The following is a 277,885-nucleotide window of genomic DNA, read 5'->3' as shown; positions in this document are numbered from 1 at the left end:
ATGTCACCTTATGGGAAAACAAAGAATTATTTCGCAGATGGAAGATTGGTATTTGGATATCAATCTACCGTGAATTTGTGGTTATTCCAAGTAATTATAAGGAATCGAATCGAATGGAGATACCTGAGATATGATTCCGAGAAGACCTAGGGAAACGCTTGCCGCATTGAACAGAGGATCCCCTCGCCGGAGTGTGACGACCTTGGCGTGCCCTTCTTCTGCCGGCGCCGGCACCACCAGAGTTAGGCTCTCGACGTGATCGTGCACGGCGCCTCCCCTGCCCCACCACGAGCTGCCGTGCGATCCCGTGCTGATGAGCCCGCCGATGCTGACCCCCTCCCAGTACGGCGCAGCCAACAGGCTCAGCCCCGCGGCTTCCACTTTGTCAATGAGATCCCGCAGCCCCACGCCGGCGTCCGCCGTCACCCTCCTGTTCGCCACGTCCACCTGATTCGAAACCAATCAAACTCGTGTCGCGGAAATATATATATATAAATCTCGCAACGAACCTACCTCGATCCTCGAGTTGTACTTGGCTGTGCTGATGACGACGGAGTTCTCCGGCGGCGGGCACGCGAGCTTGGGAATGGTGTGGGAGAAGCCGCTCACCGCCTTGGCCTTAAACCGCTTCCGATGGGCCTCAGCCACGGCGGCGCGCAGCTCTTCCTCCGTCGTAGGGAAGACTGCTAAGCCCGTGCGGCACTGCTGCCGGTCGGCCCAAACGCCGTAGGCGTTGGAGACAACGCAACCACTATCGTCGCAGAAAACGGGCGGCGCCGGCGGCTTTGCGGAGGTGAAGGAAGGACACGATCCGCTGATGATGGCGACAAGCAACAAGGAAACCGATATTGCGGCAGCCATGGTTCGATTCCTCCCCAATTGCTTGGATATCTGATAATGGAACAGTTTGCTTTAAAGGCAGGAATTTTCTTCGTACTTTCCTTTACAGTGGCTTACTCGTTTAGGCAAAAATCAAAATGGCGCCATTAATTATCATTTTTATTAAAAAAATTATTTTAAAATATTAAAATAACACTCTGATATATTTATTATCTTAAAAATATCTTTATTTTAATATTATTAAATGATAAAAAGAACAAATGAATATTTTAGTGACATCATTTATCTTCATAATTAATTAGACACTTATTTTATTTTATTTTTTAAAAAACAGATACTATTTTGACAAAATAATAAAAGTATCCTTTTAATTTTTATCCTCCATAAGCAGAAGGTGAGGGCCCATTTTCCTTTTTTTTTTATCTTGACTAAATTTCTTTCTTATTTATCCTTTTCAAATATGGAAGTTAAAGTTGGATTTGTCCAAATAAAAAATAGTGAATTGGCAGGTATCGATTTGGAGAATAATGGCATCAATAAGAGTAAATATTTCCTTTCTAAGGAAAACAAAAAAGAAACAGAAAATGAGTTGCAGATGGAAGAACACTTGCGTGCTAAATATTTATTGTGATTGTTCTCAGTTTGGAATAAATCCATAGGTTTATGATTGATTCCTTATTGTTCTTCAGTTTGCAATGAGACACCAGAAATTAAACTTCACCTATTAACTTATCCAAAACACCTGAGCACGAATTGAATTTTTAAAACTCCTTTATTATTCTATGCCTCATTACTCTGAATGATAGGGAAAGAAGAGGAGAAAATTTCATTAGGAAAACAAATCCCTAAGGAAAGAGAAAGAGAAAGATTTACTCCAAATGATGAAAAAGATAAGGGGGGGAAAATTCATAAGGGAAAAAATCCCTAAAGATAAGGAAAGAAGGAAGAAGAGAAGAAAAAAATATCTATAGGCAAGATAAGGGGAAGAAAAAGAAAAATAAAATAAAAGAGAATTGTGGCTGCACGAGCGACCTCGCACGGTTGCCTCAAGGTCGCGGCCACACGAATGACCTCGCAAGGTGGCCTCAAGGTCACAGTTGCGCCAACGACCTCGCGGGGCTATATCGGGTCATGGCCGCGTGAGCAACCTCGAGCTAATAAGTAGTGAGCAGAAAATTCATGTATATGATTATTGAATACCAAAAATATATGAGATTGATTCAACCTAATCTAGTAAATTAAGAGAGGTAATCCTTGTCACAACAGATTCCCGTCACAAATTTCCCGTCACAAATTTGTGACGGAAATCTGGACCGTTCAATTTTAAAATAGAAGATTAAATCCAGGTTATCGCAATCATCCATTCAATCTACGACCTGGATTTAATCTTAACTTTAAAATCGAACGGTCCAGATTCCTGTCACAAAATTTGTGACGGAAATCTATTGTGACAAGTAGCTTTATTTGTAAATTAAATATATAACCAATCATACAAATTGAATAGGAAATTCTTTCTACACATCAGCATGTCCTTTTCCTTATGTATGAGATCTTTCAACTCTTTCCTATAATATGATATCAATCAACATATTCATTTTCTTAATTATGAGATCTTTCAATTCTTTATTATAATACTCTCTCAAGTTAGAGTCTGTATATCAAGAACGCCAAACTTGCCAAGGAATGAAAATTTGACAAACTTAATGGTTTAGTGAACAAGTCTACAAGTTGGGAAGTCGATGACACATGACACTACAAAAAATACAGAGAATAGCGACGGAAATAAATTTCCGTCGCTAGAGTAGCGACGGAATTATATTTCCGTCTCTAAATTAGCGACGGACATTTATTCCGTCGCTAAATAAGTAGATTAACGACGGAAATTTATATTCCGTCGCTAATGTAGCGACGGAAATTTATTTCCGTTGCTAAATTAGCGACGGAAATAAATTTCCGTCGCTACATTAGCGACGGAATATAAATTTCCGTCGCTAATTTAGCGACGGAAATAAATTTCTGTCGTTAAAAATCGCGATTTAGCCCTTTCCCCCGACTTTTTTTTTCCTTCCCCGCGCGTCGTTCTCGCGAACTAGGGTTTTCTCCGCTCCCTCTCTGTCCGGCTGCTCCCTCTCTGCTCCGGCTGCTTCCTCTCTACTCCGCCTGGTCCCTCTCTTCTCCGGCAGGTATTCCTCTCTGCTCCGGCTTAATTTCCGATTGCTCCCTCTCTACTGCTTCATCTCGTCCGACTGCTCCCTCTCCTCCGACGACCTCCTCACTCAACCTTCTCCTCCGGCGTACTGCTTAATCTCCTGCGGCTGGTCCCTCTCTTCCGGCGAGCTGCTGAAGCTTCTCCTCCGGCTGCTCCCTCCTCCAGCAAACTGCTGAAATTTCTCCTCCGGCGAACTCCTCAAACTTCTCCTCCGGCTGCTCCCTATTCTCCTCCGGCTTCTCCTCTTTGCATTTGTCAAGGTAAAATTTTCAGCTTTGTTAATTTAGTTAGGGTTTTTCAGTTATGTAGGGTTAATTCAGCTTTATTTTGTTTTATAGGTTATTTCAGTTAGAGTTTTTCAGTTAGGGTTAATTCAGTTGTATTTTTTTTAAGGTTTTTGATCTAGGGTTAATTTTAGTTAGGGTTTTTGACCTAGGCTAATAACTTGTACTTCCTGTGAATTATGTTCCTTTCATATCTCAATGCATGCATTTCACATATCTATTATGAATTTAGATATCCTTTCATAATTTGTACTTCCTGTGAAAAATATGAAAGGTTTGGTTATGTTTGGAATGGGGGCAAAAACATGGGAACCTTTCCTTCTTAGTTACTTTAGGGAAAGAATTTATGTTCTTATGGAAAATCATGTGAGGCGTAGCTGGATGTGTTCTTTATTGTGAATTACTTCATCAGTTTAAATTTCTCTTAAAATTTTGGTTAAAACATAATCACTGATGAAGGTCATGATGATGTGCAAGAATTACTGTTATAGGTAAACATCGCTTTGACTTGCCAATTTCTATCTATGAATTTGTATTTCATTTGCAGCATAGTTATTATGTGGAGCATAATCTTATTGTAGTATTCTCTTATGAACAAAGCATGTGACCTAATTGCAGCTTATTGTTTTTGCGATTTAATCCTTAGTTTCAGTAGTCCGATTCCCTTGGTCATGTAGTACCAGAATATTCTTCTGCGAACAGTTGACCAAAAATGGGTCGTTATTATTGGGAAGATACAAATAATGCTTCGTTAGGAGATAAATTCATCATTTCTCTATTGAAGTAAACTAGAGAGATTGCATAAGATTTGGTCTGAACTTGATATATCTCTACAGAAGAAGATAGTCTTGGAAGAAATGATATACTGTATTACTTACCTTTATAGGTGTATGCATTTTAGCCTTCCTTTGCTATTTGTAATCTATGAGTTTATAATCCATTCAACTATGGCATTATACCTCTGCTTTTGAAGCGATTAATACACCACCTAAAAAACGAAAAGCAAAGCCTGAGCAAACATGGTGATCAGCATCATTATGCTATCTTCTAACTGGCTACCTGTTCTAAGCCTGAAAAGATTTTCTGTGATTAGGAAGTTTGCTTCGTGAGATTACTTAAGCAGTAGGTTACTTAATATGTCTATGTCCTATATCGTCAACTTCATTCTCATTTCAAAAATCTTTGTTTCATATATATCTAAGGTCATCTATACAATAATGTTTTTGCAGATATATCGTCAACTTCATTCCTCTTCTTCATTTATATGTTTAATCTTATACACTCATTTGCATCTGATTGGGCGATGACCAAAGGGAAGTGGCATGAGTGCCCAAGTATTATTTGTTCATGGGCAGTTAATTCTTCATGCATAACTTCTTGCCATTTCGGATCTAACATTGTCTTCTTATAAATCTCGAGTTCCATATGCTTACTAATGGTATAAGCAAAATTTTGATATTTATGTGTAAGTTGTGCATAAGAAATATACAGACAAGGGGTGATGTGTGCCAGTGGAGAAAGAAGATTGACTTGGTTTAAATGTGGTGGTGTACGTGGTAGAGATGACATGTTGGAGTTTGACACTTGGTTGCCTTATGCTATCAGAAAGGCATATGCTAGGGGGTGTTTGTGTTGTGGAAGTGTCTGAGTCAAGGATAGTTTCATGGATGGAATGTACGGGTGATTTAGAGAAGGATCAGTAGTTTGTGTGGTGTTTGTTTCTGTGAGGATTGGTTCGTCTAAGGTGTAAGGCAAGGGAAGAACTGCCTCATCATGCTATTCTTTTGGTGGGTTACTGTGGAATGGGAAAACATGTTCATGGAAAACAACATCTCGAGGAGAAAAGAATTTGTTTGTTTCTAGATTATAAACTTAATAATCCTTTTTGCCCAATGGTCAATGGATAATCAACAAATATGCACCGATGCACTCTTTGGTCAAATTTATGTGTGTTGAAGATTAGTGGCATAACAAAGGCATCCAAAAGTCTAGAGATGTGTATATGAGTGATTTGCTATAAAGTAGCTGATATGGAAATTTATGAGAAATGAGACCTGCGAGGAAACAATTTATCAAATAGCAAGCTGTTTAAATGCTTTTGCCCCAAAACTTTAATGGTAGACTTGCTTAAAATCGGAGAGCCCTTCTTACGTTTAAAAAGATGGCGATGTTTTCGATCAACAACTTCATTTTGTTGTGGGGTTGAGGTGTGATAATTGATGCATTTACTGTGGAAATAATCTCTCAGGGAAAGCATTTTGATGCTATTGTCAATTTGAAAATTTTTAATTCTAGAACGGAATTGTATTTCCACCCAGAAATAAAGGATCTAAAGGATTCCTTGAGTTTCAAATTCAAAATTCATGAGGTGTATCCAAATATATCGAGTATAATCATCAACAATTGTTTAATAGAAACGAGTCCCATAATGAGATTTTATTCGATGTGGTCGCCAAACGCCACAATGAATTAATTCAAAAGGTGATTGAGAACAAATTGAACAAGATGGAAAACTTAAACGTTTTTATTTGGCAATAGAACAAATTTTACAAGCATACTTAGAATCAAAATAAATTGCAAGGTTGGTGTCGGTGAGTGCTTGGAGTGGACGAGACGATGAGTGCCCAAGACATTGGTGCCAAAGATTGGAATGCTAGTAGTCTAGTAGATAACATCAGCAAAGACTAGATTATGATCTTACAAACACTCGCAGCGGGTCCCTTTGTTGCCTCTTACAACTGCTATAATTAATTACACAGGGAACAAATTAAGCAAAGGAACATTGAGTGTAAGCGAACACATGCATTCAAGAGTCAGCCAAAGTTTAAAGCAATCGACTTGCTTTGCTTCGCACCTTTTCCTGCCCTTCTCCTGGAAGACCGGCCGCCCTCTAAATTTCCTAGCTCGATCAATAACACAATCAAGCGTTCGATATATAGTGCAGAAGCACAAAACTTTAACGTGAAAAACAAAGAGATGCTGATGGATAGAGGTTCCATCGATCTGGTGCTTGTACCGGCGGCCTTGGCCATTCTGTTCGGCTATCACCTCTTCCTTCTCTATCGTATCATCAGATTTCCCCATTCCACCGTCATTGGCTTTGAGAACCATAACAAGCGAGCTTGGGTCCAGAGGATGTTGCAGGTCAGTGCATGGCTTCCTCGATCGTTTTAGACCAATCTAAAAACTAATATTTGATCAGGATTCGTCGGGTTCGTCTTTAGCAGGCAACTCCAGAGGAAGCCAGCATAGCACTCCAGGTGATATCGAGCAACATATCGGCATCCAGCAACCTCGCCTCCCTCTCCATCGCACTCAGCTCCCTCATCGGCACCTGGATAGGGAGCACCTCCAAAGTGATGATGACCGAAGTGATCTTCGGCGACACCAGCCAAACCACCTCCTCCGTCAAGTATGTCGCCCTCCTCACCTGCTTCCTCGCCGCCTTCACTTGCTTCATCCAGTCCGCACGCTACTTCGTGCACGCCAGCTTCATGATGAGCACTCTGGACTCCGATGTCCCGGTCAGCTACGTCCAGACCGCGGTCATCAGGGGCAGCGACTTCTGGTCCATGGGCCTCCGGGCGATGTACTTCGCCACCACGCTGCTACTCTGGATCTTCGGACCGATTCCCATGTTTGCCGGCGCCGTCTTAATGGTGACGATACTGCATTTTCTTGACAAGAGCTCTACGCCCCTGCACCAGTTCAGGTTCTTTCATATTGGCTCGGATAAGAGAACGATGAGGAACAATTCGAGACCTGCAAGTAACATTCATGGCGATCCTGTCTGCAATCCAGTTTGTTCATAAATTACATTCGATCGGTTACAATTGCATGATTGTATAAGCAAGCATTAATTATGAAGCATCCAAAACAGAGGATAAGCAAACTTTTGCATCCAAAAAACAGAGGATAAGCAAACATTTGCATCCAAAAAAGACTAGTAAGTGCTGGAAACCCCAAATCATATATTCCTTTGAAGCATCATTTATGCCGACCCTATTTCCATAATTATTAAAAATGCTCCCCTTTAATTTACCGTAAAAGGGTACCTAAAGACATGACTCTGGGAGTTGGGTAGTCAATGACTCGACTGATCGAAACGGTTTGATAGTTAACATGCTACGTGGAGTCTATATTAACTAAATCCTAAATAGTGCCATATGACTCTTATGTTGATCGAGTTAAAAATCCACTACGGAAACTCTTACTTACCTCCGCATCTAGATGCGTTCTAAAAAGGCCATTGTAATTCATTTATACTTTCAAAATGACTAAAAAACTTTAAAATGTGTACTATTTTTATTTAAAATTGTATATATAAATATACTCTAAGATGTCATTTGAGTCCAATTATACTTTGAAGATAATTAAATGACTAAAAAAAATCATGGAGCATAACCAAAATTATTGCTACCTAACCAAAATTACTACATAAATCTATTTCTGTAATTTTAATCATAAATCTAGCAATTTTGATCACATGTCATAAGTAAAAAATTTATAGGATTTTTTTAAAAATCAATTAATCACTTTAATTATTATGTTGTTTTGAAAGCATGATTGAACTCTAATATTTTACTAAAATGCATGTATACATTTAGATGTAAATTTTTAATAGAAAATGATCATATAATAATTTTGACCTAAATTATTATATGATCATTTTTAAATCATTTAATAACTTTGGAAGTATATATGAATTTCAATAACTTTTAAACTCTATCTAGCTATATATTCAGATATAAATTTTGAGTAAGAAAAATGATCATGTATTAGTTTAATTGATCGAGATTATTATATGACTAGCTATTAAATATTTTTTATTTATAACTTTTTAAAAACTATATACTTTTCTTTACTCAGTGGATAAAAATTTAGATGATAACTTCAAAAGTCAACAAGTGTCCACCTTTTCATTTTCCTCCTTAATTCCTTTAACACATCTTTATTTTTAAAAATATTTTTTATTTTTCTCTCATGTTAACACATCTTTAAAAATTATGGACTTTTTTCCAGGACATAAAAATATTTTAATATTTAATCAATATTAATAACACTTTATTATAACAATTGTAATTCATAACTATTGTGATATAAATATTTCATTTTTAATTAATATTATATTATAGTTGTTACGATTTAACATAAATAATTTATTTTTTTATCAATACTAATCAATATTATATTATAATAGTTAAGATATTATAGTTGTTACATATTTATAGTAGTCATCTATAGTTAACACTAATTAATATCATATTTGTAACGACTATAAATCATAACCGTTGCAATATAGATTTTTTTATCAACCCTGATTAATATTATGTTGTATCAACTACATGACGGTATTTGTTGTAATTGTATAGTTATAACAACTATAGAATTATAGCTACTATAATTATATAATAATTATAAAATCATAATTGAAACAATTATGTAATAGCTATAAGATATAACATTATCGAAAATAAGAGTATTTTCAAAACTAAAAATAAGTTAAGTTGGAATGAGGTATTGTTTTGAGAATAAACAAAAGAAGATGTCTTTTGACTATTTTAATAAAAAAATGCTTTTTTAATTTGATTTTTTTTCTTAATAACATAAGTGTGGCATTCCTCTAATTAATTTCACTACCCTTGCATATGCACTCAAGTCTTCTTTTTAGGTTCTAATTAGCTAGACTAAGTGAAAGCTAAAGTAGATTAAATCTAATTACAATAATTGAAACACTACGAGCATCATAATCTCAAGCTTATCCCAAGCAATCCAACTTCAAAGATAGCACCGCACTAGGAACGGCTAGAAACTATGAGAGAAATGATGAGCTAGGAAGAACCCTATCAATCCCTGACTTTCTCACACTTGAGACAACCAATGGATTTGGAAATGGTGGAGGAGCTCTATAAATCTCATAGTTTGCTCTACCCACAGCCCTACTTTGACAAGAATCCTAGTTCCCACTTCAGTCCAATCCAATAGCATCTCTATCTCTATGGGTTTCAGAATGTCTGTCTGTTGCAGGATATCATTCATGTTTATCAACTGATCAGAAAGCCGGCAGACAAAGAGCAATAAAGTAAAATGACCTGAGTGGATCCAATATTGGAGGAATAAGAGTGTATATTAGGATTCAAATTCCATAAAGAATGAATATACAAGTTTATCCTATAGAGAGCGGTGGTCCTATCACCACCCGCCGAGCAAGGAGAGGGGACACAAAGCACAAATCCAAGAAAGCAGACAAGCGAAAAAGGCTCATGCTTGGTGCAGGGCGAGGGGTCCCAACACAACCCTACATGGGCAGGCCTGCGCTGTGATGATCACGTTTTGATTCCTGCAAAACACCACCATGGCCATATGTCGCTGGCCACCGCTAGCTAGCTGCTACTCACCCCAGTGATCATTTCACCCATCGAATTCCCCCACACGCAACTAGATCATGTTCTTGATTTGCTCTAGGCGACAGCCATTAGGGATGCAGTGGGTAGGTGGCCACTTCTAAAGCGGTGATGAGGTCGGCATTTCTGCAAACACCCCAAGGGTAGAGCTAGCTAGTGGGCCTGGAGAGAGAGGGAGATGCTAGGTTTAACCAGAGATGTCTCTCGCTGCTACCGTCGGGGGCAAGGGCTCCGGCTTATCCGGGGGGCTCTTGGCCAGAGCCAAGGATGGCCTACAATCATAGAGGGTGCGACAGGGCGCGGGACTCTTGCCTGCTCACTGCTCCATGTCGCGCAGAGTTGAGCTGTAGGGCATTCATGGAGAGGAGAGAGACGAACGCAGCTGGATTTGGGATGGCGGCGGAATCAAACCTGATCAGGCCGCCATTACCGCATGATATTATTGTTTAATCAAAATTGAATTCGAAAGAATGTCCTTGGATCACCAACAAATCTATGACAGAACTCGTTCTTATAATTATGCATCACTGTTCCAACTTAACTAAAAGCTCCAATCGTACCAGATGAGCACCAGCAAACCATGTGAATTTTGTTTTCTCTCTGTCCTTTGGACTCTGTAGTAGCGATTTATTTCCGACCTACTACTACTGCCTAAACCTTATTGCTTATTTTCGAATGCTTCTTTTGTTACTTTACCCGAGCGTGTTGGAACTTGGCCATTGATAATATCGGGGGTCATTTCTGGGCGGATCCGTCTCGCTTCTTTATCGGTTGATGCGGCTGTTATAGCTGTCGTGATTTGCTCTGAAATAAAGTCAAAAATCAAACGAAGATAAGATCCTAACTGATCTGGCGAAATGAATCAACACGAATCTAAGAGAAATGATTCCACTAATGTGATCGTGAGATAGTTGTCATCTTTTGACTCAGACCGTACTTCGAATTCAGCATAGGCTTAGTGTTGGATTCCACTTGGACTCCCAAAGTCATCTCGTCTCGACCATTTCGGTCCCGCATTTCGATCTTGAGTCTCGTCTTGGCCATTTCGGTCTCAAGTCTTATTTTAGTCGCGCATCTCAGCTTCAAGTCTCGTCTCGACCATCACAACCTTGAATCTCAACCATCCTAGCTTCAAAGTCTCGTTCCGGTCATTTGGGCCTCAAGTCTTGTCTCGGCCCCTTTACCTCTGTTGGCTCCATCCTGGGCTCCACCTTTACGTCTTCTGTGAATCGTTATTTTACGTGACCTACTAAAGGAGAACGCAAATATTCTCACAAACACGCAGCAATCCAAGAATGAACATGTGGTTACGAGATTGTCAAACCTAATCCCCTCGGATGTGTCTTTTTCTGCACATAAGACCAAAAAGAAATGATTGTCAGATCTGATGCCCTTGCAGGTTACTATAAGGCGTTATCCCATCTGACGTGGAGTATGTTATAAAAAGTCCAATACGCAGCCTTATTCAAGGTTCGATTCTGAAAACTCTGCTAGTATTATCTTCTTTATTGTCCATATTTCATCATTTTTCCGTAGAACCCTAACTTGAGCATTCAAGTGGCATGCCGGGACATCCCGTCACTAATCTAACATCTCTTTGAAGTGTGTTTCAGGTCTTCATCATCTCTCATGTCCTAGCTCATCCAGGAGGTAGCACACGTCGGACTATTCGCTGACTGATAATTTGACCATCCACGGTATTTAATCAGAACACCGATCAAATTTAATTCCCAAACATCTTATATCTTGAACATCTCATTCGTTAGATTTGATTCCTGAACATCTTACATCTCTCAAGCACCCCATTGGTCAAATTTATTCTCAACAATCTCATATCCTGAGCACCTCACTGGTTAGATTTGATTCTTGGCACCAACTGGGGTTATCAAAGGGATAGCTCCGAGTATCAGAGTTGGATAATCTTGAGAACGATCGAGCGTCTTCAAAAAGGACATCCCCAAATATCAACATCCTCGGGTATCGAATAGGGGAGTTCTCGAACACCGATGGACATTTCTAGATTTACATGTTCGAGTAATAAAGTAGATCGGTATGCCTTAGTACTAATGCTCACTTGGGGAGACACTAATCGTGGTTGGATTTGGTCGTCTGATTGTACAACAAGCAAATGGTTGATGGACACGTGGCCATATTACAAGGAAATTCTTGTAACCACGATCGGATCAAGTCCACTAATCGTGCAGCAGACGAATGGTTGATAGGCATGTAGCATATTACAATGAAATATCTGTAATGTAGTAAGATCTAGTCCCCTAACTAATCTTCGTCATGATAACAACGGAATCCATGGCATCATATGTGGCGATTCAGTTTCCGCCAACTATATAGGTACCGAAAAAAAAGAGAGGTATGATTTTATTTTCGCACGTAGAGACAACTCTTTTCCACTAACCTCTTTTTCAATTTCTTTTTCCTAGTCTTCTTCATTCTTCTTATGAGGGTCTTGCATCTCTATGAGATCTTTGTTTTCTTAGACACGATATTGATTTTAATGTCGGAGTGACTGTACTGGTAGAGCCGACCAATCTTAACATTCTTTACCTCCTCAAACTACTGGATCTTGTGATTTACCGGAGGCAGATATAGCTTTTGGAAAGGAAAAAAACCCGAGTGAGCAAAGAGGACAGTCATGATCTGCGATCTAATCAAAACAAGTTGAATCGTTGGGGACGCGATGAACAGTGAGAGATTCGCCGACAACGATTTCGACAAGGCCCTAGTGATCATTCACGATATGATCGAAATGCTTCATATCACATATCAAAATTTTAAATCATTGAATTTGAAAATAAATGATAAATGGCTCTAATAGAAAGATAAAATAATTTGGTGTAAGTATTATTGAATGAGATTCTCTCTATAGCCTATAGAGTACAAATCCAAAAAGTCCAATCATTAATTGGATTATTTAATGTAATTAATGTAAGGCAATGCAAGCATTAATCAGGTTAAGTCATTAAATGAGTTAATGCGAGCCTATAAATCCATAAATTCACTTACTTTCTCAACCAACGAGCCAAATTAATGTGTTCAAATTTATTTTTTAAAATTATTACGATCTGATTTTTTTATTTAGCTCAATTAATAATAACACCACTGTCCGGTTAAATATTTACATTATTTCTTTCTTTAACATTATAAATAATTTAAGATTATAAAAAATTATAAATTACTTTAAGAAATAAATCTGTAATTAAGTTTTATAACACAATTACTCTCGTTGAGGTGATTTGTACGTAGGCCTTTTGAATCTGTCTTTGATTCATTTGGCATGCTCCATGCACGTGAAACTGAAAGCTGAAAAGCCCCACGTCACAAGGCCACCACCGTGCACGTCCAAAGCAGCTGGTCCCCTGCTGCAGCCTGCCGCAGCGGCAGCAAATAGAACAGTGAGTGCGTGATGCATAGTTTCACGTCCAAATTCACCATTATTGTATTTGTTGTTCTTACATGCAACTACGCATGGAGTAGGGCCGCTGTGTCCTACAAAAGAGGGGGTGACAGGAGAACAGAGCAAGCATGGAGGAGCAATAATGGACACATTGCCCGTGGAGGAAAGAACCTACGCGCTCCCACGTCTTGTCATCTCATCATCAGCCATATTGATCGTCTCCCTCCCGAAAGCAGAGATAAAACAGCGCATAAATTGCATTTGTGCTTTGTCAACAGAGGTCACTCATTCGCTCAGGCGTTCTCGGCCCGAAGAAATTAAGCGCCCCCCGGCAGGTCTGCTGCATCTCACCCTCTCTCCTGCGCCCGTTGCAGGCGTTGCAGCAGCGACGCAGTTCCACCGATAAAAGCGAGGAGAAAGTGAGGAAGGTGATGAACTGAGACACTGCCCCCTCTTTCTTTCTCTCTCTCCTTTTCATTTCCCCTCACAAATATTGACACGATGCCTGTGCTCTGCAGCGGCAGCAGTAGCAGTAGCAGTAGCAGTAGCAGTAGCAGTAGCAGAGCAGATGACGACTTCATCGCTGCAACAGCAAGCCAATGTAGGAAGAGAGAGACAAGAGTTATGAAGGTCGGAGCTGCAGGGGGTACGGTTGAGGCATGGCTCGCTTTTGACTCGTTTTCTTTTGGCAAGGCTCATGAATGGCCGGAGAATAACCTCAGAGAAGAAGAGTGGAAAAGCGCGAAAAAAGTCTAGTTTTTCTCCGTATTTTTCGTGTCTGTCTCAGTTGCTTTCTTCTCATCTCGGTCTCCTGCGCTGGTTTTCTTGTGGCCTTTATGCGTAGCTTGCCAGCTCCTGTAATCTCATTTCCTCCTTGCTTAATTTGTGTCTCGCAACTTTGAATAGCCATCTCTGGGTTTTGAGAGAATGGGGATCGATTTGAACACGATCGAAGGGGAGGAGGAAGAGGAGCCGGAGCAAACGGCCCACTGCACTCCTCCGCAGCTCCCGGCGCCAGTGGCGGAAGAGACGCCAATGTGCCTGGAGTTGTGGCACGCGTGCGCCGGGCCACGGATATGGCTGCCAAAGAAGGGGAGCCTGGTCGTGTACTTGCCGCAGGGCCACATCGAGCAGCTGGAGGACCTAGATGGCGGGGACGACGGAGGCAGAGGTGGAATCTGCCGAGGGGACTTGCCGCCTCATGTCTTTTGCCGCGTGGTCGACCTCAAGCTCCATGTCCGTTTTTCTTATCTCTTCTCACTTCCATGTCATTAGGATCGCAAACAATGATTTCTTCCCGTTTGTCGTGGGTTTCACTTCATTTGGGGGGCTTCCATGGACGCAGGCCGATACCGTTACGGATGAGGTGTACGCCGAGCTACGTCTCTTTGCGGAAAGTGAGGTAGGAATTTATGGCCCGGCGTTTAAAGTTCTAGAGTTGTATTCTATCTGAATTTTTTGGAGCAGGATTTCGAACAAAGATTGAAGAAGGGTGAGGTTGACGACGATGAGGCAGAAGAGAGTGTGGAACTTGCGAGCAGACCCTCTATTCCCCACATGTTTTGCAAGACGCTCACTGCCTCTGACACTAGCACTCATGGAGGGTTCTCTGTACCACGGCGAGCTGCTGAAGACTGTTTCCCTCCCTTGGTAACAATTATAGCCTTCAACATCTCTGATACCGAGCGTTTGATCACATTTATTTAGAGCGTCTACTTTCCAGTAGTTACTTCAGTCTATCAGATTTAGCGTCCTTGTTTTGTTTTCCTTCTCCTCTCTTTGACAAGGCAAACGTTGTGTTGAACTAGTGTATATTTGCTTCTTCCTTATTTCGGATTAGGATTATAAGTTGCAGAGGCCTTCCCAAGAACTTGTTGCCAAAGATTTGCATGGTACAGAGTGGAGGTTCCGGCATATCTACAGAGGTATGCTAACTTTGGGCCAAGACTGTCATTTATTTTCTAGTACATGAACTCAGAAGACTTGCACATAAGCCTTTCGGGCATTGTTTAAATATCTGGCTAATTTTGATGAACCTTTTTGTGCTTGTAGTCTTTGAACTCACTGTGCTTAATTCTTTTAAGGATTCGTATTGCCTGTTAGTTTTAGCTGGGGCAGGTGATGTTATTTAAGAACCACGATATTCATTTAGGAGAAAAAAGAACCTTTTCCCATTTCTTTTAATTAATAAAATGGTTTAACAGAAAAAATAAGTTTTTTTTTCAAAAAAAAAGGATGAGTGGATATTTGTTAACTCAAACTTCTATTCAGAGATTGTGTGTCGGATGCTTCAACATACAAAAACATACTCCAGAGTGACACATTCCTAGAGACAATGAACATCTAGAAGAGCAGCTATCATGTTACTGCATTTTGAGTGGTTTCAGAAAACTCCAACGCTGTGCCAGAACATCTAACTATGCTGCATCTGCCAACTCTGTTGAGATATCATAAATAAAACTTCCCTAACTTCTGACACAAAAGAACTTGCTAGCCAAGGAGAGAGATTTACTATGAAAAATGATAAACCAGAAAAAATCCAGTTAAATTGATTCCTATGACAAATAAAGACATTTAGTTATCTATTCCATTAGCTCACCGGGACACTTTACTAGGTAATTGTGATATCACTCCAGTCATCTATATGATTTATGATCTTTTAGAAGTCAGTTCTATTGATTGTACACAAACAGAATTGCAGTTTGTAAAAGATTAAACTTGATGTTAAAGGAAATTCAACTATGTACCTTGTAGGTCAACCACGTAGGCATCTTCTTACAACTGGATGGAGTGCCTTTGTGAATAGGAAAAAGCTCATTTTAGGGGATGCAGTGTTGTTTCTTCGGTATGCACTGTCAAACTTCTGCTATGTATCTCTCTTTGTTTTTATGATGAAGATCCGTTATGAAAATGAGTTTGCTCTTTGTGTGAAGTGGTAATGATGGAGAGCTGAGATTGGGCATCAGAAGAGCAACCCAATTCAAAAGCAACACTGATGCTTCAACACATACCAGTAGGAACTTGAATCCAACAACCCTTCCTGTCATTGCTAATGCTGTGTCCGCAAGAAAAGTCTTCCACGTCTACTATGATCCAAGGTATGCTTGGTTGTGTATGTAAATTCTACCTTATGTTTATGTAAAAGCTGCTAGCTATAATGAGAGTATTAGTTCTGTTCATTCTAGTTACGTTTATGTTTAACTCCCGATTGTTTCACCGTCAGTTTTATGACAAAGTCTTGTGTCCACATCTAATGCAGTTTCCAGTTATTTTTTAAAATAATATTTGATAATGATTTGAACTCGTGTACTCTTTTCGGTATATCATGTCTTAGTTTGTTTTCCATGAATGAGAGCTTGTTAGATCGTGAATCGAAAATGATAGTAGAGTTCCATGGTTTGTCATGATTCTTCCTAAGACATTTCATGTCCTGCAGAGGAAGTTCATCAGATTTCATAGTTCCATACTGGAAATTTGTGAAAAGCTTAAAAAATCCTGTTTCAGTCGGGGCGAGATTCAGAATGATCTGTGAAAGTGAAGACGCCAGAGACAGAAGGTTAGAAAAATAACCTCAAACAACATTCATAACTGGAATCTAAGTTGAAATGCATCGAATCATTCAATTACTTTCTTAAAGGTCTACGGGACTGATAACTGGGATCAATGAAGTTGACCCTGTAAGATGGCCTGGTTCCAAGTGGAGGTGTTTGTCGGTATGTTTATACACCCTTCTTTGTCCATCTTCAAACAATTCACTCCCTTTTGAGAAATAGTAGTGCAATGTTTGATCTAACAAATTCGGAAAATTTGTATCCAATACAGTTAGCACTATTAATTCTTTCCTATTCTCTTGTATACGTTACTCATGAAATTGTTAACAGTATGTGCAAACAAGTGTAGCTTGTCCTTTGTACCTGTTGCCATGTAATGGATAAAAGTTTATAGGATTTTTTCCCTTGGAACTTCCCTTTACCTTCATATATAAATTACTCTTATCCGTTCTTTTGAGAATTACCCCCCCTCAGGTTGATATATTGACAATTAATTCCTAATGTATTTGCAATTTAGTTTTTCATACTTCCTCAAACGCCGTTTAATTCTAAGTCCTTAACCCAAAAATATTGTTAAGTACCAACTTGTTACTAGTGTACTTAATTCGAAGTCCTCCCGAAGACTTAATGAGGAAATCTATTAGCTGATCATTGGAATTAACAAAAGAGATAAAGATCTCCTTAGACCTTCAGTTATACAAGGTGCACCCATTTAATTATTATAGGCGCTACCCTTTGGTTATGTTAGGCGCTCTATTATGTTCTTAGCGAGCAGGAGTTACCCTTTGGATATAATAGGTGGGCTGTTATGCCGATACGGCAACTGCTATTAATTTTTGTTCCCACCGAGTAGATGCTACCCTTTAGTTTTACCATGTGTTATCCTTTAGTTATCTTAGGTGCTACCCTTGAATTATGATAAGTCAACATCAACAATCATGCCTTATCTCACTAAATGGGGGTTGGCTATATAGATCCTTCTACGTCGTTGGGTTTTATCTCCTACTATATCATTATCTATATTTAAATAAGTTTTACTCTATTTTATCGTTGCTAACCAATCAGGGATGGAGCCAAGGTGGGGGCATGGCGGCGGCCGCCCCCTCAATTTTATAGGGTAAGAAAGGTAGGACTATAGAAATGGGGAGGGCAACGACACGACCGCCCCTCCTTAACGTAAACACACATCTTTCACTCTCCTAATATTAAATTCCTAGCTCCGTCCCTTTACCAACTCATCTTTGATCTTTCTCTTCCTTATTTAATGTTTGTATTTGTATAGTTTCACATCGCCTAACTGAAGTACTTATAGGTCTTCTAAGTACATATTCGTACCATCTTAAACGTTTATCTTAGAATTTTCCGTTAATAAGCTGATTTTTTTTAATATTGTCATTTCTTATTTGTTTATCCTCGTAGGTCCGCACATCCACTTTAACATCTTCAACTCTGCGTCTCTCATTTTTTGCTAGTGTGCTCATCTAAATATTACTATTTCATTTTATTATGATAGGTGCTACAATTTTATTTGTGTTGTAAGAACTACCCATTTTTTTCAAGTAGTTGAGAACACATGTCAAGGGAAGAAAACTTCCTTCATCTAGATCTTGTGTGAAAGAGATCTTCTAACGTTTTCATTTCTTATTTATTTATCCTCACACGTCTGCACATCATTTTAAAATCCTCATTTCTGCAACTTTGATCTTCTATTCGTGTGCTCGTCTAAATATTACTATTTCATTTTCTTACGGTAGGTGCTACAATTTTATTTGTCTCGTAAGAACTACCTCTTTTTTTCAAGTAGTTGAGAGCACATGTCAAGGGAAGAAAACTCCCTTCATCTAGATCTTGTGTGAAAGATATCTTCACACAAGTTTTATCTGCTTGTAATTGCACTTTAGACATTTTGGAACGTCGAACTCTTTCTCCTTAATAGTTTCTACTGCATTGCTAGTTGACTATGTACTTGATAAATGTATAGGTAAGTTGGGATGACGATCGTGAAGTTGGCCAGCACGGTAGACTATCTCCATGGGAAATTGAACGAACTGGTTCAGTTCTAGGCTCTGTCAGCCTGTCAACAGCAGGTTCCAAAAGGGCCAAAATCAGCCTTCCCCTTCACAGTATGGATTACTGGGTTCCAAGTAGGTCTTTGATGTTTTATCAAAACCTGGTCACTTAAGGCAAATATGTGTCTTAGTTGTTTCTAATCTGTGTCGAATTGTCTACAGATGGAAATGGGTGTCCGGACTCCAGAAAAACTGCAAGTTTCTGCAAGGTCTTGCAAGGTCAAGAATATACAAGAATCGGAGCTTTCGACAATGCCAGTGCAGCAGCTCCTCCTATTTCGGAGGTCCAAATCAGTCAATACTCAGAGAATGATGCATGTTCAGCTGCTGCAAACAGCTCTAAGATAAGTGCATCTGTTTCAGGAGGAATGTTCAGAGTGCCACTTGTGAATTCTGAGCTTCCTTCTGATTGCACAGGCTTTAACGAATCTACCCGATTCCAAAAGGTCTTGCAAGGTCAAGAAATTTTCTCGAAAGTTCCTCTCCTAGGAGTTCCATCTGATTCTCATCTGAGGGACAGAGCCTACTGCATGTTTGATTGTTCTCCTACATATCATGGTCTGAGCAAATTATCCAATGCATCTTGCCGAGCCGTTAGTCCTGCTCAACAGTCTGTATCACCAGTTCCAGTATCTTCCCCATCATCCGTACTCATGTTTCAAGAAACAAAGTCCAAGAATTCATCGACAAATTCGATATCTAGCCTGAGAAGTCACGACAACGGCGGTCATGGCTTCTACTTTGCTAAGCCAAATTGCCCAGAAACCTTCCAGAGAGATTCAAACTTTATCTTTTGGCCTCAAAGCATGAGTTTTCCTTCTTCCAACCAACAACATCAGGTGGTAAAAGCTGATGCTCCTCTACCACATTGCAAGTTGGGTTTGGAAAACAAGCAGAATGGTTGCAAGCTATTCGGTTTTCCTTTGACTGACACGGCTCCTCTAGCTAATCTAGTTGATAAAGCTCGACCAGCCGCCTCACCGTTTTCGACTCACAAGAAGGTTGACGCTGTAGTTTCAAGTTCAATGCCTCGAATTCCTGTGAAACCTCTAGCCTGCAATTGCATAAGCGCCCGGCCGCTATGCTGAGTGTGTTGCTCCGTTTTAGGCCTTTGGTTTCATGAGACAATCTCTAATCAGTGGTGCTAGAAGCTGTCTGGTGGTTGTGTTTTATGAACTAGTATCTGACTTACTTTGACAAAAATTGTTTGATATCCAGTTGCAGTCTGCAAAAGAACAACATTTTGCCAGGGTTGATCCGTAGGACTTTAGAAAAGCTGAATACTAGCTAGAAGACAGTTGGTTTCAAACGTTTCTCTGAACTTGTATCTCACTTTAATATTAGATTTGGAGTAGCTGATCTTCTTCGTAGCTAATTATTTACTAAACTGTTGGAATCTGAATCATGCTAGACTTTGATCTGCTCAGTAATTGATATCTTTGTTTTAACTTAATCATGGACCATGCTAAAGCTGTTCGTGTCGAGTTTTGTATTTGGTCAATTGTAATTTTTCGATTTATCTCTTCGCAAATGATCGTGGCTATTGGGAGATTTTATTTTATTGAAGTGTTGAGTTTTGTACAGTGTTAGTAACTTGAGTTATAAAAAAAAATAATTACTTGAATGATTATTTTAATAATTTAATTTAATTATTTTATTAAATAAATTTAAATATTATAAAATTTAATTCGACTCAATTTATTTACCATCTTATATAATTCTGTGTCCACTTTTTTTTTTTTTTTTGTGCAGAAAAAGTGGATATCAAACCGCCGGTTCAATTTCTGGTCCAGCATTGAAACATTACGGTCTAGCTATCGCTTTCAGAAGGGCCCCACCGCCTTGCAACTGATGGGTCGACCGAGACGGAGGAGAGGACTTGCGAGTCTGAAGTCCGGAAGTCGTGCTTCCCTTCGATGCGCCCATGCTTTCCCTCTCCTCCTAATGCCGATCTCTCCCAGAGGGTTTGCGTCGACGAGCGCCGACTACGGAGGCGTCCTCTGCTTCCTCGCCCTCGCCCTCGCGTCGCCTCTCTCTGCTTCTCCCCTTCGTGGCGTCTCTCCTCGAGGTCATCGATTCTGCCCCTGCATCGCCACTGTTTCGTTATACTCTTATCCTTCAGCTAATCGTTCTTGCAGATGAGAAGTACTTCATGGGGCCGGTGATAGCTTGCAGAGACGGCTCCGCAACTTTCGCTAAAGATCGGCTAAACGATGGCTTCTGTGATTGCCCTGATGGAACTGATGAACCCGGTTCGCTTCTTCCTCCCTCCTTTTTTCTTTGGCTTTTGCTTCACTCATGCCCCTTTTCCCCCTTGCCTAAACAACTACGCGACTATATTACTGACGTTTTTGATGATTATTCTCGCTATTTACTTGGAATGGTAGAGAGTAAGATGGATAAAAGATACAAGGAAGAATGAAAGATATTAAGAATGTATGAGGCACAGTATTGCCAAAGATACTGAGAATTGGATGTCAAGGAAGAAGAATGGTTTGCCATTTGTTTGCATGGGCAAGAAGGTTTATAAGGAGTTAAGCATACAATATAACCTTTTAGGAAAAGAGGAAAATCTAGTTTTCTATAGCTTGAGTTTTTCCCCCATTTCTAACCTTATTTGGGCGGTTTCCAATCTAAGAAAATAGTTGGTTGTTTTCAATTCATTGCTTTTCTTCCTTAATGTTGTGTTTGCTTGAATGGAAGTAGTAGGGAATATAAAGGAAAAGAAATAAAATTATTAATTTCTCTTGTTTACTTGGAAGTAGAGAAGAGGAAAAAATTAATGTCATTCAATTGCTCTATTTGTAAGTAGAGAAGATGAAAATTTTTAATTCCATCCAAGTATTTCTGCTAAAAAATCTAGTGGAAATGAAGGAATATGAACTTTAAGCATTTAATGTGTTCAAATAAGTAACTAATATTGTTTTGTGCTTTTAACTCCATCCGAGTAAATTAGAAAAACAGAATAAAGTGGAAATAAGATAATGCACTTCATTTCTTTTCCTTTCTCTTTACTTAAGGAAAATTTCATCAGCTATTTCTTCTTGTGCTTTTTTAACTCCATCCCCATCTTTTTCCACCAAAGTGAATTCTGCTTAAAGCTTTGAGAGAAGCTCAGTAAATTCTGTTTTATGTATATCTGAGTTGTTGAACCCTGTCTTGTTTATTTGCCTTTGGTTGAACTAAGTCTTGTTTTATGTAAATCTAGTGTTGTATGAAATTCTTCTTATGATAATTATGTCTTCTGCAAGATGCTAACTAATATTGAAGTTCTATAATTGGTAGATCTTAGATTTTTTGGGACTGGTAATTGAACTTCACTGCTGGTTAGCACTTTGAACTTGGATCTTTATGCTTTGATATGTAACTTTTGCATAGCTTAATATAGCTTGGTTTTTCAAAGATGGATCACTGTCCTGCTTTAATGGGCATTCACTATCATCATTTGAGTGGTTTGTGATAATTTGAATTAAACAATTTACATCAAATAGCAATTTACATCTAATAGCATCAATCATGATGTTTCATTCTTTTTGCTTGTGAATTTCTGGTTAAGTTGAAGTTGCTTGGTGTCGAACCTCATCATTGCTTTATAAAGTGTGTCCAGAAATAAACATGTTTGATTTTCATATCTAGTACTTCATCAATTAATTTGATTAATATTAGAAAAAAGAAACTATATTATTGAACTAATCAGTTATCCACAGATATAGATGCATATTCATTTAAAAGCTTAGGCAGGATGGTCATGCGTGAACAGGTGGAATTTGAACTGGACCAGGATGGGAGGGTCATGCTGAACATAACAACTACAGATGATTCAAACCTAGAGTTCTGCATGCAAAGTTCATCATTCTTGTCATTTGATCTAAAACCTAAGTGTGTTATGTGGATTAGATGGCAGTATCTTATTTACTAGTCCAGATTCCTGCTATTCATTGTTCTCATAATATTTTTTCCTGAGCCACTTATTTCTACTTGTTTGCGTGCTACAGGGACTTCTGCTTGCCCAGAAAGTAAATTTTACTGCAGAAACATGGGAGACACAGCTCGGTTCTTGTTCTCTTCTCGAGTGAATGATCATATCTGCGGTACGCATGCTTAAGATATGCATCCTCCTGTGTTCTTTTCGCTGAAGACTCCAATGCACTCCTGATTAGATGATAATTTAAACTACTATAACTGTTTCTTCATCATTCATATTTGTAGATTGTTGTGATGGTAGTGATGAATACGAGAGTGGAGCCGAATGCCCAAACACATGTCACAAAGATCAGAATGCTTCTGAAAATAATACTGTCACTGTCAATACAGAGTCCGACAGTTTCGACGATCTTAATACACAAAGTAGGAATACTAAGATTGATCTCGAGAATCTCATTAAGAACATACGAGGTGCAAATACATAGTTCATGTAGCATTGTAGGTGGTGCTGAGATGAGCTTCTAATGTCTACTATTCATGCAGGATTGAGGGTCGTCATTGCCATGCAGATGATCGTCTGTGCAATCGTTATGGTTGCTTTTTGCTGCCACCACTATCGACACAATCGGATTCGAAGAAGAAGATATTTCTTGAGCAGGTAGATATTAGATACTGCTCTCTAAATTTCACTGGCGATCAAGCTTTTTTACAACGCTTGTACGACACCCACATGATAATTGCAACTTTCTCGTGGATAAGAATATAATGTAAATTAATTTATTTTTTGATCTATTGTGAGAATTTGGTTTGATAAGATGTACGTAAACGAAGCTCGGACCGTTGGACGGTTCAGCTGCATGGCATTTCGACCGTGCAGCATAAATCTGGAGGATGGATGAACTAAAAAAAATTGATAATCCTAGTTAGTCGTATTGACTCAATCTTTAAAGGTGATCGGTCCGGTCTCATGGAAAATTTTCACTTACTATCAGGGTAAATTGGGAAGCGCGCACGCAGCGATTAATCTAGATGTTTAGTATCCTTTGATTGCGATCTCCATTTGAAGAAAAATTTTTATAAATATGTCGTAGTTGAGGATTGAACTGTGAATGTTTGGGTGACAACTTAAATGTTCTACCGTCGCACCATGGTCTCAGGGACTAGAGGATGGATGAACTAGAACATGTTGGAGGTAGATCTAATATGAATTAGAAATGAATGGGTGTATATTAATAGAAGATTATTAAATGATTCCGTCCTCTGTAACAGTTGGTTCAAGAAATAAAATTGATTAAGGAATAAAATATGAATAATATTACATAGCTAACAGATATAAAATAACATTTATAATAATAAAATATTTTTAGTAACCTACAACTAACAGATATAAAATTACGCGATCCGATCAATAGGCAATTCAATACACCGTGTCCAGTAAATAAAACAGTATACAAGTGAAATGAGGTAAAAGGTCTCGAAATGAGTTAAAAGAGATATTAATTACTGATGCATGAATTCCATGTTGTAATTAATGTTCATGTAATTAACTAACAGTTGGGATTTTTGTCACAACAAATTCTTGTCACAAATTTGTCACAATAAATCTAGACCGTTAGATTTTAAAATAAAAGATTAAATTCAAGTCATCACAATCACTCATTCAATCTACGATCTGGATTTAATCTTAATTTTAAAATCGAACGATCCAGATTTATTATGATAAATTTATGATAAAAAGAATTTATTGTGACAAGAAACTTTATTTATTAACTAACGGAATCGCTACTATTATCTATCCTATGAAATGACTAAATCAAAGATGAACTCATCATCCCTCGTGGTGGCCTCCTCAATGCCTTTGGTGCAACAACAAGTTGTCTCATTAGCTGTCAGAAGAAAGAATCCTAGCTTTGTTTTATCATTTTTTGTACAGCAGCAGGTAAGCCTTCCGCGACTCAACACTCCACTGCACATGCCTTACCTACCATGCAAAAGTAACTCCTCACACAGTAGATGATTTGATCAGTTAACAATAAAGAAAAAGAAACGGCTGCCATTTTGCTCAGGTCTCCTGCAAAGCATCAATCCAACTTTTTGTGAGGTTGAAGAGACGAACAGGGAGAGAGCATCTAAACACAAGCCTTTAATATACATTTGAAGGACAGAGTAATAGTTTATCTGGATGCCTTAGAACATGTGGAGAACAGATTCTGATTTGAGCTAGCTGCTTATTTAGCCACAGAGATTGCAGGCACTCAGACTAAAGAACCCTCTGTCGGACGCTTACTGATCGTATAGTTTAACTGAAATCCTTGCTCTTGGAGCAGATTCGGGAGCAACTCTTCATTGATATAAATCTATAATCATCACTGTTTGTGATTAATGAACTTCTTCCTTCTGTAAAGTTCTTTCCAGTTTTCAGATGCTGAATTAATCCGTGGAAGTTGTATAAACTTTTCTTAGTCAATCACTTTGTTGAAAAACAATTAATTTAGAAAATAAATCCATTCTGCTTGATACTAAAACCTACTAAGAAAAATTGAAGGGAAGGTTGTAGCAGAGCTTAGACAATTCCAAAATTTGTTAGTCTTTTTGGTACCACAAACAAGATAAGAGAACAAAATGTTAAGTTGGCAATTAAATTGGCAAGCCAGCAAACTGGATTTGGAGTTTTGGCAAACTTTGAAGTTGACCTGATCAATCATTCCATTTTATCTAGCTCATCAGTTTTCTATCTACCAATCTATATCTCTTAATTTATTTGTTTTTCTGCTCACATGCGAACTTTTTTTTAATGCTTCCGTTTCCTAGTCCTTCCTAGTCCTGCTTTAAATGCCAAACTGTACCTTAAACTCTTTCTTGCTTGATCTTTCTCCTGATCTCTCCTCCCTCTTCCCCTCCCCTCCCCTCCCCTCCGGCCTCCACCACCTTTGGCTCTCAAATCCAGGCTTTGCTTAGCCCAAGACATCGAATGTTGTGTTATTCTCTGCCACCTCCTTTACAGGGAAGGATTATTATTTCCAAGGTTACTTCATAAAACTATCCTTCCTCCTCTGCCCAATCTATCAAACAGTGAAAGGAGCTATTTTTGTCCTTCTGCTTCTTTAACTTCCTTTGGCTTGTCTTAGGCGATGGCCACATTTGATTTCGAAGCCACATGTATCAAATCTCTGTGACTTGAAGAAGCCTTTTGCCACTTGGTTGGAAGACCGAAAGATCAAGCCACGAAAAGTGGTAATTTTTCGTTTTATGTTTTATTACCTTCTTCGCGAGATTGCTTGTTTGAATCTTCAGTGAGTTGACGTTACTTTGTATTGCAAAAGTCCTCTCTTCTCAGTTTCGATGCAGAAAAGCTTACCCATTTCCTTCATTTTTGATCTGTCCGATCAGAAGTATGACTAGTGTTCTAGCTAAAACTAATTCTTCGCTAGTTGAATTGCAGAAAAAAAAGATGTCATCTGATAGTTCGTTAAATGCTGACTTATCAGAAAAGACGGCCATTCTTGGTCTGAGACTTTGGGTTGTGATTGGCATCTGCATGGGTGTTCTAATTGTGTTTATTCTGGCCATTTTATCCATATGGATCACATCCAAGAGGAAGACGAGGAAGACTTTTGAGAGCATGCCAGTATCGCAAATTCCAACCGTGTCGAAGGAAATCCCTGTGGACATAGTCGGCGATCAATGCTCGGATCAACCTCTTCAGGAAAATGAAGGACCTCTCGTCCCCAGCCATGACAAACTCAGTGACAGGGATCCAGTGAAGACAGTTGCAGCACAACTGACCATTGGCAAGTCATGTGATGCTGAAAACGTTGGCCCGTGCAGCTCAGCTCGCCACAATGATAGAGCTGGGAGTTCTTGTTCTGGTGATGAAGGTAGCTCTGGATCTACTAGGAAAGCATATGCAGCAGCATTTCCACTTGTGTCTCCTTTAGTTGGACTGCCAGAATCCTCGCATCTCGGTTGGGGCCATTGGTTTACCTTGAGGGATCTTGAGCTCGCAACAAGTCGTTTCTCCAATGACAATGTCCTCGGGGAGGGTGGATATGGAGTTGTCTATCGCGGGCGTTTGATAAATGGTACTGAGGTTGCAGTAAAGAAGCTTCTGAACAATCTGTAAGTTCTCGATCAACCTTTCATTCAGGTTCTTGTTACTCAACTCATTGAGTTATGCAGAGGACAGGCAGAGAAGGAATTCAGAGTAGAGGTGGAAGCCATTGGTCATGTGCGGCATAAGAATCTAGTTAGGCTTTTGGGGTATTGCATTGAAGGAATTCACAGGTGAAAACTTTGAGCTGTTCATTTAATTACTTCCATTGAGATGATTACGTAGATCGATCGATCGATCGATGTAACAGGATGCTCGTGTACGAGTACGTCAACAATGGAAACTTGGAGCAGTGGCTACATGGAGCTATGCATCAAAGAGACATCCTTAGTTGGGAGAAGCGCATGAAGGTCATCCTTGGCACAGCAAAGGCGTAAGCTCAATCCTCCTAAACATGTCTCCTCTTCAGTCTTCTATACAATTCAGTTTGAGTTGCCTAGCTGAACTGCTTTCAGGCTTGCTTACTTGCATGAAGCAATTGAACCAAAAGTAGTGCACCGAGATATCAAATCGAGTAACATCTTGATCGATGAAGATTACAACGGAAAGATATCTGATTTTGGATTGGCCAAGCTGTTGGGCTCGGACAAAAGCTTCGTTGCAACAAGAGTAATGGGAACATTTGGGTGTGTACTATACTATCCAGTTTATGCTTTTCTGAATACTTCCATCCATCTGTTAATATCAATGTTTTCATTAATGGCATTGATGAACATGTTTGTTCACATGTGAATTCCAGATATGTGGCTCCTGAATATGCCAACACTGGTCTTCTAAATGAGAGAAGTGATGTGTATAGCTTTGGAGTTCTATTGCTGGAGACTGTTACTGGCAGGGATCCTGTGGATTATGGAAGGCCCTCCAATGAGGTTTGCCTGTCTGATTTAAACATTCAATTGCTGCCATTGTAGTAATGAGCTCGAACTAATGTTTGCTTACTTCCTCATGTTGCCAGGTGAACTTGGTGGAGTGGCTTAAGATGATGGTTGGGAGCCGAAGGGCAGATGAGGTAGTGGATCAAAAGCTTGAGATGAAACCATCCGTTCGGGCCCTCAAACGCACACTCTTAGTCGCACTGAAATGCATCGATTCTGATTCTGTCAAAAGACCCAAGATGGGGCAAGTTGTTCGAATGCTCGAAGCAGATGAATTCGCTCAACATGAGGTTGTCCTCTTCATCCTTATTTTCATACAATTCAAGTGCTTGATGATATTCTAGCTTCAATTGGCTAAGAATGGCAAACTCTTATTGCTTGTAAAGGATCGTAGAAGCCGAAGGTCAAGGTCAGGGAGTACAGATATGGAAGTAATGAAAGAAAGCAATAGCTCTAGTGATGTCGAAAGTCGAATGGGATTGCAAGAATACCAAACATCCAAAAGATTTCAAGTGTAAGGATGATCGACATATGCATATCAAAAAACAGTTATCTGCATTTTCTTCCAACACTTCATCGGCTAGCTAGCCACCTTAAATTTCTTGTACAGTTATCTACTACAATTTGGAAATTTTGTCGGACCGTATATTTGTCTTCGCGATTTGTTCGAGTATGTCATGTTCCAAGTCTTAAACTTTCCTAGAAGGCTTGTTTCAAACGGTCTGATGAGGTTAAATTATGGGCAAGACTTAAAGTGAGATTATCTATGGTTCACTGATGCAAGTTTCCTTGGGTGTTCTCTCTCTCTTTCATATGTTGTGTTCAACATAATCGAGTTGGTACTCGGATGATAGATTTATAATAATAAATTCTCATTTGATCTTTATAGATTTCATTGAATAGATCAATATATAATAGTAAAAATGGAAGTTTTGCTATTTTTCCCTTCAAAGGGAGGTGTCCATTTAATCGTGTATTATTGCACTTGTAGATTGTGTGAAACTTGAACTGTAAATCTGACAGCCATTAGTTGGATTTTTTTCTAGAATAAAAATCAACTTCTAATTCGAATTCAAATAAAGACAAATATTTTAGAGGTCAACTTCTAAACGTGTAAAAATTATATTCTAGATTTATTCAGCCGTCTATCTAATACTAAAACTATAGGGAAAATTACTCTCGTGTACTCGTACTCATCAAATGGTTTGATAACTAAGAACAATAGCAAGGCTATTATTGTTTTTAAAAAAAAACAATGTGATTATGATACAAACATTTTAACAGAATGTTTCAAAAGATACAGACATTTTAACAGAATAACTCATCTTATATTTGAGTTTCCGAAAGAATAACTTGAATCTTTAGCGGAATTAACTTACAAAATAACTGAACAAATACTCGATCTCTGCGAGAAATTAACTTCAGCTGACGAAAATTTGCTGTTCCGCAATCCATGACTGCTCAGGCTCCAGTTGGACTTTCCCAATCTGAGATAGTGAGAAACATCAGTTTGCTTGAAATTTTCATTGCCAGATCACAACCATGTTGTAATTACCTTGGCATTTTCGACACAAACAAAATCTTTGTAGCAGGATTCCATCTGCAAGTGCGGATTCCATAGAACGGCATCCGTCCAACTGCATGGGCAACAATAATCACCAACAACAATGAGCACATTTGCCAAAAGATATCTGTAGGTGAAATAAGTTTACAATTGGATTACATACTTTCTGTTTTGTATAGTTATTATATCACCCAATCCATTGTCAAGTTGTATCTGTTCAGGTGCGTCGAGGTAAACGCAATCAACAAATCCAGGAAAAGTTACTGCTTCCCTGGAATTAAATAAACCTGATCAGAGTTGAAACAATCGACTAGAGTATTGCTTCCATAATTACAACTCTTACATGCATACCTCTCCTCTTTACCCTCCAAAGGATTTGCAGGGTCGGGGTCCTTGTTAAGAGTCTTACAACCTTTTAAACCTTTAACTGATACGCCTGATATAGAAGCCTGTAAGATGACTAATTGTCAGGCATACAACAATTCCAAATGTCAAACGAGTGCCTTTTATTTTCAAAATCATCATCGGGCGCTCCTGACATAGCAGTCTCATCACCTTCGATATATCCAACAACTCTTCTTTGCCCTGATCTATTAAAAATTAAACAATTTCAATGAAATTATTCTTTCACTAATCTGAAGTAAAACCATTCTAATCTCTCTTATAACTCTAGGTCTGCTACAAGAGAATATTAATTGAGCAAAGATATCTAACAATTTACATCTAAAATTCTCAGCTGACAAAAATGAACAGTTTCATTGAAACAGTGAATCGTCAACAATAAAATCAACAATCACAAATAATTTTATTGGAATTAGGATTATTTTTTGCCTCAAACTGGTAAAATGATTAAATGGCATGGATATATTATTGGTGATGATGTATAAAAGTAGGAGCGACCTTTTGATGATTTTTAAAATAAAGTGCACCATTTTGATTTATGCCTAAAATACGAGCCTCAAAGATACCATCAGAGTTATTGAGATAAAAAAAAAGGCATGGAGTTTCATTCATGAAGGATACATTTCATCTTACTTTGAAATAAGTGTGCAATGCAGTGGTAAATGCAAAAGGCTTCGTGTCCATGTTGGTAATAGTTAACGCTGTAGAGAGACCTTTGGAGTTCAACCTGACCTGTATTGCATTTACATTAACCAATAACAAATAGGAGATCCAATGTAGTACCATCGAACAAAACTATAGTATATCACTTTTGTGTCAATTGAACTAAAATCACAAATCACCAACTGAGAAGGATGATGGCATCTTTGATTATTGATTAGGATGATAATAGTTAACCCAGATGATATAGTACGGTGGACCTATTTAACAATTTCTAAGAGTTATTCTAGTTCCAATAAATGAAACACTGAGGTGGCTTCAATACAGAACCTTACTGGAAATTTGGCTAGCACCCATGCTCACTGATAGGATAATAGATTTTTCTCCATCTAAACATCTAACATCTACATGAACTTTCAAGTGCTCCATGTTAATCAATTTGCTAGATTATTTCTTATGCATTGACATAATTGAAGTAGCACATGGTTAGCACATGAAATTATTTTCAAAGACAATTAATCTAACCTTATACAAAGCTTGAAAGCTGAAATCCCACATTGAACGACTGTAAGGATCATCCTTCAGTTCCAATGTTATAACAGGATCTCCTTCAATGTCATCAGAGTCGGTGATTGACCAAGTCATGTTTCTTGCAAAACCGTGCTGTTAAATAAAAAGACAAGATTCAATAACATAATGTTTTAAGCTGTAAGTTGACTAATCATATTGATTAAAGTAACCCACACATGTATAAATGACATTTTCCATGTTGATACGGCTGATAACATAACTCACAAAAACGTTTCTCTTGTCACAAGAATAACATTGTCAAACCGCATAGTGATGCCACTATATGGATTTGGGCTAAATCATCTAAGAACATGCTTGTTAGGTTTAGTTATCAGTTTTAGTTAACTAGATCTCCTACTAACATAGATGGTTTCTTCTACAAGTTAAAAAATATTTCATATTTCACATTGTAATAAAAAAAACACAACAAAATACAAAAAAAAAATCAATATTTCATAGTCATAGGTCCAAATTGTAATTGAATGAATAGAGCATCTTAATACATTGTGGCAAACTCTATTTATATTTGATGTAGAATTTCTCATATTATACTAAATGAGAACTAAATACTATCATTGAAAAACCAAGAGAAGATGCAAAAAATTGTCATTATTAAGCGACGTGGAATAAAGGAAAATGCAACCAGAAAGAGGGAACATATACCTGTTGTATAGGGCCAGGTCCAAATTGAGGGAAACAGTGTGGGATTCCTCCACTGTTCAAAGTAGAGACATGATTAAAAACAAGCTAGCAGATCTACAATTGTGCAAGCTTATGGAGTTGAATACTCATTTAATCCAGTTTAATGCAAAAATCAATTCCACTGATCAAGATTTTGCTTAATCCAGAATTTACCAAGAGAAAAGTACCATAATTAATAAAGAGGCTAATATCTGAACGTTTGATCCTCAGCTTCCTCAGGAGGAAAAGTAAAAAAATGCGAAGAGATGAAACAAAACAATATGAAAGAACAAGAACTATTAGTACCTGATAGGTTTCTGCCCGTTAAAAACAGCATCAGGTCGAACAAAGAGCAGGTCCTTACCACTTGGAACCTTCCAAGATGTAACACAGGCTCCAAATAGATAAATCTCAGCCTCACTGCACGCTAACAATGCAATATAAGCAAACACTACGGAAAAAATTGCAGAGGAAAGAGGTAGATTAAGGAAAGAGGTAGATTAATTGACCTGCCATGAGGAGAAACCAAAGAAACTTTGGGGAGCCCTCCGTTCCCTTCCGCCATCTTGATCCCCTGCGCAGAAGCAGTTTGATCTACACTAGCATGCACAATTCTGATCGATCTGTCCCAAAAGAATCAAAAAGAGAGAAGTCAAAAACACGAAAGGGGCAGCTAGAAGTTCGATCTGCGCTCTCAGACCTGCAAGGGAGGCGGCGATTGTTGCGGGCAGGCGAGGGTAGGGTTCTGCGCAGGGGAAAGGAGGCCGTGGCCACGCTCATCGTCGTCGCCATTGCTCGAAGGTTCGCTTGCCGATTCGTAGACTTTATCGCGGCCGGGCGCCTCAAAGTTTACGCCATGCCCCCAGGTCGTCATACCAAAACGACGCCTTTCCTTGCCCATTGCGTTGGATGGATCAGATATGTCAAGGGATTTGGTCAACTAAATCTAGTTGAATCAATTGGATGAGAATCGAAATGAATGAGCCAATTGAATGGTTAAATGGGACAATCACAGAGGAGTAGATTGTCCTGTTCTGGAAAGACCCAGACCTGCTTTTTCCGACATTCAACATTGCAACGTTGCTTGTCTCGTAGGTTGTACTTTGATTTTGTTCCTTTCTTCCTCCTTTAATCTACCCTAGCCATTGCACCAATTTAAATGCATCGCTTGCAGTGCTCTGAAGTCTCCAACGTCGCCTGATGATACTTCAGCTTCTAATTCACTTCACGATCCAATCTTTTCTCTCCGAAGTTGTCTAAATTTGAAGACTTTTTACACGCAAATCTTTCTCCGGCGTTAGTTAATTTCGAGGAGAATGAAAACGCACGCAAGGAAAAGCCTAAGACAAACAAAATAATCGAGTCGGAGCGATGAGTTCGCAGGTGCCTGACCCAGAGCACCCCTCCTGTCCGCCGCACTCTCCGAGGAAGAAGAGTACTTCTCCGGCGGATGGCCGACCTGCCGGCTCCCTTACCATGTCTCCGATCCCACCGCCACAGCCTCCGCCCGCTGCGGCATACAGGGTGGCGCCAGTGCTGCCGCCGGCCCCTGCTGTGTCGAAGTCGGTGGCAGGGGCCGGCCGGAGGACCGCGGAGAGGAGATCAAATTCATAACCTCGTAATCGTCTTTTAATGCGGCAGTATGATTATTCTTACCTTTTTGGCGTCATACATGTATACAAGAATATTGAGAAAATCAGATCTGATAATTTTGTAACGGCACTAACCTCTTTGTAGGCGCCGCCACACGCTTGGAGAACTTTGGTACTCTCTACATAAGATGAAAGGTGGCAACTGAGATATAATGGTCAAGAGACTTGGGATCGAGACGAAACTTGGGACAGAGACGGTTGAGATTAAGACGATCGAAATGAGGCTTTGGAGCCGGATGAGATTGTTTTGGAGGCCCAAGTGAAGTTTAGGACTGAGCCTATGCTGAGCTTGAGTCGAAGGCGACAACTTATCTCACATTGATGGGATAATTTTCTCCGAGTTCATATTGACTGGTCTTATCAAGTCAGTCTAAAATTTGATATTCGCTTGGCTCTTCACATTTACTTTAAAAAATTTATGTACAAATGAACTAATGGTAATTTACATGCATGCAAATGCTGGCTTACATTGGTGTAGCAAGTGGTGGACTGCACTGGGCTTCAGTCCAGGGCAGTCCAATAATTTTTAATTTAATATATTAAATTAAAATTTAAAAAATTAAAATAATCTAATCTGTTCCGGTTGAGAAGTGCGTCGAGACACGTCATCGGACCTAGCTCACCGTGAGGTAGAACCAATGGGGAAGAAGAGCAGGAGAAGAAGAAGCTCGAGGGCCACAGGACCTGCAGGCACAGCAAATGTCAGTAGGACGGCCAGGGGGTGCCCCGGCGCGACCACTCCGACGCTCAAGTTAGCAATGGCGAGAGGAAGAAGAAGATGAACAGTAAAGGCTTGAGCGTGTAAAAGTTGAGAGAGTTCGGCCCCCCCTACCTGTCCGACGGAGTGGTCTTTTAAAGGAAGGGATGAGCGTGCGCACGTGTCACGTCATCATTCAGGAGTGTCTCATCGTGGTTAATGAGATGTCAGGAATCATCGAGTTCTCTGTCCCATCGCCGTAAACGTATCACCTTGTTAATCGTCTGCGTACAGGCATCAGAGAGATAGCATTAATTAAATGGGGCGTGGGCTTGTCAGAGGTCATGATGAGGTGGGCCAGAGTGTTGCGGAGTGATCTGGCAAGGCTAGGGCCGAATGAGGATTCGGCTGAGGCTAGGGCCGAATGAACTGCTCCTGGACACGTCACCGAACCTTAGCTCGCCGTGGGCTGAAACAACAGAAAAAGAGGAGGAGAGCGGTGCGAGCTTCAGGGGCTTCAGGACCTCCGCTGGAGCTGTGTCGAAGCAGGAAGGAGGGTCCAGTGCGCCGCTGGCTCTTCGACACCTGAAAACACAGGGAACGTCAGTAGGATGGCCAGGGGTGCCCCGGCGCGACCACTCCGACGCTCAAGTTAGCAATGGCGAGAGGAAGAAGAAGATGAACAATGAAATAAGGCCTTGAACGTGTAAAAGTTGAGAGAGTTCGGCCCCCCCTACCTGTCCGACGGAGTGGTCTTTTAAAGGAAGGGATGAGCGTGCGCACGTGTCACGTCATCATTTAGGAGTGTCTCATCGTGGTTAATGAGATGTCAGGAATCATCGAGTTCCCTGTCCCATCGCCGTAAACGTATCACCTTGTTAATCGTCTGCGTACAGGCATCAGAGAGATAGCATTAATTAAATGGGGCGTGGGCTTGTCAGAGGTCATGATGAGGTGGGCCAGAGTGTTGCGGAGTGATCTGGCAAGGCTAGGGCCGAATGAGGATTCGGCTGAGGCTAGGGCCGAATGAAGATTCGGCGGAGGCTGTGGCCGAATGAAGATTCGGCTGAGGCTATGGCCGAATGAGGATTCAGCGGGGGCTAGGGCCGAATGAGGATTCGGCGGAGGCCTATGGCCGAATGAGGATTCGATGGAGGCTGCGGCCGAATGAGGATTCGGCGGAGGCTGTGGCCGAATGAGGGACTCGGCTTAGGGATAGAGCCGAATGGGTATTTGGCTAATGCTACGGCCGAATGACAGTTCGGCAAAGGGTTAGGGCCGAATGAGGGTTCGGCAAACGGTTAGGGCCGAATGAGGATTCGGCAAAGGGTTAGGGTCGAATGAGGATTCGGCTTCTGCTACAGCCGAATGGGGATTCGGCGATGGGTGTGGCCGAGTGGGGATTCGGCTTATGAACATGGCCGACTGGGTATCCGGCTGTGATACGGCCGAATGAGGAATTCGGCTTAGGAGCATGGCCGAATGGGTATTCGGCTATGATACGGCCGAAAGAGAATTCGGCGAAGGCTACGGCCGAATGAGGATTCGGCGAGGCCCGTGGCCGAAGGAGGATTCGGCAAGGGATGTGGTCGAATGGGGATTCGGCAAGGGCTTACCAGACCCATGAAGACCTGTACAGGGCTTATCGGGTCTATGGGCGAGGTTCAGGTCAGACCTGGATCAGACTCGAGCCCCTGCTGACGTCATCGTGGTTATCTGCCATAACATAATCAATCTTACTAATTAATCTAGGGTAGTTTAGGGTTTTGATTATGCCATTACTGACTTACCTCCTGATGTCATCGTCGTCGGCGGCAGCCGCTCGGAATGCCGCATGGGTTTCGACGTTCGAAAGCGACGCCTTCACGCGCAAAGCCAAGAGATCGATCGTCTTTTCATTCTTGGCCTTCTTCATCTTCGCGCTCAGCGCCCTGATCTCTGCATACAATCTCCTCTTCGGATAGCTGCTTGATTCAGGGTGGTAACAAAAATAAATGTCTTATTCCAGATTTTTTTTAATGATTTCGTAAAATACAAAAAAAAACTCAGCAAAAAAATTCTATATTCTTTCCCTCGAGAATCTTTTCACTAATTGGGCCACAATCGGGCTTTAAATGGGCTCGTCAGATGATGATCAAAAGGCTCTCTTGAGCCATAGCATTTAGATTAGATCTCCACAAGCTCAAGCTGCAAGTCTACTTCTACAATTAGGTGACCTACGAACAGGACAACAGAAATGGTTCAAACATATTTAATGCAAGAATATTATTGGGTCTACTTTATATATTTGACCTCCATGATGATGCGTGGGCTAAACCACCCCGGTCAATTTTCATTAATGAATATTGCTGCATTTATTTGCAGCAGAAGGCAATTATGAGTTATTTCCCACCAACCCCCAACTTCTCTCTGCATCCCTTGCACCTAGAAAGATAGCGCGTGTATTATTATCATTGTTATTGCACTTCATACCATTTCATTTGGGTCAAACCTATCAAAATTAGGTTAGCCATTTACCCAAATTCATCACTTATCTATCGTTGACTTTGGCTGTTTACATTAAGCCTCTCGCCGTTATTTTTTTGAATTATTCTTCAAATTACAATAAAAATGAAGGTGTCATCTTCTATTTACATAGAATTGAAATATCTCTCGCCACCCGAGGCATATCTGAGTTGGTTATGACACATTAGAGTTGTAGAAGAGGACAAATAAAGGTTCAAATTCTGGTGAAGCCAAGCAACATCCTCCTGCGTCGTGACCAACTGCAGTTTCTCGATTTACCTCCTTACAGATGGTCGTGAGGTCGACCGTGTGGGACTGCTAAAGTGGCAGATTCTATTTTTTTTTTTTTGCAGAAGAAGAAATATCTCTCAATCGATCCTATAACCATTTGGAAAGTGATCAATTATAATGCTTTAGTGAACTTTTCATTCAAGAGCTTATTTGCAACTGGCTTATGAATCTATCAATACTAAATTACATTTACGGGGGCGAATCGAAACTCTCTTTTTCTTTAGTAAATGGTGAAATTCGTCATCCCAGCAATTCTACACGGTCGGTCTCACGATTATCTGTAAAAGGTAAATCAAAAAGTTGTAATTGGTCAGGATGGAGGAAGGTGAATCAGAACTCTCTTCTGCAAAAAAGGTTGATCCGCCACCTTAGCGGCCCTACACGGTTGGTCCCACGATCATCTGTGAGGAGGTAAATCGAGAAAGATAATCAGAACTCTCAACTCTATATATCTGTGTATTTATAATGCTTAATCGCTCAATAGAATTTCAATTATTTGGACAATCCGAGGCTGTGGTCGTCGCAAACAATATACAGGATGACAACAGAGAGCATCAATATCCGAATGCTATTCATATTTATAGCGAATTAATGCACTTAAATCCGTGACATACACCTAAAATACAGAATAATTGAAAATTTAATGATTGATTTAATTCTAATTTATTTATATTCGTTCACTCCATTCAAAAACAAAGTAAGCTTGCATATATTTTTATATTCAATTCGTTAATATTTATAAATATAATTATAAATTATTTATAAATTAAATTTTTTATTAACATAATAAATAAATAAATAGCTTCTAAAATAAATGAACAAGTCAAATAAGTTTAAAAATATAAAATCAAATAACTTTGGAATAAAAATTAAATAACTAATATATAATAGAATCTCAAATCAAACTTAATTAAACTCAAGTTTATAAAAGAAAAAAGAAAAAGTCAAATTTAAATAACTATTTCAACCGTTTAATTTATTGTAAATTCCATTCAATTTGATTAAGTATTTTATTAAATAAGTTTAAATATCATAAAGTTTGATTCGATTCTCCTATCGGTTCAACTGTGCCTTCGTTATTTACATGAACTGGTTTGGCTAGAGCCGAGAAGCCAACAGCCAAAAGTTGAATTAAATATATCAATTTGGCTGGCTGTCTTATTTGACCAAATAAATGCATGACCCTGATATAATTAATTGGCAACTAATTGGCTATTGGGTTGTCCAGACTGATAAATCTCAGTCAGTCTCATAGACTCAATTTTTGGGATAATGGAAGTTTTCTACTAACCACCAGGATAAATCGGGAAGTGGATATGACGGCCAATCCAAATGTCCAGCATCCTTTGATTATGTTCCCCGTTTGGAAGAAAATTATTGCAAATACGCCGTAGCTGGGGATCGAACCGCGGGTCCCTGGATCACAATCCAGATGTCCTACCGTTGCACTATTACCCCGGGGACTCGCAATTAATCTTGACTAGTGTGAGTAATCCATTAAAATCAAATTAAATTTAATTGAATTAATCAAAATTAAATTAAATTTTGTTAACTAATTGAACCGATTAAATTTGTAAATAAAAATTAAAAAACTAAATTAATAAAATATTAGTTAATTTGATTTTCTATCAAATTAATTAAAATAATCAATTAATTAAAATTTTATAAATTTAAGTAAAAATTTATAAATTAGTTTTTTTATTTTAATTAATTCAGTCTGATCGAATAAAAAATTTAAAAATTGAATCGAATTAACTGAATTAATCAATTTCTTTTAAAAAAAATTTAAAATAATCGAATCAAAATTTTAAATTCCATTGATTTGTTCAATTTAACTAAATTTTTACTCACTCCTAATCTTAATTATATTAGTTTATATGTTCTAAAATACCCTTTAAAATAATAATAAGTATAACATAAGCTTCATATTATTCAAGTATTTATTGTTCAAATTTAATCACGCACAATAATATTTTTCAGATATGTTAATGACAAATACTTTTGGAGTATATTTGATTTGTGATTATTATTGATAAATTTAATTATCTGTTCAAGATTATCAATGATTCCCAAGTAATATAGTATCATCACTTCATCAGCATATCAGTAATGGATTATAAATCTGTAATGTAATTATCTTGGCCGCTTAAATTTTTTATAATTTTAAAAATAAAAAAAATCATGATTATTCTCTGATTTTAAAATTGAATTAATTAAAATATACAGTAAAATATAATTGAATTAAATTGAGTTAACTACTCTAATAATTTTTAATTCAAATAATTATAAATTTAACAAATTATATTTATTAATTCATTAATAAATTAATGAATTATATTTATTAATTTAATAAATTATTTTATTAAAATAATTATTCTAATGATTTATTTTATTAATATATATATATATATTTTTTTTAAAATTTTAAAAATTATAAATAAACTATATTTATTTATTTTATACATTATTAATTATATTTTTTTAATTTAACCATAAATTAACAAATTATATTTATTAATTTAATAAATTTTTTATTAAAATAATTATTTTATTAATATATATTTATTTTAAATTATAAAAATTATATTTGTTTATTTTATATATTATTAATTTATTATCATCATTAATATTATTAATTTATTTTAAAAATAAATTAAATTAAGGTAATATAATAAAAATTAAATTGATTATATTAATTTTATGTCCTTCAAATAAATAAGTTGAATTAAATAATATTTTATATTTTATAAACTTAATTATATTATCTGATAATCTAATCATATAATTAAAACTATACAAATAACTCGGTGGGGAACACCTTCTCTGCAGCATCGTGAAGGAATTATATTGCTGCATTGATTCTCATGTCATCTGCATAGTTGGATCAGAACTGCACGTCGACTTAATTAATTGATGCAGATTTTTAATTTGCAAATACGAAGAGAAGTGCGATAAGCGACGACGTCTGCTTTCCCCAGTTAGCTAGCAACCTTAATTGCCTTCCAAGTACTTCCATCTCAATAAAAAGTTGGCTGGGGTGGTTGCATCTCCTCAACCCACTCTTCCTCTTAAATTCCTCCATTCCTAGCTCCCTCGTCTCTCCCAATTCTCACTCGATCGCATCCTTCAATTCCTCTGTTATTTGATTTCTTCATCTCCCACACCAGTTCCCCACCGAGATTTAATTTGATCGATCGATCGCAGCCACCGCAGAAGACAGTGCGAAGATGAAGCATCTCAAGCTGAAGCTGGGCTTTCACTACTTGGTCATTAACTTCCACTATCTCATCCTCCTCTCCCTCCTCCCTGCTGTCTCCTCGCGCCTCTCCACCTCCAATTTGCGGTTGATGCGGGACGCCATTCTCCGACTCAATCCGCAGCTGCTTGTGCTCTGCTCCACCCTGCTCGCGCTCTCGACGGCGCTCTACTTCATGAAGCGGCCGCGGCCGGTGTACCTCCTCGACTTCGCCTGCGTGAAGCCCGACGTCGCGTGCCAGTGCCCGCGCGAGCGGTTCATGAAGCAGTCGGTGGGCGCGGGAGTCTTCACGGAGGAGAACCTCGCGTTCCAGAAGAAGATCCTTGAGCGGTCGGGGCTGGGCCAGGACACCTACTTCCCGGAGGCGCTGTTGACGTCGCCGCCGAGGCCGTGCATGGCGGAGGCGAGGAAGGAGGCCGAGACGGTCATGTTCGGGGCCATCGACGATCTCCTGGCGAAGACGGGGGTGAGGTCGAGGGAGATTGGGATCCTGGTGGTCAACTGCAGCCTGTTCAATCCGACGCCGTCGCTCTCGGCCATGGTTGTTAATCGGTACAAGCTCAGAGGCAACGTCGTCAGCTACAACCTCGGCGGAATGGGCTGTAGCGCCGGACTCATCTCCATAGATCTCGCCAAGCAATTGCTCCAAGTTTGTAACTATCTATAGTGATTTCGTTGCAATTCGATCAAATTCATTAGTGATGACGTGCGTGGGCGCGCAGGTGCACCGGAATAGCTACGCGTTGGTGGTAAGCATGGAGAACATCACCCTGAACTGGTACATGGGCAACAACCGCTCGATGCTGGTGTCCAACTGCATCTTCCGAGCGGGCGGCGCCGCCATCCTGCTCACCAACCGCCGTTCCGACAGCCGCCGCGCCAAGTACCAGCTCATCCACACCGTGCGCACCAACAAGGCCTCCGAATCGCGCTCCTACGGATGCGTCTTCCAGGAGGAGGACGGATGCGGTAAGGTCGGCGTGGCGCTATCGAAGGACCTCATGGTGCTGGCGGGGGAGGCGCTGCGGACCAACATCACCACGCTCGGCCCGCTGGTGCTCCCCATGTCGGAGCAGCTCATCTTCTTTGCCTCGCTGGTGCTGCGCAAGGTGTTCAAGATGAGGCGGATGCGCCCGTACTTGCCGGACTTCAAGATGGCCTTCGAGCACTTCTGCATCCACGCCGGGGGCCGGGCGGTGCTGGACACGCTGGAGAGCAACCTGGAGCTGAGCCGGTGGCACATGGAGCCGTCGCGGATGACGCTGTACCGGTTCGGCAACACGTCGAGCAGCTCGCTGTGGTACGAGCTGGCGTACGCGGAGACGAAGGGGAGGATGAGGAAGGGCGACCGGACATGGCAGATCGCGTTCGGGTCCGGGTTCAAGTGCAACAGCGCGGTGTGGCGGGCGCTGAGGACCATCGACCCGGCCCAGGAGAGCAGCCCGTGGACGGACGAGATCCATCGGTTCCCCGTCGATGTGCCCGCGGTGGAAGTGGTCAAGGATTGAACACTCCATCTTCATCAGTTCATATATATATATATATATATATACTGGTCAGATTCATTGATTTAAGAGAGAGAAAAAAAAAGAAAGTAAATTAAATGACAAGATGTATGGATAATTTCAGTGAATGCTTTTATATAAGGCTTTCACTTCAACGCAGACTGAAAGCTTTCCCGGCCAAATTGTCATTTGGTTGATGTTTACAGTTCTGCCCATTATTTACAATAGCATCCCAATTTCCACTGCAATGTCATCTCTTCCTTCAGCTTCCAGGGCTGTTCCTACGGGTATAGTTGCCTTGGTATTCGAATTCTTGAAAAAATATAAAATTCTTCTTATTTAAAGAGATCGCTCGATCATTATTATTTACCTCCTTTTAAATTGCAGTGTGATTGACATTGAAAAACGCCTAAGATGAACTTTATGAATTCTTTTACCACATGCCACATTCTAGAGCCTAGAGGGGCAGAATCCTGTTCTTCTAGTTATTTGTATTTGTCGTCTACCAGTGAATCTCGATGATGGAACACCAACAACCAATAATTTAATTTATTCAAAATTATCCTAATTAATATGCTTAAAATTATTAAATAATTATACCTCGAACTATATATATTCAGATTAGTCAAAATTAATTAAATATTAATTACAATTACTAGTGTTTGATAAAAAATGATTTAATTTAATCAAAAATAATTTAATACTATTTGAATAATTTTGATTAAAAAATATTGTAATATATAATAATTAACTAAAATTACTTAGATCATGTATGAGGGAGTAATTTTAGCTAATTAATTTGCTTCATATTTAAATAATTTTAACCAAAACTAAAATGGTCGCTACGATTGGGTGGTCAATTAATTAGGCAATCGTGTTGCCTACCCACAATTTCATAGCCTCCTATTCGAGCGATACTCACCGCTACGAGCTGTCTCTATTGTTTTTTACTGTATGTTTTTTTATTTAATTCAATTCAATTTGATTTGATTCGGAGAGGTAGATCATGCTATCCAAAGTTACTTCTGAACACTTGACTTTACTTTTCAATAGGTTAGTCTCCTTTTCCGAACATTCTTGACTCGTCAATTTGCTCCTTTGTTCTATGACTTTCCACTTGGACTCAAAATGCTACAGTCAAGAAGTTATAGTACCAACAAAATTACATTTCTCAGAATGCTAAAGTACACCATGATGCACAATTTGATGAAGTTGTAATTTTTGAAATGCTACAATACTCAAAATACTATATTATCCAGAAGGTTATAGTAATCGAGCTAATGTAGTAGTACGTAGTACCAATGGAACTACAGTATTCGGATGCTATATATATACTATCCCTCTTGGTTGCAGTATAGTGTTTGGGAAAGTCATTCGGAGTTTATTATCCCGAGCATTTTGCATTGATCCATCGATTTCCCATGTCAACTTGGGAAATCCCAGAAACTCAGTTTTAATCTCTGACAACCTCTAACAACATATCTCCTAATGGCCCATCAATATCAGTATACGTTCTCAGCTATCACCCTTAGCCCCCAAACAATCTGACAATATCAGATACTGCATGAAATTTTCTTCTGACAGTCATATATGTTGGATATTGAGCCTTAACAAATTAATACAGTTTTGTAAAAAAATCGCAGTGCTATCAATCGATGGAAGTCGAAATTGACTTCAAAATCGAAATCTATGTTTCGCGTAAATAGATCTAGATAATTAATTTGCTCAAAATCGATTAACGATGAATGAAAAATTAATTATTCAAAGTCGATCTAGAATAACATTAATTGTTAATTAATGTTATATAAGTAAGTATATGGAGAATAGTCTCATATTGAAAATTTTTAATGGATTTCCTTTCCTTATTAATGTTGTTGTGTTAATAAAGTTAATACAAAAGTTTATGTGCTCTCTGCCTCTCTTCTTATGGATGAATAGGTGCTTAGGTGCTTGCACCTGTGGCCTTTCCGATAGCCACTGAAAATTTTCTTCTATCAGTCATATAAGGATCGATGAAATCTTCTGCACATCTACAATTTTTGCTCTCAATTCTGTGTCTAATTAATGGACAAATACACCTCCAATCTAAAGAATTCGGAACCCTGCGATCAATGGGAAGAAGTCAACTTCAGTAATTTGAGGGTGATACAACTGTGAGTTTCCCTTGCCACCTGATGAATTGTTCACTGTATCTTCCTTTTGATCAATATTAATCTGAAAGACTACTACAGAAACTATTTAACACGTACGGATTTTAATGGTAGTTAGCAGTGACATAAGAAACCTTAATGAATTGGAAGAATTGCAAGTGCCTTATAATTTAGTCTACAACGAGATTTAATACATGAATGTTTGGATGCCTATAAATGTAAGATCCATATTTGGATGCCTATAAATGTAAGATCCACTTCCAACAATAGCTTCCTGTTATTTTCTTCATATCTATGGTGATATTTATCATGGAATGGACATGACTTTAATGTTGACTTCGTTATTTCTTAGGAGAGAGATTGATTGACTGCAAATTTAGTGGTCTTATTCCTGATGAAGCTTCAGGACTAGACTAACTTGTCAAAACTACTTGTTTGTAAGTCACTTTCCTTCAAGCTAATTCATTGGTTTAGTGGTACCCCTTAATAAAAAAAACCTTCGATTTCATCGTGTAAATGTTTTTGCTCTACTTGTTTATATCCCCATGTGATCAAATGGTGAAGAAGATGGAGATCCACCACAAATAAAACTAGCAAGATACTTGTTCTCTCTTTGTTTAGGATATATGTGATGGTCGAAGATGGTTCATAATAAATTTATTAATTTTTTATTTTATGAGACTTTGTTGTTAGTTCTAAAATTAAATATTTTAGATGTATTTTATTAATGTATAGTTAATTTTGGATGTAAAAAATTTAACATCGGTCTTACATTTGTAAAATTGACTCAAATGATTAGATGAATAAAAAAATTATAGATGTATCAGCACCTTGATTTATATCTTGAAATTTTTTTTTTATTTTAAGTGAACTTGTGTTATGTTGATGAATTGTGATGATGTATGAATGTTGTATGAATTTTAAATTTGAATCATACATTTTAAATAAATATTAGCAATAATTTTTAATATCTTTATAAATTAGTATAAATGATATTTATTAGTGTCATTATATATAGATTAATTAAAGAGTTTTTAAAATAATCTTATAAATTATCATTATTGACACTTTTTATTATTGTCCTTATAAAAAAAATATAATGCACTTATAATTAATTATCACTATAAATGATTTTTTTTATGATATTTAAATTTATTTTTATTACCATAATAATAAATCATACATAAAATATGATTTTTTTTGACATTTTAGACTTTCATTATATCCTTAAATTGAGACACCTCTTGATATTTTATAATCTATTAATTATTTCAGAGAAATTCTCAAGTGACAAAATGCAAAAGGACCAAAGCTAACCATTTATTGCATTATCTTCTCTCTAAAAAAAAGTACTTAGATGCATCTTTTATACACTACGTAGATTGTATGTACTTCAAGACGTCGATCATCTCGCTTATTATTACTGTTTAAGATTTTAACGAGCTCGTGGAAAACCTTAAATAGATTATACACTTTTTCCACTAATAAATAAATAAACATAATCGAAAAAGAATTCCTTCAATTCGGCTCGAAAACACACACGGAGATTTATTTTCCCTCTCAAATTTACTCTCTTTTTCCCCGAATTGGAAGTAAGGCCTTAGATCTCATAGGCTTAGGCCCTATACAATTGGAAATTTGGATGGATAGGGCTCACAGCCTTAGGCCCCATAAGCCCAGGATTGGAAATTTGTATGTACGAAGTAGATCTCATAGGCTTTTAGATTGGATTTGGATTTAAGTAGATCTCATAGGCTTTTAGATTTGATTTGGATCTATAGGCCTCAGAACTGAAATTTGAGCCTTAGGCGCCGACCACTCGCCGAGTCAGTTACACCGTACGCCCGTGTCAGTTGCACCGTCCATCTCACAAACGTCTCCCTCTCTCTCTCTCTCTCTCTCCCCCTCCAAAATGTGTTTCACGCCGCCGCCGCCGCCGCCGCAAGTGTCGATTGCCCGCACAATTCCCGCCATCAATTTAAAAAGAAAATCTCGTGCGCGTGCGTTCAGATTATTCCAGTAACAGTCAGATCGTCAAAATCTGAGGAACAAAGGTAGTCTCATGTGTATTATTGATCGTTCCAACGCCGACGACCACTTGACAAGTAGCCGAAGACCATTAAATCAATTAACACTCATTAAATGTTCAAATTAAAGCTAACAGCCGCCTAACAGACATATATAGCGCCATATATATATGTTTTATTTACAAACTACGTGAATTATATATGGTGTGTGATTCTCAGTGCAATAAATCGTCGCATGCATGCTTCACAGGAACTGGCTGAGAGCTGAATCTAAATCCTTCACCAGATCCTTAATCGCCATGGAGAATCCTTCTTCGATCTGGATGGATAATATATATACAAAAAATTAATTAATTATATATATGCTCTTCTAGCTAGAGTTTTATTTAGTATATTAATTAATTAGGGCTTGCCTGTGCAGTGACGGTGATGTTGACGGAGGAGGAAGCGAAGGGCATGACGCTGGTGTTGACGACGGAGAGGCGGTGCTTCTCGATCTCCGACAGCACCTTCACGAACAAGCCTTTCCTCTTCTCGCATTGGATCCTCACCAGGATAGAGTTGCCGTTGAGGGAGGCCGTGATCTTGGGGAATATTAAGGCAGCCTCCTCCTCCTCCTCCTCGTCGAAGTTGTTGTGCGGAGGAGGAGGAGGAGGAGGAGGAGGGTGCTGGTTGACGGAGGAGGTGGCGTCGCCGGCGGTGGGTAGCTTATTGAGGAGGATGGTAGACTCCACGGTCTTCTCGGAAGCTTTCTCTTCGAGGGTCTTCACTTTGTCCTCGAGCTGCTTGATGTAGTTGATGGCGTCCCCAAGCAGCGAAGCCTTGTCCGTCTTCATCAACGAGATTTACCATTATCAAACATAATTAAACCTCAAAAGTAATTAAATTGTTATTATCCTTGCATCAGTGTATAAACCTTTTGTTTGAGTCCTTAATATGTTACTATATATATATGTATAGATCTCCTAGCTAATTAAACATTATGTAACTCATTCACTTTCTAAATAAAATAAATTATGAATCATAATTTAAATTTTTTTTCTTCACTAATATAAATTATAAGGAAAAGAATAAAATATTTGTAAAACTTAGAAGTTGTGAACTCTCTTTCTTTTTCTCTCATTTGTATGAAGAAAGAAGTATTTGTTCTTTTTCTTCTGTGCTATATATTTCAAAATGTATATGAAATAAAGCTTCACATAAAACTAATTAAAGTAATTTTTCTACCAAATGACAAGTAACTTATGGGGTTGTATATATCCAAATTATTGGTGAAAATATGATAAAATTTTATCCCTTAATCTCACATACATATCCAAATGAATTATTTCTAAACATCAACCATTGTTTCTTCAGATATTTGCATATGCTCATAAATATAGGCATAGAACTAATTAAATTATGCCCTAACGTTTCTTTTAGAGTTATATCATAGGGAAAAAACCAGTAATTAAAATATAATAATTACTTATTCCTCTTCTCTCATAATGAAATATCTGTACCAAATCTTAATTAAATGCATTTAGGATACAATTAAAGTTTTTCTTTTTTCTTTTGATATTCATTCAATCTTAATTATAGTAGAATCCTAAAAATTCGTTTTTAGAAAAAAAACATTTGAAAAAAAATATAATTCTGATATATTCAGAAAAAATTAAAGGAAGAAGAAGAAGAAGACGACATGAACGCACCTTCTTCAATCCGGGGATAATGGTGGAGAGAGCAATAAACTGCTGATTGAGCCGCTCCCGCCGCTTCCTCTCCGCGATGACGTGGTCCTGCGCGCTGGCCGACGCCGGCCGACTGGCCGAGGCCCTCTTCTCCGGCAACTGGAAGCTCAACGTCCTCATCCCCTCGCCACTGCTACTACTACTTCTCCACGTCGAGAACAAACTCATCGGCGGCTCGACGTCCTGGTGGTGGTTCCCGAACGAGAGCACGCCGGAGGAAGCTTGTGGGTTACTCTCCATCGCCTCCTGTTGGACTCTCGTACTCCCGGCGGCCGGCGTTGTCCCGGCGAAGGATATGTTCAAGGTGTTGCCGGCGTGGAAGCAATTGGCGGCGGCGGTATTGTAACTGTGATTCGCGGGGATCGAGGGCAGAAGAGGGTCGTGTTGCAGCTCCTCGACGAGCGATTCCATGATTTGGTTGACGGTGAAGTAATGTTCCAGAGAATTTAGTTCGGCGGCGGCCGCTTCGTGGTACATGAAGGAAAGATCGCCGGCGCCGCCACTTTCCTGTTTTTTAATTAATTAAATCTCTCTGCAACACATAAATAAACTAGGAACAACTGCTCGATCATTATTACTTCGTGTGTTAATGGCCATTGAGCGCCTGATGTGTGATCCATCGATCCTTTTTACGACTTACAAGTATTCACTCTGGTACAACTGCACTAGAGAAAAAACAGTTATTAATTACAGATCATATTTTTGAGAGATTATTACTTGATTTATTTTTCCGGTGAAGAAGTTCATCTTAATTATCTCTTGTTGCAGATATAATTAAATCAATACATATCAAAGAGGAAAAACTTTCCAGTGAAGTATAATTAAACAAACAATATGAAGGTGCTCTTGTAGATTTGAGGATCAAGATAGATAGTGTTCAAGCGAATTAAAACATAATTAACTAAATCTTTAATTCTCAGCACTGAAAGAAATTGCAGAATATCGCGGATTTAGATCATGAATAAATCAAGATAGTTTATGGAATTAAATTAAACAAACTTAACCGATCGAGAGGATCGGATATATACAAGCGAAGAGCAAATAGTAGTAAATAAAAATAATGTATCTTCGATGGAATTTAAGCATCAAATAACAATAGGGATGAAGAAAACATATTCCAAATCTTCGCACAAACTAAAAATTAAACATGATCCAAGCAAAAGAAGAAGATGAAGAAACTCAATACGCAGTCAATTTCAAGCTTGACTCTTTCTCTTGTTAATTATCAGAATACATCAAAACCTAGAAGCGTTACGCAAATCTACTCGACCTACAAATTGCATCTTCTTCGATCTTCTTCTTCTCGATCACAAGGAAATTAAAGGCTTTGCAGTTAATAATCTGGCACGATCGATCTCGTAATTAAAAAAGAAAAGAAAAGAAAAGAAAAGCAATCGCTCGATATCACCATCATCATCATCTCCCAAGGAATTGCCGGGAGAGATCAAAAGAGCAGAAAGCTATTGGTTACCTCAACGATCGAGAAGAAGCCCTGGTGGTCGTCGTTGTGTGAGTTGAAATGGAGACGGAGGAGATTGTGGACGATATATAAGGAGGGGGGCTTGCTTTGATTAATTGATGCGAATAGGACTTTAATTCGTGGTTGGTGCTGTGGGACGAAGGCTGGTCTTCGCTCTGTCTCTCTCTCATTCTCTCGCTTACTTGCCTGCCGTCTCCTTCCACTCCACAATCCACATCGTTGGGTTTCCTTGAGATTTAATGTCGATTAAATTAAATTAAATTAATGTTGTGTATAGTTTTCTCCTCTCGTCGCACGCCACTTCACCGTCGTCTAAAATATTATCACTGTTACTGCAGCATTATTAAATCGGCGCATGACGTGCGCGTGGATTCACCAGCGGGATGCGGCTGTTGGATCCCCGCGCGCGCCATTGGGAGGAGATGACGCCATGGATTTACTTGAAGCTCTCCTAACCCAAAACCCTCCTCCAACCAAATCCATTTTTACTTTTTTTTATTATAACTATATATAATTTAATGAACCTTAATTTTTCACACTCTTGTATGGTCCCCTACAAGTTCTTGTATGATCACACTTACTCGAGAGAAATCAAAATAGAATAGACTTCTCTTCCATTTTGAAGAGAGATTTTAGATGCCAAATTTTCTCATCATCAGTCTGAAACTCTGTGTAACAATGACCTAGAGACTTATACTTATAGAATGAACACCTAATCATGCCGTATTAGTGATTTTGTTGTCTGAAAGGTAGAATAATAATGTGTTTGATTGGTCTTTTGATTCAAAGTCGGTATCTTAAGGTGATCATTATTATGATGAGAATGATATTTCGGCCTTTGTTCCTATGTATAATTTTCATATCTTATTGAAAGCCCTTTTATTCAAAGAAAAGAATAAGTATGTGACCCTATTTTTGGTTTTGCTCTTGGTTTCACAGTTCAAGCCTTGACCTAACTTGATAGAGATGGAAGTGGATGTAAACCCAACCGATATGAGGATTATACATATCCATATATATATGGATTCTTTCCTATCCGTGCTAAAGCTAATTTTCTAGGTATGGGTTGATCCTTTACAAATCTATGTACCATGATAGTCAACCAAACTAGTATTAATTAGCTAGCTCAAATAATTATATATATATTCCAAAAAGACCAATAAAATCTAGTACAGATTTTGAGATGGTTCACTATGCAATCTAGAGATTCATGCTTTCTTTGTCCTTTTTAGGTATAAGTGATTGGAATGGTATTTAGTTGTATCTTTTTTGTTTGTCCTTTTCTCTTCTTAGCCCATTAGGGTTACGGTGGATATACATAGGATCTTGGTGGTTAGCTTGTTGGATATAGTGGTTCTTGATCGGTTTGCAAGTGCTTTGTATAATAATTATTATTTCATGGTTATATATATCCTTGATCATCACTTTGTTTCCAGAAACAGCAGACTTTAATTTATTTGGTTTAATTAGATTTAAATTTAAAACTTATTTGTCACAATTAAGATATACTAAAAATGAGACTTTTCTTCTTCTTCTTCTTGTTTCTTTTCTTTTATATGTCTGAACAAGAAGATTCATAGAAGGCTGCAAATGACTTCCTAACCTTCTTAATTTGCAACTTTGAATTATTTCTTCATCTTTCCTCCATGGCTACTGATAATATTCTTGTCATACTATTCATAGACGTGATATATAATTTTGCTTAAGGATGATTTAGGTTAAATAAACTTGAAATACAATATTTACTATGCTTGAAATTTATAAATCAAGTTACAAATCAGCTGTAAGAAAAATTACAAAGTTAACAAAAAAAGTGTACATCGATCGTCCTTATTTCAACTACTTTAATTTCCACCCAACTACTCGTCTTCGTCTTCCAGCTTCAAAGTTACAAATCAGTATACAATTGGCAACCCTACTTGCTACCAGTCATTGTTAATTAAGTAGGAAAGATCTACCAAATTACTTAACACTACTTGCCACCGTCATTTCCACAAGAAACCTCCATTAATTGCACAGACTTATATTCGCATGCGATATATTCAGCAGCAGAAATTCTCCAAATTCAAAGATTTAATTTGCAGGCTCTCTCCAAGTGTCAACCTTTCGCTTTCGCGTAAGATTTGGAGCCTGATTTCTCGCGCAGCGCACGTGAGAAATGCGCACGTGGAACGATCGATGACCCGGTGGCAACAAGATCTGATCGAGCATTCGCATGCATGCGCCAATCGATGCACTCGCGACACGTACGTATATGCATGGCTCCTCAGCTGCACGCACACGTGCCGCCAAATGGTTGCATTAATTAAGAATTAATTGGAGCATTGAATTCCGTTGACTTTTCTGTATGTTCTAGTAGGCTGCATGGTCTTTGCGTGCATGGAATTCTCCTCGAAGAATAAATATATATTGAACTACAAGAAAGAAAAAAAGAAAGAAAGAAAAAAAGAGGAAAAATCCACAGCTGGTTATTAATACAGATTTATAATAAACGTACTGTAATTTCTGAGTCATATTATGTATATAGTATGCTATTTGTTCCCTAATCTTTAACAAGAAAAGCTTTAGGTGCAACCACCTTTTCAAGTGTGTTTAGGTATACAAATCTTGTAGGTCACCCATTTTGTTATAACAAGTCATGGATATCGATCTTTTTGGAATTGAATTGAATCGAGATGGAGATTACAGAACTCCTTTTTGCTGAAGTTTGTCCAATCACGATCTTCATTTAAAGCTGAGGATGACAATCTAACTAATGGAGTGAGGCCCACGTACCAATGGTAGAGTACTGGATCCAACGGAGTGAGGACCACGTACCCATTGTTCATTTGTGTTTTCGAATAGAAATTATGGTTTAATTTGAACTTGTTACTCTTCGGATATGGTGTAGCGGTAAGACGCTCATTAGATTAAATAAGTCCTTATTATTTAAATCTCATGAGCTATGATATAGTGTGAGATATTTTCCTCTAATAGGATGAAAAATTTGAGACATTGATTGTTGGATAAGGAGCGTTTGCACTTTTAAATTTACTTAGTGGTCGAACTAGAGGGAGAGCCGCCCACCTCTTAGATTAGTTGGATCGGTAAGGATCTAAACACCTATATTATAAATAAATAAATGCTACATGATCTCGTTGAATTTTTTTTAGAAAACAGTTGATGACTGCAGAAGGTTTTTTTTTTCATACAATACATAAAATAAGCAGGAACACCCTAAAAACTATAATATAATATAATATAATATAATATAATATAAGCAGGAATTTTAATCCCTCAATTTCATGCTCAAGTAATTTAATCATGGTTTAGCTTCATCGTCATGAGGAGCCACAATCACGTCTCATAATTAATGATATAAGGAAACTAGTTGATTAATGACAATTACAGAACCTTTGTACTTACATTAATGACATTTCGTCATCCAAAGTTAATTAGGTAAACACGCTTCCTTAAATCACAATTAATGATATCGATCGAATGTAAAATTAAACTTGATATTTTATAAAATTAAGGTGCATCCGAAGTTGTGAAATATTTAAAGGTTGCACCACAAAATGTATATATATATTAACATGCTTGGGAACCCTAAAAATAAATAATATTAAATTAATATGAATCTAAGATTTTTATGATTCTCAAACACTTTTGAAAGAAAGAATTTGACAAGCTAAGTCAAAAGATTGCATATATATGATGATGCATATTTGTTAAGATTCAAGGCTTCTAGGGCCATAAAACAATTTTGCCATAATAATTTAAGGATGATCAAGTACTTTGGTGGGTCATCAACCAGTTCTCGTAAAACTAGATTTAAAATTTAGAATAAGTAAATAAATACGAGTAAACTTTGAAAAATCCTATGGATGCAACACTACTATTTGGCACAAATTCGAGGTTTCTCTGAGTCAAAACATGCATCTAGTTATTAACTATAGTCGATCAACATATATCACTTATGGTTGACTAACCAATCTGCAAGTAACTTTATTTTTAATGAATTGTTTAGTCAATTGTGTTGGTGCAATCGATCTCGAGTCAAAATTGATCAGGTTGATTAAGTTTGAGTTAGTCATGAGTTGGGTTTCGATGTTTGAGCAATATGTAGATGGTAAAGTGAAAAGTCAAGTAGATCAAAATTGACTGGATACTTGACAATGTTGGAAGTCCAAAGTGGTGTTGGCACGAGGTAAGAAAAGTCAAGATGAATCACGGTTGATCATGTTGGGATATAATCAAAGTTCTACATTGAAAATACTAGAAAAGATCATGAATTTATGAGATGGAAGATATTTCCATTGGTATGAGTTATTTTGGATTGAACCCAAAAATAAAACCATGAGGACTTAGGTACAATATCATACCATTGTGGAGATATTTTGATTCTATCGGTACTAATAAGTAGTATCAGAGCCATAGTCTATATAGAGACATATTGTGGGGACCCTCAAGAAAAATGAAGGAGGTAGGAGAGGCTCGGACCATGAGGATAATGATAGGGGAGCCCTCAGTAGTGGAGAACCTAAGTATATAGTCAAGTGGGGTAAGAAGTACCTTACTTGGTCTGTTTAGCTAGGTCAAACTAGCCGAAGCTACCTCACCACATCCTAGACTAATTAGATCAAAGTTTTTCTCTAGACTAGCTAAGCATATAATTTTTTGAATCAACTTTATCTTAGAAAATGATCGTTGTTCCAATACCCAAGAAGGTCTCTGTGCCTCGTCACTACTGAGGAGAGGGAGCAGAATGAGCAGAGAGGGAGCAATACGCTGGAGGAGCTCTGGGATGAAAAACCCTAATTGCACGGGGGTACGACGCGCGAGGGGGAAAAAAAAGATCGGGGAAGGGGCTAAATCACGATTTTAGCGACGGAAATAAATCCCGTCGTTATATTAGGGGTTTCTGTGACGATTTTCCGTCGCTAATATTAGCCTATAGCGACGGAAATATATTTCCATCGCTAATTCTGTCGTCGCTAAACCCTGTTTTTTTTTAGTGTATACTTGATGTCTCAACCAATTAATATATTAATCAAATATTGATGAGAGGCCGATTGCACTACACCAACAAACTAACTGAACAAACTGATGATTTACGTTGTAAGAAATCAAAGAAGGCATGTTTTTAATAAATTCAAAAATAAAATTAATATACGTCTTTTAAAAAATTCTGAAAAACCCTTGCTAAAACGTCAAATTAAACTCGGATAAAATCACTGCAAGCTGGAGTAGGTGAACTACCGCTATTAAATAAGAACACGCTTAATGATATATATATATATATGCAAGGGGGAACAAAATTAAGAGCTAAAAAAATTGAAACTCGATCGATCGGTTAATTAGATAGCGGTAGTTAGAAGCTTGCTAGCGAGTGCATGTGATGGTTTTAAGATCGTTAGGTTAACGAGGTTGTTAACTATTTCACATGCCATGCATCATTCATATATTCTTTTCTCTCTCCCTTTTTTTTCATGAATAAGTTAGAAACTTGCATTTTTCTTAATTAATTTGATGAATAAGATAGAAATATTTGTAGTTTGCTAATGCAATTGCAAGTTTCTTTTATTTTTCAGGAAACTATTAATTAAAAGAAGTTTGAAATAATCTTTTCAAGACACCAGAAAAAATTATAAATAATAGTAGCAATGGAATATGAAATGAATAATATCTTTTAAGTTTAGATGTGATAATTGAGCTACAACAAGCTATAATATATATGTACTTCAGAAAACTAGTGGGGGATGAATATTAGCTCTGATCGCTTCGGTGATATTACGCAGCAGCGGAAAACTTAAAGCAAGACCAACAAAACACTAATACATTAATATATGTTTGATTTTATTTGGTTCTTTGTCTCCTAAGACGCACTACGTCCAAAATTTAATTCTAACGACTATCAATATTAGTTGTTTTTCTGTTTGAATTAAATTCAGAAGCGGATAAATCTCTTACAATAATATTACAATTTTCAACACAAGAAACAATAAGAGAGAAGAGACAATATATATGAGTTACACTATTCACACTAGAGCTCTTTATTTTTTCAGTTGAAGATCGTTGATAATAAAAGCCTTTGAACTTAAGTTGAACAGGAGAATCACAACTTAGATGATCATGTAAAAAGATGACTGAAGACTTTTAAACATTTCTCAATCGCGAGTTGCTTTCCACATTTTTTTATCACTTCCAGTCGATTGTTATCATCATCAATTGGCTACTTTGGAGGCTTGACTACTGACACGACTGTCGAACAATCATAGACTCAGATCAATAGCTGATATCATCTTATTTTTTGAATAATAGTCGATTGTATAACTCTCCTAACAATCGAGTGCTAACTATTGATAGAATTGACTGATTTGAGTTTGGAAATATTCTATTACAGGAAATGATTATCTCAGTCGATTGCCACAACATGACAATCGATCGGTAGGATTTACTGTGCACACTCCAAATTCAAATTTACTGTGAAAAATCATATAGTAGTAGAGGCATGAATAAGTTTTAAATTTAGATGTGATAATTGAGCTATACACTAAACAAGCTAAAACATTTATGCACATAAATCATAGAACAGTTAAGTAGTTAATTTAAGCATATTTCCATAAAGCAAATTTATTTCTTCTCTTACATAAATTATAACTACCCATATATAATTACTTTTAAATAGTAATTATTTACTATTTTAATTTTATATCTTCTATAAAGTCCATATTTATAGTTATTCTAATATTGATATTGCATCAATTAGTATTAGAGTGTAAGGTCAGTAATTATAAGAAAAATAATAATTAACTTGAAAGCTTATCTAATTATCTTAATTATAATGTTTCTTTTCATATATAGTTACTTATAACTTGAAAGCTCATCTAATTAAGAAATTAATTTTCTTATTTATTGGATCGTTAAACTCTAATTATTTCATAAAGATTTAGTAATTTTTAATTAGTAAAAAATTCATTTTCTCCGATTCATGGTCGGTCCAAATCTGGACATTCGGAGTCGGATTCGGGTTCGGTTAGTTTCAACGCCCGAAAAGCGCGGGTCTCCAGGAAAGCCGCGCGAACGGAACTCGCGGATCGAGCTCAAACAAACCATTCCCCTTGCCAAACGCGAGCAGACCATCGCGCTTCACTCGCATCGATCGCGTCGAGGAGAGGTTCCCGCCTTGGTGGAAGACGCAAGGAGAAAGGTCGATCCTCGGCTCCGACCCTAGGAAAGGAAGGATGGAGAAAGAGCTGTTGACGAGGCTGGAGTCCGCCGTGGCGCGGCTGGAGGTGCTCTCCGTCGCGCCACCCGCCCCCAAGGCGTCGTCCAGAGGCATTTCCCACGACGCGGCGCTGGATCCGTCCATCGCCGCGCTCGACGACCTCGTTTCGGGTTTCTTGGGACGGGTCTTGGAAGCCGCGGGTAAGATCGGTGGGGAGGTTCTCTACGCGACGAAGGTGGTGGAGGAGGCGTTCTCGGTGCTTAAGCTGCTTATCATCGATTCCCAGAACTGCCAGGTCGGTCTGCATCCAACACAGTTTCTATTTACTGTTTCCTGATCGCTCTCCATTGCATTCCATTTTTCTTCAAGTGTGTATAAGTTATGTATCTGTTCACTTTTCTTCATTTGTTTTTTTGGAATTCATATAATTTTATGTTCTTTTTGTTTGTGTTGAGTGATTACTCTTGTGCCATCAGGAACACTGGCAAGGTGAGATTTTTTTTTTCAATAATGTATGCAATGATAAATTGTGAACACCTTTCCTGAATATTAAAAAAAATATATTTTTTTATTATATTGAAATCGAAATTTTTTAAGGTCAATCGATCCCCACGTTCTTCCATATGACTTCACCTCTGATAGTGAAACCTGAGGGAAGATTCTTGCTGTCTTTGCAGAATGGAACACAAATTAGTCTATTTATTTTGTTTCTTCTGAATTGTTGAAGACAGTCTAAGAAACATTATTTGCAATGTATATTTGCATCGATGACCTACAACAAATTAACTAGATCCAATTTTGACAATATAAGTTATTGACTGGTGCTTGCCTGAGTCTGCTATGTTTTTCTGGTGTAAAAGGTTCTTAGTTGCTCAGTTTTACAGCTTCAAATGACTGAGAATGTAAATTATAGTGTTATACATTTGAAAATATTTCTATATGGGAATCAAAGTGATATTGTACCAATAGTTTTTGTCCCTTCTGTATACACTATATACTATTTCTACTACCTCAATACAACATTTTGCCCTGTAACTTGGCATTTAGCTTCAATTTTCAGATTCATTTCTTACTAACTTCTTCCATGCATTTTACATTCCTTATTTTCTATTAGTTTAGTCAAATATTTTTTCCTTGTGAGTGTGGGCTTTCTCTATAATCTATCTAGTTGCTAGATTTCCATGGAGCTTAGAAATTTCAGTCAATGCCTGTAGAATCCAGGTGTTGCTGGTATGGCAAATTTTTTGAAGCCGCTTAATAATGTGATTGCCAAAGCCAATCACCTGACAGAAGGAAAACGATCTGAATATTTCAACCATTTGAAGGCAGTTGCTGATGGTTTAACAGCTCTGGCTTGGATAGGTTACACAGGAAAAGATTGTGGTTAGTGTACTAGTATTCCTTGTTCTTGTGGCGTATATACTAATTTCTCAACAAATGATTCTTGACTCAATCCTTAAATATGCAAACATCCAGGCATGAGAATGCCAATTGCACACGTGGAAGAAAGCTGGCAGATGGCAGAATTCTACAGTAATAAGGTAAGAATAGAGCTGAAAACTTGGTGTATATAGCAATCACTGACAAAGACTTTTTAGATTAAGAATCAAGATTCATTTATTTCATCATTCTCTATTTCCTTTTATGGTTAACATGGATAGTTGAAGTTTGTTTGGGGATGGAAAATTTCTTTGGATAAGCCATAAGCTAAAGCAGTCAGATTTGCACATAAAGTTTTTTTATGAATAAAAAGGGATTTGAACTATAGAAAGTATACATTCATTTTGTGTTCCCTATCTCTCATATTTTCAAGAATCCTACTACTACGATGGGGAAGCATATCAATGTGCTTTGTGATATATATATTGCTTCCTATTCTTATGGAATTAGTATCCATGCTATTTTAGTGTGTGGTTGTTTATAGTCAAATTAGTAGTTCTATCTTCATAATCTATTGAACCCCAATATTTGACAATCAAAGGTTGATTTTAGTGATTGACAAAGTGGCCAACAAGTGCTGTATCTTCTGCAATTAGAAAAATACACAACCATTTGTTCACATAAACCCTATTGATGAGAACTTCTGATGGACTCTCCAATTTATCACACCTCCCTTAGCTTTTGTTTGCCACAACAGTCCTAAACAGAATCGACAATTTTGCATGACTGATAAGCCTTAGCCACTTTCAATGAATTGTTTATCCAATACCTGTCTAAATCCAGTATGTTATACTTTGCAAAAGTAGTTTTGTTGAAGTCCTAACACTAAGTTTATTTAGTTCCTAACCTAGTCCAGGCTCATCGAGTCCTATAATTTTATAACTATAATCTAATGCATGACTCAATATATTAGTCTATAAGTCATAGACTTAACAAATATAGTACGACAAATTTCTATGTTCTTCTTTTTGATAAGGGAATTTCTTATTCCTTTACCAGTTACCTCACTATAATCGTCTTGTTATAATCTATTTATCACCTAGTGGGTTTTATTCATCAATTTCGTTATATTCGAGTGAAATGATATCCCCTTTTGAATATTTAGATTCTTGTGGAGTACAAGAACAAGGAACCAGAACATATAAATTGGGCAAAATCATTGAAGGAGTTGTATTTACCTGGCTTGCATGACTATGTAAAGAACTTCTATCCCTTGGGTCCTGCTTGGGGTACAGCTGTGTCTACGTTGCCATCATCTTCTTCAAGCTTAAAAGCTCCTACACCAAACACCCCTAGTGCACCACCACCTCCAACAGGTTCACTTATTTCCTCAGGAACTGTACAATCACGTCCTAGAGAAGGAATGTCTGCTGTCTTTGCAGAAATCAGCTCAGGAAAATCAGTAACTAGTGGTACATTGTTTAAAGTCTCAGTTTTTGTTTTCCCATTTCCTTAACCTGGTGATAGCCCAATGTACTGATTTTGTTCCCTATTTCTTAGGCCTGAGAAAAGTTACAGATGATATGAAGAGTAAAAACCGAGTTGATAGAACTGGTGTAGTGGTGTCAGCTGAAAAAGGCAGTCATGCCAGTTCCATTACAAACGCCAAAGTACCCCCCAAGTTGGAGCTCCAAATGGGACGCAAGTGAGGCTAGCTTCAACTTCCTAAATTTCTCAATCTTTAGCTTTACTAGTTTTCAGTTTCCTTGTCTTTCTATGTTCAACATTTTTTCTTGGAAATTCTTGTTTAAAATATATTTTGGGCAGGTGGGCAGTTGAAAATCACATTGGAAATAAGAACTTGATTATTGAAGACTGCGACACAAAGCAATCTGTATACATATATGGGTGCAAGGATTCAGTTTTACAAGTCAAAGGCAATTCTTCATTTTTTTATCTTGAGTTTTGGTGTAATTTGCTATAATTTATACATATAGAAACGTAATATAGTCCCATTTTGATATTTATTTATTTATTTGCACCCTGTTTTGCAGGAAAAGTGAACAACATAACTGTTGATAAATGCACCAAGATGGGGGTCTTGTTCACGGTTAGTACAAAATGTGCTTGTGCATAAACTTCCTCAATCACCTTGTATCAATACAACAATGGAGATATGGTGTTTTATTTATTTATTTATTCTTCTTGCTTGTCTTTAGGAGGTTGTAGCTGCTTTTGAAATTGTGAATTGCGATGGTGTTGAAGTGCAATGTCAGGTACGATAACATTTTTTGTGTTTTTTTTTGGATTTCCAGAAGCTGGAATTATTAAAGTGTATTACATTGGGATCACTTCTAGAAAATTGGGGGTTGGATCAGAATAGTCAGACTGAGCATTTTATACTGATGGATTCATCAAACATAAATAAAAACATGTGAAATAAAAATTCAACAATAGAAAAACATAAAATAAGAAACTAAAGCAAAACATCTGCGTTCTAGCTTGAGGAATGTTGGATAAGCTTTATACATGTTAGAGGGGTGATATTGCCTATGACAATATTCCATCATTGACTGTCTGTATATTTTGGTAAATGCAGCTGCATATCCCATGTTTTAGTTTGCCAGTTCTAGAAATGATAAATTTCAAAGTCGTTTTGTTATTTCTTTTAGTGCTGTAGAAACTTGATCCATTCATCCTATATTTGAATTTGCTCCACTCCTGAAACATACTAAGAAGAACGCATGTAGTAGAGACAAGTTTTATGGCTTCATAATGATAATAAAACCAATACATATAATTCGTAATTATAACTGGAAGCCAATTGAGTAGATTTCTTAAACATTTGCACTGTAGATCCCTTCCTGACTGTCTTTAGTTTTCTAGTTTACTAGTATTGTTATGTTGTCACTTTTCTGAATTATGCTTTTGTATCCAGTGTTCTGCACCAACTATATCGATAGACAATACTTCTGGCTGCCAATTGTATCTGAGCAGTGATTCACTTGGAGCTTCTATAACTACAGCTAAGTCAAGTGACATTAATGTATTGGTCCCAGGCGCTGGTCCTGATAATGACTGGGTAAGATTCTTCAATTTCTTGATGTTCCAGCTATTCCAATGTAATTATATTTTTGTCTTATTTTACTACCTCTTTCTTTATTGAGTTTCAATTGCAAGTTTGAAAATTGAACTTAAATTCAATACCAAGTTGCTTTCCCAACAACCTCTATAGTATTTTTTTTTTTTGCTGATTCTGCTTAATTTTAGAAATAATTAAGACATCTCTGATAAAAAAACATATTGGTCAAATTATGTTTTCCTTGTACAATAGTGAGAAGTTCCCTTTTTCTTCAATAAGAGTGTGTTTCTTACTTGGTTATATTCATTGTTAATGGGAGCTCATAAAGAATCAGGATTTTTCATCCAACCCTTGTTCCAGGATTTTATAGTAGGACTTTGTTTAGCAATTTATTCTGAGTTAGATATTTATTTGATATCTTACCTAGCAAGTTGTATCTATATCAACCATTATTTCGATCATCTTTTGTAGTTCACACAAAAGCTGTAGTCATGATAAGTCTTAAAAATCAATAGCCATAAACAATGTGAAAGATTGTTTTACCACTATAATTTTTTATACTTATTCAAGTCTTAAAATCAATAGCTAAGTTTCTATACTCATAGTCTAGAGTCGAATCAACTCGAAGAAGATTAGAAGATGAACACTGTGTTTCATTCATACCTGTATTTCTAATATTCTCCTAATGATTGTTGTAGGTAGAGCACCCCTTGCCCCAGCAGTTTATCCACACTTACAAAGATGGCCAGTTCACAACATCACCAGTCTCTCATTCTGGAGCTTGAACATTTTTTTTTTACTACGCCCCTCGGAAATAACACGTATTCTGGATTTGTTGGGAGTTCAATTACCCAACACATCAATTGTTGGTCGATCAATCCGGACATATCATTTTGTTTATGAACTGTTTTTTATTTTGTCCGTGGAGGAGAAATCTTCTGTTTCAGGACGAGCATACCATTCCCTGTACTTTCTCAGAGCTGCTCTTTTCCCATTTTGGCATTTTATTGTTTTGTTTTAATGGTTGAAGTTTTTTGCTTGTGATCGTGGTGGTTTAATGGATTGCTTTTATTGAAAAATCACGTGTAAAGAAATAAGTAATCGATCAAATCCACCCAACTGGTGACTAAATCCGGCAAATCCAATGTTATGGACATCCTCACCTGAGATAAGGAAGTCAGACCTTGTCCCACGGGAAAAGAGATACATCAGAACGAAGAGATGAATATAATCTCCCGACTCATCAGTCATCCTTGAAGCTCGACTCATCAGTTATCTTTGAAGTCCAATTGACCGGTTGTCCTAGGAGTCCGACTCACCAGTCGTCCTAAGAGTTTGACTCTTAGGTGATTCGGCTTTCTCAATCCAACACCCCCTTGCCTTAGCAAGTTGAACCCTCTGATACCCAATAACAACATGAGTAACATGTGGATTGGTATAGTATGTGTAGGTCACATGATGCACTAAGCGACGTCCCCACGATTTGTGATTAATGTATAATCTTTTACGATATGAGATGTAAATGATGGGACATTTTTTCTACTGCGGACCTGACACTCTGCCCTTGATACATCCTATAAAAGGAGTCTTCCCTTGTGAATGAAGGTACAAAACATTTATTCTCACTTTTTTCCTAACCTCAACTACTATTCCTCTTGAAGAATCCTCCGTCGGATGTCTAACTTGGACGTCGGAATGGCTGAGCTAGAAACCTCTGATCTCCATTCTAACCTTTTATTTTTTACTCTTAAGATTCATAAGCTCTCTAGGCGTCTCTCTCCTTTCAAATTCTTAGGAGATCTAGTCATCCCTGAGGCTAATCGCCTGATGACTCATCTCGTAGCGATATCACGCAAGAACACCAAGTCCTCGGGTTACACAGTGCATGTTAAGAAAATAAATAAGGGAGTCGAGGACACACAAAGAGGATAAAATTAAAATTTTCAGACACACTTCATTGATAAAGAAGTAGCCTATTTATAGGCTAATACATAATACTAATGACCCACTAACTCCACTAACACCTCAACGTTAACCACTAACTTCACATTACAATCATTTCCTATTATTTCTCATCCACTAACTCAATTACAACCAAATACATTGAATATGGACACTTTCTATAATCACTTTCATCCTTAATTAAAATGTGATAACTCATCAACTCACTAACATTATTAATTTTATTAACAATGCAATGGTAAATACATTTTGGGGCTCCTCTTCAAGCACTTAGGGTTCGAAATTCACAAATCATTGAGACAGTTGAATCACTGTTACGTTGGGTCATTGTGTGTGGATTGTTATTTGTGTTTTTGAATTTAATTTATTTTGATTTTGATGGTAGAGGGATAATTTTAATGGGCTGGGCCGGTCGCCTCTCATTATAAAATCCTACAAATCCAAAGCCGCTCCATCTCCCGCTTCCACTATGCCATTCCCGTTCCGCCTCAGCTCTTGTCGCAGCAGAAACTACCCCCATTGCCGAATCCAACCTCAACCGGAAGGAGGACTCGAGTTCCCCTCCCTCGTCGCCCACCTCGTCCTCGCCCATTCCGGCGACCACATCACCTTGTCCAGCCGCCTCCCCGCCTCCCCGTGGCAGCCCCACCTCGTTGACCGCGTCCTCAAGCTTCTCTGGAACGATGGTCCCCGCGCCCTCCTCTTCTTCCGCGCCCTCCTCCTCCTCCCCTCCTTTCGCCCCGCCGCCTCCTCCTTCGACCACGCCGTGGACCTCGCCGCGCGCCTCCGCGACCGCCGCGTCGTCGCCTCCCTCCTCTCCCGCCGCGCCCGCCTCGCCATCCCCCCTTCGCCACGCACTTTCGCCATCCTCTTCGAGCGCCACGTCGGCGCCGGCAAGCCCGAACGCGCCCTGCGCACCTTCCTCTCCATGCACCACCAAGGGTGCCCCCAGGACCTTTCCTCCTTCAACACGCTCCTCGACGCCCTCTGCAAGTCCCGCCGCGTCCAACAGGCCACCTCCCTTCTCAAGGTCTTCCGCGGCCGGTTTCGCCCTGACGCCGTGACCTACAACATCATCGCGGACGGATGGTGTCGGATCAAGCGCACTCCCAAAGCGCTCGAGGTGCTGCGTGAGATGGTGGACTCCGGGATCGAGCCGACGAAGAACACTTACAACATTCTGCTTAAGGGGTTCTTCAGGACAGGGCAGGTGAATGAGGCGATGCAATTCTTCAAGCAGATGAAGAAGAGAGGACGCAGGGGTGGTCCTGGTGATTTGGAATGCCGGCCTGATGTCTTCTCGTACACTACGATGGTGCATGGGCTTGGCTTTGCCGGGCTGCTACAAAAAGCTCGCAAGGTGTTCGATGAAATGATTTCCGAGGGCTGCTTGCCTTCAGTGGCAACATACAATGCGTTGATCCAGGTAAATTGCATAAAGGGCTGTGTTAAAGATGCCATCTTGTTGTTTGATGAAATGGCGAGGAAGGGTTACACTCCTAATACAATTACTTACAATCTGCTGATTCGAGGGCTTTGCCATGCCGGGGAGATGAATGAAGCGATGGATTTTTTCCAAAGGATGAAGCATGACAACTGCGAGCCAAATGTGCAGACGTTTAACCTTTTGATAAGGCATTGGCTCGAGGAGGGCGAGTTTGAGAAAGGCCTGGAGCTGTTTAGGAGAATGCACGAGCAGGAGCGCTGTTTGCCAAATCTGGACACTTATAATGTGATTATAAGTGCAATGTTCTCGAGGAGACGGCCTGAGGACATGCTACTAGCTGGGAAGATGGTGATGGAGATGGTGGAGAGGGGTCATTTGCCTAGGAAGTTCATGTTCAATCGTGTCTTGAATGGTCTGTTAGTAACTGGGAATCAGGAGTTTGCCAAAGGTCTTCTGAGATTGCAGGAGAAACATAAATGCCTTGATCGGCATATTAGATTGTGACAGCAAATGGAGCATTAATCAATTCAATCAATCAATTAATGTAAGCACCCAGGCGAATTTCAATCAAGCCAGAAGCCAGAAATCTTTGTGCCGCTTGGTGGTGATCAAGTAGCCGCCGCCTCTCCTGCTCTTCCTCCTCACCGCCACCGCCATGCACGTCGCATTCTGCACGCAGTAGTCAGCGACGCTGCCGGAGATCTTGTTGCCGGCCCAGAGCATGACCAGTCTCCACGTGAAGGACCTCCTCTTCTGCCCCATTACCAAGAGGGAGGCCCCTTGCTTTCTCGCCTCTTCCACGATCGCCGCCCCTCGCTCCGTCGCTTCCACCACCGATACCTCTACAGCAACCTGACGCACATTAAAAAACAAAACAAAACTTTCACGGAAGACTTGGAAACGTTCTCATCATCGGCAGAGCTGGTCACTCCGCCTCTGCTAAAGCATAAATTTTAGTTGCATGATAAAGGACAGAGTGTTTTTAGTTATTCAGGAACAGAACACCTTTTTTTCTTTTCACTAACCTCTGGTTTTTTGGCTTGGCAAATGTTTTTCATGGAATGGAGGAGCTCATGAGACTTGGAATCGCTCGATCGATCGCCTGCAAACGTCGTAGATTTTGGTTACTCCTGTGCTCGCTCCAATTCTCATCAAATCCACTTCTCACCGTGCTTGGAGGATGGTTTGACGGCGTTGACGAGGACGACGCAGTCGCTGGTCTGCACCGCGTGGGAGAGCGCCCAGAGCATCGCCGTTTTGGATTCCGGGCTGGTGTCCACCACGATCATGATCCTCCTCCGGCCGATCGCGGCGACCTCAGCCTCTTCTTCAGCGGGCTCGGGCTCGGGCTCCACCGCATTGTCGGTCGGAGGAGGAGGCGGCTTGCTCTCGCCGGGCGGCGGGGAGCGGACCCTGACGCGGCCGGCGATGCGGTTGAAGCAGAAGCCGGGCAGGCGGGGGCTGGTCCTGCTGCTGCGGCCCATCGTCGCGGATGCCCGTTTGGGTGAATGAAGAGGGAGGGATGCGATTGGCGAGGGAGGAAAAAGGGAAAGGGAGCAGGTGGGGCGATGGTCCACCTCGAAGCTGCTTTGGGCAAGGCCGGTCATGGTGTCGCCTAAGCGAGGCTCTGCTAGCTGCCTCGTCGCTTTTTTCTTGATGCCGCCCATCACGTAGGGCTCATGATTATGAATCTCCCCCGGCTAAATGGCGACTGGATTCGGGTCAAGATTTTACAGTGCCACCCGAATCCTAACCAGTAGTCTTTAGGGAAAGAGAGATGGTTGAAAGAGATACACCTTCAAAATGTATTTTTCTTTAATAATATTTAAAATTTACAATAAGTTACACGACTATGATTAATTACAGCAAAGGTGGAATCTAAGTTAGGCGACTAAAATTTATTACAGTAAAATAGGAATTTATCATCCCAACAATTCTACGATCATCTATGAAGAGATAAATCGAAAAATTATAGTTGATCACTATGGGGAGGACATTGTCTCGGTGATGTGGCGGAGCTTGATTAGTTTTATGTGGCAGCAAAAGTCAAAGAGCAGGCTGATATGTCAAGTCAGAAAGTCAATAATCAACCTTAGGTGGACTATCACCCTCATCCCAATCTCGACCATCTCAATCTCTCGGGCATTCCGACCTTGATCATCTCGATCTTTCAACTATTCTCGATCTTCACCATCTCAGTCTCTCGGCCCTCGACCTCGACCTCAACCATCTTGGTCTCTCGGTCTCTTGGCCATCCCGATCTCGACTATCTCAGTCTCTCGATCTCTTGGCTATCCCGATCTTGATCATCTTGACCTCCACTATTCACTATCTCGGTCTCTCGGCCATCTTGAGCCTCGAGTATCTCGATCTCTTAGTCATCCCGATCTCGACCATCTTGGTCTGTCCCACCTCGACCTAGAAGTTACCAAAATCCCTCAACCATGTAAGCCTTGCCAAAGGATCAAGACGGTTACAAGATTGTCAAACTTGATTCCTTAGATCTCCTCGTGTATGTGCTTACAGCTAAAAGACAAGAATAATATAGCACTGTTGAGCCACAGGGTAGTTACGAGGTTAGCAAACTTGATCTCCCAAATGCTTCATGTCAAGGGCCACCTGATGGCCATCGTCAGAACTAGTCCCCTTTGTCCTCGATAGAGGTTTGCCCCCATATCGACGTGAATATTCCTTCCCGTAAGTATATAAACTTTATTGCAAGTATGAAAAACTTCTCTCATTTTGAGCTTCATCAACTTCTCATTCTGATTCTTCTTCTTCCAATATTGACTTGAACGTCGAAGTGGTCTGTCGGAAATCTCCGACACCCAGACTAATTCTATTCGTTCGCTTCTTCTCAGGTTCCTTCGTCGGTAGGAGTAGCGGTGCATGAGTTAAAGATTGATTGATTGGTGGCTTGACCATCCACAACATCCGGCTAGAATACTCAATTTCGTTAAGATTTAATCTTTACCACTATAGTAAATCTGTGTCGCAGTAATCACTCAACCCTGTTTGACTTGTTGATTAACATGGCATTATGCTTTATGAATAATGTCCTCGAGATTCATTATTTGTCGGTGTTGGATAAAAGATAGACATTGATTTGACTCCGTCCCGTCAATTAAGGAGAATATGGCTAAATTCTCCAATGATTTTTTTTTTTTTACTACGAGTGTTTTCGATTTATCTTAATGAAAAATTTTCATGTCATCAGTTCAATTACTCTTAATCTAATAAGGATCGGACAAGTGATACCAACTAAGGGAAAAATAAAGTGCAATCCAAACAGAGATATTTTGACAATATAAAAAAGAGAACGTGAGAATTGTTTTTTTTTCTTCAATTTATAGTAATAAATTAGGTGAGTGATTAAAATAAATAAATAAATATTCATGTTTTAGAAATTTTGACTGCTGTTAATTTTTTTATTTACCAACAAATTATATTTTTATTAAAATTTAATGAATTTATGGTATGAAATCAACATGACTGCAATTTTAAAATCGATTTGATTATATGCAATTTATAAATTTTAAAAATAAAATATGTGATTTAAATATTTAAAAAAATTAGGTAGCTTAAGTAAATTTGAACTTGTTAATTGTAAAATGAATTGCGGAGGCGGTTGTTAACAAAAACAGAACTCATTAGTCGTCGGCGTCGGAGACTCGGAGCAACCACAGAAACCCTAACGAAAGGCAGCGGCTGGTGCACGCTCGAGCAGGAGGCGGAGGAAAGTTAACGTCATTAACAGGCGATGCTATGGCTCTATCGTCATCCTACCCAAATGTGATAGGAGATCCGGCGATCTGCTCTCCCACACGGCCGCCACTCAGCGACTTCTTTGGTAAGCGCTCTCTCTAATCCCGAGTGACTATCTTGTCATGTTTCCAGGGTCATTGGATTCTTTGGTGTAATTTCTTACTTCACACTTAACGTGATCGGGTTTCGAACTTTCCCACTTAACGTGAATTGCTTTGACTTGTATAGTTATGGTCATTGCTATTTTGTGATTCAGTGTGGAGGGAGTTCTTGTGGGGAGCACTGGCTGGTGGATTTGGTGAGGGTATGATGCACCCAATCGACACCCTGAAAACAAGAATCCAGAGCCAGGCCGTTATTTCTGGCAATCAGGTATGGATATGTAGATGTTTGTAAGTGAGCTTCACAAAGGATTTTCTTGTAGAATATGCCTTGTTCCTGATTTTTATTGTTTAATTTAATCAGGCTCAGAAGAATATCATGCAGATGGCCAGAACTGTGTGGGTGTCCGATGGACTAAGAGGTATATAATTCTTGTGTGCTTTTCATGACTAGGAAATTAATTTTCTTTTTGTTATTAGTATAAGATTCTCTTTTGCATTCAATGATCCCAATTACATATAGTTCTTTGGTTTGTTAAGTTAAACCATGGCTTATCTAAGATATAGATACTTGGATAAATTTAATTGTGTGTCCATACCAGTTGGATATTTATGATACCCTCAATGACATAGCCTATAGAGCATTGAAGTTGCACCTTTCTTCAGCCCTTTGTTTTTTCACATAATATACAGAAGACAGTTGATGAACTATATATAATGCTTGCATCATTATTTAACTTCAAAAGATGCAATATTTAAGCTCTTCACAGGATGTGTGTTTGACAGATTCTTCTGAAATATGTGTTGAAATACTAGATGAGTATGCACAACAAGTCAGACATATTTTATGATTTAGTTTCCATCTTGCAAAGAACTAAATTGACATGTGTGGAATTGTTTACTGAGTAAATCTTAGGATGCATTTGTTTTGAAAAAAATTCTTAGTTTTTCAATTTGTGAAATTGTGTTTGCTTAAAATTTTCCAACAAAGAAAACACATGCATTCTGATGATTTGTTTTTTTTTCTTTATGGAATTTTTGTCTTCTTTGTATAAAATAATTTTTTTATAGAGAAGAAGCAAAAGGTGGTGGAAAAAATGTCTATATTTCTCTTCACTTTGCAGATTCTCTTTTTCCTAGAATGGGGGAAAAATTCTTGATAAGGCAAAAATTATCTTGCAGTTCTATTAATATATGTATGCATAACATATATACTCACCTTTCTACAGGGTTTTATAGAGGGGTCACTCCTGGTGTAAGTGGATCATTAGCAACTGGTGCCACTTACTTTGGTGTGATAGAATCCACTAAAACTTGGTTGGAGGAAGTAAATCCCAGACTTAGCACTCATTGGTCTCACTTCATTGCAGGGGCGATTGGTAAGTAACGTTGTCATTTCATTTAAAACGAGCAATATTAAGAATTATTTCCGCATTTACTTGTCCTTTTATTATTGGCTTCATAATATCTAGTACAAAGATGACATCTCAATAGAAAAAGAAAATCCTGTACTATGTTTCTAATTTTTACATCATTTTCATTACAGAGTATTAATTTCTGCAAAATTGTATCAAATGGGATTCAGAATTAAAACTTGAAATTGCTAAAATTAATTTGGATTATTAAAAAGCTAGTGAAACTGTATGGAATATCTCTCATGTATGCTTGCTTCTCTTTGGTGCTTCTATTCATGGACAAAATTGCTTATTTTATAATTCAATTGTCTCTTTAGTTAATTACTGTTTATGTCATTTCGGCTCATTCTCAGTTTGGTGTAAATTCTGCTACTAGGTATGGATGAATATTGACATCATGATATTTGCTTCCAGCAAGCCTGAATATTGTGATTAACTAACGACTAGCAGAAAAATATCCATTTTTGAATTTTGAGAAATACCTGAAGTTTAGTTGTTACGTTGGTGTACTTCATGCTCACCAATTGACACAATACCAATGAATTTTCAAGGAAAAAAAACTTGTGAATGATTTCTTGTGATTTCCCATGACTAGCAATGTATTCACAATTGACTTTCAATAAGTTTGAACAGTATTTTATTATTTTACCTAGCAACATAGTCACATGTAGACATGGATAATTCCTTTGGAATACAGCTTCATGATCATTCCTTTCTATTCCAGGAGACACACTTGGTTCTTTTGTTTATGTACCATGTGAGGTCATAAAACAGCGCATGCAGGTACAAGGTACCAGCAAATCTTGGACATTATCTATAACTAAAGAAAACATCCAACACAAATCAGGGGAGAGAATGTATGGTTATTATACTGGAATGTTTCAAGCAGGCCATTCAATTTGGAAGCAACATGGACTAAAAGGTTTATATGCAGGGTATGATGTTCACTTTTTAATTTTCAGTACAATGCTGATCCCATTTCCATAGATAATTTTCGTTTTTTTTTGTGTATTCATACATGTGTGTAGGAATACACATATTTGTCGTGCTTATGTAGTTTAGCCAAAATTATTCATTTGTTTTTTGAGTAGATTCTTCGGATTTAAATTATATTCATTCTTCATCTTTATTATTATATATATTTTTGTGTGCAATGATTTATCATGTCAATCCACACTTTTTTTGGTCACATGTTTTACACTGAATTCTTTTTTATGCCCTTCACATTGTTTCTATAGGTATTGGTCTACACTTGCAAGGGATGTGCCTTTTGCTGGTCTAATGGTAGGTGACATGATTGCGATGTTTTTGCTTTTGGTTTGGTTCTTCAAAGTATTTATTTGGTTTTAGCATATGTCTCTATATCTCTTGGCATACTTTGGTTGGAATAGACATTTTGTTTTTTTTTTCAGTTTTTCTTCTATACGGTGCTCTTGTCCTGTGAATAATTATGTTTGTACCTGCACTGTCTTTGGATCTTTCTATTCCTTTCTCATCTTGATTCTTATTATTTGGTCTTTCCAGAGATATTTATTATATTATTTGATCATCATTTGTAGTTTGCTATCTAAAATAAATGATCTAACAATTGGCTGTCAGATCTTTGTACTTAGTGGTACCTTATTTTTTGCCTAGGACCTGCCTTGTGGCTTCACTTCTGACCTATCTATCCCTTAAATTCCAATTTTTCCCTTATTTTTTCTTCTATATTTGCCCCATTTATTGTAAACCTGGATACAATCATCTAGGTATGAGGTTATTCCATTTCCCATTTATCATATAACTTTTACAAAGGTTGTACTTTCTATTTTTTTTCTAGAATGAAGCGTTTTAAAGCATATTTTTCCAAGCAATTTCCAATTAGATGTAGGCAATGCCAATTATAGCATCTAAGCTATGCTATAATAACAACGCTATAGAATTTCAATGTAAATTCTTGTCTAGAGTTTCTTTTGTGTGAACTACACAAAGCAATGCTTGGTTCTAGAATTTGAGATCTATTGTTAATTGTTATTCTTCAAATCTATAACTATTTCTCTGAAGAACATTTTAGTATTATCAAACTTTGAAATCCTAATAAGTTGCAGCATAGTTGGACAAATTATGATCTATTATTGTAATCAAATGAGTTGGAAAGTTCAGATATTTGTTTCATGCTACCATTTGGCTTTGCTACGTAGCCATATGTGTTAACCAATTAATTTGAACAATACTCCATATTTGGCTTTCCCTTGTGATGTTCTTGCTTTCTTCCCTTCTCTCTAACGTCCCCAGTATTCAAACCCAAGCAGTGTTGTTCACTGCCGATTCGTTCTTTTCCTACCTCCTCTCTTCATAACCCTGCTTTCATTCTTCTCTTGTCTAGATCTTCCCTCATTATGCTACACAAAGCCTTATACTAAAAGAACCATGAAGTTTTTGAGTTACTTTGATGTGTGCAAAGATGGATCAACATGAATTGTACCTGAGAACTTAGACTCTTATGGTGTTAACAGACACAAGAGTATCATGTAATACTTAAGAAGTGCTCTCCTTTTACCGCCTATCATGTTTGTACTATCGATGATATCTTCATTAATGCCCCCTTTCTAAATTTTAGTATTGAAGTTTTAACCTTCTGGTACGTGGATATTAGTTCAAGCATATAGTAAAACTTGCATTCTCCTTTTTTATTCATGATGACAATTTCTAGGTCTAATGAGCATATTCATTTTGCCACCTGCAGGTAACGTTTTATGAAGCTTTGAAAGACATGACAGAGTATGGAAAGCGGAGGTTTCTTTCCAATAGCAACCTTCATCTTGGCAGTTCTTTTGAAGGTCTAGTTTTAGGTGGATTAGCTGGTGGTAAGCTATTATTATTTATTGTGTATAATTCAATGAAACACTTAACATCTATTAGGAAAACCCTATTTTCCCTAAAATGTGCACAGTTATGTGAGCTTGTGTGAACTTCCATATTTAATTTAATTGTCCATGGCATCATGCTGCAAAATGTTACTATATTGTTTTTTTGCAGGATTTAGTGCATATCTTACAACTCCTTTCGATGTGATCAAGACAAGATTGCAAGTACAAGGATCAGCCATAAGGTAGAATACTTGTTTTTTACTCTTTAGGTCACATTAGCTAGCTATTACTAAGACCGTTGGCTAACAGTTTAATGTCGTAGCTAACACTAAGACCTGCAGGTAACTGACAGTTTAACTTCTAATACTAAGACCTTGAGGTAACTAACAGTATAACTTTATCAGCTAAACATACACTCACAGTTTATACGTTGATGGCAATCTCCAGAAATTCATACCAATCCTTGTCAGTTTTTCTTTTCTCATGAGCATTGTTGACTTTTTTAATTCTGGTAATAAATGTCATTGCATAAAAAAAGAGCGATAATAGCTGATTTGTGCACAATTATAAATATCTTTCAACTTCATGCAACCTATTTCTTGAAACCTTTATATTTGCCCTCCTGCCACTGCTTCAATCTGTAGCATTTGAAGGAAAAACTGACTACATCAAACAATTATCACTGTTTCTAATTTCTGAAGTATTTATTTTCTTCTGAACATCAAGATGTTGGACTACAATTACATATCTGTGCTTCAATAGATAATTATAAAGGAGGATATTTTTTGGGAATTAAATTTCTTTAATTAAATTAGCTTTTCATGAGATTCTTTAAAAAGAATCTGTTCACATAATATGGCACTTCTCAGGTACAACGGATGGTCGGATGCTATAAAAAGAATATGGGTTGCTGAAGGCCTCAGTGGTATGTTTAAAGGTAGTGTGCCCAGAATAATATGGTATTTCCCTGCCTCTGCCTTCACTTTTATGGCAGTGGAGTTCCTTAGAGAGAATTTTAATGAGAAGATGGATGAGGATCACAAAGTCACTACTTTATCAATGGACCAAAGCTCAACCATTCAAGAAGAAGCATCTTACACTCATTGATTATATCTCGTCACAATCTTGCATGCAAGATGTAGAACCAATACAATGCAACTCTAACAAAGGTACTTCCTCGAGTGGCATGCAGTTCATACAACAGTTTCCTTTGTTATTACTCTCAGGATATTTTTCTGGAACTGGGAGCAATTCACTTCGGCCCAACTGTGAGGTAGGATTGTTTGTATTGCGTGCAAACTTGATGGGCAATTTGAATGTTGCATGCTATTCTGTCTTCGCAACAATGTTGTATAGGAGTTGATATTTCTAGGTTCATTGGTGAAGTAATCCGTACTGATCGATAACGTTGCTGTTATCCAATTTTGTCGATCATGCTGTTGATACGAATGTCTCTGGGACCTGCGTGACAATGGCTCAGGCTATGCTCTTTCTTCGTATCAATTCTTGAGGTGGCACTTTAAGAGTAACTTTGTTATCTTGTTCTTAAGTCAAGACATGGCCGACTTATTGTGGCAACTTACTATCATTGATAAGCTTTCTAAATGTAAAAAAGATAACTTGGTGTCAAATTGCTTGTGTTGTTACACGTAATGAAATAATTGTTCAAAAGATGAAAGAAATTACAATTAATTTATGAAGGAATTTCCGTTCCTCTCTAAGTTGCATAATTTATTTAATTATTGTATGTTGCAATACGTCGGTTATAAATAATATATATGTTGGCCATATAAATTTTTTACATTTCATTTTATATGTTTTAATTTATTTTACCATATATAAGTTTGAATATATTGGATTATATGAAGATTTTATGAAATTCAAAATAATTTATCTTTGACATATTTAATATGTTTATTGACCTAGATAAAATACATTAGGCATGTAAACATCTAAATTGTTTATTTTTGGAGTCAATTATTTGATTTATGATTATTTTAATATTCTTATTTAATTTATAATTTTGAAGCTATTTAAATTAATTATGAATAAATTTTCATGTCTATTAATTTTAACGAAATTTATATGTTGTAATTTTAATAAAGTTAGCATAATTTTACTTTAGATTATTATTATTATTATTATACTTATTACAATAGTATTAAAATAAAAATATTGTTTTAAAAAATAAGGCTTGATTTTTTTTTAATGCAACACCTTTAATGATAATAAAAATAAAGGATATATTTTTATTTTTATCCTATAAAATTTTTGGACTGCTAAAAAATGACATTATGAGACACATCACATGTCCATCACTATCAGTTAATTGAATTAAAGACACTATTGATTAATGAGAGAAAGAATACAATTTCAAAACTTTTTGAAGGTATTTTACAGATTTCAAAACTTTAAAATGGGCATTTGAAAATAAATTTTAAAGGGTAAAATGAAAAAAAAATCCCAATAAACTAGATAAAAGCACGATGGCTTAACGCGTAAACGGCAAATCCGTGAGCGCGAATCTGAAAGCAGCTTCCGAAGTGATGGTTTCTTGCCGGTGGACCAATCTTCACCCTAATTATTCTTCTAGTAAACTCAATTCGCTCATTAAGCCAATTCTAGTCCACTGCGAGTTTAATCGCGTCACGACGACTCAAATCTCTCTCCGCCCCTTCCTCTCCGCCGACGATTTCGAGCTCCAGATCCCGCAAAATGTCGGTGAGTATCGCCGGATTCGCTGGTCCTACATTCTTTCTCCTTTGCTGATTCTTACGCCAGTTCCGGAATCTGGATCTCGCTTTTTCCTTCTCGCTTTCTTCGTTTAGTTGTTCCTGGTGAAATTAATCGGATGTTTCTTGTCTTGGATCTGAAGTCCGGATTGTTCGTGTCTGAATATTTGTCAAGGATTTTGATTTTGGTAGTGCAAATCCATGGCTGAAGTTTGACTGCTAGTGATCACTTGCGACTTCTTTCGGACACGCCACTACTCCTTTCCACTGATTCGGTGTGTTTTAATCCGGCTGGATTGGAAAAGTTCGTCTTGGTTCATGATGTTGAGATGCGTGAATGTAGATCTGATTGTTCTAGATCCCAGGGTTCGTTTCTTGCTGTACCTGTAATGGCGTAATGTGGTTCATCGATGAACTAGTCAATCATTTGCTCTCATTGAGCTCCCATGTTCGTGCTTTGCGAAATCTGAGGCAGAAGTTGAAGTTTGTATCGATTCTGCTACTCGTTTAGTTCCCAATTACTCAAATTCTTCTCTGGTAGTTGCTTATTAAGTTTAGCATGCTAAAAAGGGCAGCCGTGCAACAAACTCCCGCTATTCCATGACCGCAAGAGTCACACAGCGTTGTGTAAAGACAACAACTTATTACATTTAACATGCTAATATACAAAATATAATTCCACCCTAGTTTACAGAGTGATGGTCACTTATCATACTGGCATTGAAGAGAAAACTATTCCTCATAATGGTCAACTATAATTTCTTCGATTTACTTCTTCATAGATGATTGTGGAGACCGATCGTGTGAGGCTGTTGAAGTGATGGATTCTATCTTTTTATTACAATTGAAGAGAAAATTATATGGTTGCATAAGTGTGCCATCATCTTCATAGACAGTTGGTATTGTGGATGTCTTATTGATTATAAATTGTTTTGTGGTTTCTGTTTCATGCTCTTGTATCTCTTATTGAATTCTGTTAATATATTGGTAGTATAGTCAGACATTGAATTGCAGGTTACAGTTAGTGATGCAGAATGATTGTTTTTTTCAGAATGATTAGTATTAAATGGTTACTATCTTCTTTTTCCTCCAAGTGGTGGTTTTTAGAAAAGTTATTTGTAGTTCAAACTCATTATTTTCTTTCTTTCATGTGATTTATCATTTTCTTCTTGTTGAATTTGATTCTATATTTATTAAACTATGGAACTGCTAAGGCTTTTTCTGTTTAAAACTGAACATTGAACTCTTCTTTTCACCTTCTCCGCCAGCAAAAGACAGTGGAAATAAGCAACATTTCTTTGTTAGCATCTCAAAGGGATATACAAGAATTCTTTTCCTTCTCAGGGGATATTGATTATGTTGAGTTGCAAAGGTAATTTTTATATCCGTTGTTAGAACCTTTTTGGTATCTGTAAAGATTATGAATTAGGGAACGATGTGGCGAAATGAGAGATTTCTTTTTGCAGTGAATCAGAAAATACTCAATGTGCATACGTCACTTTCAAAGAGTCACAGGGAGCAGATACTGCAGTTCTTCTTACGGTGAATTAAACTTAAACTCTCAATATAAACTCCTGCTTCTTGCTGCTTAAAAGGGTGCTTTATGTTTTATTTTCCCAATTGAAACAACAAGATAGTAGATCTGTTTCTGCTCTATAACTACAGGGAGCAACCATCGTTGATCGTGCTGTTGCAGTTAAATCGGCTCCAAATTACAAGTTGCCTCCTGAAGCTTACAGGCATTCACTAGTAAGTTTGGTGTCTTTGTTACTCTTTGCTCTTTGTCGTTTTTTAATTGCCTGCCTTTTATGCCTGAAAGGATGGAGAATCTTCAGCTACCAGTGTGGCCGTGCAGAAGGCAGAAGATGTGGTAAGTAGCATGTTGGCCAAGGGTTTTGTTCTGAGCAAGGATGCACTCCAGAAAGCCAAATCCTTTGATGAGCAGCACCAACTTCTGTCTACTGCCTCAGCTACCGTCGCATCTCTGGACAAGAGGATTGGTCTGAGTGAGAAGCTAAGCACAGGTATGGCCATGGTCGGTGGCAAGGTCAGGGAGGTGGATGAGCGATTCCAGGTATCGGGGATGACAAGGTCGGCCCTCGCCACTGCTGAGCAAACGGCCATGAATGCTGGATCAGTTATTTTGAGCAACCCCTACGTCTCAAATGGTGCATCCTGGTTCTCCAGTGCACTCGGCAAAGTAATGAAGGCAGCTGAGGATGTTAGCATGATGACTAGGGAGAAGGTCGAGAAGGCTGAAGAAGAAAGGAAAGAAATGTTCTGGAATGAGAAAGGTGGGATGGTGAACCAATATGCAAAGGTCCACCTTGATGAGCCATTGCTGAGTGAACCTGCGATTGTGCCTGTATATTCCATGGACGAGGAGGAGAAGCTCCGGACCTTGTGAGTTGTGCACATTTGACCTTCGTTGTTTTGTACAGTCATTCTTTTGATGCTTGTACAATCCTTTGGCATTGCTGGGGCACGCCCAGAATGGAACATGCACACGACATTTGTGTTTTCAATTCAATAGTCAATGTTAAATCACTACCTCGCTGTTCTTCTCTAGTTAATCCAGAAGTGTTTTTCATTTTCTACTCATTGCCCCTGTTCAAGGGATCAACTATCAACTGCCTTGCACTAATACCATCAGTCATTTTTAATCAAAAAATAACCCCCAAATTATTCAAATATGGTATCCCCGAAATAGGTCCCAGTTCAGACCTTTTCTGTTCTATTCCAGGTTAACAAAAATTATTCTGGCCAAACACTGATTGATCTAAAGAACGTCACAGCATAGCATTTAACAAGAAATAGTAAAGTTACAATTTGCAAGGAAATCAAAACAGATCATCTTAAGTATATTGCATGGATTTCATATTAATGTGTCAACCATCAACTTGTATGTCCCATAGTTCCCGTGTCTACACGCCATATCAAAGTTTAGTTGTGAATCATACTTTTGATTGCTTAAAAATTACAGAGACATGACTAAGAGCCACTTACTGATGCCATGCCACTCAAATCGACAACCATACGGCCCATTTTTGGTGAAAAAACTGTCAACTGTCACAATCTGGAGACGAAACCGTTTTTGTTATTCCGTAAAGAAAGAAAATGCTTGCATTAAATGATTACAAACGACATCAAAAGAAACTCTGAGTTGAATGCTTGTATACTTTGGATTTGATAATAGAAATCACTATCTTTAGCTAACTCCTGCAATGGAGAAAGTAAATTATGTGCTTAGCTTGTCCACCGAATAACAAAATGTAGTTTCCTTCATATGGGATTTTTCAAAATGGATATATACTCATTGACTTTTGAAGATTATGAATGTTTACCCCTTCATCTATGGTTCTAAGTATCATGCACGTTATTAATCCAAATTGTTGCCTTAATAACAATAGTTTTCCGACTACCTATTCAAAATGTTCATGGTGAATTTTGTTTGGTTAGAATACTTTTGATGCAATTGTCTTACTTTTTTCCTGTAATGGAAGTGGCAGGTCAGTTAGTTTCAGGCCTGTATCTTGTTAGAAAGATACATTCAATATTCGGTTTGGCTGCGGAAACTTAGCTAAATAGAAATAAATATTCTAAATGCATAGGTAGCTGCATTTGTCAGCTAAAGATACAAATTGATCACTTCAGTTATTCACTACTAGGAAGGGTGTGGCACCACTGCCATCAACATACTGACAGTTAAACCTTGTCGCAGTCTGCTTCATATATCCAAGTCCATCTAGTTTATCTTATTATATACTCATAGTACAACAAAAATTAGCAGTATACAGTCGTATATAGGGTTAAATAGCAAAGTAAAGCCCCAAATATTTGGGACTCACAATGTTGGTATTGGTGTGGTAGCAGTAGTTTCTTGCTAATTTTAGGATAACAAGTCACACAACTTTTACAGATGCACTAGTCAAAAAGAAAAGCATAATTGCATAAAAATAGAGTACAAGATATAGAATTACCGAAAACTGCTTAATTGCTTCCTTGAACCAAAGGAGCTTGCATATAGGATGACTATGACTGCATGTTTAGTTCAAAATGGTATATATTTACTAAACGAGCAAGATAATCAAACAACAAAAGAAGTTGCATAAAGAATGAAAGAAAAGTATCCTACCAATCAATGAAACAGCAGCAATTGCCCAGAGAATAAGCTTGACACGGTAACTATATCGAACATGATACTGTGACCTCTGCAGTAACCGCTGAAAAGCTCCAAGATACCCATAAAGATAATTAGCATATGTGACTTGTCCATATTGGCTCAGGTTGCTCTTACTTCTTTCATAATATGGATTGTATTCCTGTGGCAACAAAAACAGGTTTTCTAAAAATTCAAGATAATTTATGAAGCAATCAAATCTAGAAAACTATGAATGTAGGGGGGAAAATGGCAAGAGACTACTCACTTGACGTAATTCGTGATTTCGCAATGGAACAGATTCTATCAGATCATTTTGGTTCTGAGCAGTCCATTTCTTAAATTCATATTTGCACCACGGCATCTTTGATTTTGAATCAAGTGCATTGGACAACACAGAAAAGCTGAATACTCGTGGAGTTGGGAGATTAGGCCGATCATCTGATGATTTCTCTGAAGTATCTTCACCTTCACTACGGATTGTAATTTTGCATGCACCAAGATCACCAGCACAGCTAGCTGATCTAGGGTATGCATATACTTTGCCATCCTCCAAAGGATTCTTCGAACGGATAATCAAAGTCTCTCTATTGTTTGTGGCAAAATCATTCCAGTCATTCCCGTTAGTAGCCGATGAAATGATTTCTTTCCTTTCCTTTGCGGTGGGACTAGATAAGAACTTAGCAAGTTCATCCCGCTCACTTTCATCCAACTGGACCCATGTAAGTGTGTTCTTGCCAGTTTCCTGATGCGTTTCCCTGACAAAATCCTCAATTGCCAAGATCCTATTTCCAATAGCCGATACAAATTCACCATGCCGAGCTCTCACATCTTCCCCAGCCGACAAAGCCTCATCATTTAACTTCACGGCATGTTCAAGCTCTTCGAGCTGAGAATTAACACACACACCAAAATCCGATTTTGTCCCATTCCCTCAAAACGAAACCCTCAGGACAGGTAAACAACAAGAAATACACAAACTCGAACCAATCGATCAAAGAATTCAACACATACCTGCCATTTCGCCGTCCCAAGAACTGTGTGAAGCTCCCGTTCCAGCTCGCCGGACGAGAATCGATTTCCACCAGCAGACTTCGACGCGTTCTCCCGCTTGTGGACGCATTTCTTAAAGACGGATTCCAACCTACCAATCGAGAAATCGAAGAGCCAACAATTAATCGGCGGGAAAACCCTAATAAGAACGCGGGGGAAAATAGATCTAAACGGCTCACCGATCAGCGGAATTCTGGACTTCCTCCGCGGCGGCGAAGAAAGGATCCTTCTCCCACCGTTCGAAGGTCGTCGCCATCTAATCCCACTCAAAAAAGAGCAAATCCAGACGGAAAAGATCCCTATCGACTGAAACCGTCGCCTCCCTTTCTCCTCCTCGTCGGCGGTTAGTATCGTGGATAGCAATCGGGAGAGAGATAAGCGCGACAATGATCGGATCGGGAACTCCAGCGCGGCTCCAAAATGGATTTGATGATTCTGATCCTGACGGACACGAGCTCGTGGAAAAAATCGGTAGCAATCGGGAGTTAATTACGTTCAAAGTTCTTAAAATTATCATGTTCAAAAATTAAAAGGACTCCCTAGATTTTCAGGGCACTCTTTTTTTTTTTTAAAAAAATATTTTATCTTCAAAACATTCTTTATTTAGCGTTGTTGCAATAGTTATTTAACAATAATTATAGTAGTTATAATTAATTGTTATAATACTACGTAGCTCTATAATTATTTTAACATAATTTTGATTAATTTAAATTAATTTTAATAAAATTTAAATAATTTTGATAGGTTGTTAAAGAATATTTTGATATACTAATATTATAGGTTGATCAAGAAGGTCAAAATCTAATCCAGTTGGAGGCTACACATGGCCGTGGGACATCATCCCCGACTCCAGGGCCATATTAGCTCGGGCCCAATTCTTCAACCAACTTAGCTAAGCACTTGCTTGGGCTCCAAGTCTGAGCTCAAAGTCTGCGCTCCACGATCGAGCTCCACTCCCACGCTCTGTGTTCGAGCTCCCCGTTCTAGCTCAATGTCCGACCTCTTGTTCGACTCCGATTTAGCACTCGACTCTGGCAACTCACTTGGCGGGGTGATCGCCTGAGCTCTTTACCCTAGCTCTGTGGTCGAGCTCTGATTCAACCTCTAGTCAACCGACTCCGTGGCCTACTCGGTGCTCAACTGGCTCTCTACTCCCGAGTGTATCCGCGATCTCTTAGATAATGGTCTCCTCTCCTGCCCAAGCAGCTCTGTTTTGGCATCACTACTTCCCTCACTCAGCTTACTGAACTACCATCAGACTAACATGTAGGACAGAAAAATATTCAACAATAGATCACCTACTTCATTAATACAATATGGTGTACCGTATCAAGCATGGGTGACGAGACCCTCAACTACCACGATAGAATATTCCTCTTATTTTCGACGTGACATCTCCTCTCATTCTATATATAATGGCCCTGCTTACTGCGGACAGAGATACACACACTCATAGCTAATATTCTCCTTCCCCTACATTTCTTGGTCTTCTTCTCCAACTTCAGTCCACAGTCTGACTTGAGCGTCAGAGCGGTTAAGCCAGGGCACCTCTGGCCTCCATTTTCACCGTCCTTCTCTTTGCAACCTGATAGGAACCCCATCTCTCCTCCGCTTGCGAGTCCTGCCCGACTTCACTAGCATCAAAGGCAAGGACATCGGTGACTTATCCATAGGCGATCTCAAGCATGAATAACTAGTATTTAAAATTTAAAATTTAAGATTTAGATGCAACTATATTATAGCTATCAGTAATTGTTATAATATATAAAGTTACTCAGTAGCTACTACAATGTAAAAAATTAACTATTTACTTTAATTAAAATTACTACATACAAATCACTATTATATCAAATATTTTTTACTAATTTGATGAAAATTATTTAAATTAATCAAAATTATTTTAAAACAGTTAAATCCCAAACTCTAAAATCTTAAATCCTAAACCATAAATTTTGAATACTATTATATCAAAATACTCTTAGTTAACTTAGTCAAAATTATTTAAATTTCCTCCAAATAATTTTAAATTAGTTAAAATCACTTGAAAATCATTGTAAAAACTACTAAGTAAAAATTGGTACAACGTATAAAAATTACTAAATAACTGCTACAGTACTACAACAGTATTGTATTAAGTGTTACATGTTGCAGCAGTTATCAAATAGTTTCTAAAAGTTGTAATAGTCAATCGTAACTAGTACAATAGCGCGGGAAGTAAATATTCTTGGGATAAAATATCGAATGAAGCACCCTTATGATGTTTTTTTTTCTAAAAAACATATACCCTTTTGATAATTTACAAAAATTTAAGATGTTCTTTTGATTTTTACCCAATTTTCATATAATTTTAAAATTATTATTATTATTACTACATCTAATTACAAAAATATAATAATATATTTATTGATCAAGGCTGATCAAAATGTATACTTGTGCTCTAACTCAAAGAATTTGATTTATTTGCAGGGATGAATTGCACTGTACTGCTCATGGAAATCAAGATTTTCCCTTTATATTCATTCTAGTTGTTCCTTGCAATCCTCGATTCAATTATTTCAGTGGAATGCACAACTAAAAGAATTTGCATCTGTCATTGGTTTTATAAGATGATCAGCCTCTTCTCCAACTTGATAGTGAGATTTGGAGCAAAAAGAGAAGAACAATATGTGCAATATCATGATCTTTTGCTCTCTCTCTTTTTCGTTCCATCCAAGTAAAATCCAACTTAAAGGTTCTTTTCATCTTGAAAGGTGTTAGGATGAGAAAGCGATCTAATTCAATCAAAAATAGCCTGCATCAACTTGTGGTCACTGCAAATCTTAACGCATTAGCACAATCTTTGCCTAATTAAGTTCTTTCTATTTTGTGTAGGAACTTCACTCGTCTCCTCTCCTTTATCCTTCATTGATGACAATATAAGACATGGTCTGAATGGAGATCTCAGTTTTAAGGCAGAAGATAGCGCTGAAACAATAAGGAGTCTTCAATTCTATCCATCAACCATATTAGCTCTCCAGATAGCTTTTATGTTGCTTAACCTGCAAGTAGCAAGATTATTTGCAGATGCTGGTACTAAATTGCTCACTTCTCCATGAAATTATCATGCCTGTAATGTCAAATTCATCTTCAGAGGTTATCTTGATGAATGAATCATTTTTAAACACAAAACTGTCAATAACCTACCTGCATATATTTTACATCAGAAGGAAGCCATTCTTTCCTCTGGCTTTTTTTTTTCCAATGCTGAAACTCTCTCTTCCTCTCTTTTGGCCGCTGACTTAGCTGCAGCGCTGCTTCTTTAGCTTCAGCTCTGGCCAAAGATATCTTGCATCCTTCTGTTTATGCAACAGCCACGACATCAGTGCCATCGACAGTCACACATCAATTTTTATCTTTTGAACTACTGCAAAAGGTAATTTTCATGCATCCAATTCAAAGTGTTTGGGAACAATTTTCATGCACCACACACCTTCACTGATTTCTGACTCATTTCTTGTCCTGGCAAGATTCTCGGTTTCTTGGTTGGCAATTTATGAATGCCTGGGCAAGAAGCTTCAAACTTAAATACTATATTTCAGTTGGAAGTAATTTTTCTGTCAAAGGAAATTCGCTGCACATGTAACTCGGTTGTGAAAATACATACCAGCAGGATCCAGTATTATGCCAGGAGCTGATTTGCTGAATAGGATGAATACTGGCTATGTTAGATTGTGAAGTTCCATCATTAGGGAGTTTGCAATCCAGTAAACTTTTAGCAGAGTGAACTTTAGTTAGATGTGTAAAGTTCTAACATGGTGATGTAATGATTAATTCAGGATAAATCTAACATGATGAAAGAACAATGAGCCAGTTTTCCAACAGAGCAGAAGGCATTATCCTGGGAAAAGTTAGCAAATGGAACCGATGCAACTAACCCTAATTTTTTTCTTAACAAAGACTCTGATAAGTATTTGGGAATAACTATGAAATTAATCCAATTAACGCCATTCATTTCATCATTTTAACAAAACAAGTCCTCCTCAAAGAAGTAGAATAACTTGATTTGGTAAAGTTGCAGCTTACCAGCTTTGGACAGCATCCCTTGCTGCTGCTACCGCCGTCGCCCATTTCGAAAGGTTCTCATCTCCATGCCATGCGGCTGCTGCTTCTAGGCTTGGTTTTGGCAATTCCACTTTAAAAGTCGCACCATGACCAAAACTCAAGTCAAGTCTGATTAACAGTTTTTATTACTCATACTAAATTAAGCTTGAGTTGGGTCCAAAACGAACTAAATTCATGCCAAAAGTGTAAAATTTTATAATTTTATTTGTTTCGCATTTAAAATTTAATTATTTCTCTTTTACTTATGATAAAAAAAATATCACTTGAGTCTAACCAAATTCCCATCTAATAATTAATTATGGAAGAAGAGAAAACTGAATAGATAACTCAAGTGAAAAGGTGAATGGACTCAGGTTCCTGCTAAACAGATAACTAAAGGAATTGATTGTGGAAGCAGAAAAGGAATTGGAGCTGAGCTGTGCGGATATAGAATAAGGATCTTTCAATTTAGTTATCGGCATTGAATGCATAATTATGAAAGAGCACAAACGTTTTCCAAACCCTTATCTTAAAGTGAAGACTGATAAGTGGTTGTCATCAAGAAAACAAAATAGATGTGTGTGCCAACTGTGCTGTACCCAAGATCTCCAAGTTTGCACTTATTGTTGCATCACGCTGTTGGCTTCCGACCATTCATTGCAGCCCTATCCAATAAACAGAGAGACAAGGAAAATATTATGGCTAGTTGGCAACATCATTTGCCAGGGTATGATGACAAGAGACAGAGCAGAGGCAGAACTTTGGCCGGGCAGTCTTTACCTTGATGCTCAGAGAAGAAAAGAGAGAATTGTAAGTTGGTTGCTTTACATTGAACTGCAGTTACAACAGTAGACAGACTAATGGTGCTGATAGATATTTAGTGGAAACGAGTAATCATTGTTTCTTTTGTCAATTTACTCTAATCCATAACAGGAGGAAAGGAAGTGAATGAAAAGAGAAGAGAAAATTTAAAAAACAAATGGGAGAAATACCAACTCATTCTTTTATATTTATTTTATGACATGAAAAATGTTTGTTGGATTGCATTTCTATTTTTGTCAAGAAACCAATTATAAATATGTCGTTTCAACTTTGTAATAAGTTTTTAGTCTACTTGTCATCTTGAGTAGTTAGTTATTGACAGTCATTTAAAGGGTTGTATACAATATAGCCGAAACAGAATTTGTGTTGGAAGCCAAATGATTTTCTAATTGATATTACCAACAACTAAAGCATCTTCGACTAAGTATACGACATCTCATCTTTACATAAGAAAGAGAATAAAATTATTTGTATTACAGATAAAGTCAAAGCCCAAGAAAACAGTCATTATACCACTTCTACATGGTCTCAACATCTGCAAGGTAATTCCTAGCCCCATTTAAGCACCTTGTTAGATTCATCAAGATTTAGGAAGAATAAGCTAAGAAAGTCAAGATGGATCTAAAATTTTCAGGCTAGTAGTAGTGTGGAAATCCATAAAATCATAGCACAACACAAGGAGCTACCAATTGGACCAGTATTCTATATTTCACATCAAAGTAGATTTGAAGCTTATGGTGTTTGATCTTGATGAATCCAAGTTCCTCGTTCATGTGTCTTACTTATATCATGTCTGATTTACTTAACTAAAATGTCATAACAAATAGCTACCAAGGTTTATCTTCGAACAAAAAACAAGTACCTATGATTTTTCTTGTTTCCCTTGTAATTTTGAGGAAAGTTTACCCTTCTTTTAGTACTTTTGTTTCTCAAAGGAAGAATTCATATGAAGAGTATGGCATCCTTGGAGGATTCATATGAAGAGAGTATTTTCCTCTTAAGTCCTAGCCATTTTAACGGAATGCATTACATAACATCATAGAAGACTCACATCTCCAGATGAGCATGAGAGGGCATGTCGAAGTAAATAGTACTTCACATTCAAGAGTTGTGTTGAGTGTCCGCTCTAATACTTGGACTCCTACATCTACCCTCACCTCATACCCATGTCAGATACTGACACTTTGAGCTCGTGTAGAAGAGTTAAGAAGTAGTTGTGTCACATGTTTGGATCTAATATACCTGTGCCTACTACTTGTACTTGTGTATGTGTAACATAGAATGCATGTGCTTCATTTTGTAGTTATATGAGAAAGAATTCTAAGAACCTTTTGGGATTCGAGTGGAATTTATGTCTTACTCCTCCCAAATGGAGAGGATAGACTTTTGGGGTGGAAATGATTTTCTGTCTCTTCAGTCATTTTCCTAAGCTAGTTATTGTCAGTTGGTATGGATTAGAACATGGCATAGCTATCATAGATTTGTCTTGGAAGCCAAATGTCAACCCTTTTCACAAACTAAACCATCTTTTGCTAAGTAAACTAATGGCAGCCAAATCTCCTTTATCCATAAGAAACTCTTGCTTGCACTGATCATCTATCCTGATAAGAACTGAAACCAACTACGACAAGGTATCCTAATACATTTAAATATCTTTGATGCCGCTAATCATCAGAATTGAAACACTACCACAAAAAAAAATTGGATTAAGGACATAAAAGAAAACGAAAATAACTATTTTTAAGGGTCAGCACTGCACACCACCTGCCTCAATTAACTCCTGTTGGCCCCGCTCCAATTCGGCCGCTTGAAGTCCTCTCTCTCCACAATGCCAACCAGGAAACGAAGCAGAGCATTAAGGAGCCGTGCCACTACGAGGAGCATTAAAAAAAAAGCAGGGTCCTCCTGCTCAGCTCCACATTCGTCCTTTTTTTCTCTCACGGAAATTTTGCCGAACAGATTGCGGGCGCATGGCCCCGCGCCTCCCGCTGCCGCCCATTCCGCCACTCGCGGTGCCGCGGGAGGTCAGGCGGGCAGTGCGACTGACGTACCTGACGGCCCTCACGACGCTGTTTGGCTACGGGATTTTCTTCGTCTTCGGCTTCCTCAGGGACCTCTTTCGCCGGCTCCTCCTCGACCGCGCAGAGCCCGACGAGCTCAAGGTCACGCTTTGTTCGCTTGCTTCTTTTTCTCCCGTTCCTTGTGTTCTCTGATGACTAACGGGTTCAGTCATCTTTGATTCGGGTTCGCAGGGCTACGCTCCGATATGCCCGGCGTTCGAGGATTTCTACACTCGCCGAATATATCACCGCATCCAGGTCCGCGTGTTCTCTAACGGGTCCGATAAGGATCCATACCCGATGGATTTTGATTTGTCAAATTCCATTCACGTCTTGAATTTTAAATTTTTTTTTTTTTTTGCAAATTGGACCTTAATGCCAGTTCTTCAAAATTCAAACAAATAAATTATTTGATAAAAAGTCCAAAAATGATTAATATTCTCAAAGTGACGTGGCAGGATTGCTTCGGGCGACCGATTGCCAGCGCACCAGACGCTTGGATCGACGTGGTGGAGCGGGGCTCAAACGATAACAACAAAACCTGTAGTATGTCTCTTAATCAAGGATATATTTTTAAAAATTCTCACTAATTAGTTTGAATCTTCATTTATTATATTTTTAGTTAGAGTTGAGTTGATTACGTTGTTTAGTATAATTGTAAATGCAGATAAGAATTCGAATTTCGAATGAAATCGAGACAATATCCTCTTCCGTCATAGTCAATTATAACTTTTTGATTTGCCTTTTCACGGAGCAAATTAAGGGTTATGGAATCCGCCAAATAGCGGCCCCACACGATCGGCCCCCCGACCATCTGTGAGGAGGTAAATCACGGTGAATGCGGGACTGGCCAGGGCATAGTGGTTGAAGGATTTGGAAACATGACACATTTTGATATCATATGACGGAATCAGAGGAGATTGTATGCAACCCTGAGAGCGAAGGACTGACCAGGGCATATGCGGGACTGGCCAGGGCATAGAGATTGCATTCACCACCCTAAATCACCTATGCATATGATGGGCGGTGGCCGAGGGATTTGGAAACATGAAGATTGAGTTATCGCAAATGCAACCATGAGCCCTCGATCCAACTTCATGCGGGCACCTATTCCTGACCAGGGCCCGTTAAAAATTTGCCTTTTACAAATGATCAATTTGAATTACTGAGTGATAGATTTCACTTTTTTATAAAATGAATAATTTATAATTTTTATTCATGAACTGAATATATATATTCAAATATTTATTTAGTTTGACAAAAATTAAAAAAATAATAAAATCATAATTATTATAATAATATCAAAAATAAAATTATTTTTAACAATAAAAATGAACAGTAACATAAGAGCTTTGAAACAAAATTATTGAGACAGGAACAGATTGCCATCCAAAATCATCTTGTTGCATTTCGATGATGCAGCCGGACCTCAAGAACATCCAGATGCCTCAATTTAGGATCATACAACTACCTTGGATTTGCAGCTGGAGATGAGTACTGCACTCCTCTTGCTCGTCACTCTCTCAAGGAATACGCACCCAGTTCTTGCAGTGCTCGAGCTGATGCAGGTATAATATTCCTTTGTTTTCATCAAAAAACAAGAGAACAAACAAACTATATATTACGCCGTTTATTTTGTGGATTTAACTGCCAAGTATATCAGGGACGACTAACTTGCACACTGAGCTCGAGGATTTAATTGCAAGATTCGTGGGTAAACCGGCAGCCATCACCTTCGCCATGGGATACGTCACAAACTCTTTCATAATTCCTACTCTGATTGGAGAGGTCTGTGCCATCCTCCTCCACCCTTTTTGTGTTCCCTTGAAACTTACCGTTGTTTTCTTAATCAGACTGATTTTGTTTCAGGGAGGTTTGGTCGTCAGTGACTCATTCAACCACAATTCGATCGTCAGTGGTGCTCGAGCATCTGGAGCCTCAGTCCAGGTCTTCCAGCACAACAGTGAGCATGAGATGTTTGCTGAAATGGTTGTTGGATTGTATTCTACTTCATGAGAGTTGTTTCTGAGAAAGAATTTGTTTTTGAATTAATAGGCCCATCCCACTTGGAAGAGGTGCTGAGGGAGCAGATTGTGAGGGGGCAACCTGGAACTGCTCACGAACCATGGAGGAAGATCATGGTCATTGTTGAGGGGATTTACAGCATGGAAGGGGAGTTCTGCAAGCTCCCTGAGATAGTGGCCATCTGCAAAAAGTACAAGGTTGAGGAGTTTTTTTTTTTTTGGTAATTTATCTAAAAGTGTTTTTGCATTGTTGAAACTCACTAGTGTGACAAGCAAAATAGAAACTTTATCAAGCAAATTAGATTTGTATTGATTAGATGAATACATTAGAACAAAGGAGAAGTGAAAGTTGAAGGTTAAGTGTTAGCAAACTGAAATGCTAGTTAGTGATTCAGGCATACATATACTTGGATGAGGCTCATAGCATCGGGGCGGTAGGCAAATCGGGCAGAGGTGTTTGTGAATTGCTTGGGGTGGATCCAGCTGATGTTGATATCATGATGGGGACTTTCACCAAGTCGTTTGGATCATGTGGAGGCTATATTGCTGCATCAGAGGTTCAATTCAATACATCCTCAGGCTGTATAGATTCTTTTCGATTTCTTCCCTCTATTGCTTTGGAACATACTTCATAGTACATTGAGCCTCATCAGGACATCATCCAATACCTGAAGCATGCCTGTCCTGCACATCTTTATGCAACTTCGATGTCACCACCTGCTGTTCAGCAAGTGATATCTGCAATCAAAGTTGTTCTTGGAGAAGATAGATCAAATAGAGGTAAGCATACTGTTTGCAACTCCAATCCTGAAGATTTGATCACGAATGCTACTTGAACATTATCTGTTTGCTCACTCCAGGAGCAAAAAAACTTGCAAAGATTCGAGAAAACAGCAACTTTTTCAGATCAGAGTTGAAGAAGATGGGGTTTGTGGTTCTTGGTGACAATGACTCACCAATTATGGCCATAATGCTTTATAATTTGGCCAAGCTCCCTGCGTTTTCTCGGGCTTGTTTGACGCAAAATGTAAGTGATGTTGAGCTTGCAAGTGGTTTCTAGAGTTCGATAAATGGTGAAAGAATTTATCAGTCGACCATTGAATTGTAGAACCTTAAGATATTAAAAAAGGGGCTCATCTTGACTTGTTTACTAACGAATGTCGATAGGTTGCTGTTGTTATTGCTGCGTACCCGGCGACTCCAGTACTGCTTGCCAGGGCAAGAATCTGTATATCTGCTTCACATAGCAAAGAAGACTTGATGACAGGCTTGAAGGTAATCTTAATTGACTCATACTTTCATAGAATGATAGATTCTTAAGATAATTACAGAAGGTAAACTGATGGATTGAGAGGTTGACATTTTCACACAGTAAAGCTCAAAATAAAGGACTGAAATTCTGGTTCAACTAATACATTTGACAAAAATATCTTGTAATTTTCAGTGCTCTATCACTTATCATGGATTAACTGTAGTAAGAATGTTTACTATTCTCAGTTTTGACAGCATATTAACACAATATCATATCAGTATAACTATATTACAATATAACATAATGAAGTATAACATTATTGATATGTTGATATGACATTTCAGGTCATTGGTTCAGAAGTTGGTGGGCTTGTGGGGGCAAAGTGCCTTCCTGCCGAGCCGGAGAAGGCCAAGAAGCTTGACTGAGATGAAGAGTGTAGAATATACGATCATACATTCACAAGAAATCCCTCAAGAAAAATCTTTAGCCTTCGCGTTCAAATAATTTGTTTGATTCATTGAACCCTTTTCTGCAGTTCTTGATTTTGTTCCTCACTTGTTTTATATGATTCATGTGTACAGTTTTTGTGAATAAACATTCCATTGATTGAATTAGGGAATTGCTAGTGAATAGAGCTGTTTTGTTAAGTCAGCTATAACCGGAACAGCCTGCGGCAAAACCAGCAAGGATTCAGGTTGAATTGGGAGAATGGTATCAGAGAAACATATTTGAATGATAAGAATGTGAATACTTTGTAGTTCAATAACAAAAGGTTGGATAATTCAACGGATCATACAACAAGAAGAAACACATTTTGCATAAGCTATGGTCGAATATCACAACTTGTGTCAGATAACATAGTTTACAACAAAGAATGGATAGATTAGTTTAGGCCTTTAAGGAGTATGCTTGATTCAGTGTTTTGGTCAGTAAGGCTGCATCTGATCTTATTTTAAACTGGTTGGAACATGAGGCTACAATCTCTAAATCTGAAGCAGCTTGAGAGATGATCATTAACAATCCCTGCTGCTTGCATAAAAGAGTAAATGATAGTTGGGCCAACACATCGGAATCCTCGTCGCATCATATCATTGCTCATGAGTTCAGCTTTTGGGTTCCTCATAGGCACTTGGCAGGCATGTCGGAATCCATTTACAATTGGTTTATGGTTCACAAAGCTCCAAATGTAGTTACTAAAGGTCCCAAATTCCTCAATTACCTGCAGTTGAGAAGGTTGATAGCTTCGATTCAAAGGATCAAATATGTAAACTCATTTTCTAGAACATTTTTGATAGCTTCAATTTCTTGATTAATTAGTGTAGATCTGCTTAAAGTAGGATATATCATTGTTCCTATGCATGACAATTGAAAGATACATGCAACAAGTTGTGTTCTTGAAGTGTTCAGTATACATATGCTTTTGAACTTGTCCCAGGAATCACATTCTTGGATAGGTTAAACTTCAAACTAAATATCAAGGCACATAATTGTTGAAATTTAGAATCTTTTGAGCAGAGCATTTTTGAGGATCAAGGCAGATCTCACTGAAATAAGTATCAATATTATCAATTATTGTTTCATGATATCTCTTCTGTTGTGCAACTGACACGTAATTTCCAAAATGGTTTCTCTGGCAACTACTTGCCATTGAGTGAACTGGCAAAGTAGAGTTCCTTCTACTGTTGAATTGTTACAGGATGAATGATGTGGAGATGCAACAGACTATAATGCTAGTAACAATGACTTTCATTTTGTTACTAAAAAGGATTATCGAGCAACAACAAATTAAAAATAATAGTCATTGATTCAAGATAGAATATGCCCACATCACTAGATGACATCTGAAATGTGGCATCAAAAGATAAAATTCGTGTCACCTTAAGAATCTGTCTTGCATTCCCTACAACTGCTCGTAACTTCTCTTCTGATATCGGGCTGCCACTTGCTTTAAGTGAGTTGATCTTCTTTTCAGTGAATTTAGCTACAATTGCAGGGTTGAAATTATCGAGTAACTTCCTGATTGAAGAATGTGAGAGAAAAAATATAATTTCATTTTAGCAAAATGTATGTTTTCATATATCCCGATTGATGGATGGATCGATAAGAAAATAACTAACCTGAATTTGTCTCTCCTGCTCAGGATTGTTGGCCAGCTGAATTCAGACAATGCAGCTGACAAGGTTAACAACTCAAAAATCCTTTGATCATCATAAACGGGGACTCCCCATTCTTCATCATGGAAAGAAACATAAAGATTTTCTAGAAGAGAAATGACTGATAAATAAGAACATAAAACAGAGTTGCATTTTGAACCGAAGAGAATATAGAAAAATGCAAATGTGACACAATAATCGAATGACTATTTGGCCTGAGTTGCTCACTCTGGTACTTTCAAATCAACGATGATAGTTCCTCATTTATAATGATTTATGAGATCAAACAAAACGAAAAAAAAAGGAACTTTTTGTATAATAAGATTTAAAACAGCTCACCAGAGTAGGCCGTGATCCAAGTGCATCTACTCTGGACAGTAACCGGTTCCAGCTGCATCGAGGGCAGCACCGACTCCCCGTGCCCTTCCGGAGCAATCTTCATGGGTTTCACCCCATCGTTATCCTTGATCAAAGATTGGCTCCACGAAGATCCAGAAGAGTCCGCCGATCCATCTTCCGTTAGAACCCTACCCGATTCCGGCAAATCCTTCTTCCTCCGGAGCGGCAGCGTCCTCGACGCCCTCGCCCTTGCTGCGGCCGCTCCCAGAACTCCTCTTGGATCCGGATGAATCTCCGATTTCAATATTTGCTCCATGTTCTCAAAGGTCCGATAGCGCAGTAGAAATCGCCCAAGAACAAACCGCTTCCCAACTGATTCGATCACGAAAAAGCCAAATCCGCAACAGCTTAGCTCAAGAACCTCTCAAATTAGTCGGTTTCTTCCTAGAAAGAGAACTATCTTCGCGAAAAGCACGGTCCTTGGAACCCTACGCGCTCGCCATAGTTTTCATGAACACAGAAGCAGACCACAGCGTCAAGGAGAGAGAGAGAGAGAGAAAAATTTAAAAGAAGCCAGACACTCCGCCGGGTGGCTTCTTTTAAATAAATGAATAAATAAATAAGAAGTTTAAAAAAATACACTCATTTAATAAATGAATAAATAAACAAGAAGGAAAGAAGATGACCAGCACGTGCACAGGGCTCGTGCGGGTTTAACGCGAGATAAAGTGCGGCGTCGGCAGACCAGAACCATGGCGGCCTCTTCCTCAAAGGCCGCAGCACTCGCCCTCCTTCCGCTCTCCTGTCATGCTTCCCTGCCTTCCCGCCCCAGATCCCTCTCCCTTCCGCTCCTGTGCTCGAACCTTCCCATCTCCCTGAGCTCCCGTGCGCATCCTCTGTCCCATGTCTTCTCCGCCGCCGCCGCCCTAGATGCAGTAGAGGTACTTTATCTTTCGACGATGATTGCCTTTTTCCTTTCTTTCTGTGTTTTTTTTTCTTTGTATGTTGTGGTTGAAGAGGACTGTTGTTACTTCCCCTTTTATCGACGTCGAGGCTGATGCCGATGAGGTATTCGACTCCTTGTCTGATTTTGTTACTTTTTGATGCTATAATTACTGAGAATCATTAGCATTGAAGGTCTTAAGGAACTAAGACAGCCAACTGATCACTCTTGGTGAGTAGTATGAATGCGCTTTGGTTTGGATGGGTTTTACTTTATTTTTCTAACATATTAGGAAAGATGCTAGCTTTACCTATTAAATCCATTGAAGCTTGAACTTTGGTGCACCTAGATTTCCTTTGCTTAGAAAGTAAAAGTTGGATATTTAAAAAGACTAGGAAGAAGTCCATGATAATGTTTTCCATGAAGAAAATTATGGAACATCACACTAGAAGCTCTCTCTTTTTTGAAGGTTTGTATCTGTTTGTTTGAATAGTAATCCTCTGATCAACTAGTCTTATACGGAAAAGCAGTCCATTAGAACAACCTGAAGTGATTTCATTATGGTAATGCATAAGCTATCATTTGGTAGATGTATTGCAGAGTTTACACTTGTGCTTCAAATCAGTGAGACATGTAAAGCCAGTCCAATGGATCAGCTCAAAGTTAGTAAAATTGACTAATATGGAAAAGTAGTCAATTGGATCAACTCAAAGATTTATTGCAGATTAAAATGAAAACAAACGGAGCATTTTTAATAATAGCAAAGACCTGAAGGACAAGCTCTTTTTCCCTCTTTTTTTTCTCTTTTTGAAACAGGAGAATTTAGGTTATTTGGTTTTGATTAATGATTAGAATGAGTAAGAAAAAGGGGGATTATGGAGAGTCATGCGATGATTAAAATAAAACTTTTAATGATATAGTTCCATCTAACTAATATCTATAGGGAGGGCATGGATTCAACCACGTTCATATGCCAATTTTCACTTTTTTGTTTTGGACATCATGATCATCTTATTTTTTAGGAACTTCTAGCAATGCTTTGGGCTGCAGGCGAACCAAGTCATTTGTAGGCCTCTTTTAGGGATGGCAATTGGTCGGGTATTTTCAGGTGCCCATGCCTACGCAAGATGGACCCCTAATGGCTTATGGGAAGATCCTGATGATGGTAATGACAGTGGTACTGAAGAAATGGGCAATGAAGAAGAGGAGGAAGGAACTGATGATGCAGGGGAAATGAAAGTCTCTGCTGTTAAGGATGATAAATGTGCCGTGGCTCAATATGAGGATCTTATGAAAGGTTTTCTTCTTTTATCCTTATTAGTGTTTGAATGTGTATATCTTCTCCTCAATTCTTTTTTGTATCTCTATTCGGTTCTGAAGTCCATTTTATTGTTCTTTATTATGATTACATATCTTGGTAGTTGAAAAATTATATCTTGTCATGGCTGCCATAGAGTTCAATTTCCTGTTTCTTGTAGGAATTTCTCGCTTTTTTCTCTTGTATATATGGTGCTTGGCTTGATTCTTGAATGGGAATTCCTATGTCAACACGATTCAGAATGACAATCTTAAGTAGTGAATAAGATAACTTGTGATTCACATGTTAGCTCTCTTGGTTCATTTATGATATCTGAACTGTGTCTCCTTATGTACACATCTGAATGGACTTCATAAGCATCTTAATGTGAGAGATTGACTCAGTCATCCATATGGATTGCCCCACTAGATTCTTCATCATGAAAGAATGGCCATGTTAAAATCTTCTGTATGGTTCTTGATTCTTGTTCCAACACATCATGAAAGAGAAATCAAAAACTGGTTGACATCAAATTTATGTTAAGCTGCCTTCTATCCTTTAGATGTTAGATCCAATTGCGAATCAAAATCTGCTGATTTGTGCTAATCAATACTGGTATTTGAAACCAAGAGATATAAAGGAAAGAAAAATATTCATCAAAGATTAAATGCTTGATAAATTCTCACCCCTGATGATGCAGATGCATATGATATTTTATTGTAATCTGCAAAACCTGTCTCAAGACTATTTCTTCATGATTAATTTGTAATTGGGAGAACAATCATTCTCCAAATTGGTGTAATTTCGTTTTATCACCGTTTTGCTGATTTGTGGATGACTATCCCAAATGTAAAATGAGTAGAAATTCAGAGTGACAGAATATTATGTGGTTTGGTGTCTAGGTGTTGTACTGAAAACACAGTCTCTTTACTAATAGAGGTAAGGCACATACATTGACCTCTATGTTCTGCATATGGGAGTTTCATGAATCTATAGGCAATGGTTCACAGTTCTGCTGCAAATCTTATTACATGCCGTGAGATGTTCTGTTTGTCATTTATTTAATTGCTATAACTTTTTTTCTTGTTTCTCTTGCAGAAATAGAACTCTTGTTAGAACCTGAAGAGAAGGCAATTTTGCAAGAGAATGAGTTCCCAAACGTTAAGAAAATCTCTCCTGTTAAGTTCTCCCAGCTTTAGTACATATCATGTATAAATCATCTGCTAGTAGATCTTCAGGACTTCGTGTTACTATTAATCTCTATTATGTTTCTCTTCTAACTTGCTGTTTGATAACAAAGAAGTTTTTCATTTTCTCACAGCGACTTCATGATGGTTATTTTGCATATTACTTATATTTCACTCTATGACATAGATAGTAATAAACTTCTACTGATAACTGCCATATTTTTGATACAGGCAAAGTGGAACGTATTTCATAGTTTTGCATTGTCTGGTCAGATACCACTCATGGACAGACTAATTGAGCAAGGTACAGATATTGATTGTCTTGACAAGGTAAGATTACCATTGTTTTAGTCAATGCGATAACTATTTGATTTTTCAAAAGTATGAAACTCAAGTTGATTTTTAACACAGGATGGCTTTACAGCTCTTCACAAAGCAGTTATTGGCAAAAAGGAGGCTGTTATCAGTCATCTCCTTAGGAAAGGTGCAAACCCTCATGTCAGAGATAGAGTAAGGATAAGTAGCATAGATTTTACTTGAATTTTGGGGGTATAAAAGTCTCACTGACATTGTTCTTCCCTGTGGTAGAACGGTGCCACACCTCTTCATTATGCAGTTCAGGTTGCTGCAATGCAGACCGTGAAGTTGCTTATAAAATTTAAAGTCGATGTAAATGTTGCAGATAATGTGAGTAGCAATGAAGTTGTTATACTTCCTGTTTGCAGATTCATTAACTCATCTTATTTTCTCTCAAATCATCTGGCAGGATGGCTGGACACCTTTACATGTTGCAATGCAAACAAGATGTAGAGATATAGCGAAGGTATTGCTGATAAATGGTGCTGATAAGACCAGAAGAAACAAGGTAGTGCATGTACTAGTTGAACTTGCCGGTTATTTTGTGCAATATCATTAATGCTTTAACATGAAAATTGAGAGCTAAAACATTTAAAGACATTAGATTCCAGTAACTGAGCATCATTTGTTGGTGAATCCTGACTTTTGCAGTAGTGGAGCATTTATGCTCATGTTATCTTGTTACATTAGTAGATCTTTAGTGCAAATATTCAAGAGAATAACTATAGATCTTCAAGTCATCGAAAATGCCAACTAAAAAAATGCATAAACGTTGCGCCAAGCTACACTCAAGGTGATCTCCACCATTCTTGGTAGACACTATACTTTAGTCACACTTTGATTTCCAGTGAAGATGTTTAAGAAGCTGTTTCTGTGCATCTAGTCAACTGAAATCTTCTCGTCCAATTTTTTCTTAATCGTAGTAACATGATGTTAATCCAGGTTGAACTTGCCGGTTATTTTGTGGAATATCATTAATGCTTTAACATGAAATTGAGAGCTAAAACATTTAAAGACATTAGATTCCAGTAACTGAGCATCATTTGTTGGTGAATCCTGACTTTTGCAGTAGTGGAGCATTTATGCTCATGTTATCTTGTTACATTAGTAGATCTTTAGTCCAAATATTCAAGAGAATAACTATAGATCTTCAGGTCATTGAAAATGCCAACTAAAAAAATGCATAAACATTGTGCCAAGCTACACTCAAGGGGATCTCCACCATTCTTGGTAGACATGATACTTTAGTCACACTTTGATTTCCAGTGAAGATGTTTAAGAAGCTGTTTGTATGCATCTAGTCAACTGAAATCTTCTCGTCCAATTTTTTCACAATTTAGGATCTTAATCCAGGTGAACATATTATGGGATGATTGATTGCTGATGTCTTTTTTGTTTTCATGTTTAGGATGGAAAGACACCTCTCGACTTGAGCTTATGCTATGGGAAAGATTTCAAGTCCTTTGATCTAGCAAAGCTTCTTAAGCTCGTTCCAGCTAACAGGGACCTATGAATCCTTTCCTTCAGTGGCAACGTAGAGATGGAGCAAACTGGAAGCCGTCGCCCAAGTTCTGCAACGCATAGTGAATTCAAGATTTCTGCTGAGATTTTCGGTGCTTGTGGAGATTTGATCACTGTTCATTGTAATGCACAATTCTATGATGCGAGCAAATTTGAAGTGATAAAGTAATTGATGAAAGCTACGTGAACTAATTATAATCTGAGCATTGCCAATGTTGAGATTTCGAATTGTTTGTAAAGGTGCTGTTGGTTCATTACTCTGTTGCGGTTAACGAGTGTGTTCTTATGATTTCTATTAAATTGTTCTCAGGATATAGTTGAGTTGGTTGTGACGGAACATATTTGTTAAGTGGATAAGGGTTAAATTTCGATGAAGTTGAGGTAATATCCTCTTCTGTCGTGATCAGTTGTAGTTTTTCGATTTATTTTTTATATATCTAGTCATGGGGATCGTTGGATAGTGAATTTTATCTTTTGCTAAAATGATACCTACTAAATTAAGAAGGATGAAATAAAATTATAATAGTAATTGATAACTTATAGCTGGTATTTTAAAAAGTCATTTATTTCATAGATAATTTTAAAAAGTCATTTATTTAATAAATAGTGGGTATTTTTATTTACAAAATGTTAGATAGTTCGTTCAAATTATAACGGGTACTTTAAAAAGTGATTAAATAAATAAATAAATAAGAAAGAAAGAAGGTAACTGGATAACGCAAGATAAAGTGTGGCGTTTGGCTGGAAAGCGAAGACGAGAGAGCAGGACCATGGCGACCTCTTCTTGCTCAATGTCCGCGGCACTCTCCCTCCTCCCGCTCTCCTGTCGCACTTCCCTGTCTTCCCGCCCCAAATCTTCCTCCCTTCCGATCCAGGGCTCGAACCTTCCCATCTCCCTGTGTTCCCGTGCGCATCCTCTATCCCATGTCTTCCCCGCGGCCGCCGCCCTAGATGCAGCAGAGGTACTTCATCTTTCAGTGAGCAAATTGGCCTTTGTTTTTCCTTCTTTCTCAAGTGATTTGTCTTTGCGTGTTAAGGTAGAGGAGGACTCCGTCGTTGCTGCCCCTTCTCTCGATATCGAGGCGGATGCCGATAAGGTACTCGACTCCTTGTCTGCTCTGATGTCATTATTTCGAAAAGAGATTTTCATAATGAAGGTTTTAGATAGCCAACTGATTAGTTAGGACCCTTTGTCACTGGATATGAAGGCGAGATGTTACCTTTTCCCCTTAAATTTCTAACATACAAAAGAAGGCAAACCTTTGATGTTTAAAAAGGCCAGTAAGAAGGCCGTAATTCTTTGTTCCTTCAAGAAAAGTAGGGAATTTCACACAGAAGAAACTTTCTTTTTGATGGTTCTTGTATGTTTGTTTGAGTACTAATGTTTTAATCAATGAGGCATATGCGTAAAAGTATTTAATTGGAACAGCCCCAAGTGATTTTAGTTGCAGTGTTGCAGAAACTATCCTTTGGATAGTTCTATTGCTGAGTTACATTTTCACTCCGACTCAATGAGACATGTGAAAGAAGTTCTTTGGATCAACTCAGAGTAAACAGTTTGTGATCAGTGAGACTTAGTTGAGTTGAGTTCTTGTGTTGCAAGATGGTACTATATTTTTGAGTATTTCTTGCATTTATATGTACGGTTAAGAGCAACATTCTTATTCTGAAAAATACCATAACATTGAATATATTCTGAGAGAATAGAGCTCAATTTACTTATTTAAACTCTTTATTTTGTGACAGTGAGTCCTGGTCTGCTGTACCATTCTCCCTGCCCTGGTCTTTGTGATGATAACCTAACTGAATAATGTGGTTTTTAGATATCAATATTATGTAAAGCATGGTGAAATTTAGGTGAAACAATGTTTACCGTCACAATGATTGTTGCGTTTGTCTAAATAAGTTGCTTGCGATTTGGTTTGATTGCTGATCTTGAAAATAATCTTTAGAATTTCATGAGACATGCTGAGACACTTGGGCCACTCTTATCTTTCAGTTCTACATAACGTTCTCTTTTGGCTATCAATCTAAGAACGATGTCTTGTATGCTTGTATTACCAGATGGCACCAAAGCAGAAAATAAGAATCAAACTGAGGTCCTACTGGGTGCCATTGATTGAGGACTCATGCAAGCAAATACTAGAAGCTGCTCGAACAACCAACGCAAAGACTATGGGTCCAGTGCCCCTTCCCACAAAGCGGAGAGTCTATTGTGTCCTCAAATCACCCCATGTTCACAAGGATGCTCGGTTCCACTTTGAGATTCGGACTCACCAACGGTTAATTGACATTTTGCATCCAACTGCCCAAACAATCGACTCACTGATGCAGCTTGACCTTCCTGCGGGTGTGGATGTGGAGGTCAAGCTATGATACCACCAGTGCTTGTGTTTTTTTCCCTCATTTGTTTTTATTTCCTTTTCATGTGTGTCAGGAACTAGAAGGCAAGGTTTTATACTTTTACCTATGGCTTGTTCAGTGTTCTTCGCAAGTTTCTTATCTGAATCTGTTGCCAGTTGTTCCTTTCAAGTTGCAGCAACAAGTTGTGTGCTATTTGACTTATTTCCTAGTTTATGTACATGATTCTTTCATCTTGTTTGTACCGAACTTATTTAACAGGGTGAAGCCTGAGGCACAGTGGGACAGTATTGACTGAGTCTGGTTATTCCATTTCTTATCTTCTGTGGGTTCTAGTAAGAAAGATGGGACACCAGATGTAGTTTTTTTTTTCCTGTTCTTTACCATCTCTACACCACATCTCTACCACAATGTATTTTTGGTTCTTATGACATTGAATATGATAAGGTTAAACTCCTTAGTGTCCTCTTTCAACTAAGGCTTCCTTGCACAATCCTCTCATTCATATCTGTTAATGTTTCTGCAGTTTGATTCTCTAGCTTCTCTATGATCCCATAGTTGTTGACAACTGGTCAGCTTCTTGATTTACAAAGCCAAAATTCAACGATACAAACATCCTTTGAATGGATGAAGCTGCATATAGACATAGTAATTCAAAAATTGGTCACTCGATAATTGAAATCATTAACATAAACAATGCCCCATGCTATAGTTGGACAAAAAATTCTTCACACATTCATGAGCTTGCATATGTGATGTGATTATGCTCGTCTACAAATTAATTTGACTCAACCAATTAAAAAGTTCTAGCATTCAATCGCAGCATCTATCATTAACATGCATCAAAGACAAACAAAAATGGCATTTAATCCACTACAGTATCATTTGCAAATCCTTTCTTTTCTCTAATACAACTTCTCTCCCGAATAATGAATGATTGCAATAAAAAAAAAGTTAATTATAGCATGGGGTGTCTAATTGATGTATAAAATAGTTTATTTACCCTGAAAGTTTAGGAAGCCTTTAGGATAATCCCAATAGCCTTTAGGGTAAATCGGGAAGCGCATACGGCGGCCAATCCAGATGCCCAGCGTTCATGAGCCTTTACCAGGAGTTTAGGATCCAGAAATAACCACCCAATGAAGCAATTGACGAGCAACACTATTCAGCATCTCCAGATTCTTGCTGGAAGTAATGTTAAAACAGGGAAATCCAAGAAAGAGTAACACTATTCAGTATACCTCCAGTACAAATTGATCACACAACATAGTGCTCCACGTAGCCTGTAGATGCAAGATTGCAAAAAAGAACACCTATGTTAGTTGTTCCATGCATCTGTCCACTTGAAAGTAATTATCTATAGTACATTAAAGAGGGACAAAAATACCTTAAAATATGTGAACTACAAAGTAACTATAAATACCAAAAAATTCAATCTTTTTTGCTCAACTTTGTTGTAGATCTATTTATTCTGCACGTCAAATAGTTAGAATTACACTGCTTATAACCATATGATCCATCCATCTCTCTTATGTTCCCTGTGCCTTTGACTCTATTCAATTCAACTAAGGTAATTGTATAATCTCCAAGGCATCTTTGAACATATCCTCATATCATCATAATCTATTTTTTTTCTTATTTAATCAACTATAGAGCTGTAATAAGTGCTACCCAATATTGGTGTTGTTGTATTCTAATCTTTCTAGTAATCTCTCACACACATCTTAGCATTCTTATCCTTGCTGTATAAATTTTTTTTTCCCTTTTTACTAACTGTCCAACACTCTACCCAGAAAGAATGACAAGTCCTACCGAAATCCTATAAAATTTATCTTTTGTCCTGATAGGCACATGACCATTAGACAGTACCTAGAAAGCTCCTCTCCATTTCAACTACCACTCTATCATACTAATATTATTTGCATCAATGTCTTAGTATCTCCTTGTTAGAATAATAAAATCCAAGATACCTAAGCTCTTACTCATGGAAATTTCATGACCATCCAACTTAATTGTTCTCTCAATTTTTTTCTTATATTAAATGTGCATTACATATTTTTAATTTTAGTTTTACTTGAAATTTTTAGTTTCTAAAATCTTTTTCCACATAATTTTGAGTTTAAACTGCTTATATATTCCGTAATTAACACAAATAGCTTCCAGATAAGATATGGTTTAGCTAGTACTAACATTAAATATAACAACATGGCTCTCATTTAATGTAAACCTATATAAGTATAACCAAACTGTTTGTCTCAATCTTACAAGCTGTATTACATTATCTACAAGTATTTTATCACATCAGTTCTTCCTCCCCAATTATGTTTCACTAATATCCACTTGAGCTCCTTTGTTGACATGAGTATTGATTATCAATCCTAATATACAAAGTTCCTGTTTATCTTGGTGTACTCGTAAGCAGTTCTGACATGAAATCAGCAAGAGATTGCTTTGACATTTTCATACCAAAGTACACTTGCCTAGTTTTCTCCACTAACACTACTGTATAAATATTTGAGCCAAATTTTTATTGTTTGTATAAAAGAAAGCAAGAAATAGGAGGTTTTAACTTTATTTAGTTTTATTTTAAAGGGTAACTGCAAAGGGGATAAACTAAGATGAATGTAGAAAAACGTGGACAAGGTCTTGAGAGTATGGGGCCAGAAGCCATGTAAAGTATCAGGGGGTAGGTGAGCAAAGAAAATAAAATCTCTTCAACGAATGTACACTCCAACAACATCCACAATCACTAAGCATGAAGAGCTACAAAGGCAGCTGGTGCAGGAGATAAAAACTAGTCATTTATGGTCATATGCATCCAATAGTGTTGCAAAATCACCATGTAATCTTCTTCAAATTCAGGTTGAGCATTAGCTTGTATCAAGATGTTCTGATAAATTCTGAGAAATTATTTAAACACAACTTCCTCTACATGGGTGCCTTCCAGATACAGGGGTCTATACGAATAGGTAATACATGTTTGTTTCTAAACCGATGGTTCCCAAATATACTGTCTAACCATTGAAAACTTCACCTTGATGTATGAAGCATTAAGGCTCAAGGTTTCTATAATACCACATTATAATGCAGCGGATTGTATCATCATATACTTCTTTCATAGTTTAAAGAACTGAGACCTGTTAACCTGGCAATAATAAATGGTGGACATATTTGTTGAAGAATAAAATCATAAACCAACCCTTACAACAGGAACAGAGCCAGGGGGTGATGGCGGCGGCCACCCCCTCTCAATTTTGTTGTGCAACAGGTGTAGGGGGTATAAAAATAGGGGGTGAAATATGAAAATCCTGGCTCCGTCCCTGCCATACACAAAGCAGGTTGTCAACAGAACAATAAGCATAGTAAACAACATGACGCTAAAAAACACAAAAAGTGAGTTCCTATAAGATTCTGAGAAGAGGCAGTATCTATTTTATAAAAAGTCGATAATGGATATTACAATTGGGGGGCTAGGATTTAGGAAGATCACTGGCTGCTTCATTGGATATTTACTTTCAGATGTATCAAGAAAGACATCATTTATTAGGAGGTTATGCACTCACAGGTTAATTTAAACAAAAACCACGGCTTTGTCAAATTGCATGATAGTAAAGGAACATGTCAAATAAGATTTCCAAAAAATAGTTGACATAACCAAAAACCATCAAAAAATACAAGTTATTTTCCTAGCCCACAAGAAAAAAATTAAGGTATCGGCTGTCAAGTGAAATTGCTTACTGCATGTGTCACAAGTATTGTGAGACTCCTTGCAAATCCTGGAAATGCTGAATTGTTCAGCAGTATTTAATAGTCAGGACCACAAAAATCTTTTTGGTTTTGCAAGTATCAACAACGATGAATAATAGTTGCATCCATCATTGGTTACTGCTCAGGTACTGTAAGGACTGATTCACTGATAAAATTGTTCAGCATTATATCCCAAGTCCGAGCATTTGGCACAATCCCATGATTTACTGCTCTTTTCAGAAGCATATTGGCATCGTCAAGCATGTGTGCCTTGCAGTGCCATCTAATCAAAATATTATAAGTTACAATATCTGGTGTTATGCCTTCAAAATGTAGCTTCTCAAAGAGATTTAAAGCTGCTCCCGTCCAACGCATCCTGAACATACCACTCATTAAACTATTATAAGTGACTATATCAGGTGTGACTCCGCAGTGAAGCATTTCTTTTAAGAGTTCCAATGCATCAGGTACTCTTCTTGTCTTGCATAACCCATTAATTAATAGGTTATATGAAATATTAGTAGGTCGCATACCCTTTCTCATCATGTCCTCAATTAATCTAAGACCCTTGTCAACTTCTCCAACTCTGCAAAGTGCTTTAATAATCGCATTGTTGGTTATAATATCAAAAGAGCAACCAATAAACACCATATCATCAGCAAGTTCCAATGCTTCTTTCCATTTCCCGATCTTCAGTAGTGCATTTATCAGAGTGTTGTATGTAATAGTATTGGCGACTACACCCTCTACAAATAGGTTATTGAACAATTGAAATGCTTCTTCAATTTGGCCAATTTTACATAAGCCACAGATTAAAGAATTGAATGTGAATATATCTGGTTTGCATTCTACTTTCTTCATCTTTTTAAACATTTCTATGGCCTCCTCGACTTTACCATCCTTGCATAAAGCAGAAATAATGCAATTGAATCCTACAGTATTAAGATTGATGCCCTTTGAGGACATTTCTTCTGCAATAGTGTTAGCATCCTCCCACCTGCCAGTACAACAACATCCATGGATTAAAATGGTGTAACTAATGATATTCGGCATGCAGCTATTTGTCTCCATTTCTTTGAGTAACTGCATAGCAGACCACAAATGTCCCGACCTAGAAAGGCCATGCATCATGATGTTATATGTGTCCAAATTTGGCAGATAACCAGATTCTATCATACTGTGATAGAGAAGTTTGGCCTCCACAAATTTCCCTTCACTTAAGTAACCATTTATAACCATATTGAACAATCCAGTATTCAACTGAGGCACTTTGCTCAATAAATCTCTTGCTTCATCGATTTGACCCTTCCCGCACAAGCCCCGTAATAGCACTCCATAGGTAAAATCATTTGGAGTGCACCCTCGGAGCAACATCCTATCAGCCAACTTTGCTGCTTCACGTAAATGTCCAGTCTTACAAAGCGCATGAATCACATCATTGAAGGTATTGGCATCAGGAGAACATACCATGAGAAACATCTCCTCCAAAAGCTTCAATGCATCATGTCCTCTATTCTCCTTACACAAAGAATGAATCAGAGTTTGATACACAATAGTATCAGGTACACATCCATGCCTTGCCATACTTCTCATAAGCGAACAAGCAGAATCAACCTCATTGATAGAACAAAGTGCTTTCATCACTATTGCAAAAGTGAGAGTGGTCGGAGAGACTCCTCTGCGAACCATTTCATAGAAAGTGTCAGCTGCACTTTTATGACAATTCGCTCTGACCAATATATCAAGTGCCACATTATAAGAACGGAAAGTTGGCTTACAGCTGAATACATCAGTCATTTCATCAAGCAGTTGAGCTGCAGAACCAGGCAAGCCGAATTTTTCATAGCAACTCATGATCATTATGAAAAGAGGTTCCTGTAGGACAATTCCTTCCTCCTTCGACTGCTGCAACAGCTTATCTATGGTACTGAACTCTCCGGCCACACCCAAATTCCCAACAAGAAAATAGTAAACGTCGAAGGTGTGGGAGTAACCCCTCTGTGATTCGGCCCAATGGAAGAGTTGCATGGAGGTCGGTACATCGAGGGGAAGCTCAAGCAATTTACAGAGCCGAGCCGGGGTCAAGAAGTTCATAGAATTGCGAAGTTCTTCGAGCTCGAAAGGCTTAAGGAGCTTTTCCCATTCGTTCGCGGTCTCCATCCTGCCACCGTCGGAGCCGCCGGTGGCGCGGCGGAGAAAGTTGAGCGACAGACTACGTAAAAGCGTTTGCTTTTGGAAGGAGACCGATGCAAGATCGATTCTTTTAAGCATATCTCATAACAGATGGCAGCACTAAGCACACCTAAAACCAATATGGACGAGCCAGTATAACAGGGATGAGAGCAAGGCGAGAACAACAGGGGAGCAAGCGGAGGAGGAAGAGGAGTAATCGTCGGGAAGGCAACGGAGACGGCGTCGGCGGGAGTGACCGAGGAGGCGGCGAGGGAGATCGGGAGGTAATTTCTCTGAGACCTTGGCGTCGTCCCTCTTCCGCCCGTTAAAATACTTTTTTAAAAAATATATATATATATAATCAAATAAGCTAAGACACACATTAACATTAAAAAACATTAATGAGAAATAAAGTTATTTGAAGTAAAATTAAAAATATAAAATTAAATTATTATTATTATTTATTAATATAGATATTTAATTCTATTAATTTTAAAATTATTTTTCATCAATTAGTATCAATTAGTAGGGCTGGTTCGGTATGGTATACCGAATTTTGTATACGATACCGTATACCGTACAGAAAATTTCGGCATAAAAAAATCTATACCGTTACCATACCGAAAATTCGGTATACCGGAATTTCGGTATTTTCGGTATACCGAAATACCGAATTTTCAGTATATTACACCGAAAATATTAAAAATTTTGGTATACTGATAATTTCGGTACGGTATTATACCGAAAATATTGCTATACCGAAATACCGAACAATAATAATTGTGTACCGTTATCGATACCGAAAATTTCGGTACGGTATAATACCGTACCGAATTTTTCGGTATATCGAAATTTTCGATATGGACGGTAAATATCGGTATGGTATGTGCGGTATACCGAAAATTCGGTATTTTTTCCCACCCCTATCAATTAGTATGATAAATCAATAAACATAAATGAGTGACGATCATCAACTACTAAAATAAATCGTAGAGATCAATACTAAAATGGATCATGACGTTAATAGAAATCTAGATGAGTTTTTCTAAAAAAGATGAATTTTATCATTTCAACGGCTTTATATGATCGGTTCTATAGCCATCTGTAAGGCCATCTCCAACGCACGTTAAACCAGCGTTCAACGCACTGCGTGTTATAATGCCCCATGCCAATGTGGGGCGTTAAAACATTTTAGCGCGTTCAATAGTTTGAACGCGTTAAAGTGCCGCAGGTGGGTTTTTCTTTATTTTTTTTATTTTTTAAATATATTTATTAAATGATTAATTTTAATAATTATTAACAGTTAATTTTAATTTTTATAAAAAATTATAAATTAAATAAAATGATAGGTTTTTTAACTGTTATTTTTAATGGCTAATTTAAATTTTTAAAATATTTTTAAAATATATTTATTTAATATATATAATTTTAAGATGATTGAGTGGATGGTGGAACCATAAATAATGACTATTAATGTTAATAGAATGTAGGTGAAAAAGATATGGTGTTATAATGAGTATGTGACAGTGGATTCTATGCTCTTTAATAAGGTGGAAGATGTTATAACGCTCTTGCATTGTGGATGCTCTAAGAAAGTAAATTGAGAATTAAAAAATTACAATTGATTACGATAGAAGAGGATATTATCTCGAAATCTAGATGGGTTCTGATTAATAAAAACCTGGATTAAATGATAAGAGTAAAGTTAGCAGTCTATTAATCGGAGCATTCAGAACAGTCCAACTAAGTAGGCCCCATGGGATCCGAAATACTTCTATATAAGCGGAATCTATCGTCGCATTTCTACTTTTTAGGGTTTGCGCCGCTGTTATCGAGCACAGAGCTACAGGGGACTGCAGGGACTCCGTGAAGATGGTATTCTTCTCCCTTTTCTCTGGGTTTCCTCATTTATATGCACATCGCGTCCTTTGTTTCGATCCATAATCGCGTCGTTTTACCGTTTTGATATTTTAGCCATCACACAAGACGTTCAAGATTAAGCAGAAGCTGGCTAAGAAGATGCGTCAAAACCGCCCCATCCCCCACTGGATTCGCTTGAGGACCGGCAACACCATCAGGTTCGTCCTTTTCTGTTTCTTCTTCTTCTTTTTGTGTTCCATTATTCGATTTTTTAGCTTCGAGTTGTTCATACTCTTCTTTTTTACATCGTTAATAGGTATAATGCCAAGCGCAGACACTGGCGTCGCACAAAGCTAGGGTTTTGAGGGCGCTTAACTTTCCTCATTTCCTTGAAACGTTGGGTTTCCTTCTTATTTCGTCTTGTTATTGATCTTGGATATGCTGTCATGGTTCATGAGCTGATCTTGTTCCGAAGTGGGCAACATGGATAATTGTGTTTACAATTTGATTTTTTTTCTATTAGAATGATGCTAATTTTGCAAGAAAGTTAAAACTTCTTTTGTTATTTTTTGGTAGTTGCATCCTCTATTTGTTCTGTTATTTAATGGTAGATGACAAGATCTTGTGTGGTTATGAAACATATGGTAGTCAGTTCTATTTAGATAAATTCTTCAGGGTGGTCTCCAACTGAAGATAGAACTGAGAGCCTTCCTTAATTACAAGGTCTAGTTATCTCATTGTTTCAGGGTTGGGTAGAAAAAAGTCCCGTATGTTTGTTCACAAATTTGAAAATACATAGCTTTTTCTTGTTCCTTAGTCCAATTGCCTAAGCCATTCCTGAGTGATTTATCTTGATTTCTTTACTTATTCATCTTACTTGGATATATCAGTCTGTTCTTTATGTAAATTCTACTCCGTCAATTATCTATTTTAGCTCTTTTTCATCTAGTTCAATAGTTTGTTGTAGATTATTAAGATCATTAAATTTATAGGTTGTCTTTTCCTAGTAAAATAGGCTGAATGAGGGAGGCATCTAGTTTTGCTAGATAGATGAGGAACATAACTGTCACTTGTGAGATAGGGATTTCATTTGTTGTTGAAGTGGTATTTCCTAGACAGTTAGGATCTTTTGACTTGCGAATTTGGATGAGTCTTGTGGTGGCCATGGTGATTCTCTTCATGCTCTCATTGTAAACCTGCTGTCTACCACAGAGTCCATGGTCCTCATCCAATCCAGTAGAGAAGCTAGTCTGGCTACTTCGCTTTTGGTATCAAGATCCCCAAACATTTTCTCCCTTGGCGATCTACGCCTAACCTGCTAACCATATCAGCAAAACAAAAAAAGGAAGGAAATTTGTAAGCCATCACCCCAAGAGAAGCTGGAATTAGGCAGGTTTCTGCAGCCTCCTAAGGAAATCTTGGCTAGGATTTAGTCGACCGAAGATGGATTAGGATCATATTGTTTTGGATGTTGCCGTCAATACCACCAAAGTAGTGTTTTCATTTGTGAGCAGATGCACTGAAAGGATGTTGCAGTAAAGCTACCACATCTACTATTTTGTGAATATTGTCTTGATTCCATGGTGTGCTTGCATCCCCTGTTGAAAATCAATGATCTGACAATCTGGTCAGGTGAATCTTCAATTGAAAAATATAGAAAATTAAAATCTTAAATTCCTAACATGAATAGCTATGAGTCTAGGTGTTCCCTTGCCACACCTTGCCAATTGCATTAAGTTACCTATATACTTGCTTAGATCTATCCTGTCCTTTATTATTTTACTTGGAGCCTTTAGCATTGTCTGGCCATTCTAGTGGGATCAAGACCACTAATTGAGCAAACAAACAATTTAGAGGATCAATTGAGCTATACGATGATAAAGCTGCTATTTTGATGAAATAAGAAAAGATCGAAAGCAAATAAGAGGTTCACCCTAATTGAATTTGGTTAATTGTAACTCCTCACTTGATTCACATACAAGCACAATGAAACAAGATGTGTTTGTCCATCTTATTGCTCTGTATAACTTCTTATATAATGGAATTTTGAGGTGTTTGTCTGATGATATAATTGTGTTTTACTGTATTATAAAATGAAAAGAGTTTAGTTGATGGTCTTATATATATATATACTTTATAGATCTAATTTGATTAAAGAGATTTTTTTACTCCACGCCTGAAGCCTCATTCATCACTTCTAATTCTCAAATTTGGACAATCTTCAATCGACATCCATTTGCTTAAGGAAATAAGATCTTAATTTTGACTGAGCTATTAATAATCTTCTTCCGTAAGAGATGAATTCTCCTGACCATTTATTAGGAGTTAAATTGAGAATTATAATTGATCACGATGGGAGAGGATATTATTTCGATTTCGTTGAAATTTGATCCTTATTTATTTCAACAAGTCTGTTTTATCCTAACCAATTCAATTATATTTCAGGGACAGAGCTATTAATAATCCTCATTATTTAGTTGAATTGTCTGTACTTTAACTGCGTATGGAAATTGAAAATTTCAATCCTGCAGAAACATATTGATTCATTTGATTTGTAACTTTTTTATTTGTTTAAATATTAATGATTTTTCACGTGATATTAACTTAAATTCAATTCAACTGTATGTATTTTTTATGTTTCAGTTTTCAATTCTATCCAATAAATTTCTAATTATTTAGTTTTATTTGAATTAAATGAACGCCGAACGGTAAGCGAGTAGTTGTACATTTGAAACAACACAGTAGCAACTTTACTGCTCAAGCAACAGCAAGACCTTCTGAAGCTTCAAACTTGATAATATAGACTTTACCTACTTCCCACGAATTATAAGCTAAGTACCACACATACCAGTTCAATCAAAAAGATGCACTGTCGATCGAATGGGACTATTAATTGGATGAAACTCAGGCAAATTCTCAGTTTTCTTCATTAAACTACTAAGTTCGAACAAGTTTACAAAAGAATGTGATGAATCAATAATTTATCTCCTAAATTCAGTGGAGTGGCACCTGCTTGTTCTCAACGACAAAGGTGGTTCTTGTCCTACAATAAGCTCAACTTTATGACTGAACATAGCTTATACCTGATACAAGGAACTCCTAAAACTGCAACCTGTCAATATCTTACATGAAAGGTGTACTATTAATTAATGGATATGTGAATGTCTAAGATTGTCTTCCACCAGTTCAATGCAACGATACAAGACCAACTGAACGGGATTCAAGGCGCATAGAATGTGATCTGAGAGCTCACTTTCATCCTTAGTTTCTGCAACAATGCCGCTGACCAATGTTCTGAGAGGTAGAAGCCAGTCTGAGTAAGCCTTTTGCAAGGTGTGCTCTGACATCACGCTGGTGTGGTTTGTTTTTCCTGTGATTGAACTAGGAAATGTTAGAGGACAACCTAGTTCTGCATGTTCAATCAAAAGACTTCACTTGCACAACAAAGAAGTCAATCAAAAGAAAAGGAGAAACTAGGAACAGGGTGGTTCAGAGAGTTAATAGTTTACTTGTCGATTCCGTTAGCAAAGTAAATCTGAACAAGTTGAGAGCAGACAGAACCTGCAGAAAGTAATGTAATTTGTCATACATGAAGTGTATACTAATACTAGTTTTAAACAAGGAATGATGATTAGAGGTTTCTGCCATAGCAATGCCAATTGACTAAACTGTCAAGAACTTTCATAAATGACCTAAAATATCAATCTTTTTAACAAGAGAAGGATATTTTAACTACTATAAACAAAATATGTAGCACACGTACTTTTAACATATCTCAATCTAACGAGAAAGCAACTAAACATGAATTTGTAATGTGATTGTCGGTAATCGAATAAGGGTTTCTAATCAAATCAAATAAATAGACTATAGAGGAAGATTAACAAGAGCTATTCTATAATAATGAAATGCAGTCAGGATATAAGTAAACCAGAGCAAGCTAAAGATCAATGTGCTGACTTAATGCCCCAAAGGCTTGAACAAAACAAGCAAGATTAAGGCAGATTAATCATCCATGCCAAAAGGAGTTAGTTCCACTAATACATCAAACAAGTGATTTCAAGTACCGGCTCACTGTCTTCTGGGAAGGTAGGAGGACCTCCTTTGGGAGGCTTTAAAATTAACTCCGCGATGTCGAGGGCACAAGAGCTCCAGAAGGGACTCTTTTTCTTGTCTGGATGCCTGTTTAAATCATTTTCTGATGAAGCTGTCCGATTTACTTCAGCAGCCATTTCTTCCTTCACAAGGTCAACAAGGATAGCAATCTGGACAATAAAGATGTCAGTAACAAACAAGTACGTGCACAAGAGTGCAAATATCCAAATGAAGCTCACCATGGATGGTGACTTGCTATTAGTAATAAGAGCCCTCAACATGTCAAACCGGTGGGCAGATGGAAGATCTGAAATTAACTGAATTAATCAAACAAGGGAATTGTTAGAATAACTGCAAAATTCAATGGCAAAAGAAAAAAAAACAAACTGATACCAAAGACTTCTTTCAATGCAGGAGTTTATAAACTAAGGTAAAGAAATATACCACCACTTACTATAATAGATGGATTGTGCGAATTCAAGCATTTTAAAGTATGTGTTGCTGAATGAACATGCATTTGGAAAATGACTTCATGATTTACACAAAAGCTACAATTTTAGTGCAAAAAATTAAATGATGCATGAACATTACTAGAGATATCGATTGGGCCAAGCTATTGCTCACAACAGAGGCATGATTCATTTGAAAATGAGTTGTCTCATGCGCTACCAAAACAATAGACAAGCTCAACAAAGGCAGCAAGTACCTATACAAGCCACAAGTCAGGTTGGGCACAAACTCAGGCATAGCCAAGGCCACTCAAATCAGCCCAATTTCAAATGGTGTCTAAAGAATTGAAGTTTATCTTTAAATAAATTTAAAAGCTTATACTTTAAACTCTTTTTAAATTGCATTTGAATTTTCTTTTAATTTTTAAATATTTTCAGCATTTTAAAATTCATTTTTAATTATAAAATAAATATATTATATTGAAATATTAAAAAGTCTAGGCCCAATGACCCTAGGCTGTGTCGAACACTGCACAGGCCAGGTCGGGTTCTGCCCTTGACGTGTTGGCCAAGGCACAGCATGACAAGCGCCAGGTTTGGCCAAGTCTGGCTCAAAAATTGCAGGTCAGCCGAGCCCATGCTGGCAGTTGCAAGCATGTTCTGTTGACACCACTAAGCGTTGCATTATTGAAAGATTTGTAAAACAGAATGAAACTAAGTCAGCTGTTGCTCAACAAGGTTCAACATAATTATGTTTGCACCCATTGACCAAAATTGTTCATTTACATATCTTTCTTTTCATATTCATCGTTTTCTCTATTCATAAGGATGAGCATAATGTAAACTTCAATATGAAAATTCCCATGCACGTCTAGTATACACAACGTAAAACTTTACCTTCTTAAATGTAGAAAAAGCTTTCTTCCTAAATGGTACATCTGTTGCATAAATCATGATCCTTTGAATAGCCTGCAATACTCACTGATGAATAAACAAAAAATAAGGGCAAGCATAAGCACCTGAAGCAGTATTGTACAGTACCTGAAGGGCTGTGAAAAGGCTCGGAATGAAGAATGAAAAATCTATATGATCATCATTTTGTACATCAACAACACCTGGAACCATCATGCTAAGCAGGTCTATACAATGAGATTTTATTTCCCACGAATACTCAATAGACAAAAGTATAGGTTTCAACATCCCAATAGCTTGCCACCTTTCAGTTCGATTGCTCTGTAATTTGGTTAGAACAGATGTCAACTTCTCAGTATCAGTTTTTGCAATTCCATCATTGATTTGTGCCCAAATTACTGTAAGCACAATGCAGGAACATGGAAAGGTATTATTATTTTAAGAAAGTAATAGCTGGTAAATACAATAACAGCCTAATACGTTAGACACCTGCAAGTGCTGATCCATTTTCTGCTGAAGAGAAGTAGCTTAAAAAGCCATCGTCATTGTCATCACCTACATCTAGCAAATAGCCACCAGCAGAACAATTTCAACAGCTACAACAAAAATGCTGGACCAGTTATAGTTACCTTTGGCTAATTCATCAATTAGAGAAGTGACCTCGGTTCCAGTTATCAGACCAAAAACAGTGAACCCACAAAAAGGAAGGAACTCAGACAGTTTCATGATAAGTGAAGAATAACTTGAAACTGTCTCTGCATGTTTGATTCTTGATATAAGATCCTGTGTACAATAAAGAATATAATCAGATTTAAAAAAAAAAAGAGAGATACAGAGATACTTTGAGGATACTCAACAATGTTTTGTAGGATGTATAGACCAAGTATAGCATGAAACTCAGTTTTGATTCTTCCAACCTGTTGCAGGGCGCAACCAAAGATATCATTTCAGAAGAAACAGATTGATAAATAAGTTACTACAGAAAGATGTTAGATAGTATGGAGGCACAAACCATTTTCCTGCAAACTGTTTGGATAGATATCGCAATATTAACGGCAGCACCAAATAATACCCTAAGAGTATCTTTATCTTCCTCATCAGCTTCTGAAGTGCTGGCCTGAAGAACATTAAGGACAACAGGTAATGCCACCTTTATTTGTTCAAGATGACGCCTCTGTATGCAAAGAAAAACTGGAACAGCAACTTAATCATGAAGGAAACCAAAATATGATTTAATTGTAATGCCAATGAGTAAGGAAATAATGTGACCAACATATGATAAACACTTTTGGATTCAAGTGTATATAATTCTGATGTATATAAAATTGCTAAAAAATCACTAATGCAATGCATAGATATTCAGATGACCACCAGTTCTCTTTACAGAAAAAAAAACTTCAATAGACCGAGTTTTTTACTAATATTGTAAAATGATGTTGTTATTATACTGCTAAAAGGGAATATTCATCATGCAAATAATTAACATACAGACATTTAGGTAATGAAAAGATACATCTAGTATGGTTGGAACACATTTATTGATGAGTGGATAAATATCCACCTACAAGGTAGGAAGATAAGACAACTGATCGCCAAGTAATTAGCATACAAACATTCAGGAACAAAAGAACAGGTTAGTTTGGTTGGAACTAATTGACATACAACAGAAATATGAAAACATTTCCCAATAGACAAGCACAAACCTTGTTTGTTAGGCGTTGTTATTGGAGGTAACTAAAATAACAGCTAGGTGTTTGAGGCAGCAGCAAATCAAGATGCTTTTAATTCTTAGGCGTGATTTTGATAAACCGTAGATACATTAATCAAGTAGAGAGAAACTTTAAATGGATCGATTTCCAATAAATATTCATGTATAGAAAATATTTTCCCTCACATTGTACAGAACAATTGTAACAGATAAGCAAAGTGTCAAGTATTATTCAATAAGAACCAACCTTTTGAGATCCCACCTAATAGTGGAATAAAGTAAATTGGTGACTTCGATACTCTAATCTGGGAATCTAATGCCTACACCATTTAAAACAACACGGTTATTGTACCAAAATGATGGTGAATAAATTATGATTAAAAACAAAAACCAATGTTTTGCCACCAGATGACAAGTATTTCTCCCTATACAAATTACATAAGTTTACCACCCCGTAAATACTTCTAAGAAATGTGGGCATTGACAACAGGACACTATCATAATATACACTGGAAAGATATATATGCGATAAACAGAGAAAGAAACAGCGAAAAAAATACAAAACTATCATATAATCATCAACCACATGCATATTGATACCAAGAATTAATATGGAAAATTTGTTATTCATCAAACAATTAACCAACAATCAGATTTTCAAACAATTATGCATATGTAACAATCCAAGAATGGACTATCAAAAAAAAACATTCCATTGTTCATGTTATTTGTCTATGACAATTATGTTATAAGTTTTCACAATGTAAGGTTTGATATTTTGTAATTTTACTTTGATGCAACTAGTTTCTTTAGGAAAGAATGGGCCAAAAACCAACCCACCATATATTTTCATAAATAATAGAAATTACAAAGGTGTGAAAAATAGATGAGCATATGGTTTGAAGGGGAGTGGATAAGGGAGAAGAAAATCTTACCACAGAGCTCAAGGAATCTAACTGGTCGAGTAAGGAAACCCAACACCAAGCTAGAATAGGTCCTTAAAAGTGCAGTTATTTAATTTGAAATGATTCCATTTCCAATAAAACATTAAGGAAAGGTAAATGTATAAGGGAAAAAAAGTTGCAAAAAAAAAAATCTTTGAAAAACTCAAATAGATATTTATAAAAAGTTCATGAAAAAATATATCCACTATAACATCATACAAATGACCAATGATAAGGAGTTTAAACAATTATTCCTATGCAATATTTACAGAATGGATCAAAGACAATACACTAGCCAACACTTGAAGTGCTTGCCAAGATCTTTAATTATGAAAACTGTGAACTAAATCAGAATTTTCCGCTTCATAACTTCACTTGCATAATATTTAGTCAAGACTGCATTAGCTCTAGTGACACTTGAAATGTGTGCAACATTTAAAAAGCAGACTGTCAAATACAACAACAAATCACCCACACTTAAATGTACTATTTGTTAATACTCATGTACTTCTGACAGTTGTGAACTAATTGGAGTTTTTAAACATGTAAACCATCAAAAATTTTGAGACTTATGCATTGCAGAAGAACCATGTTTTTATTTATGAGCTCTATGGAAAGTTGAAATATAATGACTGAAATAAGGATAACTATATAGACACATTAGCATACATACATAGGCATTCTTCTGTTAAGAGAATGATAGTTGAGTCAGGAAGCACTAACCACTAATCTTTAGCTAAATAAGTAATTTATTGGATGAAATAACATAAGCATATTGGCATTTTCCTTAATAAGCTTCTTTCTGGAGATACCATTTCAGTGACATAATAATCGTCAAGTAAAAACATTATTGTCTAAAAATACTTCTATTGCCATACTCAGATCTTAAACACTAGAAGAAGGATAACTTCGCAGCAATAACCACCTCACAGAGAATCGAGAGCATATCTCGTGGACTACAGGTTGCAACAAGGCCATCAATAATACTTTGAGCAGTCTGCTGACATTGATCTGAGAGAGAAATGAACTTCACTACCACTTTAGGCAGCTCAAGAGAGAGTGCCTCAACCACCATCTGCGTTGAAGAACAGTTACTGAGATCCCGAAGACAATAGTATCTACAAAAATCCATATTAAAAAAGAGGGAAAAAAAACCTGATTCGATAAAGTGGATGAGAGATAGGAAAATATTTCCTCAAGTGCTCTCTCAGCCACTGACACGTCGATTGTGGCGTCAGTTGAATCCGAATGCAGGGAATCGGCGATCGAGTTAAGCAGTTCGACCACTGTAGCGACCGCCTGGCTGGACTCATCGAAATCGCCGGATTCAAAAGACTGACACATGACGTGGACGATCAAAGTTAGCTTGGAGTAAACGAGAACTCAGATGGTTTAGGATATCAACTAGGGATTCGATTACCTTCGAGCAAGCATCGAGGGCATCTTGTAGGCAGATCTTGGAAGCGAGTGAGGGGATATCTTGGTTATCGATCCCGGCGAGGTTGATCTCCCTAGGGGGGCTCTCCGCCGCCGCCATCAGGACGTCGTACGTCGGAGAAGACCGAAGACTCGCGAGATGGCTTAGTGTTGGGCCGGGGCAATGTAATCGGGGACGACGGAACAGGCTGGTTCAATTTGATAAAGAGTGTAATCATATATATAATGCTTCGTATTTGACTATTTCTATTAGTTAAAAAAAACTAAAAACTATATTAACTCGTGGTGGTATTTTTTGATAACTAGATCGATTGTGTTATAAAATAATAATAATTTAAATTTTTTAATAAAATTAATAATTAGATCACATTTAATAAAATTAAATTTTTAAGTGTATTATTTCGTTGAACTGAATAAAACTCAATTTATAAAAGGATTTGAATCCTAATTCCTAATCATCTTAAAAAGATTGTTATCTTCAACGATATTATTATTGAGTTAGAGGGAAGATAGAATAGATGTGTGGATGCATTTTTTTTAACCAAATCAAAATTTATTTATTCCTTCAATTATTAGATTTTGATAATAATGTACTTGTTATTTGCATTATTAGCATATTAATTGATGATTAACATGTTTATTTGTACCGAATTGATGAGTTTATAATAAATACGGATGATAATTGAGATTGTAAACTTGTGCCCTTTAAATTTACTATTTGACTCTGTACTCATTTAATATTTACTATAAAATTCATTTAATTATTGGCTTATATGTGAGGATTCTCAACTTAAATAAGCAAAGCATGCAACTAATCATAAGAATCTGTAATTTTAATAAATCCTGAATCATTTCAATATCAATTGCCAAGTCATTAATGACAATTTAATGGTCATGAATCCTAAAAATAATAATGTAGATATCGTTGGGTCATGGAAGGATTAGGTACAACAAGAAGGTAAAGAGTTTAGAGGGCTAAACTAAAACGAGTAATATGAAAACTGAGATCACTAGAAGTGTCGTAGTACTAACTTAGCTTGAGAAGTCGACCCTTTAGTGTCAGTACGATTTCGATCTACAATTTGACTTGAGATAAGGTTGTTATCACATGTAATCAATAAGCAAACTATCCAAGGAGATTGAAGATCATAAGGCATTTTGCAGTTTATTGGCCTTGGAGGACAACTTCTTAGTTCATTCTAACATACTTGATGATACTTGTCCATCAATGTCTAAAATTGCCTTGCGAGGATAGACCACTTTAGTTCACGCTATGCTTGACTTGAGATAAGGTTGCTATCACATGTATCAATGGGCAAACTTCTCCGTCGTTGTCAATTGCATATATCTCGAGTTTATTGGCCTTGGAGGACCACTTCCCTAAGATGATTATTGCCAATCGATGCTAAGGTTGCCTTGCGAGGATAGACCATGTTCACGCTATGCTTAAATTGGTACATTGGTAGGTGGTGGTAATTAGTAGTGTCTGTCTTTTTGAAGGCAATTGACAAGATTTTCATTATATTTTAGATAGAATAATAAAAATTTAGTGCGAGGACCACCATAGCCCCTTTATCCAAGAAAGATACAATACCATTTACATCACTTTCAATTCAATGTTAATTATACAAACATGTGAGGGTGATTATAATAATAATTAATAATTATTTAGTCTAACTAAGATTCAAAAAACTTTTGAATAAAGGTTAAAAGTTTGAATAATATAGGTACTATTAACTCTTTTTTTACTTTCATCACAAATGAAAAATAATTTTATATTCAATGAGGTACAGAAATAAAAATTAATAATAATAACAACCAACATGCTTAATACATTTAATAAATTATTGAATTAGAAAAAAATATGTAATGGCCAGCTAAATATGAGCTTGATTTGTGATTATAATTATGACTAATGTATTTCAAATTTAAAATCATAAACTAATAAAGAAAATTTATAAGCTTGAAAGGGTAAAATTATTAGCAACTAAGACGAATGGATCAAAACAATTATAAATTTCTTTTCACAAAAATGTCAATTCAAGTAGAAGATATAATGACACCCTAATAATCCTTATATTTAGATGCGTAAACAATTATAAATTTCTTTTTTAAGTTAATAGTAGATTTATTTTAATTTTTTCACTGTACCAACATTAAAAAAATGTTGGCTTCTGAGGGAATGCCTAATTCCATTCAGAAGTCAAAAGCACATGGTCTATGGCATTCATTAATTTTCACCATCACATTATTTAAGTAAGTAAATCCTTTTGGCTATCTTTAGCACATATTCCATGCCCGGGTAAGAAATAATTAACAACGAAACATGAAATAAGTGCCTCATTAGCCCATTCATGCATATGCACCTCAAGAGAATAATTAAGAGGGAAAATGCTATATGGCATGGTAAGTAACGCGTCGGTTCTCTATCAAGAACAGCAGTAGGGAGCAATCATTTCATGAAGTTCTAACCCCCACAACTAACGTTGTACTTATACTTACCTGAAAAATGAAAAGAGAGATATAAAGGCTCAATCTTTGGCCACCATTCTCTGTGATTTCCCACAGCTTTATTGAACTGCCATTTGCAAACAAGCGCAACACCAAGAAAGCTAGATAGACAGAATTTGGGAGGGATATTGCAGTTCAAGAAAGCTGTGGAAGATTACAAAGAAGGCCATCAACATAACCAACCCACACTAACACTGTAGAGCAGTAGAGGCAGAGCAGAGCAGCGCAGTGAATTAAACACAGTGGAAATGGAAAACCCAGACGGGCATATTTATAGAGGGAGTGAAGAGCATCGTGAGTCTTTGAAGACTGAATCAATCCCAATAAGAGTATGCATCTCAAGTTCTAAATCATTACCCCCTTCTCCATCTTTTCAAATTAAGTCTGATGCCCTACCACAAAAAGCTTGCAGACTTTTCGAGTCCCAGGTACATCCACTATGTATAATCCCGACTCGATTAATTAAATATAAAGGCGTGAATGAATTAGCGATAAATGCGGGAGGGGTAGAGAGAGGTCACCTTGTCGGGCCAACCGAGGCGCGCCCGTTGAGGTCGCCGCTTCCTGCTCCACGCCGTTGACCACCGTCTCGTCTCCACGTCCAATGACATGTGTTGTTTTCCTGAATAGTCTATTGTATTTGAGAAGCCTAAAGTGGACATTGTAAACGAGTACAGATTAATGGTCTATAGGAAGAAATAGGAAGAAATTAAAAACATCTATAACATGCTTCGTTGTTGCTCTTACACCGGCAAATCCCGGGGACGTGTTTTTTTTCCTCCTTTTCTTTTGGTGTGATGAGGTAAGTGGTCTTCGCTGTTCAGGAAGAGGCTTTTCCAGATTACCAACCAATTCGCAAGTCTGACAGAATCCTCATGCTCAGTAAGGAGCTGCAAACTACATTGATCCTTAATTTCCTCACTGTAACATCAAACATGCGTTAGTAAAATAGCTCAGGAAGGGATACATCAACTAGATTATCTCCTGTAAACGAGCGTACAAATTTACAATCATGGCGTAGTAGCAGGCATGCATGCTTAGAGAATTTACTATTTACAAATTAGTGTGCTGAGGAACTCCAGCACAGCCACCGTACACCTAGAACAAAAATAAGAAGCCACTTTAATTGAGAAAGAATGACTTCCAAGCAGTAGAATAGTTGGTAGTATCATGCTGCATGGATCTAAGTTTTATTTCTCTGTTTTTTGTTGGCTTGACTAGATTCCAACCTCTCATTCGATGAGCTTATAGTTATTTGTCTCTTTGTCATCCTTTTACCGTGAATTCTATCATTCTTCCTCGTAGAGGTCTTCCATCGATGATTCCTGACGCACTCGATAGACTCACTTTCTTCAAAAGTTTTATCGTTTTCCTCTTGTTCATTTCCCGATTCTTCCCTGTTGACATTTTCTTTGGGCATCTCCTTTCTTCGCTTCGTTCCTAAGACCCCTTCCAACTGTCTCCCAGTTAACTTCTGCAACTCCGGTACATAAGCCGAATTCTGACCATGACACAGAGTTAAGAGAGCAAATAAGTTACAAAAATATATATATAAAGTAGCAAGGACCTTACTCTGCCACCGGCTGTAATAAATTCAATCTTCTTTCCTGTCAAATAGAAGGTGACGTTACTTATGATTCAAAATTAGTCTAACATGAAACTTTGCATTTTTTTTTTTGTTTCTGTGCATAGTTGTGAGGGTATGCCGCTAATAAGAGAAAAACATCCAAACAAAAGGTAAATATATCCTCATAATAGGAAATATAGAAGAAAACATTACAATATGCTTCTAAAATTTTAATGAGATGCTAAATTTGATTAGCAAAGAATTTAAGGTTTGATTAGTAAAAGCAGTTAAATAAAAAAAAAAGCTGAAAATGAACCACATTATCATCATGGATACTCATTGCAAACTTGTAACTGGCATATCATTATTTGGCTTTTTGTAAATTCGATAACTGTTCACTATCACTGATTATTTTAATGAGATTTAATCCACTTGTAACAAACTTAGGAAGAGGCACCGGGGCACCGGGCAATGGGGCAAGTGCATAAAACTGAATAACTCAAAGTACAAACTGATGCTTCAGAAGGACACTCTTTAAAGCTGAAATTTAGTAAGCGGCCGTCAAGAATTCACCCATTTATAGAAATGCTCTCCAGTTTTCTCTGCACAATGGGGGAATGACTACGAACAGGTATAATTACCAGGACCTCTCAGTTACCTGTAACCAAATTGACAGGTAGATCAAGATGTTCAAGGGAAAAAAAGGGTGTCTTACCATTGATTGTGCCTGACTTTTTGCCCCAACGCAAATGAAACAACCATTCTTTTGGAAAGCAGCTGGAGTTTGCATCAACTTCAACCGCATGTTTGATAACCTATAGTGTTTTTTTTTTTTTTTTGCATTTGTTCTTACTAATCACAAATGTCTTTTACAAACACAAAAGTGTCAACTGGAGAAATTATATTCTACATTACCTCTCTGATGCATTTGTATAACGACTTGCCACTCTCTTTTGTCAAGCTTGAAGCAATTTGAAGGGGATGAATCTTTGCCTAAAACAGTACAGACACCTAGAATGTCATACTAATGCATTTTCAAATAAAGAAATCTCACACATGAAAATATAAACTCTACGATAAAGTTATACAACATGCATGGCACGAATGAAAGATACCAGGATTATCCTGGTGTGGTCAAAGACTGAATATTAGGGGGGGAAACATGCTATGTCTTTCACTACACACGCATATCATTACAGGTGTAGAAAGACATCAAATACCCTAAGAGTCTAATCACAAACTATTCCTAATGACTCTTCCCTAATGATTTCAAGTAGATATAATTTTGCAATGAACCTGTATTAGAAAAAAAAAATAGAAGAGGTTTTGAACTACCATCAGATGTAATTCTTCCAACTTGTGTTTTTTTATCCTAAAATTAGATGCAAAAAATATGGAATTTCATAGGTATGCCATAAATTTGTCTGTAGTCTTAGTCTCCAGGTCACTATGTTTAATGGTTTGTGCAAAGGATGCATCATAATGGTATAACTTGTGAAAGATATTATTACTCCTAGATGCACACGCACACAAAATATGTGGTTGCTAACATGCACATTTATGAACCATGATTCTCCTAGGATTTTCAGAAGTAGTTCCTTTGCAATGAAAGTTGAACATTAACTTTCTGTATTTCTGATGAGAAAGATTGTGGTTAACACCACAGAGACTTTTGTTATCCCCCACAACTACTATTACAACCATAATTAAAGAACACACTATACATCCTTGCATCCTTGTTAGTCTATGGTATTCTTCCAAATTCCCATCTTGATATTCTTTCTTTGTGTTTCGTTTCTGCACATAAATTACATCTGAGATAAGGCTGTGTCATCGTATAGATGCCTACCAACAGCTATATGGCATCAAGCAATCAAATGAAAAAGATCACAAGCATAAATAGATATGAGCAATGATATAGAAAAGTTGCATGATAACCTGGTAAAGAACTTCATCTGCAATCCAATTCCCAATGCCTGAAATAAAGCCCTGTGGAAAGAACATGAATTCCAAGTGAAAATAGTCTAATTGTATAAAGACAAACAGCAATTGAAGGTAAAACAAATAGGAATGATTCTTGGAATCTTGTATGGGCCCATGTACCAAAGTGGAACAAGTCTTGCAAAGAAATAAAAAAAAAATCCCAACATGGGGATAAAGTAAAGATAACAAAGTCAAAGATGAAAACAGGTGATATAGCCACTAGAGGGAAACTGCAGCATGTATAGCAACCACGTCTTGGGAAATATTAAAACAATGGCATGATCTACTGAATTGCACATTTCGTATTAGTCAGTCACAGTTATTTTGAGATTGTCTATTTGTCATATAGTTTACATATTCTGCTGATATTCTTAGTGTATCATGAAAGATTCATGTAGCCAACCATAAATAGTTGGAACAAATGTCTCAATGATGATGAAGATAGCATAGCCAAGAAATATAAATCAAGATATTTTTTCAAGAGGTAATGTGATGCAGGAGGATCCAAAGATTTTATCTTTTTTTTAGTTATTTTTTGTCATTTGCATTTTAAGATTTTGAATCCGTTTATGATTTTAAATCCGTTTACGATTTTTAAGAATTTGAGTCTGTTACGATTTTTTTCTTTCTGTTAAGATTTTTTTTTCATTCTTTATATCTTAGGATTTTTGGTCTATTTAAAAAATTATTTAAATGATGTTAAGAGAGTTCTTTTGGATAAATAATATTTTTGGCTGTATCGTTTATTTTCTTTTTCTCTATTTTCTGGTATTCTTCAGAATCAACAGGTTTTAGAAAATTATTTCTAGCGTTCACAATTGAACCAATGAAATTAATACTGTTCGCAGGATAATCGTTGTTCTATCCGATATTAGTTGATATCAGAGCGATTAGATCTCATGGATGGTCGTCGTGATCGTGATCGAGGTCATGATAAACAGGTTCAGGCTGAGGAAGCCTCACATTGTGATCGTAGCACCAGAGACGAGATACTTAAAGATCTACAGAGACAAGTCGTTAAATTATTCTAGCATCTAGTGACACAAGATCTTAAAGGTCATAAGTTCTTTTATCTTAATTTGGATTCCACTTTTGCAAAACTATCACAATTGCAAGAACCGTGGTTGAGATGAACTGTACGCAGATATCCAATTTCCAAATTCCAATTGAACTTCCCGAGTTTTCTAGTACGTTGCAAACCGAGGAATTCTTTGATTGGTTTGATGAGGTGGAAGGAATTTTTTATTATAAAGAAGATTTAGACGACAATATCAAAATAGTCGATAATCTAATTTATGACGATGATGAGGTGGTGAAGTTGACGATGAAGTTGGTGACGGTGTGTTGCAAGTTTCGAACACTGAGAATTCCCCAGTTGGAGGTGTCGTTGGCAGAAAAGAGCTTCCATTTTTTAGTTCTATTCAAAACGATAAGGAAAAGACATTTGCTAATCTGGAAACTACTGATAGTGAATTTGACATTTTGGATGTGGTGAGAAAAATAAATTTAGGGAGTTTTAAACAAACTCAAGACAGAAGCAATAGTTACAGATCAGAATTGTAGAAGTGGAAAGCAAGATGGTAAAATCAATACTGAGAAGGAATATCATCTCCAAGTAAAAGATAATGTGATGCCATTGGGTTTGAGATGCTTGCACCTAAACCAAAAATCAAAAGATCGATTTCGAATTTATCAAAAGGTTAGAAGGGAAACACAAAGAGATATCCAATATGTCCTTGTTAGAACAGAGTTTGTTTGTGGATGACAAGACTAAAATTGATACTGATATGCTCATCACTTATGCACATGTCGGCTCATCCAAGAAAGGAAGAAAAGTTTCTAATGCATTGCATGTTGAGAAAGATGTAGATAGCTCTTCAGAGAAATTAACATTAGCAGAAGACAACAAAAAGAAAGATGATCAATCTAGAACTAGTTCAACTAAAAAGCATAAAAGAAGAAGCATTGCTCAGTTAGAAAAGTGTAGGTCACCAATAGATCAATCAAGTAAATCAGAGTTAGTTGGTTCCAGAATAAAGATTTGGTGGCCATTGGATAGACGATTCTATCTAGGTGTTGTGCATTCCAATGATCCAGGAAACAAGAAACATACGATTCTTTTTTATGTTGGAGATTTTGTTTGGACTGTATTAACTCGTGATCATTTTCCTGTTGGCGAGTATAACAAGCTTAAAGATCAGAAACTTAGACCTTGTGAGATATTACAAAATATCAATAATAATACTTACAGGTTGCATCTTTAGTCACTTGAAGACTTCTGATGTCTTTAATGTTAAGCACTTGAGTCCTTATTTTGTGCATGTTGATGACACTAATATAAATTCGATAACGAGTTCTTTTCAACCCGGAGTGACTGCCCTTATTTTGTGCATGTTGATGACACTCATCTAAACTCGATAACGAGTTCTTTTCAACCCGGAGCGACTGATGCAACAAGATCCGAAGATTTTATCTTTTTATAGTTATTTTTCTCTTTTGCATTCTTTGATTTTGAATCCGTTTAGGATTTTTAAGATTTTAAGTCTGTTAAAAAATTTTCCTTTCTGCTAGGATTTTTTTCTTTCTATTAAGATTTGTTCCTTTTTTTATATCTTAGGATTTTAAGTCTATTTAAACAATTGTTTAGTTGATGTTAAGAGAGTTTTTTGTATAAATAATATTTTTGATCGTGCCATTTATTTTCTTTTTCCGTATTTTATGGTATTCTTCCGAATCAACAAGTTGTAGAAGATTATTTCCGGCATTTGTAGTGGAACCAATGGAATCAATACTATTCGCAGGATAATCGACATTCTGCCCGATTTCATAATGTCATTATAACAATAAGAGAGCCAAATAAATCAGCAATGCCATGTGCCTCACCAAACAATTTCAATCCTCAAGAAGGGTTTTCTGAGGACCATAACAGTTAGGAAAAATTAGCGCCATAAACTTAATAAAGGGAACTTGGCGTTATTCCCAATGATAAAATTTTCTAATATGAAACTTGAAGTATATAGCCATCTGCATTATGACTCAACTTGGTTCGCCATGTTTAACAAAATATAAAAGATAGATCGAATATAAAATGCAAAAGCATTGGTATTATGAGAATATAAATAATGAAAATGAATTTTTAGAATAATCATTTAACAAAATATAAAAGACAAAATGCAAGGATCTAAAACCTTATAAATGCATATAAAATAAAAATATATAGTATCATGTTAACATATTTCATTATTTTGGTCATGCTTGGCCGAAACCGAAATTGAAAATAGATAATCCTCAATTAAATATAGGATGATTCTGCTAGAAAAGCTTAATGGCATAAGCTCAATATTAAACTTCATGATCAAATATGCTTGATCTATGTGTCATCATAATTTTTATATCAATGGCCAGATACAAAAAAAATACTTTTTAACTTATTTTCACATGCATGAGAAAATATGAACATAATGTTTGTACCCCGAATGGTTGAGGAGAAATTTGGTACCCTAAGTGGTTTGACTGCAATTTTGATGTTTGAGCAAATGAGTTTCCGTTAGACCTTGTTTTGTTATTTGATATGTGTGTTTAAGTGTGCAGAGACTTAGGAGAACACATAGGACCATCCGATGACTCAAGGTCTGTTGTAATACGGGGAAGGGTGGTATGGGACACCCATAGACCGAAAGGACAAGGAATATTGGAGACAATTGTTCGTACAGTAGAAAGCATGAGCATGCGAGAAGAATGACATGAGGAATGAGCTGAAGAGCTCAGTGCATTCGAGAGATGAGAGATTTGATAGAAAAGTACACTGATGGAGCGAAAATGACACACAGGGAATGAGTAAGAAGGCTCGATATATCTAAGGGACAAGAAATCTAGAGGAAGTCTGCTTAAGGTAAGTTATTGTGAGTTGAGTGACTTGTATTCGGGACAAAAGGTAGAACTTAGGTTAGACAGACTCAATCTTAATAGACTAGTTTTGATCGATTGGAACTCCGGTCGACCGCAAAAATAGAACTAGTCTACCAATGCACAAGTTTATCTATTTATCTTTGAACAAGTTCGAAGTCGATTAATGCAAGAGGTCCGAGCAATTGGAAAACAAATTTAGTCGACCGGGAGTACACGTGGAGCGTGATCCAAGTCAGATGCAGAAGAGGCGATTAGAGATCCGATTGATCGAGTGGATTGATCAACTAGAGAGGACTCCAATTGACTGAAAGACTGCCACATCAACAGTGGTTATAAGTGAAGACTTGTTCGTGGATAAGATCGACAGTTGACTCAGCATTATGCGATCGATTAGATAGGATTTTTTGATTAACTAAATGTGTCACGTCAATAGATATGACAGTTTGAGGTTTAAGCTATAAAAGGAGACCAAGAGGCTTGAAGCAAAAGATGAACACACAAAATTATACTCTTCTCATACGAGCTGTCATTGTCATAGTGCTTTTACTTTATTCTTACTTCTTGCTACTATTATAATTGCTATTATAAGAGGTTTCTCCACCTCCGACCTTTTACCGAAGATGAGAAAGATAGTGGACTCTATATGCATAGGCCTTAGACATAGCAACCTAGAAGTTATTAACCAAGTAAATCATTGTGTTCGTCTAGTATGATTGTGTTTGTTTGTTCAGGTATTTTTATTCACTAATGTGTGTTTGTCCTTGTTAAAATCTTAGCAAGAGAAAGTTAAATTCTATTTGCAAGTTTGCTATTCACCCCTTCCATTTCTAGCGATCCTAAGTGCTTCCATTACTATGACATAAGGGATTTTTCATGAAACAAATGGAGACTAAGTAGAAACATATTGTGCGTGGTTATTTCATATGCATGTGTACATAATAATATGTTCTTGAATATCAATTATGCAATGATAGAAGATCACAGTACACGACAAGTAACATTTACACAAAAGTCACTACTTCAGATAACCTGATCAAGTAAGATGGCTTTTATTGCAATCTTCTTTTTGCTAAGGGATTCCACGAACTCATCAACTGGCATAAGCTCCAACAGGGCATCAGGGCCTAGCTCAGAAATTGGAGGTACAGATTGTGGCTGCACCAAGCAATATGCTTGTTTAAGAACAAGGAGTGTAATGATAAAGAAACTAGAACACTTTCATTCAAGAAAGAAATGCCAGAATGTACATCTTTGAGCAAGCGAACCCGGGCAAAACGTCTCTTATCAGTAAAACAGAACTCCACGCCATCATCTAGCTGCAGATGTGGCAGAGAAAGGATAGATTATTTATAGATCACAGAATTAATTTGAGTAGAAAACCCACTAAACTTCACAATTACTCAGACCATAGGAGAAAGCTCTAGGTATTACTAATTCACAATTATGAAAATTATGAAAATTTTATAATTGCTCACTTGTTCTCGAGGATATATTGAGACAAAATGAATATAGACTGGGATATACTACATATGAACATGCGAAAGAAGTCATAATCATACAAGTTACTCTTCTCTTTCAAATGCACAGACAAGATTGTACTTAATTGGACAAATTTGAAGCTCTAATCTTCACTAAGCATTTTGATTCTTTTTCTCCAGATACAAGCCAAAGGCTTTTCTTTTAGTATGATGCACGATTAGGCCTTGAGGAATTTCACAAAACTTTATCACATAATTTAAACTTGGTTTCACACAACTCACATCTCTACTAAAAATAAAAAATGAATCCTCATATGACAAAATGATAACCAAAGAAGACGAAAAGAGAAAATAAGAGGAATAGAAACAATAGAACATTGAGAAAAAAGAGAGTAAAAGTCGTACTTTAACAAACACCTTTGAGTACTTTGAAGGCCACTCATCGGAGTCGCTTACCGAAGACCTAAAGACAACTGAAGTAGTTCTATGAACAACTTAAACCTTGGTTATGTTTTCAACTTTTATTTCAAGCGAAAAGACAATCCAGAAGACCAAGAACACAACCTCACGTATTTAGTTACAGCGACGCCTTTGATACAAATGGCGCCCGTCATTCCTGGAACCACAGAAGACGAACGAGCAACTTAAGAGTTCATCAAACAGGTGGGATCCTAAAAGAAAAGAGTACCGACCAAAATGGAAAGTGGGGAATGGCGGTGAATCGAGGCGTAGCCATAGGTTCTTGCCCTTACGAAGGGCGGCGACGATGGTTTTGCCGACGAGGGTCACCTCAAGCTCGGACGCCGAGACTCCGTCGATGACCTTAGGGTCGTCCGCTACCGAGCACTCGCAGATCCTCTTCCCGGCGCAGTGCTCCTCGATCGCCCGTCGCGCCGCCTCCACCTCCGGTAATTCTGGCATCTCGCGCTCGCTATCCCGCGGTCCGTCTGTCGGTGCCTTAACCGGAACCCCAATCCTACGGAATCGCGATCCGAAACCCGATTACTCATCCTATTGAAATACGGTTTTAACATCTCTGACCGCGGTCTCCGTCCCCTGCCCCGCCATTGGCGGGGGCGGTGTGAACAAGGTTCCGGCTCCAACCGAAAGCTTGTTGGCGCACGAGCGTTCTTAATTTGCCGGCTATTCTGCCGCGTTCGACATTAATAACACCAAACGTGGCGGTGCGATCTGGTCAATTAGAGATCATGACGGCCACGGCACCCACGCGGCCTCGACCACAGCAGGCGTGCCGGTTGATGGAGCTAATCTCTCCGGCTTCGCTGGCGGCATTGCGCGTGGGGCTGTACCCCTCGCGCGGATAGCCTGATCTATAAGCATGTTGGGCCAAGGGGTGCATAGTCTCCGACGGCATTGACGTCCTGTCCCTCTCGATCGGCGCGACTTCGCCGGCGCCATCCTACGGCGGTCCCTCGCCAGGAAGCATCGGGAATATTCCGCCGTGGATCACCGCCGTCGGCGCAGGGACGATCGACGCTGGATTTCTCGGCTGTGGTTCTTCTCGGAAACGGCATGCGCGTTTGCGGCACGTCAATTTCCCTCCGCCCTCGCCAATATCTCATCGGCCGACGACATCAACCAACGCCGGTTGTCTCCGCCGGTATAACCAGAACACTAGCCAACCTCACGTCTCTCCGCGTCGACGGCCTCATCGTCTTCTGGAAGTCGAGTGGACTTGTGTCCATAATCGAATTCCGCGAAGAGCTAAAGTGATTGGGAGCTGTGGCAGCCATAATCTTCCGCGTGGAATTTGATCCCGACGGCTTAATGGCAGAGACCCACGTTACCGTGAATTCAGCGTGGCGTCGGGGACCTCGATGGTGTGTCCGCGCGTTTCGGGGGTGGCGGCTCTCGTGCGCTCCGTCCGACCAGAGTGATCCCCCGGCGAGGTAGGATGGGTGCTCATGATCACAGCGATGAATGCCGTGGTAATTGACGAGGCGGGGGAGAATGGCGGTTGGCGGAGGGCCACTAGCAATGGCCGCCGGTCACCTGCACCCGGAGCAGGCGGCGGACCAGGGGTTGGTCTACGACTTGGGGCCGGGTACGACGACTCTGTGGAGCTCCTATAGGGGCTAAATTACTCGATCGGCGAGAACCATCCCGCATTCATTGTAACAGGGGAAGACGAAATCCATTGCTGTGACGCGCGTGTCGGAATTTGGGGGTTCAACTGCCCGCCATTCTTGGACGCAGAGGAGGAAGTGATGTAAATGGGGGAGGTAGTGTTCCGGCGGAGGATAAGAAGTGTGGACGCGGGCGAGAAGGGGCGGCGGTACAGGTCTGAATTGGCCTCCAGAAGGTTAGTTACCACGAGGCTGTGGTTTGACGAGAATGGGGAAAGGAAGAAGCTTGACATGGCGGGAGCAAGGCGGGAAGAAGAGGCGGGTGAGTGCCCTTTTCCTAATCTTTAATAATGATATTTTAAATTAAACCGGAATCGGTTCGGTTCAATAATCACATAGATTCACACGGTTATGTTGGACCGGACCAGACCGGATTGTGACGTTTTTGAGCACTGTACAGAAACGTGATGATCACGCTCTGACCATAACAGCCGCAGCCAGAGATTAATGACTACAAAAATAGTTCTTTAATAAAGGAGTCAATTTTATTTGTGCATATATATTAGTCAGCAGCATGACTAACATGAGTCAGCAGCAAGATTAAATAAGTAAAAAACGTCGCTAACATGAGTCAGCACCATGCCTAAATTAATAAAATACAAAGATAAAAATAATATTTCTTATCATCATCGAATCAGCTAACTATATTAAATTCCAATATTTTTTATCTAATAAATGTAATAAACGTGTAAATAAATTAAGTCGAATCCAGTTTAATTATATCTGTAAACATCTAAACTATAGTCGAGGTATATTGAAGGAAATAAAGGTACAAGCTCAAAGGATACATCAAATCCTAAAGAAGGAAACATAGATTATCCAGGTGTAATCTTATTCCTGCTTTAATATATATATTTCTAAATGTATTATTTTTATTTCAACAGAATTATTTCTTAATTTGACTATTTATATTGCCTTATATATGACTTTTTTTCATTGGATAGATCCAGAAGTTTTGAAGATGACTGAAATGGATAAGGTAAACACACACAAATAATTCGCATTATGATTATGAAGTATGGGAAAGTGCCAACCGACCAAGAGAAAAATCTCGTAACTTATCCACTTGTGCCTCTCGTACGTCTCCATATGCCCTTTCGGTGGAGGTCCCACCAAACCAATTAGGCAGCGGAAGTTCCTCCATCCACTACACTTGGTCACATTTCACTCAACACACCAACCTCAAAAAGTAATTATTATTATTATTATTATTATTATTATTATTATTGATATACGATATTATAAATTAGATTTTTAAAAATGTAAAACAAACTAAATCTTGGCCATTATAACACCCTTACTAGAATTTTCTTAATTATATATTTATAAAATTAATGATTATGAATAATTCAAAAATGATCATTTTCATCAGGCCCTTTTGCGGTTGGAGACTTTAATTATTATTTTGCTGAACTGGTATCATTCAACTTAAGCAGCCAATCAAATAGCTGGTTACGATGCGGGTGAACGCCTTCGAGTGACTTAATATCGTGCGTGAAAGCTAAGCCGATGCCGATGTACGCCTCGAACGGCTGTTCCTTGCTTATAAATATACCGGTGGAGTGAGGGCATTCATTGCGGCCTGGGCTATCTTTCGCTTCGTCACCTCGGAGAGCGAAAGATCAGGGCGAGGTTAGGGTTTCGCCGGTGTATGGAAGAACGTGACATGGTGGGGGAGAAGCCGTCGGTGGAGCTCTGCAAGGGCGTCAATGGCCTCGACAAGATCGTGCTGAGGGAGGCTCGAGGCAGCTCGGCCGAGGTTTTCCTATTTCTTTGCTCCGGTTTCTTTTTTCTCTTCCATATTCCTTATCGTTTCGGGATTTGATTTTACTTGTTCTTCTCGATTATCCACAAGCGATTCAGACTTTTGAGGTCATTTGTCTCTTGTTCTGTGGTGTTTGGGCTGAATGGACCTCCGTGCATTCTCGACTGTTGCTCTCTCCAAACTCTTTCGGAACTTCAGAGTCTCCGTTATCCTAAACATTACAAGTGCATTTTAGCCGATCAATGACATGGTTGGGCGAGATAGGGATAGTATTCGGTCGTGCTTAAAATTCTTGAAAATAAGTTTATGGGTTTCCAGGGAAAAGTAACCGAGCAAGTGGGTTTGACTTTGGAATGTATATGTATTATTCTATTGAAAGCTCGAATCGAGGTGACAATACTTTCACTCATTGATATGGGTTTTTAAAATGGGAATCAGCATTAACCATAGTAAATTATCTTAGTTTTTGTTAAAGTTGATAAGCTAGTCACGTGGTTCAAAAGTTCAAATTGTTGGGAAACTTGACTTCCCAAATACAACATATTAATTGTTGAGATAATATTAGTTGCCACGAGTAGTTTTGACCACGGATTTGGTACCATATTAAATTTGTTTGACTAACTGTTTGTACCCCAATGGTTTGAGTTGTAGGAAAGAGATTTATCTATATATTTATAATTTTAATACTCATCCTTCATGTTTTGGAGGGTTTACTGAATTTTTTTTTCTCACATCTTGAAGTATTTTTATGTAGGTAGTATCTGAACAAGGGGCTTCTGTGCTGTTATATGTTAAACTTGATTGGCAATTAGGTAGCTCAAAAGTTTGATCTATTAGGAAAGACTGATCTATATACTTAACTTCTTGGTAGGTTTATCATTCAAAAGAATTTGTCATATTGTGTATGTGTTGTAGTATCTCTCTTTTGGAGAGTTGTGGAGTATGCCAAGAATTCATGGGTAGATGTGGGAAGTTGGATGTAGTAGCAAAATTCTTCCAATATGATTTTTTAAAAAAGATTTCCACTCGGTCTGATTCTGTTATGATTATTTAATTGTTTTTATTTCTTCTTTTGTTGCATTGTATTGGTTGATTTTGCTTATGGTTCATAGTTATTTCTACCTGTTGGGGCATTTTCTTTTCTACGCAGGTGTGCAACAAGTGCTCATTGCCCTATTCATAGGCAGCACATGTGCCAACAGTTAGGTGCACCGCAGCTAATTCAATTTGGGCCTAATATGAACTTATGGTCCTAATCCCTCTAGGATTCAACTTAAAACTCAATATTTAGTGTGTTTAACATTGTAGATGTATGGAGAACAATGTTGTGCACTTTCTCTGATTATCTGTAGGTCATTTTTCTCTGGTGTTTTTTAACGCTTGACTCATCTAGAGAATTTTCCATGTAAATTCTTTCATATTCTTGTGTTTATTATGTGTGCTTGTTGTGATATTTATATATTCACTATCTGTAGTTACAAGGTGCTAGTTGAAATTATCAATACCAAGATAAAAACAATTTTTTCAAGGATAGTTCTTTGAACAACATTTCAGACTTGTCAATTGAGTTTAATGGTGAGTGGAGTGTGGTAGTTTTCAATTCTACAATTTTACAGTTCAATATATATTTTTACAAAATGTTTAATTGCTTGAAAATACAACTGTATGCATTTCCACATTGCATCTAAATTGACCTGTTTGAGAGGGACAATATTTTTGTATTCTAATTGGAGGAGAAAAATCACACATATATATATTAGATGTAGGACTTTCATAAGACCTGGTGACATAATACATCATGTGGAACTAAGCTTCTACATTTCTCATACTATGCAACTATTAACTAGCACTCTTCCTCAAACAAAATTTATATTAATTAATGTTCAATTCATTACAAATTGATTTTTTTTTTTGACAATACAAAATCCAATCTGATAAAACACTTGAGGAAGATAAAGAAAATACAATGTTATTGCAGTGTTTGAGTTACTTCGATGGGTGCTGCTTTTTGCTGAAGTTGATATTATAGTCACTATCTGCTACCAAGGGAATTGAAAAGGAAGAAATCCTAGCCCTAAAGATTTAACTTGGCTTAAAAAATAACTCGAGAGAGATACAATTGTTTTATTCTAATTAAAGATTTAACTTGACATAATCCTAGCCCTAAAGATTACAAAATTTATATTAATTAATGTTCAATTCATTACAAATTGATTTTTTTTTGACAATACAAAATACAATCTGATAAAACACTTGAGGAAGATAAAGAAGATACAATGTTGTCACAGTGTTTGAGTTACTTTGATGGGTGCTGCTTTTTGCTGAAGTTGATATTATAGTCACTATCTGCTACCAAGGGAATTGAAAAAGGAAGAAATCCTAGCCCTAAAGATTTAACTTGGCTTAAAAAATAACTCGAGAGAGATACAATTGTTTTATTCTAATTAAAAGAGAATAATAAATCTGACATCCACCTAATGAAATAATACAAAATCTATGCAAACATACTAGCATTACTTTAACTAGTTGATTCCCCTTGGAACCTGATGCAATATTTCTTGGTTGAGGTTATACATGATAATTGATGTTGTGTCAGCTATAGACAACAAAATGCCTTGTAAGTCATATCCAGTGAGTTTCTATTACCGACTCCACTGGAAAAAGAGCAAAAATTTCCAAACGTCAATGGGAATGGTGCGCTGAATTCTGCCCTCTTATCTTTCTTATTTTCTTTGATCATTATCTAATAAAATACCTTTTTCATACATCAGTGACTGAGGAAAACAATTTTACAATTCCAAGGGTTGATTTCCTGTCCTAGAAAGAACTGGTGTTTCATATTAATTAAAGCAGTTCAGTCCATTTTCTTTTCTTTTTTTTGAATGTACTACCTGATATAGCACGTAATAGTGTTAGTGTTCCAAATCCCACTGTTCGCTGGTTCTGGTATCTTATCACTGCTTGAATCCCTACTTTATGCAAGCTTATCCTTCAACCTCTCTGGTCCCTGGATTTTTGTAGATTAAATCCCTGCTTGTGTGCATGGTTCTCTTATTTATTATGCTTGGGGTTCATTTGTATTATGTATTTGCAAGATGATTCTCGCATATATGACACAGTTAATTGATAGCTATAGTCTAAATAGCACCTGGTCCATCTACAGGTCTACTTATTTGGAGGCCATGTGACATCCTGGAAAAATGATCGTGGAGAGGAGCTACTTTTTCTCAGCAATAAGGTGTACTTGTATTAACTCCACTTATCAGTTTCCTAATGCAATACCTGAAGTGCCTATCATTCTGTAATGACTAGCTACCATTGGAATGTTATAGAACACAAGATTGAGGATAAAGAAGCTATGAATCCTCTCTCTCTCTCTCTCTCTCTCTCTCTATATATATATATATATATATGGCCAGAGGGAGGCATCATGACTAAACACTCAAGAAACTCATCTTTTTCAACCATATTCTCTAGCTTCATCAATATATTTTTGTTGAAGCCACTTTGGATTTTGATTTATATACTAAGTAATCCTCATGCTCAAACATAAGATTTTATCCTAGTGTTCTAGTATGATCATCTATGAAGGTGTCGAACTGTTCCTATATTTGGTTGTGTTTTCTTTTTCACTTTGCATTCATCTTTTCATGTTACCATCGGCATGCCTCATGTAATATACCAACACTATACAAACTGTTTATCTTTTTAGTATCATAACAGAAGCAGTATAGAGTTGAAGCATTATTTTGCTTCATGGTCAATTAAGTGAAATGCTATTCTCTATCTTTATATGAAATGTGTTATTTATTTTAACTTACTTGTATGTATATATTTTCATCTTCAGCTGCAGGCAAACATTTCTTTTAGTTACTTGACATGCAATTCTTTTTTTCCTCCATCTTTTTGAAGTATTATTTCTTTTTCCAATTTTTCAATCTTGATATTCTACCTATGACTCTTTGAGCTTTAACTTGAATAATCTTTTTCCAATTTATTCCATTATGGTGTTCTCTAATTGCCGCAATGGAGATTCCATACATGCAAAATATTGTTAGTTCATATTTTCGTTGGTAACATAAAATGAGTGTCTCTTTGCTCTGACTTTTTTCAATAGGGCTGCCATTTGTTTCTCCTTTTGGATGTAACGTTCTTATTAATCTGTACATCTGGTATAACATATATGCTAATATTTTTGATGCCTTGCTACCTTGACTAGTCAACTAGATGCCTAAATTCGTACCATATGTTTCTAGGCTATGTTGTCTAAATTTTTACCGACATTGTTTGTTAAAAGCAATAGTTAAAGTGATTTGGAAGCGGCATGATCAGATTAGCTGCTAGAAAAGGTACTTGTAGTTCCATAGGATGTCCATTGTCCATGCTGATAAAACTTGAGTAAATACAACCCTCCTAGATAGTTTAGTTTAGTATATTACCCCTTTACATAGGGTCAATTAGCTGCCACTTCTAGAATCATAGTTCATATACTCAGATTAACAAGCTGTTATTTGCTACTATATGTTCTGGCATCACACATTTTTTTTTAATATATGCAGGCTATTTTCAGACCGCCTAAAGCTATACGCGGTGGTATCCCAATCTGTTTTCCACAAGTAAGAGCTGTTATTATATATTTTCAATCTATGTGTTTGTCTCACAATTTTTTGATCTTGCCTACCTTGAGTTACTGTGCAAGTGCAGTTTTCAAGCCATGGAAATCTTGAACAACATGGATTTGCCAGGAACAAAATATGGTCTATTGACACTGATCCGCCATCATTGGTCTCTAATAGCCTGATCAAGACTTTTATTGATCTAATTCTTAAGCCAACTGATGATGATTTCAAGATTTGGCCTCATAGGTTTTTTTTCCTTCAAAAATTCTTTCTTTTGTTGGCTTCAAAAATTCTTAAGCCAACTGATGATAGAAATTGCCAATCTTTAATTGCAGTTATGAATTTCGCTTAAGAATTGCCTTGGCATCTGGGGGAGATCTTATCTTGATACCACGCATAAGAAATACCAATGCAGATGGAAAACCCTTCTCTTTTACATTTGCATATCACACTTATTTTTCTGTGTCTGACATCAGGTACGTAATCACATCTTTGTAATTTTTTTAAAATTGCCCTAAGTACCTTGTTTATTTTCTTAAAATTATGTTCTCAAGGGACTGTATGATGCCCAATATCCATTTTTAAGCCAAAAGACAAATCAGATACTGTTTCTGGTGCTAATGGAAGGACTAACAATGATGTCAAACTAATACCATTCTAGCAAGCTCAATGGTGCATGGACATCTTTGATAACTTGATCTCGAATATAGTTAACATGAATAATACTTCAACCATTGTTTTAATTTCTTTTAATGGATAGTTATGTTCCCAGCCTGAGAAAAAAAAATGATGAGATGATCTATATATATATATATATATATTAAAGATAACCAATAGATTTCTATTAGTTAGGAGTGGAATCTACTATAGTTGGAAGGTGGAGAGAAGGCCAAAGAAAATATTAGTTAATGTAAAAAGAAAGATAATTGATTTGAATATTACTAGTAATATAACATAGAGCACAATCTAGGGATAAGATTCAATCGCAAATAACTGAGATAAACACAACTGGATAATGATGTTGATGATTTTAATTATAAATGTAGATTTTCTGCAAGGCTTGTTAAGTACCTGGTAAATGCACTTTTATTCTCCTAGTAGTTGTCATGACTTTGACAAAATTGGTGCTAACAATTCAATTTAAATACTATTATGAACTTGTCGAGTATGCTATTGCTCTATACTTATATGGCGGAATATGGTATAATTGACATGACTATTTTTTTTCCAGTTCGACCTTAATGACAAATTTTCTTTTTGGTTTCAATTGCAATTGATTTTTAGTGAAGTGCGGATTGAAGGTCTGGAGACCTTGGACTACTTTGACAATTTAAAGGAAAGAGAACGATTCACAGAACAAGGAGATGCAATTACTTTTGAGTCTGAAGTAAGTCGATCAGTATGTTAACAGGTTGCGGCCTTTGAGGTTTGAACTATGATTTTTATGCTAATTCATTTTGCACAAAAGGTGGACAAAATATACTTGAGCACGCCAGACAAGATTGCGATCATAGATCATGAAAAGAAACGAACATTTGTTTTGCGCAAAGATGGACTTCCAGATGCTGGTGAGTTTATCGCCTTAATTCTATTTGTCATTTACTACCTAAGGTCTGAACAATTGAAGTTGGCTTACGTGTAACACAACCAAACAGTGTAATACTGGCATTGCATCTGAAGCAACCATGTTTTCATGTTTCAAAAGGCTTGCCTGCACTTTGGAGCATGTGCTCCTAGAAAGATTATGCCATTTTATATTACCTTCTCTTAACCACTGCAGTGGTGTGGAACCCTTGGGATAAAAGGGCCAAAGCAATTCCAGATCTTGGAGATGACGACTACAAGCGTATGCTGTGCGTTGAAGCTGCAGCCATTGAGAAGCCCATCACCTTGAAGCCTGGGGAGGAATGGAAGGGAAAGCTAGAGCTTTCTGCAGTTCCTTCCAGTTACTGCAGTGGGCAATTAGACCCTCAAAAGGTTCTTCAAGGATGAAGGAGATAATATATAGCATTGATATCGTGCTCAGGTATTTTTTTTCTTTTGCAAGACCTTTGGTGTCTATTGCCTCGTAAATGTGAGATGGTTATGAACTGACAATTTCCATTTGAATTATTCTACTTATTCGAGGGAAATATTATATGGTATCGCCTAGGGTATCTAAAACTAAATGAGATCTTGGCAATATCATCTTTAATTCATTTGCGCTTGCTCATGCATCACGTTGTGATGGTGAAGTAGTATAACTTTGAGACAATTTTAAGTTGGCCAAGTGGTCCATGCTAATCTTTTACCATTCGGTTGTCAATGCAGGCACTATTTTATTGGGTAATGGTGCTTGAGGTAGCGTTGGACCCCTGTTCTTCGTTCTTCTGCATGGTTTTTCTTCGCTGTAGCGAAGTTTCAGTGGAATAATTGTACAATAATGTTCTGTATCTCTGTCTTAGACAGAAGCTCCAAACCTGAATCATGAATCTGATATGTTTATTGAGAAAGTTAAGAGGCGTCTTCCATTGCCTCGTTATATGTTGGTGCTTTTTGCCTTTAGTTTTATGCTACCATAATCCACCAAATCATTAAGTTGGTGCTTCTCATCAGGGCGGCACGGAAAGGTGAACGATGTAATCAGATTCTTTTTTTTCAAAATTAATTTTTTTATTGTAATAAAATATGATCTATCGTTGCAAGGTGAACGAGAGGATGCATCGTACCAGAGGCCAGTAAGCATGAATAACTGGAGAAAAGGGTACATGAACAAAAACATTTTGGTTGACCAATGTCATCGCTACGTTTGTTTCACAAAAATAATTGACTGTGGAAACAATCGGCCTAGTTTAAGTGCTGAATCAATCAAAATTCGTATTGCCACCTTAAAAATGATGCGATCATGCACATTAAGGAAGAAAATTGAAGTTAATAACCTCCGAAAATTTTGATTGCCTGTGGAACTACACCCTTTAAATGAGACACAATGAATTGGCTGCATAAATCGCTATAAAAACTATGCAACCATGAATATATAGGAAGGTTAACAAAGAAACGAATGGCACATTTCAGAGAAAATGTTGATTGCCATGTGAAGCTGGAGCAGCTGAGAAGCCACCAACTGGATCACCAAAAGGATTGGCTGAGCCCATCTGCTGTTGAGGTTGGTAAGGCACCATCATCGTTTGCTGCGGCAGTTGTTGGTGATAATATTGCTGCTGATGATACATTGGGTATTGTTGCTGTTGCAGTTGCTGTTGATAGTAGAATTGCTGCTGCTGCTGAGCCATCATTGCCATCTGCACATTTGGTGGTGGCGCAATGCCATTTGACATAGCAAAGGGGTCTCTGTAGTGAAAGGGATCGGCATCCATACTGCCACCGTTGCATGCTGTGGCGATCTGCTGTCTCCTGGCTGAGTCTTCATAGAGGCTGTCAAGCAAGAGTTTGTCGAAACCACCAGCCTGAACAACCAAATCAACTGTTTGAATTGTGAAGGTGAGCGATAAGTAGATTGTGATGGCATTAGATCACAAAATTTACCAGTTTACTTTCAACCATTTGGCTGGTGCCGGTGCTTGGGGTAGTGACCAATGCCAACTCCCATCCAGAAGAATCAGTTGCAAACAAGTCAATGGTTGATGGACCCTTCGCAGCATCACCTGTAAAAGTAAGAAATGATTTATAATAGTGATTTGCAACACAAGTATGTTTTCAATACAGAAATATTACAGTGAATTTAGTAGTTCTTTGCATGTAGAGTATGATGCCAACTATGCAAAGTAGAGATGCAATCCTCACCTGGAGAAATTATGGCAAGAGCCAATGCATTGCTCTCCTCAAGTTCAGCAGCAGCAGGATTTATTTCATCCAAGCCCTAAATTATGAGAGAAGAGATGGTTGTGTTTCTCTTAGTGTAGCTTTATTATGGGGTGAAAAAGATCATGTAGAAGGATGCACAGAAATTACCAGTAAGTCTGCGGTGGTAGCAGGTGGAGGTTCAACTTCTGCTAAAGGTTCAGGTTCGGGTTCGGGTGGTGGTTGCTCCGCTGCAGGTGGCTCTTCCTTTTCTTCTTCAGCTAGTTTTTCTTCCACGGGAGCAGCTTCTTCTTGATTGTAAGTTAGCAGGTTCTTCTCTTCATATTCCTAGTTCGATATTAGGAGCCATATATATGGTGTATTATTGTTTACAGGGGGACAAGTTTGTGAAAAACAAACTTGAATAGTTAAAATTATGGTTCATAAGATTTCCAAGACATGTAAACTAGGATGTGAATGGACGAATAACATGTTGTCGAGATTTTAAAAAGAATTGTTTTCAAGGATATTGATCTTGAGAAGTTGTTGGATACAAACAACTTGACATGTAAACATCCAAACTTGGAAACATCAACTGAAGTAGTGAAGTTGGATGGCCCTTCCACTTAAATTGTTCATGCTTCACAGCGAACAATAATGTGGTAGCAAGGCTAAAGCTTGATAATTCAAGTGTGCACTTTTCCATGATTTCTGATGGAGCCTTAGACTTCTAAATTTAAGTATGTTTCTTTCAATGATTCATGAGTTTTGTGGATATAACAATGAAAGGTACTTTATCTACAAGATATAAAATTCAAGAAAAATATAGAATTAGTAACTTAGAACTGATTGAGCTACTAGAAATCTATGGGGAAAAAAACATTAAGATCAAAAATAACCTATTTAAAATAATGACTCACCAGTTTCTTACTTGAAACAGACCCAACCCCAGGTGCTTCTCTGATATATTCTTCCATTGTAGCAAGGAATGAAGGGGGTGGCTAGAATATAGATTACAGACTGTCAGTAGGAGATCAACTTTGCAGCAAAAGTAGTATAATAATCAGCCAAGATCAAATGAACCTTCTAAACATGAAAATGAGCACTATTTTTGGTACTATTGTTCAAGTAGTCGTCATTAATTTTGAAAGCGCGTTTAGTAAAATTTAAGATATCTGCTGCAATGAGATGCAGTCATTTTCTCTGAAATACCCTTCATGGTCAAGATATCAAAAAGTAAAATCCTCTCTCCTTAAGAAATGCTAAAATCCAACATATCATGGGGATTAAAACTAGTGAAATAAAATTGCGACTTCAACCTTATGGTTAGTTTAGTTGGTAAGAAATCACAGGTATCACCAAGAAAGATTGATATGAGACCTGTCTCAAAGTGGGGAACTGAAAGTTCCTCGCAAGCTCCAAATGTTTGCAGAATTCGTAGAACTCGGAAAGAGCATCGGCCTATATGAGATTTCAGAAAACAATCCAACTGTGCATTAATCTTTTCTAAAGAATATTTTGATATAAATTGTTGATTGTGAACTAAGGACACTACTACCTGCTGTCCAGCTCTCTTATAAATATCAAGTGCTTTGATGGCATCATATTTTGACATCTCAAAGAACTGCATAAGAAATAATTATAAACTCATTTCAAGGAATTATTCCTCTTTTAGTTACGATATGTTAAATATATATGTAAGCATTGAATTACCATATCTACGAGGTTGATGATGCCATCATTTATTGAACAATATATTTTAAAGCTCTCTTTTAGAACCTAAAAGATAAAACAGGAAAATCGTGAGCTTCATGTTAATATGCAGGAACTATTAGATTTTTCTATAAGAAATTTACCAAAATTGACTCACATTAATTATTTCTTCATGACATAAAATGAGTATCTACTTTTGTTAGTTCTTCTAAAAGTATCGGCACACATCACCCACAAATAGTACAAGTAATAATCCAAATGTAAGAGAAAATTGAGGATCATGGTTTAGAAAAGGAATTCTTTGCTAATGGAAGCAACTAGCAAGTATATGTAGCTTCAATGGATTAGCATATAGCAGTATGTAACTTCAATAGGGACGGGCATGTCGACTTTGTTGGACAGCACAAAGGAAAAATGCTCATAACCAATATCAACTATAACCTGTTTTATTTTCCTTGTCAGAAAGAAGAAAGACTTCACTTGGAAGTAAGAAATCCACATTGCTAACCTCAATTCCTCTACATTATTCTGAAACCTAGGTATCACAATTCACAAATAACGATAGAAGTACTATATATATCACAAAGGAAGTTGAAGTTGATTAATGACAAAATGAATAAGGACCAGCAAAAAGTAGCACAAGAGAACAAGACTTAAAACACCAAACAGTAGAAACAAGTACACATGGAATTATACAAAAATACATGAAAAGGAAAGTTTAGCTTCTCCAGGGTATTAGCATGAAGACAGGCAGACCACAATTTAAATTGTACCAGAGCCAATGCATATTGAACGAGCAAATTTCCACATGCAGCTCCTTCAGGCTACAAATTCAACCAGATCGTGTAAGTAGGGAACAAAAAAATGGTGTAAAAAGAAAGAAACATGGTCCAATTATTTTTTCCAAAATATTCCGGTTGCATATGAAGATTAATATTGGCAGATGCTTTACCTGGCAATTAATAAGACGGAAGAGAAGTTGTTGTAAGGCAGGCAACTGTTCTAACAGATCAGGGCAACATAAAGTTCTAGTTCGACTATGTCCCTGCAAACAAAGATGAAACGAAAAATAATGTTTTGATTTCTATATGTTAGCAAACATATGCAATAAATACAAGAGTGGGTCTACCTTAACGGACTGCTGCTGTGGGGTCTTCATTACACGTTCTGATTCAATATCATATTTTAAGATCCTAAAACATTCAAGTCGCTCTTCTAGGTAGTTTGCATATGTTCGTACCCATGCAGAGCAATCCCAAGCTACAGGAATGAGAAAATTAAATAGTATGCATGTACTTTCTCCTCATAACTGTATATATAACAAAAAAGGTGAGATTAAATTTTATTAGAATTGAAAAGGAAACAAACCCAAAGGACATGAATCATCCTTAAAGTTGGATATCTGAAGAATACTGCCTCGACGAGAATAGCTTAATAGCTCCTCTCGAAATGTAGGATCACCTTCCCTCATTGTCCTGTGAATTACTATCAATGTTTTCATTGCAACCTGTAAATTTTCATCAAGACTAAAGATCACTTTCAAGTTACATATAAACATCTGTGAAACTTAAAAGAGGCCAACATGTAAAGCACCCAAAACAAATTCCTGATGCTTCAGTATATGATCAGAAAGAAAGAGCATCAAAAGGATAACTAGAAGCCTAGTACTCAGACAAATCAAGTATCATACTGCTTCTTATGTTTGTGTTTTTAGAATCATACTATTCTACAATCTATTTTTTCGCAAAGCAAGTTGTATAATGTGCTTTCTTACATGCCATTACAGCCACTGAAACAAACTCCATTGAAAACGACAGCTAAAATGTAAGACGAAGAACAAAAGCAATTGATTCAACAAAGACAAAACTCGCAAGTCACAATAACATGCTTTAGAGAATCTGGATTTCACATACCGTCCAATTACGGGTCTTGGACAGCCTTCTGCCTAGCGCATAGATGCAGTAAGCTACATCGGCTCGCGGGCGAACCACCGAGGTAGCAGCAAAAATCGCTGAAACAAAAATATTAGCTTCAACTTTTAAGGTCCTGATGCAAATCTCCACATGAAGGGCGTCGGACGAATTGAAGTTTTAAATAAGTGAATGAAGCTTCAATGGCATAACAAATCGACAGCAAAGTACAAATGCCGATCAAACAGAAAAAGAACCACTCACTCCGCACGTGTCGCTCCTTCGGGGGGCATTCTACATGGTTTGTTGCTTTGACGATAGCAATATCCAAGTCCTTGCACCAAATCAACGAAGGAAGAAATACAACAAACAAAAATTAGACAGTCTACATTCCGACCAATCTTAAGATACATCGCGTTAAGATAAAGATTTAAACTTTCCATTGAAGGAATGAATCACAGACCTTGAATTCGCTATTGACCTTCGCGAGACCAACTTTGGTAGAATCCTTGAGGGCTCCGTAGGCCTTCCGCCATGTCCCCATCCACCCCGTCCTGGCCTCGATCGATTTCTCCTTCCCCCGCTAACCTCACCGTTCCTATCCCTAAAGGAGGAAGAGAGAGAACGAGAGGCGATCGCTTACCGAGTCGCAAACGCGAGCCCTCTCACCAACCCGCCACCTCCGGCTTCCCCTTCTTCCTCTTCTCTCTCCTCCAAACTCGCGCTCGGGTTTTCTATAACGAGGATTCGAGTTGATATGCTCACCCCATCCTACCGCATTTTTGTGCTCCATGAGCCCTGTTTTCCCGGACCACAAGGTCACAGCAGCGTACAATTAACAAAAATAGGCGCAGTTTAGAAAATAGATTCATTCCAGGACGATGAGTGATCGCCCGCGAGTCACGTGCTTTCCACTCACTCTCACTTTCTTTTTTTTTTAAATCCATTAAATGAATTTGAGAAAGTGGAAACAAAGTAATTTTTTCAATATGCATTCAAGGGGAACTTTAATTTTCGTGTGATTTAAAGATCATAAATTTAAATTATGAAAATAAATTAATAAGATTGCATAATATAATAGATTCTTTTTTGAGATCGCATTGATATAAACTTCTTTTTTGTGATTTTTTTTTTAATTTATTTGACAGATGGAATATAAAATTGTACCGTCTAGGATTAAATTGATAATATTTATTTACACCATGTTAATGAATTATTGACCTTTAATATTTAACCTTCAAAAGCTTCGTCTCTCTATTTCAATAGTTTCATATTAGTATAGTGGTAAGGTACTTAGTGATTAATTTACATATTTACGGTTAAAATCTCAATTATGATATATTATTTTTAGATTTATTTTAGTAGTCAATAAAAATTTTTTATGGGATCCATCACCTCTTGAATTAATAGGATTATGATATCTAAATTATCAAAATAATAATAATGATAATTTCAGATATTTTTTCTGTGTATCCTCTATTTTAATTTTTCTATTTCTATTGTATTTTGTAACTTTTTTATTTTTAAATTTTGTTAAGCCTGATTTCCTTTAATTTATACTCTCATAATTAATTATTCCTGTTAACGAAAAATCCTATAATTTACATTAACATATATCCTTTTTTTCATATATTTTTTTATTTTTTTCATTCAGTATAAAATCGCTCACACATATGAGTTGATGATCAAATTTCAGTTATAATATATTATTTTACATATTTATTAGTAATCTATATATATATATTTTTAATACATTTAATTTTCAGAATATTAAAAATTAAATCATGTTTATTAAAATAATATTTTAATTACATTATAAGCGCAGCAAAATTTATAATTAAAATTTTTAAGTTTGATAAAAAAATTTAATAAATAAATTTTAAAACATCTAAGTTAGCTTCACCGTGGACACCCGTCGTCTAGCCATCACAAGCCCTTTTTTTTTATAATTTATAAATTATTTTTTTATTTTAATTAATTTGATTTATTCAATTTGATCAAATAAAAAATTTTAAAATTAAATTTAAATTAATTAATTTATTCGACTTAATTTGAACTTTTAAATCAAATCAAATTTAATTTATAACCATTTTTATTAATTTATTACTATTCTATCACGATCCCTTTTCTTCTGAGGACTTCCGATCTTTATAATTCGGACTCGAAGTCCTCTCTCTCATTTTCGGTAGTCTCAAACCGGTTGGATTTTGGGTATTTCGCTCTCAATTTGTCTGCTATTTCTCCTCTCGAAGGCTAGGTCTAGTAGGTCAGAAGAGAGGGATGGAAAGGGGAAGAAGTGTGCATCCGGATTGCATCAACTCCTCAAATCCTTACCATGAGTGCGTCGAATATTGCTTCCAAAAAATCGCCGAATCCAAATCTCGTGTAGAAGAAGGTAGGTTGCTCCTATTTGTTTTTCTCCGTACTGGAAAACTATTTCCCCCTTTTTGGTGATAGATGTTGTTCGAGAATAAATACAAAGATTCATGTGATCCCTGTTTTTGTTCTCCCGTTTTGTCGATTAATCGACGTGGAGAATGAGAAATATAGAACTTTTAGTTCATATTTCTTCAAAAATCCTGATCTTTATTTTCTTGGTCATTTTTTTACTCCTGATGAGAAGAACTAATAGCTTTTTGTTTGCTGGATTTGTCTTAGACGAGACCAATGACAGCTCAAAGGAGCCAGAGGAGAGAATTCTCCACCCGGATTGCATAAACGCTTCCAATCCCTACCATGAGTGCAGCGAGCACTGCTTTAAGAGGATTGCTGACTTAAAGGCTCAGATCGAGAGGAATGAATCAGGTACTATTTTTTTCTCTTCTCTTTCTAGGGATTTTTTTAAAATGTTTTTTCGCTGGTAATTGAATTTCTATTTTTTTTCACTAGATAAAACTGATAGAATTGTGTGCTTTGCTTTGATTGTTTTGAACGATTGGTCTAATGCTTGCTCTGTGTCGTCTCCACTATCCAAGCTTCTCATTCATGATTTTGTCTATTTTTTTTAGTTCTTTAAATTTAATGTATGACAAACTCTTGACTTAGCTATTTCCTAATTCTATCAACATAGTGAATCATTCTATACAAAATTGAATGTGTTCTGTCCTTAAAACTACAAATCCATCTGTGATTTTAGTTTTTATTGTCGTGGTCATTAATATATCACAATATTCTCTTCAATATCACACAAGGTAGAACTTCTTTCAATCTCTAAGTTGGTAAATATTGTGATGACAATGTGGGGTTTGATCTGCTAGCTATAATATGGCTCACTCAGGACAATTATCATGGAACATGAAAGACTTTGGTTTCTGTTATGTGCACAGTATAGAGTATCACGAGCAATGGAAAGTAGCTTCTGCAGAAGAGGCGAGAAAACACAGTGGTAACTAGCTGTTATTAGCCCATTATCATGCAAGATCTTGGAGGCGAGAAAACTTGATTTTTAGGGAAAAATAATTACTGATGATCTCTTCTTTTCAGTCATGGTATATAAAGGTAAAGTTAAGTGCGTGATCACTTAGCTGAATATATTGTCAACTCTCCACCCTACTGTTATTGAGTTCATTACAATTTCAATAACTTTCACACAAATTACCAGCACTTGTGATTAATGTAACCACAAATATGTCTGCATTGACTTTAGAAAGTTGTTTTTGAAACAATTCAATGGGTCATGTTGAGTGTGTACTTTATGCTTTGGTGTCTGGTATACCATTTCCCCTTAGATCCATTATTGCATTTTTCTATGTGTACTTCCCCCAGGGCTTTAATGCATGTTATGATCGGGTTTGGCTACATGGCATGTGTTGAGTCATAATTAATTAATTATACTGACATATCCTCTCCTTAATCTATGACATTTTTTCTACAACACTATTGATTAAAATGAATTTATTTTAGATAAACAAACAGAGGTGTCAGTTGAAGAAGAAAGGGCAAATCAAGTGGAACAAAATGATGGCAATGTTGATTCTGAATCAGGTCAGCCACATCTTACTGAGAAGCAGAAGAAGTTGTTCGAGCTTAGGTTAAAGATGGTAATACCACCATCATGTACATTTTGGATGTAATTCTTGATATATATGAAATGCATCTTTAAGTTAATTTTATCACAATGATACATTTACAGAATGAAGCGCGGAAGGCTAATCAGATGGCAATGGTAGCTGAAAAGAAGAAGATGGAAGCTCCAACAGAAACAAGGGGCATCTCCAAACAAAAATGGCTTGATGAAAGGAAGAAAAAGATTGGCAAGCTGCTTGATTCAAATGGTTTGGATATGTCAAAGGCTTACATGCTCGACACGCAAGAGACAGCTCAAGCAAAGTATAAGAAGTGGGAAAAAGATCCTGCACCTCATGGTTGGGATGGTAAGATATGAAGGCTTTTATATATTATTCATTTATGTCCATGTGAGTATCATAATTTATGTTAGCATACGTGGAAAGCTGCTTTGATCTCTGCAAAGTTCTAAAGTTAAAACAGTTTTTATTGAATCTGTTATCCTATGCAATTCTACTTCCATTAGGAGTCCTTTAAAATTCTCATCCAATTATGAAAACAATTATGTGAAATATCTATATTCTTCCAGCTTCCCTGCTTTATTAAAGAGGCGTGTTGATTATAACTGCAGTATTCTAAGGAAATAGAGTATCAGGCCTTGGACTTTGGTCAATTCTATACATTGGATCTATTAAGTTATGCTAGCAAATATTCCTTTTCCTCAACTTTGTCTGATTCCTGTTTAATACCAAACCTATATTATTTAGTTTGATTCCCTTTCCTTTAGTCATATTTCACTTGGACTCTTTCCAGTACTAATGATTGAAAAAAAAAACCACTATACTAAATGCTTTATCCTGCACTCCATTCTTGAGACTAAAAGGCAGTTTGGTGTACAAAACTCCCGCTAATGTAGGATCCTGGGAAAGGGTTGAATCATATTAGGTCTATTGTACACAGTCTTAACCTGCATTGCAAGAGATTGTTTTTGCGACTCGAACCCGTGACTACAAGGTCATATGACAGCAATTTTACTGTTGTATCAAGGCTCCCCTTCGCACTCCGTTCTTGAGACTAATAACAAAATATACATGGAAGAGAAAGATGAGAGAATATGGTCCTATTTCTAAATTTTGTAGGTACTTTTAACATTTATTAGGAGGTAGTATCTGGGGCTATATAGATGTTTTAGATATTATGAATCTTCAGTAGAGCTTATTCTAGCTTATGTCTGACAATATGCTAATTGACTATGATCCTTTGAAACAGTTTTTAATCAGAAAACCCTTTATAATGCTCACAAAAAGCGCACACAAAACATTCAATGTGATATGGAGGCATATAATAAAGCAAAGGAAGAAGATCCAGAGTTCTATCGCGAGGCTTCTAGTCTACAGTACGGCAAGGTATAAACACTGCATGCACGCCAGACCTCTCAGAGCTGGTAAAATCTTTGTTATATTTTGATTTAACACTTGTATAAATTGTGCAGACGACGAAGACCCCCGAAGAAAATATTGATCGAATGGTGAAAGAACTTAAAGAAAGGGATGCAAAACGCAACTCATTCAGCAGGAGGCGGAAGTTCCACGAGGAGAAGGATATTGATTCGATCAACGACAGGAATGAGCACTTCAATAAGAAGATTGAGAGGGCGTTCGGGAAATACACTTTGGAGATCAAGAATAATTTGGAAAGGGGAACTGCTTTGCCGGATTAATTTGCTAATTTCCTGGAGCACAGACTTATATTGTGTAACAATTTGTGGTCTTCAGAGTGTTAGTTTGAAACAATCGTTATAATGACTTGTAAGTTGTATTCTCTAGCACTTTGCCAATGCATAGCAATGGCTTAATCGAATACTTAGTTGAAATGTACTTAGTAAAGTTCTCTAATAGTGCTTCGGTTATCAAAAGATTGTTTCTAGTTTTCCCATATATTAACTTTATTGAGCAATTGTGTTAACAAGTATATATAATAGAATTATAAGTTATGGTAATGCATAGGTGTAGATAACTCTTAGTAAGCACATTTCTAAACTTCTTTCTTAATACTTGATAAAGCCAGACCAGAAATACACTAGACCATTAGTTAGCTAGTTTTGAGAATTACTGGTATAGAAGTACGATTTGGATATTTCTTATTATTGAGGGATCGATTTGATAATTGCTCTGAGTTTATCTGTATTCACTTTTTGTTACTCTTTATCCAACGGTCAATCCTGTTCCTATAAATGGTTCGATCAGTATGGGAGCCATCGGTGGCTCGGCGTGTTTGGTCCGTTCCTTTTCTTCGCATGTGGGCACCGCGTTTCGATTCGGAAGCTTCGAGATAGTTGGCATCGAGGGAAGGGAAGAAGGGAAGGGAAGGGAGGAGAGAGGAGGAGAGAGAGAGAGGAGAGGAGAGCGATGACGAGGGGAAAGCAGAAGATCGAGTCGCAGCGGAAGAACGCGGAGAGGAACCAGAAGCCGAAAGGTTCGCAGCTCGAGGCGAGAGCGGTCGGTCTCAAGGTCGTCTGCCCCATCTGCAAGGTCCTACGATCCTCTGATCCCTAAATCCCTTATTCCGTTGGTTCCCGATTAAATTATTCCCTCCCCCTTCTGGCTCTTGTGAGCGAAGTTCGATTCGATTCCAAGATCGCTGTTTATATTTGTTTTCTTCGTTCAAAAATCTCGTTTTCCGTTTTATTTCGTGATAAAAGTTGGGATAATTCCCCTCTTTCATTGACTGTTGTGGACTCTGATTGATCCAAAGATCATCCTGTGCAATTATCATATTAAAAGATTAATATAATGTATTAATTTTGCCTCTCATATGGCCTGATGACGTCGTCAGTAGAATATCATCTTTAGATACCATTTCGGTGTAACATAGACGGGTTTCCTTTAATTGTATTTTCTTATCGATGGAAACTCAATCCGTTTCAGATGGAACTGAAATTTTTTACCTTGAATGGGTTGATTCCTCCTTGTTCTTGTTTAAGCTTGCACTGCGATGCTAGGATTCTCTTTTTGCTCCTTGTCGTTCATTGCTATAATATGAAGTATGTTATTTATGGTCTTGGCGTTTCTATTGGTGGTGTTGCCTCTGTGGTTGATTATCATACAATTTCCTAAATCAGCATAGTTCGATAATGATAAATCTTCTATTGCAAAGGAATTTCTTAAAACCACATTTCATAATGCATCCTTGTATGAGGATGCTTCAACCGCATCTTCGGGACTTCAGAAAAATATGAATTTGCTGTATATTAACTTCTATCATGTTTGTAGAATTTTACATTCCTTTCAGAATAAGACAGGATATCTGTTAGTCTAGACTCCTCTAGGTGGTTATGCATTTAATTAAACCAATGTAGCTGGCATAGGCTTGCATGTGCAGAAACATTTTCCTAGGCTCCCCAATGACTATTTTTTGACTTGTTTATGCTTTGTCTTTCTACACAATTAAACAACAATTCTTGAATCTTCACTGCCATGAGGTAATCACTGAGATAGCTTTTTTACTTGGTAGATGATAGGTGTAGACCTAATTGCGATCACTAAGCTTAATTTTACATAAGGGTCTATGTCTTGGTTGACAAAATTTATATAATTTGATTGTGAAGCATTTTTTTTTCAGTTACAGCGCTTACAAGGATAACCAGTTATGATTATAATGAAACATCGTCAATGGAGATAATCAAACTAGAACAATGACTTGACTTCACTCCCATAGGAGTTTGTTTTCTTTATATTATCTTCAAACTTATATCACTGTAGCATATAACTTGCTATTTAACTGTATCAATCCACAGTTGAAAATCCTTTCAATGTCAGACTTCCGAGGTTTTAGGGTACCTGGCTGCGTGTAATGATACAATTCTCTTAGCTGGTGCTATTCATTTGATACAATTCTCGTAGCAAGAGAGGGATTGCCTTTTATATATACTGATCCACACAGATATTTGTGTGTGTATATATAGAGAGAGAAACATAATATAACCTATGTTTTGTATAAAGAAATAGAGAGGTACACCCACAGAGAGATAGCAAAATATACACCATCTGAATTGAGAAAATTATCAAATTGATCTCCATATGAAACTTATTAACAACAAACAAAGATTGGTGTTTGTTCACTTGCATGGAACACAATAGCGAGAATAGAAGTCACACACCAGCAGTATTGCCACCATTTCAAGAATATAACTGATATAGTGGCTACTTATCTATCTTTTGTGTGGAACTATTATAACATTTTTCCTATCAAGCTTGAGGTTGCAAGTTTGGCAATATTAGTGGCAAACGCTAATATATCCTCTTACGCTCACAGCATTAGTTGACTGATAGTTAAGGTGCAATCATCTGCTTTAGATATCATTTTGCTCTCTACATTTTTCATATTTTGTGTAATACAAATTATTTTCTATGAGATCACCTCTTGTGTTTCTTCTACAGAATAATTTTTTACCCTCAGGTCGAATGCTAGATTGGTGTTGTCTCATTGATGCCATTTGGATTGAATGCAGCAAATTTTGTTTACCCTCCATTTATCTACTTGTTTTTCTCACTAAAAGAAACAGCCTTCTCAAACATTTGGCGGGTTCTTTCAGGTGCAACTTGCAAATCATAATCAACTTGTCGACCATTACGGCTCAAAGCATCCAAAGGAGAAGCCTCCCAGCGAATCGGGGTGATTCATCTTCAAGTTACGTATGAAGATTGAAAAGTTACACATTATGTTCCACCGGAAAGCGTTTGTCAACTTAAATTGAAACTTCTGTGTGCATCTATCTATCTATATTCTCTATCTACCGGATAAATTTCCTCTGCATAATAATCTGTCAATCTATTATTAAGTCCATGAATTGCCTTGGTACGAATTTTGTTTGTTATGCGATTCTCATCAAAATTTGAGCTGATTCGTTCTTATCCTCTTTGAAAACACTTTCGAAATTGTAGTTGTTGGAGATTTCACTTTTCAAAATATTTTGGTATTTATTGTAAGACTATTATTTATGTTTGTTATCTTTTGCTTGTACATTTGTCGCTCATCAATCCAAGTGCGGTTTCATCCCAAGTTCAAGATCTAACGTAGAATAACAATAATATAATAAATGTGACTCTATAACCTTATATGTGTTTGTAGAAAATATTTAAATCAAATGTAACTTGGAATTTTACACCAAAAGTATTTGATGATTTTTAGCTAAAACTGTTCGCAAACTTTAAATGAACATAGACCTTTGAATGGATTCAATTTTTTAAAATAAAATTTTAAGTATTTTAGGTCCTCAATCACTGTGTATTCTAAATTTAGTTGTCAATGATCTTAAAAAGTTTTATTTTATTTTAAATTTGCAGTTACATGCCTGATCTCCTAAAAAAAAATTTATTTTCAAATTTAAAGTTTTTTGGATTTCTGAATGATTTTTTGTTTTTTTTATCAAAAGTCACCATGGCTGTCTATTTGGATGTGGGTTCTCATGTTACAGCTAACAGCATTACAATTCAACGTCAGGTTTGCTAATTTCTCTATCACAATTGAGGTCCTTTGTGCATCTATGCCAAATAATAGTTGAGTTGGTTATGATAGAATAGAGTTACTGAAATGGGTTGAATCTCGACGAAACCGAAACAATGTTCTCTTCTATTGTGGTCAACTGCAATTTTCCGATTTATCTCCTCATAGATCGTCGTGAGACATATCGTGTGAGACCACTGAAATGACAGATTCCACCTTTGTTGAAGTATAACAATTATTAAATGTGACGTAAATTCTGGTTCTTTTCAATCTATTCAAAACTGGGAATAGATTTTATGAAAATTAATTGTCAACAACCAAACAAATCAAAATAGATGTTTGATCTCAAAAGACCAGACAATTTTGATTCTGAGCGTTACAGACTGAACATGTAAAGTCTGTCAGATTTCATAGTTTAACAGTGGATTTAGGTCTTGAGACTTAATTTACTGAAATGTTCTTGCAGGAGGAATCGATCACCAGCTGCCTGTTTCAGGGTAAATTCTTTCAATCTCTTCAACAAGCCGTCTCTTCTCGTCTTTTAGTTCTTCATTCTCTTTCTGAAGCTCTTCTATGTGTTTAGTTTGCTCAGAATCTTTTCTGGAAATAATTGTAACAATAAAATGAGCAGAATGTTCAAAGGATTAAGTTGCAATTCGCATTCTATTCAAAAACAAGTTTATTAATACAACAAAAATGCCAAAGTGACAGTGACTTCATTGCAATCAGAGAAGAACAGTAATGCAAGTTGATTGAGAGCCAGCAGTAGAACAAAATCAACACATGCTACCTTGTTTTTTTTTTCCATGCTAGTGAAAGAAAGCTGACATACCTATTCATGAATGAGAGGTTAAATTTCAGCGACCGTACTTCCTTCTCAAGCGTTTCACAGCGCTTAAGAACTGCTTGCATATCTGATGGCAATGCAGGTGCCAAACTTTTCTCCTTTGCCTCTGCCATTCTGAATGATGAAGTATTCAAGTTACACAAAATTAGAACTTCTGGTAAAACACTGACATGCTAACCACAGTAGTTGCAAACAGATGAATATATTATGTGTCTGCTTGATGTGTGGTACTTGAAGACATTTGGAACTTCAGGGCTTTGTTCTAGTAAATTATAACCTAAATTTCACTAATTGTTGAAAACTGAGTATGATTACAAGTTCAAGTAATTGGCAACATACTTTCTTGAGCGCTCGATCCTGCGCTTCTTTGTAGGATCACCTTTGTCCGCTGCATAAATTATCTAGTTAGAGAAGATGATTAGACAGAAAAAAAAAGCCAAATCATTGCATTTAGAATTGGTTAAAAGGATGGACCAACTTAAGTATAATTAAGATATCAAAGTTTTTGTAGAATGGGGTCATCTATGCAAAATTGTTAGATGCATCTTAAAATGGATAAACCTCCTATCTACATTCTCAAAATTTGAGGATGCAGATGAGTTCAATTTTTTTAAAAAAGAAAAAGAAAAAATTGAAATTAGCCGAACCATACCTGAAATTACTGAGGAATTGATTGATCGCAGCCGAACCAAATTTCCTTTCTGAGAAATCAAATTCTAAGTGATTAAGTTATGATCTTAAAAAATTCACTTATTGGGAGAAGTACAATAAGATACGACCTTAAAATATTTTTAAAAAGAAAAACATACCTTTGTTTCATCCTTTACATTGTTTTGCAACATGTTTCCTCCATATTCTGCAATAAAGAATACAAATAATGAGAAAAGAAAGACTGCACACTCAAAAATATAAGATCTACTAGATGCATAGGTCTATCATTGAAAGAAAACTTCAAAATCTAATCAATTTAGAAGTTAACAAATTTTATACAATATTATTGGTGTTCTTTTTTAGGATGAGAAGGAAATCCCTATATATTAATATATTTGTTGAAATTAATTGGCCAACTATTTATGTCAAATCTTTGTTGAAATTAATTGGCTAATCATTTATGCCAAATCTCTAGATATTAAGAAATAAACCAATTTATATTTATATAATGGAACACCACACTTGTCTATGTGGGACCAATGAACATGACATTGTTCATGGGAAACCAATGGGCATAGAGCTTCTTACCTTCAAAGTGCGCCCCCATGCCCGTCATGACTTAGAGGTATGCATCTATTCTTTAAATCTAACATGCAGAAATTTATTGGCTAACCACTATTAAAAGTTCGAGCTATTAGAAAAGAGATCAATTTGGTTTTTAACACGTGATGAGAGGTTTTATATCTACATGTTGGTTCGACAAAATGAAAGATATAACTCCATAATTATTTGGTTGAAAGCCAATCTCATACCTTGCATCTGACCTCTCCATAAAAGAAAAGAAAAACACCAGGGGTTTTTGAGAAATCAGGGCAAATGAGACAAATTTCATAAGTAGACTACCAAAATGAAAAATTCAAAGTTAATGAGCCAAAAAAGAGAATCAAGTTAATAAGAACGCATCCCTAGCCTATGGAGCTCGTAGTTAAGAGAATGGAAACATACCTATAATTTTACAATTCAAATTTTGATTTCCCATAGACCTTCTGGAGCTCTCACAAATGGAATTAGTTTGTGCAGAGTTGGCAAGGTCATCACTTGCATCAAAGCCAATGGTGAAGGCAGCAACTGCCATTGATGATCCACTCTGTGATGGTTCTTCAGACACTGTAGCAGTTCTGAACTGGTTTGCTGAAGTAACAAATTCTTCAGTATTTGGCTCCAACAATATCTCAAGCTTTGAGTTCATTGAATTCTGCTCTTGAATAGATGATACTAAATGAAATTTGTTGGCTGACCAGTAGATCTCATTTTGGATGTTTTGATTGCAGATGAGATTTACTTCTGGTTGACTATTTGAAATCACAAAGGAAGTATCTTTGAGATTTTCACTGACATTAAATTGTCTAGCAAGCCTTTTCTTTTCCAGTGAGCCTTTGAGCAAGCTGACTACAGAAGAAACTGGGTCTGCTGTTGCCACTGGAGGAGTATCAAAAGGAGAAGTAGCTGAATTGGAGGGAGACATAAATGTTTGAACTTGAGTGCCAGTTTCGACCACAGAAACGTCACAAAACTCATTTGAAAGTTTTGTCATCCCTTTTTCAACCCCTAGTATTGTGGTATTATCTCGAGACTCTGTAATAGCTTGCATCTGGCTATTTTGCATGGCAACATACCTCCTCCTGCAGGAAAAAAAAGGGGAAAAAGATGAATTCAATGCACACAAGAATAAGAAGCAGAAGTCTCAAAATTTTGGAGGTTGACTACATTGCTTTATTCTACTAGGCAACATTTATACCTCGGAATTGTATAGGAGTCCACTAATGTTGCTTTGCAGGTTATGCTTATTCATCACTATCTTAATTCATCCAACTTACCTAATCACAATATTTGGATAATCTTCAAATGTATGTGTGTCATGTTAACATATTTTCTCCTTTTTCTCTCAAGATTCATTGACACTATATCTAATTGCTCGAGAGTCATAATATTCATGATTCTATCTTTCCTAATAAACCCTCATATCCATCTAAATGTTTTCATCTCTTTCACCACTTTTTGAGTTTGAGTCTATTTCTTAAATTTGCTAGGTTTCATGTGATTATAGTGAAATATCACTTTAGAGCATGGACAAAATATAACATCTTCCCAGTTCCCAGTAGCAAAGAACCAAAAAAAAAGAGTATAAAGACAACCAACTACTTGCAAGATATAAAATTAGATTAACTATGAAGGTCACTTGCTAAGGATCATTGCTTCAAAGTCAGATAAAGAATCAAATATCCTACCGTAGCTCTGAAGACCGACTTCTTGTCATTGGTTGGGAACTGTGAAACCATGCCTGGATAAAAATTAACCATCATTTACATAAGTTTCAGTGACATTGAAAAAGATAATCTTTAGAATAATGGCTTTAAATTGTTTGAATTTAGATGTTTTAAATTGTAATCAGACCTTGGCCAATAGCAAGTCACTAGCTTGGATGCTTTTCTCTGCAGCATTCCTAATCAAGTATTCAAGGGATCAGTCATAAAATGAATGAATATGAACATATGATTCAGTGGAAGATAAGTTCAAAAGTGTTAGCATGGCATCTTGTATTTGCGAAATAATATTAGAGAATGCAAGGGTAAATCTTAAAGGTTTCATTGATGAAATATGTGCCTCAAAAGCTTATTCTATTAGGAAATAGCACAAAATTGATTTTAAAAAAAATCCATTTTGTTAGTTTTGATAGAGCAACGCAACATGAAGATGTATGTATCAACTCAAAGGTTCAAACTTTTTGTCATTTTGTTTCAAACAAGGATTGGCAGTCTTTTTTGAGAACATTGTGTGTTACTCACTTGATAGTATCCTGGACATCAGGTGACTGATCATTAATCATGCTCAAACATTTATCCTCTGTGTTTGTCTTCTGTGCGGTGCCGTTTTGCTGGTTTCCAAGAGTAATGATCTCTGATGATATTCTGCAGGGAGTACAAGTTACTTGCTAACTGGAAAAGGAAAGGACGTCAACAAGCAAATTCTTTCACATTGTGTACTGATGTTTTCATATCATTCAGTAAGATTAGCCATCAAATAATTCAGAATTGTAGCATTTCTTAGCACCCCTTCATGACAATTTAAAGAAGGGAAAGTGTAGCATACAACTAATTTATTATTTCAAAATAAATAATAATATAGCTACATGTAGAAGATTTACATGTTATACATGGCAAAAAAAAATTCTTAAGATAGCTGAATCATGATTGAAAGCAGAAAATTAGTTCACTTTTTGAGATGAATGGAACTAGGAAAATGCCACAGAAATAGTGAGAGACAGATTTAATAGCCTTTCTAACACACCATGTTAGTAAAATTCCCAGATTTTGTAGCTGCATTTCTTTCTCTGCTATTGCTTCCCATACATGATTTTCAAATAATCCGATATTAATTCCCTGGGAATAATATTTTTCAAGGCCTAAACAACTAAATTCAGAATTAAGATTAAATTGCTGCAGAAAATAATGAGATGAGACGTTGAAACCAGGGATATTTGAATCAACTTACTTTCGTGAAAGTTGACGAGTACGATTAGCACCATTTGCTGAGCTGAAACCAGGAATCTAGATAATGATCAAGCAAACATGTGTTACAAGGTAAGTGACAAAATTAATCATCTTAAAACCTTTGACTGACATCTAAAGTAATCAGACAATGTTGTAAGTTAACTTTACGAAGGAGACTCTAGTAGCAACAAAAATTCCATGGGTGACTGGATATGAGAGTTCTTACTCAGTGGAGAAATGCGATCAATTTCTCATGGACTCCATTCATGACAAGGCAATACAAAATATCACACAAATCCACATATTGATATTAATTATTGGTTATGCTATTCAACTGATCGGTTTTAATTTTGTTATGCACTGATGGCTTACAATAATACATAACATGTGAGTACTAAATGTTTTAACAGGGTGCTAATAGCCTAATACAGGTGATTCATGACAATTTGTTGCTAAATTGGGGGATGATGTTTTCTTGTCTTTACTCTGTTAGATACCACTTTTACTCCAGATCACTATTGTGATCGAATCACTGTTTGGAAGATTATGGCCACACTTCAATCAGCTACGTTCTATCTAATTATGAACCATCCTCCATTGGATTGCCATGCATGCACCTTGTGTGCTAAATACTACCACTGTTAAAAAAAGTTAGTTAGGTTACAAAGTCAAAGGCAAAATTATTTTTCCATCATCAGAGTAGAACAAAAAATAAACTCAGTAAACATGAACAATTGAGCAGGTTTAAGCTTTATTCCCACCTCTCCATTCATCAGCCAAGTGTGGAAGAGCTCCTCGCTGTCTCCTCTACAGGTCTGCAATGTTGTCCTGCATCCTAGCATCTCCATGTTTGGTGTACAGCTCCCAATTGGATTCTCAATAAAAGAACTCAGAATCATCTCCTCAGTTGAGCTCCTAAGCAAGTCTGAAAAACCTCTCCCCTCCATCTCCATGAATTCCCCCTTTGTGGTTTGACCTTTTTAAATTTAAGCAGAAGATATCCCTTCTCAATCTCTTGTTTTCACTTCTTAAAATTCAAGCTCAAATCCAACTCAGCTTTATAACTGCAGCATCCAAAAATTAGAGTTTTCAGAGACTTGGAACTGCAAAACAAAAGAACCTACAGTAACAAACTTAACCAAGCTAATATCCATCAAGTACTCACTCCTTAATTTCTCATGCATCCTTCATCTCCACCTCTTGAAATCTCAACTGAAATCCAACACCAGCTGGTTAGTTATCTACAGTATCCAACAATCAGAATTTGGTTAGAAACTTGGCTGTCTCCAGTTACCAAGGACCAGAAACCTTGAACATCATAAGAATCAAAACTAGTGGCTAAACAAGAACCTGCAGTCCTAAGTAGCTCCTCTACTGTCAAATCCCCTAGTACTAGATTTCGACAAGTTAATTCAAGCAGAAGAATCAAATGCATCCGACATCAGGTGATAGCAGAAGTTAGCTAATTAATCTAGTTTTGAGAATGATAATGAAATAGAGGTCTGACTATCCATAATAAATTGGTCAGTGGTGGGCCTAGTGCGACTAACTAATGGAATCTTGGGACAAAGATCTAGCAAATATTCCAGGGTAAGGTTCTTGTCCTTTTCTTGATGGGAAGAAAGTCAAATGCTGCTGAAAAATTTTAATCTGATTGATGGCCATGTAAAAATGAAACATAACTTTTTTATATTAACAAGAAATGATCAATTCAGTGGCAGATAGCAATGGACTTTTAGCAAGACCATCAAATTTGAGGCGTTTTTAACTTTTTCAAGCTATCTGTCACTGAAAAGTTAAGCTATATTTGTTAGTGCATGAATAAGTCAATCAGAGATTAAAAGCCAGGAGCATGTGAGAAGTCAACTGCAAAAGTGAATGACTAATTCTTAGTAGATCCAGAAAACTGAAATATTTTGTAAACTCACAACCTAGTTATTGATACCATCCTAAAAATTTGATTCAGTGACCAAAAATTAAGGTTATTAACAAATATTCCTCCTGCTGAAAATACCTCCACAAGAATGAAACTTCATCAACTAGGATTACCAGCTGGTTTGGTTTGAAAACGCACAGTAAACAATGAACTAGTAAAATTTCCTATTTTATAGTTCTATCATCATCAAATGGGACACAAGGTCTAGATTAACTGCAATACTTTAACTTTTAGTGTGAGACGAGCATGAAAATGACTCAAAACATTTACTATTATATTCAGGGGATTAACGACAAACAGGCTATCTGCATGACTTCAGCCGTGAAAGAAAGATGGAGCAGGTGGGCAAAGAAGGCCTTTTTACCGAACCATCACTTTTATATTCCTCCATAGACTTGGCAGGAATTCCACTGAAGGAACATAAGCCGGCATCAGCATGCTTGCTATTGCGTGGGGTAGAAAGCAAGTGACAAGGAGAAGACTAAGCATCGAGAGCAGCCACCGTCCATCTCTTCGATCAATCAGCACAGCGGCAGAAGATTCATCTTATTATAATCAAGGTGATGAAAGTGATGGTCATTGACCAACCTCATCGATTGGCTAGTGCTTTGCCTGCCTGCGGTAGAGTTTACAAAGGTTTCTCGCCATTTGGGATCTTGTAATGGTTTCCATTTTCACAACAGAGAAACAGAGAGAGTTTTGATCAATCACATGTTTAAGCAAATTTCTTGAAACTTTGTTTTTGTTGGATTGAATGGCGTCCCCATGCAAATTTCTTTCCATTTTCACTAACAGTTTCTGATGAACTCCATAAAAAACATGGAACTTGTAGTTGTAAATTCAAAGGGAACATGCTGACAAAAAATAACATTTCCATAGGAAAAAACAATCGCCAGGAGGAGATTTAAGTGCCACAAGCTTCCGTATATTGAAGAATCAAAACTCAGAACACCCGATGGGTTTTCCGGTAGCAACATTATATCGAGCAAACCGCTGCTTCGGTGCATTGATCAAAGAAAAAGATTACACACAAATTCATGATACTACAAGTAGTCATATATATATATATATATATATATATATAGTCAGCAAGTTTGCTAGCTAATCATTGAAGCTAACAAATGAGGCTCCAATAAGCTCATCGCCAATCATCTTCCTGCTTATGAGAATTTATAGTAAGAGCAATGAAACTCCATTGTATATGAAAAGTAAACGAAACAATCAACACTATTATTGTATGATCAGACCCTTTCCACAGCGCATTCAGATGCTGCCTGTGAGTTGAGGCTCTAGATTAGACCTCATCAAGGAAGTAAACATATGCCAAAACTACATCAGAACCAGAAGGTCATGCTTCTGTGACTTTGCAAAAAATGATTTTGATTCTAAAACAAGACTACTGCAAAGGTTGGAACCGCCAACCTAGCGGCCCCCCCACCCCGGCCCCACAAGTATGAAGGGGAGTAAATCACGGTGAATGCGGGACTGGCCAGGGCATAGTTGCTCGAGGAATTGGAAACATGACACATTTTGATGTTATCTCATGTGCGCCATGAGCCTCGAACCGCATACCTTCAACTGCAAGCATCTAGGCCCTGACCAGCTGCTCCCGCCCGTCAATCCCTTGGTGGACTTTGGAGGGAGAATATTTTTCCACTAGGATCAGGAGGAATTGCATCCGTTGCCTTGTTTCTGTAAGTTCCAACCCCATCAATTACAGGGTCAGTGTTGGTTTTGTTATCTAATGAGGTTTCTGACTGGGAACTCTCGGCAGAGGGAGTAGAGCGACTGGCAGGATTTAGTTGTTTGTAGATTGCTAGAGCCTGAGCTATCATGGAAGATGAATTTCCAATGGCACTCGGAAGTAGAAGGGTAGTTCCCTGTGCAAAGAGATGAATATAAATCAGAAACTCTTCCATGTAAAAGAATTTCAATGAATTATTTTATAATTCCGTTTTACCTCCTTTGCTACTCGGCCAAATGCTGTGATGTATTGCTCAGCAACTCTCAGGCTCGCTGCCTGAAGACAAACAAAGAAGCTTTTAGAATCAGAAGTATGATCATAATCAAGTTTTAAGGAAAAAATTTAAGCAACCCGATGTCTGACCATCTGGAAGTAATGAGGAAAAACATCTCACCTCTGCACCGCCCTCAGCTTTTATGGCCTCTGACAATATCTTGAGACCTTGAGCAGTTGCCTGGGACCTAACAAGGATAGCCTCAGCTTCTCCTGATAAAAGAAGGTAAGGAGAATATTTTAAAAGCTCAACAATGTTGAATTTTGATATTGTAAAAAAGTGTGAACCCTTACAGCAACAATGACATGTTTACACAAAAAAAATCAATGCAATAACAATGAAACTAGAGGTTATAAAGTACAGACCACACCATAATAAGCAGTTACATAGATCTCCATTTTCCTCCTTGTATGTGATTTTTTTCCCCATTTTAGAGTTTTCTGGTAGCCCTCGTGTGTTTGTATGTCATATTTCGCTATTAGATTAGAAACTGATTGAGGGGACCTAAATCCTGCTAACAGATTCAACATTAAAAACAGCAAAAATTATGGTGGCCAGCGAAGACAGTATATCTTAAAGGGTCAACTAAAATTAATAGCAATGATCATATTACTGTTTGAGATCATGGTAAAGTTTAAACTACAATCTAGTGGTCATAAGTGTGCATATCCTAGTCTCATTCATGTAGAAGTTGAGGTCAGGGCTCAAACAAAATGAAGTAAGCAGTATATCTGGTAGTTCAAAATAACTGAAGATAAGACATACAAAATCCATGAGGTAAACTTTTAAAAATGGCTCACTACAATGGAGACTCATGAAGAGATTATTTCCTTACTATAGACACGAAGATGCATCATGCACAGACCCAGGTGGATTTCTGTCTATGGTTCTTGATATTATAATCTAGATATTTCTGGGTTGTAGGAAGATATTATCCTGTGGACCTAAAGCAACTGAACTAGTAGGCTTGAAAACTAGCATCAGCAGAAAAGTCAGCCAACTCATGACTTCACATTTAAATTGAAAAATGAAAAAGAACAAAATCCAAAGAAAATCAAACTTAATATCAAGAACCAAAATTTATCCTTTAATTGTATTACAAATTGATGTCACAACTAAATCAACTTCATGCAACTAATGACATATATAAAAATTCTTCAATGATCATCATTTTCAATGATATATTTCTTCAATCATTATACTTTTACCATGTTTTCAAACTTCAGCACTACATGACTTACAATGAATTTACACAATTGATTTTTTCATCATACAATTGTTGGTTTTCCTACTAATTTTTGCATGTATAGCTTTTTCCATACTAATACCTCATCTAAAATTTATTTGCATGACCTGGCCATGCCTGGCTGTAGAAAAGCATATTGCTCCCATAAGATTGTACAATGACTGTTGATATTGACAAAATGCCAAAAATACAGTTGCTTTCAGATTCAATTATCCAGAGTTGTGAATGTGATATTCATTGAGAAATGGGATGATCTAGATAGGGATAAAGGGGTAGTCCGGTGTACGAAGCTCCTTTTAATGCAAGTCCTAGGGAAGGGTTGGACTACATTGGATTTATTATATGTAATCTTATCTTGCATTGCAAAATGTTATTTTCGCGACTTGAACCTATGGCCACCATGTCACATGACAACAATTTTACTGTTGCAATAAGGCTCCCTTTCATGATCTAGATATGAATAAAAAAGAAGATTTCCAAAGATGTGAAATGCAAAAGTGAAGAGAAGGCTATGCTCACCTAAGCTTACTTTTCTTAGGCTCTGGATGTCTAACCTTGTTGTGCAACATACACAGTAAGACTTTAATGCAAAGCTTGAAAGTGTAACCAATATCACTTTTCTAACAACTATTTCGAGAAAAAACTTATTATAAGTTAACAATTCTTTTACTATGCTAGGACAATCCAAACCATCTTAAGAAAAAAATCTATGCATGTGACCTCTTATATTAACCTCAAGTTACAGCTATGTATCCAACTATACATGATCTCAATGTGCCGATAGGATAAGGCCAAAATTTCAATGTGGATGAATTGAAGTGTCACAATCTCCCCACTTAATACTTACACTTCAAGGCCCATTTCTAAAGAATCAAATCTCACTCGATGCAATATGAGACCCAATGGTTGCCCCACTAGCCATTCACTATTGAATATTTGGATTCTAACAACAAGAAGAGGATAAGGTCCATTGTGATAACAATGCTGAAACAAAGCCCGATCCGAAAATTCAACGTGGTCTAACATGCTTAAAGCCAACTTGATCACAATCAAGTCATCTAGATTTATGCATACTAACACAGCTAGTTAACAAGAAAGGACAACCCAGTGCATAAAGCTCCTGCCAGTGTAGGATCCAAAGAAAGAGTCGAACCACATTGGATCTATTGTACGTCTAGTAATATTGTGGTGTTGCAAAAGGAAATAAAGAATAAATGGAAATCATACATAAGGAATTATTAGAAGATTGGCGAAGGAAATGAGCATTGACTGATTAACTCGGTAAACAAGAGAATTACAATTTCCAACAGAATATATACAATTAGAAAACACTTCAGATGTTAGGGCAAAAGTAGGTGTCCTTCAAAAAAAGTCTCATCACATGAATTTTATTGATTTTGAATATATATGTGTATATAATAATTATTCTGGTGGGTTTTGTAGAACAAAGAACTACCTAATCATTATATCTATGTGATAACGTTTTTATAGTGTCAACTTCTGAAAGTGTGACACGAGAATTTCCTAAGCTATAGGTTTGCATTCAGCTCTGAGTCTCAATCAAACTTATTCTTTTATGAGTTTATTGCAACAAGAGCGAACCAAGAATCTTTCTTTTAAAAAAGGCGACAAATTCATAAAAATAATTGCTTACATATCATGGTAACATAGTTCATCTGACGAAATAGGCTAAACCTATCTTATCAAAAGTACCTTTTGCCCTGTTAACCTGGTCCATCATTGCTGCTTCTGATTGTAGTATCACTGAATTTTTCTTCCCATCCGCAATGTTGATGTGAGCTTGTCTCTCTCCTGTTAAAGATAAGTTTCAGTGTTTTAACTGAAATGGAACGATGGCAGACTAATGATGCAAAGTTCCAATTGAATTGATACTTTGACAAGATTAATTATGATTGTACATAAACCAATCCACAATAGCATGCTACAAACAACCTTTTACGACAAAGGATATTACTTACACTACAAAAAAACCCATGATTAGCGACGGATTTAGCGATCGAAAATATTTCGGTCGTTAAATTAGCGACTGAATTTACATTTCAGTCGCTATTTAGCGACTGAATTTGTTCGGTCGCTATTTAGCGACTGAATTTGTTCGGTCGCTATTTAGCGACCGAATTATAAATTCGATCGCTATTTAGCGACCAAAAATTTTTCAGTCGCAAATTTACGACCGAAGTTAAAATTCAGTCGCTATTTAGTGACCGAAATGTAAATTCAGTCGCAATTTTAGCGACGAAAATTTAATTGGGTTGGTTTTTTTTTGAATCGGACGACAAGGGAAGAATTTAGCGACTGAAATTATATTCGGTCGTTAATATTTAGCGACCGAATCCAATTTCGGTCGCTAATTAGCGATCGAATTCAGATTCCGTCGCTAAAATTAGCGATCGAATTCAGATTCCGTCGCTAATTAGCGACCGAATTTGAAATCGGTCGCTAAATCCATTTACGACGAAAATTTTTACGATTTTTTGAATCGGTCGCTAATTGAATTTAGCGACCGAATTTTCGGTCGCTAATCGATATTTTTTTTGTAGTGTTAGTGCAGTACACGAGTACCTTCAGATTCAAGAACCTGAGCACGTTTTCTTCTTTCTGCTTCAGCTTGCATCTCCATAGCTGCCTTGACTCCAGGTGGTGGAGATATATTCCCTTCAGAAAGACAGCAACTTGAATTTACAAAGAAAACAATAGTAGCTCAACAACACAAACAAAATAGATAAATAAATCCTTCAACATACGGATTTCATAACACAGGCATTTAAGACCCCCCAATCAGAAGCAGCCTCATTGATTGCTCTCTGTGGAAGGACAAAGGATGGGTACAAGTAAAAGAAAAAATGAAAAATAAACTAATAATTGCAGTTTTAAATAGCGACTGAATTTGTTCGGTCGCTATTTAGCGACCGAATTATAAATTCGATCGCTATTTAGCGACCAAAAATTTTTCAGTCGCAAATTTACGACCGAAGTTAAAATTCAGTCGCTATTTAGCGACCGAAATGTAAATTCAGTCGCTATTTTAGCGACAAAAATTTAATTGGGTTGGTTTTTTTTTTGAATCGGACGATAAGTGAAGAATTTAGCGACTGAAATTATATTCGGTCGTTAATATTTAGCGACCGAATCCAATTTCGATCGCTAATTAGCGATCGAATATAATTTCGGTCGCTAATTAGCGATCGAATATAATTTCGGTCGCTAATTAGCGACCGAAATTGAGTTCAATCGCTAATTAGTGACCGAAATTGGATTCGATCGCTAATTAGCGACCGAAATTATATTCGGTCGCTAATTAGCGATCGAATTCAGATTTCGTCGTTAAAATTAGCGACCGAATTCAGATTCCGTCGCTAATTAGCGATCGAATTTGAAATCGGTTGCTAAATCCATTTACGACGAAAATTTTTGCAATTTTTTGAATCGGTCGCTAATTGAATTTAGCGACCGAATTTTCGGTCGTTAATCGATATTTTTTTTGTAGTGTTAGTGCAGTACACGAGTACCTTCAGATTCAAGAACCTGAGCACGTTTTCTTCTTTCTGCTTCAGCTTGCATCTCCATAGCTGCCTTGACTCCAGGTGGTGGAGATATATCCCCTTCAGAAAGACAGCAACTTGAATTTACAAAGAAAGCAATAGTAGCTCAACAACACAAACAAAATAGATAAATAAATCCTTCAACTTACGGATTTCATAACGCAGGCATTTAAGACCCCAATCAGAAGCAGCCTCATTGATTGCTCTCTGTGGAAGGACAAAGGATGGGTACAAGTAAAAGAAAAAATGAAAAATAAACTAATAATTGCAGTTTTAAATAGCGACTGAATTTGTTCGGTCGCTATTTAGCGACCGAATTATAAATTCGATCGCTATTTAGCGACCAAAAATTTTTCAGTCGCAAATTTACGACTGAAGTTAAAATTTAGTCGCTATTTAGCGACCGAAATGTAAATTCAGTCGCTATTTTAGCGACGAAAATTTAATTGGGTTGGTTTTTTTTTTGAATCGGACGACAAGGGAAGAATTTAGCGACTGAAATTATATTCGGTTGTTAATATTTAGCGACCGAATCCAATTTCGATTGTTAATTAGCGATCGAATATAATTTCTGTTGCTAATTAGCGACCGAAATTATATTCGGTCGTTAATTAGCAACCGAATTCAGATTCCGTCGCTAATTAGCGACCGAATTTGAAATCGGTCGCTAAATCCATTTACGACGAAAATTTTTGCGATTTTTTGAATCGGTCGCTAATTGAATTTAGCGACCGAATTTTCGGTCGCTAATCGATATTTTTTTTGTAGTGTTAGTGCAGTACACGAGTACCTTCAGATTCAAGAACCTGAGCACGTTTTCTTCTTTCTGCTTCAGCTTGCATCTCCATAGCTGCCTTGACTCCAGGTGGTGGAGATATATCCCCTTCAGAAAGATAGCAACTTGAATTTACAAAGAAAGCAATAGTAGCTCAACAACACAAACAAAATAGATAAATAAATCATTCAACTTACGGATTTCATAACGCAGGCATTTAAGACCCCAATCAGAAGCAGCCTCATTGATTGCTCTCTGTGGAAGGACAAAGGATGGGTACAAGTAAAAGAAAAAATGAAAAATAAACTAATAATTGCAGTTTTGTAATCACAGGCACAACTGCACTGCTAGCAAACCTAAGCCTATCAAATGGACTTATTACCAGATAACTCAATGAAAGGTGCTACCCAAATTATCTCTATAATATGCTTAAGACAAGAAATAAAGCAGTTCGTGGAGTAAAAAACAAACTGTAAATTAATTGGGTTGGTATATAAATTATTTTTTTATATTGATTAATCCGATTTAATCAAATAAAAATTTTAAAATTGAAATCGAACTGAATTAATTAATTTTTTTTAAAAAAAGAATTAAAATTTTGAAATAATTGAATCAACATTTTAAATTCGATGAATTCCATCGATTTAATTAAATTTTTACTTACGCCAGTGCCGCACTCAACTTTTATGGCCTCTGCAATATTTTGAAACCTTGAACAGTTGCCTGGGACCTAACAAGGAGAGCCTCAGTTTCTCCTGATAAAAAAAGGTGAATCTTTTAGAAGCTCAACAAATGTTGAATTTTTAGATTGTCAAAAAGAGTGAACCCTGACCGCAGCAGTGACATGTTTATACAAAAAAAAACAATGTAATAAGAGCAACTGCAATGGATGTGGTCACGTCACTTTGGTGGTCGACCACCTGATCGACCACCACCACATGTGGTCGATCAATTGATCGACCCCCGTATAAAAATTCAACGGCGCACTACGTGGGACCCATTCACTGTCCCGATTAACATGTTCAATGTTCTAAACGTGTTAAATATCTCTCTCCTCTCTCACTCTTCCATGTCCTTTTCTCTTTCTTCCACATCACCCTATTAACGCGCGATTAACGCGCGTTGCGGATGCTCTAATAATGAAACTAGAGGCTATAAAATAATAGACCACACCATATAAGCAGTTAAATGGATAATCATTTTCCTCCTTATATGTGATATTTTTTTTTCCCGTTTTAAAGTGCGTTTGGTTAAGGGTTATCCATGATTACCTTGGTTATCTATCCAAAGTTATTAATCAAAACCTTATTTGATTTAGGTAATCAACGATTCCCAAGTAATCCTCCATGCCCGACACATCAGTATATGTCAGCAAAAAGAGGGCATCCAACCCGGAATTGGATAACTAAGAAAAACTTAGATTTTTTTTTATTCCGAAATTAAGAAAATTTTCTTTACAAAATTAACCTTCAAAGTTTGAAAGCGAAACCCGATCGCGCGAGCGAAACTCTAGCCCCCGCCGACGACCAGAACCACATCAACAAGCACGACTTCTGCGTGCCCTTCTGTGCCGCTGTCGCGACCTCGGCGAGGCCCTCCGCCGCATCCGCGAGGGCGCTGCCATGATCCGCACCAAGGGAGAGGCCAGCACCGGGAACATCATCGAGGCCATTCGCCACGTCCGTTCTGTCATGGGCGAAATTCGCTCGCTGCGCAACATGGATGACGATGAGGTCTTCACCTTCGCCAAGCGCATCGCTGCCCCTTATGACCTCGTCATGCAGACCAAGCAGCTCGGAAGGCTACCCGTCGTCCACTTCGCCGCCAGCGGAGTGGCCACCCCTGTCGACGCCGCCCTCATGATGCAGCTCCGGCCTTGGGGAGGCCATGGTGGGGATTAATCTCAGCGACGCCAAGGTCGAGCGGTTTGCAAGCCGCTTGGAGTAGAAGCCAAGCTTCAAAAATCGCTAGCTCCTTTACCCCTGCTGCTTCCTCGCAGGTGAATCCTTTCTCTGCTGAAACAAATATAATTTCCTCAAAATGCATGCTTTCTCTCACAAACAGCAGCAGTATTTCTGTATTTAACCCCTTGCACGGCTTGTGTTCTAGCGGATATATCTGCTATCTGTCTATCTGGGCTCTAGTTATGCCCAAATGTTTACTCTTCTCTTCTGTATCTCATACGGAACTCTATGATCAAGATGTTTGCTTTGTGGAACAACTGTTTCCCTAGTGCTAAGTATAACTTGGCATCAAAATCACTTTTAAATATTTGCTCTTCCAGTTCAATGTGGTGGATTCATATACTTGGTATAGGAACAACCTTCTTTGTTTTGATTCACTTGGACAATCCAAACAAGCAGTTGACCATACAAATAGGAGATGCCACATCTATCTGACTATCATATTAATTCATTTGTGTACATGTTCATGCTTCCTGGACTCTGCTTCATGTTTCTTTTATTTTGCCCAGAGGGAAAAGAGGAGCAAATTGAGTTAGAAGTGTTTAAGTTCACAGGTGCTGGTGGGGTGGCATTGTCTATCTATAATACTGATTTTTGCATGTTATGTATGAGTTAAAGTATATTCTGATTCCTCATCTTTCATGAATTGTGTAGTCAATTCATGCTTTCGCTGAGGCTGTTGCTCCTGCAATACTGTGATAATTTGATGTTTGTGAAGTTTGTTGACCTAAACATTCTCGCAACACAGGTTTAAGGACATATTTCAGGAGGCGTATGAGGCTCAATGGAAATCCAAGTTTGAGGCTGCAGGAAATAACTTGATTCTTTTTCTGCAGGTCCCTGGGATTGATGACACATGGATACTATCAAGCTAAAGCAACAACGTGCAATTTAATATGCAAGTGAACAAAATGAATACTCCCTAGTAATCTTTATGTTGTATAAACTTGAGTGTTGCACTCACGTGGCTGCATTTCTAAGTTTGTTTTTGGCCATGCTTCTCTGGAATAGGAAGTTTGATGGTGGCCTTTATGTTGTATAACTGGAGTGTTGCGCTCGTGGCTGTGGTTCCAAGTCCTCTTGTTATATAAACTTCATCTACAACACAATTATTATATCTTTTTCATCTTATGAATATTTAAGCACAAGATAATCAAAACATGCAAATTTGTGTCACAAAGGGAAAAATATCATGTTTTTATGTCATATATACAATCTTTTTTGAATTTATGGTGAAAGTTCTACTTTCAAGTCAATGATCTAATCGCCAATGTTATTTAAGCAAACGAAAAATATTGTTTGTTTATTTGTTGCAAACAAAGACAACAAATTAAATATTAAATTAATTTATTTATAAAATTTGATTATAATTGAATTAGGGGTAATATAGTAAATATTAAAGTAAGTATTAATGTATTAAAACTTTCAAACAAACAAGGTTTTGTCTCATTACCTCGGATTAAATCAAACAACATTAGGTTATATTTTATTCCCTATAACCTTGGTTATGTGATTACTAGATAATCACATAACTAAGGTAATCACGGATAACCTCCAACCAAACACACTTAAAGTTTTCTGGTAGCCCTCATATGTTTGTATATGGTACTTCTTCCATGAATCTTTGTATGTCATATTTCACTATTAGAATTGAAACGGTTCAGCACTACATGACTTACAATGAATTTACAAAATTGATTTTTCCATAGTATAATTGTTGGTTTTCCTACTAATTGTTGCATGTATAGCTTTTTCCACACTAATACTTCATCTAAAATTTATTTGCATGACCTGGTCATGCCTAGCTGTAGAAAAGCATATGCACCCATAAGATAGCAAAACGACTATAAATATTGATAAAATGCCAAAAATACAATTATCTAGATTTGTGAATGCGATATTCATTGTGAACTGGGATGATCTAGATATGAATAAAAGGGCAATCTGGTATATGAAGTTTTCGTCACCGTGAATCTTAGATAAGAATCGGATCATATTGAATCTATTATATATAATTTTATCTTATATTGTAAAAGTTATTTCTATGATTCGTGACCATTAGATCATATGACAATAATTTTATTATTATACGAATAAAAAAGAAAATTTTCAAAGATGTGAAATGCAAAAGTGAAGAGAAAGCCATGCTCATCTGATCTAACGTTTCTTAGGCTCTCATTGTCTGACCTTGTTGTGCAACATACACAGTAAAGTGATAATGCAAAGCTTGAGCGGGTAACCATATCACTTTTCTAACAACTATTTCGAGGAAAAACTTATTAGAAGTTAACATTTCTTTTACTATATCAGGACAATCGAAACCATTTTTAAAAAAAAGATTCATGGATGTGACTGTAGAATCGAAGAGAGCACTAGAAGAGGGGTCAGTAGCATTATCTTATAGTATTTTCTCGATTTTCATAAATTCATTGAGTACGTTCGTCCGTTCGTGAATTAGACTAAAACAGAGATCAAGTTGTAATGGAAATGAAAATCACGAACACAAGAAGACACAAATTTTTTTACTTGGTTCACAGCCACAAACTGCTACTTCAAGACCCACGATCTTTGATCGTTTACGTATAGACAATTCACTAATAAACTCCTTCCTTATAATAAAGTGATAATGCAAAGCTTCAGCGGGTAACCATATCACTTTTCTAACAACTATTTCAAGGAAAAACTTATTATAAGTTAACATTTCTTTTACTATATCAAGACAATTGAAACCATTTTAAGAAAAAAAATCCATGGATGTGACTGTTGGATCGAAGAGAGTGCTAGAGGGGATGAATAGTGCTATCTTATAGCGTTTTCTTGATTTCATAAATTCGTTGAGTACGTTCGTTCATTCGTGAATTAGACTAAAACAAAGATCAAGTTGTAGCAGAAATGAAAATCATGAACACAAGAAGACACAAATTTTTTTACTTGGTGCACAACCACAGGCTGCTACTCTACCTAATAATCGGAAAATAAGATAAAGACTTGCGGTGCAAAACTCTGGCGTTACAATGACTTCCAGGGTGATCGTTCGCGTGCAGACTGCCGTCGGCTTGCTATGGAATGAATTCAATTGATGTCCTGAGGCCTTTTGTCGAAGGTTTTTTATAAAGTTTTCTGGACACCTGGAACTCCTTTCCAGGCTCCTCTATGATGTCCGCCGATCCGCCATCGACGCTTCTGACTCGGTACTTCTAGGCGCTTGTATTTCCTTTCCGAGCACTTGCGTGTTGACGTGGAGGTTCCCGATGAACTTTGGCCGCCGCTGCGTTTATCCAAACCCAGGCACCTAGAAGCTGAGGTGTCCCGACCACTGGGACAATACTACCTCACTGCTTCGCTAGTCTGGTTCGCTGACGTCCAATCGCTTGGATCGACAATTCGAGCGCCTGGACCACCGATCGCTTGGATTCCGGATAAGGTCGCTCGGAATCAAAGTTCCCACCTCTCTAATCCTACATTACAAGTTAGTGCAAAAATCAAAGTTACAGAAAAGGATTAACAGTTTTTGAACTGTTAAGTGGTCTTAACTTTGGGTTTCCAGTGAAACCCTGGGTTAGACCGACGCCTACTGTTCCACTCTGGGAACGCGCCCTTACCCACTGCAATTGAGAGAATTTACTTGATTTTTCCAGACTTGTTGGACTTCCCGCTTAGCCTTGACCATCGGCTCCCAGGATTTGCTGTTAGGCCTATTGATCCACTTAACCGCCTAGACTTCCACAACACATCTGGTTCTCCTGACCTGCCTAGATTTCTGCTATGCATCTGGTCCTCCTGATCTGCTTGGACTTGCACCTGGTGCACTTGATCTTGCTAAGACTTCTGCATGATCCTCCAAACCAGGACTTACTTTTGTCTAGCCTCAACTAGGACTTGCTTTGCCTAACCTCGACTAAGACTTTCTTGTGCTCCCTGCACACTAGATAAGCATATCAGTACACAATACATACTTAACTTGAACCTCGTGCCATCATCAAAATCAAGGTTTGATCATTTGGTGCTTCCTGTACTAACAGTGACCACTTATATATATTAACGTCAAGTTACAACTACGCATATTAGTGTTGTGTGAAGATATTACTAATTATATATATATATATATATATATATATATATATAGAGAGAGAGAGAGAGAGAGAGAGAGAGAGAGAAGTGATCTGCCGCGCGACAAACGCCGCGCGCCAGCGTGCGCGACAGCCGACCTCCCTTCGTTCATCGTCGCCGTTCGTCGCCGTCCGATCACCGTTGGCCGCAATTTCGGACTCGTTGGAAGCGCAACTCGACGGCGCACACATTGGCATCGGATTCCGGCCGGATTGTGGCCGAAATCTGGCCAAAATCCGGCCAGAAACGCGACAGAGGATCTGTTCGGCGCTTTCAGCGGAAATCGGCCGGAATCCGGCCGAATCACGGTCGGAGACCGGCCGAGGTCGACGCGCCGGCGTCGGGCGCGTCAACCGCGGCCGGAATCCGACCGAATCACGGTCGGAGACTGGCCGCGGTCGACGCGCCCGGCGCCGGCGCGTCGACTGCAGTCTCCAGCCGTGATTCGGCCGGATTCCGGACGATTTCCGCCGGAATCACCCAACAGACGCTCTGTCGCGTTTCTGGCCGGATTTCAGCCGGATTCCGACCACAATCCGGCTGGAATCCGGGCCCTTCCGGAGCGCCGGCGAGTTGGCCTTCCAACGCATCCGGTCCGGCGGCCGTTGGTGGCCGGACGACGGTGAACAGTGGCGGAGAAGCGGCGAACGTCGGAGGAGAAGCCGGAGTCGCGGACGGGTGCGCAGGGATTTGTCGCGCGGCAGATCAAATTCCTCTATATATATATATATATATATATTAGTATTATTAATAATTTATATAAAACAAATAATAATAATTTTTTATATTGAAAATAAATCAGAATTAATACTTTCACTAGTGAAAAATCGAGATCGTTGTGTTTGAGAACGGTCGATTCCATATTCCATTGGATGCTTCTACTTTGTTTATAAGTGTCGTTTCAATGACCTATAGTCGTTGTCGACTTGACATTTATAGAAAGCATTGCAATACTTATATTTTGCACATAATTATCTCGACGGAAAAATAACATTCTTAAAATATTTAGTAAAAATAGAAGATTTTAAAAGAGAAACTTTTTGAACCTTGGAAGTAATTGCATCGATACTTTCTTATGTTTCGGGTGTTGGAAGTTGCTCGATCTTATCATCTGTAGATTGAATGTTGAGATTGAGTTCCTCATTCGAATTCACTATTTTCCTGTCCCTCCGAGATTGAGATGATGAAGCTCCTCGGCATCCTTCTATTGTAATCGAAATTCGAAAGTGAAAGTTGAAAGGGTGTAGAATTGGATTTGAAAGTACGTAGAGATTCTCTACGAAATTGAGAATGAAAATAAAGAAGATATATATGAAAATAAAGAAATGAGTTTTTTATTTATAAAGTTTGAAGAGTAATATATATTAAAACATAGTCATTTGATAAAAAAAATAGTCAAATGATCTCAATCATTGAAAAAAAAAATCCTTTAACAGCTAGAACCGTTAATAGTCAGAACCATTAGTTTCCAACGATCATACAAAAAAACCTTAAATCGGTAGGCCGAATCAATGGTCAACTACTAATTCGATAGTTTTTTATGAATTGAAATCATAACCAACTTGCCAGTTTTTAATATTAATATTAATTTTTTATTAATATTAAAATAATTTTAAAATTTAAGATTTAAAGTTGTAGATGCATTTTATCAGTTTTAATCAAAATTATTATAATGAAGTTGGAATAATAATATTTTAGATAAAAATATGAAGTTAGGTGTTCTTTATTATATTTTGTCATTTTACTTCTATTTTTCTATCAAATTTAATTATTTTATTCTTATTTGCCCATCTACTTTAATATTCACATTTAAACAGACATACAATCATTTTAGTTAAAAAATGTTATATTAAAAAAATGATAAAATTAAGCAAACAGAATAAAATAATATATATTTGTTATATTTTTTAAACAGCCACGTGAATTCTAATTTTTAGAAATTATTAAAAAAATCTAAAAATTTGAAGAGCAGCCCGACCCATTTCGAACATTCATATCAGTTCCTTTTAACTCCTAAACCGCCTCTCCTACAATAGCGTTTCAACGCGACTCGGGCGTTGTATCGCAGGCTAATCATCTCCTAAAGCGCGAGCAAAAGAAGAGGACACGGCGGCGCGTCCGACGTGGGCGCCGGCGAAGGGAGGTAACGAGCAGGGTGGCACCCGGATCTTCGGTCCGTCGCAGAAGTACTCCTCCCGTGACCTTGCCTCCCACACCTCCCTCAAGCCCAGGTGATTACTCTCTTTGTGCCCTTTAAGTAAACCCTAACCGTCGTCTCAAATTACGATGTCTTTGCGGGACAGCAGTCACGGGTGGAGTTAGATGCGTCGGAATTGAATCAAAATTGAAGTTTACGTTCGTTGATTTTAGAATTTTTATGGACGAAATTTTAGGGCAAGAATGATCATTTTGCTCGCTTTTTGAAGAAGTATTATGTGAGATATTTTGTCCTGTTTCTTGTGGAGAATGAATGATGTATATATGACTGCAGGAAAGAGGGACAAGATACACAGAATGAGTTGCAGAAGAGGAACCTCCGGGAGGAGCTAGAAGAGCGTGAGCGAAGGCATTTTTCCTCCAAGGACAAGTCCTATACTGGTATTCTGAATCCTGCCGCGTCTTCTTATATGCGTTTATGTTTTTATCTTAGTTTGGTTGGGAATATTTGTGTATTTTTTCAGCATTCCAAAAGAATTTTAACCTTTCCATTGAAAAGGTTATAACTCAGAGCTTAGGAAATTCTCGTGTCACACTTTTATAAGTTCTGACACTATAAAACGTTATCACATAGATATAATTATTAGGTAGTTCTTTCTTCTACAAAACCCGACAAAATAATTATTATATACACATATATATTCAAAATCAATAAAATTCATGTGATGAGACTTTTTTGAAGGACACCTACTTTTGCCCTAACATCTGAAGTGTTTTCTAATTGTATAGATTCTGTTGGAAATTGTAATTCTCTTGTTTACCCAGTTAATCAGTCAATGCCCATTTCCTTCTCCAATCTTCTAATAATTCCTCATGTATGATTTCCATTTATTCTTTATTTCCTTTTGCAACACCACAATATTAATAGATGTACAATAAACCCAATGTGGTTTGACCCTTCCTTTGGATCTTGCGTTGGCAGGAGCTTTGTGCACTGGGCTGTCTTTTATTGTTAATTAGCTGTGTTAGTATGCATAAGTCTAGATGACTTAATTGTGATCAAGTTGGCTTTAAGCATGTTAGACCACATTGAATTTTCAGATCGGGCTTTGTTTCAGCATTGTTATCATAATGGACTTTTTCCTCTTCTTGTTGTTAGAATCCAAATATTCAATAGTGAATGGCTAGTAGGACAACCATTGGGTCTCATATTGCATCGACTGAGATTTGATTCTTTAGAAATGGGCCTTGAAGTGTAAGCATTAAGTGGGGAGATTGTGACACTTCAATCCATCCACATTGAAATTTTGGCCTTATCCTATTGGCACATTGAGATCGTGTATAGTTGGATACATAGCTGTAACTTGAGGTAAATAGAAGAGGTCACATGCATAGATATTTATCTTAAAATGGTTTGGATTGTCCTAGCATAGTAAAAGAACTGTTAACTTATAATAAGTTTTTTCTCGAAATAGTTGTTAGAAAAGTGATATGGTTACACTTTCAAGCTTTGCATTAAAGCTTTACTGTCTATGTTGCAAAACAAGGTTAGACAATGAGAGCCTAAGTAACATTAGGTGAGCATAGCCTTCTCTTCACTTTTGCATTTCACATCTTTGGAAATCTTATTTTTTATTCATATCTAGATCATGAAGGGGAGCCTTGTCGCAACAGTAAAATTGTTGTCATGTGACATGGTGGTCATGAATTCGAGTCGTGAAAATAACATTTTGCAATGCAAGATAAGACTACATATAATAGATCCAATGTAGTCCAACTCTTCCTTAGGACCTGCCTTATCGAGAGCTTCGTACACCAAGCTACCTCTTTATTCCTATTTAGATCATCCCATTTCTCAATGAATATCACATTCACAAATCTCGATAATTGAATCTGAAAGCAACTGTATTTTTGGCATTTTGTCAATATTAACAGTTGTTTTACTATCTTATGGGAGCATGCTTTTCTACAGCTAGGCATGGCCAGGTCATGCAAATAAATTTTAGATGAAGTATTAGTATGGAAAAAGCTATACATGCAAAAATTAGTAGGAAAACCAACAATTGTATGATGGAAAAATCAATTGTGTAAATTCATTGTAAGTCATGTAGTGCTGAAGTTTGAAAACATGGTAAAAGTGCAACGATTGAAGAAATATATCATTGAAAATGATGATCATTGATGAATTTTTATTATGTCATTAGTTGCATGAAGTTGATTTAGTTGTGACATCAATTTGTAATACAATTAAAGGATAAATTTTGGTTCTTGATATTAAGTTTGATTTTCTTTGGATTTTGTTCTTTTTCATTTTTCAATTTAAATGTGAAGTCATGAGTTGGCTGCCTGTTCTGCTGATGCCAGTTTTCAAGCCTACTGGTTCAGTTGCTTTAGGTCCACAGGGTAGTATCTTCCTAGGGCCCAGAAATATCTAGATTATAATATCAAGAACCATAGACAGAAATCCACCTGGGTCTGTGCATGATGCATCTTCGTGTCTATAGTAAGGAAATAATCTCTTCATGAGTCTCCATTGTAGTGAGCCATTTTTAAAAGTTTACCTCATGGATTTTGTATGTCTTATCTTCAGTTATTTTGAACTACCAGATAAACTGCTTACTTCATTTTGTTTGAGCCCTGACCTCTTCTACATGAATGAGACTAGGATATGCACATTTATGACCACTAGATTGTAGTTTATACTTTACCATGATCTCAAACAGTAATATGATCATTGCTATTAATTTTAGTTGACCCTTTAAGATATACTGTCTTCGCTGGCCACCATAATTTTTGCTGTTTTTAATGCTGAATCTGTTAGCAGGATTTAGGTCCCCTCAATCAGTTTCTAATCTAATAGCGAAATATGACATACAAACACACGAGGGCTACCAGAAAACTCTAAAACGGGAAAAAAATTCACATACAAGGAGGAAAACAGAGATCTATGTAACTGCTTATATGGTGTGGTCTGTACTTTATAACCTCTAGTTTCATTATTATTGCATTGATTTTTTTTGTGTAAACATGTCATTGTTGCTGTAAGGGTTCACACTTTTTTACAATATCAAAATTCAACATTGTTGAGCTTTTAAAATATTCTCCTTACCTTCTTTTACCAGGAGAAGCTGAGGCTATCCTTGTTAGGTCCCAGGCAACTGCTCAAGGTCTCAAGATATTGTCAGAGGCCGTGAAAGCTGAGGGCGGTGCAGAGGTGAGATGTTTTTCCTCATTACTTTCAGACTTGGTCAGACATCGTGTTGCTTAAATTTTTTTCTTTAGAACTTGATTATGGTCATACTTCTGGTTCTAAAAGCTTCTTTGTTTGTCTTCAGGCAGCGAACCTGAGAGTTGCTGAGCGATACATCACAGCATTTGGCCGTGCAGCAAAGGAGGTAAAACGAAATAATAAAATAATTCATTGAAATCCTTCTACATGGAAGAGTTTCTGATTTACATTCATCTCTTTGCACATAGAGAACTACCCTTCTACTTCCGAGTGCTATTGGAAGATGGATTTCCAATAGCACTCGGAAGTAGAAGGAGCTATTATGGAAGATGGATTTCCAATAGCACTCGGAAGTAGAAGGGTAGTTCTCTGTGCAAAGAGATGAATGTAAATCAGAAACTCTTCCATGTAGAAGGATTTCAATGAATTATTTTATTATTTCGTTTTACCTCCTTTGTTGCACGGCCAAATGTTGTGATGTATCGCTCAGCAACTCTCAGGTTCGCTGCCTGAAGACAAACAAAGAAGCTTTTAGAATCAGAAGTATGACCATAATCAAGTTCTAAAGAAAAAAATTTAAGCAACACGATGTCTGACCAAGTCTGAAAGTAATGAGGAAAAACATCTCACCTCTGCACCGCCCTCAACTTTCATGGCCTCTGACAATATCTTGAAATCCCTTTCATGACAACAGTTTTACTTGCAAATTTACGCATGGTGGATGCTGCTATATAAAGCACTGATTTTGATATGAAGAGCAGCAACGCATTAAGTGTAAGAGTACATGTGATTGTAAAGGCATGAGATTTAATAGCATTTCCAAAGAAAAGTGTACAGTCAAACGCAGAAAGCAATTATCAAGCTGATTTTCGCCACATAAAAGGTGGCATCGCATAGGGAGGAAAAGGAACACATACCACAATGTTCTCATTTAGAGCATCCCTTTCCTCAAACGTTTTGTCGAGAGTGATCTTCCCCAGCTCACTTCTCATCGTCGTCTGTGCCCACTGGATTACGGCATATACTGGGTTCTCCACGCCGTAGGAAGCAAGGATGGGATCGACAATCTACAATATTTCATTTGCAAGCTATAGGAGATCCAAGTAGAAACATCACAATAAAATTCGATGCATTTAAAATTAAACTAGATTACTAGCGGCCTCATGAAATTGCAACCACGATAGAATGGCCGGCTCAAAAACTTCCGGAAAGAATAGACAAAGAAAGGCAGACCTTAACATAGAGAACCCCATCGATGAGGATGCTGACATTGTCCTTGGTGATGGCGGACTGGTTAGGAATGGGGATCGCCTCCTCCTTGAGGGAGTGCACGTACGCGATCCGGTCGACGAATGGGACAAGAAGATGAGTCTAGTGTGCGCTGATATTTCCCAAACCTCTCCACGACATATGCCTTCTTTTCCGGGACGATGCGGATGCCCCAATTGATAGGCACCAACTGATGCTCATACCTGAGAGAAACCGAAAAGAAAATTAAGCAATAAAAAAAACTTGTAGATCAAGGGTTTAAGGGAGGGAGAGCGATGTGTCGCACCTGGAGGAGGGCAAGTCGTCGCGAGAACGACCGCTACGGTACTCGCAAACGGGAATTAGAGGATAGGCTCGGCGGACGATGAAGGGGGATTCGACGGCGGCGACGGCGGCGGGCGGCGAGCGGAGTGGCAGGTGGAGGAGCGATTTGGTCCTCAGCAGCATCGCTCTCTCTTCTCACTTCTCAGTCTGTACGAACGATTCGGTGGACCGCCGACTGACGAAATATAACGGACCGGCTCGCGAAAACCCGATAGACTTCGAGCTTGACTTAGACTAGTACATAATTGTATTCCTTTAATCTTGTGTTTCTTGGGAAACAAATCAAGAAACAAGTGAAGAAGAAGAGAAAAATAATGGTATGATTAATTGGATGAAAAAGAGAAAAAAACATCGAAATAAAATTTATTATTCTCTCAATGATAAATCCGTGTTCATACGTTTTTAGTTAGAGGAGTAGATGATAAAGAGGAGTTACTATGTAAATCATTCTATTTATCTAGAGATAATTGTAACATGGTAATTCATTTGGTTTATTTTAGGTGGTTTAATTGGATTATATATAATTGTTGGAGAACGGCAATTACGGAAGAACTTTAATTTAAAAAACACTAAATTTTTTTTACTCTGCTATATTTATATTCGAGAAAAATAAAAAACACCATTCAAATTATACAAATCGTGAAAAGAATATTAATTTCTTTTTAAAAAAATTTAAAGAACACTCATATATTCTATCTTAAAAATATCTTTTATTTTAAATATTATTATAATAATTACGATTAGTTGTTATAATTTATAACAGCTATTATGTGTATATTATCACGTTGCTCTTTAGTACATTATGATTAATTGTTATAAAATAGTTATTACAATGTTATATATAACAGTTATCATAATAATCAAAAGGTTACGTTCAAAAAGCAACCTTTTGGTTGAACATTAACAGTTATTGTAACAAAACAATAACACGTAACCTTTTGATTGACATTTAATTTAATTAATCAATATTAGTATTATTAAATGATATTAAAAATATTTTATAAATTAATCTATATTCTTTTAAAATTAAATATATTAATTATGAAATGTTATGAATAGTATATGATTACTAAGTAATCACATAACTAAGACTATGAGGTGTAAAATATAATCTAATATTGTTTGATTCAACTTATTTATTTGGAGGGAATAAAACATGACCAATTAATATTTATTATATTATCTTTGATTTAATTTATTTTTAGAATAAATTAAATTAATAATATTAATATTAGTTATGATAATAAATTGATAATATATATTAAAAAATATATATTTTATTTATACTTTTTAAAATTTAAAATAAATTTATATATTTTTAATAAAATAATTCGTTATAATAATTATTTTAATAAAATAATTCATTAAATTAATAAATATAATTTGTTAATTTATTTTTTTATTTAAAATAAATATATATTTTAATAAAATAATTCATTAAAATAATTATTTTAATAAAATAATTTATTAAATTAATAAATATAATTCATTAAATTTTCAAATTTAAAATAAATTTATATATATTTTAATAAAATAATTCATTAAAATAATTATTTTAATAAAATAATTCATTAAATTAATAAATATAATTCATTAAATTTTCAAAATTAAAATAAATTTATATATATTTTAATAAAATAATTATTTTAGTAAAATAATTCATTAAATTAATAAATATAATTCATTAATTTTATTTTAATAAAATAATTTGTTAAAATACTTATTTTAATAAAATAATTCATTAATTTTATTTTTTAAAATTTAAAATAAATTATATATTTTAAATTTATAAGTATTTAAATTAAAATTTATTGAATTAATTAATTCGGTTTCAATTAGGTTTTATGGTACATTTCAATTAACTCTGTTTTAAAATCAAAGGATAATTATAAAAAAAAATTCGTTAACCTTCGAAATCGTAGACAACCTTAGGTTGCCAAGGTAATCACATTTCTGGGTTATAATCCATTTATTGTGACGGTGATGTTGTATTACTTAGGAATCGATTATAATCTGAATCAAACAAGGTTATTGATAACCTTGGACAGATAACCAAGGTTATCAACGGTAACTCCCCAACCAAACATCCCTATGAATTAATAATTTTTTTTTAGATATTCCAAGAGTTATCAATCCAATGGTAAGTCACACTTATATAGGAATATGTTTGTCAATGATCACTACAAATATTGAAATATAAAAAACTTTATTATTAAATTTATTAAAAATTTTAATTAAATTTTCTTTTGTTTTATTAATTTTTTAATTATACGAGTAAGTATAGTCTAGAAACACAGTTAACAACAGAATTAAAAGATTCTTTACAAAAAAAAACTTCAAAAATACATTTAAATCTAAAACTAAATGATAGATGTTCTAGGAAATAAATCTAACCAATGATTCTCTCAATTTATTATTGAAATATAAAAATAAATCAGAATCAATACTTTCACTAATAGGAAATCTAAATAATTATGCTTAAGAACTGTTAATTTCATATTTTGTTGAGTGCTTTGTTTCTATGTGTCGTTTCAATGACTCATAGCCATTGTGGGCTTGGAATTTGTAGAAAGCCTTGCAGTGCTTATTTTGCACGTAATTCTTTCGACGAAAGAGTGATTTACTCAAAATGTTTAATAAAAATATAATATTTTAAAGGAGAAACTTCCTGAACCTTAGAAGTAATTACATAAATACTTCTTTATGTTTTAGGTGTTGAAAGTTACTCGGAATCATTAGTGGATTAATTGTTGAGATTGAGCTCTTTATTCAGATTCACTATTTCTTTGCCCCTCCGAGATCGAGATGATGAATCTCGTTAGGCTCCTTCTATTGTAGTCGGAACTCGAAAGTGGAAGTCGAAAGCGTGTAGAATTAAAGTCGAAAGCGCATAGAGAATGCGAAATTAAGAATCAGTGCAGAGAAAAATGAGTCCTCTATTTATAGAGTTCGGAGAGTAATAGATACTAAATCGTAGCCATTGATTAAAAAACTGTCAAATAATCTCAACCATCGAAAAATTAAAAAAAAAATATCAATAGTTAGAACCGTCGATTAACAATGATCCATTCACACAAAAAAAAACTCGAATCAGTGATTTTGAACGAGCTAGAACCGTAACTGGCCCGACACACTATCGGGTCAGTTATGGTTCCAGTCCATGAACCGGATCAATGAGTATTCGACCCGTTGACTCGGTTATGAGTTCAAGCCAGGGTTGGGTCAGACTCAGCCTGGGGTTGGGTTGGATCTGATCTGAGGTTGAGTCTGCTTTAATATTGTGTTTCTTGGGAACCAAGTTAAGAAAAAAATTGGAATGATTGGGGGAATGAAAAAGACGAAAGATCATCAAAATAATAAATTTATTATTGTCTCAATAATTTTAATTAATATTAATTTTTTTATCAATATTAAAGTAAATTTTAGATTTAGAATTTAGAGTTGTAGATGCATTGTACTAATTTTAGTAAATATTATTATAATGACGTTGGAATAATAAAATTTGGATAAAAAATGAAGTTAGGTGTTCTTCATTATATTTTGTCATTTTACTTCTATTTTTCTATCAAATTTAGTTATTTTATTCTTATTTGTCACCAACTTTAACACGCATATTTATACAGACATATAATCATTTTAGTTAAAATTGTTATATTAAAAAAATGATAAAATTATGCAAATAGAATAAAATAATATATTTTTGTTATATTTTTTAAACAGCAACATGAATGCTTATTTTTAGAAATTATTTTAAAAAATCTAAAAATTTGAAGAGGAGCCCGACCCATTTCGGACATTCATATCCGTTCCTTTTATAAACTCCTAAACCGCCTCTCCTACAATACGCTTCAGATTCAGACGAGACTCGGGCGTTGTATCGCGGGCTAATCATCTCATAAGGCGAGAGCAAAAGACGAGGGCGGGATGACGACGGCGGCGCGTCCGACGTGGGCACCGGCGAAGGGAGGGAACGAGCAGGGTGGCACCCGGATCTTCGGTCCCTCGCAGAAGTACTCCTCCCGTGACCTTGCCTCCCACACCGCCCTCAAGCCCAGGTGAGTACTCTCTTTGTTCCCTTTAAGTAAACCCTAACCGTCGTCTCAAATTACGATCTCCTTGGGGGACAGCAGTCGCGGGTGGAGTTAGATGCGTCGGAATTGAATCAAAATTGAAGTTTACGTTCGTTGATTCTAGAATTTTTATGGTCGAAATTTTAGGGCAAGAATGATCATTTTGCTCGCTTTTTGAAGAAAGTATTATGTGAGATATTTTGTCCTGGTTCTGGTGGAGAATGAATGATGTATATATGACTGCAGGAAAGAGGGACAAGATACGCAGGATGAATTGCAGAAGAGGAACCTCCGGGAGGAGCTAGAAGAGCGTGAGCGAAGGCATTTTTCCTCCAAGGACAAGTCCTATACTGGTATTCTGAATCCTGTCGTCGAGCGTCTTCTTATATGCGTTTATGTTTTTATCTTAGTTTGGTTGGGAATATTTGTGTATTTTTTCAGCATTCCAAAAGAATTTTAACCTTTCCATTGAAAAGGAAAAAAGGAAAAAAATTGTTATGCTTCTTCTGCTGAAATATTTGCAAGATCCTTGCATTAAATCAGCCACTACAACGTTTCATCCCTGATCCTCTGATTGGTTTACAGTGATGATCATCGTTTTGTCAGTTTCCATAAGTTCACTTGATTAACATTTTTGCATCACTATATTCATATATATTATTTTCTATCTTTGATATTCTTTACCTCTATTCTGTGCTTCCTTTCTATGTATCTATTTGAACACTGAAGCTCAATTTTGCACCTTGCAGAAGATAGAGACCGAAGAAAAGGGCACCTTCTCTTGGAGGGTAATCTTTGTTTAAAGCTGTCATTGGATGTTTGATGCACTTATCACTTATCAGAGTATTTTTAATGCTGAGCTTATAACCCTTAGTTGGCCTCCAGTCAGATGCCTGTGCCAAAAGAGCATAATCTCGTTGATGATATTTTCTTATGGTTCTTTTTGTGTGTGTGTGTTGCAGGAACAAGGAGAGAGGCTGAAGATAGGATTGTTCCAAGGAATATTGATGCTGACGACTCTGATGTAGATGTCAACGATGATGATGACAATGACAGGTAGATAGAATCATATGTGATCTGATTTGCAACTATTATTGGCATTCTATATACTGCATATGAAGTTATGGGAAATAGACCTGTATGTTTTGTAGGAAATTAGTATCAGAATCCATGATCCAGTTCATAATTTTAGCGAGGCTTAAAACTTCTTTGCCAAGTGAAAAATATTGGAAATTTAAATTTAATCATATTGACAATGAGTTAATGCAATTCAAAATACAAGTTAAGGCAATACAAATACTCATGGTTGTCACTAGTTTTGTTAACAAAAATGAATTTTACTGTTTAACTTAACAGATAAAAAAATTACTAATCTTGCTTAAAATATGAAGACTTTGATGATTCTGCTTGCCTTTCTTAATTAGTGTTTCATTGAATCTTAATTTTTCTTGTTTTCTTAACTGTTTCAACCTATTCATGTGACAACGTATATTCTTTCCTTTAGTGGTGATGATGATGAAGATGATACTGAGGCTCTATTGGCTGAACTTGAAAGGATAAAGAAAGAACGAGCTGAAGAAAAACTGAGGAAGGTTAGTTGTTCCATATCTTTTTTTGTTCTTATCTTTTTCAGCATGTTACTTTTTTTGTTTCTGTAGTGTTGAACCTTTGCATGCCAAGCATGCTTTTTGGTATACATATGCTCAAGTCTTGGGCTGTCTCTACCATTCTACTTGCCCAATGGAGAAGGCTAGCATGTGACTGTTATTCTAGGGTATAATGAGGTGTCGTATTTATAGATCAATCTCTATGTATTTGGGAGATCCATGACTGTTTAATGGTCTTTCATACTTATGCTTTATGAAAGTATGTTCTCGTGGTAAATCTCGTGCCACGCTTTCCTCTAGGACCAGTTGGTATGTGAACATATTAGTGTAGAGCTGATAATATTAGATACCACTCACTAATATGATCCAACCCGATCCAAAATATGATAACATAGATAAAACCCAAAAGTGACAATAAGACCTGAATATATAAATGGGTTGTACAAATTGACCATTTATAAAGCATTTTAAAAAGCATTGATAATTTTTATGTCGTTAACTTAGTTCCTTGGAGAGTTTAGTTAATTATACACCTTATAAAATTATTCTTTAATAAACATATAATTTTTTTTAATATTATCTCATATTTTTACTGGCTCAAATGGTATGACCTATTAACACAACACAAATTGTCACCCCTGTATTAGTGTTTTGAATGACAAAGTCAATAACCAACCCATGCCCCCTTCTACCAGCAATCAAATTTCGTCTCAACTTTAAATTGCCATTACCAATTTCACAAACTTCAAAAATGGTCTCCTCGTCTTAATCAATTGCTCCCTGGATATTGTTTCTGCAAACTCCCTGGAGACCTAATTGTGTCTCCTATTTAATTGTCTGCTGAGGCCACCCTTGGAAACTTGCGGATCAATTTCTCATCTAATCATTTTGCCGTTGAATTCATTTATCTTCAAATATATCATACCAAAATTAAAAGCCTTTTGCTTGTAATGATGTATCAGGAACGGCAGCAGCAGGAGGAAGAGCTGAAGGTAAAAGAAGCCGAGTTGATGCGTGGAAATCCATTGATCAATCTCAATAATTCAGCGTCCTTCAATGTCAAAAGGAGGTCAGCTTAAAGCTCAACACTATACTTTTACGCCCATCATCATTGGTAACGTATTCTCCGCGTTTCTCTCTTCTAATTCTTAGCGTTTTGCAGGTGGGACGATGATGTGGTGTTCAAAAATCAAGCTCGTGGAGAAACCAAGGCTCCCAAGCGCTTCATAAACGATACCATCAGAAACGACTTCCACCGCAAGTTCTTGCAGAAGTACATGAAATAATATCAATGTAATGAGATTTGTCATTTGCTTACTGAGCTGTGGGATTTTTCTTGAATTGGTAAAACTTGTGCATGCTACACTTGTATTTGCATTCTATTATCCATGTCCTCGATTATGTGTTTAGTGTACCAAATAGGTATTATTATTCTTTATAAATTTTACAAACATTAGTGGTCAGAAACGAAGTTAAAAATTTATTTTCTATAAAATTATTTTTATTCAAGGAAATAATTGTTTTTATCAATTTTTATTTTAGAAATAATATATTTTTTTATTATACTTATATGGTCGATTGGGTAAAGCTGGACTGTGGTGACCGTTTTACTGGTCTACTGGTGGAGTTGACCGGCCGATGGGACGAGCGTCATTCTCCACATCACTTGAACGAAGTATGCCACATGATAGAACTCGTGTCCCTCTCTCCTCCGTGAAGTCGGGCAATTTTGCTCTCTACGACACCTACCCCGCGGGCGAATCCCACGAGGCGGCGCACATGCCCGCCTCGTGTCTCGTCCTCCACCGAGAACCAGTCTCTGCCTGCCATGTGTCCGCTCCTGCTCGGTTTGGTTGGCGCCCCCTCCCCACCTGTCCCCTTCCCCCAGTCCACGGCCCCAACGGTCGCTCCTTTCTAAGGACTCCACCCCCCCTCCCTTCGCAAAACCCCCAATTGCCCTTGCTGGTCACAATCCATATGGGCCCGCCGGAGGAGAACCCTAAGAAGCAAAGGAAACGCTGCCCGTTGAGGCGGTCGAGGAAGGGCTGCATGAAGGGGAAGGGCGGCCCGGAGAACCAGAGCTGCACCTTCCGCGGGGTGCGCCAGCGTACCTGGGGCAAGTGGGTGGCCGAGATCCGCGAGCCCAACCGCGGCGCTCGCCTCTGGCTCGGCACCTTTCCCTCCGCCCTCGAGGCCGCCCAGACTTACGACAAGGCCGCCCGCACCCTCTACGGCGACTGCGCCCGCCTCAACCTTCCCGCTCCGTCGACGTCTCCTTCCCTCCCCCAGTCCGACCGCTCCAGCTTGCCCGCCGCCTGTTCGACGGAAGGCACCAGCGCCAGCGAGTCGATGGCGAGCTACTCCGGGATCCCTCGATCGCCGGCGGGCTATTTTTGCGAGCGGGAGCTGGACGACTTGGACGACTACGTGACGGGGTTGCTGAAAGCTGAGGACCTTGGACTTGAAGGTTTCGCTCCAGTCTTTGACGACGACAACGTTGGGTGGTCGGAGGTAGAGTTTGCGCCGGAATTGATGAACTCCGACGAAATGCAATCGTCTTGGTGTTTTTGAACTTGCTGTACAAAACCCAAAACTCGCCCTTTCTGCACATACGTACATGGGTTTAATCTATTGTCGTAGAACTTGCTGTAAGAAGAAGAAGAAGCAGCAGCAGCTAGCTTGCAGCTGCTTTCCTTGCATGCACACCCTTTAAACTGTTGGTGTATGTCACTGTAGGTATGCAAAAGATGTTCCAGGAAGCAGTGTAAAGAAAACTATCTGTTTTCTGAAGAAATATGTAATTTGTCAAATGTAATTCAACTTCAGCAAAAGAAAAAAAAAATGAAGCTTTAATCCTAATTATGAGAATCGACGTGTCTGATGCAACCGGTAGCTCGACCTTGCTTGTCGTCGGCGTAGCTATTGCCGGCTTCACGTCACATTCATGAAGATTTGAAATCTTGTTCGACTGCAGAAAAGTTGGAGCACAATCTTCAAAAAGCTTGCTTGGTCCAAGGACTTTTGCGACTGTTAGGTGATTATTTCAACTCCGTAGAATTTATTTTTGTTTGTTTCGATATGTTTCGGTGACTGATATCAAATTTATATTGTCATTATGCTTCAGCATATTAATCCGTTAAAGGCTTACAAAACAGTGAGTACTTGCTAACAAAATTTAGTTTCTCAACTGTACCACAGAAAAACAGTGCCAATGAAGATCATCAGCACGAAAGAATTTCTTCCTTTTCTTCTTTGTGCTCTTCCGGAGGAGGATTTAGTGACCCAGGAAGAAAGGGCTCCCCCGGAGAGTCGTTGGCCATTGCCTATATGAAGGACGACGAGAAACAAATTATGAACAGGGCGAGGCATCCATCTCTGTTCTTAAAATTAGATTTGAAAGAAGATATTTTTCTGACTTGCAGACCGCTTAGTCATTGGTTATTAGTCTATTGATTTTTTTTTTATTAAAAGAATGAAATTACTAAAATACATTAGATGCAGATTTGTCCCAATTTGCAATTTAATAATTGATACAAAATAATATTCAAACTAATTTATTAATTTTGAATATTCAAAAAATATTTTGATAAAATTATTAATGAAACGTTCTAGGAAAATATTTAATAAAATATTTGTATTACATTTCCGTTTACCGAGTCGTGTTGGCGCAGTTGCTAAGCCTTTAAGGCCTCGAGCCAGGGGTCGAAGGTTCGAATGTCTCTGCCCAACACGCGCATCAATTGCGATTGCAGTGATGATGAATATCGTGATGAGGGTCTCTATCACAGTCGTCTGATCTCTGGATGACGTTAATAATCTGAGCAATTGGTTTTTTATTTTTTATTATAATCATCGACCAAATGCAATTAATTATATATATATATAGTTTATATATATTAGTTTTACGCTCACGAATAAAAAGTTATAAACGTGTATAATCTTATTTTTATAATTTGTTTATTTATTTAAATAAATAAATACAAAAAATTCTCCGGATGACATTAATAATCTGAGCAATTCCTTTTTTTTTGTTTTTTTATTATAATCATCGACCAAATGCAATTATATACAGTTTTACGCTCACGAATAAAAAGTTATAAACGTTATAATCCTATTTTATAATTTATTTAAAATTGAAATAAAAAAAATATCTCCAGGTGACATTAATAATCCTGAGCAATCCCTTTTTTATTATAATCATATATATTTTTAGCACAATCAAAAAATACACTATTTTTAGCACAATCAAAAAATACAATTAAGTACAATAAATATGAATGTAGCCGAATTATGTGATGGTTGAGAGTTGAAGCTCACGAGTTCGATTATCGCCTCCGAAATATAATTGAATTGATTATAAAAAAAAAAAGTTGAGGTATTATTCTTTTTCATTGTGATCAATTATAATTTTTCAATTTATTTTCTCATAAATAATCATAAAATTAATCATATAAAAGATTACTGGTATGATAGATTTCATTTTTTATCCGACTCTCTCTTCTAGCCAATATCTGCTTATAATGGTGTTTGCAGTGATGACAAACATTGTAATTAATGGGTCTTTATCACAGCCATCTGATTTCCAGATTGACAATAATAATCTGAGCAATTACCATTTTTATCATATATAAATATCAACGAAATGCAATTAATTTATCTCTTTTTTTAGTTTTATGCTCAAGAATACAAAATTTCAACACGTGTAATGATATTTTTATAAATTATTATATACAAAGTTACAAAATATTTTAGTGTCTATCAATCTCAAAGACATGCAATGGGATCGAAGCCATATATTCATCAAAAAACACACATATATTACATCAGTTTTTTCTAAGAAAGAATGTTATAAATATAAGAATGAAAATTATTTTATTGGCATCATCTTCTCAAAACTAATAGAAATCAAAACACTTTGATTATAAAAAAAAAAGATATTTACTTTACATGCTAAAATAAAAAAGAGAATTCCATAAAGATATTTAAAATAAGCCTAATGAAAAAGCTAAAACATAAAGTAAAAGAATGAGGTAAAAAAGTGGGTAATCTCTTCTTGGTTTGAAAATTTATAGACTTGACACCCTACTTTTTATTCTCTAACTTTACAGCCACTGGCCCACTGCATGCATCCACGAGATTCTTCTAGTAAGGTAAAAGGGAACCGAAAGTTTTACCGATCATGCAGCATGAAGAGAAAATGCATGGGCTCCAGCTTCCTTAACTTTCTCACTGGATAATCGATGATGTGATCTGTTGAATTGGATGGCTGTTTGATATAAACATCTATCACTATCATGTGATCAGATCGAAATAAAAATATTATAAAAAAGAATTGAATTGGATTGAAGCAGTTTACAGAGTACATAACGAGCTACAGTGTTGCTTACTTTAATTAAGCTATAGCAGAATTAAAAATAAATATATTATTTTTAAAATACAACAACTCGCAATGGGCCCCCGTCCCATGTTAAGAGCCCAATCAAAAAAGAGCGGTTAAAAAGTAGGAGTGACAGATGACGTCATCCAATCCTCTGGTGTCCACTCTCTCTGAGTTGCTTGCTTTATTCTCCCAAAGTATAAAGTCGCCTTTCTGCTTCGAGGAGCATCGGTTCCTCGTTCTCCTTCGCCCATGCGTCCACTGCTAGGGTAAGAGGTCTCCGTCTCTCTGCTCGTGGTGGTGGATTTCCATTTGAGGTTTCATCTGTGTCTTTCAGGAAAGGTATTTTAGAACGGTAAGTGTTTTCTTTCGCTGTGGATGAGTCTGTAAGAAACTCGGGAATTGGGATTGATTATGCTTCGGGGTTCGTTGAGATGAGGGTTGAGTTCTGTGTTCCGATGGTTTAAGTCTTCATCTGTCTCGGCGCAATTTATCTGCCGTAATTTCCTGTTTTGGTGAGGCGACAGTGTTTTGTTGGCAAGCGATTTCTTGTTTCCGGCGCGATTTAGGAAGTTACCTGAGGATAAATCGGCTACACAAAATGTTTTTGGTTTTCGAGCTTTGAGCCTATAACTTCATGCCAAGTTTTGACGATTCAGTTTCTGTCTCGCATTTGAGGATGCGAAGATTGCTATGGAACTCAAGTGCTTCAAATTAATCGCACTAGAGCAACAGTCCACGGACCAGCTCCCCTTTATTGTGGTCTGTGTAGTGCTAATTTGATAATCTCTCGTGGTCCTCGAATTGCTTGTACTCGATCGTTCCCTTCTTTTCCCCCCTCCCCCCTTCGGATTCTTGTTCTACTGCTTTTCATTTTTGGTTAAAAGGAGAAAAGGAGAGAAAGGGAATAAAAAAGAATGGTGGAGCAAAACGTGGATCCTTACCCACTGTCAATTGTATTCTGTTGTCAATAACATGTGGTTAACTTTGGTTATGTTGGTTATGATAGGATAAGAAATAACTTAAAGATCAAATCAGTAAAAAATATTACTCAAGCCTCTTTTGGTTCATATTACAGAATAATTTTTTTCTTGGCAATTTGACATGCTATTAGTTTTCCCTTGGTACATGTGATCTCACCTTGGAGCTGACTCTCTCTCTTTTTTTTTTTCAAAAAATCATATTGCTTGCGCATATTGTAGGAGTTACTACTTATAAGATAATAAATTTTCTTTAGTGTTGTGAGTAAATGGTTATGATTGTATATGAAATAACTATCAGCCTTTTGTTATTTCTTCAATTTCAATTTATATCTTGTTTTTCCTAAGATGACACTCTTAAAAAATAGGTTAGTACAAGTCAACCAAGTTGGCGTACCTTATCATGAAGTGAAACGTTCTTCAAAATGTTAGCATCATTTTCAGATTACTCGTTTTTTTCTTCTCAATTTCTGGCTGTACAAAGAAGACAGTGAAGTTTTTCCATTGTGAAGATAGAAAAGGTCAATGCTTTTCTAACTTACCAATCAATTAACCAACTGTTGCACTAGTTTGACGGTTCACCTGGTTCAATCAGATTGGATTAAGCATATTAAAGATAATTAGAAAATGAAACTTTCTTGGGCGTATGCTTAAGTCAAACTGCTAGTTTGGGTTTCTTTTGAAAAGACTTGAAATATTTTTAACTATCAAAAGTTGCAATTTTCCATCAATTCATCATATACTACAAACGTGTTGATAAAATTTAGCCTATCAGATAATATAAGTGAATAATATTAATATTTCTATGCTCTTTTCGTCTCCAAATATATACCATACATTCTTTTGATACATAGTTAATTATTTAGGTATGGGATTTATCATATGGTTATGAACGTGAGCGCGCACATTTCAAGCTTCTGTTTATTATTTTATAAAATCTGAAAAATATTCCTATGTGCATTTGTTTTAGTACTTATTTGAGTTAAAAAAACAAATTTCACAAGGCTAATTTGGGAATTCTGTCTGCTAGATCACTTTTGTTGTGAACATAACTGATGGAGACTTATAAGCAAGACTCTGAGGTTTATCAGTGGGAACTTGATCTTTTCGACAACCACATAGTTCCAAATTCTCTGCATCCTGGAGTCCCCAACGAGCAAAACTCCGGCTATTATGAGGACATTTTTATTAGAGAAGGTACACTGATGGGAGCATGGTTCAAAGGAGAATGATAAGGACAATTACACATGCTTTCTCCCATAAGAATTCCCCTAATTTTCTCATCTAAATGCTTCTAATTCTAAAATGCATAGATGAAGAACCCGCGCAAGTGTCTATTTTCACAGAAAATTTATTTCATCCATACACGAGAGACTATACTCTAGGTACTAAGATAACTATAGATTTCTTTTACAAGTTTTGAGTTTGATATACTATTTTGCATATAGAAGTTAAATAATATTTCATGTTCATTTACAAAGGGATTGAGGATGAAGAAGAAGATGCACAACATAATGAACCCTCTAGTTCATGTTCTAGTCCTGGAACCAACTATCATGGTTTGGAGTGTTCAGTAGAAGTGTCAAATGAATTTTCCACGATAGATGGTGAAATTGACAGAAGTTTTGATCAAATGGTTCCTATCCCTGTAAGCACCCACTATCCAAATTTAATGGCATGCTGTAGAAAGTTTCTAAATAAGCACTTCATATTTTTAGATCTTTAGTTTTAAAGGAACCTGCAATATATACATATACAAACATACATATATATTATTTATATATTGTGATTAGGTTGTCATGTGTTGTATGCTAATATGCTGCAAAGTATTCTTAATGTCTGAACAACAAGACGCAATACTCATGAGAGTATGTGTTAGCACCTCCCTATAGTTCACTTAGTGGGCTAGGCTATCTGTAAAACCAAGCAAATGCGTCAACGTACCTCCTTATCAGCAATTGTTATGTTCCAGTTTACATTTTTACAGATAAACATTATAAAGTTTTGAATTATTGTTATGTTTATTATTACAATTATTTCTAGGGTTTTCATTGATTGGTTTATACAGCATGTTCCTAGGATCAATGGAGAAATTCCTTCTGTTGATGAAGCCAGTTTTGATCATCAGCGGCTTATAGATCGGTATAGCCAATTAACTCTGGAAATATGTATGGCAGCATGTCTAATTAGTAGATTTATAGAACAACTCACTCTTTTCCTTGTGTAGATGTCAAAAGAAATAATGTTAGATACCTCTAGTTATTTATCCATCCTGAAATATATTGGAATCAGGAAGATTTAAATGGTATGGAGATTGTTCAAAGTTGGTCTAGATATATGGTTAGATAAATTGGATCAACTAGTGACAATGGTGTGATGGTAATTGGGAAACACAACCCAATTTCCACCAATTACGGTTGATTATGTAAACAGACATTGAGCTCCATAAAACTGTGTTTTTTTGAAAGTGTGACTATATTTTTATGTCACTTTGATTGATGTTATATGCTAATCAACGGTGTTCCTTTGAAAGGGATAAAAAGACTGACCAAACAAAATTCTATTATGATAATTGAAAGAAATCAAGATGACTTGTATGTTAGTGCTACACTTTACAAGGTCAGATAAGATCCATGAAACAATCCAAATAGTTGGAATGTATCGCTTATATTTTTTGTTGACCTCAGGTTGTTGCTATCTTTTTAGGAAGGTTTTGCTATTTGTTGCATTCGAGATGGGGTCTATCCTATGAGTCTCATGTCAAGGTCAAAAAAATGAGAATAACACCTTGCTGAAGTGTCTACTGAGTTTTTTCTACTAGTATATTGATGTTGCTTCTATTAGTCTTTTCTTTTTTTTAAAAAAAAATATATAGTGAACTGTCTAAAATTTTGCAGTTCTGGTGTCACTCAAATTTACAATTCTAATGAACCTCAAACTATGGCCAATGTATATAGCTCAGTTAGTCAAGCCATACAACTATTGTCACTGATTTGTTCTAATGTTCCGCACGTCAAAAAATTGCTCACAAAGTATCTTCCTGATTAAGATGTGGTTGTCGAAGTCCATATTGATATAGGAATCAATTGCTAAAAGAAATCCAAGTATCTCATGTAACAGTTCTATAAAAAATGATAGAAAATATGGAAGGGAAAATAATGAAATTACCTTATGTATAACATTAAAAGGTTGTTCGACAATCTTAAGAATAATTCCTTTTATCTTCTTTCAGATGTGAAAAAAAATAAAGCATTAATAATGTCATACTTCTATTTACGAAATAGATTATTATTTTTTTAAAGAATCCCTCATGTTGCTATCATTCTATTTCAACTACTATGGCTTAGTTTGTTAAATCTGCTTTGAGTTATTACTTTAGAACAAAACCACAACATTGAAAGGAAAGCTACTTTTTCTGACAAACTTGTATGTCAGGCATCATGGATAAGTTCAATCACATGTGCTTAAATCTTTAAATATGTTACAGATTGTGATTGTATGATGTGGTTAAGCATAAGGTTTCATGCATCTAATCTTTCTAGATATTGCAGGTTGCAACTGTATGGCTTAGTTGAACATAAAGTTGAAGGAGATGGCAACTGTCAGGTTAGTCATGGCATAACTGTGGCATGTAGGCACACTTTGTTTTCCAGAGTAGACTATGAATTCATCCTATTATTCACAAAATTATTGTTTATTACTGAACTTAAACAAAATAGTTGTGCTGCAGAATTGATTGACAAATAAACTCATTGCTATGGTTACAGTAGAATCAAGTTTGGGATTGTGAGATTCTTTCTGTACAATTAGGAGGAAAATGCTTCTCTACTACTTTAATTTGATATCCATACTTTTCATCTACCCCTCCTATGTTGGGCACCCTTCACTCAAAAACACCCATTGATCATGGCTAAAGATTTTTAGGAACAGTTATATGTGTTAGTCACTAGACCAAGCAAAATAGCTGACTTGTTTTTCTGGCTCTCTCTCTCTCTCTCTCTCTTGATTTTCTGGTTACCCTACGTTAATTCTCAATTAAATGTTGATTTTCTTAGTTGTTTCTCTTTTGCTTCATGGCATGACATCAGTGATATGTATCTTGATCTAGTTCCGAGCACTTTCTGACCAGTTATATGGAACACCTGAACATCATAAGCTTGTGAGGCATAGAATTGTTGATCAGGTTGATTCTTCTTCACTCTGTAATCTGCTTTGAATATGGGTTTGGTATGTTCTAATTGGCATGTATTTTTCTTCAGCTCAGATCTCACCCTGAGTTCTACAAGGAATATGTCCCAATGGCATACAGTGACTACCTGAAAAAGATTTCCAAGTATACTGTCGTTCTTATAGATTATAGGCCTTATATTTTGGGTATTCTTCTAAAATATATTTCTTACTTCTTTGTTTTTTCCCCCTTAATTTTACTGATTCAGGAGTGGCGAGTGGGGCGATCACGTGACATTACAGGCTGCAACAGATAAGGTGCTCTGGTTGATTGAAATATCAATTAAAAACTAAACAGTTGTTCTGTTTACACAGTTTGTGGGGAAACTCATACTTTTACCAACTTTCCTATATCTACGTAGATTCTGAAATTTCAATTAACTCATCTTTTAATTTTGTTGATATGGACTGGTGTTGCTCTTCTGGTGGATCATGATATTGATTGTGGGCTATTGTGTGCGTGCTTATTGGTCTCAATTGAGAACTGCCCGGGCTGCATTTAGGACAACCGGTTAAGGTTTATCACCAGGTCAGATAGTAAGTTGTCGCAAATGGTATCTGAGCATTGACACAAGTATTGTATGTTGATTACTGTGTTAGAATCTTAGATCAAAGCACGTGTCTGAGCATTCACACAAACACACACATGTCTTGATTGCTGTTTTATAATCTTAGATCAAAGCATGTATCTGAGCCTTCACACAACTACAAGCATGCCTTGATTGCTGGGTTAGAACATTAGATCATAGCACAAGCCTCAATTTTACAAATAGCACTCATTTTTGATCCACTGTCTTCACTAACATAAAAGAGGTTTTAGGAACTTCCAGTGACATCCTTCCTTTTATTCATGCCATCTTAATGGTTCGAGTCAGTCAGTGCCTTTATGGACATTGTGCTTAAATGTTGATATATACAGGTTGCTTCCTAAATCTTCTACTGGCTTCTGCAGATTAATTTGATACTTGTACTCTTTGTTTCCTTGTTGATTCCTTTTTATGAATCTCTTTCGCAGTTTGGTTGCAAAATTTTTGTCATTACATCATTCAAGGATACTTGCTATATTGAGATTTTGCCAAGAGATCAGAAGCCTAATCGAGGTACATTTTGATAATGTCTGATTTTGCCCACCTTATCATAGTTAGACCTTCCAACATCACAACCAAATTATAGCAGACTGAGGTTTGAATTCGGCAGTATGTTTCTATAGGTGCACTTGCACATGCTTGTATGCTAACTTTCGCGTGCATGTTTGTGCATATGTATATAATTTTGTTTTTCTTAATTACCTCTACTTCTGAGCTTAGAGCAATAATAGATCATCATCTTTTAATGCAGTCCTTTTCTTAAGCTTTTGGGCTGAGGTGCATTATAACTCAATTTATCCGGAGGGTGGTAAGTGCATCATATTTCTCTCTGTATCAATTAACAACAGTTTTATAAATGGGCCCTCAACTGGAGGTTAATTGTTTATGATTTTATTCAAAGGTACTTTGTTGTTCTTGTGTTGGGACATCCTTAAATACATCTAAACGTTAAAATTATAGTCTTGGGCAATGAGTTTTTACCCAAGTTACTTGTACACTCTTTTAAGGCAAGCTTACTCAATGCTCAACTCATTTTATGCTCGTGAACACGCTTGTTTGTAAGTTTGCAGGTAGATTCATTTATAACTTAGTAAGTGTAATGATATTTTAAATTCAGGGGCTTGCTTATTTTATAAATCCAATTACTGCAAAAAGTATCATAAGGTTTAGTAAAGGAATTGCCATCTTAAGCCCTAAGCAAACACACCCCCCTAGTTCAGCCTCAGTACAGTATTGGAAAAATGAAGCATGTGTATCATAATCCGTCCTGACTTGTTCACCTGAATTCGTCTGAGCACTTGCTTTCCCCTGAGTTTGAACAGCAAAAGATACTGGCTTGGTTCTGAGTCTATTCTTCTTAGTTCCATGTTTCCTTGGTTGGAAACACCTGAGGTAGAGAAAGAAAACTGCGGGAAAGATATATAAAAAGTTAATTTCAGTTTCTTTCCTTCAGAGGCAATGGCATTCTTTTGCTGGCAGCAAACAGACTTTGTACATGAGCAACAACAATGAATTGTTATATTACAAAACATTTATTGGTGTAACCTTACAAATCCTTGTCCATAAGTTTCACTTTCTTTTTGGGTTGTTCAGATCTCTGTACTGGTGTCGGGAAGAAGAAGAAATGGTGGAAGTTTGGAAACAAACATTGAATCAAAGTGGCAATATTTTTGCTTCATACTCAACATGGTACAAGATTCATGCTATCTTTTACATGACATCCCAATTATGTTCGATGTTGTTTACTTGTGTTTTTGATGTCTGATTATGATATGTTAGGCGCTTCATGAATATTGGTTATGTGAAACTCTCTTGGTTTATTAAAACTAGTTATTTGTAATAAAATTCTATATATATGCTTCGCGCTTCAAGATTATTGGTTATATGAATATTAGTAAATGTAGTGTATTAGTTTGATGCGAATCAATGTGTGTGATAATATTGTGCAGTTTATATAATCAGTCTGATGTGAATAGATATATTCTATTATTGTGATGTGCATTGGTCATAGTTGTGTTAATTACAATGGAATAGAATTGTTGAGATGGATAAAGGTTGAATCTCGACGAAGTCGAGATAATATCTTTCTCCGTCAGAGTCAATTGTAACTTTTCGATTTACCTCTTTACAGATGATCGTACAATTGATCGTGTGAGACTGCTGGAGTGGTGGATTTTACAAAGTGATGTGAATTGGTAATTTGTTTGCCAAGATTAGTTTATTTTGTTCAAAAAATAAAAATGATAACTGTTGTTTATTTGAAACCAATTTTATATATGTAAAATTTAAATTACTTATATATTTGAGCTATTTATGTCATGGTGTAGAAATATAATAGGTTTTTATTTTTTTCTCATAATTTAAAAAAATATTTTCGCGTACTCTCTCTAATTAACTGCGCCTCACCATTAGTGGGATCAGGAGATGAAGAATAGGACTCGGGCCATGTGGAAATCCCATCACTGGAGCTGATGGATCGCGTCACAATATCAAACTGCTCCCCGGGCTAGTTTGATATATTACTAATATCATTTAGCATCGAGTTTGATTTGACTTGATTGGGATCTAAGTCTCTTGGATTCAAGAGACTAAGTGAGTTTGACTTAACTCAGTCTCCCTTTCGATCGGGCCTGATTCCACTTGAAACGTGTTTGACTTAACTTATAGCTCAGTACAACTTTGACTCCACGGATACACGTGGAGGGCTAATAATATCCACCACATCAGAACAAAGAAAAATTAGAAGAATACTACATGTGTTGATAAAACTTAATATGCAAGACTAATGGTATCTAGTGTAAAAGTGCACCCAAAATTAGAAATTGATCATGCAAGTACACCCATAATTAAGGAATTATCAATAGCACATTATTTTGAGAACTAGATATTTATCTTGCTTTAATCTAGTTTTATTTTCAATCAATAAACCAGTATATCTTATTTAATTTCGAAGTTGGAGTTGTTGAGGAATTATAAAAAAAAAAAGATTGAGAATGAACAAAATTTTATTTAAATAAATTAAATTTAATCGTTTAATCGGAAAGATCACATATTCATTTATCTATATAACACTGAAAGACTACACTTGCACCGCTACTTCATATATGAATGTTTCGTTGCACTATTTAGATCCAACTTAATGCATAGGCCATTAAAATGACCTATGTCTATGTCTAGGGCCCAATAAAATTTTATCAGGACTCATTATTTTTAATCATTTCATCAAAAGATGAAATTCACCATCCCAGCGGTCCCACACGGTCGGCCTCACACATTCGATCTTTGTCCACTTTAATATGTCTGTTCTGATGTAACCAACTCAATTATGTCCCACAGGGGCAGATCCAGGCGAGGGCTGGAGGGGGCTGAAGCCCTCGCCAGGATCGCCGGTCCCACTAGCCGCGACCTGCGTTTCACCAACGCCGGGAGAGGGCTGGAGCCTGGAGGGGGCTGGAGAGAGCTGGAGAGGGTTGGAGAGGGCTGGTCGGCTGCCGGATGGAGGTCTGGAGCGGCGGAACGCAACCTCGCCTCCTCGCCTGCCCGGCTGTCCGGTCGTCGAACGGCGGAAGCGGAACGCAACCTCGCGGCTCGCTCCGTCGCTCGGCTTCGTCAGTTCGTCTCCGTGACTCCGTTAGTAAGCGGTTAATGTATGGATAGGGTTTTCACCAACCCGGCAACCCGTACCCGTTAAGAAACCCTCCCCATAAACCGCCGAACCCTATTCCTCACTCCTCAACCCGTCATTCGTCAACCAACCGCGATCTTCGCCGTCGCCCGTCGCCGACTCATCTTCGCCTCGCCCGACGCCGCCGCCTTTCCTCGAGCCGTCTTCCTCACCAGCCGACGCCGCCGACACCGCCGACACCGCTGCTCCCGGCTCCTCCCTTCCTCGCGGAGTCGCGGTTCCTCCTTGGGATACTCTTGCCTCAAACAAGTGGTCAAGATAAAAAAATTTATTAAAACATGAGAATTAGAATTCTAATTATCAGAATATTGTGATTCTTGAATCCCAATAGTGGTTGGAATTTCTATGTTCCATCGATTTTTTTGCTACAGTAGTTAACCCATTCACATATTATTGTCATGAGAAGTAAACAATGGCAGCATGGCACGAGTCTTAATTATTTGTGTTTGCTACATGATGTTATCCTAGAAATTGAATAGTTAATGATACTTTAGCAAAAACCTCCTGATCAATTAAAATCTATTTTGAATCCATCCAAACACAAGATTTGAGATATTTATCAGTGGGAGTTTGTTTAAAATTTCTTTTAGGAATTGTGTCCAAGCATACTACAAAGACATTCAGATTTCAGACAACAAATTTTGGACAAGGCATCAAAGCCTTTGTGCGCCTAGCTGCGTTAAGTTGGCTTGCCTGCGATCACAATTCACACACCAACTAAATCTTCAGTGTGGGTATATGGTTCAGCCTAGTTTTAACTCGATTCTGAGCCCTTATATGAGCCTACCCAGCCGAGCCCTATGCCGTAGGTTATTGCACAATCACTACCAACAATGTATCTTAAATGACAATCAGATTAGTTACATCAGTACTGATATAATTTTACCGAGTAGATTAATTAATTAGTTATAATTTGTAAATTTTTTCTGTTCCACCAAATAAGTAGATTCATAATTGAATCATTAAATCTGGGCCTTCACTGTCAAGAGGTCAATGCATAAGATAAAACGATTATATATTCCTAGCTAATCACCATCAAGTAGCCCATCTAAAAGGTGGGATATCTTTAGAGTTTTTTCCCTCATAATAACTATCATCATGAGGTATGAAATCAATATGAACATGAATCATTAAAATTCGTATTGAACGCCACACCTATTTAATTACGAGTAAGTATCCACGAATTCAATAGAATTCATAAAAAATGAAATAATTATGAAGTATCTCCTCAAATTTTATTTATTGTTATTTATATGTGTTAATGCTTTAAGTGCCTTCAAACAAGTGAGGGAATAGCATTTAGTTTCATCTCGATTGATTGTGATAATCCATGAATGCCACTCCATCCACGGAGCATCGTCCTTCATTAATTCAAAGGTCAAACTAGCACTCAGTGCAATAACGACAATAAATATATTTCCATCTGGTAAAGATTTATTTAATTTAGTATCCTGCAATACCTTTATTAGTAATCGGTATTTTTTTATAAAAAACCTTTCAAAAGTTCAAAAACATATTTGATATTCACTTTAAATTTTATTTTTTTCTCCATCTTTATTCGTCTTCGTCGTCATTTTTCTGCTCTTATTACCACCGTACCCTTGCTCCTGTATAAGTTATTGTATACACTCTCTCTTTTTTGTAATCCATCATTAATTTAACAAAAAAAGACAATCAATTAAATATTTTTGTCTAGATAAATTTGATTGATAATTTATCTAAATTAATGGATTACTAAAATAATTTAAAAATAGAAATTAAAAAATATATTAACCAATATCATAATAATTTATCATCCAATTTAATTAGTCTTTTTAATATTTTATTGACTAAATTTTGATTAAAAATATTTATTAAATAAATATATTATTTTTTAACAAATTATATTTGAAAGTTTAGGAGATTTTTTTCTTCCAATTTTACTAATAAAGAAGTGGCATTTGATTTGATGTAATGATAAAATTATTATTGTATGACTAGTACTGGTCACAACTTTCAATAATAGAAATAATATTTTATAAAACACCAATTTATTATTTTAAATTTTACTAATAAAATTAAATTTCTTTAACAATAGTTTATATAAAAAATTGTTTTAAAAAATTAATATTTAATTTTAAAAAATATATTAAAGTCCTAACTATTTTCTACCTAGAGCTTTAATTTAAAATGTATTGAGATAACCTTGTCTCAGGCAGCCGAATCTCGAATATTTGAGAGACGATTTAATTTCTAGGAGGAGAAGCCTGAGCAAATAAATTGGTGTGATTGAGAATGAAAAAAAATATTTAAACAAATTAAATTTAATTGTTTAATCGAAAAGATCACATATTCATTTATCTATATAACACTGAAAGACTACACGTGCACCGCTACTTTATGTTTCGTTGCACTATCTAGATCCAACTTAATGCATAGGCCATTAAAACAATCTATATTTAGGGCCCCAATAAAATTTTATTAGGACTCATTATTTTTAATCATTTCATCAAAAGATGAAATTCACCACCTCAGCAGTCCCACACGGTCGGCCTCTACGTATCGATCCTTGTCCACTTTAATATGTCTGTTCTGACGTAATCAGAGACAGATTTACATAGGAGCTGTCCAGTCCTGGACTGTAGCCCTGTGAATCACAATAATAATTTATCATTGATAAATATTTTTGAATTAATTGATGGTGCAGTTGGTTACGGTAGTTTGTATCTCTCCAAAGGTTAACATTTCGAACCTCTCTCACTACTTTTCTTCTGCAACCAAAAAAAAAAGAGTCCATTCTTATTTTTCTTCATCTATTTTAATCTTAATTTAATTTTAAAAATTATTTTAGATTCTAATTTAATTTTAAAAAAATTAATTTCATATTTGTAGTTTATAATTTAGTATAAAAAATTTAATAGATTTATTTTTATTCATATTTTAATGTTTAATTCACTTTTTTTCAAAATTAACCCAGTCTACCTTTAATTTCTGGATCCGTCTCTGACGTAACCACTTAATTATGTCCCAGGCCGGAACTTATTATTTTTAATCATAGTATTTAATGTGATGACAATAATACAAGATGACTTCATTTCATTTCATGCGGTGACAATACTACATTGTCTATCTTTTTTTCCAAAAAAAAAACATACTACATTACCTATATATAAATTTCTTGAGATTTGATATACATTGTCATTTTTCTATATATTTTTTTATACTTTGATCATTTATAGTAGAATAAGAATGGACAAATTAAGGGGGCCCGGGTCATTTCAACATTCAATTTACGACCATAATTTTTAACATTTTAAATATATTTCTATTCAATTTTTTAAGGAAACATTCAATTTGAATATTAAATTATTTTTATTTCATTTGTCTTAGATTTTTTTATAATTATTATTATTAATTAGATGTTACCAACTTAGTAACTCTAATTATTATTATTAATTAGATGTTACCAACTTAGTAACTCTTTCCTTTTCAATATCTCTCAAAAACCCTATATATCTCTCAAAACCCCTTGCCGGTCAATGATCTCATAATTTTTTCCTCTCTCATCAATGCTACAGCTCTTTTCCTTCCTCATAAGTGATTCATGCACTTACCGCACTTTTCTCCTTCCTCGTCAATAATACTCTCAGAGGACGTCCTTCTTCTTAATTACTCGTCGGTAATTTTTCTTCCTCGTTCTTTCTTCTTTTTTCACGGCAAGTCGGCAAGAACTTGAATTATGATTTTTTTTATCATACGACACAAAGAATGCTAGTCTTTTTAAATATCAAATTAGTACTTTTTTCTTTTTTCAAGTTTCCTGAAGTCTTTAATCGCACTATTTGGCTTTGATTGTGTTATTTTTTAATGCTCTTTTATACATTTTCAATCTTACTCGAGCAGTGTTAAGATTGTAAATTATGTACCTATATCATGATCAATCTTATCATCTCGTTTAGTCTTATAACAAATATAGGCTTTCCATTGGTCTTAATGTGCTAGTTTATGCCGACCATGGATAACTTTTTCATATACATGATAATTCTTTAGCTGATTAATTAATACTTATTTCTACACTTTTGTTATAAATGATCTACATGTGAAAGAGAGCATATTCATAATTCTTTCATATGGTGTGTTTTATAAGGATTTCAGATATTTGATATTGTATGTTTGTAATAATTTCTTAGTGTAGCAATTTTAAGTTATATTTTATTTTAATAAATCCAATCTAATTGGCCATTTATATGTTAACAATTAGCTAGTTTGATGCACATTTAAGTTCTGATAACAAAAGCCCATAGTTCATCTCTACTAGTCATAATATCTATATTGTAAAATAGAAAAGGCTGAGGAAATTTTTTTATTAAAAAAAATTATTAAAGACCTTTTTTTTTTTAATCTAGGGCGCGCGAGTCAAAGAGCTTTGAGACGGCCCTGACACCACCATCAATATTTCTACTTCTTAATCAGTCCTCGATGGATCCTTCACCTTCGATGGCCACCACCCCCATAGAGGACGACATTATAGATCTTCCGTTGCATTCAATCGTCTCAGGTGGACATCGTATGACGATAGGGGCACAGATCATCCAACAAAGTCGCATGATAGCCAGGCCACCCCAATTGTTCATTTACTTCTCTCTGCGAACGATTCCTCCTCGAATCAACTCCACCTTTTATGCAGAATTCAACCTCCTCATGCAGAAGCAGGCATGGGAAAGAGAAGCACGAGAGATTTTGTCGCGTGCGGCAGTCGACGTGGAGCCTGAGAATCTAGACTTTTTCGCACGAGCATTCTGCCGGTACACCTCCTTCACTGTCTGCCGGCTACATGTGATGGATGTTGCGTCGATGGAGTTATCTTCCGCCATTGTCCTCCACACAAATTCTTTGGCCATCGAGATTGTAGGGCTCTTGAATATCAGCAACGATGACGACGATGACAACGACTATGATGACGATGATGAGGACGACGACAATGAGGAGGAGGAGAACGACGACGAGGATGATGACTATGACGATGATGACTACCACGCCTACTCCGACGACAGAGTGCCCAGGCTAGCATCTGCGGCGGCAGTGGAGGGGCTAAAGATGGTCACCGCTAAAGAATCCAACGCATGTCCCATATGTCTGGAGGGTTTCGAGATGGCGGCTCTAGTGTCGGCCATGCCTTGCAATCACCTCTTCCACACATCTTGTTTGAAGAAGTGGTTGGAGCAAAGTTGTTCATGCCCTCTCTGCCGCTTCTCGCTTCCTGAAGAACAGTAGTAACTAGATAGCTTAACGATCCGCAATTCCTCATCGTTAATATCTCATTCATTCATTCATCCATTTGCTTTGTTACTCCTAGTTCTAGATGCTCTGTTTAATTAGTGTTCCATTTCCTCCATTGATAATTAAGCGCATATTGATATCAGGCATTGTGTGAATAGTTTTTACTTCATGATTAATAAATAAATTCTTTGTAAAATGTTTCTGTTGGATTTTGCTCGTTGGATCTGCTTACATAAATTTCCTATTGCTAGTTTCGTTGGTTTCTTTTTTTTCTTTTTGTATCTGCTTTATTTCAACTCGAGTAACAAAAATTAGATAGAATGCTTTGACAATTTTGCAATAATTGAATTCAGAATCCCTTCAGAAGAAGAAAGGGGGTGGTGCATGCACTTTGTGGACGATGAAATAATAGATTTAAGGTGGATGATCAGATATTTTAATTTACCAGTAATAGATCCGATCATTTCCTCTATTAAGAATTAATATTAATTGAATAATTTAAAATACTGGTGTCAAATGAGTCAATCGAGTCATAAATAAGTTTTTTAGTTATATAATTAATAATGTAGCTTCAAGTATTATATATAGAATTATACTTTTTAATTTTTTGAATATATATTACATAAATTTTAATTAAAAAAAAAAGTAGAATTTGCTACTCCAACGGTTCCATGACTATCTATGAAAAAATAAATTGAGAAGTTACAGTTGACCACGATGGAGGAGGGCATAACTGTTGTTCAACTATACCTCGAGGACATGTAATGCATAAACTTCAACAAAAAGTGGAATCCGCCATCCTACACAACCCTCTATGAGGAGGTAAATTGAGAAACTATAATTGCCCACTTAACAAATCTATCCTGCACTAACCAACTCAACTATACCCCGAGGGCATAAACATATATACATAATTTTGTCATATAAAATACACATAGTGTTTAATAACAAGGGCGGGTTCAATGAATGATTACAGGGTAGAGACACATTTATTTATTTATTTTTTATTTTGCTTATGTATTTGGCAATCGATTTCATGGTATCAGGTTGAGGTTGTTAATGTTTCATATTGCCTAGTGTTTTTAAACATGTTTTTTATTTAACTAGATTAATCTTAATTGAAATGGTTAAAATCAAAAATCGAAAATTGAAAATAAAAAAAGACGCTTTTTGATTTTTGCCCTTTGTTTTTTTTTAATTTTGTTTATGTATTTATAACCAACATGACAATTGATTACATCACATCATATTGTTGATGTTTGACATTGTTTAGTGTTTTAAAACATATTTTTGTTAATTATTTAACTAGCTTCTTAATTCGAAATGGTTACAATTGAAAATGGAGCTAGGTATCAACTCATTTTAATTTTTGACGGATCTATATATCTCACTTAGCTTAATGATTACTAATATCATTTAGCATTGAGTTTTGATTATATTATTTTTATATTTTAATTTATTGACGAACGAATGACGAGTACTCTAATATCTGAATTAATTAATTTCCACAATAGATCATATATATTTATGTTGCGTTAATTTAGTTCATGATTTTAGTTTCAGTTTCAATCAAAGAACCAATTCAAACTTGATCTGATTTAATTAGGTTGAATGACTTAATCACGCATGCAGTCTGATTGAAGAATAAAAAATAAAAACTATTATGAAATGTCAATAATCAAACCTAGCTCTCTGTTACCGCCTTGTTTTTTTTTATTGTTTTTTGTTTTTAAAAATTGTTATTATATAGCCGTATTAATTTTGTTTTTTGTTTTAAAAAATTGTTATTATATAGCTAGCCGTATTAATATTAGTTCCAGATTTATTTATTTATATTTGTTGAAACCATTAAAAAGAAGAGAAAATTATCATGAAATGCTAGCATGAAAGACATAAGCATGGAAGTGGGATCCATCTGCATGCAAGTGGGACCCAGCCCCTTGTTTCTTTCATGCTAGCATTTCATGCTAGTTTTTCATGCAACAAATCATTTCTCTAAAAAGAACGAAACCGATCGGATCTTTTCAAGGTAATTATTAAACATGTACGAAAAATTCGAAATGTTGATTAGCTGAATGCAATGGATTTTCTTAGTTCGAATTAATATTTTCCATCAAATGTTGATTAGCAGCTAGATATCTAATCCTAATTATACGGAAGGGATCTAACAGATTAAACTGATTTGCTTTGTGAGAGTAGTTCTCTATAAGTAAACAAGACCGCTGATAATTGTATCCTCGCCATGACTTGTTTTAGAGCTTAATTCCCACCATCTTCTCTTCCTTTCGCTTCTCTTCTCTTTTCTTTCTTTTTTTCTTTTTTTTTTTGGGTCTTCTTTTGAGAGCTTAATTCCTACCAACTTTTTTCACGTTGCATTGCACCATCATCAATATTCTTCTTCTCAATCAGTCCCTCCTCGATGGATCCTTCACCTCCGATGGTCGTCGCCCCCTAGAGGATGTTGTTCTGGTGGAACTTAATTCCGTTGCATTCAATTGACTCACGTGGATATCATATGACAATAGGGGCACAGATCCAGCAAAGTCGCATGTTCATCTACTTCTCTCTAGCTTCGAACGATTCCTTAATTTTCGGATACCACCGGACAGGCAAGCCAACTTCACCTTTTACAAATCATTCAAGCTCCTCATACAGAAGCAGGCATGGGAAAGGGAAGCACGGTAGATTTTATCGGACGTGGTGACCGATTACGTAGAGATTGACAACCTAGACTTTTTTGCAGTATGAGCATTCTGTTGCTACAAATAATGATGAATAATGTTGTTTTGATGGAGTTATTATTAGAACAAAAGAGGGATATGAAAATAAATTTTATTGATTCTATTGCATCCCTAAACGATGCAATATGTAGATGTTTTACATGGGCTTGATCAATTGACAAATTCAGAATTAACTTGTAGAATAGATAAAGTCTAAACATAATATTTAAATTAATTAGCTTCTATTAGTTATCTTTCGTCATTATCATCCACACAAATTCTTCTGCCATCAGTGGCCTTTGAATATCGGTGGCGGCGGCGGCGTGTTCGCAGGAACGTCGTAGCCTTTGATCTTGGCCTCCCTGTTCGATTGTCGTGCGATCATCGGGCCAGTGGGGTGCAGCCTCAGAGTCTGCTTGACAATGGCCTGCAGGTAAGGGAGATTGGCCAAGTCGGACTCCGCCACCAACCTTTTCTTGCCGACCACCGTTTCGATCTCGTCTCGTCACTCGTGCCTTGCGCAGGATGTTCGGGTGGTTGATGAGCTCAGCCAGCTCCCACTCCATCGTGATGGCCGAGGTGTCGGTGCCGGCGACGAAGATATCCAACGCGAAGGCTTTGATGTTTTCTCTACTCAGTCTCACTTCTCAGCACTGGCATCCTCTGAAATATCAATCAATATATCCAGCAAATCCTTGATTCCGCCTCCTTGTTTTCTCCTTGACGCCTCCTTCTCCTTCAAGATCCTCTCCATCATGCTATCGAACCTCCGGTGGACGTCCTCCATCCTCTTATCTAAGCCCTGCAAGTCCCAATTCTTGCAGATTCCAATATAATCTGCCAAATTGAACTTGCCGGTCAGCTCAGCCACCTCCGCCACTAGCTTCCTGACCTCCTCCGACTCTCCTTCCGACCCAGAGCACCGACGGCTCATCGTCATCCGGGAGATCACGTTGTTGGAGAGCCTTACCAGCTCGCCGCCCATGTCGACGGTGGACGTTCTTCCTTCCTTGGACTTGTCGTTCAAGGTTCGAACGAAAGCGACCACCTCTTCTCGTCGGATGGGGAGGAGCAGGTCAAGCGTCCGACCTCCGAGGAGCTCCGACGCGCAGAGCTTTTTCATGAACTTCCAGTAGGGTCCGTAGGGCGCGAAGGAGAAATCTGAGGAGCCGTAGGTGAGGTAGCTCACGGCTTTGGACATGAGCCGGTTGGAGAAGGCCAACTCTTGCGTCCTCATTTTATAAATTTAGATCGACTGTTAGGTGATTATTTCAACTTCATTTTATATGTTTCGGTGACTGATATCAATTTTATATTGTCATTATGCTTCAGCATTTTAATCCGTAAAGGCTTACAAAACAGTGAGTTCTTGCTAACAAAATTTAGTTTCTCAACTTACCACAGAAATACAGTGCCAATGAAGATCATCAGCACGAGGAAAGAATTTCTGCTTTTTCTTCTTTGTGCTTGATGCAGTCAAAGGAGGATGACAGGGAGTCAAAGGAGGATGACATGGCCTCCCCTCCTAACCCCACCGGGTCAAAATCCCTTCCCCTAGCAAACTCGTCCTCTCGGCAAAATGACCTTTCGTCTCGGCGGACTCGTCCTCTCGGTGAAATGACTTCTCGTCTCGGCGGACCCGTCCTCTCGGCAAAATGACCTCTCGTCTCGGCGGACTCGTCCCACGACGGAGTACCCCCTCATCACGGCGAGCACAACCCCGCACTGCGAACTCCCCGTGGCTGTTTCTCGCTGAGCTCCGTCACGTCCTTTTCAATCCCCCAATTAATCCCAGCCATTCCGCTCTTGTCAGGCTCAACTGCGGCATTAATTGCAACTTCCTGACGCTAGTCATAAATGCCGCAGGCTAAGAAAGAACAAGTTAGCCGTCTACCCAGGCCCAAGTGCTTTTGGTAATGATCCTTGCTACTCCATCGCATTAAAGGCGCATCCAATTGTTATACATGGCGTCTCTATCTAACCTCGTTGCTCGCATGCATTACCATACGAAAAGATATGAAGAATCGGACTTGAGCTTCCCCTACGCACGCCCCTACACAAGTAGCTCCACAGTAGGTGGGGTAGAAGGAAGGTTCCCCGGATAATCGTATGGCAGCCTGAAAGGCGCGACAGCTGACTCTACATACAACCCTTCGAGGTTGGTTATAAAAGGGGTAACTCATAGCCATGCAAAAGGGCGGTAAGAACATTCTCTCAATACTCCTCTTGCTCTTGCACCTCTCTTTTCTTCTCTCTTCTCCACCGGAACCCTAACTTGAGTGTCGGAGTGGCTTACCGGGATCACCCCGGTGCCATTCTAACCTCTCTTGCGACAAGTGTTGCAGGAACCTCTTGGCGAAGGCTACCCGAAGTGTCGCGACTTCCCCGGTGACCCAGGGATTGCCAGCATCAGATAGTTTGTTGACTGGTGGCTTGACCATCCGCGGTATTTAGCCGGAACAGTACTCTTCTGGAGGAGGATTTAGTGACCCAGGAAGAAAGGGCTCCCCCGAAGAGTCGTTGGCCATTGCCTATACGAAGGACGACGAGAAACAAATTATGAACAGGGCGAGGCATCCAACCCTGTTCTTAAAATTAGATTTGAAAGAAGATATTTTTCTGACTTAGGCATTGGTTATTAGTCTATTGATTATTTTTTATTTAAAGAATGAAATTAGTAAAATACATTAGATGCAGAGTTGTCCCAATTTGCAATTTAATAATCGACACAAAATAATATTCAAACTAATTTATTAATTTTGCATATTCAAAAAATTATTTGATTTGATAAAATTTGGCAATAATATAAGACAAAGTTTGATAAAATATCTACCTTTGGTACAGTCGCTAACAATTCAAGGTCTCGCGCCAGGGGGTCGTGGTTCAAATGTCTCTGCCCAACGCGGAATACAGCCGTCAAGTCTCGAATGTCTCTGTGAGCAATTTTCTTTTTTGTTTTTATTAGGGGTGTAATCGAACATAATCAAGTCGAACAGTAAAAGACTCGAGTTCGATTCGTTTTTTCTAAACTCGAGTTTAGTTCGTAATAAAATTAAATAGTTTGTAGACTCGAGTTCGATTCGTTTTTTCTAAACTCGAGTTTAGTTCGTAATAAAATTAAATAGTTCGTGAGCGATTCGAGCTCGGTTTTTCGTTTTAAAAATGGTTCGTTTTAAATATATATTTATAATTAATGTAATATATATATATATATATATATATATATATATATATATATATATATATATATATATATATATTCACAAGCCTTTTAACGAATACGTTCGTGAGCCTTTAAACGAACATATTCGTAAGCTCACGAATCAAATACTATTAAGCTTGAGCTCGACTCGATAATATTTTCGAACTTGAAATCAGACTCGAGCTCGGCTCATTAACTTAATCGAACGAACTCAAATAATTTTTTTTAAATCGAGGCTCAAATAGCTCGCGAGCAATTTGGCTCATTTACACCTCTAATTTTTATTATAATCATCAACCAAATGCAATTAATTATATATATATATATATATATATATATATACAGATATGATATACTGCGCAACTGTTTTGCGCGAGCCGTCCGCGACATCTGACGTGGCGAGAAGTTTCACTGTGCATCGTCCACGCATTGTCCACGGTGGCCGGCGAAACGAAGGAAACCCTACAAAATCCCGCCTCTCCCAAATCGCGCGGCCAAACCTCAAAATCGCCACGCTTCCCTCTCCCTCGTCTGCTCTCCACGGCGATTCTGAGATCCCAAAATCGGCCTCCTACGCTCGAAAGCCTTCCCGATTCTGCTCCGCTTCCTTTGTGTCCTGCGGAGTTTATCATTTATAATAGAATAAGAATCGACAAATTAAGGGGTCATAATTAATGGTCTTCAACATTCAATTTACGGCCATAATTTTTAACATTTTAAATATATTTCTATTCAATTTTTTAAGGAAACATTCAAATTGAATATTAAATTATTTTTATTTCATTTGTCTTAGATTTGTTATAATCATTATTATTAATTAGATGTTACCAACTTAGTAACTCTTTCCTTTTCAATATCTCTCAAAAACCCTAGTCGTCAATGATCTCATAATTTTTTCCTCTCTCATCAATGCTACAGCTCTTTTCCTTCCTCATAAGTGATTCTGCACTTACCGCACTTTTCTCCTTCCTCGTCAATAATACTCTCAGAGGGCGTCCTTCTTCTTCTCGTTGGTAATTTTTCTTCCTCGTTCTTTCTTCTTTTTCACGGTAAGAACATGAATTACGATTTTTTTTATCATACAACACAAAGAATGCTAGTCTTTTTAAATATCAAATTAGTTTTTTTTTTTCTTTTTTCAAGTTTCCTGAAGTCTTTAATCGCACTATTTGGCTTTGATTGTGTTATTTGTTTAATGCTCTTTTATAATTTTTCAATATTACCCGAGCAGGGTTAAGATTGTAAATTATGTACCTATATCATGATCAATCTTATCCATCTCGTTTAGTCTTATAACAAATATAGGCTTTCCATGTGTCTTAATGTGCTAGTTTATGCCGACCATGGATATATAACTTTTTCATATACATTGACAATTCTTTAGCTGATTAATTAATACTTATTTCTACACTTTTGTTATAAATGATCTACATGTGAAAGAGAGCATTCATAATTCTTTCATATGGTGTGTTTTATAAGGATTTCAGATATTTGATATTGTATGTTTGTAATAATTTCTTAGTGTAGCAATTTTAAGTTATTTTATTTTAATAAATCCAATCTAATTGGCTATTTATATGTTAACTTAGCTAGTTTGATGCACATTTAAGTTCTGATAATAAAAGCCCATAGTTCATCTCTACTAGTCATAATATCTATAAGGCTGAGGAAAATTTTTTTATTTTAAAAAAAAAATTATTAAAGACCTTTTTTTTTATCTAGGGCGTCAAAGAGCTTTGAGACGGCCCTGACACCACCATCAATATTTCTACTTCTTAATCAGTCCTTGATGAATTCTTCACCTTCAATGGCCACTGCCCCCATAGAGGACGACGTTATAGATCTTCCGTTGCATTCAATCATCTCAGGTGGACATCGTATGACGATAGTGGCACAGATCCAACAAAGTCGCATGATAGCCCCACCCCAATTGTTCATTTACTTCTCTCTACGAACGATTCCTCCTCGAATGCCCTCGATCGAGCAAGTCAACTCCACCTTTTATGCAACATTCAACCTCCTCATGCAGAAGCAGGCATGGGAAAGGGAAGCACGAGAGATTTTGTCGCAAGCGGCAGTCGATTACGTGGAGCCTGAGAATCTAGACTTTTTCGCACGAGCATTCTTCCGGTACACCTCCTTCACTGTCTGTTGGCTACATGTGATGGATGTTGCATCGATGGAGTTATCTTCCGCCATTGTCATCCACACAAATTCTTTTGCCATCAAGATTATTAGCCTCTTGAATATCAGCAACGATGACGATGACGATGACTATGATGACGATGATGAGGACGACGGCAATGAGGAGGAGGAGGAGGACGACGACGAGGATGATGAATATGACGATGATGACTATGATGATGACTACGACGCCTACTCCGACAGAGTGCCCAGGCCAGCATCTGCGGCGGCAGTGGAGGGGCTAAAGATGGTCACCGCTAAAGAATCCAACTCTTGTTCCATATGTCTGGAGGGTTTCGGGATAGCGGCTCTAGTGCCGGCCATGCCTTGCAATCACCTCTTCCACACATCTTGTTTGAAGAAGTGGTTGGAGCAAAGTTGTTCATGCCCTCTCTGTCGCTTCTTGCTTCCTGAAGAACAGTAGTAACTAGATAGCTCAGCGATCTGCAATTCCTCATCGTTAATATTGTTGGGTTGCAAAGGTGCAAACATAGTCCCACATCTAAAAACACATGGAAAAGATCATGGGTTTAAAAGGATGGAAGATATCTCCATTGGCATGAGGCCTTTTGGGGAGAGCCTAAGAACAAAATCATGAGGGCTTAGGCCCAAAGTGGACAATATCATGCCATTGTGGAGATATAAACATCCTTTTGGACCCAACAATTGGTATCAGAGCGAGGCCGCTCTTCACCGGACTTACCGCCGGATGAGCCATGATCTGGATCTAACCATGTGGGTTGAACCTTAAAACAAAGGAAGTGGGTGATCCCGTGTTTGAATCAAGAGGACCAGACACCGGGCAGGAAGTCCTAGTAGGTCGGGTAGACCGAGGGGCAGGAAGTCCTGGTTGCGGCTGGGCAGGAAGTCCTAGTAGGTCGAGTGGACCGAGGGGCAGGAAGTCCTGGTTGCGACTGGGCAAGAAGTCCTAGTAGGTCAGGGTGGACCGAGGGGCAGGAAGTCCTGGTTGCGGCTGGGCAGGAAGTCCTGGTGGGTCGAGGATTCAGACATCAAACAGAGGCTTTCCGTTTGAGGGAGGCCTGTGGTCCTTTGTTTGAGGGGGGGATTGTTGGGTTGCAAAGGTGCAAACATAGTCCCACATCTAAAAACACATGGAAAAGATCATGGGTTTAAAAGGATGGAAGATATCTCCATTGGCATGAGGCCTTTTGGGGAGAGCCTAAGAACAAAATCATGAGGGCTTAGGCCCAAAGTGGACAATATCATGCCATTGTGGAGATATAAACATCCTTTTGGACCCAACAAATATCTCATTCATTCATCCATTTGCTTTGTTACTCCCAATGGCTAGCCAGGATCTGTAACTGTTCTACACTAAATTATATATAAAAAAATATTACATACATGTATAAAAGAATTTTTTTTCATCAAATCATGTAAGTAGAGTTTTTATTAAATTTGGATTGTATTAATTTTAATTGTTAAGTTGGATTGGACTGTTATACTGGGCTAGATTGATTCCATATATTTAGACTCTAATTATTAGATATATTAATTGTTGATTACATTGACTCTTTGTGGAGTTACACTGGGCTGGAGCCCAATAAAGCCCAGCCTTGTCTACGCCACTGGTTACTCCTAGTTGTAGATGCTTTGTTTAATTTGGGTTCCATTTCCTCCCTTGATAATTAAGCGCATATGGATATCAGGCATTGTGTGAATAGTTTTTACTTCATGATTAATAAATAAATTCTTTGTAAAATGTTTCTGTTGGATTTTACTCGTTGGATCTGCTTACATAAATTTCCTATTTCTAGTTTCGTTGGTTTCTTTTTTTCTTTTTGTATCTGCTTTATTTCAACTCGAGTAACAAAAATTAGATAGAATGCTTTGACAATTTTGCAATAATTGAATTCAGAATCCCTTCAGAAGAAAGGGCCGGGGGTGGTGCATGCACTTTGTGGACGATGAAATAATAGATTTAAGGTGGATGATCAGATATTTTAATTTACCAGTAATAGATCCGATCATTTCCTCTATTAAGAATTAATATTAATTGAATAATTTAAAATACTGGTGTCAAATGAGTCAATCGAGTCATAAATAAGTTTTATAGTTATACAATTAATAATGTAGCTTCAAGTATTATATACAGAATTATACTATTTAATATTTTGAATATGTATTACATAAATTTCACTAAAAAAAAAGCCAATGGTTCCATGACCATCTATAAAAAAATAAATTGAAAAGTTACAATTGATCACGATGGAAGAGGACATAACTGCAGTTGAACTATACCTCGGGGACATGTAATACATAAACTTTAACAAAAAGTGAAATTCGCCATTCTACACAATTGACTGCAGAATTTTAATTCGTAAAGGCTTACAAAGACCATCTTATATGTTTCGGTGACTGCAGCATTTTAATCCATAAAGGCTTACAAAGATCATCAGCACGAGAAAAACCGAGGCACTGCAGAATTTATACTTCACTTTGTTTGTTTCGATCATGTCTGCTTGCCCATCCTTCTTGCGGATATGCAAGCTAAGGCCTTGTATAGCAGAACTTCTTGCTTCTCGGAAGGCAAAGGGCAGCTGCACCAAGGTAGACGACCGAGAACATAGCAACTGTCGTAAAGCTCGGACGAAGATAGCTCGATATTAACTTTGAACCAGGAAATCTGTCATGATCTTCATCGACAGGTATCAACGAGTGGTCTATCAATGGGGCACTTGAACTAGGAAAGAATTTCTGCCTTTTCTTCTTTGTGCTCTTCCGGAGGAGGATTTAGTGACCCAGGAAGGAAGGGCTCCCCGGAGAGTCGTTGGCCATTGCCTATACGAAGGACGACGAGAAACAAATTATGAACAGGGCGAGGCATCCAACTCTGTTCTTAAAATTAGATTTGAAAGAAGATATTTTTCTGACTTAGGCATTGGTTATTAGTCTAATGATTATTTTTTATTTAAAGAATGAAATTAGTAAAATACATTAGATGCAGATTTGTCCCAATTTGCAATTTAATAATCGACACAAAATAATATTCAAACTAATTTATTAATTTTGCATATTCAAAAAATTATTTGATTTGATAAAATTTGGCAACAATATAAGACAAAGTTTGATAAAATATCTACCTTTGGCGCAGTCGCTAAGAATTCAAGGCCTCGCGCCAAGGGATCGCAGTTCGAATGTCTCTGCCCAACACGAACATCAATTGCGATTGCGGTGAAGAGGAATACAGCCGTCTGATCTCGAATGTCTCTGTGAGGAGCAATTCCCTTTTTTATTTTTATTACGGGTGTCAAACCGAACAGTAAAAGACTCGAGTTTGATTCGTTTTTTCTAAGCTCCAGTCGGTTCGTAATAAAATTAAATAGTTCATGAGCGGTTCGAGCTCGATTCAAAAATGGTTCATTTTAAAGTTAAACGAATTTAGTTCGAACTTGATTAAAAAATAACTCGTTTAAAAGTTAAACGAATTTAGTTCGAATTTGACTCGTTAATATATAATATTTATAATTAATATAATATATATATATATATATATATATATATATTCACAAATCTTTTAACGAACACGTTTGTGAGCCTTTAAACGACGAACATATTTGCAAGCTCATGAACCAAATACTATTAAACTTGAGCTCGGCTCGATAATATTTTCGAACTTAAAATCAGACTCGAGCTCGGCTCATGTACACCTCTAGTTTTTATTATAATCATCGACCAAATGCAATTAATTATACATATATTTTTTGTTTTACGCTCACGAATAAAAAGTTATAAACGTGTATAATAATCTTATTTTATAATTAATTTATTTATTTAAAATTGGAATGCAAAAAATTATCTCCATGTGACATTAATAATCTGATCAATTACCATTTTTTATCATATATAATTATCAACGATTTTTAGGAACAGTTATATGTGTTAGTCACTAGACCAAGCAAAATAGTTGATTTTCTTAGTTGTTTCTCTTTTGCTTCATGGCATGACATCAGTGATATGTATCTTGATCTAGTTCCGAGCACATTCTGACCAGTTATATGGAACACCTGAACATCATAAGCTTGTGAGGCATAGAATTGTTGATCAGGTTGATTCTTCTTCACTCTGTAATCTGCTTTGAATATGGGTTTGGTATGTTCTAATTGGCATGTATTTTTCTTCAGCTCAGGTCTCACCCTGAGTTTTACAAGGAATATGTCCCAATGGCATACAGTGACTACCTTAAAAAGATTTCCAAGTATACTGTCGTTCTTATAGATTTTAGGCCTTATATTTTGGGTATTCTTCTAAAATATTTTTCTTCTTTGTTTTTTTCCCTTTAATTTTACTGATTCAGGAGCGGCGAGTGGGGCGATCACGTGACATTACAGGCTGCAACAGATAAGGTGCTCTGATTTATTGAAATATCAATTAAATACTAAACAGTTGTTCTGTTGACACAGTTTTGGGGGAAACTGTTACCATACTTTTTCCAACTTTCCTATATCTACGTAGATTCTGAAATAAATTTCAATAGACTCATCTTTTAATTTTGTTGATACGGAATGGTGCTGCTCTTCTGGTGGATCATGATATTGATTGTGGGCTATTGTGTGCGTGCTTATTGGTCCCAATTGAGAACTGCCCTTAAACTTGGGCTGCATTGGACAACTGGTTAAGGTTTATCACCATGTCAGATAGTAAGTTGTCGCAAATGGTATCTGAGCATTGGCACAAGTATTGTATGTCGATTACTGTGTTAGAATCTTAGATCAAAGCAAGTATCTGAGCATTCACACAAACACACGCATGTCTTGATTGCTGTTTAATAATCTTAGATCAAAGCATGTATCTGAGCATTCACACAAGTACAAGCATGCCTTGATTGCTGGGTTAGAACCTTAGATCAAAGCACAAGCCTCAATTTTACAAATAGCACTCATTTTTGATCCACTGTCTTCACTAACATAAAAGAGGTTTTATAGGAACTTCCAGTGACATCCTTCCTTTTATTCATGCCATCTTAATGGTCCGAGTCAGTCAGGGCCTTTATGGACATTGTGCTTAAATGTTGATATATACAGGTTGCTTCCTAAATCTTCTACTGGCTTCTGCAGATTAATTTGACACTTGTACTCTTTGTTTCCTTGTTGATTCCTTTTTATGAATCTCTTTCGCAGTTTGGTTGCAAAATTTTTGTCATTGCATCATTCAAGGATACTTGCTATATTGAGATTTTGCCAAGAGATCAGAAGCCTAATCGAGGTATATTTTGATAATGTCTGATTTTGTCCACCTTATCATAGTTAGACCTTCCAACATCACAACCAAATTATAGCAGACTGAGGTTTGAATTCGGCAATATGTTTCCGTAGGTGCACTTGCACATGCTTGTGTGCTAACTTTCGCGTGCGTGTGTGTTTGTTTGTGTATATGTATATACTTTTGTTTTTCTTAATTACCTCTACTTCTGAGCTTAGATAATAGATCATCTATCTTTTAATGCAGTCCTTTTCTTAAGCTTTTGGGCTGAGGTGCATTATAACTCAATTTATCCGGAGGGTGGTAAGTGCATCATATTTCTCTCTGTATCAATTAACAACAGTTTTATAAATGGGCCTCAACCGGAGGTTAATTGTTTATGATTTTATTCAAAGGTATTTTGTTGTTCTTGCGTTGGAACATCCTGAAATACATCTAAACGTTAAAATTATAGTCTTGGGCAATGAATTTTTACCGAAGTTACTTATACACTCTTTTGAGGCAAGCTTACTCCATGCTCAACTCATTTTATGCTCATGTGATATATTTCATCGTGAACACGCTTGTTTGTAAGTTTGTTTGCAGGTAGATTCATTTATAACTTAGTAAGTGTAATGATATTTTAAATTCAGGGGCTTGCTTATTTTATAAATCCAATTACACAGTATTGGAAAAAGGAAAAATGAAGCATATGAATCATAATCCGTCCTGACTTGCTTTCCCCCGAGTTTGAACAGCAAAAGATACTGGTTCTGGTTTGGTTCTGAGTCTATTCTTCTTAGTTTCATGTTTCCTTGGTTGGATTCATAATTTTTTTCTTCACTCGATGGTGTTTCATATGAGGGAAGGAAAAGTTGGACCCTCTATCCGTCTCTCACTTTCTTTTGCTGGCAGAAAACAGAGTTAGGACATGAGCAACAACAATGAATTGTTTTATTACAAACCATTTATTGGTGTAATCTTCCAGATCCTTGTCCATAAGTTTAAGTTTTTCCCACTTTCTTTTTGGGTTGTTCAGATCTCCGTACTGGTGTCGCGAAGAAGAAGAAATGGTGGAAGTTTGGAAACAAACATTGAATCAAAGTGGCAATATTTTTGCTTCATACTCAACATGGTACAAGATTCATGCTATCTTTTACATGACATCCCAATTCTGTTCGATGTTGTTTACTTGTGTTTTTGATGTCTGATTATGATATGTTAGGCGCTTCATGAATATTGGTTATGTGAAACTCTCTTGGTTTATTAAAACTAGTTATTTGTAATAAAATTCTATATATGCTTGGCGCTTCAAGATTATTGGTTATATGAATATTAGTAAATATAGTGTATTAGTTCGATGTGAATCAATGTGTTTGATAATATTGTGCAGTTTATATAATCAGTCTGATGTGAATTGGTGATTTGTTCTTCAAGATCAGTTTATTTTGTTCATAAAAATGATGACTGTTGCTTATTTGCAATTTTATATATGTAAATTTTAAAATTACTTACATATTTGAGCTATTTATGTCGTATTGATTTTTTTTAATATTTATTGGTGTTTGAAAGAAAATTCTCAGCCCCCAAGCCTAAAATTAAATATTTATAAATCATTTCATTGGACATCAATGGTGTAGAAATATAATAGATTTTTATTTTCTTTCTCATAATTTAAAAAAAAAAAAGAGAACATTTTCGCGTATTCTCTCTAATAAACCGTGCCTCACTTTTGGGACCATGAGGTGAAGTAACAGCGAAAGAGCGATATGGCGCACGCGCCACGTGGAAATCCGGACGCATTGCGTCACAAAACCACTGTGTATCTTAAACCTATCCCGCCCTCTCTTATTCCCAATTCCGCTCTCAAGTACTCCGGTGTCACTTATTCTCTCCTCTCTGTCTGTTTTTTCTGTTGAGCAGTAGGAGGTGATTTGGAGGCAACTTAAGTTAATTGTTTGCGTTAGGGCGGGAGGAGATTTTTTTTGGTAGAATGCATTAGGCTTAAAATAATTTGAGACTTACCGGATCTTTCATAATCTGTATTCTCTAGTTTCATAATATCTTGCCCTTCCTCTTGGATTTCTCTTTTTCCACTCTTTTTTAGGTTCAATAATAACATGTCATCCAACAGCAATTAAGGTTGAGTATTCGATTAAAATCAAATCGAATCGAATCGAATTAATCGAAAACTGAATAAATTGATTTTTTTTCGGACCAACTGAACAAACCGAATTTTTCAATAAAGATCGAACAAACCGAACTGATATTTTATCGGTTAATTCAATTTTTGACCGAATTAACCAAATTAATAAAAAATTTTAAATATTATAAAAATATACTAATTAATTAGAGATTTATAAATTTATTTACTTAAAATTTATAATTTTTTTTTATAGTTTGGTTAATTCGGTTTATTCGATTTAATCGAATAAGGAATTTTAAAATCGAAATCGAACCGAATTAATTGATTTTAAAAAAAAATAACTGAAATTCTAAAATAACCGAACTGATTTTAATTTGATTTAACCGAATTGTTGCTCACCCCTAACAGCAGCGCACTCGTCCCAAAATAGGTATTTGTTTGACATTCTTTTTCAAACTTATTGAGAAATATCTGAAGATTATGCAATTCTTTGTTTACTTTCCTTGTTTTTATTATAATTTTCTTAGTTTTTCTTGTACTAGACCTTTCGGTGTTCGTGCATATGTATTCTTTAATTGATATGTATATGCAAAAATAGAAGCATCAAGGTATGTTTGTTAATTGTAAATACCATGGAAGTACATTTATTTCACTATATTTTAGCAGACTAAAACTTCTTATATATGGATCAAAATAAAGAATGGGCCGATTCAACAAGTTGAAGAAGAATTTTTGGCAGCGTGCCCAATGATTCATGGAGAGATGTTTGGGACCGGCAAGGATTCCTCTAAGAATAATCCCATCCATTTGCCAGAAGTAGTCAGTCCAGCCATGCTGAGTTTGATACTTTATTACTGGAGATTTCATCGAATTCTATATCGGTCATTAAATTAGGGATCGAATCCCAAATCAATTGCTAAAATTAACGATCGAATTCCAATTTGGTCGTTAATTTGCGACCGAATTCGAATTTCGATCGTTAATTTTAGCGACCGATTTTACATTTCGGTCGCTAATGGCTACATTAATATTTTTAAAAAATTACCACAGCATTCCCATGATTATATTTACATACAATCAACATTAAAACTCTTCAGTAAATGATTTAGATATGACAGATAGACAGGTCTATATAATTATCAGCAGTCTCTTATGAATTTGTGATGATGCAACTACTAATTGTGTATAGTTGATGTGCTATGTATATAAAGGAAGATGCTAATCCTTTTAGCTTATACCTGAAAGTTGGTGATATTCTTCCTCAGGATTCAACTACGATCCCAAGTAATGATTACTCAAACTCAGAAGGTGATTTGGATCAAGAAAAGATAAGCGAAAATGATAGGTGAGACATTGGCTTACATTTGCACAGTTTCCATAACTTATCTTGATCTTGCATTTTGTTGAGACAGCCTTGAATCATAAATTGCTCTGTATTATTTACTTTTGTAATTTTAAGTTAGCTTAAAATTTGACAATAAATTAAAATTTTTTGCTTACATTTTCAATATGTTCTTGTGTTTATGTTATTTTAAAATGTTATTTGCAAAAGTCACAAAATCTTGCATTTACTTTGTCTTAGTCGCAAATGAATTTGTGGCTTGTAGATGTGCAGGCCATTTGTAGGCACCCCAATAGTGCTATTTATAATTTGGAACGCTTTATTTATTTATATTTGCAAGATAGTTGCAGATTTTGCTAGGAAGCTAAATGTAGATGACTACTCCTAGTAACTTAGAGTAGTTTCTGCCATGTGGATATATAAAGGTTTGTCTTGCACTTTCACTGTATCTTTATTAGATTATCATCTTCTAACATCTACTGTAATAACTTCTACTGTGCACTGAAAGCATGTTCAAATATTATATGCTAAAGTTATAACGCTGTTGACATTTCTCTTTGTTTTGTTAGAAATCCTTCATTTAGAATTATTGAAACACACTAGATCCTTGGGGCTTCCAGTCAAAGATTACACGTTTGAATCCATGTAACAACACTATTAGAAGTTTGAATACCTATAACAACACTGTTGGGATGCTCTTGCTCCAAACAAGTGGTCAAGATAAAAAAATATTAAAACATGAGAATTATAATTCTAATTATCAGAATATTACACTACAAAAATAATCTCAATTAGCGATCGACATTTTGATCGCTAATCTGTCACTAAATCCGTTTACTCGATCGATTAGCGACCGATTTAAAAAATTGTTAAAAATTCACCGTAATTCAATTTAGCGACCGAATTCAAATTTAATCGCTAATTAACGGCCGAATTCAAATTCGGTCGCTAAATTTAGGGACCAATTTAGGATTCAGTCGCTAAATTTAGCGACCGAAATTCACAATCAGTTGCTAAAAGTAGGGACCGAATCTCAAATCGATCGTTAAAAATAGGGACCGAATTGTAAATCAATTGCTAAATTAGCGATAGAATCCCAAATTGGTCGCTAAAATTTGAGACCGAATCCTAAATCGGTTGTTAAATTAGGGATCGAATACCAAATCGGTCGCTAAAATTAACGACCGAATTCCAATTCGATCGTTAATTTTAACGACCGATTTTACATTTCGATCGCTAATAGCTACATTAATATTTTTAAAAAATTATCACAGCATTCCCATGATTATATTTACATATAATCAATATTAAAACTCTTTGGTAAATGATTTAGATATGACAGACAGACAGGTCCATATAATTATAAGTAGTCCTTTATGAATTTGTGATGATGCAACTACTAGTTGTGTATAGTTGATGTGCTATGTATATAAAGGAAGATGCTAATCCTTTTAGCTTATTCTAGAAAGTTGGTGATATTCTTCCTCAAGATTCAACTACGATCCCAAGTAATGATTACTCAAACTCAAAAGGTGATTTGGATCAAGAAAAGATGAGCGAAAATGATAGGTGAGACATTGGCTTACATTTGCACAGTAATAGTTTTCATAACTTATCTTGATTTTGCATTTTGTTGAGATAGCCTTGAATTATAAATTGCTCTGTATTATTTATTTTTGTAATTTTAAGTTAGCTTAAAATTTGACAATAAATTAAAAATTTTTGCTTACATTTTCAATATGTTCTTGTGTTTATGTTATTTTAAAATGCTATTTGCAAAAGCCACAAAATCTTGCATTTACTTTGTCTTAGTCGCAAATGAATTTGTGGCTTGTAGATGTGCAGGCCATTTGTAGGCACCCCAATAGTGCTATTTATAATTTGGAACGCTTTATTTATTTATATTTGCAAGATAGTTGCAGATTTTGCTAGGAAGCTAAATGTAGATGACTACTCCTAGTAACTCAGAGTAGTTTCTGCCATGTGGATATATAAAGGTTTGTCTTGCACTTCACTGTATCTTTATTAGATTATCATCTTCTAACATCTACTGTAATAACTTCTACTGTGCACTGAAAGCATGTTCAAATACTATATGCTAAAGATATAACGCTGTTGACATTTCTCTTTGTTTTGTTAGAAATCCTTCATTTAGAATTATTGAAACACACTAGATCCTTGGGGCTTCCAGTCAAAGATTAGACGTTTGAATCCATGTAACAACACTATTGAAAGTTTGAATACCTATAACAACACTGTTGGGATACTCTTGCCCCAAACAAGTGGTCAAGATAAAAAAAATATATTAAAACATGAGAATTAGAATTCTAATTATCAGAATATTAATTGTGATTCTTGAATCTCAATAGTGGTTGGAATTTCTATGTTCCATCAACGTTTTTTGCTAGAGTACTTGATCCATTCACATATTATTGTCATGAGAAGTAAACAATGACAGCATGGCACGAGTCTCAATTATTTGTGTTTGCTACATGATGTTATCCTACAAATTGAATACTCATGTTCAATGATAATTTAGCAAAAACCTCCTGATCAATTAAAATCTATTTTGAATCCATCCAAACACAAGATTTGAGATATTTATCAGTGGGAGTTTGTTTAAAATTTCTTTTAGGAATTGTGTCCAAGCATACTACAAAGACATTCAGATTTCAGACAACAAATTTTGGACAAGGCATCAAAGCCTTTGTGCGCCTAGCTGCGTTAAGTTGGCTTGCCTGCGATCACACACACCAACTAAATCTTCAGTGTGGGTATATGGTTCAGCCTAGTTTTAACTCGATTCTGAGCCCTTATATGAGCCTACCCAGCCGAGCCCTATGCCGTAGGTTATTGCACAATCACTACCAACAATGTATCTTAAATGACAATCAGATTAGTTACATCAGTACTGATATAATTTTACCGAGTAGATTAATTAATTAGTTATAATTTGTAAAATTTTTCTGTTCCACCAAATAAGTAGATTCATAATTGAATCATTAAATCTGGGCCTTCACTGTCAAGAGGTTAATGCATAAGATAAAATGATTATATATATATATATTCCTAGCTAATCATCATCAAGTAGCCCGTCTAAAAGGTGGGATATCGAGTTTTCTCCCTCATAATAAATATCATCATGAGGTATGAAATCAATATCAATATGAATCATTAAAATTACACAGATATCATATTGATCGCCACACCTATTTAATTACGAGTAAGTATCCACGAATTCAATGTCATTCATAAAAAATGAAATAACTACGAAGTACCTCCTCAAATTTTTTTTTATTGTTATTTATATGTGTTATGCTTTATCTATGTCTAAAGCATCTACAACGCTAGTTAATAACATCCTTACTAACCCATCCCATATATATTTTTTTATTTTTTTATTTTTTAATTATTAAATTAGAATGTTATAATAGATTAGTGTTGCGGATGCTCTAAATCTATACGAATATAAAAATAGTCTTTACGTGCCTTCAAACATGTGTGAATAGCATTTAATATCATCTCGATTGATTGTGACCATCCCTGATGCTATGTTTACTTCACATAAGGGATGAAGAAAAGAAAAGAATCCCTAGGAAAAATAAATCCAGAAAGAAAATCTCAGTACCTCCAGAGTAAACGGAGGAAAGGATCCACACACGGAGGAAAGGATCCACACACTGTAGCGTTTTCTCTGCCGCGACAAAACAGGCGCAGGGTCTTCTTCCTCCTCGACAAACAGAGGAAAGCATCCCATGCTTCGGCTGAGCACGATCACCGCTGGCAGCGTGGGAGAGAAGTCGCTGGAGGATGCCGCCGGAGGAAGCTTGCTGCCGGAGAGGAAGCTTCCTGCCCCTTTCCCTTTTCCCTTGCATGAGTCGACTGCCGGAGAGGATGTCGCCGGAGGAAGCTTGCTGCCGGAGAGGAAGCTTCCTGCCCCTTCTCCACCTCTACCAGGTGCTTCATCTAGTGTGCCGGCGGCGAGCAGGGGACGGCGGCAGAGGAGAAGAAGAAGAACCGGCGGCAGAGGAGGAGAAAATCGATTGCGCCGGAGGAGAAGAAGGGAAGAATCAGGTGCGGTGCGAGAGGGATTTCACTGAGTAATTTTTATTTTTATTTTTTTCCGTCCGTCCGTAGCTTTCCGCCCAATTTTGGAGTGACGGATTTTGCGGGAGAAATTGATCCGCTGATGGATAGAATTTTCATCATTTCTTAAAAAGTTGTAAAAGTAAACGATGGATGGATACATACGGAAGAAAATTTTCCTTTGATTTACTTTCCATCCTCCCAAGTAAACAGAGCATGAATGTCACTCCATCCAAGGAGCATCGCCGTTCATTCCAGGTCAAACTAGCAATCAGTGCAATAACGACAATAAATATATTTCCATCTTGTAAAGATTTATTTAATTTAGTATCCTGAAAAAACATATATATATATATATATATATATATATATATATATATATATATATCAAATATTGTTGCTGCAATTCATGTTCATCGTCACCTTCTTCCTCAGCACGAGTAAGAGATGCACCGCCATGCCGCAGACGAAGCCCAGCGCCGCGCTCGACCCCACCAACGACACGGCGGTGCAAACGAGCACCACGAACGACTCTGCTTTCGACTTCATGTCCCTCGCCGCCATGGCCAGTTCCACCCCTGCGAATAGCAGCAGTACCCCCAGCAGCCCAACTGGGAACTCCACCAGCAACCGCAGCAGCGATCCTCCAAGCAGCAGCCCCACCGTCGTCTTCACCGCCCCCAGAGCTGCCACGCAACCCCCCGTCCGTCCCCCGAACTTGTACTGCCCAGCCAATCCTCCCGCCCCGTGGCAACACGGCATCGCCCCGAACCAGCACCCTACCAGGTTCATCGCCCCTACCGTCACCGCCACAGACGTCGCCGACGCCGCCCGCTCCTCCCCGAATAGGTCCCCTGTCAGCTTGCACACCGCCACCACCGAGTTCAGCAGCGACAGCGGCAGCTGCGGCACCGCGCCCTTCACGAGCCCGTCCCTCCACGCACGCCGCGAGATCTTCACCACGTGCATCCGTGACGGGCCGATCTTGAGCTCCCCCGCCGCGCTCGGCTTCCTTATCACCGCCAAAACCAAGCCGAGCACGAACACGAGCACTGCGGACGGGATCGAGAACAAGACCCTCGTCACCCAAATTTTTCTAGAGCTTTTCCGCCCATTACCGTCACCTGTTCGACCAATTTCCGCAGAGAGATTCTCCTCCTGCTCCTGCTCCTCCATTTCCCCTGCCCCGTTGACGATGACGATGAAGACTGCGGCGGCGATGGCGAGCACTAGACCATCGAGACCGAACCACGGCCTCTGTCCGAGCGACTTTCCCTTGCCGAGGTCCTGGCTGTTGCGGACGTACTTGACGGCCGCGATGGCGAAGGCAAGGCCTTGGCTTAACTGAATCCCGCGCACGATTGGGAGCGGAATGAGGCGGTACACGACGTCCATGAGACGGGTGGCGCCGAGGAAGAACACGACGGAGGAGGTGCAGATTCCCGCGGCCATGATCTCAGGAATTCCGAAGGAAGGGTTGGAGATGGAGACGGCGGCGATGGACTTCATGGGCTGGACGGGCATGGGCACCCCGTAGATGACGCCAGTGATGATGTTGTAGGCGCCGGTGAAGATGAGGGTCGTGCCAAGGTCAAGGTCCCTGGCGAGGGCCAGGGCGAGCACGATAGGGATGTAAGTACCGAGGTCGCCCATGGCGCCGTTGATCTCGGCCCAGATCGACTGGAAATGGAGGTTCGAGCGGGCCTTCGCCAGAAGGCCAGCGACGCATCGACTGCTGGGGGCTTCCTCCCAGGCGGCGGCGGAGGCGGCTGAGGCGGCGGAGGACATGCTATACGAAGGTGTGATCTCTGTTCCTGTCTCTCGTATGTTCATGGGTTATTTGTTTTACAAGTTGTAGATTTATTAAAATATCTAAACATTTAATATTATTATTTTCCCCTGCATCTCATTTAAAATAAACAAAGAAATTGTTTTTCTATTAAAATATTTTATTTTATTCACTGTAAATGCCGATGACATTAATTTTCAACCCCACATGTTAATGTCGAACTGTCATGCACGATCGATAGTTTAACAAAATAGTCGACCAACTTGCACCATGCAAATATAGAAATTATTTAGACATTTTAAAAAAGTGCACTTTTCTATATGAGACATTTTTATCAAACTGAGTGCCCCCCGATTGAAGCGCCGAACTTGCCTACCAATCCTGCAAAAGCATCTCCGATAATGGGAACTGGAGCTCTTTAAGAGCTCATCTGCGGTCCTATCGTGTCATATAACGCCGTGCAAAAGGAAATCATTCATTTCTTTTCTATCAAAATTATATATATATATATATATATAATAAAATATTGTATTGTACATCCCTGTATAAATACTCTCTCAGTAATCAGTGTTAATTTTGTTATTTTTTTAAAAAATTTAATGTTTAGATTAAAAGGAGTAAAAATTAAAAAAAAAATTAATACCAGATGATTTTGGATGAATATATAAGGTAATAAAGTTCTATATATATAATTGATAAAATATAATTAAAATTTAAATCTATGTATTGTTAACGTTAAATGGCATTAATAATTAAAAAATAAATTACATAAATACGGTAAGTACATCAAATAAAAGATAAATTATAATAATATATAAAAATCAACTTAAATACAAACCATACCATGCATCTCTTTAAATTTTTTTTCAAATATTTCTTGTGTATATGAAGTTGTCTCAGTCATCTCATTAGTATGCTTCATAAGAATTTTATAATTCTTATGAAAGGCCTTGACTTCTTGTAAAATTGATTTTTACAGTCGAAAATTTTTGAATATTTTATCAATTTTTGTGGTTGATTTGTTTAATTTTATTGCTCTCTTTGACTTTTGCCCTTCCTCTTCATTGTCTTTTCCCCTATAAACGAATGTAGATTTCAGAGTCCACATCAACATTCAATACTTGTATCGAGATTTGATGTAGAAGTGTACTCTTCTTATTCGGATGTTCTTGTCTTCTTGTTATAGTGATCATTAACTAATTGTGTAGTATATTTCTCACTCTTTAAGAACCCTTCACACATGCATATACTTGAAGTTTTTATTATTGTTGTTGGATTTTCATATTTTTGATGCATTCTCTTACACATTCTCGTCATTCTAACCACTTTGACGATAAATATAAAAATTATTATAATTTACAAAAAAATTCATTCACCATTGGCACTAACTTATAGTAATGTAATTTTAGCAGTTTTAAAATTCTAGGTATAGTTCTAGTAAGCCGATGCTTGTTGTAGTAATCAATGATACGTTTCCAAAATACCAATGACTACGTCGACATTGATAGTGACCCATTATTTTGCAAGGATTATGTTTTCATTGAGAGATCAAATTGATCATTTCGAGTCATCTATCTCTAGTACATAAGATGGTGTTTCAGGTTCTTTATTGCTGATAGATGCATCGATACTAGTCCATGGTTGATAAAGAGAAAATATGTATGGTAGAGATGACATTTCAAATTGACTACCCATGATTGATTAATCTTGGGGTGGATACATATCTTGCGGTGGATACATATCAAATGGAATTGGGGCGATATTACTCGGATTCGTCGAAAAATTATGAAAACTTTTAAAATTTAAAAATTTATAAAATATTATAGAACATATGAAATATTTTATCATTGAAATTTTATCATCGGGTGATAAAAAAAAATTAAGAATATTAGATATATACGAGTATTTTGGAATGATATGTTTCTTCCTATTTAGAGAATTTAAAAGATTTATAAAAAACATTAAATTTTCATAAATCTCAAATGATGAAAATAACAAATGAACAGAAGAAAAGAGTAGAAAATGATAGGGCGAAGAGAAAAAAAAATGAAGATAGATACATATATTTTTTAAAAATAATTAATGATTGAATAACGGTTAAATAATTAATCGTTGAACAGCAACTGATTTTATCAATTAAAATTTTTTAATAAATATTAGCGGCTCCTCAAATGGAGAGCCGCTCCCTAACTTTACAGGAATGGGAAGGAGCTCTGTTTTTCTAGCCGTCCATTGTGGATGCCCAGAAGCCAAATAGAACGCTGAACTTTGGACCCCCTTTTTATCGTCAAACTGTTGACCAAAATTATAAGAGGAACATTGCATCTTATCAAGTATTTTGGTCAAAAGAATCTGAAGCTTAAAAATCATATAGCCACTATTGCATTCTTACTGGTCTTCTAATTTTTTTTTTTATCCCTTTTATTCATTTTTCTCAAAACGGTTTAATGGCCAAAATGATTTATGATTGAGCTCCAATTATTTTTAACGTAGAGCTCTTTCATTTATGATCGAGCTCCAAAAACCATGAGCACATCCAGGCAGCCTTTGCGCTTTCCAAAAGGCATTTGCGCTCGACCATCCCTTTGCCCTTAGCTTTATTTGCCTTTTTTGCTATCCATATTCCATAATTTAATCTCATGCATCAAGGATGTCATTTTTATAGTTAATCAGATATTTATAAATTAATTTTTTTAATACGAGGATAATTTTAGAATGTTGATTATGAAATGACACATCATTGGTACTTCTCGATTTATACTAATGATTTGATAAAAATTCGTACTTCTCGATTTATAGTAATGATTTGATAAAATTTTTTATTGAGTCGAGTCATCACTCTCAGAATTAATTCATTCAAAAAAAAATTGAATAATTAGATCAATTTTTTTTTTTAATTTGATAACAAACAAAAATTGTCGCACGTCTTAATATTTTTGGTACACCTAATTGCTATTAAATATCATTATTGTCATTCTTTTCTAAGGATTAGGTAGTTCATTTTAATATTTTAGTCTATTTAATTAATTATTTGATCATATCTTACTTCATCATAGGATGTCAATTCGGATGGATTAAATGAATTCAGATCGGATTAAAATAAAATATTATTAAAAAATTTTAATTCAAATCTTACTTGAATTCAAATTTAATCTAAAATTCTAAACTCGAACGTATATAACCCAACCCATCCGAATAATTAAAAAAACTACTTTTATTATTTTATTTAATAATTTTTTATTTTTATCTTAATATTTTATCACCCTTATATTAATATTACATAAAAATAACTTAATTTTTAAAATAAAATTTAATTTAACTTAAAAAAATCTTTTAGACCCTAAATTTAAGTCAATTCGAACTTGAATCTGAATCCGAATTCGAACCCAATTGATGCAGGAGCATCCAAAGATTTTTATTATTAATTTTGATAATTTTTATTTTCAGAATTTTTGATATTTAGAGTAGTTTTGAAAAGTTCTATTTTTTGTATTTTTAGAATTTTTTTTAAATCCGTTTAGGATTTTTAAGATTGAGTCTGATAAGAAATTTTCCTTTTTGGCAAAACCCTAGAAACGGCGCTGTTTTTATAAGGCGGCTTTCTATCTCGTTTGAGTTGATGTTTAGGGAGGAAGTTTTCGTTTAATAATATTTTCGGCAATTGTTTTATTTCCCTTCTCAATCCTCCTCCAATCTTCCGCCTTCGAAATAATCGCTATTCCGCCCGGCGTCAGTTGGTATCAGAGCGCATCAGATCCGATGGAGGGCCGTCGTGGTCGTGGACGTGGCGATTGTGGTCGCATTCATCAGGTTCCGATAGAGGAAGCTCGTACCGTGCAAGAGGAGACAATTGAGGATTTGCGGAGGCAAGTCACAAAATTAACCCAGCGTCTGGTAACGAAGGGTTTTGAAGATCGAATGAGTTATGACCGTGCTTCTGATTCTGTATCTACCTTTGACAATCCTTACCACCACCCTGATAGGGTTGCGGATCGTCGAGGTCGAGAAGAACGATATGTAGACTTCGGTTTTCAAATTGATTTACCTGAGTTTTCAGGAACTTTTCAAGCAGAAGAATTCGTTGATTGGCTCAACGAAATAGAAAGTATTTTTGATTACAATGAGGTGCCTGATCGAATGAAAGTAAAGTTGGTTATCATCCAACTTAAGGGCCGAGCATTTGCTTGGTGGAAACAACTACGACGCTCACGAGAGAAACAAGGCAAGACCAAAATTACCGACTGGGAGAAAATGAAGAAAAAGATGAAGAGTTATTTTCTTCCTTTCGACTATACTCAGACGGTGTTTCAACGATATCAGACGTTGAGGCAGGATGCAAGATCAGTCAATGATCCCACGAAGGAGTTTTATCAGTTGATTGAAGGATTTGGGATCAACCACCCCACCACCTACAACTTCAAAAGAACACCGACTCTGCAACACCTCTATGTCCCCCCTTCCTCCTACGACGATGAGGACAACCATGAAGATGAGGACCTCGATAACATCGAGTATGATCAATCCTACTCTCTTGATCGTCCGATCACAGGAGGTGATGAAGATGATGACAAAATCGAAATATTTGGTGATCCAGTTTATGACGATGCTGACGAAGAAGAGATAGACCTGGACGAAGCATTGATCGAAGACCAGAAGCTCACTTTGTCCGACGGCAATCAGCAACATGGATCATCTATCGATGAAGTTCGAATCTCCATTGCCTCACCTTGCATTGATTCGGCAGCCCAATTCATTCAACACGAAGAAAATAAGACCGAGTTAATTGGAGATCCAATATATGACAAGGTACTTTATGATGATAAATTTGTCAATGAAGATGGTGACTATGTGTTGCAGGTTTTGAACACTGAGAATTCCCTCAATGGAGACACCGTTGTCAGAAAAGAGCTCCTATGTTCAAGTTTTGTTCAAAATGATGAAGGTGTCAATAAAATTGGTGTGGATCTTCAAATTCAGGAAGAAGTACAACAACCACCTAGAGATTTGACTGAGTTAATATCAGAGGATCTTCCTCCTATTCCACCACTTACACGACGACTTTTGATTCATCAGCACTTAAAGATATTTTATTTTGAAGACACTATCTTGAACTCAAGGATGAGTTCTTTTCAACTTAGGTCCTTTGATGCAGGAGCATCTAGCAATATGATTAGTTTATGTCTTCCGATACAACTATATCCCCCTTTGAGCTGTGATGAGAAGAAATCGAGACTATCAATCTCTCTTTTGGGTTTTGAAGAAGGACGATTGAGGCTACCAAAAAGGAAGATGATCAACCCGTGGTCTCCTGATGTCATATTTGTCAGCGGATCGATAAAGATTTCTAAAGCCCAGCAACCAATTAATTTTATTAATTTGGTGTAAGACGATCTTCTTCCGGGGCGACCACCTGACACTACTTTAAACTCGAGGACGAGTTTCTTTCAACCTGGGGCGACTGATGCAGGAGCATCCAAAGATTTTTATTATTAATTTTGATAATTTTTATTTTCAGAGTTTTTGGTATTTAGAGTAGTTTTGAAAAGTTCTATTTTTGTATTTTTAGAATTTTTTAAAATCCGTTTAGGATTTTTAAGATTGAGTCTGTTAAGAAATTTTCCTTTTTATAAGGAATCTTTCTTTTAGAGTTTGTTAAGAATTTTTTTTTTTTATAAGGAATTTTTCTTAGAGTTTGGGTCTATATAAACATATTATGAGTTGATGTTTAAGGAGGAAGTTTTCGGTTTAATAATAATTTCGGCAATGCCGTTTATTTTCCTATCTCTTGTTATTCTTTCGAATTAACAGGTTTTAGAAGATTGTTTCCGACGTTCGCAGTCGAACCTACGGATTCAATATTGCCCCCGGGATAATCGCTATCCCGCCCGGCGTCACCAATCCAAATTTAATTCAATCCAAAACTCGAACTCAATCTGAATCCGATCCAAACTTAAAAATCCTCAATCCTAATATGATTTTCTTCGGATCGGATCGGATCGGATTAACGGATCAATCCACTTTTGGCACTCCTACTCCATCATACTTTAATTAATTAATTAATTAACTGATTCAAATAGTTTTAAAAAAATCCACTCTGAAATAGATTAGTAGTTAACTTCGTGACAAGCATCTGACTTCTAGATTACCTAGCTAGCGTCGCCAATGTTTCTACAAATATAAAAAGAAATAAAGTAATTCTTCGGTTCTTCCGGTCGTTTATCATCATCTATGCCAACTTTGATTTTTGTAGCTAATCCTATGGAGTTAAACTAATTAAATCAAAATTTATTACTAAAAATTTAATTTATTTCGCTAAATTATATTCGATTAGCCTGCAGTTCCAACGATACTAATCCAATAATAATAATTGTGATGCTTGTATAAAAATAATAATTATGATATCAATAATAATACATGTACTATATATCTCTTGAGAGTTGAGAAGCAAGAATCCGGGGTATGGGCCATCGTTTGAATAATTAATGATGCATCTTTAAATTTATTTAATTTATTTGATGAATAAAGGTCGGATTCATCCCCTCCAAAAATTAATCAGTATATATACACATGCGAGTATGATATATTGCACGTCTTCCCGTGCATATAGCATCTGCAAATGAATGCACACGTCGGTAGTGTTCGAAAATGATCCCGATGTCCTGTCCACTAGTCGTAGACATATGTCATGCACGAGAAGATATGTAAGGTATTATTATTATTATATATACTATTAAGTAAAAAAAATTTAAAATAAAAAAAATAGTTGCTTGTCCCATTATTATCCCGCATTTCTTATTCGACATGTCAGTGAATAATTAATTTTTTTATTTAAAACTTGTTTATACTTAATACTAACCCAATTCTTAAACACTAAAAAAAGAAATTTTAAACTAAAAAAAATAAAAATTAAAAAAAATATTTACTATTTTAGATGGCCAGAACACATATAAATAAAAGGTAGGGACCATTGACTTCTATCTCAAGCTGATGGACAAGCCATCTTATGTGGTTAGCCACCCGATAAAAGATTCTCCCGGTCCGATATTTATTATCTAGATGTTCAACTAAATATACTTATATTAGTTCAACAACTTTGTTCAATTTCGGATACAAAATAATCTAAATACTATTTTTTTAAAAATCTTAGGAGAATATCATTCTCATTGTTTTATTCTTTAGAATTTGTTGGATTTTTTTAAGATAACTTTTTAATTGATCAAACAACTAATATATGAGATTCTAACCTCATTTATATATTAATGATACTAGTTATTCTTCCTAATAAAATTAGATAGATCAATTTAAAAACTAAATTGATTTTTTTTTAGAAATTAATAAAGAACTCTACGCTATTATATAATTTTTTTTACATACTCTAAAAATATAATAAGTGTTTGTTCAACACTCTTCAAGTTGATGAATCAAAATTTTCTATTCCTAACTTGAATACAATACTTTGAGTGTATATATATATATATATATATATATATATCATAAAAAAGTGATTTTTCTCCCTCCGAACGTTACAGTATTATCATGAGTCTCATAGTAAGATATAGATAGATAAATCAGATCCCAAATTGAAAAGTATTATATGATCAATGGAATTGAGAATAACAAAATAAGTGTGGAACCGTTGGAATGACGGATTCTACTTTTTACTGAAAATGGAATAACAAAATAGACAACACATTCATAAATTTTATATTACACGGCAATTATAAATCAACCAACTCATATGGTCGACAAATGATTGTGCATCTTATAAGATAAATTTGAAAGGAATTATTCAATGTTATCGACCACCACCATTCTAGAGGCGAGGGCGAGATCATGAGGTGTTAGGTGACCAAATCAAAGATAGACGACATCTCAACAGAAGGAGGCTATTATGGAAAATCGACTAAGAGTGTCTAGGACTTCAAATGGTGGTTCACGAAAGGAAGCACCATGTCCCTCTTACCTTAAAAGGGTGTAGTCCCATCCAATGTGGTATGGGATATAAGAATGTAAACATATCGTATTTATGGTAATTGACAAAAAATAAAATAAAAAGGAAGAATAACAAGTTTTAAATAAAGTATTAAGAAGAATAGGAACAAGATCACTCTTATTTGCTATAATTTTGTTTTTGTTTTCAGTTTCTTTTAAAAAAATTGCCCATCGACTATTGTTTATATATGGAACTTTACGTAAGTTTAATCATATAAACATCTTATAAAATTCTAATAATTTATAGTTTATTAAAATATGTTATACAAGACTTTCATGTATTGTCAAACCAAAGCATTTAATAATTCATCATTGTCTAGGAAAGTAATTAATTTATTATTAGTACTCAAAGGTGTAAATCGTCCGTGAGCTATTCGAATTTTGATTTTAAAAAATTTATTTGATTAAGTTAATAAAGAGTCTAATTTCAAACTCAAATATATTATTAAATCGAACTTAAATTTAATAATATTTGATTCATAAATTTACGAATATATTCATTTAAAAGTTTGTGAATGTGTTGGAAACTCAAGAACATAATTGTTGAATATTACATAAATTATAAATATTATAAGTTAACGAGTCGAATTTGAATAAAGTTCGTTTAACTTTTTAAACAAATTTTTTTAAATCAAACATGAATTATTTAATTATTATAAACTTAAACTTAAGAATTAAAGTTTGAATTGAACTCGAACCAAAGGATTAAAATTCGAATTGAACTTGAACTCGAAGTTAAGGAAAAACGAATCAAGTCAAACTCGAATCGCTTACCGTTCGACTCAGATTCGATTGAATCACACCCCTATTAGTAATATACAGGCCCGGCTTTAGGCATAGGCGGGTAAGGCCTATGCCTAGGGCCCAGGATTAAAAGGGGCCCAAAAAAATTTAAATTATTTAGGGATAATAAATAATAAATGGTTAAAATCCGATCAAATCTTGCCGCGTCCCGATACCGATATCCCCTTTATCTCCCCTCTCCTCGATTCGACGCGTTCTCCTTCTCCTCGTTCGACAAGTTCTCCCGTTCTCTCAACGCCGATCTCGCGACAGCCGTTCGACTCTTCATCTCCTGCCGTCTGCCGACGCGATCTCCCCGTTTTCCTCGCCGACGCCGGCGAAACCTCTTCTTCGACGCGAGGGCCCCTGAGGCGCAAGACAGCACGGAGCACCTCCGTCCGGTCCGTTCGACGAGCCCTCTTCTAGTCTTCTTCGACGGTTTTCCTCGCCGACGCCGGCGAAACCTCGAGGCTCGCCGCTCGCCCCTCTGGCCGTCTTCCTCGCCGGCGAAACCGCGAGGCTCGCCGCCTCGCCCCTCTGGCCGTCTTCCTCCGTTCCTCGCCGGTGAAACCGCGACTCCGCGAGGCTTCAAGCTCGCCCCTCTGGCCGTCTTCCTCGCCGGCGAAACTGCGAGGCTCGCCGGCCGCCGCTCGCCCTTCAGCCCTCTGGCCAGTGGCCCTCTTCTTCAATCTTCGACCATCTTCCTCGCCGGCGAAACCGAGAGGGCCTCGCCCCTCTGGTCGAGTGGTCTGTGGTCGTCTTCTTCGGATTGCTGTTTACAGTTCGTCTGATTGCTGTTTACTCAAACAGTCAAGGCGATCCGGTAGTTTCTTTTACTTTTTTCAATATTATTGTTGTTGAGATTTAGCTTTTAGATAGTAATTTTTTGTGTTTGATCCAGCTGTTCTACGAGTCTTTTGACGAATCGTTCGAGGGCAGTGGATCGTTTGACGGACTACCAAGGTAAATTATTTCTATTTATTTTTAATTGTTAGTAGATAGTTCATTATTAAAGTAAATATTTATTTCTGTTCTATTATTAATTGTTAGTAGATAGTTCATTATTAGAGTAAATAAATATTTATTTCTGTTCTATTATTAATTGTTAGTAGATAGTTCATTATTAGAGTAAATAAATATTTATTTCTGTTCTATTATTAATTGTTAGTAGATAGTTCATTATTAGAATAAATATTTATCTTTCAATTTCTATTATTATTTAAATATAAATATGTCTACTAAAAAATATGATTCTGGACATACAAAACGTATGAAAAAAAGAAAAATAGAAGAATTTAATGAATCTCAAAAAGGTGCACTTGATAAATTTGTTATTAATAATAAAAATCAAAATTCAAAAAATAATATAATTGAAATTTTAAATGAAAAATCAATTGAATTAAAAGATAATACTAAAGAACAAAAAGAAATTTGTCTTAATTTAAACAAAGAAGATAATACTAATTCCGAAGAAAATAAATCAATAGATCTCAAAAATAATAATACTGATAAAACTATTATTCAAAATATATATGACCCAGCACAATGGAAAAATATAAATACAAATTTAATAGATTTATTAGTTGAAAAAGGTCCAATTAGAGAAACCTATAAATACCCAAATGATGAAAATTATAGACATTTTTCTATAATGCATTATATCCGAAAATTACCAAATGGAGAAAAACATGATAGAAGATGGTTAATATATTCAAAAGAATTAGATAAAGTATTTTACTTTTGTTGTAAATTATTTAGTAAAAAAATAATTACAATTCAATTAGCAAATGAAGGTTGTCGAGATTGAAAAAATCTTAATGCCAAGCTTAAAAGTCATGAAATAAGCAGTGAACATATTATAAATATGAATACTTGGTTTGATATTGAAATGAGATTACTTAAAAACAAAACTATCGACCATAATAACAATCATTTTAAAAAAAATTTCGCCTAGGACTCTCCGTGAGCTTGAGCCACCCCTGGTAATATATTTATCATTATGTAAAGTGTATTATACCCATTATTTTTATGGTTCAATCACCGGTCAGGATTTTATAGCTGTCGCCTTACGTGGCAGCGGACGGCACACGGTTTTTTCACTCTACCTGTGGGCTCTGACGTGCCTTTCTGTTCCCTAAACGAATAAGCCTACCGCTTCCTTTAACGTGAACTAACCGCTCACTTCCTGTTAACGGTAATCTACCTACGTCCGCCATTCCCCCGCTCTCCGATATAAATACCGACCCATCTCGCGCTTATTTCGAATCATCGATCGCTGAGTACGGTAATCGACGAAGGCAAGGATGCTAGGGATTTTCCACACCGCCGTGGCCCAGGCCCCGGAGGAGCTCCACAGCCCGGCCGTGCCGCCGAGTCTCGGCGCCTCCCCCCGGCGGCCTAAGAACCCAGACGACATTCTAAAGGACTTCCATGCCGCTCACTCCGGCCACTCCTTCTCCGCCACCTTCGCTGCTGGCGCCGCACTTTCCTTCGTTTCCGCTCAATCCCCTCGCACCTCCTTCCGCCAGAGGTAGGTAAAAGAGGAAAATTTTCGTTTTCCTGAGTTCAATTTCGTTTTTAGAGATCAAATTGAATGCTATGTTCAAGTTTCCGACTAAAGGTTGAATCTTGGATCGAAAAATCATATTTTACTTTCGGAATTCAACCGTATATTGTCTGCAACTATAATACAAGTTGAAATTGCCGCCGAAGAGGTTGATCGAACGAGAACGGAAATAAAAAGGGCGAAAAAAGAGATCTTTTGGAGATTATGTCGAACTTCTTTAGTGCAGTATTGTACGCACCTCATTTGCTGGGTCAGCGTTCCTGATAGCGTTCTTTGCGGTCTTGCAGGTTGTTCTGTGGCTTCGACGATGTATACTGTATGTTCGCGGGGAGTCTACACAACCTGAGCTCGCTAATTCGGCAGTACGGCCTGTGCAGCAAGACCACCAACGACGCCCTGCTGGTAATCGAAGCCTATCGCACACTGCGCGACCGCGGGCCTTACCCAGCGGACCAGGTCGTCAAGGACCTCGGTGGCTCCTTCGCCTTCATCGTCTACGACAACAAGGCCGGTACCGTCTTTGCCGCTCTGGTACATTTCCATAAACACCTTGATCGCCCTAGAAATAAATTGAGATTCTGCTTTTGAGGTCTCATCTCTTTCAGTTCTAACTCCAAAACAGAGCTCTGATGGAGGAGTACCTCTATTTTGGGGCATTGCGGCTGATGGATCCGTGGTGATCTGCGATGATCTGGACGTCGTCAAGGCGAGCTGTGGGAAATCATATGCTCCATTTCCGATTGGTATTCTTCGAATCAAGTTGTGAAATCTAAACCGAACACTGCTTGCTGTGGGGAAGCTTCAAGCTTGGGCTTGGTTTTATTGTGCAATGTTGCAGGGTGCATGTTCCACAGTGAGGGAGGGTTGAGGAGCTTCGAGCATCCGCTGAACAAGATGAAGGCGATGCCGAGGGTGGACAGCGAGGGGGTGATGTGCGGGGCGAGCTTCAAGGTGGACACTTATTCCAGGATCAACTCCATGCCCAGGGTTGGAAGCGCTGCGGACTGGACTTCATGGCAAGGATCTTGCTGAAACACGCTTGCAAATTTCTATAATAAGCCCTTAATTCGGAAAATCTCATATCGGGCACTGTACTTTTTGGTCACAAATATTTAGGAAAATACTGCAACGCATACGACCATTTTCTGATAAAAGACTTGGTTTAATCTGAAAAAGACAAACTGTAGGTAAAGTAAATAGCTGAGATTATCTATACCTTCTTGCACCCTGAGCATAATAACGCAAAGGGCGTGAGATACTCGATTGAACAAATAGGGAAAATCATAAAACTAATGATAAGGAAAGGAATCAGCCGTAATTAACACCACACAGAATTCACAATCGAGATTGCATTCCTTCTTAAACTTGACGCGCAGGAATCATGCCTTTTTCATTCAATAAGATGCTTAAATTGAACAAAATGTTGCGTGGATTGCCAGAATTGATACCATAGCATTTAATAATGGCAAAACCCAGATACAAGTTGTCTACATAATACGGCTACATTGGCAAAACAGCAGCTAACCATAGCCTTGGCTCTCCTGATTCACGGAGCTAAAGCCAGAGAAATTCCCCATGTTGAGTTGCTGCGGCATCTGTAAAGGCAGTGGAGGTGGTGGTGGAAGTGGCATTTGCAATGATCCTGGTTGCTGAAGCTGAGCATAGATACCTTTGCTGCTGTCATTATTGGCAGATGAAACACCTTGGAACTTTGAGTCCTGGCCAATATGAGGTTGATTCAGCAGCCATCCTCCAGAGATCTGATTGTTTCCATGTGCATCAGTTACATTCACGAATCCTTGTAGACTCCCTTGAGTTAGCATGAGTGAAGGATCCAGAGGTACAACCATCTGACCAGTAACCCAAGGCCGTTGAGCATTGCCTGCAAAAGTCGCGATCCCTGTTGGACCAGGTGAAAAACCCAGTACTGATCCTTGTGCAGGCCCACCTGCCTGCAATTGTTCTGGGCGAAAAGTTTCATATGGGACGCTGTAATATTGCTGAGAGCCATCTACCGAAACAGGATAACTAAATGCTGTTGGGGGAATCATGGCCTGGTTAAGGTTCACAGGTAGTTGATAGTTTGGCGGCATGGGTGGTTGCGAAGGATTCAATGCATGCTTGTCAGCAAGGGATTGATCCGAGACTTGTTGACTCTGAGAACCAGCCTGTGTCATGTAACCTTGAGATTGATTCATCCACGCATTGGACTTATCAGAGCCTAGAGGAAGGTTATTCTCAAACAGCATGGATGTTGGAGGCGCTGGCATCATTGAGGAAGAATAATCAGCAGACTGGTGGTGTTGAGCAAGTTCATCTCGATCATGTGGCTGCAAATTTGTACTGGATGAGAACCCTGGCTTGGGTGGGGCACGTGCAGTGGATGTCTCTTGCAGCATTGATTGTTTATGAGTGTCTGTGGATGAGGCTCTGGCCTCCTTCTCAGAGCCATCTTCTTTCTTGGTATTGGATTGAATAAGATCAGAATGAATTTCATGGATATGAGTCACAAAATCAGCTTGTTTAATGAAGGATTTGAAACAGTGAGGAGCAGCACATATAAATATACCCTCCATCATTTTTATGGACTGGATCTTCTGAATACGTTCATCACAGCTAAAAAACATAAGATAGCAAGAACATCAAACAAAATCATGGGAAAAATTCAAGGGGTACTAAGAACATAGTATGCAACCAATGAAGCCAATCAGAGGAATTTTTTTTTCATTAATATTTTTTACTGTGAGAGATTTCTCTCATCTAGGGCAGAAACCCAACCCTTCCTATTTCCAAGTGAATGTTCAAAATCCAAAAACCAACGAGGATATGCCTGATACTGTATTAAAGATGGAGCAGTTGGATGTTCATATCTATCCAACAAGGGAAGTTCAAAGTGCAGATACAATTAGCTGCAGAGAAACTTCAATACTAAAGCATGCTATAAGAACAGAAAAATCTATCAAGTTGCAAGTTTTGTAGGCCCTCCATTTCAGTATACTTATATAGTTCAGGATATAACAATTCTAAAAAAAGAGCCATAGTAATAGAATATTAGGCAAAACAAATATTTAGAAACAATCATACTAGTAAGCAAAATAATTAAGGGTCAGGATCCAAAAGAACAACAAAAAGCCAGTTAAACTTTATTACCAAGAAACCACAAGAATAAACTGCATCCACCAGTGACAATAAAATTCCAGCAGAAAATACTTCACATCGGAAGCATTTACATAGATTAGGAAACCATTCAGCTTTTTGATGCATGGCCACCACTGAGTGACTCGTCCAATAAAAAAAAGCTAGTTGCAAATTAGGTTTATGGTCCAAAGTTGAACACTGATGATAGTGAGGGAAAACAATCAAGTAGGTACAATCAAATCTCTAATTAGATGCAAGAAAAATTTTAATACTGAAAAGACATAAACGGCTCCAAGTATAGATGATTGATGAAAAAAATGCTGAGCAAAGAATGAGTTCTTACAGGTAGCAGCTAGCATCACTTCTTGCACATGTCAAACAAAAAGCATGTTCACATGGTGCCTGCACACATTTTAGAAGAATTACAAATGAAACATATTAAGCCAAAGACAAAATAGGTGCACCTCAACAGAAGGTTAATCCATCGGGCACACACATCATAGTTAATGAGAAAAATGAATGCAAGAGATAATGAATGACATCTATAACCATGAAGCCTACATCTAAAATTTGAATGGTCAAATTTCTGCCCGAAAATAGAATAGATTTATGCAGTGAAATGCACAACTCCAGATACTTGTTGGATGACGAGTACCAGAGAAAATATTTGAATGCCAGCAGTGAAAGCAGAAAAATTGACAAAAAAAACCAGCATGAATTCCAGAATAATGTAAACCATCACACTACATAGATTCTTCACACACAGGATACAATGTTTGAGATTTCTAGAGGTTTCACCATTGAGTAGAATGACAATAAAGGAGCTTTTACAGTCCTAAAATTCATAAAACAATTGTTTATTTGCATATGTACAAGAGATGATAAGTAACTGATATTCAGTTATCTGTATCCTTGGATTCACCTTGAGAACACAATAAATCAAATCAAGTGAATATAGTTGTATGAAGCAAATATGTAGACAGTTTCACAAAATTTCTTGTGATTAGGAATTTGTAGAGAAATGGAAAGACGGACCAGTGATAACCATTTCAAGCTAGTATATTCCAAAACTGCAGATGAAGGCCTTGTTCTAAAACACAGCTTAGGTGGCTGCCTAGGCAATCACCTAGGTAGTTTTGATAAGGAGTCACTTCTATTGGCTAGGCAACCCCTATTTGGTGTCCTTTTTAAAAAGCTACATAGGAAGCCTAAGCAGGTCCAGGGAAAAGTTGTTGGTTCATTCAATATTAGTTATTTTATCTATATTTCGATATTGTAGCATGGAACTAATTATGAACTAGATATGTAGTCTCTTAAAATTTGAATCTATAATATAAATTATTATATTTTATATTTTGTTGGTTGCAATGTGAAATATTAAATGTTCCATTGTTGGGTGTTTAATAATTACTTATAAATTACGACTTATTTATTTGTAATTATAAACTTGTTTTGTTTTCTGTTATAGTTGTTACATATAATATATAATATTAGTGATTCTTAATTTAATATATTTCTCTTTTTTGTTATAACATTCTAATGTTGACCACCTAAGCGCTAAGCAGCTGACCTACCACCTATCACTTGGAACTGCCTTTTAATCCCTTGAATGGAGGCCATGTATATTGAAATTTACTCATAAGAAATGAAAGAACATGGCTAATCATGTAACAGAGGAAGATCAAGTCTTCCAACTAGCACTGATATGAGGGCCTGATTGCAGAGATGATTATGACCTCACAAAGAACCATAGGCCAGTGTTTACATCTGCTACTCAAATAATCATGAACCGGCTGAGGCTTATGAAATGGCCACATACATGGGTGAACGAAATGGAGTTTAACCAGAAAGCTTAAGTGGGTCACATCTCTTAATTGGACACGAGCTGTGGCTTGCAAAGGAGAGCATCATCATACAGAAGTAGTCACATTCACAGAGATATTCAAACAAAAAAGCATTAATTCTGAACTATGACTCAGGAAGTTTTTTTGCGGGAGGACCAAACTGTCCTAAAGTTTGTAAAGAGCGCCTACCAATTTCCCATCTGACTTAACACAGTTTGATTGTGCCAATAGCGTGGATTATTTGATTTGATGTAATGTTGTATAATGCAGAGGCATCATCTAGTTACATTAATACATCTTGTTCAAGCTCACTCCAACGAGCTTAATACTCCTCTCTCCATCTTTGATCTTGCTTAGCTCCCACTGTAGGTCTCAACAAGAAGAGGAATAAATCTAAACAGAAGTCCATGTCGTTGAGTCTTGAGTAATTTGATAATAGTAGCCCTTTGCACATGGTCACGATCTTTGTTTCAAAAGCATAAAGTAGATTTAGAGCACTTCAACCTAAGAATCATCTGAACTCAGATTGATGCTTTGGTGTGATAGTAATGGTAATAAATTCATCTTATTGCAACACTACAACCTGGTTGATTGGTTGAATTCTTACAAGTTAGGTCAAAGAGGAAACAGAGATGGAAAGGAAGGATTTAGGTCACATAAGACTTCCTACTTCTATATTATGATTGCTTCAACAATCTGATCATCCTTGAAAACCATAGCTGACATGCCATTAGGACATGCAGATCCGTTCTTCCAGCCTTTTGGTGCAAAGAATATTTTGTCTATGTGATTGTGTCCTCTCATGAATCGAAATCAAATAGCAACCTAGTTGATACACAGGATCTTTCTGCATGACATGAGGCACCGTATTCCGCTATTGGTCAAAAATAAATTACGCACAAGTCTGGGATCCACAACACAGTATCCTCTCTTTGTTCCAAAGGGGCAAAATCTTTACTTCCAATCTCAAATCTTAACTTAATTTCGAGAACATTTCCTCCCACGAGTTATTCAATGCACAGGACAAGTTCCTTCTCAAGAAAATCTAACGTCGGTAAGTAAAAGGAGACCGAAATCAAGGACTTCTTTCGGTCATATTTACGAGGCCGCCAGAAAGAAATAAAAGAATAAATAAACCTATCCTATTAGATTGATGCAACATACAGACGAAAAAAAAAAGTAGAGGAAAGGGGAAGCCTCACCAAGCAGCCGTATATGGCGATCGGAAAATCGCAGCGGACGCAGAAGTGGACCCGATCACCGAGGCTTCTTCGGGAACGACGGCCAACCGCCCGAACAACGGCGGCAGAGGAGGTAACGGCGCCGACGCTCTTAGCCACCGGGAGATCAGAGATGACGAGATGGTCGGGGCACGCAACCGTATCAAACGTAGGGTGGATCTTACTAGACAAGCAATAGCTCCTAGGATTGCAGAACATTTTAATGATGTGTCTCGTAAGATTTTACATCGTCTTAATGATCTGGCTAAGGTAATTATGGTTTTGGTCTTGTGAATTGTGTTTGATATAAATATCACCTAAGTGTGGATTATTATAGGACGAGAAACTAGAGCCTTTGAAAAATCCAACCAATAATCTTTGCATCCGGTTGTTGAATCGAAATCTTGCTAGAAAAAGTAAACTTCATAAAGAACAAAATGAATCAAAGGTAGATGCATTGTTCTTGATGCCTTCACTTCCCCCGGCTGATTTATTTTGTTAGATTTAATGTATCTTTAAATTTCAATTTAAGGGATGAACCTCTCCACTTTTTTTTTTTAAACCCTTTTCTATTGCTTTATAAATTTTCTACATGTTATTTGTGATTACAGAATATGGATCTTGTAAATAGACAAGAGGATACATGTCCAATTGAGGAGCTTTTGGAATTTATTATTGGGAAAGACAAAGGTGTTGTGAGTATATTTTTGTTGTATTTCTAAGAGTTTTTAATCATTCTGTGTTATGATCCTTATAATTTCTCTGCAAACTTATCTCCTTTTGCTTACTACAAATCCTTGAATGATAAGGGAACTAATTTTCCTTCACTTCTTTCTGTTTCTATTTTCTCTTCTCTTCATTCCTTCATATCCCTTTTTCCTCTTTCTATTTTTATGCCCTTCCTTTTCCTTTTCTCTTGTTTTCTTTTAGTCAAGTTATGGTTGATCAAGATTATCAGGATTACCATCCTACTTGGGAACCGGGAGAGATTCATTGGTTAGATTGTAGGATTGGAAGTTTCTACAATTTCATGGAATTATTATGTAGAAGTATATTTCATATTTATAATTTATCACATGTATTAATCTTGAATATGTAGTATTCATAATTTAGCACATTACTTTTTCCATATAATAAATATACGAACAACATAATGTTATTCTTAAAGTGTTTAATCTTTTTATATACCTAATAGCAACTCCTATAAGATGAATTATAATTATAAAATGACTAACAATGAAAAAAAATTATTTTTATAATCAAGATTTAAAATTTTATTCCGAGCCATTCTGAATCGGAGTTTTCCTCCTCGATCAGATTGAAATAATCAACTGGTGTTGATTTATGATGCTGCTTGCACTGTGTAGAAAGGATTATGAACCTCTCGAAGAAGGGATTGTCACATCCCCGATGTAAGAGAACCACGAGGAGGAATAGTTTCCTGTCTCCACAGAGAGAAATCACTTGACAACCTCACTAATTATTAGCGAATCATGAGGATTGATTAGCAACCACATTTGCTGTCGTTGATATGTTGGCTGTTGTCGAATCACAATGAGGAATCATGAGGAAGAAAGTTTTCTATTCTTCACTATGCCGGTGTTGTTCTACATTTCGACACTATACCAGGAATGACAAGTCTCCATTGTGCCAGACAACATGATTCTAATCCATGCTTCGAAGTTAAAAGGATTCTCATATTTTATATAAAAAATTCCTAAATGAATATAATACTAAGACAAATGTCAACTTCTAGTAAATATCAATCTTTAAATTTTCTAAATGAATGTAAATATGTTGCATCTAATCAAGATTGTTGGGTCAAGATCTTATATAGGATGATAAGGGAGCAAAGGATCACAATGTAGATTCCTAAGATCCCTGTTTGATTTAGATCCTGCCTGAGAATTGGATTTGCAAGTCAGATTGTCTCATAGATGATAAGATCCAGATCACTGTCCTGACTACCATGGTTATGATTTTTTTGATGTTGAAGTTGGTTTTATTGATGTTTTTGTAAAGTAATAATACTGATTGTTGGCTATCTTTCAGGGCAAATTTCTTAAATAATGGAAACAATTGTTGTTAGCTTTATATGCTTGTATATCTTTAACAGCATTTGAAACTTTGAATGTATATATGACTGTCACTTCTATCTCAAGCAAATAACGGTTAAAGATTTTTTTAGTTATTTTTGTGTTGTGTCGTGGGCTTCAACAGTTCTGGAACCACCAAGAACATGTAAATCTAAAAAGAAGAATAGGAGAAGAAAGAATGAAGCACAGAACTCTTCGATAAATAATTTAGATATGACAGACAATGAAGCACAGAGCTCTTCGGTAAATGATTTAGATATGACAGATAGACAGGTCCGTATAATTATCAATAGTCTCTTATGAAGTTGTGATGATGCAACTACTAGTTGTGTATAGTTGATGTGTTATGTATATAAAGATGCTAATCCTTTTAGCTTATACCTGAAAGTTGGTGATATTCTTCCTCATTACTCGGGATCGTAGTTGAATCCTGAGGAAGAATATCACCAACTTTCAGGTATAAGCTAAAAGGATTAGCATCTTTATATACATAACACATCAACTATACACAATTAGTAGTTGCATCATCACAAATTCATAAGAGACTACTGATATCAGCTAAAAGGATTACCATCTTTATATACATAACACATCAACTATACACAATTAGTAGTTGCATCATTACAAATTCATAAGAGACTACTGATAGTTATACGGGTCTGTCTATCTGTCATATCTAAATCATTTACCGAAGAGCTCTGTGCTTCATTGTCTGTCATATCTAAATCATTTACCGAAAAGTTCTGTGCTTCATTCTTTCTTCTCCTATCCTTCTTTTTAGATTTACATGTTCTTGGAGGTTCCAGAACTGTTGAAGCCCATGACACGACACAAAAATAACTAAAAAAATCTTTAACCGTTATTTGCTTGGAGATAGAAGTGACAGTCATATATACATTCAAAATTCCAAATGCTGTTAAAGATATACAAGCATATAAAGCTAACAACAATTGTTTCCATTATTTAAGAAATTTGCCCTGAAAGATAGCCAACAATCAGTATTATTACTTTACAAAAACATCAATAAAACCAACCTCAACATCAAAAAAATCATAACCATGGTAGTCAAGACAGTGATCCGGATCTTACCATCTATGAGACAATCTGACTTGCAAATCCAATTCGCAGGCAGGATCTAAATCAAACAGGGATATTAGGAATCTACATTGTGATCCTTTGCTCCCTTATCATCCTATATAAGATCTTGACCCAACAATCTTGATTAGATGAAACATATTTACATTTATTTAGAAAATTTAAAGATTGATATTTACTAGAAGTTGACATTTGTCTTAGTATCATATTCATTTAGGAATTTTTTATATAAAATATGAGAATCCTTTTAACTTCGAAGCATGGATTAGAATCATGTTGTTTGACATAGCGGAGATTTGTCATTCCTGGTATAGTGTTAAAACGTAGACAACACCGGCATAGTGAAGAATTGAAAATGAGAATAGAAAACCTTCTTCCTCATGATTCCTCATTGTGATTCGACAACAGCCAACATATCAACGACAACAAATGTGGTTGCTAATCAATCCTCATGATTCGCTAACAATTAGTGAGGTTGTCAAGTGATTTCTCTCTGTGGAGACAGTAAACTATTCCTCCTCGTGGTTCTCTTGCATCGGTGATGTGACAATCCCTTCTTCGAGAGGTTCACAATCCTTTCTATATAGTGCAAGCAACATTATAAATCAGCACCAGTTGATTATTTCAATCTGATCAATGAGGAAAACTCCGATTCAGAATGGCTCGGAATAAAATTTTAAATCTTGATCATAAGAATAATTTTTTCATTGTTAGTCATTTTATAATTAAAATCCATCTTATAGGAGTTGCTATTAGGTATAGAAAAAGATTAAACACATTAAGAATAATATTATGTTGCTTATATATTTACTATATGGAAAAAATAATGTGCTAAATTATGAATACTACATATTCAAGGTTAATACATGTGATAAATTATAAATATGAAATATACTTCTACATAATAATTCCATGAAATTGTAGAAACTTCAATCCTACAATCTAACCAATGAATCTTTCCCTGTTCCCAAGTAGGAAGGTAATCCAGATAACCTTGATCAACCATAACTTGACCAAAAGAAAACAAGAGAAAAGGAAAAGGAAGGGCATAAAAATAGAAAGGGAAAAAAGGAATATGAAGGAATGAAGAAAAGAGAATAGAAAAAAAAGTGAAGGAAAATTAGTTCCCTTATCATTCAAGGATTTGTAGTAAGCAAAAGGAGATAAGTTTGCAGAGAAATTATAAGGATCATAACACAGAATGATTAAAAATTCTTAGAAATACAACAAAAATATACTCACAACACCTTTATCTTTCTCATTAATAAATTCCAAAAGCTCCTCAATTGGACGTGTATCCTCTTGTCTATTTACAAGATCCATATTCTGTAATGACAAATAACATGTAGAAAATTTATAAAGCAATAGAAAAGGATTTTTAAAAAAAAAGTGGAGAGGTTCATCCCTTAAATTGAAATTTAAGGATACATTAAATCTAACAAAATAAATCAGTCGAGGGAAGTGAAGGCATCAAGAACAATGCATCTACCTTCAATTCATTTTTTCTTTACAAATTTTCCTTTTTCTAGCAAGATTTTGATTTAACAACCGGATGCAAGGATTATTGGTTGGATTTTTCAAAGGCTCTAGTTTCCTCTCCTATAATAATCGACACTTAGGTGATATTTATATCAAACACACTTCACAAGACCAAAACCATAATTACCTTAGTCAGATTATCAAGAACACGTAAAATCTTACGAAACTCATCATTAAAATGTCCTGCAATCCTACGAGCTATTGCTTGGCTAGTAAGATCCACCAAAGGCCTCAGCTGAAGGGCATGGGCTGCTAAGAACAACTCCAACAAGCAATCGGTATCAATCTTTGCAAACTTCTCATCAAAGGATCTCCGCTCCTAAAATAACAAAATTTCCAAAATTCAATAAATTTCAAGATCTAATCACAGGAGAAAGCGAGTAAAATACATAATTAACAAATATGTTCAAATGATTCTGATGAAACACCATTTATGTTGCATGCTCCAAGGAAACAGAGAAGAAAAGACATGCAATGCTAGGTATCCAACCATATAAATGTTAAGCTTTCTCAAAATTTTGAGTTTAAAATTGTATCTCAAAACTATATTGTGAGATTGTCTAGAAAATCATTGGATGCCAAAAATATAATGTTGCAGTAAGTAGTTATGCATACATGTCTCTCATGTAAACATATTTGTTAGTTCTGTTGTCCAAATCACTTACTCATGTTATTATATCTTGAAATTTGTTCAATTTTGGCAATTTTAATTTTTTTAGGAGTGGATATCCTTTGATGAGAAATTTGTAAAGACCAATACTGATGGCTTGTTGGAGTTGGTCTCAGCAGCCCACAGACCCTCACTTTACTAGATCTTAGTTCCTGAGCATAGCTAACAGAAGGATATAGTAATATTATGATATTTCTGAGATTTTCCATGTTACTGATGATTTCACTGAGATAATTATGGTTTTGATGTAATGGAGTGTGTTTGATATAAATATCACTTAAGTGTGACTTTATTATCAGAGAAAAAAGCGGAATCTCTGAAAGATCCAACCAATAATAGAATCACAATTTTGCTAGAAAAAAAGTTTGAAAGAGTGAAAAGAATTAAAGCCAGTTGTGTTATTTTTAATGCTCTAACTACTCCCAGCTAATTCACTTTGTTAAATCAATGTGTCTTTAAATTTTTATCCAAGCAACAAAAATATTCACTCCTTTTTTTTTTGGCAAGACTTGTATTGCTTTATAATTTATCTAGATGTTATTTATGATAGCAAAACATGGATCTTCAAAATAAACAAGATCATAAATATCCAATTGAGGAACTTCTAGAACTTATTAATGGGAAAGGTAAGGGTGCTATAAGTAATTTTTTTCCCTTGTGTTTATAAGAGATTGTTGAGCTTTCTTAAAATTGTGAATGAAAATGGTATCTCAAAATTATGTTATCTAGAAAATTATTATATGCCAAAAATGGGATGTTGCGGTAACTAGTTATGCACTTAACTTACAAATAAATTAAATCCAAGAATAAAATATTCCAATTAATTAAGACAAGTGAAAAGGAATGTTTATATTAGGACCTAATGTAAATCAAACCAATACTATTCCATCAAGGTTGAAATCAGTTAATTTCTCATAACATGCTATTCCATCAAGAGTTTGGGATAAGTAGTTTCTGAAGGATTCATAAAACACAAAGAAATAAAAAGATTGTTCTTATATCAACTAGAACTAGCTTCATGTCAGAAAATGAACTTTTAAAATTAGATTTTACTGCTCTCAACAAATAACACCTATCAAATTATATTTCATGCTAAAGTAAAATATAAGAATTACAAGAAAGTATTAACCTTATCTGAATGTCCTGGAATTCGATGAAATCTCCAGTAATGGAGTATCAAACTCAGCATGGCTGGACTGACTTCTTCTGGCAAATGGATGGGATTATTCTCAGAGGAACCCTTGCCGGTCTCAAACATCTCTTGATGAATCATTGGGCACACTGTTGAAAATTCTTCTTCAACTTCTTGAATCGGCCCATTCTTTATTTTGATCCATATATAAGAAGTTTTAGCCTACTGGAATATAGTGAAATAAATGTACTTCCGTGGTATTTACAACTAACAGACACACCTTGATGCTTCCATTTTTGCATATACATATCAATTAAAGAATACATATGCACGAACACCGAAAGGTCCAGCACAAGAAAAACTAGGAAAATTATAATAAAATACAAGGAAAGTAACAAATAATTGCACAGATGAAAAATAATCTTTAGATATTTCTCAACAAGTTTGAAAAAGAATGTCAAACAAATACCTAATTTGCGATGAGTGCACTGCTGTTGGATGACATGTTATTCTTGGACCTAAAAAAGAGTAGAAAAAGAGAAATCCAAGAGGAAGGGCAAGATATTATGAAACTAGAGAATACAGATTATGGAAGATCCGGCCAAGCATCAAATCATTTTAAGCCTAATGCACCCTACTAAAAGATTTCCCTCCCGCCCCAACGTAAACAATTACTCAACTTAGGTTGCCTCGTCCCAATCACCTCCCACTGCTCAACAGAAAAAACAGAGAGAGAGAGGAGAATAAGTGACACCGGAGTGAATCGCCGGAGTAGGGTTCTTGGCGCCGAGCAAGCGAGGAAGCAACTGAGGAGGGAGGAAGGAAGAGGAGGGCCGGAGTAGGGTTCTTGGCGCCGAGCAAGCAAGGAAGCGACTGAGGAGGGAGGAAGGAAGAGGAGGGCCGGAGTAGGGTTGCTGCTGTGTCATGGAAATCTTCTAAACAAACCAAACAGCGATGCTAATTGGATATCTGAAGTAAAAGACTCTAAGTCTACAAGTGGATATTTATTCACTTTAGGAGGTGCTGCTGTGTCATGGAAATCTTCTAAACAAACCATAATAACTAGATCCACAATGGAGTCTGAGTTCGTAGCTCTTGACAAATGTGGTGAAGAGGCTGAATGGTTACGACAATTTTTAGAAGATATTCCTAAATGGCCGAAACCTGTGCCCGCAATATGCATACATTGTGACAGTCAGTCAGCAATTGGACGGGCACAAAGCCATTTGTATAATGGAAAGTCTAGACATATGCGTCGTAGACATAACACTATTAGACAACTACTCTCAACGGGAGTTATCACTATTGACTATGTAAAGTCAAAGGATAACCTAGCGGATCCACTAACCAAAGGGTTAAATAGAGAGTTAGTCGCGAGCTCATCTCGAAGGATGGGTTTGATGCCGATAGCAAATGTTGGTGCAAAAGAAACCCAACCTATGCAGACTGGAGATCCCAAGAACTAGGTTCAAAGGGACAACCTAACTGCACCGACTAAGGAACATCACTATGGGGGGAAATGACCCAATGAAACAGTGATAGGATGGAGGATAAGCACATGACTTTTAATGATCCAGTAGAGTAATGTGGAATACTCTTAAGTGATCACCTATGTGAGAAAGAAGTGGGGCCGCTTCGAAGAAATCTAGAAGGCACAAATCTTGAACCTTCTCACAGAACCAGGCGTGTTTATGGCCAAGAACGAACACACTCATGAGAACTGAATTACATCAGGGAAAGTCCTGTGTGAAATGTGTCAATGCTTATATGAATGGTCAATTGGTTCAAAGACATCGCGTCTACTAAATCAACCAATGAGCAAACATATTATCATAAGGGAAGGTTCAAAGGATAAAACCTACCTATCCTATGCCGGACTTTACTGCTAAAAGCTATCATATACCAGTTTCCATTCATGTGGGGAATTGTTGGAAATATGAATGGAAACAATGAATTGGAAGGATGGAGAAGACCCTCATATGGAGGAGTTTAGTCCCACATTGGTAGTTGAGGGGCAACTTGGTTGGTTTATATTGTATCACAAGCATTAATGTTGTGAACAAATGCAAGGGGAGAGGCTCTCTCACGCGTGGGTGCGCAGGGGGGTGCAAATCTAGGGCCCGGATTGCACTGCCCGCAAGGTAACTTGTGTGCGAGCGCGACCTGCGCGCGTCGAATGTCGGACCGGTCAGGGCATAATTTGCCCAAGCAGATGAACCAACATTTTGCCATTTCTTTCAATTTTTTGTAATGTTGGCTGCAGTGAAACGGACAAGAGTTATTACCTGGCGTTGAAACGGCCAGAGTTAATTAGACGTTTTGAATCAAGTCATCAATTCCACCATTAATCTCCAATTAATTGGAGATATGGTGCGAGGTTATAAAAGAGGCAGCGGGCAGCGATGGGAGAGATGAACAAGAGTCTTCTTGATCCCTCGCTTCCCTTTCCTCTGCTTCCCCAGTGATAGTTTTTGGTGTAATCGGTTCGCCGGTAACGATCTGTGCTTGATCGTCTTCCCGGTCCAGTCGTTGTATCCTGGGAAACAGACGTCCGTCGTGACCTCTAAGCACCGAAGGAGGGGACGAATTTGTTTTAAGGAAACTACATTAAACGCAGGCCTCGGCAACTCGGCTCGGCCATTCGGCAACTCGGCTCGGCCATTCGGCAGCTTGTCCATTCGGCAACTCGGCTCGGCCATTCGGCAGCTTGTCCATTCGACAACTCTGCTCGGCCATTCGGCAACTCGGCTCGGCCATTCGGCAGCTTGGTCATTCGGCAACTCGGCTCGGCCATTCGGCAACTCGGCTCGGCCATTCAGCAGCTTGTCCATTCGGCAACTCGGCTCGATCATTCGGCAGCTTGGCCATTCGGCAACTCGGCTCGGCCACTCGGCAACTCGGCTCAGCCATTCGGCAGCTTGGCCATTCGACAACTCGGGTCGGCCATTCGGCAACTCGGCTTGGCCACTCGGCAACTCGGCTCGGCCATTCGGCAACTCGGCCATTCTGCAACTCGGCTCGGCCATTCTGCAACTCTGCCCGGCAGTTCAGCAGCTCGGCCACTCGGCAGCTTGTCAACTCGGCTCGGCAGCTTGTCAACTCGGCTCGGTAGTCGACCATTCAGCTCTCTCCGGCAAAGTAGCTTGTAACAGTTTCCGACTAAAAGGTTGAATCTTGGATCGAAAAAAATCATATTTTACTTTCGGAATTCAACCATATATTGTCTGTAACTATAATACAAGTTGAAATTGCCGCCGAAGAGGTTGATCGAACGAGAACGGAAAAAAAAAGGGGCGAAAAAGAGATCATTTGGAGATTATGTCGAACTTCTTTAGTGCAGTATTGTACGCACCTCATTTGCTGGGTCAGCGTACCTGATAGCGTTCTTTGCGGTCTTGCAGGTTGTTCTGTGGCTTCGACGATGTGTACTGTATGTTCGTGGGGAGCCTACACAACCTGAGCTCGCTAATTCGGCAGTACGGCCTGTGCAGCAAGACCACCAACGACGCCCTGCTGGTAATCGAAGCCTATCGCACACTGCGCGACCGCGGGCCTTACCCCGCGGACCAGGTCGTCAAGGACCTCGGTGGCTCCTTCGCCTTCATCGTCTACGACAACAAGGCCAGTACCGTCTTTGCCGCTCTGGTACATTTCCACAAACACCTTGATCGCCCTAGAAACAAATTGAGATTCTGCTTTTGAGGTCTCATCTCTTTCAGTTCTAACTCCAAAACAGAGCTCGGATGGAGGAATACCTCTATTTTGGGGCATTGCGGCTGATGGATCCGTGGTGATCTGCGATGACCTGGACGTCGTCAAGGCGAGCTGTGGGAAATCATATGCTCCATTTCCGACCGGTATTCTTCGAATTAAGTTGTGAAATCTAAACCAAACACGGCTTGCTGTGGGGAAGCTTCAAGCTTGGGCTTGGTTTTATTGTGCAATGTTGCAGGGTGCATGTTCCACAGTGAGGGAGGGTTGAGGAGCTTCGAGCATCCGCTGAACAAGATGAAGGCGATGCCGAGGGTGGACAGCGAGGGGGTGATGTGCGGGGCGAGCTTCAAGGTGGACACTTATTCCAGGATCAACTCCATGCCCAGGGTTGGAAGCGCTGCGGACTGGACTTCATGGCAAGGATCTTGCTGAAACACGCTTGCAAATTTCTATAATAAGCCCTTAATTTGGAAAATCTCATATCGGGCACTGTACTTTTTGGTCACAAATATTTTGGAAAATACTGCAATGCATACGACCATTTTCTGATAAAAGACTTGGTTTAATCTGAAAAAGACAAACTGTAGGTAAAGTAAATAGCTGAGATTATCTATACCTTCTTCTTGCACCCTGAGCATAATAATGCAAAGGGCGTGAGATACTCTATTGAACAAATAGGAAAAATCATAAAACTTATGATAAGGAAAGGAATCAGCCATAATTAACACCACACAGAATTCACAATCGAGATTGCATTCCTTCTTAAACTTGACGCGCAGGAATCATGCCTTTTCATTCAATAAGATGCGTAAATTGAACAAAATGTTGCGTGGATTGCCAGAATTGATACCATAGCATTTAACAATGGCAAAACCCAGATACAAGTTATGTCTGCATAATACGGCTACATTGGCAAAACAGCAGCTAACCATAGCCTTGGCTCTCCTGATTCACAGAGCTAAAGCCAGAGAAATTCCCCATGTTGAGTTGCTGCGGCATCTGTAAAGGCAGTGGAGGTGGTGGTGGAAGTGGCATTTGCAACGATCCTGGTTGCTGAAGCTGAGCAAAGATACCTTTGCTGCTGTCATTATTGACAGATGAAACACCTTGGAACTTTGAGTCCTGGCCAATATGAGGTTGATTCAGCAGCCATCCTCCAGAGATCTGATTGTTTCCATGTGCATCAGTTACATTCACGAATCCTTGTAGACTCCCTTGAGTTAGCATGAGTGAAGGATCCAGAGGTACAACCATCTGACCAGTAACCCAAGGCCGTTGAGCATTGCCTGCAAAAGTTGCGATCCCTGTTGGACCAGGTGAAAAACCCAGTACTGATCCTTGTGCAGGCCCACCTGCCTGCAATTGTTCTGGGCGAAAAGTTTCATATGGGACGCTGTAATATTGCTGAGAGCCATCTACCGAAACAGGATAACTAAATGCTGTTGGGGGAATCATGGCCTGGTTAAGGTTCACAGGTAATTGATAGTTTGGCGGCATGGGTGGTTGCAAAGGATTCAATGCATGTTTGTCAGCAAGGGATTGATCCGAGACTTGTTGACTCTGAGAACCAGCCTGCGTCATGTAACCTTGAGGTTGATTCATCCACGCATTGGACTTATCAGAGCCTTGAGGAAGGTTATTCTCAAACAGCATGGATGTTGGAGGCGCTGGCATCATTGAGGAAGAATAATCAGCAGACTGGTGGTGTTGAGCAAGTTCATCTCGATCATGTGGCTGCAAATTTGTACTGGATGAGAACCCTGGCTTGGGTGGGGCACGTGCAGTGGATGTCTCTTGCAGCATTGATTGTTTATGAGTGTCTGTGGATGAGGCTCTGGCCTCCTTCTCAGAGCCATCTTCTTTCTTGGTATTGGATTGAATAAGATCAGAATGAATTTCATGGATATGAGTCACAAAATCAGCTTGTTTAATGAAGGATTTGAAACAGTGAGGAGCAGCACATATAAATATACCCTCCATCATTTTTATGGACTGGATCTTCTGAATACGTTCATCACAGCTAAAAAACATAAGATAGCAAGAACATCAAACAAAATCATGGGAAAAATTCAAGGGATACTAAGAACATATTATGCAACCAATGAAGCCAATCAGAGGAATTTTTTTCATTAATATTTTTTACTGTGAGAGATTTCTCTCATCTAGGGCAGAAACCCAACCCTTCCTATTTCCAAGTGAATGTTCAAAATCCAAAAACCAACGAGGATATGCCTGATACTGTATTAAAGATGGAGCAGTTGGATGTTCATATCTATCCAACAAGGGAAGTTCAAAGTGCAGATACAATTTGCTGCAGAGAAACTTCAATACTAAAGCATGCTATAAGAACAGAAAAATCTATCAAGCTGCAAGTTTTGTAGGCCCGCCATTTCAGTATACTTATATAGTTCAGGACTTCAGGATATAACAATGCTAAAAAAACGAGCCATAGTAATATAATATTAGGCAAAACAAATATTTAGAAACAATCATACTAGTAAGCAAAATAATTAAGGGCCAGGATCCAAAAGAACAACGAAAAGCCAGTTAAACTTTATTACCAAGAAACCACAAGAATAAACTGCATCCACCAGTGACAATAAAATTCCAGCAGAAAATACTTCACATCGGAAGCATTTACATAGATTAGGAAACCATTCAGCTTTTCGATGCATGGCCGCCACTGAGTGACTTGTCCAATAAAAAAAGCTAGTTGCAAATTAGGTTTATGGTCCAAAGTTGAGCACTGATGATAGTGAGGGAAAACAATCAAGTAAGTAAAATCAAATCTCTAGTTAGATGCAAGAAAATTTTAATACTGAAAGACATAAACGGCTCCAAGTATAGATGATTGATGAAAAAATGCTGAGCAAAAGCAAGAGTTCTTACAGGTAGCAGCTAGCATCACTTCTTGCACATGTCAAACAAAAAGCATGTTCACATGGTGCCTGCACACATTTTAGAAGAATTACAAATGAAACATATTAAGCCAAAGACAAAATAGATGCACCTCAACAGAAAGTTAATCCATCGGGCACGGGCACAAATGAGAAAAATGAATGCAAGAGATAATGAATGACATCTATAACCATGAAGCCTACATCTAAAATTTGAATGGTCAAATTTCTGCCTGAAAATAGAATAGATTTATGCAGTGAAATGCACAACTCCAGATACTTGTTGGATGACGAGTACCAAAGAAAATATTTGAATGTCAGCAGTGAAAGCAGAAAAATTGACAAAAAAAACCAGCGTGAATTCCAGAATAATGTAAACCATCACACTAATAGATTCTTCACATACAAGATACAATGTTTGAGATTTCTAGAGGTTTCACCATTGAGTAAAATGACAATAAAGGAGCTTTTACAGTCCTAAAATTCATAAAACAATTGTTTATTTGCATATGTACAAGAGATGATAAGTAACTGATATTCATTTATCTGTATCCTTGGATTCACCTTGAGAACACAATACATCAAGTGAATATAGCTGCATGAAGCAAATATGTAGACAGTTTCACAAAATTTCTTGTGATTTGGAATTTGTAGAGAAATGGAAAGACGGATCAGTGATAACCATTTCAAGCTAGTATGTTGGAATTCCAAAACTGCAGATGAAGGCATTGTTCTAAAATGCAGCTTAGGTGGCTGCCTAGGCAATCACCTAGGTAGTTTTGATAAGGAGTCACTTCTATTGGCTAGGCAACCCCTATTTGATGTCCTTTTTAAAAAGCTATATGGGAAGCCTAAGCAGGTCTAGGGAAAAGTTGTTGGTTTATTCAACATTAGTTATTTTATCTATATTTCGATATTGTAGCATGGAACTAATTATGAACTAGATTTGTAGTTTCTTAAAATTTGAATCTATAATATAAATTATTATATTTTATATTTTGTTGGTTGCAATGTGAAATATAAAATGTTTCATTGTTGGGTGTTTAATAATTACTTATAAATTATGACTTATTTATTTGTAATTATAAACTTGTTTTGTTTTGACTGTTATAGTTGTTACATATAATATATAATATTAGTGATTCTTAATTTAATATATTTCTCTTTTTAGTTATAACATTCTAATGTTGACCACCTAAGCGCTAAGCAGTTAACCTACCACCTATCACTTGGAAATGACTTTTAATCCCTTGAATGGAGGCCATGTATATTGAAATTTAATCATAAGAAATGAAAGTACATGGCTAATCATGTCACACATAAAGATCAAGTCTTCCAACTAGCACTGATATGAGGGCCTGATTGCAGAGATGATTATGACCTCACAAAGAACGATAGGCCAGTGTTTACATTTGCTACTCAAATAATCATGGACCGTCTGAGGCATATGAAATGGCCACATAAATGGGTGAACGAAATGGAGTTTAACCAGAAAGCTTAAGTGGGTCACATCTCTTAATTGGAAACTAGCTGTGGCTTGCAAAGGAGAGCATCATCATACAGAAGTAGTCACATTCGCAGAGATATTCAAACAAAAAAGCATTAATTCTGAACTACGACTCAGGAAGTTTTTTTGTGGAAGGACCAAACTATCCTAAAGTTTGTACAGAGCGCCTACCAATTTGCCATCTGAGTTAACACAGTTTGATTGTGCCAATAGCGTGGATTATTTGATTTGATGTAATGTTGTATACTGCAGAGGCATCATCTAGTTACATTAATACATCTTGTTCAAGCTCACTCCAACGAGCTTAATACTTCTCTCTCCATCTTTGATCTTGCTTAGCTCCCACTGTAGGTCTCAACAAGAAAAGAAATAAATCTAAACAGAAGTCCATGTCGTTGAGTCTCGAGTAATTTGATAATAGTAGCCCTTTGCACATGGTCATGATCTTTGTTTCAAAAGCATTAAGTAGATTTAGAGCACTTCAACCTAAGAATCATCTGAACTCAGATTGATGCTTTGGTGTGATAGTAATGGTAATAAATTCACCTTATTGCAACACTACAACCTTGTTGATTGGTTGAATTCTTAGGCACAGGTTGCATGCTATATGTGCGGTTTTGACTACGTTGGACCTGTTTTGACTTACATTGGACTTGTTTTAACCTGCATTCGAATGGTTTTGCATTTGACCTGTTTTGATGGGCATTGAGGCAGTTTTGACCAACATTGAAATAATTTTGACCTGCATTGAAATAAGTTTGACCTACGTTGAAATAATTTGAACTGATGTTGGATCAGTTTTGACTAAAATTCCTCCAACAGCACTGATCAATCTGGTAAGGAAGAGTTTTGTCATTTAGATATTTATTTAACAAGAGATGACCTTTTATGATATTGAAAATTAGAGGTGCCCTTTTGAATTTTGCCCCATATATATACCTCCAAGTTAGGTCAAAGAGGAAACAGAGATGGAAAGGAAGGATTTAGGTCACATAAGACTTCCTACTTCTATATTATGATTCCTTCAACAATCTGATCATCCTTGAAAACCATAGCTGACCTGCCATTAGGACATGCAGATGCGTTCTTCCAGCCTTTTGGTGCAAAGAACATTTTGTCTATGTGATTGCGTCCTCTCATGAATCGAAATAAAAAAGCAACCTAGTTGATACACATGATCTCTCTGCATGACATGAGACACCGTATTCCGCTACTGGTCAAAAATAAATTACGCACAAGTCTGGGATCCACAACATAGTATCCTCTCTTTGTTCCAAAGGGGCAAAATCTTTGCTTCCAATCTCAAATCTTAACTTAATTTCGAGAACATTTCCTCCCACGAGTTATTCAATGCACAGTACAAGTTCCTTCTCAAGAAAATCTAACGTCCGTAAGTAAAAGGAGACCGAAATCAAGGACTTCTTTCGGTCATATTTACGAGGCCGCCAGAAAGAAATAATAGAATAAATAAACCTATCCTATTAGATTGATGCAACATACAAACGAAAAAAAAAAAGTAGAGGAAAGGGGGAAACCTCACCAAGCGGCCGTATATGGCGATGGGAAAATCGCAGCGGACGCAGAAGTGGACCCGATCACCGAGGCTTCTTCGGGAACGACGGCCAACCGTCCGAACGACGGCGGCAGACGAGGTAACGGCGCCGACGCTCTTAGCCACCGGGAGATCAGCGATGACGAGGTGGTCGGGGCACGCAACCGTCACCGTATCGAACGTAGGGAGGGCCTTGGCTGCCGGCCCTCCCCCGCAGTCTGCCGACGGTCCCTTGCTCAGCCGGATCTGAAGCATATCCCCCTCCCCTTTCTCGTTCAGTCTTTTTCGGGTTTAGGTTTTTGATTTGGAGACCGTCTTATGGTATAAATAGGCATGTAAAGGAACGCGTAGCCTACGGAACTGAGCACAAAATTAGAAAATAATAATTAAAAATAATAAAAACATCAGCGCTCAAACCCTTCTCCACGTTCATCAGCATCGGACAGTGGATGCGAGCAATTCCGTTACGGGAGACACGCCGTTACTCCTTTACGCCTCGGCGGGGCGTCGCGATACCACTCACCGACTACTAGTGAGAATATTCCTTTTGGCCCTTTATATTTTTTTACCATATCATTTAAAATTTATCGAAAATCAATCCGAGTCAACTATTATTATTTTAATAATATTATTAATTTATTAAAATTGAGTTGGTGGGCCTGCCCAAATGGCCCATGATTGACCTGTGACTGATTTATTGTCGTGTGACAATTCGACCTCCTCCAGAAAAAGTCAACAATTTAACCTAGCACTAGTTTTGAATTTCCCCCGAAAAATGGAGAAAAAAAAATCTTTTATTAAATAATGATTTTTAAAGTGTCATCACCTAATTCACCTCACCGCTCCCTTCCACTAACTCATATGGAGATTGACGAGTAGTTTCTGAAAAAGCGTCTACTCGCTAAATTACCAGACTCGAAATTGCGCGATCAGTCATCTGACACGCGTCCAATCAGTCCGACTAACCTCTTAAATTACAACGCGTCTTCTTAACAAGCGACGGAAATCTGTTTGATACGCCGCTTGAGACCAGCTGATCGGAGTTTCCTTTCCGTCATCTCTCGCCCTTTCTTCGAGCTGGTTAACTTCGTGGAATATTGTGGGCATTAATGGCGGCGGGGGCGCGGGAAAAGAACGGCGCCAAGGGTTGCCGTTTCGCCTCCCTCCTCGACCTCGAAGTCCTCGCTTCCGTCTTCATTTCCCGACCTCTCTCTCTCTCTTCTCCTAGCTCACCATTTTCGAGTTTAGGTTAAGTGTTCCGGGATCTCCACTTGTTGTGACCCAGGGTCTTCATTTTCTTTAAATTGAAGCATGGTCTTTATTTCCTTGCACATAATTGAGGGTTTAGAGTTGTGCTTGTGATCTTGGAATGGATGGGAGTAGCAGGTATCGTGAATCTGAGGAGTACTGCAATCGTGGTCGGAGCAGTGACAAGGTGGTTGAGTTTGGCGAGTTCTTGTTTCCTGGTACTTATTGTGACAGAGGTTAGTTTTTCTAGGAAAAAAAATTCTAATGCTGCCAATTCTTTTTATGCTTGTTCCTGGAAATAATATATATCTCTGTTCATTTTAAGTATTTTTTGCTATGGACCTGCAGTAGAGCACTGTTTCTGACTCGTAGATTGTTTTAATGGTAGATGGGTTGAGGGGCGGTGGGGAGTTGAAAAATTGACCAATAAATTGTTGAATTATTAATGTATGAATTGAATTTCGAGTTGTCCCGATCTTTTTATCACTTCGCCTTTTGGATTTCAGCAAACCTTATATTAGCCTCTAAATAATGTATGTTAATCCTTACTCTATTCTCACGCGGAAAGTTATGCCTATTTTCACATCTAGGATTTACATTTGTGAGCTAATAAAAGTAATTAATGGCTTACATGAGGAAGTTATTTTTAGTTTTGGTTTAGTTGTTCAAAACCATTAGTTGGGTTTTAACAATTAATAGATTGATTCTTATTTGGATGATACGTGACATTGGTATCAAAGTGGACATAAGGTATTTGGTGCTGCCATTGGCCTTTCTACAGTATCAATTAGCAGTAATTCTACACTAAGGAATTGAACTTTGGATCTTGCCAAGATGTCTTAGCCTTAAGTATGTTATACATCCAAATTTAGTCTCACATCGATAGTTGTGAGCTAGTGAAGGGAGTTTTTAGATTTTGATGAATTAACTAATAGTAACTTGACCTTAATGTTGGAGCTAGTGGATACAAAAAGTTAATGATATTATACTTGCATTCGGGCAGGTTGTAAAATTGCATTTTGGTTTCAAGTTTGATCCTGTTACCTTTTATCCCTTGAATTTCAAAAGGCTTAATAGCCTAAATTTTTTAAATTGATTTCAAGTAATTCAAAGGATATATGATTGCAGAAAGTTTTCAATCATAATGTTGTATCTCGCAACTCATGTTTGATTAGGTTAACACTTCCTCTCTTGAATTTTAGAAAACTTCATGCTAGCCCCTATATTGTTGTATTTTGGTTTAATCCTTATTGTGCCAATTGATTATTATACTTTTGTGACACTGAGTTTAAGGTTGGTGGCTTAAGTTTGATTGTTTGATCGCTCATCTTGAATTCGGTAATCTTCACATGAACCCCTAAATTTTATGATATAGTTTTAGCTTATTCTAGATGGCTCTAGCTGTATAGTGTTTTATTATAATTTTTTCAGCAATTTGGCTAGTAGAAAACAATGCTGAAAGCTTATAGGTCAGGGAATAACTTTCATAAGGACTAATCCTCCAAGTATTTTTTTTTGTTGCAACTAGGTTTCCACCAACTGAAATGCCCTATAATATTCGTGAAGGATCTGTGAAGTAGCCAACACTACTGTTTTTTAGGGGTGATGGAAACCATTGAGAAACAGCAAGTAATTCCTGAAAGTTTGCTCCATAGTAATATCACCATGCTATATTTTTCATCACTTGGATGCAAGGGCAAGGTTGTGGTTCTTGTTGTCAATTACCTTCCAAGAATCCAATTAAGAACATGTGACAAGTGACCAGCTGATCTTTAAGTTCAATAGTATGTTCAAATTGAAGGATGATTGACCCGAGGTTTTGAATTCAACTTGGATCATCTTGGAAAAGATTAACATGCCATCCCCTTAACGGCTGACTTGATTGTCACTCAGTCAAATTTGCCTCACCCCTAAGACGAGAATTCTTGGTGGCATTGACTGAGTATCTGTTGTAGGAATAGGATGTCACTGCTTATTAGGTTTGGATCATAAGAACAAGTATATGTGATTACTTGGATCAAATGAAAAATTAAATGTACACTTCAAGTCTTAATTGATATTTCAATTCGTGTTCAATGGCCAAGTGACAATATGGGATCAAAGATGCATCTTAATTTCTTTCCCTAATTTTTTCTTATGACATTGTTCATGTGAGATTTCGTTTCCTGTATATCAGTTTCTAGCTTTTGTGCTGGCAGTATCTTTGCTTCACAATCATGTCCAGTCTTTGTCTGGCTTTCATGTGAAGAATAAGGGGATATCAATTTGACTCTTTTCTAAACATAGAGCTTTTTTCAATTACTAACAAGAACTTGTTTTATACCATTTCTTCTTTTCTTAATAATAAAATGTTGATAATTATGATCTTTAATCTTATGTGATTTTTTCCCCTTTTTTGCATTTGTTTATCTTAACTCTATTACCTATTCTGCCTCTGAAAAAGGTAATTCAGGACAAACAAAAACAATAAATGAACAGATCAAATGTCACTCTACTCCACGTAATGAGATTGGTTCATGTAAACAATTCACTAGTGCCGCTATGGAAAATCCTTCTATTGCTGATTTGGAAATGTTGCAGTCTGGGAATTCCTTCTCTGAACTTCTGAGTGGCAATGCTTATCTTGGATCAGGTTTGAATTTTATATTAAAGTTATTTTCCATTTTAGTTGTTCATAAGAAATGAGACATTTCAGCTCAATATTGCTGTTGGTCTTCTATGCTCCAAAGACAAAGATATCATTACTTCTCAAGCATAACAGAAGTATTTGTTCTTTTCTTCACCCTTAGGACTCATGTTCACATGCTAAGCAAAATCAGGTTGCTTAGACCTCTATGTTGATGCATTAGCTTAATAATATTCATAGCTTAATAATAGGAAAGATATATTTAGTTGGTACATTGATGCATTAGCTTTAGTCTGGTATGCCACATATTTGACTATATTTTCCAAACTTTGCTAAGCTTTCACTACTCTAAATTATCAACTGCTTGAAGCACTGATGTAAGGCAGTCATAGCAGCAATTCTACTGGAGTACAAAACTGTCAAGAACTTGTTAGATGAGACACCTGAAATGAGATGTCATTACTGCTGATGGAAACACATATTAACTTGAACTACTATTTCTTACAGTCTTACAGCCAAATACTAGGTATTTGCCACAAATGATCACAAACTATGCCTTCCCGGTGCCATGCATGAGTTTTGCTAGAAGCAGTGATTTGAGTGTGGTGGATGGGAAGAATGAAGTAAGTATATGACTATGTTGTTGACTAAATAAAATTATTATGAATTGTTGATTCTATTGTAAATTTTTAAAAGTGACTATTGTGCCAGGAGTTGATGAGCAACAGAGAATGTGGTGCACTTCGAGCATGGAAAAACAATGAACAAGCAACACTGCAAATAGGGAATCGATCAACATTTCCTACTGACTCAGAAGTAACTGACGATGTATACTTCCATTTATAATGCTCTTTTTCTAATGTTATTTTTTTTTATTATCTGTTTGTCAACTTTTAGTGCATAGTTTCTAACTTTCTATTATTCGATGTTTTATTTTCTATTTGATGGAGGTTTACTCCATTCACCATCATTTAAGTAACATTGTTTATTTCATAAATTTTGATGGCACTTCAAGTTTTTCAAATTCGCTATGAGCCATCTGAAATGTAAACCGATGGCAAATGGTAATTACCTAAATAAAAGATTTTTTTTTAAAAATTATACTGCCACTGAAAAACTCTTAGTTTTGGTGACCATGCATCCACATGTCCATTTTTGAGATTTACAATTTATTGATTATGTGGAGTTATGGAGCATGAATCTTCTAATTGTTCAACAAAAGGCAGTTCATATAATGCAAAAATGACTTCAAATTTCTTTAAATAGAAGGAACTTGGATGTAAAGACTTGCAAGTTGCTCTGTGCAAAGAATTGACAAAAAGTGACGTTGGAAACACCGGGAGAATAGTACTGCCAAAGGTGTGAACCATTTTCCCTCCTTTTTTTCCATTCTTGCTTAGTGTTTATTTAAATAATAATCTTAAAAAGTGCTTGAGGTGCATTAAGCAATTATGATGTGTAACACACATGATTGAATCCTGGCATTCCTTCCCAAAGAATTGTCAGTTTGATATATCTTTTACTTGTAGAGGGAGGCTGAGGCTTGTCTTCCTCCTCTATCTGAAAGAGATGGCATAGTTTTGCACATGGAAGATATGACACTTCAATGCTCATGGAAATTTAAGTACAGGTATATCTTTAGTTCATTTACAGAAAAATGTATTCTTCATTTCAAAATAACATTTCATTGAGCAAAGTTAAACTTCATTTCTCAAAGCAAATTGTTCTCTTGAGCTTTTTAGTTAAGGCTGCCTTGTACTAAAACATCCACCAAAAACTCACACAATTTTAGTTTTGGTTTGCTCATTTATAACACTTATACTACCATAGTTTGACTTCAAAATTACACTCTTACTATCTATTATTATCTGTCATAAATAATCACTTTTAGTTTCATTAGTTATAGCCCTATCATAAGTTTGAACTCTTAATGATTCCATTTGTGAACTATAAAATATGTTGGTCATCTTTAAAATGTCCATACCATCCTAACTTTTTTTTTTAATCATCTATAGAGCTATAATTATGCTTGAATGAACTTTTTGTTTAGATTTTTTCTTTTCTAGTTCACATATCCATCTTAGCATTCTCATGTATGTTTTATTAATTTTTAGTATGTTGTCTTTCTTAATTACTCGAAGGGGAGTCTTGGTGCAATAGTAAAGTTGCTGCCATGTGATTTTGAAATCACGGGTTCGAGTTGCAAAAATAACTTCTTGCTAAAATGCAAAGTAAGACTACATACAATTGATCCAATGATTTGATCCTTCTCCGAGACCTTGCATAAGCGGGAGTTTTGTGCACCGGACTGCCCTTATCTCTTTCTTAATTACTCGATAATTTGATTCATAAAATATTGACAGGACACATTATAGTCTTTTATAATATTGATAGTTTAAAGGGCACATGACAATCACAGAAGACTTTATATGCCCCTCTATTTCAATCAGTCATTTTATTATATTTTGTTAATATCTTCTTCTTTCTGAATAATGACTTCAAATATCTTAAACTACTTTCTGAATTATTTCCTGAAAAGAAAACAAATCTTGTACAACTATTTTCAATGCAATAAAGGCAATGCTTCATATAATCTGACCTTCTGTGCATCAGCTTGCCTTCCTGAAGTACAAATATTGCACAACTATTTTTAATGCAATAAACGGAATGCCTCATGTAATATGACCTCCTATGTATCCACTTGCTTGTTGCTGAAGTGCAAATATTGTACAACTATATTTTCAGTGCGCTAAATGCAATATTTCTCTCTATTATTACTTATGTTTCAACTTGCTCTAGTTAAACTGTTCTACATCATTCTTTTTAATATCTACTTGGATAAATCTGAGGCTTGGATGTTCTGAACTAAACCTTTTCAGCAATAAACTGTGTGAAGTTAGCTATAAATCAGAATAACACTTGATATTGTTAGTGAATCATTATTGTTGGTGAAATTAGATATTCACGATTCTACTTTCTTTAGCTGTTGATATGAGTTCTTTTTTTTCATTGTTTTTTAGGTTTTGGCCAAATAACAGAAGTAGGATGTATATTTTGGAAAATACAGGTACGGGCAGTAGATGCTGCATCCCATGTCGTTTTTTAAAATCTTTTTTAATTTTTCATTTCACATAATGGCTTCTCCACATTCAGGTGATTTTGTAAGGGCGCATTGTCTTCAAACAGGAGATTCTTTAATTATTTACCGAAATTCAACTTCTGGAAATTTTGTAAGTTGAAACTCTCCTTTTGTCCATTTTAGGCGTTGTAAATTACTAAATTTTTACTGTATTTGGTGAATCATAAATATGAAACGTGAATAATTTTCCTAATTTTTGAAGCTGGCGGCCACATAAGTTGAGTTCTTTCCTCAAGTTTTGGGGATTAGTCAGATCTTAACTATAACGACCACGCTAACTACATAAACTGCTGACTTTCCTCATTGCTTAAGTTTTAGGAACAAGCAGTCAGTCACCTGATCAAATCTTAACAAAAGAAAATAAAAATCCCATCCATGTGTTTCTTCCACTGTGTGTGCATGACCGACCCTAACTTTCTAATGAAGAAAACTTCATTAGAAATTTAGACCTACTTCAAGATTTTTAAGTTTTTTTTTAATAATTTCTCATTTCAGTTTTCCTTTTATTCTCAAGTTTGTTAGGGGAAAGAAGGCAAATCCAGAGCAGTCTCCTATGGATTTAGCGAAGTGGAACTGGAAAAATCAATTCAGTACCGATGAAGAACACTGCAGCAGTTCCATGTACAATAAATGAAGCTAGAAAAGGGATTTCATTGCAGATCGAAGAAGCGGTTCTCTCGACTGATCGTTTATGGCTTGGAATGGCGGTTATTTTGCTAACTATTTTGTTCAACTTTGTTTATTCCTTAGCTTGAAGAGATTTTAAAATCTGGTGTCCATAAACCTTCATATATATATATATATATATAAGTCGGATTTCGGTCGATGTTTGTAAAATTAGTATGTGATCATTTAAAACAGATGCCAAATCCAACTCAAAATTGTCTTCTAGGATCCGAGATGTTAAATCGACCACCTCCTTTGAACTTTTTTGCTTGGTTGAAATAATTGGATATGTTATTTGTAGATATAATAAATAATTGGAATAGAATAAATGAAGAATAATTATTTAAAACAGAGTAAAGTAGTTTATAATTTTAGAAGAAGAAAAAACTAATCTAGGAGAATAGGAATGACTAGACTTTGCCATCAAATAATTATTTATAGAATTTATTAAAAAATAGAATAATTATTCTCACCAACTAAACACTTAATTAATCTTAATATTTAATAAATCGATTTAACACAGAAAACTTTAAATCAAAACAAATAGCGGTCATCTTTTAAAGTACTTTTCATTTTTTAGCCTTTTTTTTTTAATTTCCCATATTTTAAAGGGCCAAAAAAGGGGCAAAACATTTTCTCTAAATAAAAATAGTCCGGCTCTCCTTTGCCCACCAGTGACCGCCACAGCCACAATCTCCTCCAGTTCCGCCGCGATGGCGGCCATCGCCGCCGTCGCCGTCGCCTCTCCTTCTCCCTTCTCAAACTTTCCCTCAACCTCCTCAGTCTCTCCTTCGCTCGAGCTCAGTAAGAAGAGGAATCCGTGGAAGAGTGTCCCTGTGGCCGTTACGGCGGCTCAATCGCAACCCTACAGGCGCAGCGCAAGCAGAGGCGAAAACGAGAAGGAGAAAGAGAGGGAATTAATGGATAGAGAGAAGAGGGAGGAGGTGAATCGTAAGATTGCTTCCAAGAAAGCTTTATCCGTCATATTGAGGAGGGAGGCCACCAAGGCTGTCATCGAGAAGAAGCGAGGGAAGACCAATTCCAGGAAGTTGCTCCCCCGTACCATCCTCGAAGCCCTCCACGAGAGAATCACTGCCCTCCGATGGGAGTCTGCTCTCAAGGTCCATGTCTCCCTTTATTCTCTTGATTTTGATCGGTCTTTCCTGTGTAAAATATTACAATCGCAATTTTGTTCGTGTCTCAAGGGAAAACATTTCTCCTTCCGTTGCATTTATCATTAATTAATGGTTGTTTATAGTGCTTTTGTCGGCGATGAATTTTGATTACTAATTTATGGATTGCCTTGTATGGCGTATTAGGCACACAAAGATGAATAAATAAAGCATGACTATTACTGTTTGAACACGATTTAGCCTTGAAGCCATCACCTATCATTGCTCTCAGATTTGCATATTCCCAACTCAAGTACCAACGATACAGACTTAAGAACTAAGAGCAGGAAGATACAAGAAAATCTGAACAATTTCCGGTTCTTATTATATAGTCATCTGCCAAGGAGTTCACGATATTGATGATTTTGCTATGTATTAGTTTTCTGCCAAGATCACACTGAGTTCATGGATGTTTCATGATTTTGCTGAGATATTAGTGAACCTCCACTTTTTGTTCATCATTTCTCAGGTGAAATCTAATATAGCTGTTTGTGCTTATTAGGATTGTCCCTATTAACTATGTTTTAAAACTATAAGTTCTAAGACCCCTTTGTAGCCACCTGTAGTGAGTGCTCTCCCAATCTTCTGCATTAAAAAATGCTGGATCTACAGTTCTATAGTTGATCATTTAATAGTCTAAAGTTTCAGCTCAGAACTTTTAGAGAATCTTGTGTTCCCATGACTTTGTTGTAGGTTATGTGACTGAGCACAAGGCCTCTGGTTGTAACAACAAATGCTTTTATGGATTGTCTAGTAGATTCATACTTGTATCAAGTATTATACTTTTCTCCGTGTATCACCATAAATGAGCTGTATGGAAAGAAATAGAAGTCTTTTGTATTTTGCCAATCATGCTAATTTTGTTCAGTTAGTGAAATATGTAACAAAACCATTAGCTATTTCCTTTTGAGACCATGTCATTTCGCCATCCAGTTTCTTGGACTTAGTTATTGATGCATGAAAGAGTTGTAGTTGATGCCTTTTCCCATTTCCACTCTAAAAAAATTATTGGGTTCCAACCAGGCTTCAACTATGGTTTTGTGAGGACTGCTATGTACATTGAAGTTTGATTGTGAATCTTCTAAGTGTAAGATGTAGCTTTCCATGTATGCTTATAGTTCAATTGATTTCATTATCTTTTCTCATTATCCATCTAATGCTTCATGATGACTACAAGACAAACTACAAGCTAAATAGCCTAGGTCTTGTCTTCCAAATCTGAAACTCATAGAATCACGATAGTTTCTACTTCATCTACTTCCTCGTCTCTTAATACAATAGTTTTTAGTGTACTACTAATTTTCACTTGCTATAGGTGTTTGAACTTCTTCGCGAGCAATTATGGTATAGGCCTAATTCCAGCATATACATAAAACTCATTGTCATGTTAGGGAAATGCAAACAGCCTGAAAGAGCCCAGGCACTTTTCCAAGATATGGTTGATGAAGGTTGCATCATAAACCATGAGACATATACTGCTCTCGTATCTGCATACAGTAGAAGTGGCCTGCTTGACCAAGCATTTGCCCTGCTTAACAAGATGAAGGTTACTGATGGCTGCCAACCTGATGTTTATACGTATTCCATTCTTATAAAATCCTGTCTTCAAGTCTTTGCATTTGACAAAGTTCAGCTTCTTCTATCTGATATGGAGAGCCAGGGTATAAAGCCAAACATCATAACATACAACACTCTGATTGATGCTTATGGAAAAGCGGGAAGGTAAATAGTTAGGGCCTATTTGGTAATCTAGAATGGAATGGAATTAAAAGTGGAGGGAATGTGAAATGACTCATCAAATTCTTTTGTTTTGTTAGGAAGTCACTTATCTTCTTTAGAAATTCTATACTTGAATGTTTGCTTTCTCTTTTTTCATCACCCTAATTAACCTGAAGCTGTTGGCTCTTGACTGTCTGGGCGAACTGTTTCTCTTTGCCAAAGACTATCTATCGCTGAACTTTGGTTTGTTTTAATCAGAAAACACGTCAGAGCTTGTAAGCATTGTAGTGTAGAAACAATATGGTAAATAAAACTACAACAACTTCAGACCACATTTAGCTGACTGCAGTTTTTCTTTATAGTTTTGTTTGGTCTTTGAGAAGACAAACACTCATATCTCTGGTTCTTTCCCCTTGCTTGATAGGTTTGTGGAGATGGAATCTACACTTATGGAAATGCTCTCCCACAAAGAATGCAAACCTGATGTTTGGACAATGAATGCAACACTTCGAGCATTCGGAGGCAGTGGGCAGCTTGAGATGATGGAGAAGTGCTATGACAAGTTTCAAAGTTCTGGCATATCACCTGATATCAAGACCTTCAACATACTTCTCGATTCCTATGGCAAATCCAAAAGGTATGAGAAGATGGGCGCGGTCATGGAGTACATGCAGAAGTACTACTTTTCCTGGACACTGGTGACCTACAATGTTGTCATTGATGCATTCGGGAGGGCAGGAGATCTAAAACAAATGGAATACATCTTTCGATTAATGAAGTCGGAAGGGATCAAGCCAAATTGTGTCACGCTTTGTTCGCTTATCAGAGCATATGGAAGGGTAGGTGCTGGGAGTAAAATAAAGGCTGTATTGAGATTCATTGAGAACTCTGATGTGATGCTAGACGTGGTTTTCTTCAACTGCTTGGTGGATGCATATGGCAGAGCAGGGCTTTTGGCTGAGATGAAGGGAGTGCTGGAGATGATGAAGGGCCAAGGTTGTACGCCTGACAAGATCACCTACAGCACCATGATCAAGGCGTATCTCAGTCGAGGAATCAATGGCCGTCATGTTCAAGACATTCGGGATCTAAGTAAAAGCTACATCGCTTGAACTGATGGGGGCATCCAGTATTTTTGGTGCTGAAGTTATGGTAGTTTCATCTCGAGCTATTAAAGTTTTTCTATTGATTATGTTTTGAACAAATAAGAATGAGAGGAAATAGAGAGTTTTCTAATGATCTTCCCAGCTTAGTTCAACTAAAATTTGGATGCAGCGATATTTGGATCCTTTTCATGAAAAATATACTTTATATTTTAAAATAAATTTTCATAAAAAAATGTATGAATCTGAATGTTGTACCTTTTGTAAAACAAGATTAAATCTTTAGTAAAATCAAAATCGGACTTTATGAATCTGAACTTTCATTATATACTAAGATTTTTCAAATAGTTTATTAATTCCAAAAAAATGTTGAGCAAAGTATACGTATCAAATTCCATCTCCCTATTTAAATTTACCTAATCCAAGTTTCTTCCCACTTGTTATACTAAAACACTGTTTTTTAGCTACTCAAATTGCTTTGTCAAATAATTTAGAACAATGTTGACGCAAAATGTTGTTTATCAAATTATTTCGTGAAATATTTTGACAAATTAAATATTCATTATTTTTTTATAGTTTGACCTAATGCATGTATTGGATATCATCTAACAAAGTATTATGGTAAGATCACCGTATTGTAAATAACAATTCTCAAACCTCTAATACTAGGACACTCATACTTCGAGTCAACATTCAACATCCCTATTCACTCATATTTAGCTCAATACACACATACATGTTGGATGTTCATAATCTAGTCAAGTAACGGAGACCAGAATGATGCAATCAGTACGTTTGTTTACAAAGACCTCAAATTCTAAGGAACTTTTTACTTCATTGTTATTTTGTTAACAGCCGCAAAGCTAGCAAACTATCTTACTGTACTTCATATGAGCAATCAAAACTATCAGTTCTTAGTAGGACAAGAACAACAATTGTTGAACTGGACAAGGGCACACCAAGCAGGTTGTCAAATTTAGAGAACATTGCTTTTAACATGAGGTCAAGAGAACGATAGTGGGTTTCTCACTTCTTACGCATTCTAGACTCGGGAGAGTTCTGCTGGATTGGTGACAAAGGCGGTCTTGACGAATCTGCAGATTCAAAATCAATCCTTCGTCCGAAAGGACTTCCATCATTCGCGCTTGACTTGCGTTTACCCTGAACAAATGAAAAAAGATGCATTAGCATTCTTGATATATTTTTGTTTGTATCCTCAGAATTATCTAGGACAATAAACAAGTCATTCTGATCATGTTAAAACAGGTTGATACTTGAGATAACAACTGAAAATTCTGATTTATGTTATTCTCACTTTAGCAGAAGCACTAGCGGAACGCTTGTGGCTGTTGGATCCTTGTTGCTGCCTCTCTCTTTTCAGTAATTCCAGCAGCCTCTTGTTCTCTTCATCCAGCATTTTGTTCTCTTGGAAAAGAACCTTGACCTTGAATGATATGTAAAATACTAGATTACTTATCATATGGATTGTGAATAGGCAGAATAAGGATGAAATGGATTTAAAACCTCTTCTTCAGCTCTGTGAAGATTTATCCTTAAATGTTCCTTGTCCTTGTTCAGGGACTCAATTTCAGTAGCCAATGACTCCAGCTGTTAAAAAGGATTACATAGATTATCAAAAGAAACAAACGTATATGTAGTAACTGAGTGAATATATCTCTAAATGGTTCAAGACACCACCAGTTATGTTAGGCATACAAACATTAATTTCCTAAATAACAAATCATTGATTT

General features: G+C 37.0%; 37 protein-coding genes, 3 long non-coding RNA genes and 2 pseudogenes across 55 annotated transcripts in view; 24 read left to right on the top strand and 18 right to left on the bottom strand.

The window, feature by feature from the left end:
- LOC141842669 (L-gulonolactone oxidase 3-like) overlaps positions 1-861 on the bottom strand; it is a 2,044-nt gene extending 1,183 nt beyond the window's left edge. The window contains exons 1-3 of the mRNA XM_074730707.1: positions 514-861; positions 124-447; positions 1-7 (exon numbers count right to left, since the gene is read on the bottom strand). The exon at positions 1-7 is cut by the window's left edge and continues 249 nt beyond it. Coding sequence (XP_074586808.1) covers positions 1-7; positions 124-447; positions 514-861 — 679 coding nt within the window. The remainder of the gene's footprint in view (positions 8-123; positions 448-513) is intronic.
- A 5,447-nt stretch (positions 862-6,308) lies between these two features.
- Positions 6,309-7,230, top strand: LOC141843704 (uncharacterized). 2 transcript variants are annotated; one of them, XM_074731755.1, is made up of 2 exons: positions 6,309-6,477; positions 6,561-7,230. In XM_074731755.1, the coding sequence occupies exons 1-2, from the start codon at positions 6,310-6,312 to the stop codon at positions 7,143-7,145; spliced, it is 753 nt and encodes a 250-aa protein (XP_074587856.1). In that variant the 5' UTR covers position 6,309; the 3' UTR covers positions 7,146-7,230. The 2 variants fall into 2 exon arrangements, with proteins under 2 accessions (XP_074587856.1, XP_074587855.1); XM_074731754.1 differs by having other exon boundaries at positions 6,558-7,230.
- Positions 7,231-13,913: 6,683 nt separating this feature from the next.
- Positions 13,914-20,218, top strand: LOC141843028 (auxin response factor 15-like). The gene is made up of 10 exons (XM_074731038.1): positions 13,914-14,385; positions 14,495-14,551; positions 14,617-14,799; positions 14,990-15,074; positions 15,904-15,994; positions 16,083-16,247; positions 16,586-16,705; positions 16,787-16,862; positions 18,682-18,844; positions 18,932-20,218. Exons 1-10 carry the CDS (start codon positions 14,077-14,079, stop codon positions 19,855-19,857), a joined length of 2,175 nt encoding a protein of 724 aa, XP_074587139.1. The 5' UTR covers positions 13,914-14,076; the 3' UTR covers positions 19,858-20,218.
- Positions 20,219-20,644: 426 nt separating this feature from the next.
- Positions 20,645-23,485, top strand: LOC141843611 (glucosidase 2 subunit beta). The gene is made up of 5 exons (XM_074731660.1): positions 20,645-20,837; positions 20,908-21,021; positions 22,765-22,860; positions 22,979-23,164; positions 23,237-23,485. Exons 1-5 carry the CDS (start codon positions 20,714-20,716, stop codon positions 23,353-23,355), a joined length of 639 nt encoding a protein of 212 aa, XP_074587761.1. The 5' UTR covers positions 20,645-20,713; the 3' UTR covers positions 23,356-23,485.
- A 2,121-nt stretch (positions 23,486-25,606) lies between these two features.
- Positions 25,607-28,468, top strand: LOC141842625 (putative receptor-like protein kinase At2g42960). Its single transcript, XM_074730674.1, has 9 exons — positions 25,607-25,718; positions 25,822-25,927; positions 26,136-26,812; positions 26,873-26,977; positions 27,055-27,177; positions 27,260-27,430; positions 27,544-27,673; positions 27,760-27,969; positions 28,066-28,468. Exons 3-9 carry the CDS (start codon positions 26,145-26,147, stop codon positions 28,195-28,197), a joined length of 1,539 nt encoding a protein of 512 aa, XP_074586775.1. The 5' UTR covers positions 25,607-25,718; positions 25,822-25,927; positions 26,136-26,144; the 3' UTR covers positions 28,198-28,468.
- A 472-nt stretch (positions 28,469-28,940) lies between these two features.
- On the bottom strand, positions 28,941-32,457 carry LOC141843174 (putative glucose-6-phosphate 1-epimerase). 2 transcript variants are annotated; one of them, XM_074731213.1, is made up of 10 exons: positions 32,257-32,454; positions 32,066-32,179; positions 31,863-31,976; positions 31,539-31,590; positions 30,831-30,968; positions 30,279-30,377; positions 29,595-29,692; positions 29,407-29,514; positions 29,235-29,316; positions 28,941-29,166 (listed from the first exon to the last, which is right to left on the bottom strand). In XM_074731213.1, the coding sequence occupies exons 1-10, from the start codon at positions 32,346-32,348 to the stop codon at positions 29,101-29,103; spliced, it is 963 nt and encodes a 320-aa protein (XP_074587314.1). In that variant the 5' UTR covers positions 32,349-32,454; the 3' UTR covers positions 28,941-29,100. The 2 variants fall into 2 exon arrangements, with proteins under 2 accessions (XP_074587314.1, XP_074587315.1); XM_074731214.1 differs by lacking the exon at positions 30,279-30,377 and having other exon boundaries at positions 32,257-32,457.
- A 7,305-nt stretch (positions 32,458-39,762) lies between these two features.
- Positions 39,763-41,495, top strand: LOC141842959 (3-ketoacyl-CoA synthase 2-like). The gene is made up of 2 exons (XM_074730961.1): positions 39,763-40,606; positions 40,680-41,495. The coding sequence occupies exons 1-2, from the start codon at positions 39,929-39,931 to the stop codon at positions 41,463-41,465; spliced, it is 1,464 nt and encodes a 487-aa protein (XP_074587062.1). The 5' UTR covers positions 39,763-39,928; the 3' UTR covers positions 41,466-41,495.
- A 4,184-nt stretch (positions 41,496-45,679) lies between these two features.
- LOC141843629 (transcription factor bHLH18-like) lies at positions 45,680-48,931 on the bottom strand. 2 transcript variants are annotated; one of them, XM_074731677.1, is made up of 5 exons: positions 48,841-48,931; positions 47,948-48,029; positions 47,331-47,876; positions 46,053-46,469; positions 45,680-45,958 (listed from the first exon to the last, which is right to left on the bottom strand). In XM_074731677.1, the coding sequence occupies exons 2-5, from the start codon at positions 47,987-47,989 to the stop codon at positions 45,884-45,886; spliced, it is 1,080 nt and encodes a 359-aa protein (XP_074587778.1). In that variant the 5' UTR covers positions 47,990-48,029; positions 48,841-48,931; the 3' UTR covers positions 45,680-45,883. The 2 variants fall into 2 exon arrangements, with proteins under 2 accessions (XP_074587778.1, XP_074587779.1); XM_074731678.1 differs by having other exon boundaries at positions 47,948-48,034; positions 48,841-48,871.
- A 7,144-nt stretch (positions 48,932-56,075) lies between these two features.
- Positions 56,076-61,490, top strand: LOC141843224 (cyclase-associated protein 1-like). Its single transcript, XM_074731270.1, has 10 exons — positions 56,076-56,354; positions 57,274-57,442; positions 57,536-57,600; positions 58,605-58,911; positions 59,000-59,144; positions 59,267-59,376; positions 59,494-59,549; positions 59,659-59,715; positions 60,378-60,521; positions 61,220-61,490. The coding sequence occupies exons 1-10, from the start codon at positions 56,076-56,078 to the stop codon at positions 61,304-61,306; spliced, it is 1,419 nt and encodes a 472-aa protein (XP_074587371.1). The 3' UTR covers positions 61,307-61,490.
- Positions 61,491-62,952: 1,462 nt separating this feature from the next.
- On the top strand, positions 62,953-64,492 carry LOC141843403 (pentatricopeptide repeat-containing protein At1g74900, mitochondrial). Its single transcript, XM_074731472.1, has one exon. The coding sequence runs from the start codon at positions 62,953-62,955 to the stop codon at positions 64,432-64,434; it is 1,482 nt and encodes a 493-aa protein (XP_074587573.1). The 3' UTR covers positions 64,435-64,492.
- LOC141843602 (universal stress protein PHOS32-like) lies at positions 64,492-65,414 on the bottom strand. Its single transcript, XM_074731654.1, has 3 exons — positions 65,099-65,414; positions 64,956-65,032; positions 64,492-64,782 (listed from the first exon to the last, which is right to left on the bottom strand). Exons 1-3 carry the CDS (start codon positions 65,412-65,414, stop codon positions 64,498-64,500), a joined length of 678 nt encoding a protein of 225 aa, XP_074587755.1. The 3' UTR covers positions 64,492-64,497.
- Positions 65,415-67,606: 2,192 nt separating this feature from the next.
- On the top strand, positions 67,607-73,491 carry LOC141843296 (uncharacterized). The gene is made up of 9 exons (XM_074731359.1): positions 67,607-67,780; positions 67,952-68,067; positions 68,161-68,218; positions 69,026-69,175; positions 69,936-70,146; positions 70,450-70,495; positions 71,937-72,057; positions 72,230-72,302; positions 72,930-73,491. Exons 1-9 carry the CDS (start codon positions 67,696-67,698, stop codon positions 73,165-73,167), a joined length of 1,098 nt encoding a protein of 365 aa, XP_074587460.1. The 5' UTR covers positions 67,607-67,695; the 3' UTR covers positions 73,168-73,491.
- Positions 73,492-74,697: 1,206 nt separating this feature from the next.
- On the top strand, positions 74,698-77,317 carry LOC141843065 (binding partner of ACD11 1-like). Of its 2 annotated transcripts, none has more exons than XM_074731089.1 (5): positions 74,698-74,781; positions 76,067-76,164; positions 76,259-76,334; positions 76,458-76,541; positions 76,612-77,317. In XM_074731089.1, the coding sequence occupies exons 1-5, from the start codon at positions 74,776-74,778 to the stop codon at positions 77,197-77,199; spliced, it is 852 nt and encodes a 283-aa protein (XP_074587190.1). In that variant the 5' UTR covers positions 74,698-74,775; the 3' UTR covers positions 77,200-77,317. The 2 variants fall into 2 exon arrangements, with proteins under 2 accessions (XP_074587190.1, XP_074587189.1); XM_074731088.1 differs by having other exon boundaries at positions 74,702-74,781; positions 76,061-76,164.
- A 151-nt stretch (positions 77,318-77,468) lies between these two features.
- LOC141843064 (uncharacterized) lies at positions 77,469-80,483 on the bottom strand. Of its 2 annotated transcripts, none has more exons than XM_074731087.1 (6): positions 80,184-80,483; positions 79,966-80,095; positions 79,220-79,840; positions 78,928-79,114; positions 78,773-78,830; positions 77,469-77,868 (listed from the first exon to the last, which is right to left on the bottom strand). In XM_074731087.1, the coding sequence occupies exons 1-6, from the start codon at positions 80,258-80,260 to the stop codon at positions 77,862-77,864; spliced, it is 1,080 nt and encodes a 359-aa protein (XP_074587188.1). In that variant the 5' UTR covers positions 80,261-80,483; the 3' UTR covers positions 77,469-77,861. The 2 variants fall into 2 exon arrangements, with proteins under 2 accessions (XP_074587188.1, XP_074587187.1); XM_074731086.1 differs by lacking the exon at positions 77,469-77,868 and adding an exon at positions 77,875-78,011.
- A 2,774-nt stretch (positions 80,484-83,257) lies between these two features.
- Positions 83,258-83,679, bottom strand: LOC141842726 (uncharacterized). Its single transcript, XR_012602975.1, has 3 exons — positions 83,648-83,679; positions 83,474-83,544; positions 83,258-83,339 (listed from the first exon to the last, which is right to left on the bottom strand). It is a non-coding gene; the product is annotated as an uncharacterized LOC141842726 (long non-coding RNA).
- A 3,085-nt stretch (positions 83,680-86,764) lies between these two features.
- Positions 86,765-89,826, top strand: LOC141843402 (long chain base biosynthesis protein 2a-like). Its single transcript, XM_074731471.1, has 9 exons — positions 86,765-87,068; positions 87,159-87,224; positions 87,425-87,516; positions 88,389-88,534; positions 88,630-88,754; positions 88,836-88,929; positions 89,022-89,188; positions 89,386-89,547; positions 89,644-89,826. Exons 1-9 carry the CDS (start codon positions 86,877-86,879, stop codon positions 89,824-89,826), a joined length of 1,227 nt encoding a protein of 408 aa, XP_074587572.1. The 5' UTR covers positions 86,765-86,876.
- A 1,350-nt stretch (positions 89,827-91,176) lies between these two features.
- Positions 91,177-93,050, bottom strand: LOC141843243 (uncharacterized). The gene is made up of 4 exons (XM_074731294.1): positions 92,735-93,050; positions 92,360-92,501; positions 92,120-92,258; positions 91,177-91,461 (listed from the first exon to the last, which is right to left on the bottom strand). The coding sequence occupies exons 1-4, from the start codon at positions 93,048-93,050 to the stop codon at positions 91,195-91,197; spliced, it is 864 nt and encodes a 287-aa protein (XP_074587395.1). The 3' UTR covers positions 91,177-91,194.
- A 425-nt stretch (positions 93,051-93,475) lies between these two features.
- Positions 93,476-98,263, top strand: LOC141843242 (ankyrin repeat domain-containing protein EMB506, chloroplastic). 2 transcript variants are annotated; one of them, XM_074731293.1, is made up of 8 exons: positions 93,476-93,675; positions 94,728-94,974; positions 96,073-96,152; positions 96,393-96,491; positions 96,573-96,671; positions 96,750-96,848; positions 96,928-97,026; positions 97,927-98,263. In XM_074731293.1, exons 1-8 carry the CDS (start codon positions 93,487-93,489, stop codon positions 98,029-98,031), a joined length of 1,017 nt encoding a protein of 338 aa, XP_074587394.1. In that variant the 5' UTR covers positions 93,476-93,486; the 3' UTR covers positions 98,032-98,263. The 2 variants fall into 2 exon arrangements, with proteins under 2 accessions (XP_074587394.1, XP_074587393.1); XM_074731292.1 differs by having other exon boundaries at positions 94,710-94,974.
- A 499-nt stretch (positions 98,264-98,762) lies between these two features.
- On the top strand, positions 98,763-100,604 carry LOC141843244 (small ribosomal subunit protein uS10c). Its single transcript, XM_074731295.1, has 3 exons — positions 98,763-99,001; positions 99,077-99,136; positions 100,104-100,604. The coding sequence occupies exons 1-3, from the start codon at positions 98,810-98,812 to the stop codon at positions 100,413-100,415; spliced, it is 564 nt and encodes a 187-aa protein (XP_074587396.1). The 5' UTR covers positions 98,763-98,809; the 3' UTR covers positions 100,416-100,604.
- Positions 100,605-104,153: 3,549 nt separating this feature from the next.
- On the bottom strand, positions 104,154-106,418 carry LOC141842610 (uncharacterized). The gene has a single exon (XM_074730660.1). The coding sequence runs from the start codon at positions 106,416-106,418 to the stop codon at positions 104,283-104,285; it is 2,136 nt and encodes a 711-aa protein (XP_074586761.1). The 3' UTR covers positions 104,154-104,282.
- A 1,714-nt stretch (positions 106,419-108,132) lies between these two features.
- LOC141843590 (large ribosomal subunit protein eL39-like) lies at positions 108,133-108,744 on the top strand. Its single transcript, XM_074731644.1, has 3 exons — positions 108,133-108,194; positions 108,294-108,397; positions 108,496-108,744. The coding sequence occupies exons 1-3, from the start codon at positions 108,192-108,194 to the stop codon at positions 108,542-108,544; spliced, it is 156 nt and encodes a 51-aa protein (XP_074587745.1). The 5' UTR covers positions 108,133-108,191; the 3' UTR covers positions 108,545-108,744.
- Positions 108,745-111,083: 2,339 nt separating this feature from the next.
- Positions 111,084-117,892, bottom strand: LOC141843068 (aberrant root formation protein 4). Of its 3 annotated transcripts, XM_074731095.1 has the most exons (15): positions 117,705-117,892; positions 117,440-117,619; positions 117,210-117,359; positions 115,588-115,660; positions 114,645-114,823; positions 114,490-114,549; positions 114,262-114,415; positions 114,122-114,193; positions 113,937-114,030; positions 113,762-113,849; positions 113,618-113,689; positions 112,511-112,588; positions 112,244-112,441; positions 111,689-111,740; positions 111,084-111,549 (listed from the first exon to the last, which is right to left on the bottom strand). In XM_074731095.1, exons 1-15 carry the CDS (start codon positions 117,819-117,821, stop codon positions 111,326-111,328), a joined length of 1,791 nt encoding a protein of 596 aa, XP_074587196.1. In that variant the 5' UTR covers positions 117,822-117,892; the 3' UTR covers positions 111,084-111,325. The 3 variants fall into 3 exon arrangements, with proteins under 3 accessions (XP_074587196.1, XP_074587193.1, XP_074587195.1); XM_074731092.1 differs by having other exon boundaries at positions 113,762-114,030; XM_074731094.1 differs by having other exon boundaries at positions 113,762-114,030; positions 114,122-114,187.
- A 2,674-nt stretch (positions 117,893-120,566) lies between these two features.
- On the bottom strand, positions 120,567-130,131 carry LOC141843059 (formamidopyrimidine-DNA glycosylase-like; annotated as a pseudogene).
- Positions 130,132-132,899: 2,768 nt separating this feature from the next.
- On the top strand, positions 132,900-140,221 carry LOC141842632 (putative glucose-6-phosphate 1-epimerase). Its single transcript, XM_074730680.1, has 9 exons — positions 132,900-133,075; positions 136,245-136,319; positions 137,641-137,697; positions 137,786-137,946; positions 138,036-138,176; positions 138,985-139,087; positions 139,169-139,268; positions 139,481-139,726; positions 140,011-140,221. The coding sequence occupies exons 1-8, from the start codon at positions 132,968-132,970 to the stop codon at positions 139,690-139,692; spliced, it is 957 nt and encodes a 318-aa protein (XP_074586781.1). The 5' UTR covers positions 132,900-132,967; the 3' UTR covers positions 139,693-139,726; positions 140,011-140,221.
- Positions 140,222-140,397: 176 nt separating this feature from the next.
- Positions 140,398-145,647, bottom strand: LOC141842631 (putative clathrin assembly protein At5g57200). Its single transcript, XM_074730678.1, has 15 exons — positions 145,567-145,647; positions 145,368-145,437; positions 145,107-145,204; positions 144,562-144,700; positions 144,323-144,453; positions 144,146-144,238; positions 143,967-144,017; positions 143,194-143,259; positions 143,039-143,104; positions 142,861-142,941; positions 142,401-142,481; positions 141,652-141,828; positions 141,484-141,559; positions 141,226-141,344; positions 140,398-141,146 (listed from the first exon to the last, which is right to left on the bottom strand). Exons 1-15 carry the CDS (start codon positions 145,645-145,647, stop codon positions 140,751-140,753), a joined length of 1,725 nt encoding a protein of 574 aa, XP_074586779.1. The 3' UTR covers positions 140,398-140,750.
- A 1,731-nt stretch (positions 145,648-147,378) lies between these two features.
- On the top strand, positions 147,379-151,043 carry LOC141843052 (uncharacterized). The gene is made up of 6 exons (XM_074731068.1): positions 147,379-147,498; positions 147,762-147,908; positions 149,007-149,143; positions 149,236-149,476; positions 150,378-150,514; positions 150,601-151,043. Exons 1-6 carry the CDS (start codon positions 147,384-147,386, stop codon positions 150,826-150,828), a joined length of 1,005 nt encoding a protein of 334 aa, XP_074587169.1. The 5' UTR covers positions 147,379-147,383; the 3' UTR covers positions 150,829-151,043.
- A 3,954-nt stretch (positions 151,044-154,997) lies between these two features.
- On the bottom strand, positions 154,998-161,132 carry LOC141843613 (protein CYCLOPS-like). The gene is made up of 13 exons (XM_074731662.1): positions 161,013-161,132; positions 160,828-160,903; positions 160,424-160,726; positions 159,664-159,719; positions 158,958-159,080; positions 158,566-158,614; positions 158,400-158,452; positions 157,117-157,793; positions 156,270-156,316; positions 156,123-156,161; positions 155,800-155,861; positions 155,446-155,574; positions 154,998-155,213 (listed from the first exon to the last, which is right to left on the bottom strand). The coding sequence occupies exons 3-13, from the start codon at positions 160,613-160,615 to the stop codon at positions 155,090-155,092; spliced, it is 1,551 nt and encodes a 516-aa protein (XP_074587763.1). The 5' UTR covers positions 160,616-160,726; positions 160,828-160,903; positions 161,013-161,132; the 3' UTR covers positions 154,998-155,089.
- Positions 161,133-163,214: 2,082 nt separating this feature from the next.
- LOC141843147 (uncharacterized) lies at positions 163,215-182,376 on the bottom strand. Its single transcript, XM_074731183.1, is given in 10 exon segments — positions 163,215-163,478; positions 163,559-163,618; positions 163,737-163,828; positions 166,576-166,674; positions 169,216-169,308; positions 169,398-169,455; positions 181,578-181,727; positions 181,894-182,029; positions 182,031-182,132; positions 182,216-182,376. Coding segments are annotated over 10 exon segments (1,215 nt in total).
- LOC141843148 (uncharacterized) lies at positions 177,356-181,108 on the top strand. The gene is made up of 3 exons (XR_012603018.1): positions 177,356-177,505; positions 177,766-177,872; positions 180,554-181,108. It is a non-coding gene; the product is annotated as an uncharacterized LOC141843148 (long non-coding RNA).
- A 3,740-nt stretch (positions 182,377-186,116) lies between the features above and the next one.
- On the top strand, positions 186,117-189,340 carry LOC141843238 (uncharacterized). The gene is made up of 7 exons (XM_074731285.1): positions 186,117-186,308; positions 186,570-186,676; positions 187,073-187,111; positions 187,286-187,379; positions 187,828-187,915; positions 188,893-188,999; positions 189,093-189,340. Exons 1-7 carry the CDS (start codon positions 186,178-186,180, stop codon positions 189,214-189,216), a joined length of 690 nt encoding a protein of 229 aa, XP_074587386.1. The 5' UTR covers positions 186,117-186,177; the 3' UTR covers positions 189,217-189,340.
- A 369-nt stretch (positions 189,341-189,709) lies between these two features.
- Positions 189,710-190,661, top strand: LOC141843668 (dehydration-responsive element-binding protein 2B-like). The gene has a single exon (XM_074731725.1). It carries the CDS (start codon positions 189,710-189,712, stop codon positions 190,499-190,501), a length of 792 nt encoding a protein of 263 aa, XP_074587826.1. The 3' UTR covers positions 190,502-190,661.
- A 2,878-nt stretch (positions 190,662-193,539) lies between these two features.
- On the top strand, positions 193,540-200,932 carry LOC141842991 (OVARIAN TUMOR DOMAIN-containing deubiquitinating enzyme 12-like). 5 transcript variants are annotated; one of them, XM_074731002.1, is made up of 13 exons: positions 193,548-193,662; positions 195,318-195,484; positions 195,601-195,672; positions 195,769-195,935; positions 196,356-196,429; positions 197,839-197,893; positions 198,396-198,470; positions 198,547-198,620; positions 198,724-198,772; positions 199,018-199,043; positions 199,530-199,614; positions 199,853-199,909; positions 200,695-200,932. In XM_074731002.1, exons 2-12 carry the CDS (start codon positions 195,343-195,345, stop codon positions 199,862-199,864), a joined length of 831 nt encoding a protein of 276 aa, XP_074587103.1. In that variant the 5' UTR covers positions 193,548-193,662; positions 195,318-195,342; the 3' UTR covers positions 199,865-199,909; positions 200,695-200,932. The 5 variants fall into 5 exon arrangements, with proteins under 5 accessions (XP_074587101.1, XP_074587103.1, XP_074587100.1 ...); XM_074731000.1 differs by lacking the exon at positions 199,018-199,043 and having other exon boundaries at positions 193,540-193,576; positions 200,695-200,931; XM_074730999.1 differs by lacking the exon at positions 199,018-199,043 and having other exon boundaries at positions 193,548-193,649; positions 200,695-200,930.
- A 7,994-nt stretch (positions 200,933-208,926) lies between these two features.
- LOC141843401 (cytochrome P450 93A3-like) lies at positions 208,927-212,002 on the bottom strand (annotated as a pseudogene).
- A 9,289-nt stretch (positions 212,003-221,291) lies between these two features.
- On the top strand, positions 221,292-222,668 carry LOC141842990 (uncharacterized). Its single transcript, XR_012603005.1, has 3 exons — positions 221,292-221,377; positions 221,621-221,677; positions 222,393-222,668. It is a non-coding gene; the product is annotated as an uncharacterized LOC141842990 (long non-coding RNA).
- A 6,646-nt stretch (positions 222,669-229,314) lies between these two features.
- Positions 229,315-230,760, bottom strand: LOC141842648 (molybdate transporter 1). Its single transcript, XM_074730691.1, has one exon. The coding sequence runs from the start codon at positions 230,758-230,760 to the stop codon at positions 229,315-229,317; it is 1,446 nt and encodes a 481-aa protein (XP_074586792.1).
- Positions 230,761-241,794: 11,034 nt separating this feature from the next.
- On the top strand, positions 241,795-243,179 carry LOC141843309 (stem-specific protein TSJT1-like). Its single transcript, XM_074731375.1, has 4 exons — positions 241,795-242,021; positions 242,345-242,588; positions 242,680-242,800; positions 242,896-243,179. Exons 1-4 carry the CDS (start codon positions 241,795-241,797, stop codon positions 243,087-243,089), a joined length of 786 nt encoding a protein of 261 aa, XP_074587476.1. The 3' UTR covers positions 243,090-243,179.
- A 254-nt stretch (positions 243,180-243,433) lies between these two features.
- LOC141842901 (E3 ubiquitin-protein ligase HAKAI homolog) lies at positions 243,434-258,237 on the bottom strand. 3 transcript variants are annotated; one of them, XM_074730885.1, is made up of 4 exons: positions 258,166-258,237; positions 254,789-255,016; positions 245,539-245,597; positions 243,434-244,673 (listed from the first exon to the last, which is right to left on the bottom strand). In XM_074730885.1, the coding sequence occupies exons 2-4, from the start codon at positions 254,930-254,932 to the stop codon at positions 243,578-243,580; spliced, it is 1,299 nt and encodes a 432-aa protein (XP_074586986.1). In that variant the 5' UTR covers positions 254,933-255,016; positions 258,166-258,237; the 3' UTR covers positions 243,434-243,577. The 3 variants fall into 3 exon arrangements, with proteins under 3 accessions (XP_074586986.1, XP_074586987.1, XP_074586985.1); XM_074730886.1 differs by lacking the exon at positions 258,166-258,237 and having other exon boundaries at positions 254,789-255,403; XM_074730884.1 differs by lacking the exons at positions 254,789-255,016; positions 258,166-258,237 and adding an exon at positions 248,242-250,977.
- On the top strand, positions 255,865-259,024 carry LOC141843399 (asparagine synthetase [glutamine-hydrolyzing] 1-like). Its single transcript, XM_074731470.1, has 4 exons — positions 255,865-255,957; positions 258,173-258,436; positions 258,528-258,648; positions 258,744-259,024. The coding sequence occupies exons 1-4, from the start codon at positions 255,865-255,867 to the stop codon at positions 258,935-258,937; spliced, it is 672 nt and encodes a 223-aa protein (XP_074587571.1). The 3' UTR covers positions 258,938-259,024.
- A 215-nt stretch (positions 259,025-259,239) lies between these two features.
- Positions 259,240-264,789, bottom strand: LOC141842672 (E3 ubiquitin-protein ligase HAKAI homolog). The gene is made up of 3 exons (XM_074730708.1): positions 264,450-264,789; positions 261,395-261,453; positions 259,240-260,525 (listed from the first exon to the last, which is right to left on the bottom strand). Exons 1-3 carry the CDS (start codon positions 264,714-264,716, stop codon positions 259,430-259,432), a joined length of 1,422 nt encoding a protein of 473 aa, XP_074586809.1. The 5' UTR covers positions 264,717-264,789; the 3' UTR covers positions 259,240-259,429.
- Positions 264,790-265,552: 763 nt separating this feature from the next.
- Positions 265,553-272,311, top strand: LOC141842702 (B3 domain-containing transcription factor LEC2-like). The gene is made up of 9 exons (XM_074730731.1): positions 265,553-265,945; positions 268,153-268,341; positions 268,843-268,958; positions 269,047-269,163; positions 269,602-269,694; positions 269,865-269,965; positions 271,356-271,402; positions 271,489-271,565; positions 271,989-272,311. The coding sequence occupies exons 1-9, from the start codon at positions 265,831-265,833 to the stop codon at positions 272,106-272,108; spliced, it is 975 nt and encodes a 324-aa protein (XP_074586832.1). The 5' UTR covers positions 265,553-265,830; the 3' UTR covers positions 272,109-272,311.
- A 491-nt stretch (positions 272,312-272,802) lies between these two features.
- Positions 272,803-276,331, top strand: LOC141843168 (pentatricopeptide repeat-containing protein At5g48730, chloroplastic). Of its 2 annotated transcripts, XM_074731207.1 has the most exons (4): positions 272,803-273,261; positions 274,628-274,858; positions 274,946-275,034; positions 275,456-276,331. In XM_074731207.1, the coding sequence occupies exons 1-4, from the start codon at positions 272,854-272,856 to the stop codon at positions 276,141-276,143; spliced, it is 1,416 nt and encodes a 471-aa protein (XP_074587308.1). In that variant the 5' UTR covers positions 272,803-272,853; the 3' UTR covers positions 276,144-276,331. The 2 variants fall into 2 exon arrangements, with proteins under 2 accessions (XP_074587308.1, XP_074587307.1); XM_074731206.1 differs by having other exon boundaries at positions 274,628-275,034.
- A 773-nt stretch (positions 276,332-277,104) lies between these two features.
- The window catches only part of LOC141842638 (uncharacterized), a 3,252-nt gene continuing 2,471 nt past the window's right edge, over positions 277,105-277,885 (bottom strand). Inside the window, exons 3-5 of the mRNA XM_074730685.1 lie at positions 277,659-277,742; positions 277,450-277,578; positions 277,105-277,295 (exon numbers count right to left, since the gene is read on the bottom strand). Coding sequence (XP_074586786.1) covers positions 277,161-277,295; positions 277,450-277,578; positions 277,659-277,742 — 348 coding nt within the window. The 3' untranslated portion in view covers positions 277,105-277,160. The remainder of the gene's footprint in view (positions 277,296-277,449; positions 277,579-277,658; positions 277,743-277,885) is intronic.

The sequence above is a fragment of the Curcuma longa genome, chromosome 12 (genome assembly GCF_044706935.1).
Source record: "Curcuma longa cultivar G26 ecotype Majalengka, Jawa Barat chromosome 12, ITB_CL_G26_1.1, whole genome shotgun sequence".
Lineage (NCBI taxonomy): Eukaryota > Viridiplantae > Streptophyta > Magnoliopsida > Zingiberales > Zingiberaceae > Curcuma > Curcuma longa.
Note: the sequence above shows the minus strand (reverse complement) of the source record. Positions and strands in the feature narration are given on the sequence as shown.

Excerpts from the sequence above, each read along its gene's own strand:
- LOC141843028 (XM_074731038.1), top strand. The coding sequence starts at position 14,077 with ATGGGGATCGATTTGAACACGATCGAAGGGGAGGAGGAAGAGGAGCCG. Across the intron at positions 15,075-15,903 it reads GTTCCGGCATATCTACAGAG|GTCAACCACGTAGGCATCTT; the intron begins GTATGCTAACTT and ends TGTACCTTGTAG. Across the intron at positions 16,248-16,585 it reads CACGTCTACTATGATCCAAG|AGGAAGTTCATCAGATTTCA; the intron begins GTATGCTTGGTT and ends CATGTCCTGCAG.
- LOC141843068 (XM_074731092.1), bottom strand. The coding sequence starts at position 117,821 with ATGGCGGCGGCGGAGAGCCCCCCTAGGGAGATCAACCTCGCCGGGATC. Across the intron at positions 117,360-117,439 it reads CATCCACTTTATCGAATCAG|ATGGTGGTTGAGGCACTCTC; the intron begins GTTTTTTTTCCC and ends TCTTCAACGCAG. Across the intron at positions 112,442-112,510 it reads ATAGCAAGTCACCATCCATG|ATTGCTATCCTTGTTGACCT; the intron begins GTGAGCTTCATT and ends TTTATTGTCCAG.
- LOC141842610 (XM_074730660.1), bottom strand. The coding sequence starts at position 106,418 with ATGCTTAAAAGAATCGATCTTGCATCGGTCTCCTTCCAAAAGCAAACG.
- LOC141843243 (XM_074731294.1), bottom strand. The coding sequence starts at position 93,050 with ATGGAGCAAATATTGAAATCGGAGATTCATCCGGATCCAAGAGGAGTT. Across the intron at positions 92,259-92,359 it reads AGCAGGAGAGACAAATTCAG|GAAGTTACTCGATAATTTCA; the intron begins GTTAGTTATTTT and ends TTCTTCAATCAG. Across the intron at positions 91,462-92,119 it reads ATGCAAGACAGATTCTTAAG|GTAATTGAGGAATTTGGGAC; the intron begins GTGACACGAATT and ends TCTCAACTGCAG.
- LOC141843602 (XM_074731654.1), bottom strand. The coding sequence starts at position 65,414 with ATGGGCCGCAGCAGCAGGACCAGCCCCCGCCTGCCCGGCTTCTGCTTC. Across the intron at positions 65,033-65,098 it reads CAAACCATCCTCCAAGCACG|GCGATCGATCGAGCGATTCC; the intron begins GTGAGAAGTGGA and ends CGACGTTTGCAG. Across the intron at positions 64,783-64,955 it reads GCCAAGCCAAAAAACCAGAG|GTTGCTGTAGAGGTATCGGT; the intron begins GTTAGTGAAAAG and ends AATGTGCGTCAG.
- LOC141843174 (XM_074731213.1), bottom strand. The coding sequence starts at position 32,348 with ATGGCGACGACGATGAGCGTGGCCACGGCCTCCTTTCCCCTGCGCAGA. Across the intron at positions 31,977-32,065 it reads TTGGTTTCTCCTCATGGCAG|TGAGGCTGAGATTTATCTAT; the intron begins GTCAATTAATCT and ends GTTAGCGTGCAG. Across the intron at positions 29,693-30,278 it reads CATTGCACACTTATTTCAAA|GCTTCTATATCAGGCGTATC; the intron begins GTAAGATGAAAT and ends GTCATCTTACAG.
- LOC141842702 (XM_074730731.1), top strand. The coding sequence starts at position 265,831 with ATGGATGGGAGTAGCAGGTATCGTGAATCTGAGGAGTACTGCAATCGT. Across the intron at positions 265,946-268,152 it reads TGGTACTTATTGTGACAGAG|GTAATTCAGGACAAACAAAA; the intron begins GTTAGTTTTTCT and ends CCTCTGAAAAAG. Across the intron at positions 271,566-271,988 it reads ATTCAACTTCTGGAAATTTT|TTTGTTAGGGGAAAGAAGGC; the intron begins GTAAGTTGAAAC and ends TTTATTCTCAAG.
- LOC141842959 (XM_074730961.1), top strand. The coding sequence starts at position 39,929 with ATGAAGCATCTCAAGCTGAAGCTGGGCTTTCACTACTTGGTCATTAAC. Across the intron at positions 40,607-40,679 it reads TCGCCAAGCAATTGCTCCAA|GTGCACCGGAATAGCTACGC; the intron begins GTTTGTAACTAT and ends GTGGGCGCGCAG.
- LOC141843668 (XM_074731725.1), top strand. The coding sequence starts at position 189,710 with ATGCCCGCCTCGTGTCTCGTCCTCCACCGAGAACCAGTCTCTGCCTGC.
- LOC141842625 (XM_074730674.1), top strand. The coding sequence starts at position 26,145 with ATGTCATCTGATAGTTCGTTAAATGCTGACTTATCAGAAAAGACGGCC. Across the intron at positions 26,978-27,054 it reads TGCATTGAAGGAATTCACAG|GATGCTCGTGTACGAGTACG; the intron begins GTGAAAACTTTG and ends TCGATGTAACAG. Across the intron at positions 27,970-28,065 it reads ATGAATTCGCTCAACATGAG|GATCGTAGAAGCCGAAGGTC; the intron begins GTTGTCCTCTTC and ends TTGCTTGTAAAG.
- LOC141843590 (XM_074731644.1), top strand. Across the intron at positions 108,398-108,495 it reads AGGACCGGCAACACCATCAG|GTATAATGCCAAGCGCAGAC; the intron begins GTTCGTCCTTTT and ends CATCGTTAATAG.
- LOC141843403 (XM_074731472.1), top strand. The coding sequence starts at position 62,953 with ATGCCATTCCCGTTCCGCCTCAGCTCTTGTCGCAGCAGAAACTACCCC.
- LOC141843065 (XM_074731088.1), top strand. Across the intron at positions 76,165-76,258 it reads GATTATGTTGAGTTGCAAAG|TGAATCAGAAAATACTCAAT; the intron begins GTAATTTTTATA and ends TTCTTTTTGCAG. Across the intron at positions 76,335-76,457 it reads ATACTGCAGTTCTTCTTACG|GGAGCAACCATCGTTGATCG; the intron begins GTGAATTAAACT and ends CTATAACTACAG.
- LOC141843704 (XM_074731754.1), top strand. The coding sequence starts at position 6,310 with ATGCTGATGGATAGAGGTTCCATCGATCTGGTGCTTGTACCGGCGGCC. Across the intron at positions 6,478-6,557 it reads GGGTCCAGAGGATGTTGCAG|CAGGCAACTCCAGAGGAAGC; the intron begins GTCAGTGCATGG and ends GTTCGTCTTTAG.
- LOC141843052 (XM_074731068.1), top strand. The coding sequence starts at position 147,384 with ATGGAAAGGGGAAGAAGTGTGCATCCGGATTGCATCAACTCCTCAAAT. Across the intron at positions 147,499-147,761 it reads CAAATCTCGTGTAGAAGAAG|ACGAGACCAATGACAGCTCA; the intron begins GTAGGTTGCTCC and ends GATTTGTCTTAG. Across the intron at positions 150,515-150,600 it reads CTAGTCTACAGTACGGCAAG|ACGACGAAGACCCCCGAAGA; the intron begins GTATAAACACTG and ends TAAATTGTGCAG.
- LOC141843244 (XM_074731295.1), top strand. The coding sequence starts at position 98,810 with ATGGCGACCTCTTCTTGCTCAATGTCCGCGGCACTCTCCCTCCTCCCG. Across the intron at positions 99,002-99,076 it reads CCGCCCTAGATGCAGCAGAG|GTAGAGGAGGACTCCGTCGT; the intron begins GTACTTCATCTT and ends TTGCGTGTTAAG. Across the intron at positions 99,137-100,103 it reads TCGAGGCGGATGCCGATAAG|ATGGCACCAAAGCAGAAAAT; the intron begins GTACTCGACTCC and ends TTGTATTACCAG.
- LOC141843629 (XM_074731677.1), bottom strand. The coding sequence starts at position 47,989 with ATGGATCACACATCAGGCGCTCAATGGCCATTAACACACGAA. Across the intron at positions 47,877-47,947 it reads AATGGCCATTAACACACGAA|GAAAGTGGCGGCGCCGGCGA; the intron begins GTAATAATGATC and ends ATTAAAAAACAG. Across the intron at positions 46,470-47,330 it reads TTATCCCCGGATTGAAGAAG|ACGGACAAGGCTTCGCTGCT; the intron begins GTGCGTTCATGT and ends TCGTTGATGAAG.
- LOC141843296 (XM_074731359.1), top strand. The coding sequence starts at position 67,696 with ATGGCTCTATCGTCATCCTACCCAAATGTGATAGGAGATCCGGCGATC. Across the intron at positions 67,781-67,951 it reads GCCACTCAGCGACTTCTTTG|TGTGGAGGGAGTTCTTGTGG; the intron begins GTAAGCGCTCTC and ends TTTGTGATTCAG. Across the intron at positions 70,496-71,936 it reads TGCCTTTTGCTGGTCTAATG|GTAACGTTTTATGAAGCTTT; the intron begins GTAGGTGACATG and ends TGCCACCTGCAG.
- LOC141842632 (XM_074730680.1), top strand. The coding sequence starts at position 132,968 with ATGGAAGAACGTGACATGGTGGGGGAGAAGCCGTCGGTGGAGCTCTGC. Across the intron at positions 133,076-136,244 it reads CTCGAGGCAGCTCGGCCGAG|GTCTACTTATTTGGAGGCCA; the intron begins GTTTTCCTATTT and ends GTCCATCTACAG. Across the intron at positions 138,177-138,984 it reads TTTTCTGTGTCTGACATCAG|TGAAGTGCGGATTGAAGGTC; the intron begins GTACGTAATCAC and ends ATTGATTTTTAG.
- LOC141843064 (XM_074731087.1), bottom strand. The coding sequence starts at position 80,260 with ATGGCGACGACCTTCGAACGGTGGGAGAAGGATCCTTTCTTCGCCGCC. Across the intron at positions 79,841-79,965 it reads TTGGGACGGCGAAATGGCAG|CTCGAAGAGCTTGAACATGC; the intron begins GTATGTGTTGAA and ends GTTAATTCTCAG. Across the intron at positions 78,831-78,927 it reads TGCTGCTGTTTCATTGATTG|TCATAGTCATCCTATATGCA; the intron begins GTAGGATACTTT and ends CTAAACATGCAG.
- LOC141843168 (XM_074731206.1), top strand. The coding sequence starts at position 272,854 with ATGGCGGCCATCGCCGCCGTCGCCGTCGCCTCTCCTTCTCCCTTCTCA. Across the intron at positions 273,262-274,627 it reads GATGGGAGTCTGCTCTCAAG|GTGTTTGAACTTCTTCGCGA; the intron begins GTCCATGTCTCC and ends CACTTGCTATAG. Across the intron at positions 275,035-275,455 it reads GCTTATGGAAAAGCGGGAAG|GTTTGTGGAGATGGAATCTA; the intron begins GTAAATAGTTAG and ends CTTGCTTGATAG.
- LOC141842648 (XM_074730691.1), bottom strand. The coding sequence starts at position 230,760 with ATGAACATACGAGAGACAGGAACAGAGATCACACCTTCGTATAGCATG.
- LOC141843238 (XM_074731285.1), top strand. The coding sequence starts at position 186,178 with ATGACGACGGCGGCGCGTCCGACGTGGGCACCGGCGAAGGGAGGGAAC. Across the intron at positions 186,309-186,569 it reads CACACCGCCCTCAAGCCCAG|GAAAGAGGGACAAGATACGC; the intron begins GTGAGTACTCTC and ends ATATGACTGCAG. Across the intron at positions 186,677-187,072 it reads CAAGGACAAGTCCTATACTG|AAGATAGAGACCGAAGAAAA; the intron begins GTATTCTGAATC and ends TGCACCTTGCAG.
- LOC141842991 (XM_074731000.1), top strand. The coding sequence starts at position 195,343 with ATGGAGACTTATAAGCAAGACTCTGAGGTTTATCAGTGGGAACTTGAT. Across the intron at positions 198,471-198,546 it reads GGCATAGAATTGTTGATCAG|CTCAGATCTCACCCTGAGTT; the intron begins GTTGATTCTTCT and ends ATTTTTCTTCAG. Across the intron at positions 198,773-199,529 it reads TACAGGCTGCAACAGATAAG|TTTGGTTGCAAAATTTTTGT; the intron begins GTGCTCTGGTTG and ends TCTCTTTCGCAG.
- LOC141843309 (XM_074731375.1), top strand. The coding sequence starts at position 241,795 with ATGCTAGGGATTTTCCACACCGCCGTGGCCCAGGCCCCGGAGGAGCTC. Across the intron at positions 242,022-242,344 it reads CGCACCTCCTTCCGCCAGAG|GTTGTTCTGTGGCTTCGACG; the intron begins GTAGGTAAAAGA and ends GCGGTCTTGCAG. Across the intron at positions 242,801-242,895 it reads ATATGCTCCATTTCCGATTG|GGTGCATGTTCCACAGTGAG; the intron begins GTATTCTTCGAA and ends GCAATGTTGCAG.
- LOC141843613 (XM_074731662.1), bottom strand. The coding sequence starts at position 160,615 with ATGGAGATGGAGGGGAGAGGTTTTTCAGACTTGCTTAGGAGCTCAACT. Across the intron at positions 157,794-158,399 it reads AGTCGGTCTTCAGAGCTACG|GAGGAGGTATGTTGCCATGC; the intron begins GTAGGATATTTG and ends TTTTTCCTGCAG. Across the intron at positions 156,317-157,116 it reads TTTGAATTGTAAAATTATAG|AATATGGAGGAAACATGTTG; the intron begins GTATGTTTCCAT and ends TCTTTATTGCAG.
- LOC141842901 (XM_074730884.1), bottom strand. The coding sequence starts at position 248,478 with ATGTTCTGCAATCCTAGGAGCTATTGCTTGTCTAGTAAGATCCACCCT. Across the intron at positions 245,598-248,241 it reads TCGCCATATACGGCTGCTTG|GCACCATGTGAACATGCTTT; the intron begins GTGAGGCTTCCC and ends AAATGTGTGCAG. Across the intron at positions 244,674-245,538 it reads AGTGATGCTAGCTGCTACCT|CTGTGATGAACGTATTCAGA; the intron begins GTAAGAACTCAT and ends TATGTTTTTTAG.
- LOC141842672 (XM_074730708.1), bottom strand. The coding sequence starts at position 264,716 with ATGCTTCAGATCCGGCTGAGCAAGGGACCGTCGGCAGACTGCGGGGGA. Across the intron at positions 261,454-264,449 it reads TCGCCATATACGGCCGCTTG|GCACCATGTGAACATGCTTT; the intron begins GTGAGGTTTCCC and ends AAATGTGTGCAG. Across the intron at positions 260,526-261,394 it reads AGTGATGCTAGCTGCTACCT|CTGTGATGAACGTATTCAGA; the intron begins GTAAGAACTCTT and ends TATGTTTTTTAG.
- LOC141843224 (XM_074731270.1), top strand. The coding sequence starts at position 56,076 with ATGGAGAAAGAGCTGTTGACGAGGCTGGAGTCCGCCGTGGCGCGGCTG. Across the intron at positions 57,601-58,604 it reads CAGAATTCTACAGTAATAAG|ATTCTTGTGGAGTACAAGAA; the intron begins GTAAGAATAGAG and ends TTGAATATTTAG. Across the intron at positions 59,550-59,658 it reads AGATGGGGGTCTTGTTCACG|GAGGTTGTAGCTGCTTTTGA; the intron begins GTTAGTACAAAA and ends GCTTGTCTTTAG.
- LOC141843399 (XM_074731470.1), top strand. The coding sequence starts at position 255,865 with ATGGAGTCTGAGTTCGTAGCTCTTGACAAATGTGGTGAAGAGGCTGAA. Across the intron at positions 255,958-258,172 it reads TTCCTAAATGGCCGAAACCT|CGTTCTTTGCGGTCTTGCAG; the intron begins GTGCCCGCAATA and ends CGTACCTGATAG. Across the intron at positions 258,437-258,527 it reads GTACCGTCTTTGCCGCTCTG|AGCTCGGATGGAGGAATACC; the intron begins GTACATTTCCAC and ends ACTCCAAAACAG.
- LOC141843611 (XM_074731660.1), top strand. The coding sequence starts at position 20,714 with ATGCCGATCTCTCCCAGAGGGTTTGCGTCGACGAGCGCCGACTACGGA. Across the intron at positions 20,838-20,907 it reads TCGTGGCGTCTCTCCTCGAG|ATGAGAAGTACTTCATGGGG; the intron begins GTCATCGATTCT and ends TCGTTCTTGCAG. Across the intron at positions 21,022-22,764 it reads TGATGGAACTGATGAACCCG|GGACTTCTGCTTGCCCAGAA; the intron begins GTTCGCTTCTTC and ends TGCGTGCTACAG.
- LOC141842631 (XM_074730678.1), bottom strand. The coding sequence starts at position 145,647 with ATGGGGACATGGCGGAAGGCCTACGGAGCCCTCAAGGATTCTACCAAA. Across the intron at positions 145,205-145,367 it reads GAAGGAGCGACACGTGCGGA|CGATTTTTGCTGCTACCTCG; the intron begins GTGAGTGGTTCT and ends TTTTTGTTTCAG. Across the intron at positions 144,701-145,106 it reads CCAAGACCCGTAATTGGACG|GTTGCAATGAAAACATTGAT; the intron begins GTATGTGAAATC and ends GAAAATTTACAG.
- LOC141843242 (XM_074731292.1), top strand. The coding sequence starts at position 93,487 with ATGGCGGCCTCTTCCTCAAAGGCCGCAGCACTCGCCCTCCTTCCGCTC. Across the intron at positions 96,492-96,572 it reads ATATTGATTGTCTTGACAAG|GATGGCTTTACAGCTCTTCA; the intron begins GTAAGATTACCA and ends TTTTTAACACAG. Across the intron at positions 96,672-96,749 it reads ACCCTCATGTCAGAGATAGA|AACGGTGCCACACCTCTTCA; the intron begins GTAAGGATAAGT and ends TCCCTGTGGTAG.
- LOC141843402 (XM_074731471.1), top strand. The coding sequence starts at position 86,877 with ATGGCCCCGCGCCTCCCGCTGCCGCCCATTCCGCCACTCGCGGTGCCG. Across the intron at positions 88,755-88,835 it reads TTCCTACTCTGATTGGAGAG|GGAGGTTTGGTCGTCAGTGA; the intron begins GTCTGTGCCATC and ends ATTTTGTTTCAG. Across the intron at positions 89,189-89,385 it reads CCATCTGCAAAAAGTACAAG|GCATACATATACTTGGATGA; the intron begins GTTGAGGAGTTT and ends TTAGTGATTCAG.